At 33.8% G+C, this 278,686-nt stretch overlaps 31 protein-coding genes and 1 long non-coding RNA gene across 56 annotated transcripts; 17 read left to right on the plus strand and 15 right to left on the minus strand.

The window, feature by feature from the left end:
• Positions 1-13,641: 13,641 nt before the first annotated feature.
• LOC110824922 (transcription factor bHLH19-like) lies at positions 13,642-16,702 on the plus strand. The gene is made up of 5 exons (XM_088217214.1): positions 13,642-13,799; positions 14,183-14,264; positions 14,373-14,999; positions 15,412-15,783; positions 16,064-16,702. Exons 2-5 carry the CDS (start codon positions 14,229-14,231, stop codon positions 16,136-16,138), a joined length of 1,110 nt encoding a protein of 369 aa, XP_088073340.1. The 5' UTR covers positions 13,642-13,799; positions 14,183-14,228; the 3' UTR covers positions 16,139-16,702.
• A 3,138-nt stretch (positions 16,703-19,840) lies between these two features.
• On the plus strand, positions 19,841-23,209 carry HKL3 (hexokinase-like 3). The gene is made up of 9 exons (XM_022034767.2): positions 19,841-20,276; positions 20,361-20,511; positions 20,809-20,991; positions 21,108-21,182; positions 21,336-21,491; positions 21,771-21,869; positions 21,958-22,088; positions 22,321-22,402; positions 22,541-23,209. Exons 1-9 carry the CDS (start codon positions 20,005-20,007, stop codon positions 22,859-22,861), a joined length of 1,470 nt encoding a protein of 489 aa, XP_021890459.2. The 5' UTR covers positions 19,841-20,004; the 3' UTR covers positions 22,862-23,209.
• A 6,797-nt stretch (positions 23,210-30,006) lies between these two features.
• Positions 30,007-34,071, plus strand: LOC110809031 (Leucine-rich receptor-like protein kinase family protein). Its single transcript, XM_022034734.2, has 2 exons — positions 30,007-32,726; positions 33,292-34,071. The coding sequence occupies exons 1-2, from the start codon at positions 30,143-30,145 to the stop codon at positions 33,774-33,776; spliced, it is 3,069 nt and encodes a 1,022-aa protein (XP_021890426.1). The 5' UTR covers positions 30,007-30,142; the 3' UTR covers positions 33,777-34,071.
• A 6,149-nt stretch (positions 34,072-40,220) lies between these two features.
• Positions 40,221-44,136, minus strand: PMDH1 (peroxisomal NAD-malate dehydrogenase 1). 4 transcript variants are annotated; one of them, XM_022034798.2, is made up of 10 exons: positions 43,995-44,136; positions 43,777-43,884; positions 43,305-43,520; positions 42,086-42,400; positions 41,616-41,705; positions 41,418-41,501; positions 40,894-40,929; positions 40,712-40,801; positions 40,484-40,578; positions 40,221-40,384 (listed from the first exon to the last, which is right to left on the minus strand). In XM_022034798.2, exons 2-10 carry the CDS (start codon positions 43,846-43,848, stop codon positions 40,312-40,314), a joined length of 1,071 nt encoding a protein of 356 aa, XP_021890490.1. In that variant the 5' UTR covers positions 43,849-43,884; positions 43,995-44,136; the 3' UTR covers positions 40,221-40,311. The 4 variants fall into 4 exon arrangements, with proteins under 4 accessions (XP_021890490.1, XP_021890491.1, XP_021890493.1 ...); XM_022034799.2 differs by having other exon boundaries at positions 43,985-44,109; XM_022034801.2 differs by having other exon boundaries at positions 40,484-40,548; positions 43,777-44,110.
• Positions 44,137-48,365: 4,229 nt separating this feature from the next.
• On the plus strand, positions 48,366-50,907 carry LOC110809036 (tubulin alpha chain). The gene is made up of 4 exons (XM_022034739.2): positions 48,366-48,577; positions 49,327-49,561; positions 49,644-50,014; positions 50,101-50,907. Exons 1-4 carry the CDS (start codon positions 48,485-48,487, stop codon positions 50,752-50,754), a joined length of 1,353 nt encoding a protein of 450 aa, XP_021890431.1. The 5' UTR covers positions 48,366-48,484; the 3' UTR covers positions 50,755-50,907.
• Positions 50,908-51,049: 142 nt separating this feature from the next.
• On the plus strand, positions 51,050-54,841 carry LOC110809058 (uncharacterized). Of its 3 annotated transcripts, XM_088217217.1 has the most exons (5): positions 51,050-51,728; positions 51,871-52,102; positions 52,548-53,028; positions 53,368-53,573; positions 53,684-54,841. In XM_088217217.1, the coding sequence occupies exons 2-5, from the start codon at positions 52,028-52,030 to the stop codon at positions 54,638-54,640; spliced, it is 1,719 nt and encodes a 572-aa protein (XP_088073343.1). In that variant the 5' UTR covers positions 51,050-51,728; positions 51,871-52,027; the 3' UTR covers positions 54,641-54,841. The 3 variants fall into 3 exon arrangements, with proteins under 3 accessions (XP_088073343.1, XP_088073342.1, XP_088073344.1); XM_088217216.1 differs by having other exon boundaries at positions 51,050-52,102; XM_088217218.1 differs by lacking the exons at positions 51,050-51,728; positions 51,871-52,102 and having other exon boundaries at positions 52,776-53,028; positions 53,677-54,841.
• Positions 54,842-59,083: 4,242 nt separating this feature from the next.
• LOC110809077 (uncharacterized) lies at positions 59,084-60,698 on the plus strand. Its single transcript, XM_022034786.2, has one exon. It carries the CDS (start codon positions 59,164-59,166, stop codon positions 60,337-60,339), a length of 1,176 nt encoding a protein of 391 aa, XP_021890478.1. The 5' UTR covers positions 59,084-59,163; the 3' UTR covers positions 60,340-60,698.
• Positions 60,699-71,089: 10,391 nt separating this feature from the next.
• Positions 71,090-74,667, plus strand: LOC110809098 (cytochrome c oxidase-like protein). Its single transcript, XM_022034814.2, has 4 exons — positions 71,090-71,268; positions 71,730-71,836; positions 72,009-72,051; positions 74,400-74,667. The coding sequence occupies exons 1-4, from the start codon at positions 71,154-71,156 to the stop codon at positions 74,432-74,434; spliced, it is 300 nt and encodes a 99-aa protein (XP_021890506.1). The 5' UTR covers positions 71,090-71,153; the 3' UTR covers positions 74,435-74,667.
• Positions 74,668-75,814: 1,147 nt separating this feature from the next.
• Positions 75,815-79,335, minus strand: LOC110809083 (uncharacterized). 3 transcript variants are annotated; one of them, XM_088217221.1, is made up of 3 exons: positions 78,554-78,921; positions 76,725-78,387; positions 75,815-76,628 (listed from the first exon to the last, which is right to left on the minus strand). In XM_088217221.1, the coding sequence occupies exons 1-3, from the start codon at positions 78,554-78,556 to the stop codon at positions 76,003-76,005; spliced, it is 2,292 nt and encodes a 763-aa protein (XP_088073347.1). In that variant the 5' UTR covers positions 78,557-78,921; the 3' UTR covers positions 75,815-76,002. The 3 variants fall into 3 exon arrangements, with proteins under 3 accessions (XP_088073347.1, XP_021890486.2, XP_088073346.1); XM_022034794.2 differs by lacking the exon at positions 78,554-78,921 and adding an exon at positions 79,022-79,335 and having other exon boundaries at positions 75,815-78,387; XM_088217220.1 differs by having other exon boundaries at positions 75,815-78,387.
• A 310-nt stretch (positions 79,336-79,645) lies between these two features.
• NFS1 (nitrogen fixation S (NIFS)-like 1) lies at positions 79,646-83,912 on the plus strand. Of its 5 annotated transcripts, none has more exons than XR_015818245.1 (3): positions 79,646-81,211; positions 83,442-83,530; positions 83,736-83,912. XR_015818245.1 is itself a non-coding variant. In XM_022034796.2 (2 exons), exon 1 carries the CDS (start codon positions 79,744-79,746, stop codon positions 81,109-81,111), a length of 1,368 nt encoding a protein of 455 aa, XP_021890488.1. In that variant the 5' UTR covers positions 79,646-79,743; the 3' UTR covers positions 81,112-81,142; positions 83,736-83,912. The 5 variants fall into 5 exon arrangements, 2 of the variants coding, with proteins under 2 accessions (XP_021890488.1, XP_088073348.1); XR_002538748.2 differs by having other exon boundaries at positions 79,646-81,142; XR_002538747.2 differs by lacking the exon at positions 83,442-83,530.
• Positions 83,913-86,827: 2,915 nt separating this feature from the next.
• On the minus strand, positions 86,828-88,327 carry LOC110809078 (EPIDERMAL PATTERNING FACTOR-like protein). The gene is made up of 3 exons (XM_022034787.2): positions 87,637-88,327; positions 87,487-87,521; positions 86,828-87,390 (listed from the first exon to the last, which is right to left on the minus strand). The coding sequence occupies exons 1-3, from the start codon at positions 87,761-87,763 to the stop codon at positions 87,142-87,144; spliced, it is 411 nt and encodes a 136-aa protein (XP_021890479.1). The 5' UTR covers positions 87,764-88,327; the 3' UTR covers positions 86,828-87,141.
• A 629-nt stretch (positions 88,328-88,956) lies between these two features.
• LOC110809103 (ubiquitin-conjugating enzyme E2 1-like) lies at positions 88,957-92,093 on the plus strand. 2 transcript variants are annotated; one of them, XM_022034826.2, is made up of 6 exons: positions 88,957-89,216; positions 89,337-89,421; positions 89,554-89,646; positions 91,417-91,505; positions 91,624-91,675; positions 91,793-92,093. In XM_022034826.2, exons 1-6 carry the CDS (start codon positions 89,145-89,147, stop codon positions 91,954-91,956), a joined length of 555 nt encoding a protein of 184 aa, XP_021890518.1. In that variant the 5' UTR covers positions 88,957-89,144; the 3' UTR covers positions 91,957-92,093. The 2 variants fall into 2 exon arrangements, with proteins under 2 accessions (XP_021890518.1, XP_021890519.1); XM_022034827.2 differs by having other exon boundaries at positions 88,959-89,216; positions 91,590-91,675.
• Positions 92,094-98,572: 6,479 nt separating this feature from the next.
• On the plus strand, positions 98,573-100,471 carry XTH6 (xyloglucan endotransglucosylase/hydrolase 6). Its single transcript, XM_022034790.2, has 4 exons — positions 98,573-99,238; positions 99,341-99,441; positions 99,556-99,752; positions 99,849-100,471. Exons 1-4 carry the CDS (start codon positions 99,064-99,066, stop codon positions 100,237-100,239), a joined length of 864 nt encoding a protein of 287 aa, XP_021890482.1. The 5' UTR covers positions 98,573-99,063; the 3' UTR covers positions 100,240-100,471.
• A 1,168-nt stretch (positions 100,472-101,639) lies between these two features.
• On the minus strand, positions 101,640-107,398 carry LOC110809101 (zinc ion binding protein). 8 transcript variants are annotated; one of them, XM_022034822.2, is made up of 12 exons: positions 107,243-107,385; positions 107,132-107,170; positions 106,873-107,007; positions 106,575-106,645; positions 105,216-105,294; positions 105,063-105,137; positions 104,758-104,872; positions 104,618-104,645; positions 104,465-104,536; positions 103,448-103,578; positions 103,054-103,174; positions 101,640-102,046 (listed from the first exon to the last, which is right to left on the minus strand). In XM_022034822.2, exons 3-12 carry the CDS (start codon positions 106,978-106,980, stop codon positions 101,968-101,970), a joined length of 879 nt encoding a protein of 292 aa, XP_021890514.1. In that variant the 5' UTR covers positions 106,981-107,007; positions 107,132-107,170; positions 107,243-107,385; the 3' UTR covers positions 101,640-101,967. The 8 variants fall into 8 exon arrangements, with proteins under 8 accessions (XP_021890514.1, XP_021890509.1, XP_088073350.1 ...); XM_022034817.2 differs by having other exon boundaries at positions 104,618-104,675; positions 107,243-107,384; XM_088217224.1 differs by having other exon boundaries at positions 104,618-104,675; positions 106,873-106,953; positions 107,022-107,170; positions 107,243-107,384.
• Positions 107,399-116,533: 9,135 nt separating this feature from the next.
• LOC110809100 (homeobox-leucine zipper protein HAT22-like) lies at positions 116,534-118,182 on the minus strand. Its single transcript, XM_022034816.2, has 3 exons — positions 117,464-118,182; positions 117,270-117,349; positions 116,534-117,150 (listed from the first exon to the last, which is right to left on the minus strand). Exons 1-3 carry the CDS (start codon positions 117,977-117,979, stop codon positions 116,868-116,870), a joined length of 879 nt encoding a protein of 292 aa, XP_021890508.1. The 5' UTR covers positions 117,980-118,182; the 3' UTR covers positions 116,534-116,867.
• An 11,943-nt stretch (positions 118,183-130,125) lies between these two features.
• LOC110809087 (Serine carboxypeptidase S28 family protein) lies at positions 130,126-134,810 on the plus strand. The gene is made up of 10 exons (XM_022034802.2): positions 130,126-130,700; positions 130,948-131,134; positions 131,288-131,421; positions 131,514-131,626; positions 131,759-131,882; positions 132,207-132,356; positions 132,482-132,637; positions 133,585-133,664; positions 133,745-133,794; positions 134,564-134,810. Exons 1-10 carry the CDS (start codon positions 130,248-130,250, stop codon positions 134,701-134,703), a joined length of 1,587 nt encoding a protein of 528 aa, XP_021890494.1. The 5' UTR covers positions 130,126-130,247; the 3' UTR covers positions 134,704-134,810.
• Positions 134,811-135,672: 862 nt separating this feature from the next.
• Positions 135,673-142,298, plus strand: LINC4 (crowded nuclei-like protein). Its single transcript, XM_088217227.1, has 9 exons — positions 135,673-136,184; positions 137,116-137,325; positions 137,427-137,680; positions 138,361-138,631; positions 138,739-138,822; positions 139,061-140,796; positions 140,937-141,246; positions 141,511-141,669; positions 141,822-142,298. Exons 1-8 carry the CDS (start codon positions 135,987-135,989, stop codon positions 141,520-141,522), a joined length of 3,075 nt encoding a protein of 1,024 aa, XP_088073353.1. The 5' UTR covers positions 135,673-135,986; the 3' UTR covers positions 141,523-141,669; positions 141,822-142,298.
• Positions 142,299-143,164: 866 nt separating this feature from the next.
• On the plus strand, positions 143,165-149,614 carry LOC110809090 (branched-chain amino acid aminotransferase 2, chloroplastic-like). The gene is made up of 10 exons (XM_022034805.2): positions 143,165-143,427; positions 143,581-143,669; positions 143,795-143,972; positions 144,572-144,748; positions 144,836-144,967; positions 145,703-145,801; positions 146,934-147,050; positions 147,507-147,602; positions 148,597-148,709; positions 149,114-149,614. Exons 1-10 carry the CDS (start codon positions 143,293-143,295, stop codon positions 149,229-149,231), a joined length of 1,254 nt encoding a protein of 417 aa, XP_021890497.1. The 5' UTR covers positions 143,165-143,292; the 3' UTR covers positions 149,232-149,614.
• Positions 149,615-157,938: 8,324 nt separating this feature from the next.
• On the plus strand, positions 157,939-159,621 carry LOC110809061 (uncharacterized). Its single transcript, XM_022034770.2, has 3 exons — positions 157,939-158,210; positions 158,348-158,477; positions 158,609-159,621. The coding sequence occupies exons 1-3, from the start codon at positions 158,075-158,077 to the stop codon at positions 159,540-159,542; spliced, it is 1,200 nt and encodes a 399-aa protein (XP_021890462.1). The 5' UTR covers positions 157,939-158,074; the 3' UTR covers positions 159,543-159,621.
• Positions 159,622-170,861: 11,240 nt separating this feature from the next.
• LOC110809089 (1-aminocyclopropane-1-carboxylate synthase 9-like) lies at positions 170,862-173,231 on the minus strand. The gene is made up of 4 exons (XM_022034804.2): positions 172,780-173,231; positions 172,544-172,675; positions 172,263-172,423; positions 170,862-172,140 (listed from the first exon to the last, which is right to left on the minus strand). Exons 1-4 carry the CDS (start codon positions 172,924-172,926, stop codon positions 171,180-171,182), a joined length of 1,401 nt encoding a protein of 466 aa, XP_021890496.1. The 5' UTR covers positions 172,927-173,231; the 3' UTR covers positions 170,862-171,179.
• An 11,443-nt stretch (positions 173,232-184,674) lies between these two features.
• On the plus strand, positions 184,675-187,280 carry LOC110809028 (pentatricopeptide repeat-containing protein At3g49710). Its single transcript, XM_022034731.2, has one exon. It carries the CDS (start codon positions 184,766-184,768, stop codon positions 186,929-186,931), a length of 2,166 nt encoding a protein of 721 aa, XP_021890423.1. The 5' UTR covers positions 184,675-184,765; the 3' UTR covers positions 186,932-187,280.
• Positions 187,281-187,395: 115 nt separating this feature from the next.
• On the minus strand, positions 187,396-192,017 carry LOC110809029 (putative pectin methylesterase CGR2). 2 transcript variants are annotated; one of them, XM_022034732.2, is made up of 7 exons: positions 191,834-192,017; positions 191,418-191,542; positions 191,250-191,289; positions 191,093-191,134; positions 188,877-189,251; positions 188,177-188,232; positions 187,396-187,760 (listed from the first exon to the last, which is right to left on the minus strand). In XM_022034732.2, the coding sequence occupies exons 2-7, from the start codon at positions 191,538-191,540 to the stop codon at positions 187,608-187,610; spliced, it is 789 nt and encodes a 262-aa protein (XP_021890424.1). In that variant the 5' UTR covers positions 191,541-191,542; positions 191,834-192,017; the 3' UTR covers positions 187,396-187,607. The 2 variants fall into 2 exon arrangements, with proteins under 2 accessions (XP_021890424.1, XP_021890425.1); XM_022034733.2 differs by having other exon boundaries at positions 191,418-191,567; positions 191,834-191,985.
• Positions 192,018-192,723: 706 nt separating this feature from the next.
• LOC110809062 (GTP-binding protein, HflX) lies at positions 192,724-197,723 on the minus strand. The gene is made up of 13 exons (XM_088217229.1): positions 197,181-197,723; positions 196,920-196,984; positions 196,730-196,792; positions 196,526-196,615; positions 196,302-196,414; positions 195,436-195,504; positions 194,625-194,769; positions 194,483-194,538; positions 194,316-194,366; positions 194,104-194,158; positions 193,961-194,017; positions 193,678-193,797; positions 192,724-193,577 (listed from the first exon to the last, which is right to left on the minus strand). The coding sequence occupies exons 1-13, from the start codon at positions 197,575-197,577 to the stop codon at positions 192,990-192,992; spliced, it is 1,869 nt and encodes a 622-aa protein (XP_088073355.1). The 5' UTR covers positions 197,578-197,723; the 3' UTR covers positions 192,724-192,989.
• A 1,173-nt stretch (positions 197,724-198,896) lies between these two features.
• LOC110809038 (putative pentatricopeptide repeat-containing protein At5g65820) lies at positions 198,897-207,450 on the minus strand. 3 transcript variants are annotated; one of them, XM_088217231.1, is made up of 6 exons: positions 204,937-207,450; positions 204,137-204,466; positions 202,494-203,148; positions 202,263-202,328; positions 201,412-201,471; positions 198,897-199,474 (listed from the first exon to the last, which is right to left on the minus strand). In XM_088217231.1, exon 1 carries the CDS (start codon positions 206,912-206,914, stop codon positions 204,971-204,973), a length of 1,944 nt encoding a protein of 647 aa, XP_088073357.1. In that variant the 5' UTR covers positions 206,915-207,450; the 3' UTR covers positions 198,897-199,474; positions 201,412-201,471; positions 202,263-202,328; positions 202,494-203,148; positions 204,137-204,466; positions 204,937-204,970. The 3 variants fall into 3 exon arrangements, with proteins under 3 accessions (XP_088073357.1, XP_088073356.1, XP_088073358.1); XM_088217230.1 differs by having other exon boundaries at positions 198,897-202,328; XM_088217232.1 differs by having other exon boundaries at positions 198,897-202,328; positions 204,124-204,466.
• LOC110809037 (DUF21 domain-containing protein At2g14520-like) lies at positions 199,104-202,728 on the plus strand. Of its 2 annotated transcripts, XM_022034743.2 has the most exons (11): positions 199,104-199,281; positions 199,718-199,794; positions 199,923-200,006; positions 200,142-200,255; positions 200,355-200,441; positions 200,577-200,716; positions 201,195-201,282; positions 201,432-201,505; positions 201,944-202,068; positions 202,162-202,430; positions 202,519-202,728. In XM_022034743.2, exons 1-11 carry the CDS (start codon positions 199,104-199,106, stop codon positions 202,558-202,560), a joined length of 1,278 nt encoding a protein of 425 aa, XP_021890435.2. In that variant the 3' UTR covers positions 202,561-202,728. The 2 variants fall into 2 exon arrangements, with proteins under 2 accessions (XP_021890435.2, XP_088073360.1); XM_088217234.1 differs by lacking the exon at positions 199,718-199,794 and having other exon boundaries at positions 199,142-199,281.
• A 46-nt stretch (positions 207,451-207,496) lies between the features above and the next one.
• Positions 207,497-211,911, plus strand: LOC110809069 (Tetratricopeptide repeat (TPR)-like superfamily protein). The gene is made up of 2 exons (XM_022034779.2): positions 207,497-209,877; positions 210,883-211,911. The coding sequence occupies exon 1, from the start codon at positions 207,652-207,654 to the stop codon at positions 209,869-209,871; it is 2,220 nt and encodes a 739-aa protein (XP_021890471.2). The 5' UTR covers positions 207,497-207,651; the 3' UTR covers positions 209,872-209,877; positions 210,883-211,911.
• LOC110809071 (squalene epoxidase 3-like) lies at positions 210,377-214,489 on the minus strand. The gene is made up of 8 exons (XM_022034781.2): positions 214,066-214,489; positions 213,170-213,281; positions 212,872-213,046; positions 212,569-212,737; positions 212,179-212,397; positions 211,725-212,000; positions 211,137-211,415; positions 210,377-210,685 (listed from the first exon to the last, which is right to left on the minus strand). The coding sequence occupies exons 1-8, from the start codon at positions 214,339-214,341 to the stop codon at positions 210,581-210,583; spliced, it is 1,611 nt and encodes a 536-aa protein (XP_021890473.2). The 5' UTR covers positions 214,342-214,489; the 3' UTR covers positions 210,377-210,580.
• Positions 214,490-220,287: 5,798 nt separating this feature from the next.
• Positions 220,288-222,206, minus strand: LOC110809026 (receptor-like protein 44). The gene has a single exon (XM_022034729.2). The coding sequence runs from the start codon at positions 221,409-221,411 to the stop codon at positions 220,590-220,592; it is 822 nt and encodes a 273-aa protein (XP_021890421.1). The 5' UTR covers positions 221,412-222,206; the 3' UTR covers positions 220,288-220,589.
• A 5,903-nt stretch (positions 222,207-228,109) lies between these two features.
• On the minus strand, positions 228,110-232,926 carry LOC110809063 (AP2-like ethylene-responsive transcription factor ANT). Of its 2 annotated transcripts, XM_088217235.1 has the most exons (9): positions 231,386-232,926; positions 230,593-231,253; positions 230,379-230,461; positions 230,186-230,194; positions 230,002-230,090; positions 229,840-229,913; positions 229,702-229,752; positions 229,512-229,588; positions 228,110-229,052 (listed from the first exon to the last, which is right to left on the minus strand). In XM_088217235.1, the coding sequence occupies exons 1-9, from the start codon at positions 231,759-231,761 to the stop codon at positions 228,424-228,426; spliced, it is 2,049 nt and encodes a 682-aa protein (XP_088073361.1). In that variant the 5' UTR covers positions 231,762-232,926; the 3' UTR covers positions 228,110-228,423. The 2 variants fall into 2 exon arrangements, with proteins under 2 accessions (XP_088073361.1, XP_088073363.1); XM_088217237.1 differs by lacking the exon at positions 230,186-230,194.
• A 13,868-nt stretch (positions 232,927-246,794) lies between these two features.
• Positions 246,795-248,399, minus strand: LOC110818491 (short-chain dehydrogenase ptmH-like). Its single transcript, XM_022047392.2, has one exon. It carries the CDS (start codon positions 247,789-247,791, stop codon positions 246,949-246,951), a length of 843 nt encoding a protein of 280 aa, XP_021903084.1. The 5' UTR covers positions 247,792-248,399; the 3' UTR covers positions 246,795-246,948.
• Positions 248,400-250,907: 2,508 nt separating this feature from the next.
• LOC110818500 (Thioredoxin superfamily protein) lies at positions 250,908-253,585 on the minus strand. Its single transcript, XM_022047402.2, has 7 exons — positions 253,154-253,585; positions 253,031-253,077; positions 252,825-252,939; positions 251,700-251,744; positions 251,560-251,619; positions 251,379-251,474; positions 250,908-251,273 (listed from the first exon to the last, which is right to left on the minus strand). The coding sequence occupies exons 1-7, from the start codon at positions 253,460-253,462 to the stop codon at positions 251,154-251,156; spliced, it is 792 nt and encodes a 263-aa protein (XP_021903094.1). The 5' UTR covers positions 253,463-253,585; the 3' UTR covers positions 250,908-251,153.
• A 6,849-nt stretch (positions 253,586-260,434) lies between these two features.
• Positions 260,435-271,718, minus strand: LOC110824991 (uncharacterized). The gene is made up of 9 exons (XR_015818246.1): positions 271,339-271,718; positions 271,076-271,192; positions 270,829-270,928; positions 270,626-270,678; positions 269,841-269,952; positions 268,088-269,722; positions 262,251-264,739; positions 261,970-262,040; positions 260,435-261,699 (listed from the first exon to the last, which is right to left on the minus strand). It is a non-coding gene; the product is annotated as an uncharacterized LOC110824991 (long non-coding RNA).
• Positions 271,719-278,686: the final 6,968 nt, after the last annotated feature.

Consider the following 278,686-nt stretch of genomic DNA (forward strand, 5'->3'; position numbering starts at 1 on the left):
TTAGCTTGTATCAATCCTACTTCACACCACGTTCGTAGCATAAACCAAATAGATCGAACCAAATTGTCTGTCAGTCATCGTGTAATTAACATGCCATAATTAAACAAATTAAGAATAAAACATGTGATAATTTATACGAGTTGCTTTCATTATATTTCTATTTAATTTATAAATATTAATTATTTAATATGTAAAATTAATCATATATATATATATATAAGTTTTGTAGTATTATATTTTTAGTTATATAAACATGAAGTTGTATTTCTCTATACAAGTTTAGGAGGCAATAACAAAAGCAATTAATTTAATTTAACCATAAAATTGATTTAAAATTATACTAGTATTCTTGTTCAAATTTTGGTATTGTATTCACTTTTTTTGTAATACCCAGACCCGAAAAAGCGATCCGGGATATTTTTTTTATTAAATTATTTTATTAAAATAATTATTAATTTTTTTTTATTTAATTAAAATTTTGAAAAAGTGAGTTAGAGACGAGATTGAAAATAATTTTTTTAAAAATAGGTGAAAATAATTTGGGGGGTATTTTTGAAAAACAATTTAAAAAAAGAGGCTAAAATGCAAAAAAAAAATGGTTACGTGGGACGGCCCAGTCAGCCAGCTCCGACGAATCAGAGCACGCCACGTGTCAAACATGCTAACTTCGGCACCACGCAGGAGGCCACATGAGCGATTCGCATGCCCAGCGATCTGAGGCCCAGTTTCGATCCCGCGTGTATGAACGGTTAAGATTTGTTCCATTTTTAGGTGCAATTGGACGGACAAGTTCAATCGCGATAAACAGCCTATATTTATTTCTTCATTAGGCGTGATCGGACAGACGAGATCAATCGCGATAAAAGGCTCAGATCGACGCGAAATGGGTATAAATACCTCACATAGCAAGGAACCCAAACCTTGGTATTCAGCCCCCGTCGGAGAAAAAGAACTAGGCGCTGGAGAAGGAGGCCAACCGCAGACAGCCACCACATCGGAGCCACCGCCGACTGCCAAAGAAGGTAAAATTTCTCCTTACTCACTCGAAATTCGATTTCGAGCATTCCTGTAGCTAAATCAGAGTAAAAGAGAGGGTGAGTGAGCTAAAAACCGCGGGCAAAACCCGGCGGAGCCGCCGCGGTCAAAACCCAAAAATTCCTCCGATGAGCTTGTAACGCCCTTTTTTTTTCTTTTTTGGCGACATTGTCTCAAATAGATTAGTATACAGAATACTCGTATCTCATTTTAAATCAATCACACACATAAAAAAAAGTATTGCAACCAATTACTCAGTTTTTTATAGAAATTTTCAACCACAAACACATCAACATAGTAGCTTAGGAATTACATAAACCCTTGTTTTTACATATGGTTTACACTCCTACCAAACACGTAACTATCCTGTTCTACCAGTAGTAAACTCTGCTCCATCTCCTTTATATGCTAGATTCGGAAACCTGCAACTCCGATCCTGTTTCCAGTCCTACTTCATATGTAAGTAATAGAGAATGAGTACATGTAACTCAATATAGTAAATTTAAATTTCAAATATAGTATGGAAACCCAATCACAAACCTATTCTTCTATGTTTCTTTTCCCGTTACCTTAGTCATGCTTTCTTCCTACCCTCAACCCCAATACTACTCATCTACCTCTATTGTACTACCACGTCTAGATATGGTCACCCCCTGATACCCTCCCATCGGCCCTGACCTAACTATTCTCCCACACTGTAACCCCTATCCGTCACTAGTAGCGGTGACCACTCTTTACTTTTCTACCGTTCTACCCCCCAACTGGCCACCCACACATACAACATTACTATTTTCTTTCGTCACCAATATCGGCGACTCCACTCGACACCAATCTGACAACTCGCAGGCATCACCACTATCAATGATCGACTTACCATTTCTAAGTGACAACAACCAGTATCGGCCTCCTTCCCTGTAACGGTCCCGAAAATTCAAAAGGAAATATATATAATAATCTGAGTGCGAAAACGAAATAAAAGATTAAGCTTAATATCCCTTACACAATAACTTAAAAATACTAAATAATATCACGAAAAAATTCTCTAAAAGGAATATGAGAATTAAGAAAAATAAAGGAAACTATAAGGTATCTAGCATCTACTCACCGTCTTCTTATGGATCGGGCTCGGGAACCAGGTCTTCCTGATCTGAAATAGTTAAATAAGGAATGAGTTACACTAGCCTAGTAAGGACATCACACTAATCACCGTCACAGAAGTAAAGGTTGGTAGAAAATTAAAACAACCAATGGAACAATAGATTTAAACAAATTCATTTATCAATAATCAAACCATTTACCGTCCACTTACCGCAGTGAGATTTATAAAAACAACATATAGAAATAATAACATTGTAAATATCATGAATTCATAATATAATCTGTAACATAACACATATCATACTTTTATATTCAAATCATCAAATAATAATTTGTCCCTTTTTATCAGCCTACTAGTATCCATGGAGATCCCTAAATAATTTCTACTCTTTTTTATTATTATTATTATTTCTATTAAATTAAATTAAATTCTATTAATACTTTTTTATATTTATATAGAATAAATTAAATAAAATAAAATAAGATAAAATAATAATTATAAAAAAAAATAAAGAGGAATTTTTTGGGTGTTACACTCCCCCCCAACCAACGCTACTGTCACTACACCCTGTCCCTAATCCATATGCCCCACATACACGTATACTTAACCTACACACCTATCATTCCAACTTCAGTTATTACTAAACAATCAACCTTACCATGCAGTTCTCCAATCTATAAGTATATTTAAATAATAGACACCAATACACACCCACACAAACACACATACACACAAAACACACCTATACAAACATACATACACACCAAACGCACCTACACAAACACATATCCACACCAAATACTCACACACGCAACCTCTATATGCACACGCTCACTATTCACTAACTTTCATCCCATTCCCTTTTTTTTTTCCCACTCACCTCACCCTGCATTTCACCTATCACTGTCGCTCATCCCAACCGTTCCACTCTCTGTCCCTCTATGCTCTTCTCTTTGTGTCCCTCGGCTCTCTGCACCCTTCTCTCTATCATCATCAACCTCTCACAGCACAACATCTCCCCTCCCACGGATTCTCTTACACCTATTCACCCACCGTCTCTAATCCTTTAACCGTAACCGACAGCTTATCTTCCCTCTCTCATTTCTCACTTCCTCTACTTCCTTTTCTCTTCTTCCTCTCACTGTAACCGAAACCTAGCCTTCACTTTCCCATTTCTCATTTCCTCTACTTTATATTCTAGTTCATCACTCTGTCTCGACGACATCTCTCCATACCTATCGGTCTCTTCCCCCTACGGCTTCCTCTATCTCTCTTCACTCACCACATCAACCGACTGTTCCACCACTTGCGATCTCCCTCCGCTTTTTGATTTCATCAATCACTACTTCTTAATTTCCATTTCCTTTACTGTTTATATCTTTCTTCAATATTTGTAGAAACAAATTCATATTTCATCATCCTATATTCAATATTTAATTCACCATACCTCATGTCTCTATTTTTCTGTACTTTCGTAGCTCGCACCATCGCTTTCCTCCTTCTCCCGCTCGCTCTTCTCGTTCCTTCCCTCTCCGACTTCCCTCTCTCTTGAATCTTCCATCACCAGCTTCCTTTTTCCCTTTTCCGTTCTCCCTTTTTATTTCCCCTATTTTTCTTTCCTTTTTCCCTTTTTCCATTTTTTTTTCTTTTCATTCCCTTTTTATACTCTACCTACCACACATCCTGGCCGTCTATCCCCTCTCCCTATTTGAACGCATCCTAGTCGTCCATTTCTTTTCTCCTAATTTAATCTACACTCTCCATTTCACTATTCTCTCTCTCCTTTATTTTATTCATTTATTTGTTTTTATATATATATATACATATATCTCTCTCTTCCTCAGTTATTATAGAGCTCCTTCCCACTTTTCATTTCACACGATTTTTAATTATTGTGTTCACCGTCTTTTTATGTGCAGGTTAGTCAAAGAAGGAATCCCAGCCATGAAGGAGGACCGGTGGAGCCACCGCACCTAGAGGCCCCCCCTCCTCCCCCACCAATAGGTTCGGTTTTTATGATTTTTTGGCAAATTGGGGTCTCTTAACGTGTTTGTCTGGAGTGATACGTATAAAACTGGTCAAAACAGGCTAGGCCGAGACGAACCACTGCCATGGGCGGCAGAGCCGATGTCGGAGCACAGCAGCGGCACTGTGCTGAAACTCTAAAATTGGCTAGAAAGAGTTTTGGGCACCGATTTTATATTTTTGTAGTATTTTAAGGTATGTGACAAGTGTTTTGGGTTTCGCAGGAAAAATTCAAGAAATCTAGTACCCGTTAGGAGGCGTAGTAAACAGCGCGACATCTCGAAATACCAATTTAAGTAAGGATCCCTCACCCTATTTTTCGTTATGGTAAATTAAGGATTAATGATATATAATTTTGTCTTTTTGTAAAAATTTAGAAAACCCTTAAAAAAGATAATTATAGGTCACTAATGGGATCGGAACCGGTTAGTTTACAATTGCCCTTATTTCCTGTTTATTTTCTATACAGTCCTACTTGTTTGTTATTGTATTGTGTATGTTCTTAATTTATTATTTTAATGGTCTTATCGATTTATCTGGTTTATTTAGTTATCTGGTTACTCGATCTCCTGTTATGATAAGTTACATCGTCTGGATAAATATCGTCTAATTTATCTGTAAATATAATATGAGATACTTGTATGCATTTTTTTGTTGTTTTGCTTGATGAGAATCTTTATGTGAAAGACTTATCGGGTACCCAAGGAAATGGCAGAAAGGCTCGGTACATAAAGAACCCTATCGCGAACGTCACCTCAGTCGGATGGAGCTGGGAAGTCCTATACCAGAAAAGTTTGGAAGATATGGTTCACCCTCATATTGGACGGAATATTAAGGCAATGAAAAGTTTGGCGTCTATTATCGGACGGGGTATGAAGACGGTCGATTAATTGTTAAAATTGGATATTTAGTTCACGAGTAGGGTGACATCCCTATGGACCCCCAGAGGTACTAGTAAGTAAGTAAAAAAGAAAAATTATCGTCACTTGTTCTCTTATATGTGAAAATAAAATGTGGTATGGATATGAGTTTTTATATATTGTTTTTGAAAACTCAGAAAAGTATGTATCAAACAAACGTCTTTATGTTAAATGTATTTAATTAAAGCAATGGCTCCATTAGTTATTTTTTTTTTTACTTTTACTAATATTCAATTTTTCATATCTAATGATTTGTGTAATATTTTTACTAGGCTAGTGGAGGTCACCCTTTTATTAATAATTTCAGATCAAGAAGATCAAGATTCAAATCTCGATAAGCAAGAGAATTGTGAGTAGTTCACCATCCAAACTCCCTTCAAATACTAGTGAAGGTTGTCCTAGAATGCTTATTTATTCATTTTTTTTAATTACTGTTTAACATTTGGAATGAACATTCCCGTAACCTTATTAGGCATTTTAAATTATTGTATAAGGAATGTAAACTCTAACTCTATTATTCGCTTCCGTATTTAAATTATAAATTCATGTCCTTTAAGGTTCCGGGCCTTTACAGTTGGTATCAGAGCCACGTTCCTCAGAACCATTCCTTACACAAAGACTTAAAAATACCAAATACGAATTATCGCTCAACCCTTCCTTGTGAAATGCAGGTACATAGAGATGAGGAGAGGAAGGCTCCTACTAAACTGAGCAGTCTGGGATGGTTCACTTCGAGAGGATGTTGACCGACTCTTTGAGATGCTGGAGAGACTCATCTCTACCCAGCAGGCCCAGAAGGAAAGGAGAGAGCTGCTTGACCCTCCACTGCCACCATAATTTAAGCCACCCTTGTAGTGGAAAGATCCAGAGCTACCCTGGTACAACCTTGCTCCTCTACCATACTATCCAGCACCACCACAGTACAATCTAGTACCTCTACCACATCATCCGGTACTACCATAATACAATCTGGTGCCTCCACTGTATCATTCAGTACCACTACAAGGCCACCTGATCCCTCCCCAACATAATCTAGTCCCTTTTCCACGGGACCCAGTTCCACCCATAATAGACCCATGTCACATTTAAAAGTATAAAAGACTAAACTCATCTACCTTCGCAAGGGCATCCTCTTTTAAAGAGGTCAAGTATTGGTTAGCTGAGATAGAGAAGGCTTTTGTGACTCTTAGGGTAGTTCCCGAATAAAAAATTATATTTGTCATTTACATGTTTATGGGAGAGGCAGGTCGCTAGTGGCAACTCAAGCAGGCAAACCTACCTGTTCCAGTCACTTGAGAACAATTTATGACGGTCTTCAATGCAGAGTACCTCCTAGAGCATCTCCAGCATTTGAAAGAAATGGAGTTTGCACACTTAATCTAAGGTAATATGACTGTGTCAGAGTACACTCAAAGGTTTCTAGAGTTGGGCCGGTATTCTCCTAAGAGCATGATGGATGAAGGCAGGAAGGCAAAGAAGTTCGAGTGGGGCCTCTATCCTGAGATTAGATAACAGCTGTACGTATTTGAGCTTAGTACTTACTTACCCGTTCTAGCCAAAACGCAACTAGTGGAGAGGAACCTCCACATGTTTTCTCCAGTAGTGGGGATTCTTATACCCCCAGTTTCACACCACATACCAGCACCCACTATACTAGTTCAGCAGAACAAGAGACTTAGGCCAGTGACTCCTCCTCCTCAAGTTTCGATAACAAGACGCGATAAGAGTTACTAGTACTGTGGCAAGGATCACAGGGACTGACCCTGTTATTGCCTCAATAATACATGCCGCATATGTGGGAGTTTCCAATACTACGCGAGAGAGTGCCTGCGAAATCAGAACCACACCAAACCTCCTATCCAGAGCAGAGCTTACAACCTCACTCAGCAAAATACTGAAGTCAACCTAGACATGATACATGGTACGTACACTATTTATAATCACCTTGGACATATTTTGATTGATACTGGTGATTCATATTTTTTTTTTATCTCACATGCTTTTCCACCAAACTTGAATATATTGTTTGTGTCTACTCCTGAGAGTAGGCCACTACTAGAGAGGTTATATATAAAACTTATATCATAAACATAACAAATAAGAAATTAAGTGTGGACCTAATAGATATTGACACAAGGGACTTTGATGTAATTTTAAGAATGAATTGCTCAGTGGTGTATCACACCACTATAGATTGTTTCAACAAGAAACTTATATTCAACCCTCCTAATAAAGAGTTATTTAAAAGTTAATAAAAAATTTAAATATTATTCTCTAATGGCAATTTTCTTATTACAAAGTGTTTTAACTCGGTTATTTTCTCTATACTAGGCAAACCTAAGAAAAAAATTTGTATTCAAGAGATCTTGATAGTCCGAGACTTCCGGGATATATTTTCTAATAAATTATCCAAACTGCTAGTGGATAGAGAAGTTAAGTTCACCATAAACCTTTAATCGGGCACCCAGCCTATCTCGATTGTCCCTTACAGTATGAGTCGTATTGAGATGGAAGAGCTGATGAAACAGATCAATGAATTACATGATAGTGGGTTCATTCGACATAGTGTGTCCCCTTGAGGTGCTGAACTCACATTTGCAATAAAAAAGGTTGGAATGTTAAGATTATGTATAGACTATAAGAGATTGAACATAGTCACGATCAAGAACAAGTAATCCTTTCCCATGACCATGGCAGAGGACATGCAGGATGCTCAGGTCTTCTCCAAAATAGACTTGCGTTCAGGTTACCATCAGGTAAAGATCATGGCAGATGACATTCCCAAGACAGCCTTCAGAACCAGGTACAGACACTAAGTTCTTGGTCATACCATTTGGACTAACCAACGCACGAGATATTTTTATAGACTTAATGAACAGAGTTTTCAGACAATTTTTAGATCAGTTCGTTGTTGTGTTTATCGACGATTTCCTATTCTATTCAAAAAGCAGAGAAGAACATGTTCACCACCTAACTTAGGTTTCTGCAGGATCTAAAGGAGAAGAAGTTGTATGCAAAATTGAATAAATATGGGTTCTACCTCGAGCATACTACCTTCTTATGGTACATCAGATCAAGAGATGGAGTGTCACTGAACTCTAAAAACATTGAGGCAGTGTTTTGTTGAGAGAAACTAACATTGGTCAAAGAGATTAGTAGCTTTCTGGCTTTCAATGACTGGCAGGTTATCACCGCAAGTTTATAGAAAAATTTTCTAGTCTAGCCGCTCCTTTGACCCAACTCACAAATAAGAACGTTAAGTTTGAGTGGAACGAGAATTGCGAAAGGAGCTTTATAGAACTCAATAAGCAGTTGAGTACTACACCCATATTGGTATTACCGAGTGATAGAGGTGAATATACAGTTTATAGTAATGCCTCCTAGTTAGGATTGGGTTGTGTTCTGATGTAGCATGGTAATGTCATAGCCTATGGGTCCAGTCAGTTGAAGAGTTATGAGAAAAACTATCCCACTCACGACTCGGAACTTGCCGTTTTATCCACATTTTGAAAACCTAGGCTACTGCTTGTATGGAGAAACTTTTAAGATTTATACCGACAACAAGAGCTTGAAGCACATATTCACTCAGAAGGATCTCAACATATGTCAGAGGCGTTAGATAGAGCTCCTCAAGGACTACAATTATAACATTTTATATCGCTTGTGCAAGGGCAATGTGGTAGCCGATGTGTTTAGCAGAAAAAATGTAGGTATGTTAACTCACATAATAGTTTCTGAATGCAGGGTAATAGGTGCCACACAACAAATACGACTTCAGGATTTGAAGAGAGTTCCATGTTCAGCCCACCTGACTGTTCAACCTGAATTGATCCAAAAAATAAAGAAAGTTCAATCCACCAATTCCACTATTGCAGCTCTCAGGAAGGATGCAATAGGGAGTAAATTCAATATTTTGAGTCTTTGTCGATGGGTTGCTCAGATTTCATAACAGGGTGTGTGTTACAGGTGACAATAAACTGAAAAAGAACATCATGATAGAGGCTCATATCTCAAAGTTCGTCATACATCTCGAAAGTATTAAAATGTATCAAAGTATGCGACCCCGATTTTGGTGGAGCAGGATGAAAAGAGAGGTAGCTGACTTTATTTCCAAGTGTATAGTATGTCAACAGGTGAAGGCAGAACATCAATATGCAGACGGGCTACTTCAGCCATTATCAATTCTGAAGTGGAAGGGAGAACATATCACAATGGATTTCGTGACAGGGTTGCTTAGGGCACACTTAGGACATGATGTTATTTGGATAATTATTGACCGACTCAGCAAGTCTTCTCACTTCTTGGCTATCAAGATGACCAATCCATTGGACAAGCTAACAAAAATCTATATCCGAGAGATAGTTAGGTTACATGGAGTTTCAGTGACAGTAGTATCCAATATAGACCCCAAGTTCACTTCTTAATTTTGGTCTAATTTTTCAGCAAGCCATAGGAATGAAACTATCTCTTAGTATCGCATTCTACCCTCAAACCAATAGATAATCAGAGACGACGATTTACACACTAGAGGATATGCTCCAAACTTGTGTTCTAGACTTCGGGGACCATTGGAATGATCATCTACCTTTGATAGAGTTCGTCTATAATAACAGCTACCAGACAAATATCGGCATGGTTTCGTATGAAGCATTGTATGGTCGCCCGTGCAGGTCATCGATCTGTTGGAAAGAGGTGAGTGATAAAAAATTATTCGGCCTAAATCTTATGCAGGAGATTACAATCAAGGTATTTAAGATCAGGAAGAACATCCAAACAGCTTAGAGCAGGTAGAAGGGTTATGTAGACACTCGGATTAGAGATTTAGAATTTAAAAAAAGTGATCGAGTGTTTCTTAAGGTCATTTATTTCAAGAGAATCAGCAGGTTTGGCAATAGGAAAAAATTAAATCCCCTGTTCATCGGGCCATTTAAGATCTTAGCTTAGATTAGTACGACCACCTACAGACTGGTACTACCTCAAGAGCTATTTAAGGTTCATAACATGTTCCACGTATCCATACTACGTAAGTACAACCCAGACCCCTCACACATCTTGTCCCATAAACCCCTTCCACTTCAAGAGGATCTATCCTATGAGGAGATAGCGGTAGGCATTGTAGACCGGAAGAGTAGAGTATTTCGCAACCAAAACATTTCCTTTGTCAAGGTCCTATGGCAAAACAATACGCAATAAGAGGCCATTTGGGAATTGGAATCAAGCTTCAAGGCCCAGTACCCCCAACTATTCGACTGAGTGAGAGAATGATTAAATTGAGGAACCAAATTATCTTAAGGGGGGAGAGTTGTAATACTCAGACCTAAAAAAACAGCCAGAGATAATTTTTTATTATTAAATTATTTTATCAAAATAATTATTTAAATTATTTTATTTTTATTTAATTGAAAGTTTGAGAAAAAAATGAATTAGGGACGAGATTGAAAATAATTTTTGAAAAAATAGGTGAAATTTTGAGTTCGATTGGTGTTTCTGAAAAAAAAATTAGAACTAGGGGGTCAAAATGCAAAAAAAAAAAATTGACCACGTGGAACGGTCTAGTTAGTAGCTCCGACGAACCGAAGCACACCACATGTCAAACATGCTGACATCGACACCATGCGGGTGATCTGTGTACCCAGTAATTTGATGGCCCAAGTTCGATCCTGTGCGCGTGAACGGCTCATATTTGTTCCCTCTTTAGGCGCGATCAGACGGACGATATCAATCACGATAAACGATCCATATTCATTTCCTCCTTAGGTACGATCGGACGGACGAGATCAATCGCGATAAACGGCCCAGATCGACACATGATGGGTATAAATACATTGCATCGTAAGAGAATCCAAAACTTAATCGTCAGCCCACGCCAGATAAGAAGAACCAGGTGTCGGAAAAAGAAGTTGACCACCAATTACTGCAGCACCGGAGCCACCATCGATCGTCAAAAAATGTAAAATTTTCCCCTACGCCATTGGAATTTGATTCTGAGTATCCCTATGGCTAAATTGGAGCAAAAGAGACAACGCGTGAGTCAAAAACTGCAAGTAAAGCCCAACGGAGCTGCCGCAGCCAAAATTTAAAATTCCTCCAATGAGCCCCTTTCCGCTTCCCAATTCACGTGATTTTATAATCATTGTGTTCACCATATTTTTCTGTGCATGTTAGCCGAAGAAGGAATCTCAGCCGCGAAGGAGGATCGGTGGAATCACCATACCCGGAGGCCCTCCTCCCCCCCAGTCGGTAAGTTCAGTTTTTGTGATTTTTCGGCCAATCGAGGCCCTCTAATGTATTTTTCGGCGGGGATACATGTAAAATAAAAAAAACTTATAAAAATCGATCAAAATCAGTCAGGCCGAGGCTAACTGTCACTGTGGCGACAGAGCCAACTCCGGAGCACGGCGACACTACCGTGCCGGAATCCCAAAATTGGCTGAAAAAGGTTTTGGGCATCGATTTTGGATTTTTAGGGTATTTTTAAGTATGTGACGAGTGTTTTAGATTCTGTAAAAAAAATTCAAGAAACTCGGTACCCGTTAGGAGGCGTAGTAGATAGTACAACGTCTCAAAACACCAATCCATATAAGGATCCCTGTATAATTTTGTCTTTTTATAAAAATTTAAAAAATCCTAAAAAAAAGATAATTACAGGTCACTAGTGGAGTCGGAACTAGTTAGTTCACAATTGTTCTAATTTTCTATTTATTTTCTTATACGGTCCTACTTGTTTGTTATCACATTGTACATGTTCTTAATTTATGGTTTCAATGGTCTTATCGATTTATCTGGTCTATTTGGTTTTTTAGTTATTCGATCTCTTGTTATGATAAGTTACATCGTCTGCATAAATGTCGTCTAATTGATATGTAAATATAATATAAAATATTAGTATTTATTTGTTGGTTGTTTTATTTGACGAAAATTTTTATGTGAAAGACTTACCAGGTACCCAAGAAAATGGCGGACGGGTCTGGTACATAGAGAACCCTACCGTGAACGTCACCTCAATCAGACGGAACTGAGAAATCTCATATCGGAAAGGTTTGAGAGATATGATTTACCCTCATACTGGACGGGATATTGAGGTGATGGAATGTTTGGTGCCTATTACTAGACGCGGTATGGGGACGATCGATTAACTGTTAAAATTAGATATTAGGTTCACACGTAGGGAGACATTTCTATGGACCCCGGGGGTACCAGTAAGCAAATAAGAAAGGAAAATTGTCGTCACTTGTTCTCTTATATTTGAAAATAAAAAATGGTATGGATATGGGTCTTCATAGGTTATTTTTCGAAAACTCGTAACAGTATGTATCAAACAAACGTTTTTATGTTAAATGTATTTAATTAAAATGAGGAGTTCATTTGTTATTTTTCTTATTTTTACTAATCTTTAGTTTTTCGTATTTGTGATTAGTGTATATTTTTACTGAGTTAGTGTTGCTTACCCTTTCATTAACTATTTCATATCAAGAAGATGAGGATTCAGATCCTGATCAATAAGAGGATTGTGAGTAGTTCACCACGTGGACTCCCTTCAAGTACCAGTGAATGTTGTCTTATGATGCTTATTTGTTCACTTTTTTTTTTAATTACCGTTTGACTTGTAGAAGAGACATTCTCTTAACCCTACTAGACATTCTAAATTATTGTGTAAAAAATTTAAACCGTAACTCTATTATTCGCTTCCGCAATTAAATTATAAATTTATTTTCTTTAAGATTCTAGACTTTTACATTTTTATTAAATCAAATAGTATTATCCATATAATGATATAATTAACAATTATTAATTTACATGAATATACCAACACGTTGTTGTTGGATTGTTAAAACTCTCGTATCTTATTTAAAAATTACGAATTTTAAACTTATTAAAATTTATGTATATATTATATGTTGATATTGACAGATTTATAATATTTTAATTCAATAAAAAATATTATTAAATGTACTAATGTATTGATTAAAATTGCAACGATCAAGTTTTATTAAATTTCAGTAAGTTTATTACGTATTTAGGTAAAACGAACATATGATAGATGTTAGATTTCTTTAATTGAAATAAACACAACAGATTAAAAATTTAATACAACTTTTTCTATTTTAAAAAATTTACATGAAATTTGAAATGGTTTGTTTCAATTTTATTTAAATTTTTTAGTACAAAACTTATTACTATCTTTAATAAAAATTGTCATTAAAATTTTAAATTGAATGTAAATTTAAATTATCAATATTAGTTTTTCTTTTGAATAATCAATTTTAATTAAATTATATTCTTTTTGTAATTACAGAAAATACAGTTATATTCTTGTGTGTATATATATATATATATGTATATTAATAAAAAATTTACTAATGTTTTTTGAATGATCAAAATATTTTTTATATAGGCCCTCCGCGTAACATGGGGTCTCCCTAATCCGAGAGCTGAATGGCAATATCTAGTTGGATGACAAATAAGAATGGGGCCCACTAACGAAGAGAGTGAGAACGCCAAGAAAGAAATGGGGGATATACTGGGTAATGGGAATACATATTCACACGTGCTAAATTACGGCGTCAAGCGCGTAGAATACGACAGTGTTTTGAATATAAAAGCACGGAAAGACTATCTTCTTCCTGGCGGAATCTGTGGGGAAAGGAGACACCTTTCTTCTTTCTTGTTTAAAAGTTTCTTCGCGATTTAAGTCGTGTTTGGTCTCTGCGATTTTGAAGGTAAAATTTATCTCTAATTATTGAACATCACTAATAAATCTTTTTATTTCCTATGAAATTATGTCAATTCAAGGTCGAGCATTATTATCTCACCAAATTTTCTTGATAAAATTCGTTTTTTTTCCATTTATTTTTCGTTTATAAACCATTTAATGGATGTTTTCTTTTGCTTTAAACCCAAAAAAGTTTTAAGCTTTGGCTTGTTTGTGTAGATCTTGACTCTTTGCTTTCGTCTACCCAGATTCATTTTCTCTTTTTCTTCAAGGAAATTTGTTCCTCTTTATAATATAATATAAAAAAATTTCACATGGGATTTCACTTCTCTGCGATTTTCAGTAAAGAAAGCTGAGATTTTGAAGCTTTTTTTTTTTTTTTTTTCGCAGGGCCATCTTAAGATTATAGATATTGTAGATAAAAGCTTGATTGGCAATGGAAATCTTACAAGCTAAATGGGTATCTGAAACGGTAAGACTGATGCGATTTACCAATATAACACAGGTTAAGTAAGTATATACCGTTATGGTACTTAGCTAGTAATATGGTATTTAATTGTATGTTTTTTTCTTTTTGCAGGGATTCATGGAGGATTCTACTGGTAATTTCTTCGAATACCAAATAAACCCAGCTGAGTACTCACTCGACGAACTCAACTTTCAATCTTTCTCATCGGAGAGCTACTCATCTTACAACCAAAACATGAGTGACAATAATGCTTCCCCTCTTGAAACTTACCAAACCGGCGCTGGCGGTGTAGTCGTCGACCAGAGGCCAGCAAAGCAGCTCAAAACCAACAGCTGGAACTCTTTCACTACCACTACTGAGTATCAGCAAAACAACATCATCGTCCCCAAGGCTTCTTCTTCTTCCTGTTCACAGATCATCTCTTTCGAGAACTCCAACTCGTCTCTGGCGGCCATTTCTCAGCACGGCATGGATCACCGCGGCGTGAAACCTAAAACTGAACTGGCCGGGGACAGCAATGGCAACATGAACGTGAGCTTTTCTTCTATCAGAGCAAATGGGTGCCTTGAGGAGCAATTCCTTTCAACAAAAAATGCGCAGGGAGCTGGGAAGAGAGTTGGCTTGGGGACTAGGAGTCCCCTGCATGCTCAAGATCATGTTATGGCAGAAAGAAAACGAAGAGAAAAGCTTAGCCAGCGTTTTATAGCTCTTTCAACTCTCCTCCCTGGCCTCAAGAAGGTACAAATTAACTTCAATTTCTTTTTTTTTTTTCCTTTTCCTTTCTTATTAACCAAACACTGACCTTGCTCAGGCTAAATATATGTTAACTGTATCTTTCCAAGGGTGGCAAAAAAGGTTCTAATTTATAGTGATTGGACATATATACACTTCTACTTCAATTCAAAATAATAACTTATTCTTCATTTAAAACCGTTCGTGGTTGTGTTATGCTATGAATTAGTGTTTGTGGAGATTAATTTTATTGTTATTGATATGTAAATGTCATATAATATTGAAATAATTGAACTTTAATTGAAATAAAACATTTCTATTCATTTGTATTTTCCAAACACAGAGAAAATTTATTTAACATTATTTAAAAATTATGCATTTAGTAGCTAAATAATTATATTTGTCTTCTATTTTCTAGACGGATAAAGCCTCAGTGCTTGGTGATGCAACAAAGTACCTGAAACAACTCCAAGAACGAGTGAAGACACTTGAGGAACAAGCAGCCAAGAAAACTATGGAGTCAACCATTTTTGTGAAGAAATCCCAGATATGCATTGACGATGAATCATCTTCGAGCGATGAGAACTTTGACAGCGAATCTAACCAACCATTGCCAGAGATCGAAGCAAGAGTCTCCGACAAAGATGTTCTTATCAGAATCCATTGCGAAAAGAACAAAGCGCACTTGGTAAATATACTAGCTGAAATCGAAAAGCTCCACCTCAGTGTGGTTAATAGCAATGTCTTTGCATTCGGAAACTCTACTCTTCACATTACCATTGTTGCCAAGGTAAATTGGGTAACTATTAGCTTATTTTTATTCATTTCCTTCCTTTTATTTTAATATTAACAAGAGCTAATTCAATTTTAAGAATTGTATTCATAAAATTTTAATACCATATTATGCGAATCGTTTCGAAAAAAAGAAATTCAAGTGTGTGTGTATATATATATATATATAAAGTGAATTCTATAAAAAGATATTTAACCTCATTTACAAAATTTATCTTTATTTATGACTGGTCAAGATTATTCACATATATATATGTATCATGTCTTTTTTCTTGCAGATGGAGGCTGAATTCTCCATGACAGTGAAAGATCTTGCGAAAAGCCTCCGATTGTCTTTGCTGCCACCCATATGATATATACACGTGTGTATATAAATATATATCATCAGAAAGGAGACACAAAAGAGCAATCTATCGTGAAGATTTGTCTGATGAAGAATACCTAGGAATAAAATCTTTATGACTCGTGTTTTCTCAGTCGGGCTTTTTTTTCTTGTTTCAAGGTTGTTTGTTCTTCTCCCGGAAAATTGCTAAGAAGAAGAAGAAACAAAGCCTGAGCCTCTTGTCGCTGCGAGATTAGTTTTTTTTTTTTTTTTCCCCCTTCTTTTTTTGGTTTCCTTTGTTTGCGTGGTTGACCTGTTGACCACGTTCTAAATACGCACGTGTTGAAATTAGAAACCACGCAGCCGATTCCTTCTAGGGTTTTTGAGAGGTTCTGACGTTGTTCGGGGAGTTGGAACATATACATTCATATTATGCGTAAACGATGTCGTTTTATGTTTCCTTCAATAATTTTTTTCCCCTTGGTTACATGGAGGAATGCTTTTTTTTTTCCTGGGGCCCACCTTGGTTTGTATAAAAATTCTAATGTATTTTGCTGCTAAGTAATCCAATAATTGATTTTGTTTGGTTGGTTTATTGATTAAATCATAAAATATTATCTGTTTATTAATATTAATACGTGATTAAACTATATTTATAAAATGTTAAAATATATTAAGATGTGACTGCAATATATTGAAAAAAGAAATTGAAATAATCATGTACAATATAATATAATTAAACATTTGCATGTGCAGATAATGTATTTAAAGTGGGAGGTAAACTAAATGTGATGGCTGAATGTGACAGTTTATGGCACATCACTGGCCATACACATGTGGGAATTATAAATACATAAATTTTATATTATAATTATACGGATAATACCGAATAGATTTATTGCACCATAAAATAGCTTGTACAACAAATACAAAGGTTACACAGATATTATCAAAATAAAAATAAATTACAATTAAACAACAAAATCTAATTAAATACATGGAATGTTAATAATAACATAATATTTGAATGAAAAATACATTAAAAAATAATTACTTATCAAAGTTAATTCTGGAAATAAGCGTAGGATCTTCAGATGGGTTGTTAATGGAAGTATATACGAAGCAGCCAGACCCATAAGTCATACACAACCGTCCAAAATATTTCATAAATGTAGAAGGTGGTATTAATTGTATTTACTTTCATTTCCGAGTAATAGAAATTATTTTCCATTAAAGTCAATGTAAGGGTCAGAGTCAGGCCAATACCTCTACAAACCAATTGAATGAATTACTATACTCTATATATATATACATATAATATTATAAAAATGGTTATATATAAACTTCGTCTACGTGTATATATGTATATATGTATACACACACACAGATATTGTGTTTGTAATACTTTTGAGCTGATAGACTTTGATCCGAATAATTATAGTAGTCGGTGATCCCTTTTTTCTGAAGGTTTGTTTATAAGATCAGCTGAATACTTTTCCATTGATGACGACAATGTATACATATATGTGTGCGTGCGTCTGTGTGTGAAGCCATTGATGAAGTTGGGTTCTGATTATTCTTCTTGATTTTCACACCTTGAAGTTGAAATTTCATTTTCATATATGTGTATACATATATGTGTGCGGCGTTTTGTGATATACCCGGTATAATTATGGCCAGCTTGATAGTAAAGAACAGGATAAAGGAGTACCCATCAAGATTTTCAAAATTGTTCTAACAAAATTTAATATTTTAATTAGTGAGTTATTATATCTTTGGTATATATTTTTAATAGTTAGTAGTGTGATATTTGAGTTTTTATATTAATTATATATGTTTTAATATTATGTACAGTAGCCATCTAAATATTTATAATTTTTTTTTTTAATATATGATTTGAATCACTATATAAAATATTACGACATTCACTAAGTTAATCTTATAATGTTACGACTTTTCTAATTGTAACAAATTTTTCGATACAAGACTCCAAAAACACATTACTCGATTACCTAGTTAGACTGTTGTTGATATGCAATCAACTTTTTTTTCTTACGTCCTACACGAAATTTATATCAAACATATATGTATGTATGTATACATATTGTCAAAACTCAACGTTCAACCTTTTCCACTCTCTCTTGTTTTCCTCCTAAAAAAGGGAAACAACTTATTATCCTCATAAAAAGGATTAAAAAGACTTTCTACAAAGACTTTTAGAATTTTGTTTGTTTCTCAGGAAAATATTTGGTATATAAGTAGGGTTTATTCGTCTTATTTTTTAAATGTTTCACACATGATATATTTATAATTTCTCATTCATGTATGTAAAGTATTATTAATTAATTTTTATGTTACAGATATAACGATAATTAGAATATTACGAGAAATTATTGAATTTTTTATATAATTCTTTTAATTTTTTCTGCTTTTCTTCAAAAGTACAGTCCAAAAAAATACAAGAATATTTAAAAAACATGTAATTCATATAATTTACTTAAATATAAATAAATAAATTTGATGTAACCATACTAACTTTGACTATTATATATATTCGTACAAACATACCAAAAAATGTTATGAAGTCTTTTTTTTTTAATTAATAAAAAAAAAAAACTCACTTGTATTAATTGGTATTAGCATTAATCAACTAGTAACATAATTTTATTAGTCAAAACTAATCAGCTCAATTAGCACCAAGATTATGACTTTTTTAGACTTTTGATAGTTTATTATACAACATGTATCTTGTGTTAAAACTATTTTTCCAGCCCTGAGATTTGACCTAGTCAAGCAGTGCGTGTATTTTATATATACATGTATATATATATATATATATATATATAGTAAATTTAGTCTCCATTCTTACGCATCTAGTGTGGTACTATTTCAATATTTACACATGATTATTTATTTTTTGAAAATTCCCAAATTTGATTTTTTTTTTCTTTTTGGGTTATTAGATATAAAATAAGTTAAGCTATTTATTTATTTATTTTCATTTAGGAGTTTTAATTTGTTCACTCTTAAATTTACTGTTTATATATGTTATTGTTTTCATATATATAAGTTCATGTATCATATGTTATCACAGAAAATGACCATTTTGATATAAAATCACAGAAGATTAAACCATAGTAATTGAAAAGTAAATCATATAGTTAAATATATCAAAATTAAGGCTATATTTGAAAAAAAAAAAAAACATGTTTGATGAAATTTAAAATACATTATTTCAATTTAACATAAAATTCATTACAAGGTAAATTTTGTATATTCTAATTTTTGTTATATTATCTTATATTTGAATTAAATATAAATCTACAAATAAATTTCACAAATTTTTTAAAATTAATTTCAAACAGAGCCCATATAATTTATTTAGTAGTTATTTCTTTAAATTTATTTGCCAGGGTTTCGGTGTCCAAATTCTTGCCATTAGTTTTTAAGCCCAAGCCCATTTACCAAATATGAGTTCAAAAATTAGGGCCGAAACCCTTCTTACTTTAGGCCCATGTTGTAATATTTTTGGGTGATGATGTTAGGGTAGGCAAGAGCTTAGGATATTAATTTTAAGCACTGATACTGTAACCGTTAGATTAAATCTTATGCATATCTAACGGTCAGAAAAATAGTAACTATAGTTAATCTTCTGTGTTTGAACTCACTTGAACATCTCTCTCCTCCTACGAAACTCTCCCTCCCCCCCCCCCCCCCCGCCCATGATACTCGTTCTTCTCCGCACAACTCACGGGTTTCAGTTATTCGATCCATTTTCACGAGAAACAAACAGAAGAACCAGAGATTTGATCACTCGAGAGTCACTGCCAAAAGGATCGAGCGAGTGAAGTTTGATTTTATAAGCAGATCATATTGAAGAGAGAGATAAAAGAAAAGATGAGGAAGGAGGTGGTGGTGATGGCGGCTGTGGCCGCGGTGGTCGTGGCTGCAGCAGCGGCGAGACAATGGAGGAGGAGGAAAGAGAGGCAGTGGAAGAAAACGGAGAGGATATTAAGGAAGTTCGCAAGAGAATGCGCCACACCTGTGAGTAAGCTCTGGGAGGTGGCGACGGCATTGATGGTGGACATGCAGGCTTCTCTCTCTTCTGAGAATACCACTACCAGCTCCCTCAACATGCTTGTTTCATACGTTTCTTCACTCCCCACCGGGTAATATATATATATATATACACGTATACAGATACACGAATTGCGATCTTCAAAACTAAATCATGCGTCATGTTGGTGTAACAGGGAGGAAAAAGGATTATTCTATGGATTGAATTTACGGGGAAATGACTTTCTAATAATATGTGCAAGACTTGGAGGAAACAATGAGCCTATTTCTGAGATGCGTAGAGAGGAGGTTTCTCTGTCTGATCATGAAATGCTTGGTTCTTCACAGGTAGAATTTTTTCCATACCACTCTTCCCCAATCCTCAAATTAAATCAAATTCCTTTTATGTTGCTGAAAATAATAATTTACAAATGAATTATTATTTAGAACTCGTCTATCTTTTAAAATTTTCTATAAATGTCTCTTAATTTGGAGATTGTTCTTAAAACTATTCCAGAAAGGGTGTGAACTAAAACTTTTAAATGTTACAATCAATGTGGTTCCTGCAAAATTAAGTTAATATAAAATCATTCAGTTTATTACTAAATTTGTATTGTCTTTAACAATTTGAATGTTAATTTTCAGGATTTATTTGATTGCATTGCTAAGGAATTAGCAAAATTTATATCAATGCACCCGGATAGCAATAAGGACACAGCATCTAATGAAGATAAGAAACTAGGTTTAACTTTGTTATATCCGGCCAATGGATCTACCTCCACCTCTGGTTCCGCTATTAAATGGAAGAGTTTATCGGCTGATGATACAGTTGAGTTTGTTTATCCATTTTCTCTATATTGCATGAAGTGCAGATAGATTTTCATTAATTTCATAGGCAATTTGAATGTTATATGCTTACTGATTTTTTTATATGTTCTGAACAGATCGGAAAACAACTGTTAGATGACATCAATCAAGCACTGGAGAAACACGGTGTCCATATGAAAGTTTATGGTTTGGTAAGCAGCTTATACTTGTTGCAGTAGAAAGGGAACACGAATTCATAATAAAATGTAACGGTTTAGACAAATATTAGAATCTTCAAGCCTCAGATATGTGAATAGATTAATATTATTTTCTTTCTCAGTTAATCTAATCAAAATCTTGATTAGGTTGATAACACTGTGGGAGATTTAGCAGGAGGTAGATATTACGATAAAGATAGCATCGCTGCAGTTACTTTAGGAATGAGTACGAATGCTGCTTATATGGAACAAGCTCAAGCAGTTCCCAGATGGAATGGTTCATCGGCAAAATCAGGCGAAATTGTAAGTTGTAGTATCACAAATATGTGTTTTTATTTTAAGACTATATTAGAATTCTAAGTATCAAGTACAATAATATTATATCAAATTTCATTAGTTTTGATGAAATCTTAAATGTATCTTTCCAGTTCCAGATTAAAGTTCATGTGATGTTGTTCTTTTGTCTCTTCTTTTCTATCTACACTCTCTTTTTATAAAACGATTTCATATCATTTTTTTATTTGTTCTAAACATAGTTTAAGGAGAGCATCATAGACATGTTGTTATACGATGTATTCATAGGCTATCAGTACAGAATGGGGAAGCTTCAATTCATGTCATCTTCCTATTACTGAGTTTGATGCTAGTTTGGATGCTGAAAGCTCGAATCCGGGAAATCGGGTACAAAAATTCATGGATTTTGATTAGATATCTGTTGGGAATTTTGTATATGTTTTTTGAATTTCAGACTAAAATTTCTTTGTTCCAGATTTTTGAAAAGCTTATCTCAGGAACATTTTTGGGAGAAATTGTAAGAAGAGTCTTGTTAAAGATGGCTGTGGAGTCAGCCTTATTTGGTGAAAGTGTGCCTCCAAAACTCAGGATCCCATACATATTAAGGTATATATGCAAAGTTCAAATCCGGATCACTCAAATTACGAGGCATATATTGCTGTTAATACATGAACACTATTAAGTTCTTTTATATATATATATATACACACACACATATATTCTTTTTTACAGATTATTCAACATGATGCTAGTGTTATATATTAGAGTCCTAATTATGATTGTTATTTTTCTTCAAAACAATAATGGTTCTACAAACTGATATATCTCTTCTATTTAGGTCACCCGACATGGCTGCCATGCATCAAGATACGTCAGAGGATCGAGAAATACTTGATGTAAAATTGAGAGAAATTTTTGGGGTAAGTAAACATTGTTTATAAAATATGTTTCGATTCTTTGTTTATGTATAAATGATAAATTTAGTAATAATTGCTTAATTATAAGAAAATGGAAGTAGATTATATGAATAATTAATTGATTGATGTATATTCGTATAGATTAAAAATTCGAGCGTGATGGTGAGAGAAGTGGTGGCGGAGGTGTGTGACATCGTGGCGGAGAGAGGAGCACGATTAGCTGGAGCAGGGATCGTAGGGATGTTGAAGAAGCTTGGAAGAATAGAAAGCAAGAGAAGTGTGGTAATGGTGGAAGGTGGACTTTACGAACACTACAGACTCTTCAGAAATTATCTCCATAGCAGTGTCTGGGAAATGCTTGGAAATCAACTCTCTGACAATGTCCTTATTCAACATTCTCATGGTGGCTCTGGAGCTGGAGCAATCTTTCTTGCTGCTTCTCAGACACAACAACATTCCTAATCTTCTTTTTATATTTTGATACAAATTTCACCTAATTTTATTCCTAATCTACTTCTGGGTATTCACAAAAACTATATATATATATATATATACACGAGTATCTATGTATTTGTTTTGTTGTATCAACAGAGAATTGTCATCAAAATTTATGATTCTAGTGAGTTCAAAGCAACTAGAAGTGAAGATTAATGGTAAATAATGAGAAACCATGCATTTGCCGGTTCAGTCCAATCTTTCTGACACTGCCATTGTTATCATTGCATCAAACATACTTACCACCCTGCAAATCGGTATATTACCTCCTGCAGATCTGTTAGAACATTATGATTCTTTTTCAAAAAGAAAATGAAATAAACATGATGAAAGAAAAAACCCATCAAAACTTAAAACTGAAAAGATGGATATTGAAAAGTACTGGATTCAAGTAAAACTAAATTATATGATTTGACTACGCACCCAGTAAAAAGATATTGTAAAGTGACTTTGCGAAAAGCATATATATATATATATATATATATACATACATATATATATAATTTGAGTCTGTGTTTGCAAGACAAATCCATTATAGAGAAACAGAAAAGCAGTGACAGCACACATGACCAAGACAATATGGAAATATTGGGTAAGATCTGATAAGCTGAAAATGACGAGACTTGAGCTAGCTACTAGCTACTGCAAAAACAAAAAAAAATTAATTAATTAATTAATTTATTAAAATCAATTTACATAATTGTCTTTTTCTTTGTCAACTTCCTGTAAATCCAAGTTCATAAAAATCCAAGAGAGTTTTTATATATGCGAATTTGTATTCTTGCTTAATCTTTTTTTAACTTTTGTGTTTTACCCAAACAGTGTTTTATACATGCAAATCCATTGTACGTATAGTTTTATGAATTTATTTCATTTATTTTTTTTAAAAAAAAAATACCCATTGTATTTCCATCAATTTTATAATAAATAAGATGCAAATTACTCAATTTAATAACCTTCCAATCTTGGTTTGAACTCAAAAGTTTGGAAATTCACATAGATATATTCTCGTATCAACTTTCTCCCGAGTTAAATTAAGACTTTATTTGGTATAAGATTCTTTTTTAAATTTATATATACATATACATTTTATTCATGGAAGTATACAAAATTCATAAATTTATGAATAACTAAAAAAATAAAATTTAAAAAAACATAAAAATTAATATTTTATTTTATTTTATTTTACTTTCTCATTATTTCTTCTTTCAGTGTAAAATTTAATTTTATAAAATGTATATAAAAAAAAAGTAAAAAAGTAACTTTTTTTTTTTTTTTATCCTAACAGAGGTGCGCTTGTAATTATTTAAAGCAGGTTTGGTAGTAGTAGGACCCAAGTGTTTTCATTGAACCGTGAGCCAAGCCCACAGTCAGTCGGCCCGAGAGGGAAAAAAAAATAGTGAAGTTTTTGGTCCCCCTAATCAGGCTGCTCCCTCCCACCTTTTTTTAATTACAAAACCATATAATATTAAATTCTTAATAATCACGAATTAAAACTTAAACCTTTAATGTAAATTAGAAAGTAAATAGCTGCTAGATCAAAACCCATTACTTAATCCCCAGTTAATTACTTAATCGCACTTCTTAATTCCAGTATGTTATGGACCACCACTACCCATCTCTGTCCCATTAGTCCTACCTTCTTAGGTCACTTATTCATTGTTCTTTTGGCATGTTATTAGGGCAAAATTCTGCTTAAAACTCCATTTTTAGTGGAGAATTTGTCTTAAGTCTTGAGGGTTTAAGTACCATGCCCTTTTGTATAGAACAATACCCTTAGTTATGGCAACGAGAATATGTAATTATACGATTTGTGATTGGTACTTTTAACGAGAAATAAATTTTTAATTTGATATTTAAAATATTAATTTATAAAATTTTGATTCGTATCGCATAATATTTTAGATTATTATTAATCGTCTCTCTCTATATTGTTATGAAAATTTAAATTTTGTATTAATTATAATTTATTGATAGTGCAGTACTCCAATAAATTTTTAAACGTTTGCTTTGCTTTTTAACCCTTCTAAGGAGCTAAAAGCCAAAAGCTAATCTTGGCTTTTGCCAGCTAGCTTATTAGCAAAATGCTTATTTAGTTACAGCAACTTAGTGAAAATTAGATAAATCCCAACTCAAAAGCCAAATCTAACTTTTTGTTTTTTTTTAATTACAAAACCCACCATTTTCAAAAATAATATAACGACATTTTTACCCTCACAAAAAATATCTTAAAGATACAACGCATGATAATTGACGGATTGCTTCAATGTCGCATAATGCTAGACGAGTACTAAATAATCAATTTATTTAATTTTTCTTAATTTATCAATCGAGTAATTAACAGACAAATAATGATAATTAGCACTTTAAAATAATTTATAAACAATTATTTACTGTTAAATTAATCTCTTAATATGATGTACTTAAGTAGGTAATTAACAAGCTTTTAATTCACTATCGACCATGGAAAATTCAGGTTTTTATTTAACATAATATATATTTTTTAAAAAGTAATATTAAATTTATTAGTAAATAAATATTATTTAATTTTTTCAAAGTGAAACTATAATTTTTTTTTTTTTTGCGAATTCTCGAACTTGAAATAAATGATATGTTGACACATATTAATATTTTAATTATATTAAAATTAATTTCAATATACAAAAAGTTTATTTAAATATGTATTTTAATTAATGAATCAAAAACATGTTTACAGTATTTCACTAAATCAATTATATCCACTAGTGTTTTAAATCTTATTCAATACTATAATTTTTTTAAAATCTATATAATTAAAATAAAAATAAATAGTACTGATGAATTGTAATAAAATATAATTAAATAGTGCAATATAATATAATAATAAAGTTAATGTATTAGTCCCTTAAAAGCAGCTTTAACTAATGGTTAAAAAAAAAAAAAAAAACAGCTTTAATTATAGTAAAAAAAAAAAAAAACAGCTGTAACTTATAGTAAAAATAAAAAATAAAAAGCAGCTTTAACTTATAGTAAAAGTTTGTATATACATATATATGTATGTATGTATGTATATGTGAGACTGAAAGAAGAGCGCCCCAATGTAAAGGGGACAAAAGGCAACAGCCCCCGAGAGTATTAGGACATAAAAATAGTAACCGGGGCAACGTGTTTTCTGGGTTGCTAAGAGCTTCGAGCTCAGGGATTTCCTAATCTCCAATGCCCTTTGTTTTTCTTCTTTTAACATTCTTCCCACTTACACACACATATATATATATATATAACAACACTTATATATATATACACATATATGTAACCACCGAATAGTCCGAATCTATCTTCATCAATTCCTCAATCTTTCACTCAACACTCCCGATGAAGACTAATAATGACCCTTAAATTTCATTTTCCCAATTACTTAATTACTTAAAATCTTCTTTTTTTGAACTTAATTAAGTAGTTAATTAATCTTTTTCAGTTACTTTATCTTATACACTTACAAACACCCATTAAAATCTGAACCCTCATCATGATCATAAAATTACCCTCTCGTTTAATTTTTTTCTGACTGTATGTGTGTGTGCGTGTATATATATATATATATATATATATATGTATACACACACATGTCAAGTATTTGTCTATTAATTAAATTTAAGTAAATACCAAATTCCAGATTTACTACGAACTCTGCATGCTCAAATCATTAGCTTTGAATTGAACAACGTCTATACCTATGAACCGGCCAAAACCCAGGCCACAGAGAGCTCGACCAAAAAAATTAATGCAATTTTACCAAAATGACCCTCCCGGCCCACCATCCTCTGAGCTCTCTTCTCCTCTTAGTGGAGGGGTATTTAAGTCATTTTAAGGTGTGAATCTGTCTTTTTCTGGATAAAGAAGGATGTACGTGCATAAGCCATTTTATGTTATAACGGCATCTCTCCCAACATCATCCCGTCGCATTCTTTGGCGTCGAAGGGCTTTTTCGTCATTTTGCCGCATATGGAGTTTCGTGTTTTAGATTACCAATCACGATGAAGGATTATAAAGTAATTATGATCTGATTAATTTCTTTTAATGGGTGATAATTAAATTTAAGAAATTTAATAAAATATAACAGAGAGACCGGAGTTTGTGTGAATTGAAAACACAAATTCTCGAGTCTCTCTCCTTGTCAGTCAACAATAGTTGACCAGCTTTATTTCACCCTACCAGCAAAATTATTACTCTTCAATAATTATAAATCATTTTCTCGGCTCTTTTCTTTTTTTTTTTTTTTTTCATGCTCCTTTTTTTTTCTTTAATAATATTATTTATTTGTATAATTATTATTATTTACAAAATAAAAAATTGTAACAAAAAAAGTCAACAGGATCATTAACGTGCAAAATGTTATTTTAATTATGTACTAATTAATGTGAATCCTATGTGGATAACAATAATTAATTAATTAATTAAAATATTACCTAAAGTAAAATTAAATAACGGAATTATAAGTATGATTATATTTTAATTAAAACTGATAATTAATTATTATGTTCGGATTCCATCAATGCACCTGGAAAAAAGAGAAAATAATTTTTCAAAATGCCCGAAACATGGAGAAATTTTGTTCAATGATTTATTCTCCTCTCATCTTTCTGTCTAAAGCACTAAGCAGCTAAAGAATATATAAGCTCACACCGACTGACCACAACGCTGTGGGGTCCATCAACTGGGACCCACCGTACCACAAATCATCATCCGCTTCTGTAGGCCCCTAATTGTGGATCAGTGGGTCCAAGTTTTTTCGATGAAGAGAATGTGTCACCCACTTGATTAATGATTATGATTAATCAACTTAATTTGAAGACCATCGGATTTTATTCGCTCAGCATTTTCTCAGTGCTTGTACTTGTACCAGATGATTACCTTTTTTACCTGTCTACCAGAGTCCATTTGACCGTGGAATCCAACCCAACAAGCCACAACCACCACCGTATCCGCATTCTTCATTTTTTATTTCTTCTAAAATATATAATTTTGTTATGTGGTACAAAACAATTTTTACATGTGAAAATCAGTAGGCTTCAAAATTACTGTAAAGAGTTTTATTCATAAGAAAATTTAAGTGTCAAATTTTTTTAAAAAAATAATAATTTAAATTTTATTAAAACATGTCTGAATTTTTATTTTTTATTTTTTAAAAAAAAAGTGGTATAAATCATTTAATTTAATTTAATTTCGAATTTTAATGGATGATAATTGGAAAAAGATTTTATAAATCATAATTTGGTTTGTCCTTTTGGGAATCCAACGCCGCTCATGCATTATTCGGAAGGGACCGGCACTTCATTTATTATTTAAATAAATAAAAATAAAAAACAGTAAATGTGTTTTTAAAATATAAATTATTTATTATTTAAATAAAATAAAATAAATATTTTTTGATTTTGAGATGTAAATTTTGCAATTTCACAGGAGCTAATATTCCATTGCACTTCTCTATTTTCAATATTTTTTAATTAAAATTTGTTAAAATTAATTATAAATTATTAAATTATATTAGTATTATAATTATATAAACTTTATTAATTAATTTTTTATATAATCATTTTTATTTTCTTTTTTTTACGATGGTATTATAATTTATATATTGTCTTTAAAAAAAAATACAGGATTTGGTTAGATATTATTCTTAATTTTATACAGTAACATGTGGAGGGAAATAAAATAATAATAATAAAATTTTGACCAAATTGTTGATGTTTGACTTCGAGAGAAATATAGAAAAATGAGATTGAGTCATTAATTGTCTAAGAATTTTAGAATTATATAAAAAAAAAAATCAAATTTTATTATCTACATTTAATATATATCCCTATAAAAATGCCAAAAATTTTTTTTAAAAAAATACTTATTTTTTTGAATTACCCAATTTTATATATTTCATAATGTTTTCCTATTTTATAAATTTATGAGCTCAGTAAATTTATAAATTGAACCGTAATTAGATAGAATTAAGAAGGGTAAAACTGTAATTTAATATATTTTTTGAAAAAAAATGCTTGTTTAGTTTTATTTTGAAGATCTTTTATTGGGAAAGTTTCTGAATTTTCAAAATTAATATTTTTTTATTATATAAATATAGTCCCTGAAAAGTTATGTATTTTCAAAGAAGGCAAAAGTTTTTAATGAAATTTGACTTGGGGTTGGTGTCTAAAAGATTAAAGTTGGGATATTTTGTATCGGTCTATTTTAAAGAACATTAACTTTTTGGGAATACAATAAAATAGAGTAAAACTTAGGAGTCCAATTTTGAAACTTTTTGCAATTGCGAAGACACCACTTTATTTTTACCAAAATACAAGAGTGACCCCCAAAATATAACACCATCTCTCCTTCATATATATATATATACTCATTACAATATACTTTTACAAAAATATATATATAAACACCACTTATAATTTATAATTATATTAATTAGATATATATCTGAATTAAATTGTAATTTTTTATATAAATGTATATATTAATATTAATAAATACATAAATTTTTTTGATTAATCTCTTTTTTTTTTCACAACTAATTATGACTTGTTGAAATAAATTATTTTCTGATTATGTAAAAAAACAAACTATTAAACATACTTTTCAATTAATATTTAATTATTAATTGATTGACATATTACGACCCGCAATATTTTTAATTGGTCGATTTATACTTTTAATTTGGGAATGCATATGAAAATGATATTTCAATAAATACACGTAAATGTACATATATGATGAATATGGAGTTTGAAATTATTAAAAAGTGATTAATTAATACTATAATCTTAAATATTCCATAATTACACACAAAATCTTAATTTATCTATTAAAAAATACAATATCTTTTGTGCCTTTTAATATTACTTTAAATTTTTAAATAAAAAAACTTTAAATTTGAATTTTAGTAGTTTATTATTATTTTTTATAATAAAAAGTATATATATATATTTTTTTTTTCATTTTATGTTAATTTATTTTTTTTAATTTTTTCATCTCCCTCCATTTCAAAATTTATTATTTTCATTTAAAAAAAAAAAAAAAAAAGTGAAGATAAAAAAGGTCTCGTAATAAAATTACACCATCCTCATCCAATTCTCTCTCTCTCACTCTCTGCCTCTAACCTCTCTGCTCTCTTCTCCGCCTCCTTCCCCTCTTTCTCTGTAAACAAAACACCGAAGAACACAGAAGAAAACTTCAAACAGTGAAAAGTTACAACGAAAACATAGGGGGAAAATGAGACTTTTTCTTCTTCTGCTTCTTCTTCTCCACATTTCGCACTCACTCGCTCGGGCACGCATCATTCCGGAGTACCGGGCACTACTCTCCGTGAAGTCTGCCATCACCGACGATCCCCAGTCGGCGTTGGAGTCATGGAATGTTTCGACCAGTCACTGTACCTGGCCAGGGGTCACTTGCGACCCTCGGCGCCATGTCACGGCGCTGGACCTCTCTGGGCTTAATCTCTCGGGTACTCTTTCACCGGACATAGCACATCTACGCTTCCTTCAGAACTTAACCGTCGCCGTCAACCAGATTTCGGGGCCCATTCCCCCGGAGATCTCGGTTATCTCGGGTCTTCGATTGCTCAACCTCTCTAACAACGTCTTCAATGGCTCTTTCCCTGACGAGCTCTCTAGTCTCGTCCAACTCCGAGTACTCGACCTGTACAACAACAATATGACGGGTGACCTGCCAATATCCGTCACCCGCATGATTCAGCTGCGCCATTTGCATCTAGGCGGAAACTTTTTCGAAGGCCGGATCCCTCTCGAGTACGGCAGTTGGCCGTTTTTAGAGTATTTGGCCGTCTCCGGCAACGAACTCGCCGGAAAAATTCCCGCCGAGATTGGCAATCTAACGAAGTTACAACAGCTGTATATTGGTTATTTTAACACTTTCGACGACGGTTTGCCCCCAGAGATTGGGAATTTGTCGGAACTGGTTCGTTTTGACGCCGCTAGCTGCGGGTTGTCGGGCGAGATACCGGCCGAGATCGGAAGGCTGCAGAAGCTGGACACATTGTTCCTGCAAGTAAATTCTCTTTCGGGGCCGTTGACACCGGAACTGGGGAGCTTGTCGAGCTTGAAATCAATAGATTTGTCGAACAACATGTTCTCTGGTGAGATACCGGAGTCGTTTTCTCAGCTCAAGAACTTGACGCTTTTGAATCTTTTCCGGAACAAGCTTCACGGAGCAATACCGGAGTTCATAGGCGATATGCCGGCGTTGGAGGTATTGCAGCTATGGGAGAACAACTTTACTGGGAACATTCCGCAAGGATTGGGGAAGAATGGGAAGTTGCAGCTCCTGGATCTTTCTTCCAATAAACTCACCGGAACTCTCCCTCCTGATATGTGTAATGGTAACCGGTTGCAAACTCTGATTACCCTGAGTAACTTTTTGCTCGGGCCGATTCCGGAATCGCTCGGCAAATGCCAGTCGCTGAGTCGGATTCGGATGGGTGAGAATTTTCTCAATGGGTCTATTCCTAAAGGCCTTTTCGGGTTGCCAAAGCTCACTCAAGTTGAGCTTCAAGATAACTTGCTCTCTGGGGAGTTTCCAGTGACCGACACAATAGCAGCGAACCTTGGCCAGATTAGTCTATCCAACAATCATCTCTCTGGCTCGTTACCTTCTGCTATCGGCAACTTCTCTGGTATGCAGAAGCTTCTTCTCGACGGGAACAAGTTCTCCGGTCGAATCCCGTCTGAGATTGGGAAACTACAGCAGCTTTCCAAGATGGATTTCAGCCACAACAAGTTTTCAGGCCCAATTACTCCCGAGATTAGCCAATGCAAGCTGCTAACCTTTGTTGATCTCAGTCGAAATGAGCTTTCTGGTGCTATCCCAAATGATGTCGTAAGCATGAGGATCCTGAATTACCTGAATCTTTCAAGAAACCATCTGGTCGGTAGCATTCCTTCATCCATAGCTTCTATGCAGAGCTTAACCTCTGTTGATTTTAGCTACAACAACCTCTCCGGTTTGGTTCCTGGCACTGGTCAGTTTAGTTACTTCAATTACACTTCGTTTCTGGGTAATCCGGAGCTTTGCGGCCCGTACTTGGGACCTTGCAAAGACGGGGTTGGCAATGGAACCCACCAGCCGCACGTTAAAGGGCCACTCTCCGCTTCTCTGAAGCTTTTGCTTGTAATTGGATTGCTCGTCTGCTCGATTGCTTTCGCTATTGCAGCGATAGTCAAGGCAAGGTCATTGAAGAAGGCAAGCGAGTCTCGCGCATGGAAGCTCACTGCCTTCCAGCGTCTGGACTTCACCTGCGATGATGTTTTGGATTGCTTGAAAGAAGACAACATCATTGGAAAAGGCGGTGCTGGAATTGTGTACAAAGGTGTTATGCCCAATGGGGATCAAGTCGCCGTCAAAAGGTTGCCGGCGATGACCCGAGGTTCTTCTCATGACCATGGATTCAATGCTGAGATTCAGACTCTGGGGAGGATTAGGCACAGGCATATTGTTAGGCTTCTGGGCTTTTGTTCAAACCACGAAACCAATCTTTTGGTCTATGAATACATGCCTAATGGAAGCTTGGGTGAGGTTCTTCACGGAAAGAAAGGCGGGCATTTGCACTGGGATACAAGATACAAGATTGCTGTGGAAGCAGCAAAGGGACTCTGCTACCTCCACCACGATTGCTCACCCTTGATTGTTCATAGGGACGTGAAATCCAACAACATCCTTCTCGATTCCAACTATGAGGCTCATGTTGCTGATTTTGGCCTTGCCAAATTCCTCCAAGATTCAGGAACATCCGAGTGCATGTCTGCAATTGCTGGTTCTTATGGATATATTGCTCCTGGTATGATCCTATCTTTCAATCCTTAAGAATATGTCAACGTACTTAAATTTCTCTGTGAATTATCCTTACCAGTCCATATTATGCCAAACAACTTGTTACTTGGTTGAATTGTTTACCCTAATGATGTTTTTTTGTTGAGGTCTTGTTATCGATGGACACCCAAAATGTCCTCTCTGCTTATGTCGGTTTTCTTGCTGGTATGAAGACCATGTGTTCAGTGGAAGAAGCTGTTGAGCCTTTAATTTCAATCAGCATCTAAAGTTTTTTGGCTCTGAGAGTAAAAGTTGGAAGGCAGCTTTGGAAGTACATTTACTCTAATGATGCTTTTGACTTAACCCACTTTCAAATTTTTGTCCAATCTGGCAATCCATAAATACAGCCTCATCCACGACTATGGAAGATTAACCTAAGATTCAAAATTTGATGATGCAATTGTCTTGTTCAAGACAAGTTCTTTTGCTTGTTTTTTACCTAATTTTTATCTAACACAACTTAGGGCGGCCTAATTTGAACTCCATATTTCCCACTTTCTGGTTGTTGACAATAAGAACATAATTTGTTGCAGAGTATGCCTACACTCTGAAGGTTGACGAGAAGAGCGATGTGTATAGCTTCGGTGTAGTCCTGTTAGAGCTCATCACTGGGCGAAAACCAGTGGGAGAATTCGGTGATGGCGTAGATATTGTTCAATGGGTACGCAAAATGACAGATTCCAACAAGGAAGGAGTCCTCAAAGTGCTCGATCCAAGACTCCCCACAGTTCCACTCCATGAAGTAATGCATGTATTCTACGTAGCAATGCTCTGCGTTGAAGAACAGGCTGTCGAGCGCCCAACAATGCGAGAAGTAGTTCAAATCTTGACAGAGCTTCCCAAATCACCCGGCTCAAAGCAAGGAGACCCAACAGTCGTAGACTCATCCCTGCCACTACCGCTGCCGTCACTGACCAACGCAATCTCTGAGTCGCCAAATGCAAAAGCAAAAGACCCGAAAGACCATCAGCACCCACCACCACCGCAGTCACCCCCGCCTGATCTCCTCAGCATCTGAACCTTTTTTGTTGGGGAATCACCCGGTGCCTCTAAATTCCATAAATTGTGCTAGTTTCTTTCTACTTGGGTGTTTTTCTTTTTCTTTTTCTTTTTCTGAAGGGGGAAGACGTATTGGGATTTGCTCTAACTTTAAGATGTTAAAATCAAATGCTTATCAAGGCAATTTCTGTACAGTAGGATTGGTGGTAAGGGGAAAGTGGAAACTGGGTGTTTTTATTTTATTTTTTTCTCACTAAAAACTTTGTCTTCATCATACGTTTTTAAGTAGTGTACTGCTGGCTGCTTCTGCTTCACGCTTCTGCTATTTGTTTTTTATATAGCGCACAGTTTTTATAACAGTAGTACTGGCTATAAGCATCTGCTCTGCAACTGCAAAACACAAGCTCTGAGTCCATGGCATCAAAAATGGCAGAGGAAGAGTCAGTGTGTTTTTAATGAGAGTGTTTATGGGTGGGAAGGACAGTTTGAAAGAGACACCCAACTGGATTTTACACATAAGCATGGAAACATGTGTGTGTGTGTGTGTGTGGTGTAAAACAGTGCCATAGCTATAGCCTAGGGCACAGAGACTTAGACAAGTGCTTTTCAATTACCGAGACTCTGTGGGGTTAGTTTCATTTTTGTTGTTTTTACCAGTAGGAAAAAGATTGAAAATGGGAAACGTCCTACTTGGTTTGCCTTCTGGGTTTTCACCATTTTAGGGTTTCCGCCATTTTATTTCTTTCCGTTCTTGTTAATTAAATGGCAGCTCCTGGCTTACCCCCTGGTCTTCTCAGAAAAGCCTTTGTTATTTATTAAAAAAAAAAATGTATTATTATTAACGTGTATATATCACTTAATGTATGAAATATATATATATATATTTCGCATTCTTTTAACTTTATAATAACATATAATAACCATGATATCTACGGTCTAGCTGCCATAGCTGAAGTTCATGATGACATGACAAATATCTATAATTAGCAATATGTGCGAGCTGGTTTCTGAAATGGGGAGCAAAAACAAACACGATGCTTTTAGTGTTAATTTCAATTTCTAATTTTTCTGGACGGACCCCATGCATCGATACACATGACATGGGGTATTCATAGTATGGTATGGTATGGTATGGTATGATTCACATGCAGGGTGATACGACTATAGAGATGCGTTGTCAAAAGAGCGAGTGAGTGTGAGATTGTCCTATTGTTTGTTGGAGCTCGAATCATCAAAAGATAAGATTCTGTAAACGGTCCGCGAAATGACAAAGCTACCCTTGCAATATACATAAAATAGTACGCGCTGCAAGGGTATTATGGGAATTTGACGGGAACACTTTATAGGGTTGGCATGAAGATTATTTACTTGTCAAGAGAAGAACGTACCCGATATATATACACACACACACACACACACGTGTATATATATATATTTGATTTTTCTAGTGCAAGTTGGGGTACCTCCAAGAAATGGTTTCTTCTTCTTGGAGGGTAATTGTGATCTGAAATGAAAAGGCCTCGTCCCTGTTTGGTAGTGCTTAGTTGTTTATATCATTTTCTAGGAATTATAACATATAAATATATTGTACGTAATGAAAATATAATAAATTTATAGTACAAATAATTACCAATGTAGTTGAAATTTCAAAATTATAATAGCATCCCTTTTCTCTATCTTAATATATTTTATATATATATGTTCATTTTATTTTCAAGTAAGAACCGATATTAGTATTCCTTTTTTAAATTATTATTCGAGCAACTGAGGATTAACGTATAATAATATAATAATTAATGTATTTTTATAAATTAATTTTAAACCAAATGGCGTGTCCCATCTACCCCTCAACTGCTCGGTACGACGTAGCTTCACAGCCTAAACCCATCCTGTCAAGTTTTAATTTTTAATTTAATTTTCTTATAGAATAATTTAGCATGCAAAAATTAATAAAAACAATAAATAAATATAACATCTCTATTTTACCAATTTTTTTTTTCTTCATAATTTACACGAATAAGAATAAATAAAATTCCGCGATTCACGCAAATTTTTATTTTTAATTTAATTTTGAAAATTTTAAATCACGTCAAAAAAAATAAATAAAAAATTGAAGTACTATTAACCTAATATTCTTCCAGTCTGTTTTTACTGTGTCCACGAGCCTGACTGGAATTTGGTTTCTTTGCTGGGAATCCACGTAAACAATTTTTTTTACTGTTTTTTTTAACTCATCCTATAAATATTTCACCTTTTTTTTTTAATAATTTACGATAATAAATTCATTAATAAATTAATTCATACTAACTTTAGTACATAAATAAAATAATAAATTTTTAATTTTTAATAATATTTAAATAAAATGTAAAGACATTAATTAATGGAGTACGAATTATTTCATGCACTATTTATTTTTTATTATTTTTACCCACTTACCCATTTGATAAATTATATTTTGGAGTATGATAATTTTATTTTGCTAAAATTAAAAAATAGTAGTCAAGATATTGAAGACACGAGCTAACTTTAAATTGTTATAATATATGGTGTAATAAAATATACGTAATTTCATATTGTTATAATATATTCAAAACTTGTCGGTTTATATATACGAGTGTATGTTTTGATCATATATAGCATTAAAAAATGATTTTATTTGGAATATTGTTTAGTGTGTGTGTGTGTGTGTGTGTGTATGTATTGGTATATGTGTGTGTGTGTGTGTGTATATATTGGTATAAGTTGGGAAGGAGTTGAATTGAATGAGAGCAATAACCCCACCCACCCTCAACCTTACCATAAATTTGGGAAAACAATGCTTCATAAAAATGTATCCATCAAGGTGACAATATTAATCATTTCGATATTTATAGTTCTTCATTTTTTCATTTATGGCACATGTCTTGCTACTAATATATTTTCAAACGCCATTATATTTACTACCATATATAATTTGTCTACACCCATAAATTTGCACCCAATAGATGCTTAATTTTTACTCTAAAAGATGTTTTTTAGAAATGGGTATTTAGATTTTAAAATGTAGAATATGGGGGCAGGTTATATGTATGTGTGTGTGTATATATATATGTATATATTAGAAAAGTCCAAATAGGCCCTAAATGACAAACAACTTTACAAAGAAAATGCACCTAACATTTTGACACTAGAAAAAGATTACTACTGTTTTTGTCCTAGTAAAACAGGCTCTCTTTTTTTGCCATATAAAAAACACATATAATTAATATACCAAACATATTTATTAGCAACTTCTTAATTATTTTTTCTCATGTTAGATGTGTATATACATCACTTTCATTATATACATATGTACATATGACCATAAATCCATGCCACACTAGAAAAAGAAGGGTTATAATTATATGTGTCCATGGCTGGCTATATAATGGATGTCCCAATTTGCCATCCATAATAATTAATTAAATCATATACTATTATGCCATCGTATAATTATTAATGCTTTACCAAAGAATGTTACATCCCATTTTCCACATGAACTAAAACTTCTCGTGCCCTTTTTAAAAGTTAAAAATCTATTATATCATTCTCTTGGTAGCACATTGATTAATTGTCTATCATAATTAAGTAAAAGATTATATTAATTTCATTTTTTTTTCCTGAAATATTATGCATATATATATATATATATATGTATATCCTATCATTAAAAAATTATCAGAAAAAAACAAAGGTCAATAGGACAAAGAGAAAAATGTGTATGTCACATGTTTCAAATGTATTTATATGAATTAATGAAGAAGAAATAAATACAATAAGTTTGACTGCAGAAGGGAATTTGGTATGTACAATAAAAGCTACAAAAATAAATGTGAGGAAAGAAGCCGTGTCCAAAATTGTAGGTAACCTTAATTAATTATTTTTATATTTTATATTTTTTGCCATCCACATGATATAAATATATATATAGTTTTTTTTTGTAATTTATTATTATTTTCCAATATTATTTAATTCATTTTTCTCTTGACTTTATTTCAAATATTTTGATAATAAGTAGAGCTTCATTTATAGATTCCAAAACCAACATTTATGACACTACCATCGCATGTTCATCAATTAAAACTATATATATACATATATATATATATATACACATATGTATGTATACACCGAATTCAATTTCCATGGGCTTGAATTATTGATCTCGTTCCAGAGGAAGCAATGAATGTGCATGCATGGAGTACGGATACGTAGTGCTGCACTGACAATACATATATATATATATATATATACAGACACACACACACACACAAGAACTGAGCTGTATATAAAACGACACCGTGAGTGGAGTTGGAATTCAACAGTGTCTTTTCATGTGAATTGTGTAATTTATAATATAGTAAAATAAAATAAAATATTCTCTATTATTAGTAAAAGGATAAATGTAAGAGACAATATAGTCCAAAATTTACTACCGGCGAGCGGTACAACCTACCTGATTCTTTTTTAACATACATACATATATATATATATAAATATAAATATAAATATATGTATATATATTATGTATATTGTTGAATCAATAATTTGCTAGGTTGGAATACTTACTTGCCATGAAGGAGTAGGTTTGGTAAATATTTTGCCAAATAATTCCCCACCGACCCACAAAAAGTATATATATATATATATATATATATGAAGTTAACATATTCTGTAAATTAACAATTAAAATTGTTATTTTAATCTATAAATAATTAAAAGTACATAATAATTTTAATTACAATAATAATATTTAGAAAAGTAGAAGTAAGGGTAAAAAAAGTTTATTGTATTGTTTTCTCTTTTAATTATTATAATAATCACATAGTACGATATATATGAAAATATGTATTAGAGTTTTTCTAAATTACAACTATCGATAGTACAATTTATACGTATGTGTGTATATATATATATATAGATGAGAGAAAGGGAAGAGTTAACACTAAATTATTTCTCATATAGGGTTCTTCAATTACAACTTTTCTAATGAATTTGCACTAAATCTGTCTGGGTGATTGAAAAACAGTGTTTCAATGCAAATAATTTGTGGAAAAATGGAGAGAGACATTTGAGGTGACATTGGAAAAAGCAAAAGCAGAGATAGACATGCATGAGTAGGGTTTTCATTTCAATTTCACATATAAATATACATATATATATGTATATATCTCTTTTATAACTTTTTAATTTTTCCTTCCAAACAAATAATGTAAAAGGGTATTGAAAAATCAAATTTTTTTTTTTAAAAAAAAGTTAATTTGGACTTTTTGGCACCAATTTGTGTAGTAAATTACTCGAAAAAGTAGAACATGTGGAATGAGAACAAGAATTTGTGGGGTATTAATCAAGAATTAAAGAAGATGACTTCCAATTTCCATAAAACCAAACACCAAACCTACTTCCACTACCACTACCACTCAATTATTTTCATTTTTTTAATGTTAATTTATTGTTCTTTTGTTACACCCTTTTCTTTTTAATACAATATATTATAAATAATAACATGTTTTTAAGAATTAGCAACTAATAATAATTACAATTCATTATTTATGAAATAACTCATAATCTATGTTCTTCCTTTGAAAATTCCCACTTTCTATTTTCTCTTTGAAATGTTTATTTATTTATTTTTTTTTGTTCTATATAAAAGCATAGTAATTTTATTTACGGATGTAGTTTGGGTGTGATCAGCATTTATTTCATTTAATATTATTATATATATATTTTAATTAATGACTAATTTAATATTACCCTATAGTGGTGCGTGTGATGTTGTGTACAATGTGTTACATCTATTTACTGTTAATTATTACATTATTTACAAAGCATAGAAAGAACTACAAAATAAAGGTCTCCATCTCTTCAACTCCATGCTGAGGTTAATCATACCACGACTCTTCTCGTGACCCAGAGAGGGTCTTCTTACTCTCTTCTTCTTTTTGTTTATTATTTTTAATTACTTTATTATATCCTAATTAGTTGGAGTGCTGGTTGCATCCAAACGGTGCCGTTTTGGAACGCTTGGTTGGGCTGGGCTTCCGTCCGAGTTGGGCCTATTTTAAGGCCCATTGCTTTTCTTTTTGGGTTTCTGAATGCCGGGCCTTTGACCTTTTTACCTGAGATGGAAGATAGGTAATAAACAAACTAACTTTCTCGTATAGAGCAGATGGGTTACAATTTCTAATTCGTTAGTAATACGCCAACACCTTCTCGTACTATTTATGCTGGGCTACGTCTGGAATAAATTTGGAATTTTTTTAGTACAAATTACAAGTTTTATTAAGAGATCATAAAATTGATATTATACATAATTGTTAATTTTTTATTTTTCTATAAATAATTTTACATGGAAATACCAACTTCAGAACAGGCATTAATCATCCAAAATGGAAAGAGTTGGACCAGGCCAATTCTTGGACTAATGTTTCTAAACTTACCTGACTAGAGAGAAGGGTGATTAACCCAATAACTTTATTTCAAAGAACTGGTTTCTTTAACAGGGTAATGTATAAGAAATTATTGTGGAAACCTACTCATTTTCCGACAAACGAAATCCCCTTGTCGATGCTCGCAGCAAGCTCTTTCTTTGCCTTCTCCAAGCCAACCCTGTTTCGTAATCGCAATCATAAATCATCAGATGGGAGCTCTGACAAAATAACAGGTTTCTTGATAGAAAACTCTTTAAACGTATAAACATTCACTAACCTCTCGTACTCATTCAGGGGTCCTAGAGGCAATACTTCCTCAACTCCAGAACGACCAAGTCTCACCTTGGATGCGAAGTATGGAAGTTCAGTCACCTAAACAAGATAGCCTCTTCGTTTGTTTTTAACTTTTTAAATGTATACACACACGTATACATCTGTATATAGATAAATAGATAAATGGAGATTTATTAAAATAGTGAATGCAGAAAAGTCTAAAACAACATACGTGGGATGCCACAAAGGCACATTCAACGATGCCAGAATATCCTCTCAAGCCGCGAAGGCATGCATCTGCAAATTTAACAGCAGCATAGGCCTGCATGTTTGAATGATGTACTTCTGTCAAAGTTAAAGAATTTATGCATAAATGCATGTACTAATATAGAAAAAAGCGTTATATTGACTAACCATTGATAACGTTGCAGATCCAGCCCCAGCTTTAGCCTGCAAGATGATGCCGGTGACAGTAACTACAGATCCTGTGTCTATTATCATAATGGAAAATACAATAGATTTTCTTTTCATTTTTTAGAAATTCTTTTAACTTTTCTCTTTTCTCTTTGGTTTCACCTTCTTATATGCAACATCAGGAGTTAATCCATGGTCAGCCCTCCTATCATGAATTAGACCCTAATCATCTTTAATGCACACCACAAGAAAGTTGAATAGATGAAGAGCAGCCATAAGCGACATATAGCTAGGCAACCTTTGGTGATTGTTTATTTTTGCATGCAAAATAGTCCCGCATGCCCATAATGATTAATGATCTCAAAAGAATACGATGAGAAAGTTGAATATATGGACATTGTATGGGAAAGTAATAGCTAGGTAACAGTAACTGACAGTATTTTACCATTCCATTAAAACCTGCATCTGCATAAGGTTCAGCATCTAAGTAGAATCTATAAATGCCGAGAAGCTAAATAATTTACCTCAACAACTTCAGTCCCACCGTTTTGAATGCGGTCAGTTAGGTAATCGATTTCCTTTGGAGTGAAAGAACTTGGAGGTTTAACCTGTAAAAATGAAATAATGATTCATACAATCATAACAGCTCTGTATCATAATTGAAAACATTCAGACAAAAGCTTCAAGCAATTCAACAATGTTGGAAAAAAGTCCTCCCACACCTGGGATAGAAGAGGTAAGATAGTAACCCCGGCATGTCCTCCCACAACTGGAACATCAACTACCGTGGGATCAAGACCCAAAACTTCTGCCTACAATGAGCACGGAAAAACAATGGCAGAAAGAAGATACCAGTAAAATTAGTCAGGAAACTAAGAGCAGGAAAGGGTAAAGGAACATGAAATAAGAAACAATTTGCAAAACAGTGATCAATGCTGCATGACAATAGCACTGAAACATTTAATCATTTAAATCTAGGTATTTTATACAGTGTAAATATCATCTAATATTAATGTAAATTGTGAATTGAGAGCCAAAGGTGACTTCATGTGAGAAAAAGGGTGGAGTATACTTCAAACTTAAGCCATCGAAAACATATTTATTCACATAATCATTGCTATCTAAATTCAACTATTGGCGTACAACTTGTATGTAAATAAAATAAGCTAAGAATATGCTTAACAGTGCATACCACAAAAGTATTTGCTCTGACAACATCAAGCATTGTGACTCCTAAGAGTCGCTTCGGATCAAAGGTCCCTGCTTTCTTGAAAACTTCAGCTGCGATTGGTACTGTGGAGTTCACAGGATTACTAATCAAGTTGACAATTGCTTTTGGGCAGCACTTAGCTATTCCTTCACAAAGGGTCTTGACAATCCCGGCATTGATGTTGAACAGATCATCTCTTGTCATCCCTGGTTTCCTGGGAACACCAGCAGGAATGATTACAAGGTCCATGCCAGTGAGAGCTGCCTCCAGTTGTTGTTGTCCTAAAAATCCACGCACCTAAATAATTTCAATTCTTGCATTTAGTCAACTTGCTTGGGGCATAGATCAATCAATAACGGAGGTTCAATCTAAAACTAGGACCATCACTACTGTCTTGTGGAACGAATGTTTATAATCACTTCGTAATTGCCTGAGCCATTTGGCTATACTGTACTTAATGCCCTTCTTTTTAGTTCAAGCCTATTCTTTTTCTATATTCTATGATTTGTTTATACCAAGAATTTTACTGTACTTTATATTTTTGATATATAAGTAAACTAAGCGCACTCATATACTCAATTACATAATGATTAGTTTGTAGTTCCATTTGTTAGAGATAGTTAACCAAAGCACCTAACTTAAGTGAACATAAAATATAAAAATATTTTCTTGAAGAATTTATCATATTTGGTTTCTATCCTAATTCCTCTTTAATATAATTAAAATCTGAACTAAAACCAACCTAAATGAACTTCTCAATGATTTTATTCCCAATTGTCGTATCAAAAGAAAAAAAGATTATGACTCTTAACCAAAGTCTATAAATGCAACCTTAATAATCAGATCGCACTGAACAAAGCCAGACAATCAACACAAATTCTGCAGGAAAATTGCATATTTCATTTCCAGTTTCTTAGTCCGACTTATCTCTTTGATTCTTAACTATGACTTCACTCAAAATCCCAGTTGGATATATTGATGTACTGTTTCTAAGTTCCCGAGATTTAAACCCTTCAACCTGGCATCCCCAACTTCGTTTAAGATACAATCAATACAAAATCCCAAAATTAACAGCCAAGTATCCTATAACATGAAACTATTACTAATAACATCACAAAACTTGAACTTAAAAGACACTTAAGATTCTAAGCATCCAAACAATTCAAATTTCTAAGAAAAAAACAAGAGTACACGAACTTACAACAGCACCAGTGTCCATGTGACTAATATCAGCAGTAACCCCAGGAGTATTGACGACATCATAGAGATGAAGGACTGAAACCAATGGATTCATCTTCATCAACAATGCCAGAGGCTGCCCTATCCCTCCAGCTGCTCCAAGAATAGCCACCTTGAATCCCGTTGACCCGCCTTTTGCTCGACAATTCACCCGGCTCAAACCCGAACTCTCCTCCATCTATTCAACATGTTCAAGTTGATTACAAACCGAGAACTCGATGCTTTAAAAGTCGTCAAACAGGGAACCAGAAAAACAAGCATCATCGAAATTGTATCCGACCCGGTTTAATTAGAACCAGGACTTAACAATGAACTAATCCAAATAAATTCGCACAATCCAGACGAGAAATACAATCAATTAGCTAATCACTTTGAAAATTATTCCGAAAAAATCCCACAAACAAGTTGAGCAGAAGATATTTAAGCATAAGAACCTCGAGATTAGGCGGGTTAATGTGAGCAGAGATTCTCGCAATGCGTTGATTAGCGTCTTGAGCTGGCTGCATCTTCTTCGATGCTGAGCTCTTGTGAGATCCTCGCCTCTGCTACGTGTTAATCCTTACGATCAGGGAGACAGAGAGAAATGGGGGAAGATGGCAAAGGATTTATATGAATAATAATAATAATAACAAAGAAGATGACGTGAGGTTACGATCTGTTGCAGAGAATTGGGAAGTGTGGCAAACTGATCTTATCCTTCAATTTTCTTACTCCTCCCTCCTGCTGCACGCACCAGAAAATTCAATAATGTGATTGCGGTGTTCGATGTTTTACAGTTCTGTTATTTCTGTTTTATTTTAATAATAATTTGTTCCTAAATTTACAAAATTATTTTAATAATAATATAATTTTTTATTTATTTTATATTGAAATTATAATAATTAAATTCAATATTAATAATAAACTATTAATTTTCAGTAATAATTTCTTATTCCAAGTAAATTACTGTTCCGGGTCGTGATAGATTCGAGTGAATGACACTATGGCCCATGGGCCTAATTGGGTCTTAATTCCGGGCCGGATCTTTTTTATACTCCAAATTGGGCTTATTTGTAAATCAAAGGGAAATTTCTTAGGTGACCAAATTCAACCACAAACAAACATGATTCGAAATTCAATTGCATCAATTAAATAAAATAAATAAACAAAAAGACATGATTAATTATTATAAATATACTTATACGAATATTATTTACTATATTATATTATATTAAAATTTTATATTTTTATTTTTCACTATAAATATAATTATATTCATGTAATATAATAATATGATTTGTAAAATTACTATGATTTAAAAAGCTTTAGATAAAAATATTAAGAAGGAAATAAAAAACGTTGTCGGTGTGGGAGATAGATGATAAGGTTCTAGAAAAAGGGCAAGGTCACTATTGGTGTCATGTAATTAAAGATTACAACTTTGATGGGGTTGAGGAAATATTAACGTCTAAGGCACATTACCCCATCTTTCTTTGTCAAACAAGGTGGCTGTCTCATTTATCCTCACCATCTGTGTATTCAATTCGAACAATTAAAAGAAAAAAAAAAAATTGTACAAACTATAATGTATAATTTTAACATTATATACTAATTTAAATTATAATTAGAAAAGAAAAAGACTGAAATTGCACGGGCATCGCATGAAACGGTGGGTGAGTTTAGTGTGACGCTAATAAATAATTAGGTATTAATGAGTGATGGATTGAATGAGACCATGAAAGGGAGAGTTTTGTGTGTTGCCAGAAAACAGATTATAAGGTAAGTTGAAATGGGGCTTTCAACCGGCCACCTAAAAAAAACGCCAACAGAAGAGCCAATAAAACGCAGCGTTTTTACCGATTTCTCGGCTGGGCCCCCTCTTTAAACAACTCCATCTCTCATTCTTAATTTTTGTTCTCTCTCCCTCTTTCCCTGAAGCTCTCTTTCCATCTCTCTGTGGGAGAAAATGAGCAAATGGGCTGTAAGGACAAGCACTTCTCATCTTTTCTCAACCACCCGTTTCCCTCTGCGAGCTGAAATGACCCAATTGCCCTTCCCAATTAGGGTATACCCTGAAACTTGTTTCATTGAAATCAATGGACAGTATGGGGAAATCACTACCAGAATAAAGGGTATTCTGTATTCTTCTCTCTGAAAAACCACAGATTATGTTGTAGAGTAGGGAAAAAAAGAAAGGCAGACAGAATGGAGCCAGGCAATTTTAGATATAGCTTTGCAGAAAGATTCGATTTTTCCATATACATACATTCATATAGATATATACATGTGTGTGTGTATATATATATATATATACACTCACAGACCCTTTTGGCTATTAGGTCTTTTGCAAATATAGGAACATGCTGCGATTCTTGCTAGGTAAAGAAGAGAGGAGGACCGAGAAGCAAGAAGAAAATCGATTCAAGTTATCAACCACAGATGTTCACGCTGGTTTTTTCATATATAAGTTGCATGTATACGCCCGGGGATTCTTCACTCATGTATGTATGTGGGATTCTTTCTTTTTCTTTTCCGGTTTTATCTTTTAATGTCATTATAGGCAAACGTGTATGATTATTACAATCAAAGTATGTTCTTCCCAATTATTTTTAACAGGCTGAGTAATTACTTTTCCATGTTAATTCAGTACTTGATTTTTTTCCTTCTTGTTAAATATATCCACAGTGGCCATGTGTATTGCTTTGAATCCGTAGTCGTTAATTTTCTTTCAAATGAGAGCAGAATTGTTGTATTATCTGGTCTAAATCTTCTTTTCAATAAACTATCCTAATGCATATCTGTTTTATGAAGTACTAAAATATTGTTGAGTTCGAGCTCATATCATACTTGATTCAAATATATAGTTGAATATCAATACTCGTCGCGATCTTCTTCATTCTAACTTGGTATGACAGGCTTGTATATACGTATATAATTATGTGTATGTGTATGTGTGTGTGTGTGTGTAAACATACATGTATATGAGAAGATGACATGTTTAACTTCAATAGATGATTGTTTAAATTTTTGGTTCTTCAATCAAATGTTCTTTATTTATATTTTAGTTTTCATATCTCTTCGTGCCTTGTACTAAAATTTAAACAATAAAAATTAAGCGAAAATTGATATTTGAATTTAAAAATCTTGCTTTAATGCTATGTCCAGGTAAAACAATAAATTTTCTGCTGTGCATGGAAATTTTCAGTCTTGCAGGCGGATTTTCAGTGCTTTGTTTGACATATATATATATATATATATATATATATATATTGCGTGTTGATCATGGCATGTAACGTCGTATTTCACAAGTAATGTTCCCACAATGTCTAAACAGCCGAAAATTAGTAGAAGGCACCATAAAAGCAAAGCAAAGGGCTGCCCTCGGTAAGACCTAGCTTGCCAATATATGTGTGTATATATTTATAATATTTTATTATTGGTGTATGAAAACTTTATATTTAAATTGTTTAAAGTTGAAATATATATATTTTTTTAACTCACTAACTTCAAATGACATATCTTTTTTAAGGGATAAAATTATTATCAAATAAATTTTTAATCAAATCTTGTATACACTTGTATTATGATCTATTGTCTAAATTTAGCATTAGTTTTATACTATTGAATAAATAAAGCCTAGTTTATATTTACTTTGTTTGTAAATAATGTAATTTTTTTCGATTCATAATAAATAAATAAACTTTGAATTTTTTAAATAAATATAAAGTGCTATAATTTAATTATAATGTAAAATTATTAGAGATCAAACTATAATAAATACTAAATTTTGATAACTAATTTAATAATTCATCTTAAAAATAATCAGTAAATAAGATTATCATAAACATTCGGTTCTATTTCATTTTTCTTTAAAAAATAACACTTTTTTTTTTTTTACATGAAAACGAACTTTATTAATATAATGGTAAATATTACAATATGTGGGGAGTCACCATATTTTTCTTAAACAGAAAAGTTTGAATATGAACGAGCTTCCCTCGCTGAGCAGTGTGCTACCATATTTCCCTCTCTTTTTCTATGTCGGGCTGAGTAGCAAACAACGATTTGCTAACTCACTTTCTCTCATATAAAATTAGATCTTACATAAAATTTATGCTGAGACTCAATTTTTAGTGTTACGTGAGTTGTGAGATATTTGTCGTATTATAATTATTCCAACTCAATAAACCTAATCATTATAAAATATTTATTTTATCTGAATATGTTATTATTCGTTGAAAATAACCCAAATTTAATCACTAAAATTTTTAATTAATTAAATTATTTATTTTATTTAATCAAATATTATAAATCAACTATCGACAACTCAGTAAAATTTAAATTCACGATGTTTAAATAAAATACGAGAATATTGATAGGACGACCACGGTGTCGTGGTGACATGAGGTGTGTGTATAGCTGCTTCTTTTATACGGGCTCAGTTTTATTTCGCCGCCTAATGTAAAATCCAAACCCAAATCCCATAGGCCCATGAAAGTTGGCCTTTCAATGTGTTTTTTTTTCTTTTCATAATTTTGCGTAACTTAAGTTTCAAGGCAACTTCAGTATTTCTCCTTGAAAATGCTAAAATATGACAGATATAAACGATGCAATAAATTGACATAACACCAACAAATGCTCTATAGTAATTAAATTCGAATAGGTGAATATGTAATCTTTTAAAAAAATTGACTTAATTAAACCTAGATTATACAAGCCGAAGTTCCTGATGAGAGTGAGAAAAAGCCTGTAAAGTAAGAGCCTTTGAAAGCGAAACAAGCCGAAAAGGGAACTAAAAGCAAAAGCCGGGGGGAAAATAGAAAAAAAAAAAAATTATTGTTCTAGATCTGAACAATACGACGTCGCTTGAAACCCAGTTTAAATTTAAAAAAAAAGATCCCGCTGAAAAGGGGATAACGGCAGTTAATTTGGGAGGGTTAAGGCTGGCCAATCAATGTTCACCACTGGCAGCTTTCTAACCACAGTTAGCTAACCGCGGTTTTCATCCTCGTCTCCCTACTATATCCTCTATAAATATCAGCACAGATATCGCAGGAGCGTATTCCATCCGGAGGCATCAAAGGGCGTCTTAATAAACGCCGACCTCGTAATTTCCGATCTCTTTTTCCATTTTCTTTCCTAGATTTTTTTCTTCAAGCCAGAATGAGAGAGTGCATCTCGATCCACATCGGGCAAGCCGGTATTCAGGTTGGAAATGCCTGCTGGGAACTTTACTGCCTCGAGCATGGAATCCAGGTATTTTTTCGTTCTTCTTTGTAGATCTGTTCGTTTGTGATTTTTTTTCGTTCTTGATTGTAATTTTTCGGATCTAGTTTCGCATTTTGTTGTTTTTTTCTTGCAATGTTTAGGTTATAATAGGATTTAAAACTTGTTTCCGTGTAGTATCGAATTGCAGTCTGTGTAATCTAGGGTGTTATATTTGTTCTTTAACGTGTACCGACTGAAACATGTTAATATTATAGTAGTTTCTGTTTGTTTTACTAGATCCGGTCCTTTTATGTTACTATGATGAATAGTGTTTATTTTATTCATGGTAATTCTTTAGATCTGTGCTTTTAACGAGTTACGGGATACGCATATGATGAAAATATCTGAAGTTTAATGTTATATGCTTTGATTTGCGCAGTTTCTGTTTAAATTTGTCCAGATCTAGCATTTCTACGTGCTTCATTATGATGGATTTGCTGGGTATTATGTTTAGCCTATCATTTTCACGAATCATGTTCTTTTTTCTGTATTTGTTTTTTATTTTCGCGATGACTCGATGATTAGCACCTTTCTGTGTTTTTCTTTTCAAAAATATTCGCCTGTCTTAGGTTGCTTGTAGCCTGAATGTTGGTTTGTAATGTGTTAACCTTAATGGTTTACTAAGGAACATCTGATGTACTTAGAATGCGATCTCTTATTTCAGTTCCTCCTAGTAATTTTTTATAACGCCTTCTGCTTTTGTAAAGTTTCTCAAATTTTGTCTCTGCATTTTACAGCCTGATGGCCAGATGCCTAGTGATAAGACCGTTGGCGGAGGTGATGATGCATTCAACACATTCTTCAGTGAAACTGGGGCTGGAAAGCATGTTCCCCGTGCTGTTTTCGTAGATCTGGAGCCCACGGTCATTGATGAAGTTAGGACTGGAACATACCGCCAGCTCTTCCACCCCGAGCAGCTCATCAGCGGCAAGGAGGATGCCGCCAACAACTTTGCTCGTGGCCATTACACCAGTAATAATCTGATTCTCTACTTGCCTTTCTAATTATTTGATCCTTGAAACAAACAGCTAATTTTTCTTTCTAATGTATGCAGTTGGAAAGGAGATTGTTGATCTCTGCTTGGACCGCATTCGGAAGCTTGCAGATAACTGCACTGGTCTCCAAGGATTCCTTGTATTCAATGCTGTTGGTGGAGGCACTGGCTCTGGTCTCGGGTCCCTTCTGCTTGAGCGTCTGTCTGTGGACTATGGCAAGAAGTCCAAGCTTGGGTTCACCGTCTATCCATCTCCACAGGTTTCAACCTCTGTTGTTGAGCCCTACAACAGTGTCCTTTCAACTCACTCCCTCCTGGAACACACAGATGTTGCAGTATTGCTTGATAATGAAGCCATTTATGATATCTGTAGGCGCTCTCTTGACATTGAACGCCCTACCTACACGAACCTAAACCGTTTGGTTTCTCAGGTTGACTAATTGATTGCATTAAATATCAATACCTTTTTCTTTCCCTGAGGGTGAGTGATTCTAATCTTGTCTCGTGGACTTCACAGGTGATTTCATCACTCACCGCCTCCCTGAGGTTTGATGGTGCCTTGAATGTTGATGTGACTGAATTCCAGACCAATCTGGTGCCATACCCGAGGATTCACTTCATGCTTTCATCTTATGCGCCAGTCATCTCAGCTGAGAAAGCCTACCACGAGCAGCTCTCAGTTGCAGAGATCACGAACAGTGCATTTGAGCCCTCATCTATGATGGCCAAGTGTGATCCTCGCCATGGCAAGTACATGGCATGCTGTTTGATGTATCGAGGAGATGTGGTGCCCAAGGATGTGAATGCTGCAGTGGCCACAATCAAAACCAAGCGGACCATCCAATTTGTTGACTGGTGCCCAACTGGATTCAAGTGCGGAATCAACTACCAGCCACCTACTGTTGTTCCCGGCGGTGATCTTGCCAAGGTGCAGAGAGCTGTTTGCATGATCTCCAACTCCACCAGTGTTGCAGAGGTGTTCTCTCGCATTGACCACAAGTTTGATCTGATGTATGCGAAGAGAGCTTTTGTGCACTGGTATGTGGGTGAGGGAATGGAGGAAGGAGAATTCTCGGAGGCTCGTGAGGATCTTGCTGCCCTGGAGAAGGATTACGAGGAGGTTGGTGCTGAGGGTCCAGATGGTGAAGATGAAGACCCAGATGAGTACTAGAGGAAAAAGTGTTTTTTCCCGTAACAATTTCAGTTATCTCAGCTGATTTTGCATTATGATGGTGTTTTTGTTTAATGGCTGGGGAATGTATTTGTTGGTTGTCTTGTTTCTGTACTCTGAACTTTCTCTTTGATATGGATGTGGCTTCGTTTATCTGTTTTGGTCTTTTAAATCTTGATCCTCTTGATAAAAACATAATTCTGGAGAAATAAAATTCATCACCCTGTGTGTTAAGAGACAATTTGAACTCCCCAACCGTGCGCCTAGCGGAGTCCTCTACCGTGTTGCTGTAAGTTTTTGTTGTTGCAAGGCATTTTTGAAATTGGACTGGATCATGCTGTTTTTTGAATGATTTGAAAAATCCAATTTGATTTGGACTGGATCATTCCCAAAATAGATGCGTTACAAAAAATATTAATTTATTTTTTAATTAAAAAGATCAAAAATATTAATTTGAATTTGGCCAATAACGCTGTTTCATTAGATAAATGGTGTTGGCAGAAATGTTTTCTGGAAAGCGGAGAAGAAATGGCGGTGTACACGTGCAATTACATTATTAGAGGCATCATTGGAACAAGTGTTTTCTTTTTTTCCTTAAATCCATTCAACAGTTTTCGCAGGAAAGTCTTTGAAGTGGGGGAGGGGGGGGTGTGGTCTTCCACGCACCTAAACGTTCCTTCCCATACTTGCTCTTTAAAAAAAAAATCAAAATTAGAATTTTTTGGGCTTCTTCTTCTCTCTTCATTTTCTGCCAAGATTCTTTTTATCTGTCATTTCGCTTCATTTTCTTAAGAATAAATGCTTCGAAGTTTGTTTTCATTTCTCAGTCTGACGGTGGGAGTGGAATAGAAGGTGTATCTGTAGCTCTGTCATTTTGCCAAAAGGCGACGCAATGCAAAGAAATGGAAACTGACTTTTGGTGCCAACGAGCAGATATACAATTACTATGTGGATTTCTTTTACATATCAAACAGGTGTCATCGTCAAATGAAAACCAGATTTAATGCTCTCTTACTCACTACATCCACTGTTGTCTTCTTCCTTTGAATTGCTATATATATATATATATATATTTGTTAGACACGCGCACACCATATATATTTGGTTTTGCAGCAGACAAGAAGACAAGCATGCAACAAGAACAAGGACTAGAACGAAAAGCTGAAAAGCCTTCCTCCTTCACGTTCCCTTTTCTCTGAAGAAAGCATTCCAGCTCTTTGTAACTTTTGACTCCTCATCATTCAATCATCTGAGTTTGGAGATTTGATTGCCGATGGAGATGAAGAAGAAGGATCACGATAAAATTGCTTCCGCTACCAGTCAAAAACCTGAAACCAGCAATATCTTGGTACAAAATCAAAAACCCACCTGCTTTCTCTTATTTTCTGATATGGGTTTTGTCCTGTTTCTTCTTATTCTGCCTTATTGGAACTTTTTCTTTTTCTTCATTAGTCGGACTTTTCTGACACTCGATTCATTCTATTGTGCTTCTTTTTTACATCCCTCTATTGTTAAATCTAAGAGAAGATGCAATATTTCTTACCGAGGTTCTCGCATTTTGTTTTTTCTCTAGTAATGTTTTGTTTTTCTCTCTATAGAATGGGGTTTGTTTTCTTCTTATTTTTCTTTTTGGTTTAATATGCTATCTGGTTTCATTGCTAAGATTATGCAGTTGTTTATATGAGATTTCTGTTCCATTATTTTGGGCAGCTTTGTTGATTAGATACCATTTCTGTAATTTAATGAGGTTAATATATATATATATATATATATATATATATATTTATATACAGACCAAAGAGCAGCAGAACCAAGCCGCCGTGACACGATCTGTAAAGAACACTAAGGCTAGTAGCCATTCACTTGAAAGTACACCTTCCCTAAATCAACGAATCCCATCAATCCTTCAATGGTCGTATCCAACTCCACATGCTGAAGGACAGTGTGCTTCAAAACCATCTTTGCTACCCACCCAGCAGTCAAATTCACCAATTGTTTCAACCCAGTTGCAGCAGCAATCACTAGATCTTTCATTCAATCCTTTCCTGCTATCTTCACATTTGGCTCAACCCGGTGCCCCTTTCTGGCTGCCTCAACGGCCAGCTTACCCTTTTTCTGGTTTGAATCCATCTGCTACTTTTCAGCCATTCACTCCCATCAGAACCATAAATGCTGGTTGGCAAGCTTTGGATAGAGGAGAAAATTCAGCAAGAAATCAAACCCAATTTCCTAGTTTCTGCTACCATGTTGGTTACACTTTTCCGGGCTTCCCAGGTAAGTTACAAGTCTCAGTCTATCAGTAATGCAGCTTTCTCTTTTGGTGTGTACAATCAATTGGTGTTTGGTATCTTGCTGCAATCTTGTACCTCCCTAGCTTACTTATTGGATGTGTTTTAATTATGCAATGATGGGTCTATGTTTTTACTTGTATAGCATAGAATGAATTTAGAATTAGAATTACATCTTTACTCAAAGCTCTGTTCTATTTGTTTGTAATTTTTTTTAATTTTATGGACTTGAAATCTAAACAAAATTCAACTTAAATCTTCTGAGTGATTGTTCATTGTTGGAAAATGTTTATACTTTTTGGGTCATACATGTTTTGCATTACAGGTTCCTGGGATCCATCATACTGTTGGGCTCAAAATCAACGATTACAACCTTCTTGCACCACCTTGCCAGGCCCTTATGGATACTTTTCTTCACCTCTTCTTTCACCAATTCCCAGTTGCTCTCCACAGGTTCAGTCCTCTCAAAAAGGGATTATTAGGCCAACAACGAAGCTTTCTCAGAAACACCAACATCTATGGGAAGCTCAAGTATGAATTTCTTAACTAATTTTGTTATTTTCCTATGATTTGATAATCCCTATCAATGGTGATAAAAGGGAAAAAACAATGGTTTGTTTATGGTGCTGATGAGGTTGCAGTCAGCTGAGAATGTTCAGCTATGGAATTTCATCAACCAATTGCAGTCAGAAGTAGCTGATTACAAGAACCGCTTGACGAAACTTGAAGAAGAAATTTCATGTCTGAAACCAAGAGTTGAGGAGCTCGCTGCTGATCATCAGGCCACTGCCACTGGTTTATCAGCACAACCATCAAAAAGAAGGAGACCAAAGAGATCTCTTGCTTCTGCTGATGTGCATCCTCCTTTTGAGTCTTATCTCCGAGCTCGTGGTCGAAGGCCTGCATCATCTAAGCTTCAATCAGAGGCTAGAACACTTGCTTTTGAGAAGGTGAGGTTGAACAAGGTAGAGGATAAAGAGAAAAGATATCATCCTGTAGGGACTTTGCCACAACAAAATAATTGGATACGCCAAGATATAGCAAGAAACTTCAATGATAACATGGACAAGAACAGAGCCAATCTGATCATGTCTGCATTCAGCAATCAAATACATCATGGAATTTCCGGAATCCAAACAAGTGGAATTGGGCTTGAAGAGGAAACCAAGGCTGAGATTTCAAAACCTTCTGTCTCAATTCTGTCCCAACAAGTTGGAAATGGCAATAACTCAGCTACTTATATGGGAACAACAAGTAATGGAAGTCATGGAATATGGCCTTCTAGCACCCATTCTGAAGAAGGTCAGAGAAATACATTGTATATTAACTCTCAGGCTTTCTCTGACAGTGGCAGCACTATCAGACAAGGAGAAAGAAAAGCAAATTCGGGTTGGAGTTTTGTGAATGAGGAGGAAGCTTCGGAGGAGCTGGAGGCTATTGCAGTTGGGTCCAGTAAGGAGGAAAATGAAGAGGAAATGGGAGACGATGGCAGCTCATCGGCTGACGAAATGGGTCAGCAGGAAGCTGGGAATGCTTACAACATGGATGGTGCAATGGAAAACAGTCGTAAAGGGTTGCCTCAGTTTAATAACTGGTGACCAAAACAGTGCGGCTAACTTAAAATTGCAGTGTCAGTTTCTGTTTTTTGTTGACATAGGATGGCTCCTGCTCAGTTGGACCAACTTTTGTTGAAAGGCAAACACCAAATTTTGCCCAGTGAGCGAATTTTGTTTTGTTTTGTTTTGTCTTCTTTCTTTTCTTATCAGAGGAAGCAAAGACAAATCAAATTATGTTCGTCATGATCCATGAAGATATCACTAGAGGTCAAAAGACTCTAGTCTCACTATCAAAGAAGATGAGAAATAAATTTTTGTGGGAATTGAATTTTCATCGTCAAAGAATTCAAAGAAGTGACTGAAATCTATATATATGTATATATATATATATATTAATTGGCTATTTAAAAAGAATTCTTCAAAAAACTTAAAGAGATGGGCCATCAAATTGACGGTCAAATTATGAAATTTTAGTCCAAATACATATCTAAAAGTCTCGGTAATACAATTAATCACCCTTTTGAAAAATGTTCTTAATTGTGGGTCCTCATGTCACAAAATCAAGAAAAAAAAAAACAAAACTTTAATATATTAAATAAAACTCTTTAATATTTATATATAATTGTAAATATTATTTTTAAATCATAATTTATTATTTACATAATTTTATACACGTCCTTTTTACCTTATTATTTTATATTATCACGATTGTATAATTGATATTCGATACACAATTAATTATTAAAAACAAATAAAATTAATAGATATAATTACCCAATAAAAATTATTATTTTAAAAAATAATAACTTACTCGTTAAAATAATTTATGTACTTATAACTTTGATCTCCATTGTTGATACTCCTTTTTTTTTTTTTTTTTTTTTTACAGATAATAATCTTTTACTCATTTAATTTATGGAAAATTATTTTAAAAATTGAAAAATAATTTATATATTTTTAAATAAATAATAATAATTTATCTATTAAAAAAAAAGGGGATGAACCCATGTTTTCTGTGATGTGTTTAACATCATTTTCATTATCATTGAAATTATTAGAAAGTGTGTCACCTTATGATCAGACCATTTATTATTATTTTATAATATGATTAAATATTTTATAATAAAAAATTATTAAACATAAACCTTGATCTTCATCGCTTATGAGGATCTTATACACACCCATATTATATGTATATTATATAAGTATATAGTTGATTGGATAATTATCCATGTCGTTGTTCTGATTTTCTTCTATGTTGAAAATAATTTCAAATGTTTAATTTGGTTTCACTCCTGCACTTAATTATTATCAGAAATTACCATGTCTTTAATTCGGGTTGGTTTATTATTAACTAATATTATGTATTTTTTATAACATTCGAACCCGAAAATTTAGTCCGAGATAATTTTATATTAATAAAATAATATATTAAAGTAATTTAATTTTTTTATTTTATTTCATTTCATTTTTATGAAATTTTTTTATAAAAAATGAATTTATGGACGAAATTAAAAATAATTTTGAGAAAATATGTGAAACTATGAATAATGAGGGGTATTTTTGAAAGAAAAATTTAAACCAGAGGGTGAAATCGCAAAAATGAGAAATACAACCACATGTGACGGCCACGTCGGCAGCACCAGTGAGTAAGAACTCACCGTGTAGCAAACACGCTGACATCGGTTCCACGTGGGAAGCCACACGGGCGATCTGCGCACCGGCGAATCCAATGGCTTAGATCGCATTACACGTGTACGGATGCTTTAGATGCGTTTTCTCTTCAGACGCGCTCGGATATATGAGATTGATCGTGATGGATAGCCCAAATTCACACACGTGATCGGTCTAAATAGGCAACAATTGGACGATTCTCCTTGCTCCATGTCTTCGTCCAAGATAAGAGGAAAGAGATGTATTTAAACCTCTCTTTAGTTGGCTACAAAATCCTACCCGACAACCCTAACCGGAGAAAAAGAAGGAGGGCAGTTGGAGGGAAGACCATCTGCCGGAGAGACAACGTCACCGCCGCATCGGAGCCACTGCTGATGCTGAAAGAGGTAAAAAAAATTTCCTTCCACTTGGAATTGAATTCCAAGCCTCTCCACACCCATACCAGAGCAAAAAGGCAGCGGGTGAGCTAAAAAATACGAGCGGAGCTCGGCAGAGCCGCCACGAGTGCAGTCCAAAAACCTCTCCAGTGACCCTCTTTTCGTTTCTCGTTCCCCTCGATTTTTCGACCATTTTGTTTCTCATTCTTTTCTAGTGCAGGTTAGCCGAAGGAAAACTCTAACTACGAAGGAGGAACAGCGGAGCCACCACACCCGGAGACCCTTCCACCAGTAGGGTTTTGATTTTTTCATTTTTCGGTCAATAGAGGCCCCCTAACTTAGTTGTTCGCATATTTTCATGCAAAACTGGCCGAAACTGGCTTAAGCCAGCCAAAAATGGTCGAACATAGAAGAACTGCCGCTGTGGGCGGTGAAGCCGGTGCTAAAGCACGGCAGTGCTACCGTGCCGGAATCCTAAATTGGCCAAAAAAGTTTTAAAACACATATTTTGAATTTTTAGGGTATTTTTGGATACATGACGCGTATTTTTAATTTTTGAAGAAAAAATTTAAGAAATTCGAGGACTGCCACGAAATGCAGTAAAAAGTACAGTATTTCGAACACCGATGCAGGATAAGAATCTCTTACTATTTTTTTCATAATGGTAAATTAAAGTTTAATAATCAATATCATTGTGTTTTGTGAAAAATATAAATACTCTAAAAATTATTACAGAGCACCAGTGGAGTTGGAACCAGTCAGTATATAGTTTATCTGTGTTGTCCATTTGTTTTTATATTGTCTTAATTGTTTACTGTTGTATCAGGTGCTTTAATTTATTGATTCTAATTGCCTTTTCAATTATTAATTTACGTAACCGTTATATCCCTGTTTATTAATTGATCTATGATAAATGTCTTAATCATGTTTTCTTGATTTACATGTTGTCTATTTGCATGATTTACTGTTGATTGATAAAAAAATGAAATATTGGTAAGTGATTGGTGATTGGTTGACGATATAGATCTATGTATCAAAGGCTTACTAGGTATCCTAGAAAATGATGGACGGACTCGGTACATAGGAAAAATCCTATTGTGGATATTAGCTCAGTTGAACGGAACTGAGAAGTCTCATACCGGAAGGAGTTGGGAGGTATAGTTCACTCTCATACCGGACGAAGTATTGAGGCAGTGACATGTTTGGCGCCCATTATTAAACGAGATATGGGGACGACAGATTGATTAATAAATTAAATATAGGATTCACGTGTAGGAAAATATCTCTATGGACTCCAGGGGTACCGGTAAACAGGTAAGTTTGTTGTTATTACATATTTGAATATGAAATCACAATGTTGTTAAAATTATTGTCTTCATAGGTCGATTTGAAAACTCATAAGGGTAAATATGACATAATATTTTTTGAGTTAAATAAATTTATAAAGAAGTAATGACTCTCTTTGTTGTTTTATGATTTTTTACCAACTTTTGATTTTTCGTATCGGTGTTAAGTGTAATATTTTTACTAAATTAGTGTAGCTCATTCCTCTATTTAATCATTTCATATTAAAAAGAACAAGATCCGATCCTGAACAGTAGAAGTGTTGTGAATAAATGTTACCTCCCAGACCCCATCATATTTGCCCAAAAGAGATTAACCCTATTAGACATTTATTTCGTTTTGTTTTAGTTATTTATTCCGTTATTTTGAATTTATATAAAGAGATATTTTTGTAACTTTATTGAGAATATTGATTTATTGTATAAGAAATGTAAATCTTAAATTCTAAATTGCTTTTACTTATAGTTGATATAATTCAATATTTCCATTTCTTTCAATCTTGGGCCTTTATATTTTTAATTATGACTATACAAATTTAATTTTTTGATATTATTAAATTATACATTCAATTAAAATTATGGTTAATATTAAAATGACCATTAAAATATTATTTTTTCCTCAAACAAATATTTACCTTCCATAAATTAAAAAAAAAAAATCTATAGTCAGAAATTTTTCGATTTTAACTAACAAATTTCAGGTTTCTCATATTAATATAAAATATAACATATATGGCTCATTGGATATATGGGATCTACCGGATTAACACATGCCATATTAGAAATAAATGTTTTAAAAAGTTATACAAATTAATTTTGATAATTTAAATAAAAATTGTTAATTAATTACCTGCTATATTAATTTATGTATTTTTATAAAAAAAATTATTTACATTTATATAATCCCAAAAAAATCAGACAATTTCTTTTTCAGGATAAAAATAAATAAATTAAACAAGTACGCACATTGTCAACGAGGCTAACACGTGCCGTGAAACTTTTCTAGCTACACTCCTACACGTGCCTCATTCCTCTCTCCCTTAAGTAAACCCATTCTGCCACCCATGAAAGACGTTAACTCATCCTCACTCTTCATTCAACTACAGACTCTTCGTCTTCATCCTTGATTCCCTTTTGTATCTCAACCCAATTGGCAAGAACGTTCATTTCAATGGCTCCACCGCCAAGCACAGATACACCGAATTTTCACATGCCTTCAGGGAGACCGCCGAGGCCCAAACCATTTGTATGCTTTTCTTTCGCAGCGTACGCGAAAACCCTCGTCGACCGACTCGTGTCCTTCAATATCCCTGTTTTACCAGGCCTTACGGACGAAGAGATCGCCGCCATTGAAGCTTCTTTCGAGTTCGCTTTCCCTCCCGATCTCCGCTCAATTCTCCAGGTGGGCCTCCCCGTGGGGCCCCACTTCCCCAATTGGCGGTCGTCTTCTCCGCAGCAGATTCGCATCCTCCTCAGTCTTCCCGTCCTCAATATTTCCAAGAACATATCCCGCCACAGCTTCTGGTCTGATTCTTGGGGGCCGAAACCCCGAAACGACGATGGTGGTCTGTCGTTTGTTGAACCACTACTGCGAAACGCACCGGTTCTTGTCCCCATTTACAGGAACTGTTACATCCCTTCGACAACGCCGAATTTAGCGGGGAACCCAGTGTTTTACGTCGACGGGGAGAGCGTTCGGGTCTTGAGCTTTGACGTCGCCGGGTTCTTTCAGCAGTTCGAGCTGTTCTTGGAGGCGGGCGGTGGTCTCGAGAGCTACGAGTTGATCACTTTGATCGGGAGTGAATTCAAGAAGCCGGCTTGTGCGCCGGCTTGGGCGGCGAAAGCGGCGCGCCGAATCGATTTCTGGTCCGACACGGCGGAGAGGGGGAGGCGAATTGTGGAGCGTGGGGACACGCGAGGATGGTGGTGCAGCGAGGAGGGATACCGTTTGGGGTTGAGCGCGTGTTTGGAGGAAGTGTTTTGGAGGCTGAGAGACGGAGGTTGGACTGAAGAGGAGGTGAGAGAGATGATGACGGTAATGGACGGCTGTGATCGGGAGGGTAGAGATAGTGCGGTATGCCAGCTCGTAGGTGATAATCTTATTACGGAGGAGGACTTGACGTGGCACGTAAGAGTTCTGTCTCTGGTGTTATTACGTGCGGGGTGGACCAAAGAAGATGTGGTGTACTCTCTTGATCTTGATGATGAAATCGACGGTGATGAGAGCGCTGGTTTAGAGTTCCATCACCAAAACTTAAGCAGCAGATGTTCAACCCGGGAGGATGATCATCACCATGAAAAAAGCAGCATCAAGCCGTTGATGCACCTGCTTTCTCTTGAGACATGAATCGCACCGTTGGATCTAATAAGAGTTTCTTACCGTATTTTCCGCGAGTACAGATTGACATTCAATTAATTATTTGTAAATGCAAATTTTTTTCCGGGGGGCTTAATAAGGATAGATATGGGTATAATCATCTAGAGCTAAATTCTAATATGAGGCAAGATCATGGCCGTGTATCTAGATTCTTGGCTTTATACAGCTAGTGATCATATGATAATCTGGTCTAACAATTTAGTATACCAAATTGACGGTCCTGATTAATGCTCATTTACATGTCATATCGCTACGCGCTTTGGGGACTTTCCAAGCACCAGCCAAGAACAAAATTTCACATGGAAATTGAATGGATTTGGTTGTCATGATGTTGCATTGCAACAGCTTCTTTGTGTGATTTTTCCTACTATGCCAATTTCATACGGGTATTTTGAAATTATTATTTTTTAATATACCAAAAAATAGTGTATATTTATACCGTATTTTAAGCTAATGTACTTTTTTTCCTAGCCTCATAAAATTGGTCTTACTTGAGACTTCTTCTAATGCGAGAAAAAAGTATTTTTTTTTTAAAAGAAAATAATTGATGTAAAGATTAAAAAATTATGACCAAATTCTATAATTTCAAAATAAATATTTCTATAATTTCTTTTCAACATGTTGTTGAAGAAAATTTTAATTATTAGTTTTTGGTTTGAAGTAAAAAAATTAAGTTAAGGATGATGTAGCGAAGGGAGTGTGAATAAGTCAAAGGCTGGGCGGGCATAGGCATTTTGACATGGACGTGGGCCATTATGGGAAGCCGGTCAAGAGGGTTTGGTATGAATGTAATGTGGGTGAGATTAAATGCGGTCAAATCCACCCCGTGAAACGGTGCTCGTTTGCTCACAAAGCCATGTCCATGTCAATCAACATTTTAGTTTCTTTGAAATTTTCTGCACATATAAGACAATGTTTTAACCGGATCTTCTATTGTTTTTTTTTTTTTAAAAAAAAAAGAATTATTTTGGGTATAATTATAAATATTTAATTTATTGGAAATTTTATGGCTTTGTTACCAATAAAAATTAATTTAAGTGATTAAAATATGAAAAATTATATACTTGATCATTATGATTATAAAATAACGATGACATAATTATTGATTTGCATGGTATTGAAAGTTAATGATTAATCAATAATAGTTTGGTTTAGATTAATGTTTGCTCATTTGCATTATGCAAAAATTACAATTCTTGAGAATCAAAAAGCTTTAAGAATATGAATGAAAATTTGATCTTAGTGATACCATAAATAATTTTAAAAAGTACGAGTTCTGTAACAATCCGGAAAACTCTAAATGTGATAAATTATAAATTTAGTGCAGAAGTGAAATACTAAATTAGACTTTACATTCATTACATAATAACTGAAAGTACCAAATGGGAGTTACTGTAATAACTCTTCTAAAAAAATAACTAATAACTAAATAAATAAATTAAGAGTAAACAAACTGAATGTCTTATTCGTAATCCTCTTGTGGATCGGACTCTGAATCCTAATCTTCTTGATCTGAAATGGTTAATGAAAGAGTGAGTTACACTAGCCCAGTAAGAATATCACGCTACTCACCGACACAGAAATGAAGGTTGGTGAAAATCATAAAAATAATTAATGAAGCTCTTAATTTAAATAAATTCATTTGTCATAAATTAAATCATTTACCACATATTTACCGTAACGAGATTACTAAAAATAACCTATAGAGTCAATAACATAACACGTATCATAATTTTATATTACGATCAGTCGGAACAACAACCTTCCATTTTATCAGTCTACTGGCATTTATGGGGGTTCATAGAGATGTCCCCACTACGCGTGAATCTTTTTTTTTTTTTTTAACATTTTCAATTAACGGGCTATCCCCATACTCCGTCTGGTATGAGCGTCAAATTACTAAACCTTGATACCCCGTTCGGTATGAGGCAACGTTCATGGTAGGATTCCCTATATACCCAGTCTGTGCATTATCTCATAAGATATCCAGTAAGACTGTCGTTTCATATATCCACTTAATCAAATAATTTCTCGTTTACCTTTAATTTCTAGTTTTTCAATTTAACCGTAATTACATAAAAACAAGCAAAACATGCATCAAATGAATACAATTGCATTATCCTACCAATTTCAGTGTATTATCATGCATTCGAAAATTATAAAATCAGACAATCGGTTAAACATAGTAAACAATAATAAATAACCGATTCCGGCTCTATTAGTAATCTGTAATTAATTATGAATATTTTCTAAATTTCACAAAATACTATATTATTTAAAATTAAACTTAAATTCCATAACAGAGAATAAGGTAATGGATTCTTACTTAAAATGATGTCTGAAATGCTAAACTTTTGATTGCGCCTACTGGTGGTCTCTGGATTCCCTAAATTTTCATTCAGGGATTAAAACGCATTTCAAATACTTCAAAATATCTAAAAAAATTCAAAATCAGTGTTAGGAACCCTTTTTGGCCAATTTTAGAATTCCGGCACGCCGGCTCTGTCGTGCTTCGGCGACGACACTGTCACCCACTATGGTGGTTTGCCTTGGGTCGGCTGTTTTCGATTAGTTTTGTATTAATCTCTGTGAGAAAATACATTAAGGAGTTTCGGTTAGCCGAAAAAAGTCAAAAAATCGAAACTTACCGGCGGTAGGATTCTCCGGTGCGGCGACTCCGCTGGCTCACCTTCGTGGTTGAGCGTTTTGCTTCGGTCAACCTGTAGAGAAGAAAACGGTGATTACAATGGTGGAAGAATTACGCAGAATGATAATCGGGAAGGGCCTCATCAGATGCTTTTTGCATTTTACCGCGGCAGCGGCGCTGGGCTTTACCTGCGGTTTTCGGCTAATCCACCGATCTTTTTGCTTCGATTTGGCCATATGGATGTTTAAAATCGAATTTCGAGCAAATGAGAAATTTTTTACCTCTTTTGGCAGTCGGAAGTGACTCCGGTACGGCGGCAGCAGTGGTTGACTTCTTTCTCGGTGACTGGGTCTTCTTCTCCGGCGGGGGGTCTGGCAGGTAGGGTTAGGGTTTGGTGTGAAAAATGTTATTTATATATGTTCCCTTTTAATTTGGACCGTCCAATCGCGATTAAATAGGGAGTGAATCTGGACTGTTCATCGCAATTTGATCTAAGCCGTCCGATTGCGTTTAAATAGGAAGTATATCTGAACTGTTCATCACATTTAAATTTGATCGTTCGATCGTGTCTGGGGAGGGAACATATTCGGACTGTCTGTGCACGCGAAAACGTGTCTGGGCCATTCGATCCGGGCACGCAGATCGCCAGCGTGGCCTCCCGCGTGGCATTGTGTCAGCATCCCTTGCCACACGGCGCGCTCTGGTTCATCGGGGCTACTGACTGGGCGTTTTACGTGGTACAATTTTTTTAAATTATGTTTTGACCCCCAGTTTCTAAATTTTCTTTCAAAAATATCATCAGAACTTAAATTTTCATCCATTTTTCTTAAAATTATTTTCAATTTTATCTTCTATTTAAATTTTTTTTAATTTTTTTCATTAAATAATAATTAAAAAAATTAAAAAAACTATTATATTTGACTGTTAATTTAATTGTAAAGTGAAAAGACGATGATAGTGTCAAAAAAATTTTAGTAGCATTAATAATAAGTATTATATATTTGATAAATGTAACATAAAGTTTAGTTCGTAAAAAATATAATTACTCGTACTACTATCTTATTTATTTATATTAAATTTGTCATAATTAATGCACACAGAAAATTTTTATGTATAAATATTTGAATGACAAATCAAATTTAGTTTCGTGAAATATGTGTAAGATAAGTTCATCAAATAAGCGAATAAGAATTAGTTTAAGTTTGAAACCCCATTTTACATGCATTCTTATACATTACTATATATTCACATGATAAATAAGAAACTATAATAAAATACTATAATAAATTTATTTTATTATATTTTTGAAATTATAGTATATGAAAATATAATATACTCTAGTTGACATAATATTTTTCAATAATAAAACAAAACTTCAAATTAGGAATAAAGAAATACAACAAAAATTTATTATCAAAATTTATAGTTATGTAAATACATGAATTAATGGTACTTTTATCATCTTATATAATAGATAATAAAAAAAAGAGTATAAATAGATATGTATACGCATATATATATATATATATGTATATGTGTGTGTGAGTGTACACACATTGTTTCATTATTGAGATTTACAAACTCATCCATCTCAATTTCACCGTCTTGTGCCGACTTTTGACACGATTATAAGATGGATAACAATGTTAATGCATGTGATTTTGGCTTATTCTCCCTCTTCCTAATTTTGTTTTGATTCTTACATTTTGAAATTTTGGAAGCAAACAGAGGGTCGGCTTTATTTTTTGCCACAAAATTTAATATGCTCACATGAATTTTAAAATATTTTTATCTTCTTTTGATGTGGGTACATCAATTCTAATTAGTTATCGTTTTAAACCAACAAAGTATATAAAAGGATAAATTATAAAAACTATATAATATATTTGTTAGGAAAAAAAAAACTATATGATATGAGTAAGTTATAAAATAATATAATATAAGGCCTTTTTGTTGTGGAGGGGTAAGAAAATTGAAAATATGAAAGTGGATTTCTTCTCTTTCCCCCGAGGCCTAAGGCCGGACGCATGTCCTCCGTTGAAACTAAAAGCATGATAGAGAGACTTTCAGCCAGTGTCAACCAGAAAACTTAGTGGCCCAACTTTGTCCTGTTTAGGCCTTTAACCAACGGAAGTGAACCAGTTTCAATTTTGCCCAACGAGTTATGATATGGTATCTCATAGTATTCGCCATGTAGAATTTTATAGTCAAGACTAGTTTGGCAGATGGTACTTTTGTTCTTTCTCTTTGATTTTTTTACCATTCAATCTTTCTTTCTTTCTTTTTTTTTTTTTTTAATTTAATGGGTGGTTTAGTATCAACAAAAAGTGTTCTAAAAAAAATTGTGATAGAAGAAGAAATGGATGGAAGCCATGCGATGCAATCTAAGTGAAATACAAAACCCTAATGGAAGTTTCTGCATATGGTATCAGGAGAACAACACTATTTGTCTGATTTTAGTAACCATAGAATAACTAGGTCTGCAATTAATTAATTCACAAGCTTTTTGTTCCTTCATTTTCTACAATGACGAGTCGATTTCAGGAATTTAGTTGCATACCTAGCAATTGTTTTTCAATGTAGTTTTGCTGCATTACCAAGGCATTTTCTTGCAATATACATATATATATATATATTGACCTTGTTATATGACAAAAACATACTACACCATGTTTCCCAAGAAATAGGTGTTCGTTCATTTGTGATTGATCGCTTACCTATTGTGTGATCTCAATGTAAGTTGCATTTCTCATTTGCTCGATGTAGATTTATGATTGCTATATCAAACTTGAGAAAATTTTAACCATTCTTTAATTGCAGTTTAATTTAAAGATCTCGAATATAAATTAATGTGGTTATTAAAGTTTAAGACCGGATGAGTTTCTTATTCAGAATATATTTATAACTTGATTGGAATCTAAGTTTTTAAATGACCGTGCTTCTAAAATTAAATTCCGAAAAGAAAGAAAACAAAATCTCTAAAGAAGTGTTTTGATAACAGAATCATTATAACGATAAATTTTTTAAAAAATAAGTTCCCTTATAATGAGAAAGAATATAAAGATAATTGAGTACAAAAACACCCTTAAACCTACAGACATTCACTCGTATGATATTGAAAAAGAAAATATCAAAAGATAAAACGATTCCGTTAAAAAATATGTCATAATCACTTCAATCTATAGACTAAAATGTCAATAGAATACATAGATGATTATTTCGAATTCTCACAAATGAAAATTTAAAAGATCAAATTTCTTAAGAGCAGAGGAGATTCCCACACGAGAGAGAAATTTCTCTAAGTGATAGAAATAGACATTTCTCTAGTAAGAGAAAAACCTCTCATAATAGAACATTTCTCCAAGTAAAGAGATAAGTGATTCAAATTCCTTGACGTACAATTTGGAGGACTAAATTATTTTAAGGGGAGAAGATTTGTAATACCTAACTGGTGAACCAGCTGAGTACAAAAGAAAAAAAAATATTAACTCATTATATAAAAGAAAAATGTAGAGAGAAGGAGAACAAACCAAGCGTCAAATATATATATGTAATGAAAAAGCAGAGAATAAAAAGAAAAAATAGAGGAAAGAGTGAGGAGAGAGTGACACGACAGTAAGAGGAGAGAAATGGTTAAGCGGCGTCGACGACCGAGAGAGAGGGGTCACGTAGTGTTGCACGACACCACAACCAAAAGAGAAAGAAAGATGAGAGCAATCACCATCAGTTAGAGAGAGAAAAAGAGGAAAAAGAGAGAAGAGATGCAGTGGGTAGAGAGAGAAGAAAGAAGAAAAAAGAAGAAAGGAAGAAGAAAGACGAAAAAAAAAAGAGAAAAAAGAAGAAAGAATAAGAAAAAAAAAGAAAGGAAAAAGAAAAAAAAAGAAACAAAAGAGAGAAGAAGAGGAGTTGCGGGAAAGGAGGATGAAGAAGGAAAAAAAATGAAAGGAAACAAAAAAGAAAGAAAAAGAAAGGAAAAGAAAGAAAAAAGAAAAAGAAAAAGAATAAAAAATAAAATAATAAAAAAGAAATAAAATGAATGAAGAAAAAAATAGAAGTGTGGCTGCCAAGATGAAGTTGGTGCGCCACATGCGACAACGTACACTGATTCGATTATCAGCACCTAACATTTTTGGTAACACATGTGTATAATGGTGCATGGTGACGTTGACGACCGAGACTGCGTTTTCTAAGGTAAAATTCGTTCATCATTTTACGTAATATAATTTTAAAATTATTCATAATTTAATCTATGTGTTTTCTATTATAAACTAGGAAAACTAGCCAAACAATATTTGGATTTCCGAGATGATCGTTGATTGAGATAGAAATGAGTCCCAAAGCTTTATTGATTAAGAATTATGTGTATTCTGTACGAAAACATAAATTATATATTTATGTAAATGTGTATATATATATATATATATAATGCATTGTGTGCAAATGTTTAAATGTATGTATAGTATAATATATATATAATTAGTATATCTAATTTATATTTGTTTATATTTATGTAGTGTATATATACATATATTGTTACGTATGTGTGTGTGTGTATATATATAAAAATATACGATGAATGTGATATGAATTGATAAGAACAGAATTAATAAAAACAAAATTGATAAGAATAAATACGTGAATAATTACATATGATGTGTTGTGAGTATATATACATGTTTAGGTATGAATGTGTATATGTATTGATAGAGATCGTGTGTGTCTGAATATAAATATATATTATGTGTGAGACATATAGTGATAGTACATGTTTATATTATAATATATGTGTGTACACATGTTATACGTGTGAAATGTATAGCCAGTATATGTACATATGGAATTTGGGTACATTGCATTTGCTGTGTGATCTAGTATAGATGTACGACGCACTGTACTTACTGTGTGATCTGGTACAGTTGCGTGAGAAATCTAAGTATCTTGTGCTTATTGTGTGATATAACACAAGATGATTCAGAAAGTTGTTTGAAACATATGACTTCTATATGTGTGATGATATCGTGTATTGTATGTGTGTTTGTATTTAATTATAGATAGAAATTAAGATTTTATGTATGAAATAAGTGAATTGATAACGAGAGAGATTTGGAAAGAGTATAGAGTGTAAGGATCCTAAATATTTATTCGTTTAGTCTGAATTGAGGAGGAAAGTATGTGTGTGTAGCTGAAGTTCAGCGGGTACAGTGAACCTGTATATGGATAGAGTTTGAAACCTAATCCAGATATGGATAGGTGTTTGTGGGTGGGTCACTTAGCAAATATACCTGCTATGGCAATTGTGAAATTTATGTGTGTGTGTTATCCATGTGACGAGGAGATCCATTTCGCATTTCCTTGATGACGACATAAACAACATCAGACGATGAAACCTTAATTATGATATTCTGAGTGTATTATGATAGTTCAAATGTAAGTGTGATTTGAAATAAGAATAAAAATAAAGTTATAAGAGTGACGATTAGAATATGTTTCATGTGATGATTTGTTTTATTGTATATTTTGATTGTGATATTTGTTTTATATTTTTTTTATGATAAAAATTATTTTATTTTATATATTGCGTGAATATATGTACTTGAGTCTCTGTTATTGAATTTTTTTTTTATTGAATTTGTGAGGCTCACCCAAATTCACCCATATCCAGATCAAAGAAAATCAAAGATCAAAAGAAGATGACGAAGAAAACTTTATTAATTTTTATTTTAATATTGTAAATTAATTTAGATGCTTCAATTATGTGTAAACAATAATTATCCAGTCACAAGATATGTGTATTAAAGTTTAGCTCCGCTGCGTATTTAATATTTATCTGTTTCACTAGTTGGAAATGTTGTGATAACATCCGTACCCACCGATATTGGGGTTCAGGATGTTACATTATAGATTTATAAATGAGATTTATAATAATAATTCGTTATACTTAAAAAGTTGAGGACCAGATATGCATTTGGTAGCTTAAAGGAGAAAGAACATCTGGCAAGTTTTTAGTTAATCTTGTAGGCTTACTTATTAACTCAATTTCTATTTCTTTTCAGATTACTGAAATCTGCTATAATTTAAGTTATACAAACTAAAGATTATTTTCCTTTTCTATATTTCATATCATTTTCATGATGAAAGATAAGATTTTTTTCTATATTTTGATTAGCAATACCTTATTTGGTATGAAATGGAAGTGACTAATCTAAAAGTGAAACGTATATTCATTTACGTTACTAGTCGCGTTCTAAAAGACTATAAATATGTCTTCTTATTTTCAAAAATTTTCAATTCTTAGCAGCAACTAGCTATTATCATATATTTTTTCTTTCAAGGATGGCGAAGATGTTTCCGAAGAAGGTTCAACCAAAAACAATCAAGAGATTAAGTACTCGACGAGTTCCTTCTTCAACCCCTAGGTCCAGCTTACTTGAGAAAGCAAAGCAAATTTATGCTCTATGTGTAGTGCGGATGGTGCTAATTATGACATCTCCCACAAAAGCTTTCCTCCTTTGTTTTCCTGATAGTGACACAATCACAAATGGTCACCAGGATGGTGACAAGAGATCAATATTAGGGCTCAATGAGTGCTCTATTCAGCGCGGTGACAACAAGTTGATGAAGTGGAGCCAGCTCTATTATTGGATGACCACCCCGATTGAGTTGCTCCAGTCAGATGAAATAACAGAGTTAACCTCAATCATGGATAAAGCTCATGAGCGAATAAGGATACTGTGCCAAGCACTCAGGAACATGGCTTATACTCCAGATAGCAATAACTCTGCCAACAATCTATGTATCCCTTCCTTGGCTAATACTCATGGCCCAAGTGTTGGCCCTGATAATTAAAACTAGTAAATTTGGAATTGTGAAATAAGTTTGGTTAGGTCATCTTTTGTTATAGGTCTTCAAATTTAGATGAAATGATCTTAGCCAAACTGGCTACCGTTATAACTGCTTATCATATAATAAATAAAAGAAATAATTGGAGTTTTATATTTTAGATATACTTAAATTGAATGATGATGAATGCTTGATATTTTAGTTTCGTGAATATTTGTATTAATTAATGTACTTGATGTTATCTGAGATTGTGAAATAATTCTTATGACAAATCTATATGCCTAGCCATTATTTATTAAAGACAAAGTATGCGGAATTGCAGGCTTGCTAGTTTCCCAAACAACCTCTTAAAGGAAATGATGAGATCGGTGCCACTAAAATTAGTGTTTTGGCAAATTGGATTTAGATGTCTATTATTTTATTTTTCCAAGTTCTTCCTTTTTTTTTCTTTTATGCTTGATAGCATCTTTTGTGTCATGCTTTTTTTTTTTTTTTTTACTCGTACGAGATAAGATGCTAGATAATTCAGAGTTAATTTATCTTATATAAATTTTTATTATAGTTCAACCAAATTAAAAGTATTAATTGTGAATTATATAATTTGATTTAAGTTGTTCAATCTATTATATTCTAATTAAAACTATATTAAATATTTAGATAACTTGCTTATATTTATTTTTTAAATTACAATTATGATGATATAGATAATTTCCCTACATTGTTTGAAAAATTAATCATATTCAGTTAATTTATACATATTTATATGTTTACTTTAAAAATAAATTTTAGTACTTATAATATTAGTATAAATTTTTTAATTTTAAATATTAATTATTTTTATTCATACAATTTATATGAGATTCAACTTTATTTAAGAATTGTAATAATACTGTTTGATGGTTGGTGATAAAAAAAAAAAAAAATTACTACAACCTCGATATTACAAATTAAAAAATTTTAGTGATTAAAAATTATAATTTAATATTTAAGGTTATAATTTTTTTTATTTTAAAAATATCCTATAGATATTTAGGGATATATTTGTAAGAGACTCAAATTTTATTTTAAAATTTTGATAAAATTTAAATTTATTTGAAATGCAATTTTAAATCCCAACTCAATTTGACCGGCCCACCCGGCCCAAAAGTGGAGAATGTATTATAATATAATTTTGAAGACTCGTGACTTGCACGTGCACAGCGCGGACCCGTGGAACAGGGGAAATAGAAACGCGAACAGAAAAGGGTTTCATTTCGTGTCATCTCGAACAACGAGAGAGAGAGAGAGAAACTGAAGAATGGCTATGGCGACCGTTCGATCCGCTCTTCTTCGAACTGCAATGCGCGGAAGCCCTAAAGCTCCCGCCGTTCCCAAGAGAGGTTTTGCTTCTTCTGCCCATCACGACGAAGCTGGTATTTCTCTCTCTTTGTGTACAAATGTTAATTTTGATTTCGATCTCACGCGGACTAGGGTTTTAGTTTATCCGCTTGTTTCTGATATTATTGGGGCGGATTTATGGTTGATATTGGCGTTCCCTGAATGTTTTTGCTTTTAGATTCGTAGTTCTTTGTTATTTTCCAGTGTTGCACCGGATGAAACATGGTTGGAGAGAAGAGAATTAGTTATTCTTTGATTGAGGATCTATCTACTTTTTGACTAGATTTACGGTTAATGTGTTTGCTTTTAGATTCGTAGTTCTTTGTTGTTTTTCAGTGTTGCGCCGGATGAAATATGGTCGGAGGTAAGAGAATTAGGATTTCTTTGATTGAAGATCTATCTATTTCTTTGGCTAGATTATAGAAGCATTTCTTTTTTACTTTTTTGGCTTCTGATTTCCATGTAATTGATTTGGTCTTTTGATTTGTTTTTTAAGCTGAGGCTTCAAAGTGGGAGAAGATAACTTATTTGGGAATTGCTACATGCACTGTTCTAGCGATCTATAATTTATCCAAGGGTCATCCCCACCATGATGATCCTCCTGTGAGTTTTGTTTTTAGATCATGTTTACTTAGTTTGTTCTGTTCTTTATATTCTTTTTATATTGACTTTACGTAGTGTGTTTATTGTTTTTTGATGACTAGGTGAATCATTAAGGTTCCCCTTGTGTACTTTTGAACATCTGATCACTGTGTACTTTCGTCTCTCTCTGCAGGCTTATGATTACTTGCACATTCGCAGCAAAGAGTTCCCATGGGGTATGTTTCTTTGTGCTGTTGTCAACTTTTATTTAGTGCTCAGTTCCATAATTTTTTTTTTGTGTCACAACATTCTATTGGTCTTTTGTTGTTTGGCTTTCTTTTTTGGCCTATGTTCTATTGCTGGAGTGAGTGGGAAACCTCTCTTCAACAAGCAAGCATTTTTACCATAAAGGCATTTCTGTTAGTTTAATGGGGGACTTTGATTATTTCAAAAAAATGGGGGATTCTGACATCCTTAGATTAGGTGGTTTTATTCAAGGCAGTTAATGAGGAAAATATTATCTGTAGTGATACCATGGGCTTTGGGTGGCTATGACTCCCCTTATACCTGACTAGCTAAGCAGAAATTGGAATTGTAGTTTTCCAAGTAATTAAAAGTGGAAACAATCTGTTTGTCTTGTTATATTATAAGGCCTTTTGTCCTTTTTACTTTGTTCTCAAGATTTTTAGGTAGGTTTTATGCAAGACTCACAATGGCCTTATTTGAATCATTCATGCAAATTTAGTGTTGAATCCAACATTAGGATTGGTTTCATCTCCAGTCTTCATGAAAGTATGGCCTAGTTTTATTTTTTTGTTGTGTATTCGCTTTCTACTCACTGTATTGGGACACATTTGAGCATATTGAGGTTGTTGGCACTATGGATTCTCGTTGCATGAAGATGCTCGAGTATTTTGATTACATTTTCATAATTTCACATTAACCAAAATAGTGGAAAGCATCTCCTTTGAAGATTTAATTTTATTTGTTTAGTTTATTCAAAATGGCAGTGTAATCTATAGTATTACTAATTGCTGGATTGTTGGACCTTATTTTTCTTTTTTGAAGTAAAAAGTATACCGTATCATTACGTCACAGCACCAAGGGGTGACCTATGTACAAAATTATTTACAAATCAGTTAATATGTCAATAAAATCCGAAATTCATCAAGAGAAAGAATGGGGTCCCCAACACCTGGTGCCATCTCTCTCTAACTTTACCCGTGTCCTATTCTTTTCCCTCAAAAGCTCTCTTATTTCTCTCTCCACACAATCTATAATATTGTAAGAGGAATGAGCTCTAAATGCTTCCTTCCGTTGCTGTTTCTTTTTCAAGCCCATAACTCTTCCTTAGCTGATCCAGTGATTGCTTTGTTTATCCCCAAAAAACCATAGGCCATGATCCATAATTCATATGTATATGGACACCAAAGACCTTTGGATCTTATTATGTGATGATCAATGTGGTACACTGCAAAGGTTTAGTTAATTGGATTATTGGATGATTCTGATACAGTGAATATAATCCAAGCAGCTGCTTATGATAGTTTATAGCTCCTTTTGGACCTATTGTTCCTCCCTGCAACATTTTGGCCTCTTCCAAAATGGCGTGCCCCTCTAGCGGTCAGCCTAATGCATTTTGAAATTTGAAATTATCAGATCCTGATTTGGGTTTGGGTCCTTTCTTCTCAACCTGGGCTCCCCCCCCACACCTGGCTCCTCACAGCTGCAGCATAGCTTCCACCTTGAAGTGGTTCCAGCTGCAACCTCAAGTCCAATTTGCTTTCCCTATTTGCATAAAATAGGTTCTTTAAAATGGCTTTTGAATGCTCTGTGAATGTCTTGGTAGAGGATTTTATTTCGTGAAATCGAGTTTCATTCGTTTTTAAGTAAGTACATAACTAAATGGAAATTTGCTTTATGTGGATGTTTGTTTGTTTTAGATATGTGTATCTCCATTCAGGATATGGTTCTTGACCTTGCCTCTGGCTTGATCTTTATCCACCCATTTTTTTGTCTAGCATTGAGGTGGAACCAACTCTTTCTAGGTTCAGCTCTTGCAATACTTATCCGCCATCTTTGTTTTTTTGAAAATTATTGCAAGTATGGGCCAAACTTGTCTAGGTTGGATTGTTGATGTATACTCCTGTCATATTGTGCATTACAAATAGACTTACGTTGATTATGGTCTTTTTGGATTTCTGGCTGAGGATCTTATCCATATGTGCAGTCATTGGTTAATAGGAAACTATATATGTTGTGCATCACTTCTTTTTGGTAGTTATTCTAAATCTATATGGTAAAACTGAAGGGTTTTTAGATCTAATAATAAGAAAGCTGCTGCTTTGAACTCTTGAGACAGCTTTTGAATAGACTGGTTAACAGTCTTGAAGAAGTTCCAGTGTGACCTTGATTTGTAGGTAAAGTTCTTTGTTGAAGTGGCAAAAACAATTACAAAAGATACCATTGCAAATAAGTGTGTATGTGCTTGTTCAGATGTTTGGTAACCATCATAAAATCTAATTGCAAGCTGTTGCACAGTGATATTACAGTTTCTCATTCTGTGGTTTTGTGTCTTCTCCAGGACCAGATGGCCTTTTCGAGAATAAGCACCACTAGGACTTCCATGGAGAATTTGTTTCATAACTGTCCCTTGTTTATTTCTGTTGGAAAATTGCCTAAAAGATAAAAAAGACAGATGAATTTTCTGTTGTATGCCAGAAGCAAGTGTTTCCATTTTCTCTCCGGATGGTAGATTCTATCAGTTTGGTCTTTACGAGATCTTCATTGTATTGGTTTAAAACGCCTTTTACTAATAAGATCGATCCATGACTTGGAATTTTATTGCTGAACCTTATTGATCACTGTTGCAAGAAATCATTTTTGTTTGGTTACAATCTCGCGCATTAAGTATGCTACAAGAAAATCAAAGCAACGAGGGATTTGATTCTGGAAAATTGAGATTCAAATGAGGAGTAGTAGCAGTCCCACATCGTATCTGATTTATTTTTGTTTTTGCAAAATGATGAATAAGAGAAGCGATGCTGGATGAGGTATTCTGTCTTCGTAAAATTTAGTGGGCACTGAAAGGTGTTAAAAATGCAAGTTGGGAAGACGATATAAACTGGATTTTCGATAATAAATTGTTTTAATTATTTTAAAAGTGTAAATTTACAACTAAATTGAAAGAAGTTTTAGAATTATTCTAAATGTAGGTATGGGGGACACTTTCGGTTTTTGCTTGCTATCTTTACAATCTGCTGCCTTTACTGCTTCAACAATCTATATATATATATATATATATATATGTGGAGTTATATCAGTCTTCTTCCAACCTTGAAAACCGCCTAATGCTTTTATGCAGAAAACGACCGAAACAAGAAGCAAATTCTTGTCTCACCTAAAAATAAATGAATAATGTAACTATACTTTGATGGATTGTATACAACAGATTCCATCATCTATTACGACCTTTTTCTTGATTACATAAATAATATAAAGCATTCATGCAAGCATTAATACCCACCCCCCGTTTGTTATCTTGGTTTCAATGAGGATCACTTACATGATTAATTCGAAAATCTACATTTTGGTTGAATGAGAAAGTGTTATGACTTTAACATATAATAATAACATATAATCTTTTTAGCATTTCACGCTAATATTTCATTTTCTTGAAGGGAAAATGCTTACCGTTCATTGAAACCTGTATCGGCTATTTTACTCGAGCATCGGAGTCAATAAAATAGGTAACTAAGTGAACACTTATCGAATCATCAAGAAGTATGCCATAGTTCATCTTATAGAAGTTAAATGAGTAACAACGTTGAGATTTATTTTTACTTTGGTAGAATGTAATAAATAATCTTCTAGATTGTAGATTGGAGTTTGTCGCTTGTTACAACTTCAACAAGGCATCCAAATCGCACTACTCTGTCCATGTTCAATCCACAATTTAAACTACATTGCTGTGCCTATATTATTTATAGAATTAGAAGCTCAACTCAAACATTTAACCATTATATTTACCAGGGTTCTAGTCGGGATCTTACAACTGAAGAACATGAATTAAAACCAAAGAAGATTTATAATCGCCCAAATCATCGACGGCAGCAATTCTAAGTACAAAACTTCTCTAATATTTAATCAACAGTCGTGTGAAACAACAAGACCACTTGTGAAGAACATCACTCAGCAACTGCATCTTTGCCGTTGTTCACGACAGAAGTGGTCTCCAGCAAAGTTCCCGCATCTGTTCGAGCATCTTCCTCTTCTCGAGAGATAGAATTATCTGACAAAGAACTATTCTCATTATTCTGGCTTGCATCTGTATTACTACCTGTGTCTGAAGATGCCTCTTTCTCCTCTTGAGGAACATTAGTATCTGAGGATGAACCATTCTGGGCGTTCTGGCTTGCAACTTTGTTAGTTTCTGAAGATGAACCGTTCTGATCATTCTGATTGTCATTTATGTTACTACCTGTGTCTTGAGATGCCTCTTTCCTTTCTTGAGAGAGATTAATCTCTGAAGAAGTGTTCTGATCATTCTGGTTTTCGTTTTTGTTACGACTTGCGTCTGTAGATGTCTCCTGTTCTTGAGTATCAGTATCTGAAGAAGAACCATGCTCACCATTCTGGATTGCATCTGTGTTACTACCTGTGTCTGTAGATGTCTCCTTTTGTTCTTGAGTATCAGTATCTGAAGAAGAACCATTCTCACCATTCTGGATTGCGTGTGTGTTACTACCTGTGTCTGGAGATGCCTCTTTCTGTTCTTGAGTATTGGTATCTGAAGAACCATTCTGGTTTACATCTGCATTATTACCCATGTCAGGAGATGCCTCTTTCTCTTTTTGAGAAATATTAGTATCTGAATTCTGATTATCCTGGCTTGAATCTGTGTTATTACCTGTGTCAGGAGATGCCTCTTTCTCTTTTTGAGAAATATTAGTATCTGAATTCTGATCATCCTGGCTTGAATCTGTGCTATTACCTGTGTCAGGAGAAGCCTCTTTCTCTTCTTGAGAATTTGAAGACCCAGAAGAATCTACTGATTTCTCGTGGCCAGCATCGGCATTATTGTTGTCATCGGTGTCTCTCTGAACAGCATTAACATCTTCATTCTGGCCTGCCTCACTGTTGCTATCTGCATTTGAGGATGCATCTTCTTTTTGTGTGTTTGAAGAATCAGAAAACTGAACTTGTTCCTTTTGCTCAGAATTATAATTTTCATTTGGATTGTCAGTCTGGCCACCAGGCAGAGCAGATGCCAAATTGCTGATAGAATCTATGCCCTCCCCATTCTCTGTTGTCGTGGAAGGGTTTGTGTTTGAATCTGACTGCTCACTATTAGAATCTGATTCAGATTTCTCTGTTTGCTGCAGGACAACATTTTCTGATGAAGAACCATCTGTTGTCTTGTCTTGATATTGGGTTCTATTCTCAGTTTCATTCTGTGGAGATGAATCAGTTTTTTCTTCTGAGTTTTCTCGCAGCTGCTCATTTGATTCTGTTGAGTCCATGGAATTTGGATTGGAACTCTCCTTTGTCTCTTCACCAGTAGCTGTGTTTATAAAATCATTCTTCTCAACAGTTTCTCCCTCCTGCACGTTTGAGGCTGACTCATTTTGATGAGTTTCAACTTCATCAGTTCTGTTTGCTTTGTCCTCTTGCTCAACTGAGTCATTTTCTTTGTTTTCTACCTGCTCTTTCTCATTAAGATTTTCTGAACCACCTTGTTCATTTTCAGCTCCATTATTTTGAGTTTCATGGACTACTTCACTGGAGGCATCATCCCCCTTGTAATGTCTCTCTCTTGCTTCCTCACTAGTCAGATCACTTCTTTCATGAACCTGATCTTCTGATGTACCTGAATTCTCAGTCTTATCTTCCTTTTCTTCAAATTTATCCTCTTCACTGATCTTCTCTTTGCCCTCATCAGCCTCCTCGTGTTCACTCTCCTTCTCGTTGCTCTCTTCACTTTGGATATCCTTGTTCTCTCCCTGATCAGTTTCTCCACTATTGTTCTCTTCACTCCCTTCTTGTGCGCGATTTTCACTTTCTCCACTCTCCTTCTCATTGCTGCCATTGCCCCCGCTCTCTTCATTATTCTCTTCTTTTTTCTCCTCAATCTCCTTCTCTTCATTTTGTCCCTCTAAATGATCTTCCCTATGCTCGTTTACCTCTTCAACCTTATCTGGTTCATGATTTTCAGTGTCATCATCCTCGCCAACTTTTCGCAAGTTATCAATCTCCCCAGGCTTGCTTTCTTCTTCTTGTTCATTCTTGTTCCCTTCTTCATCTTCTTCTTCCTTGTGCCCTGCATCCCTAATGCCTGTTTCCTCCATTCCCGTGTTCAGATCTTTTCTTCCCAACTTCACAACCTCATTTCCGGCCTTCGTACCTTTCTCATATGCTGCTTTCTTATCAAATGAATGCCTGACTTGGTAGAGCAACCAGATACAAACACCAATCAGAAGGCATAGTTGCAGACAATGCTTCACCTTGAAGCCTTTGGATCTCTGATGTCTATGCGGCGACACCCTAAACATGTTGAGTTTTCCTTTGGCCACCTGTCCAAAATTTCAACAGAGAACAATTTCTTCAGCATTTCTTGCAAGACAATAAAAATCTTCAATATCTAACGTAGCTCCATTGCCGGAGAGTGTAATGAATTGGAGCTAACAGATTCAATAGACCAAAAAGGAGAATAATTGAACCTTAAGTATATGTTAATACCATGTTTCACACGAAGTTCAACAGAATCTAAGATCACTGATAACAAATCTGAGCACAAATCGAGGCTTAGAATAAATAAACGCCAAGATCCTGTGAAATTATGTCATTCATGAAGAAGCATATAGCTCAGAATCTGACAGAACAAGAAAAGCAGAGATCTAACAGATGAATTCTTTCTAGAAACAAAAACTCTTTTAGGCTTTTTCCATCAACAACCCGACAAGAAATCCAAAAAATTCCCTCCTACCAAATAAAAAATGCACCGAAAAATACAAGAAAACTTCCATTGGGAAATGGAAAAGAAGATCCATCTTATGAAAGCCAATTATATGACAATGACTTGAAACTACAAACAAATCATACAAAAAAGGGAAAAATATAATGACGAGACCAACATTCCGAAGAGAGAAACGGATCTGTGCTTGTATTTAGACAAAGATCTAAGCAGAACCTTAAAGAGAAACTTACCCAGAAAAAGAAGATACAATCGATTTGTTAAGATTCTATAAATGGTGAGTAAACTTTTTTTCCTCCTTCAACACTGGAAATGGAACATTTAATTAAGTTCAAAGAGAAGAAACAGTCTTGGTAATGGAAATTGTGGTGGGTTCTAAAAATAGGTGCTGAAATTTATTGTTTAGATGTCGACTTGTACTTGTGTATAGCTAGTGGGATTTTATCACTCGGATTGGATCTGAAAACTCGGATCTTCGAGGACACATATCTTGTTCTTTAAAAACAAATAAGGGAACCAAGAGAGAGAGAAAGAGAGAGAGTGAGAGAGAGAGAGACGGAGTGAGATTTATAGTTGTAAGCTCAAAATCTCTGCAACTTCACTATTGTCGTCACGTGCTTTAATGGCGCGTGTCGAAGGAGACCTGTGAACCGTTGGTCGGCGTTAATTATTTCCGATCCCGTTTATGGTTAAAAGTCATTACATGATGTCGTTTTGGTTAAACGGTGTCGTTTGGTCACCGACACTTCCTGAGACGACGCCGTTCCAATCACGTATGAACATCAAAGGCTCCAAACTAGCCACGTGTCGGATTTCTGTCATTTGAACTCTTAACCATTCGGTGACGCTAATCTGTCGGTTTGCGTCATTCCTGCTTTCGGTGGAAAAGATTAATCTCTTCACTAAAAAAACGAGGCTTCAACTACGAAAAGATTAGAAACCCTAAAAAAAGGTAATGGCGTGCTCGAAACATCTGCGCACCGCCCTCCGGTACACTCGTAACCGAGCCACCGTCGCCGCTATCGCCCCAATTCGTGGCTTTTCCACAGCTGCCGCTGCGGCGGAGATTAATGAAGATGAAGCAGGGATCTTCATGAAAGGGGTGCGTATCCGGGGGCGACCTCTCTACCTGGACATGCAAGCAACTTCCCCGGTTGACCCAAGGGTGATTGACGCTATGCTGCCCTTCTATCTCTCCCGCTACGGCAATCCCCATTCTCGCACCCACCTCTACGGCTGGGAGTCGGATCATGCCGTGGAGGCGGCACGCGAGCAGGTCGCAGCTCTCATCGGCGCATCTCCGAAAGAGATCGTCTTCACCTCTGGAGCCACCGAGTCGAACAACATATCGATAAAAGGTGTTATGCACTTCTACAAGGACAAGAAGAGGCACGTCATCACTACCCAGACGGAGCACAAGTGCGTTCTTGATTCCAGCAGGCATCTCCAGCAGGAAGGATTCGATGTAACCTACTTGCCCGTTGGAAAAGATGGGATTGTCGATCTGGATAAGTTGGAAGCAGCTATTAGACCGGATACCGGGCTGGTCTCTGTCATGGCTGTCAATAACGAAATTGGGGTTATTCAGCCTATGGAAGAAATTGGGAAGATTTGCAAGCAACGCAATGTCCCGTTCCATACTGATGCTGCCCAAGCTTTGGGGAAGATTCCCATTGATGTGGAGAAATGGAATGTGAGCTTGATGTCTCTGAGTGGCCACAAGATTTATGGACCCAAAGGCGTTGGAGCTCTGTACATGAGGCGGCGCCCGCGTATTCGGGTTGAGCCCCAGATGAACGGAGGTGGACAGGAGAGAGGGATCCGTAGCGGGACCGTGCCAACGCCTTTGGTCGTTGGATTTGGCGCGGCGTGTGAGGTGGCCATGAAGGAGATGGAATATGATGACCAGAGGATCAGGGCTTTGCAGGAGAGGTTGCTTAAGGGAATCCGTGAGAAACTCGATGAGGTTGTCGTGAATGGGAGCATGGAGAGGCGCTATGCAGGGAACTTGAACTTGTCGTTCGCGTACGTTGAAGGAGAGAGCTTGTTGATGGGGCTGAAGGAGGTGGCTGTTTCAAGTGGGAGCGCCTGCACCAGCGCTAGCTTGGAGCCCTCTTATGTGCTCAGAGCTTTGGGGGTTGAGGAGGATATGGCCCATACTTCCATTAGGTTTGGCATTGGGAGGTTCACCACGGAGGAGGAGATTGACCGGGCTATTGAGCTTACAGTGTCTCAGGTTCAGAAGTTGAGAAACATGAGCCCTCTTTACGAGATGGTGAAGTCAGGAATTGACATTAAGCAGATTCAATGGGCACAGCATTGACAGAGTTTTAGCATGCAGGATCTCTTGAAAGGTGGTTTTCTGCGCTCATGCTGTTTGTCTAATGATGATAAATCTGTGAGCTATGGCTGCTTTGATCCAGGTTTTACTATCGCTATCTATGTAATGCCTTTGAGAGCACTGATATTTACTTCATGGTTTTAATGTAAACAATGAACATTCTCTTTGGTTCGCGATGTGCATACTATATTTGATCCCATGAATAAAATGAGGATGGTTCGAGTGTAGTTCTAAAAGATTTTTTTTTTTCTTTTGTTGGTTTATACCATAGTTATATCTAGTTGTCTTTGGTAATTGTATCTTCTATCAATAATTGGCTAAGTAATGCTCATTACACCTCAACAATGTAACTAGATGTACATGGCAGATATGATATGTTCGTAGACAGGATTTGGCAATAATTGGGATCCAAGTCTGTTATCTAAATTAGTTATTTCAAAAAACAAAAAGTCCCTGTAAGCATCCTTTTGAAGGTGTTTTATGCTTATCTTGGTGTGATAGCTTACCATTGACAATAGTACTCAGAGAAGCTCCATCTACCACTGTATGCCAGTGGTTCTTACTTCATAAACCTAGTTGTTTCTAACTGGAAAAGTAGTTTTTTGATGACGTTCATTCTCAGAATACTTGCAAGTCAACAGAGATGAAATTTTTGCATATTTATTCTCCAAAGTTTATCAGTGTGTTTAGCCACAAAATTAGTATATAGGTAGCCAGTGAACCTAGGATCATTATGAAATAATGGGATAAATGAGATAAGAGTTATCCTTCCATTTGTTAGGAGTGAGACTGCTTTGTTTCCAGAATTGATTGGAGTATAGAGGGTTTATTGTTTAAGTGGGTTAGTAAGGACTTCACTTGTTGCTAATCCAAAAAGCCTGTATTGATGAGGAACAACTATACCATGCATGTAGCAGGAGGTTTTGCATTTGATGATCAACTTCATTATTTTTCTAGAAGCTTTTTTATTTTCTCTTAAAAAATAAGAAGTGAGGGCTTTAAGGATTTGAATGTGGAAGGAGATTGTGATTATGCGTAAGGATTAAGGTAAATGATATGGTAACAATAGCAAAGTTGTGCATGACAATAGAAAATTAGAATTCAGGATCTTTGTGTTTTTAATATGAGGATAGCAATCTAAGAAGAAAGAGAAGTTCTGCATGATAATAGAAAATGAGATCTAAAATCTTTTTTGTTTTTGATATGAGGATGGTACTCTAAGAAGAGAGGATAAGGGAGGGAGAGAATGTGAACAGATTCTTGGAAATGATAATTCAACACCAACAAATAATATGGTTGCGTTGGTTGCATCCCCCCATATTACTATGAGGGTGGTAGTTCAAAGCTTTACGAGACCCATTGGGGCCATTTAAAAAAAGAAACGAATAATAACAATTCACTTATCAAAACAACACCAGCTGTTGTCTTTCTTTTTCTGTTGAGTTTGATAGGGTTTTAGCGATCCTGGAATCCCACACTTCAGATGTCAAAAGCCATGCCCGGGTGCGTTGGTCAGAGTCTTCTTCCTTAATATGCAAGGACTTAATATTGAAAAGGAGCTTATGCTTGAATGGCCTTTCCAATTTTGGAATCCCAAGTTTTTGTTATAATATCCAATGGTACCCTTAAATTGCAGAATCTTCACAAATCACAAATGTTCCCCTGCTTAAAAATGCTTGTACCTCTCAATTACAAACCCTTAGACCCTAGGTAGATCTGTCCATAGCTACCCTAAAGTGCCAACTAAATTTCAATTATCCTCTTGAACACCTCTAACTGAGGGTTATACGTTGAATTAAAAGAGACTCTTGTACCACTGAGGCAAAGTAACTCCCTCCAAAATGCATTAGTAAAGGTGACATCTTGGTCACTAACAACAGATTGTGAACCCATGTAGTTTTTAGATGGAGTTGAAGAACACTCATGCACTAATTTTGCCATGGTATATGAGTCCGATAAAATGAGAAATAAGAATATTTAGGGAATTTGTACAAGAAGCACTGTTTTACCATGTGATTGCACTAGTCCCTGCGAAAATCTTTGTATATATCCGCCCATATTTGGACAGGAACTTGGAGAGACTGAAGTAGTGCTGTCTTCAAGTATACATTTGCAGCAATAAAAACGTCTTGAAATACCCTTGGTAGGGCTGACAATGTGATAGGGATTAATGTTGAGAAGGGAGGAGAAACACCCTATCTTCATAGAAAATTGACTCATTTTGTTCTCCCTGCAAAGCTCCTGTATCCTTTGAGCTCTTCCCCTTTACCTGCACTGATGATTAACTTACGTTTTTGGTAACACTGATGTAGTTGCACTTGCTGGGAGGGAACTCGTGTGAAGTAAGAGGCCCTGCTCATGATACACCTGGTCTTCTGATAGTTGAACATTGTATCCTTTGGTATATTATTGGCAATAACATTGTGAAATTTCTTAAAGCCATTGCTATAAGCTCTGCATTACTAATTAAAGCAGTCTGCTTCATTTATATAGTACTGCACCTTCTCCACCTTGGTTCACTCAATTTCACTGGTTTAAATGTGCTTGCACAATCAATTATGTCATTAAGATGCTTACAAATTTTCATTTTTTTCTACATGAACCAGGTTCCCGAGATAAACAGGGATAAAACTCGCGGTGAAGATCAGTTATTTGCAAATGGATCCCCTTGCGATGCCTTCCTATATCAATTGAACTAATGGATAAGATAGCTGAGTACTTTGACAAGATGTAACTCTTGTTGCACAAATATATCATATATGAATCAGTTACTTTAGAGTTGACATGTTGAATCCTGATAGCTTCATCATATTATGGATTCCTTGAGGTACAGACCCAGATTTTCTTTTCCATGAGACAGGAGGCTGCTCTGTGTATTTCACATTCTAGGAACACAACCCGAAAATTGAGATTAAGTTGATATAAATTTTGCAGGGCCGCGGTATCCTCATCGGCCAATCTTATTAGGATAGCTACAGAGAGTTGGACTCTTATAGAGATGTATTTACATGACTAATCATGTTGGAAACAATTTTAGGCTTTGAACAAACAACTTAGCCTTTTTGATTACTTTAAGTATGAACTGCAGGTTTTTGATGACCTGTTGACTTTTAGGGTAGGCTAGGTCAAAGCTCGTTAGAGTGAGCTAATTGAATGGCCCAATTCGATCAATGAGTCTAACCATTTACGAATCAGACGGGGGCTGGACTTTGTCATCTTCTTGCTCAGCTTGCACTTTATACCAGTATTCTAAATAATTAAATAAAAATATGAACTATTAAATTATCATTTCTAAATTCTCCAAAAATTATTCACGGTGAGTCATTTACTTTGTTTTATTACTCAAATTAATTTAAATAAATTAAAACTAAGTTCATACGTATATATAATACTGTGAGTGTAACTAGTTTGGTATTTCGCCATTAATTTCTTATTTGATTAATTTAATAATAAATAAATGCAATATAAGCTTCGTGAATTTAAGTACGAGCGATTCCTCTGGGGCATATTAATGAATCTCATGAAAGATTAACAGCCTGCAAAGATCCTAACTTGAAAAGAAGTTTCTGGTGTAACTTGTAAGAGAAGGACGGTCAGGTCGTCAAATCCAAATGTGCATTCATACATATATATACATACATTCATACACAGAAACACACACCCATATATTATATATATATATATAAGTTAAAAAAAGAAATAAGGTTCAGGTATGAAATGTCTTCTCCAAGATCACTTATAATATACAAAAGGTACACTGTTTTGCCTCATTGACAAGACCAAGGCTCCTGATTTTGCAGGAAACAAGACCATTGAAAAATGTCACTGTACCTTTTAACTGCTCATGAATTGTACAACACCTTCGAGCTGTTGCCCATCATACACTCCTTTAAATTTGTACGACTTTGATTTTCAAATCTTGCCAAAACCCAGATGACTCGCGAAAGTGCCCTCCCACAGGGCCATTTTGCCACCTTCAATCGGTATCGTACGGAAATTTCTTTATATATATCAGTTTAATACCAGACGACAGAATTATTTAATACACTTTTTTCTTTCATTCTACAAAAGGGGTGTTGGAGTAAGTAGCTATATATTGTGAAGTATACATATATACACACACAAATACGTAAAAGAGTAACTGTGTTGTAAAATAGAGGAAATTGAAAACGCATTAATGGTATTATTAATGGTATATTTTGTCTGTACAAATATTACCCCAGAGAAAATTAAAAGTACTAAAAATCACATGAAAAGAAAAGTTGAGAAGGTGAAGCATTGGGAATCCGTTTTCTGCAATTTAATGGTGGGGGTATCTTGTCCAGCTTTCTTCTCTATTCTGCCAGTGACTTGACCTTTGCACAAAAACATTCTCTTTTCTCTTTTTTTTTTTCTCCAAAAAAACAAAAGCTTGGTAGACTTCTACAATGGAGATTGATCGAGTCTGTCCAAACTCAATCCCACGTGATTCACCACTTCATGTTTCATCTTCCCAATATGTTAGCAGGAGTTATGTGTTGTAAGAATATTAAGCAAGTGGTTATGCATCAAATAGAAATTTTTAGAAAATATAAGAGATTTTGTGAATGTGGGTTTTTGCTTAAACACAGTTTTACTTTGAGGAAACCAGATTACCTTTTTATACTGACTCTATATTAACCCTAAATTCAAAATATATATATATATATATATACAAATACAAAACTTCCCAAACAATTATATGGGTAAAGGAAAAAGCCAAGTGTACAATCAAGTAATTATCATGAACACATGTTTGTACTAAGGACATCATTTTTAAACTTCTCAATTAAGACAGACAAACATCATTTGTAAAGTTATCGTGAAGACTCAAAACATAGATAAAATTTACTTAGTACCTTAATTCAAGATTGAATTGAATTTACAACGAGTAATATTATACGTACAGAAAGTAATTTATACAAAAATCATTTACAAACAGCAGGATATATGAGTAATTAACATTATCTTGTACAAAATTTTCGTTCATTTAACATTTCTCATTGGAAAATTGTCAATGCCAAAAGAAGAAAAAATTCGTAGCTCTAGAACTTATATAGTATAGGGAAAAGAAAAGTAAGTCCTTTTAGAGCAGAACCAAGAAGATATATTTCCTTCCAATCCAAGAATTATTGAGGAGATCACAATCAGATTCAGCTTTTAGCAAATGGTGCATGTGTCTCTGATTATGAACTGTGCAGTGACAGAGATTAGTCAGCGACCTATTTTCTATTCCCTTAATATACACAGCACTAATCTCGTTTACACATAGATCTCTATATATATATATATGTATATATCTGCACAACCATGGCTCTTCCTTCACAGTTCTTTCTTCAAATAAATTGACGTTTATTGGAGAAACCAAAACGGTGGAGTGTAGTACGCCCACTTATCTCTCTCTACTCTCAAACTGAATTTTTAATCCTCTCCTCTGGATTTGTCCCTAGGCTAGAGCGTGTTATGTGCATGATGTACTTTCTCTAGCTTTAGAGCCTGTAAAATGCCTCTTGATATCTTTACGCTTTCTAAGCCATTAATTTTGGCAGACAACATATGCTTATATCCCCTGGTATAAAAGTAGATTCCAAGCTAATTCCCATCTCTCTATAACTAGAGATATATATATGTGTGTGTATATATATATATATGAAGAAAAAAAGAGATGATCAGCATTCCATTTGCACATAACCCATTTGATATCTTGCCATCTTTCTATGCAGCAATCAAGAGATTACATGATCTTGTAAAAGAAAAAACACCATGAACAGGTGAAAGAGAGAATAATAGACTCGTTACAAGGGTATATATATATATATAGTCATAGAGACGAACTTGTCGTCCTTCCCCGACCATAAACAGGTCAAAAAGGAGAAATTAAAAAGAATATTCACTTACATAGATATATATATATATATGTATGTATGATCATACATATATATATATAGAAGTGTTGGCTAGCTGGATCCAAAAAAGGGCGAATCACTAATTTGATCAAGGGTTAAAGATGAAGTTTCCACATTTACATTTCCAACTGATTGGCTTGTAGTTGGAGTTGTCATTACCTCTTGCATAGGCAACATTAGACACTGTTGAAGGATTTGATCTCTTCCCTTTTTGAACTTGAGGGTTTGTAGGAACCTGAATGACTTCACAGTGCCCGCATGAGCTGCACCTTCTTTCGCATCTCGGAGGCCTTGACCCTATTTGAGCCCTCAATGCCGCTTTCTCTTCGTCGACTGTCTATCCAAACAAACAAATTCCGGAGAAAAACTCTCACTACTTCACTGAAAATGTGAAAATCAGATGGGAAAAGACCGAAAATGTTATATGTTTTACCTTAGAAAAAGTAATAGACTTTGGCTCTGATCTACCTGCAACATCAACACATGACAAAAAACACAAGTGTTAAAATTCAGTTTATCAGAATTCTGCTCGTTGAATCCTCACACACAATGATTCAGAATTGAAACTGCGTGACCCATTTACCTTCAGCCTTGCATCTCATCTGGGTCGAGCTCAGAAGCAAGAGTACACAGAGAAATAAACTGGGAAAATAATAAAACATGAGACTATGACTACTACACTTGCTGTGAGAATTCATTTCAATTTTCATTATAACAAAACGAGAGCAAACTCTCAGCAAAAAGGATGGAGGTGATGGGTTTAGACCTATTTTAAAACCAGTGATATGAAAACTGAATGCTGAGTTTAATTAATAACAGAACGAGCCATAATTGATTGACATGACACCATGATATAATAAGTATTATATTTCTTTCTCTCTTTCTACGATTGCTATGGTGTTGAGATGAGATGAGATGATAGAACGTGGAAGGACAAAGGAGAAATGTGCAGAAATCAGAAAGAAAGATGGAAAGTGACTTAGAAAAGGCAAGAATTTAACCTCGTTTTGCGGGCCAAAAATTTTTCTCTACTACAACAAGACATAAACCTAAACTCATCTAAACAGAAAAGAAAAAGAAAAGAGAGAAAAAAATCTCAGATGAAAGAGAAAAGATTGCAGAAGAAATTGTAAAGAGCCAGGAACGGAGATACAAGCTATATGAAAGAAACAGAAGGAGAAAGGACAGCAAAAGACCCAAAAAGGGTAAGAGAGAAACGCCAGGAAGGAGAAGATCATTAAAGGCCAAATTCTGAGAAATAGACATGGAAATTACAGCTGTTGAAAATGGGGCTTTCGCTTTCCTTCCGTATATTCTTTTGATTTATTTATTTTATTTTGGTTTGCTGTGTCGTTTTCTTGTTGTGAGTAGGCCTGAGCTGATCCACCTGATCACGGCATATATACTTCTCTTGCCCCAATGAAAGTGAGAAAAGCTATATATATATATATGTATGTACAGGGTTACATATATCCTCCTCGTATCTCTCTTCAATCATGATAGTATAATAAGCACCGCAGCAAATAGTTACTGTTAAAAATATGATTTCTAAAATAATAATAGTAATTAAAATTTCAAAACATAAATAATAAATAATAAATTAATTATAAAAATAAAATAAAAAATAAGAAATTAACCCACTTAAAAATAATTATTGGGCCAACTTTGTTCGTTTGTGGGTTGGACTATTGGCCTCTTGGCGTCAAAACGAAGTCCAATCCACTTGGCACTGGATATGCTTACGTGGCAGAGTTTCACTGGCTCATCCAACAAACGGTCCAGTTCTAACCGTAGAGAGAAAAACCGGGGGCTGAAGAAGAGTAGACAAAAAGAAAACCGCAGGAAATGACCGTTACGGCGTTATGTTTTCTTAAATTGATATAAAAAAGAAACAAATCAGCGGCAGCTAATTTAGTCATTTTGCTTACACCAAAACCAGAAAAGCTCAAAGAAAAACGAAGGCAGCAGCCACCTTTTTCTTTCTTCTTTGTATCTCTCTCTCTCTCTCTCTCTCTCTCTCTCTCTCTTTCACACTTTTGTCTTGCGATATACGATTGTGTTGAAAGGGAAGTAACTTAGATCAGAACGACAATGGCGTCATCATCATCGGCTCAGCTCAGGCTCATGTCTGACCTCAAATCCATCATTAACGAGCCACCTGAAGTGAGATTACTTCCGCAGTTTATCCTTTACTTTTCCGCTATTTTAGTATGCATAATTGTCTAATTACGTGAATTGATTCTTGTTTAATCGTTTAGTCCGATCTTAAATTGTGGAATTTAGGGCTGTAGTGCGAGTCCTTTGTCCGATGAGAACCTGTTTGTTTGGAGCGCCACCATATTCGGGCCCGATGAGACTCCTTGGGAAGGTACCTGTACTAGATCCGAGCGGATATGTTAAAATTTGGATAATCCTTTTTCTTTTTGAAATTTAGTTGTGGTTGAGTAGGAAGGTTGTGTGTATGTTCTTTAACCGGAAAGGTTGTCTGTTGAAAATGTAGGTGGTGTTTTCAGTTTAAGAATGACATTTGGTCAAAATTATCCGGAGAAGCCGCCTCGAGTTCGGTTCACGTCTGAAATGTTCCATCCAAATAGTAAGTAAATTATTATGCTTATTGACTGTTGGTGTCTTATTTTTTGCCTTGATTTTGTTACATTATGGTTTTGATTTGGGTTGTGAACTCATTTTAGCGAGCGACAGTAATTTTGTTTCCAGAAGGGAAAGTGGGAGAAAGTAAGCTCGTAAAATTCTCAGGATTAGGAAGAAATGGTGTATGTCCTTTTTGTAAGGTTTATGATATAATATGAATATTCTTAGTCTATGACTGAAGACAAAAATTAAAAGAAAAAATGTTTGAATCTTGGACATCCGAAAGTGGATTTTTGTAGAAAATTATAAGCTACTGATATAAGGATCTAATGGTGGAAAGGTCTGCAGTGATATACTAGGTTCTGCCTGTATCATTGTAGAGAAATTACTCAAATGAAGTCAGCAGGAATACATTGAAGTGAACTCTAAAATATACTTCCTGGTGAACATAAACATAATCATTATATCCCAGTATGCACCTTGTTGGATGTTCCTGCCGACTGCAGGGTGTGAAATCTAATATAAGATTGGAAATCAATAAAGGTTTGCGGTGTTTACTTCATATTTTTTATGTTCGTTTCTTTCCTCAAGGATCTAAAAATTTTGAGCTATGAGTGGAAGCAGATAAAAGAAAATTCTCTTGTTGAACATTTCAATCATGGATCCCAATTGTCCGTTAATATTATTTCAATACTTTTATTTTAGCGATGGTGACAATAAGGTCTCCGGTTGCCAGGAACAGGCTAGCACTGATTGTATAGCTTTGTATGTGTTAAAAGTAGATTATCCATCTTCCACTTAAACATAACTCCTTGCTTTCTGATATGGACACCTTTTTTTGCAATCTTGTATCCTTATGCTGTTGACTGATTTTTGCACTGGTGTACTTTGAGGTTTCTATAGCTATTTGTGGTCAATTTTACTTAAGCATAATATTTAGTTGCTTGATTTCCCTATGAGACCAAATGTGAAATTATTGCCATTATTTTATGGATGCAAAAGAAACTTGAGTAAATGGAGGATGTAAGTCAGGTGAAGCCTGGATCCAAAACTTGCAACCTGGAGTCCAGTTTAGTAGAAATGAGCTGTAAAACTGAGAGTTGCGGAATTCTTTAGAAACAGAAACGTCCCTGAAATGTTTACTCTTGGCACTTACAAACTATCCCTTCATGTTTCATTCAATCTGAAGATGAATTCTTTTTGGAAGAAATACTGTGAATAGATTGTCAACCACAATACCTCTGTTCAGAATTTTGGTGGTTCTTTCTAGGTTGAAGCATGCATCCAAAAACTTGCAACTTGAAGTCCAATTTAGCAGAGATGAGGGGTACAAGAACCAAGGAGAGTTTTGGATTATTATCATAGGAAAACAAAAACGAAATATTTATTCTTAGCACCTACTAGCTATCCCCTTCATTTTTCATTCAATTTGACATGATTTCATTTTTGAAATAAACACTTTGGATGGATTGTAAACCAAAGCGCTTTTGTTCGTGATTTTTAGTGGTTGTTTCTATATATGTTGCTTAGATAAAGACTTGTAATTGTCGAAGTTTGTACGCAATGATGTATGAAACATGAAGAAATTCTCTGTTTTGTCGTTGAAGTTTGTACACAACAATGGATGAAATATAAAGAAATGCTCTGTTTCCACTTTTGCGGCAGTTTTTATTGTTATCCTCTTTTGTTCTTCATTTTAATTGACCGGTAAACGAGATTTCCTCTTGTATATTATTATTATTATGTTGTCATTTCTTGAATTTGGTTCGTGCAGTTTACCGTGATGGTACATTGTGCATGGATATCATTCAGGACGCATGGTCACCCTGCCATAATGTGTCTACAATTTTAACCTCCGTACAGGTAATATTTCTATCATACTTCCTCACCTATAATAAGCAGTGGCAATGAGACTATTTCTACTTCTTACTGAATTAATCACTACAGTCACTTCTCACTGATCCAAATCCCACTAGTCCAGCAAATCCTGAGGCAGCTCAACTCTACCAGCAAGATATCCAGGCTTATAACAAGTTAGTTGCTTCCATTTCTCTCTTTCTTTTCTTTTCTCATCATTTTTTTTTTCTGGATTTACTGGGTCTTTGATTCTGCAAATGTCCACAAATAATCTTAAATGAGGTTACTTGCAGGAGAGTACGTCGCTGTGCCCGTCAATCCATTGATTCGTAATATCAGGAGCTCAGTTTCTTTCCTCTCTACTTTCTGGAAACAGCTATGGTGCGTCATTGGCCGTGTATCATTTTGCTTCCCAGTTTACAACATATCCAGCTGTAAATACTCTGTGAGAGCATGACTTGTATCCATGCTTGTAACTTCAAGAACCTCAATACCATTCAGAATAAAAAATGAGTGTACATACTTTTGAGTTTGCTACTCTATTTATCATCTTCCCTTTATGAAATGAAAATGGCCGGCCATTTCAATCATCCATCATCATTGTGCATATTTGAGTCGCTTTCGCTTAATCTCTACAGCAATGAATTTTTCAGCCCTGCTTGGTGAATTTCTGCTAAAACTCGAAATTATCTCCTTTGTTTGCAGTTATTGACTTATGGAGAGTTATATATATCTATTCCTTTCATTACCTTTGAATTGGTTCGCCTTTGTGCTATCATTTCTAGAACAGAATTGTACTGTCAGTTGACTTCCTCTCCTAGAAAAATTATCTCAGGATTCCGATTTAATGTGCTTCAACTTGTTGTGGATTATTGCTTTTTGAGTATTTTTTAGATATTAATAAATAGAGTAGACAAGTCATTAAGTGGCACTATCTTGATATATCTTGCAGGATGAATACTTCTTTGGTTGATGCTTCTGCTAATTGTGATTCAAGAGTTCACTTCATGTAAATATATAGTCATACAATACCGAATCTCTATTTACATTACCATAGAAATATGATTTGTAGGGAGTAAAATTCTTATTAAGTGAAATGTGAAGTCCAATTGACTTGTACTCGTTATGCAAGTGATTTCTCTTGTCCCACAGTATTATATTCCCCTAAGCATTAATTGTTTGTATCAATGTCTTTTCACTTGCTGTCCGCGGGTAAACCAGACAGCCTCTTCTCCAGTGTTTGATCTAACCATTGATGCAGCTTGGCAGGTCGTTTTTGTTGCTTTTAATGCAGTCTTTCTATTGTCCATCCGAGAGTGAAAAGAGTTCAAATCAGACTTATTAAGTGGATAAGTTCCGGTTAGATCACAGCTCTATCATCTGAAAGTAACAGTGAGTTAGGGTTGTGCAAGCGCTAAGCTACAAATCAAAGGTGAAAATCTCTTCTTTCTTATAGTTTATATCATCACTAGGTTAAAACTGGCTGCAGTTGAGAATATGTTTATAGACTATGTTTAGAATAATTCCGAAATTTACATGGAATTTGTTTATAAACATATATTTATCTGACGACAAGAAATAATAATCAGCCTTGGCGGCTGAACGGAAAATAATTCTTGGACAATGAAGTCATAAGGGACGCACGTGCGCGGCTGATTGCAGGTGCAACAGCTTCTTTTCATTTAATTAATGCTCTTTAATAGTACGATTTGATATTCTACCTGACACTGCGACGAGGACACAGTTGAAATTTGATCAATTTCAAAGGTCAAAAGAAAATTGTATTTATAAATTACATATATAAATTTTTTGGAAAATAATTTTTTTTTTAGGCTTTTAACTTGATAGATTTATAAATTTGAGCTTTTAAAATGTTCTTGTGAAACTAATTATTTTAAGATAAACGAGATGAACTTATAAAAACATAGATGTAAGGTGGGTATCCCCGTGCACCTTATGGTAATATCTATATATACAACAATATGTATATAACATTAGTGTTGAGCTACGGTCTCATGCACTTATAAATGCATAATTAACAAAATTAATGAGGCTTTATGTCCTTCTTATCCTCACGAGGCATGCATAATTCATATTGCATGTGTTGTTGCTATGGTCTTGTCTCTCTACCTTTAGTTGGAATACCAAGAAGTGAACAAAAGAACTTACATATTCATGTATGTATATATACGTATATACATCATGTCGGTTAAATAAGTAGACATGACTCTCTTGACCAGCATGTGTACTTATCTTCTTTGTTCATGGTGTAGGTGCTATAAAGCCTCGACCACCCTTATAAAGACCTCCGGTATGAATTAATTAATTTTTAGTGCATGTGGGTCTCCATGTTTTTAATCAGTTTATAGACGGATAAGAAGAGAAGAATTGACAAATTGCTACTTAATTTTCTTTCAATTTTTAAACCACTATTTTCACCAACTTTCATTGCTACTACACCACATACATACACGTATCTATATAATGAACATACTATATATATATACATATATGGGTTTCTTATGTTAGTTTTCCCTCTTACGAAAAGATGTTCCGACAAAAGAAATTATGTGAAAAAGGGTATGGTAACTTGCGAGATACAACAATGATAATCTTCTAATATACGTATATATATATATATAGAGAGAGAGAGAGAGAGAGTTATCAAGTACTTGACATCCACAAAATTATTATTCTGTCTTCAATTATTTCAACAAATTAATCACCACCACTGGCTAGCATCCGTTTGGGTGATGTTGATATTGCCAATATTCGATTTTATCAAGACACGTAGGAGTAGTCAAATTCTCTCCAATCGTACTATCTATGACTCTATAATGGACCCAATCAAAATATTGGTGGTTAAGTTTTTATCATCGCTTATTTACCTACATAACATATACATATATATATATATAGAGAAAGAGAGAGAGGGAGACGTACATACATCATATATACATATATATATATATATATGAGAAGAGAAAATATATCCGAAATATTATGGGATTATTTTTACTGATCAGATCAAACATCCATTCATAGAAGTACAAACTAGGATTAGATTGCTAAAAATAATAGGGTTCTATTTGGTTATGTAATTTTAATTCGTTTTGAAGATTGGATTTGCTGCTAATCTTATCCTTAACAAGATCCAAATATAAGAATTAGTTTGACTAATTTAGAACAATCTCAATTACTTTGTGGGAATTCAATATATATTTAGATTGTATTTTATTTAAATTTGGCCGACATATGAATGCACAAGTACACTCCAAACAGGAACTTTTACTCGCAAATTAATAATTTGTATATATGCATGTACTATATATGTGTGTATATGCATTACCATCACGATTAATGAAAAAAAAAAGTGGAAGAGATAATGAAAAAGTGTAGTTGTTATGATTAATCAGTAGTGAATTAGAGATAAGCCTAATTAATTATTGTTGGTTAGTCAAGTTCAATCCACCCAATTACCGGCAAATAATTAAAACGGATTAGAAGTGTCTATGCCCTCCTTGAATATGAGTTGACTGTGAAATATCTATTTTTATTAAAATAATAATTTCTATGTGACAATGATATACCAAACAAATTACAAACATATAATATATATATATATATATATATATACACAATTCAAATAAATAAATAATGAATGAAATCTATGAATGTGGTCCTCATTTGTCATTTGGAAAGCAATATTTTCTAAATATATATATATTTATATTAATATAATAAAATAATTAAATCATATTCAGGTCATATAATTTATAAATTCGATGAAATTTAAATATAAAAAAAAAATTAAACCCATCCCAAATTCAAAATGGATTCGGGTAAAAAAAAATTGATTTTGATAAATAAATCTTAAATGTTAAAAGTAAATATTTCTAAAATATTATATATGCTAAGTGGATAATAACTTTGACTAAAATATTTATCACTTTAATTTTATAAAATAAAAAATGACTCTACCAAGAATTTAATATTTATAATAAATTATTAAATAATTTTGGTTTGACTCGGATACTCCAACATGTTTATAATGTTTGCCATAGAAATACTAAATTTCAATGGACTTAAATTATCCCACAAAACTATATGATATAAAATTATATTGCTCTTCCAGTTTCGGAAAGAACTGATTAACGAGAGTATGAACTTAATTACATTAGGTCTAATCACGAACCCCGCAAATCAAAATACTACACGTGTCAAAATATAATGACTCACTCCGCCCGATAATAATCATCTGAATTCCCCACCGACAGCAGCGCTCACTCAATTTCGGGGCCCACCGTTTACTGAGAGTCATTCTCTTCTTGCTCACCAACCAATTAAGATGTGCCACGTATAGGAAGGTCCCGCTTTGAGGACGTTCACGGCAGACAATGAAAAACGTGCGAGTTCCATCATGGATCACGAGACGACACATGGCGAATTCTTATTGGTTGAAGGCATTCTCAATTATGCGAAGAAGAAAAGTGATTTCTTCGTCGTTTAGCTTTGAATTCAGACTCTTATAAAGGAGCAGGGACAGTCGGGCTCATGTTTTAAGATTAATCTTCTGGATATAAATATATAAATATATATATATACATACACACACACATATATAGTCTTCTATATATTGATTTGTTTAAAAGAATACTCACGCTATATTAATTTTTTCTCATCTCTTAATTTATTTAATATATATATATATAATAATTAAAATTGATAAATTATTTTCAAAAAATTAAGTGAATAGAAAATTATGAATATATTATATATTATATATTTCTTAATATTTAGTTTAAGTTAATATGTTACAGTAAACTTTAATTAATTAATCACCAAATATCAAAAACAGCACTAGATTTGGTCGATGGAAATTACGCCACGTGTCAACTTGCGGTTGGTGTTGACTTGGCTGTCTAGCATTAAGGAATTATTTGTGTGTGTGTGTGTGTGTGTGTAATTATGATTTTGAATTTCAGAAAAATCAAAGGTTGAAAAAGAGGTTTAACAGAGACTGTGAAATAACGTCCACAATTAAGTGGGTCCTCGTCTCCGGGGAACCGTCAGCCGGCCGTTCAATGTCAGCCACCGTCTCTCCGTTGTCTTCATATAATATTAGCTATACTTCCATATATATATATATATATATATACATACACACACAAATATCTATAATTTTTCTTGTTTATTTTTTAACTATTTAAATATTAACTATAAAATTCATGAAAACTTAATTAATATAAGAGGTAATTATGAGATAAGGTGTATAATAATTTGCAAAAAAAAAATGCATATATAATAATTGTTCATGTTTAGTGATGATAGTATGAAAAGGTAATAGTAATAATTGTGTAGGGATGATAGTAACTTTTCATTTTTAATTAGATTCATTAAATATATATATATATATACGTGTATGTATATATATGTATTATATATATATATATATATTAACAATGTGTATATATAGCTATTGTATGGAGGCTGACATTATGGTAATTTGACTACCATAGAGAGAGTTAGGTGAGCATATAATCAAGTAGGCATGTATCAAACAAGCCTTACTCCAATAATTGAAAACAATGTCACAAATCTGTTGAAATATCATCCAAGTAATTAATTATTGAATGAATTCGGCATGAAATTACTTTTTAAATTTTAGATAATCGTAATTATTAAATTGCAATTTAGATTAAGAGTTAAAAAATGTAATTTTTGAACTAAAAATTACAAATCAAACTAAACTGGTGAGGACCCAAACATAATTCAGTAATTAAAATATAATTAAACCAAAATTAGTTTTATATTATATATGTATGTATCAAATTGATGTTTTAAAACTAAAAAAAAAAAAGATTATTAACTTAGAACATGCATTTAAGTGTTTCAAAAAGTAGGAATTGAGAAGGAAAAAAATTAAATAAATCATACAAAATTTTATTACGTTTAATTAAATTCGAGTTAATTATAAAAATTGGATCAAATGGGTAGACTTTAGTTATGATTCATAATATATAAGGAGCATTTTAGATAATACCCTTTTTTAAAAAAATTATGTTAATAATATAGAAAAATAAATTGTTCAAATATTTTATTTCTATAACTAAATAAAAATAAATCATCTAAAATTTTTATCAGATTTAATTTTTTATAAAGTGATCGAGTCAATTATCAAAAGTAGATCAAACCAGTAAAGCATATTTTAAACTTTTGGATGTAGTTTATAATGTATACAAAATTAATTTTGTTACCATTAATTTTAATATAGTGAATAAATATTTTTAATTAAACTAAATATAAATTTATAAATAAAATCTCATAATATTTTAGAATTTATTACAATATAACCTCAACTATATTTTGTACCATACATTATCAATTCATTAACACTACACTAACAATTAATTAGTGATGAAAAAATTACAAGATACAAAAAAAAATTACAAGATTTCGTGTAAGAATTTCTATGTAAAATATAAAGTTTTTTTTTTTTTTTTCAATATTTTGTTTCTATGTGGTCAAGATGTTGCATTACTACTTTCACGTAACATTGCCAATCATAGGTATAGTAATTAGTGATTATGATCTTATACATCAACGAAAAATACTTATTATATGATTACTAATTAAATTTTAAAATATTTAAAAATAAATTTAATGCATTTAATAGATAATTTTTTCTTTTTTTAATATAGACCGTACAGAAAAATTTATCAAAAAAAAATTTTAAAAATCGACAATAATATAATTGAGAATTATGAGTATTACTGACGTTATTGTTTTAATTTTTATTTAAATTTGTAATTTTTTAAATTAATCCGAAAAAATATTTATTATTTAAATAGAATAATTCAATAAATAAAAGCTTTAAAAATTGCTAAAACTAGTTGATAATTCATATCATTCTCTATGGAACAAAATCTAAAATCCAAATGAAATAATTTGGCTTACACAAACTTAAACTCTGCTTAATTCAGACCATAAATTGGGAGTAGGGACCATCCTCTTAAACCATGGCGACCAATCTATATTTATAGTGGCGATTGGCTGGAAACAGTATATATGTATGTGAAAATGCATGCATACTATTCACTTCCCTTTCAACCTCTAAAGCTGACTTTTTAAATTTCCGAGCAGAGGAGATGGGAGTTGAGCACTCAGTAAAATGGTTTCAGTAGTGAGAATACTCGGGTTGAAACCATTTTATCTCTGTAAAAGAAATTGTTACAGAAAATAGCAGAGAAGAACTGATCTTCAGAGGAGATGAGAGTGGTTGGGTAGGGTGGTAGGGCCCGAGAGAAATAGTTAGGGTTGGCTAGCTTGCTATTAGCTGGATGGAAAGCTAAGCTCTAATGGCGCTTTCTATTTGAATGCAGCAGTCTCCATCAAATTCTCTCCCTATTTTGAATCTCCCTCTCCTTATCTTCGTGTGTGTATATATACACTACTCCGCACAACATCTTCAAACCACACCCATTTTCACCACTTCTTTCTCTCTGTTTTCTTGCTCTGTATTTCTGACACAAACGCACTGCAGAAACATATACGTACGGCAGCCATGTATGTAAATGCTGGTGGATGGCTCTGTTTTTGCATGGTAATTGCATTGGCAGTCTCTGTTTCCGGCAAACCATCAACTTTTTTTGAAGATTTTAAGGTGACATGGGCTGATTCCCACATAACCCAGCTAGAAGGAGGCAGGGCCATTCAGCTTTTGCTTGACCAAAATTCAGGTCTGGTGGGGTCAATTTTGTTTAATTACTTAAATATTTTAAGAATATTGAATCATTTAAATATGGTGTATAACTATACATACTCATGATGATTAAAATCAGGATGTGGGTTTGCTTCCAAAAGCAAGTACTTGTTTGGGCGTGTGAGCATGAAGATCAAGCTTGTTCCCGGAGACTCTGCAGGAACTGTCACTGCTTTTTATGTATGTTTTTTCAATAACTCTATCTCTTTGATTTTCTTCGTCAAGATCGGAATTTGGGTTCTGGGTTTTGTTCAGTTTCGGCTTTAATGGCGGTGCGTATGTGGGTGTGTGTAGTTGAACTCGGACACTGACTCACTGAGGGACGAGCTGGACTTTGAATTCTTGGGGAACAGGACAGGACAGCCATACACAGTCCAGACGAATATATATGCTCATGGAAAAGGTGACAGAGAACAGAGAGTGAACCTATGGTTTGATCCCGCTGCAGATTTTCATACTTATACTATTCTCTGGAACCATCGCCACATTGTGTAAATCCCAGACCTTAAACCTAAAATATTGAATTCCTGATCATGACTTCATGATTCAACAAGACAAAGTTTCTTTTTTTTTTTTTTAATTTGTAGGTTCTACGTGGACGAAGTTCCGATCAGAGTGTACAAGAACAACGAAGCCAGAAACATCCCGTATCCAAAATTCCAACCCATGGGGATTTTCTCCACATTATGGGAAGCGGATGATTGGGCGACGAGGGGGGGATTAGAGAAAATAGATTGGAGCAAAGCGCCCTTCAAAGCATATTACAGAGACTTTGACATTGAAGGGTGCGCAGTTCCAGGGCCATCCAACTGCGCCACTGATCCTAAAAACTGGTGGGAAGGGAATGCTTATCAAGCCTTGAATGCCCTTGAAGCAAGAAGATACAGGTGGGTCCGTCTCAACCACATGATCTATGATTACTGCACTGATAAATCAAGGTACCCAGTTACACCACCTGAGTGTGTCTTCGGCATATAGACGATCAAAACCCACAACACATAAAACCCTAAATTGTGTAGTAAAAAATATGGCATAAAAAATTTTATTCAATGAGGGGAAAATAAGTATGCTGGTTGCATATGTGAATTGGGTATTTCCGAGTTTGATTATTTGGGTGGAGGAGATACGAACCCAACAAATTCCTACTTGTAACATTATTATGTGTGTGTGTATGTGTGTATATGGTAATAAAGTTCCTTTTTTTTTGCTATTGTATAATCTCTGAAAATCTATATGCATGCCTGTCAAATTGTACACTGTATTTTTAATTTTATTAATGGGTAAATAAATTATTCCCTAAGTTTTAACATTATACCACTCTTGAGTTTGACATGATTACATCAACTCTTTTTTCTCATTAAACCTTAATTTGTGAATCTTACTACTTCTGGGTGTTGAAACAAGACAGAAGTTACACTCAAATACTTATCAGAATTACTGTTTGGTTTGAACGTTCAAGTTTTTTTAGAACTTTAAACAAATAATTTATGTTTTCATAAAAGGCCAGAAGTGGGTGCCCTTCATTTCTAAACATTTACAAATTGGACTATATATACATACATATATATTTAGCATATTGGCCCCAGGTGGGGGATGGGATTGGGACTAGGCGTGGGCGTGATCTGTCGGCATGTCCCCGTGCGAGCTTAAGCCTAGATTTTGCTTCGTAATAAGTACCTGAATTATGTGGGTTCTAGTTTGCGCAAATGGGCTTCTTAAATAAAAAAGCACCTTAACTGATAAGTACTTATAGTCTGAGATGGTCAGTTCCCATTTTTTTATTGGTTTAATTCTGCTCTCATTTTTTGGAGTCTTTGTTTTAGTTTAACCTCTATAAGTAGCAAATAGTTTACTGACTCTCCCTGTCTTACCTTGAATTTTTCTTTTATCACAGAAATTCAATTTCTATCTTTGATTCTTGAATCAAACTAGCTTGATTTGATTAATTTTGTTCACGATCTCACTAAACAATGATTGAACTCATATTATTCAATTAATCATAATTAGTGAAAATAATATCTTGATTTAATTAGTTTTCACCATCTCAAAATAAACATAAGAGTAGTATCAATTATCTTCAAGCCCGATACTCAACCTGCTTAATCTACACCATAAATTTGGTGCAGGGACCATCCTCTTAAACCATGGCGACCAACCTATATTTTCTAGTGCGAACTGGCTGGAAACAGTACTTGATGAGTGAATCCTTCATGGTCCCCCATCAATATTGAAACGTGCAAATAAGTCGAAAGATCGAAGGACTAAAGTTAGGATGTAAATGAATTTTATGTGGCCACGTAAAATGGTTCGATCACAGTTCACAGTTAGTAGAGTACATTGTATCTAGTGCAATTCAATGCAATATTAATGCTATTCACTGACCTTACCAAAGAAGGTTCTTTTTCTTTCCTTAATGAAAATGTAGTGTCACGGTAAACTTAAGTTATACAATACTCATTACATAATAATTTTTTAGAACTGTTAATTCTTTAGTACACAACTGCAAAAACATTAGTGTTCACAGTTAATATCATGAATTCTAGATCACTGTAACATTATTTCTACAACAACCATCAATGGGAGAAAGAAAGATTCGGTCCTCGTCCAATCGAAAATTCAAGACCTTAAACAGAGTATTAATACTTCTACTTAAGGAATTCACTTGTCACTTGCCTTCTGATGGGGATAGAAATCAGCATGCTAGATTTACTTGTTTGCACTGTTAACTTTAACAGCAACTGGTTCTGAACAGTACGGACAATTCCCAAACAGAACATTGAATGACCTGCAGCATAAGCATGCAAACAAACTATAAACGAACGTAGCAAATTGCATAAAACAAAAGAAAATAGCAGAGGATGCATGACCATCGCATGCATCAGAGATGTTTATTCAAGATAAACTATTTTGTGTCATGGTGTAAGTTGACTTGGTATTCTTCTTAACTAACTTTCATTTATACAATCCTTGTTTTGATCAACGAGGATAATTTGTACGCCCATAAAAGTCTCCATTTGGTAGAAAATTTCGGGGGAAGGAGGACGTTTAATAAGCAAAAATATGTTAGCAAAACTGAGGATGCAAGTTAAAAGATACTTTGGAACCATATACGTTAGCTACTCCAAGTACACTCAAGCGGGTACTCGGCAATTTTCTATTTATTAGTAGTCTTTATTTCATCAAATTTGGTGCAACATTCTTGTGATTGCTCCAATCAGTTCTTGATATTATTTAAATATACCCAAAAAAAAATTTTGTCCGCACTTTCCTTTCAACCTATACGGCTGACCCTTTAAATATCTCAGAAGAGGAGGTAGGGTTCAGTACTTAATAAATTGATTACAGTACTGAAATACTCGGGTGCAACTTGGATGGTAGGTGCTACTAGTAATTGTATGCAACAGGTGTGCTAAATGAGATAAAACAAGGGAAAACTCGTGGATGCAAGGGGCCCAAATTCAATGGCAAAGGCTGATTGTTTGTGTGGACATATAGCCCTCAGGAGCATTAGAAATTATTATGTAGTCCCACGCATGATGACGTGGTTCAACCTCGAAATTTCATTGGGCCACCTCAATTTAATGTGGTGGAAAAACTGAAATGGTCCAACCAAAATTGATGGATGGACAACCTCAGCCATGCTTACTGCAGCATCCAATAGTTTCTCCCATGGCTGAGAGCAAGAAGAAAAAGCAATATACACATTGTCTTTGACAAAATATGAGAAACGAAAAATAAAGTTTAACTATTCTGTGTAAGCAAAGAGAAGCTGAGAGACACTAATAAACATACTGCCTTGTTGTCGTTATTGAACGCAGCCATTCTGCAAGACAGAGACTATGGAAGGCCCTGCTGCAACTGGTATTTTCACATGTATAGTCAGTTTCACTGCTCTTATTTCCAAGCCCGTCATCTATGTCGGCATTACAGAACACAGGTCAATAAGAGCGAAACCTTTAAGATATTGAAATATGAAAAATTATCATGTGTACGTTAATTTAGTATTCTATTTTCATTAACAATGTAATGAAAACCAGATGTCATAAATTTTATAGGTTGATTCAAATTTCTTTCAAGCTATTAGGAAATGTCATAACATATCAGTTTATATTCGTACCAACTAATAACATATCATTTTATATTTGATTCAAAATAATTTCCCATTAAACAACTAAGAAACTGTTACCAAGAGGAAGAAACTGAGCATAGCAAATTCCGCATTCAGCTTGATGCTCACTCTCAACAACAGCTGGGGGCTTTGGCAGTTCTATCTCCAACAGACTTCTAAGATTTTCTATAACTGATCTGTCTTTCGACCTATGAAATCGGTGGAAATCCATAAAAACAATAAATAGTATTTGTTATTATACAAAATTTTGATTATGAGACCAAGCTTCTTCAGAAGGTTAACAGGAAATTCTGCATATGTGAAAAATGTTGCTAAAAATGGTGGCAGTTCATGCAATATGTCGCATAATTAAGCTTCAAGTAATAAAAATTATGAAAGAAAACAAAAGCAATTATTAAGAGATCATATTTTTTGAAAAACTTTTTGTTGAAATCTCAACCACTCAATTTGAGGTTAAATAGAAATTTTTTATCAAGAGATCATATTTTTTAAAAAACTTTCTGTTGCAATCTCAACCATGCAATTTGAGGTTACATAGAAATTTTCAAGATACTAATGTTGAGTTTTTGGTTTAAATTGCAATTTTATCGAATAGAAATGATAATACAGTACAAGTACAATGAAGATTTGATGATCCAAATAACATATTAATTCCAAGTTAATTTCAATTCTAATTCAAGTTCATTGTTTTTGTGATTCCTTCTTTAATAAGTGAAAATACAAATCCATCACTGTTGGATTGAATATACGAGTGAAGTTGATTTAATTGTATATAATTATGTAAATTATGTTAAAGTTTTAGAAATCAAATGATTAGATTTAAGAATAGAATGAAAACAAAGTACACTATAATCCAATGCATGCAGATGCACAACAATTTGCCACTGGAGCAAATAGATAATAGATTAGCAACAATAGCCCATTAAAGCAAACAGGACCCGCTTAACAGTTTGCAGGAAGTCAATGGAAACTCATTCTCCTCCTGGCAATAGTAACATATAAGTCTACCTTCACAGAAGGATCAGAAGTCAAAATGCTCAAAGAATCTAGAGAAGAGATCATTGAAAAGTGTACCATCTTTTGGCATTTTGTTTCCATATCTTTCTCAAGGAGTTTACGAATTCATCTGGACCCAAAAAGCGACACCTACACAACTTAAGTCATCGGTAAATGGAATCCAAAAGTGTCAATTAGTAGCCCAGGGAAAATTTTTCTGAAAAGTCTTACTCTGGTAAAGCTTTAGGATCATCAACATCTATAGAAAGCATAATGAAGCTATCACTTCCTGTAAAGCTTTTAGAAAAGTTACTAAATAAAAAAGGCGGGGAGAAAAACATTTTTATCAACTTCGAAAACTAAAGGATCACCTATATGAATTTGACGGCAGGGTAAAGCCCGAGAAGGCTGTTTGTTACCAGCAACCCATAGAGATTTGTCAATTTCATCCAATGTAGACCAAAACTCTTGAAGCATCTCCAGATGCTGCATACAAAGTTACAACACATGAAAACGTAACTCTGCCATCTTGAATAATGGAGTCAAACCAATTTCTAAAAAATTTAAACTAATTGTAATAATTATACTCAACTAAAGACGTTTTTAAACTGCTTCAGTGACTAGAAGCATATGAAAATTGCTTTACAGCTGCTCTAATAAGGATTGCAATGAATACCTCTTGGAATTGGTGTATCAAATTCTTCAGTCTCGAGTTTATTGACCATTTTAAGTTAAACATGCACGGTATATCCTAAGGAAGAAGTCAAAGAGACATTTAGACATACAAATGGAAGAGTTCAAAGACAAAAGTAGATTATAGGAGACCAACCGCTGCAACTGAAGGTGGGCAATTGGGATAGTTTCTATCCAGTTGAATCTCCAAAACATGCAGTCTTCCTCTCTTATCTCTAGCATTCAATTAGAGAAGGATAAGTCCTCAAAAATAAGCTTGAGAAGCTAAATAATCATTGTAGATATGGGGAAAGTTTTAAAAAAAACTAACAGACATAAGAAACATCAAGTGCTTGTGTGTGATACCACCTGAGGGATAGCTCAAGTGGTCATAAGTTATTGAATTAATAACCTGTTAGGACCAACCCTCCCTACACAGTAACCGATCCAGGATCTTCACCAGTGAAACCACTGAAGGTTTACCAGAGGCGTCCACATCCAAAACGGGTAAATAGTAGTAATTGGCCTAAATTATTCTGCTAAGCTCAGATTAGTTACTGGATTCACTAGATTAATCACGTAACTGTTTTCTTTAAAAGCTTTGTTTTTCATTTCATGAATATTCTGTACCATTCTGTTTTGAATTGGAATCTGCAGTAGAAATAGGACAGTGCAGATGTACGGAAATATATGCAAAATTTTGAAGAAAATCAATCATTCTCCAAGAAAATCTATTCCAGAATTCTCTCCTCTATAATTCTACTACTCTCTCTTTTTTTTTTCTCTGCTCATTTTTCTTCTTCCTTAAGCTCTATAATCTCCCTCTTCATCATTACATCCTGCACTTTTCTCCCCAAAACTTTCCTGTTTGGGTCTATATCTAAGGCTCCTAACATAACCTTGTGAGTCTCAGTTTTTCAGTCTACATCATGCCATACCCAACTTACAGCTCAAGTCCTCCCGTATCATTATCATCAAGTTTAAATGGATCAAACGGAAAATGGCCTCCTCTAAGTGAATTTCCCTATAGGCAATAGTAAGTCTATGAGTGAGAAAGTGACCCATATGGTAGTATCTATTACAGACTACACATGATGCATGTGCATATTCCTCAAAAATTCATAGACAAAGCTTAACAGCATCTATATATGTTATCAATTTAACTTCTGTTGAGGAGTAAGGTTCATGACTAAAAGCACAAATATAAGATATTTCATGTGCTTATGGTTTATAAATATATAATCTGAAAACTCATTTTTTGGATCTTTCATTTGCAAGTTCAATATCACAAAAGATAACTGAATCTCAGCCACCTGACTTCACTTTATAGTTATACTAATAATATACCGATTTATCATAAAAATGGTTGACTTATCATTTATTTTCCTCTTTGAAAATCAAATATTCCACATCAATTCGAGATTTTAAAAAATAAACAAGAAAAAAAACACTGAATTCTCATCTAACTGCGATAATAATATTAACCAAATAGCAAAAGTAATCATAATAATCTTACAGAACACGGAAGCTCAGAAACGTAATATCTCCACTCATTCTCACCAGATTTTCCCATCCGACCTCTTCTATCTGCATATACAGAATTATAAATGTTAACCGGGGTCAGACCCTTTATTTTGGATTACATGATTGAAAAAATAACACACACAGCTGTATATTCAAAATTTATAATATGGATACTGAGAATTCTCCGAAACATCTGAAAACGTAAATTTGATATAAGTTACTCTCATTCAAATGTTTAGCTTTTTAAGTCCCAAAGCAAGGAAAAAGGAAATGACAACAATTCACGTCACCTCCGAATATACTGAGCGATAAAACGACGATGACGACGACGACTTAGCCAACTCTCTGCATCTACTCTGTTCTAGACATTCCTGCAACGCCAATAATTTGATGAACATCTATATACGGTTCAACGCAATTGCAGCCTGAAATATCATACTCTTTGAAAAGTCATTTCGGATTATTATCGAACACTTGGCGGGCTTCTTGTAGGTGAAAGCTTTAAAAGCAACTACCAGATTATAGCGGAAGAAAATTCTAAAAACTTACTGAAAGATCGCTAAGCGAAGCAAGGAAGGTGACAAGTTACTACAAACCAGATAAACAAAATAAATAAGTAAACAAACAAATAAGAAATGAAATGATACGAAGACGAAGTACCATTTTTGGTGGGCGGGGGAACCTTCAGAACGTTCGGATGTGCGCGAAGTGGCCACCGGGCTCAGTTCACACGTCATAGCTTCACGTCATCTCCATCAAAGTCAAAGCGATGTCGTTTCATAGAGGAGAGGAGTTGTCCCTTTATCACTTAAATCTAATTTCAATAATGTAAAAATATTCAAACAACAATTTAAACATATCGTAATTTGAAATCTCATATTCAAACTCCTAAAATTTTTAATTCAATTTTTTACAATCGATATCACTTTTTTTTGTATAAATTGTACTTAATTTAATTTTTAAATTAATCAGAAAAATCGTAATTATCTTTTAAATATAAGTTAATTCAATTATTTTTTGCTAGATAATATTTTTTATATATAAATTATTGAAATATGTTCGAACAAAAATAACTTATGACTTATATTAACTAATTTAAGTATGTAGTAAAAATATATTATTAATTCTATTTAAATTATAAAATCAAAGTACCTTGTATAATAAATTACACAAAAATGTAACTTATTTAATTTTTAAACCGTTATATATTAATTATATAACAAAAATTGAAATTAATTTGACCAGAAAAATTTTAAATTCAACCGAGATAAAAGTAAATATTACTTTTATTGCAATATATATATCATTTCAAAAGTAATTTTCTTATAAATAAAAATACCCTTTAAAATTGAGAAAAATATATTGTTAACGAATAAAAATAGTTTATAAAATTAAAAAGATGAAATAAAATTATAAAAACAATTTATATAAAAAAAAATTTTAAAAAAAGAGAGAGAGAGAGAGAGAGAGAGAGAAACCAAAAAAAGACAAGCATAGAAGCATCCATAACTACAAAACAACAAAAACTCAACTCTCTCGAAGACATATAAATATTAAATTTCATATTTTAATAAAAGCTTCTAAAATTTGTTTGCCACGCCTCATACTTAAAAGTAGTAAACTACTATAATTACATGCATGCATGCACGTGTAGTCTATAGAGTTGGCTTGCTCCAATTTGTTTGCTTTTGCCAAAACATCATTACATATGTTCTTCGAGTCATAAGTTATTTTTATATATCTTCGTATAAACTTAAAGATAAAATATTATCAAATTTTGAGTTTCATTTTGGGAATATTAATTGAATTACTGATTTTTTAGAAGACAGGCTTATGATTTCTAGATAGGCATGCGATAAAATTAAGGGGAGGACAACAAACGGCCAAACGACAACTCATGCACGAACATGTCAGATTTGTATTATAATAATATATCATAATAATTTATGGCTTGTGAAAAACCCATCACTGTAATTGTATATATTATATATAAGTACACCGGTTCTTTTTTCAAATCGCAATTCAATTAATAAATAAGATTTTTTTTTTTGCATTTTCTACTTCGATTAACCTCACGAAAATGGCATTAACATTTTGACAGGATAGTTTATACTATAACTCTTAATTAAGTACACATTGCAACAAAAATGGGTTTTGCGACAGTTTTTAACTTTTTTTTTTTTTTTTTTTTTTGGTGGCTACATCACCGGTAAAGCATGTTGCAGCCAAAGCGAAATGCCGCGCATGGCACTTTTTAGTTTCAACGAAGACTGACAGAGAGAGAAGTTGCTACGTACACAAAAGACATTGTTGCAGGTGACAAAGCAACCGCAACGGAGGTGCATGCGGCAAGGTTGAGGCTACAAGAAAATTATCACGGCGTACAAACCGCAGCAAAAACCAAATTTTCCTAATATTGTAATTACAAATAACGGTAACTAGCGGATCATTTTCCTGATATGTCTTGAATATATAGTTGTTGAACGATGAGATGAATTAGCAAATAAATTAAAAACTAAAAGAAAAATACATAACATGCGTAAAATATATGTAGATGAGCGAAGTGACGTACTCCATAAAATCGATGAGAGTGAATATATTAGAAAGAATTTCAAAATCTACAACAAATTTTTTTGTCTCAAACTCGATTTCTGGTATGAAATCTCATAAAATTGCTACAACTTCATATCCAAAGAAACTAAAGGAAAATACCTACATATATGTAGAGGGAAAGAGAGAGAATTCGGGTGTGGTACATGAAAAAATTATATTTTGTAGTGAGTAATATTTTGAAAATCAGAAGTGGGTAAATTAATAATATCATGTACCTGTTAATCAATTATGGAGAGGATTGGCTCCTGTGGGAACACCTCTCTTGTCATCCAAGCAAGAAGCATTGCAGGAAGAAGAAGAAGAAGAAGAAGAAAAGTCAAACTGATGATGACTGAAATTAGCCGAAATCCCACCGGCGACGAACCCACCGCTTACACTTGCAACAATCAGCAAAATCATCACCAAACTTACAACAATTCCCATATTCATCATCATAAGCCGCCTATACATACACCCTTTAAAATAACTTGCTAATCAACACTCTTGTAGTGACGACATGGCAACAAGGGGGTATAGATACGGTTAGCAGGCTGTATATACATTTGACGAGTAGTAATACGAGAGCTGATGATTAAGAGGTGTGTGGATGGTTTGCTAATTGGCGGAAATCATTATCAGCTTCTTGGCGTCTGGTTTGTTTTGTCAACAAGTTCGTTGGACAGAATATACATACATATATAAAGTATAGCCACGAGCTCCCAACGGTATAACCAATATATCTAGGCACCTGAACAAAAAAAGAACTAACACGCCTTCAAGTTCTATCTTATCCTCAGTTGTTTGTTCCGATAAAAGAGATAATATTAAAGAAAGAAAGAAAGAAAGAAAGCTGATCAATGTGTTTATAGTTTTTTAATTATATCAATGTGTTTGTATTTATTCAACTGGATTTGGCGGGCTCCTCCTCTGCTCTCGTCATTTTTTTCAATTAAACATGCCAAAAAAAGCTCATCCGTAACAATTAACACAGAAATATTTGGAACTAGGTTTGCCAGCTTACATATGCTGCTCAGCATCTACTTCCAGTCATATTAGTGGTGTAATGGCTTGGGTATGCTAGCTTATATAATGTATATTTATATATTGTTTGTGGAGAATTATGGTATATATATATACACACATATTTCCTTTGGTCAGCCACCTTGGCTTCTGGTTTCTTGAACATTATAAAAGCCATATGTTACAATTTTCTTGTCTTCTCTTTAAAACAAAACCAACTATTGAATTTGTAAATCAAATATCTTATTTTAGCAGCAATTAACTTCTCTAGAGTTATAAAAGAAAACTAATTTATAATTATACGTATTTAATATTATTAAAAATATATTAAGTAATTAAAATATAATTAATTTAATATATTTCAATAATTAAATAACACATACACACAATAACAATAACACAACATCTTTCATGTAAAAGACGAATCCTGCCGAGCGAATTGATGTCATGTCATTTATGTCGCATTCCCGTTGGACAAAGAACCCAACTCTCGCATTGCTTAGAAAATGGGCCTGACATGGACATGATCATGGGTCAGTACTCCACTCTGACAGCCCATCAACTCTTCATCCAAGCCCATCCCTAAAAGGGCCGGTAACCCTAATTGGGGTTCAAAACCCAATTGGGCCTGAAAGAAAAAGGCTGTTATATTCGCGAGTTAGTAGGGTAGGGATGATGAAAGAGATGATGGTGGAATGGCGCCGCCCCCCCATACCCTACCATGAATTATGAGATTATCATATCAAAACTTGATTTTGTCAAAATACCCAAAAGAAAGTTGATAAGATTTTTGGGACCCAGAAAAGATCATTTGAATATGGAGCCCACTGGAGGCGTGAATTCTATGATTGAGTTTGAATGGTCTGATTTTTCAATTTATTTTACTTAAACCATAAAAGGTCATTTTCTACGGTTGACAAAACTTTAAAAAGCTTATATCATTGTTTTGTTGCAGATTTCTGTTCGTGAATAATTGGCTAACTGGTCCTTTTTTACATCGCCAGCCACCACCAACCCCCCCCCCCCCCCCCCCCCCCCCCCCCCCGCGGCGGCGGCCACCTTCATTCTTTTGGATAATTTTATTTTTTTATTTTTAAAAAAAATATAAATTGAACTCAGGTCGTATAATTATTCCAATTAAATAAAATTACGATATACTCCGTGAACAGAAAAGGGAAGTGATTGTGTCGGTTCGAATGTAGGGGTAAAGCGAATGGAAAAGGGATGGGGCCCACAGATCTGGGACGTCACGTGACAGGGGGGTGGGGGAAATGGTTGACGCGCCCCCACATGTTGGCGAATTGCGATGTTCACATGAAGTGTTTGTTGTTGTTGATGTTGTTGCTCTCCAAAGAAACTTGCATGTGTGGACAGGGAGTGAAAGTTACTTGCACACTTCATAAAATATGCTCACACACACATATATTAAATGGGTAAATAAATTTTTCTTTATTATATTCTTTTTTTTTTTCTATGATTCTTAAATTTTAATTTTTTATTCTAATAAACATCGATTTATTTTCATATATATATATATTTATAAAATAAAACACATAATCTTATATAAATGAATTAAGTACGATCAATTTAATTAATTAATAGTTAGTGTTTATATTATGAATTAAGTGATATAAAAATTTACAATTAAAACGAATGAGAAATAAATCGAACAAAACCTAAAATTTTTGTACGACCTAATTAGTTAGTTGGAATAGTTTTTCAAGAAGAATTCTTATGTATTGAAGAAAGGAAGCAAAATCACATGGGACTTTGTTGATCATTTGCTTTCATATATTGTCTAAAAGAGTTTGATTAGGTAGGTCATATATATATGTTGAAGCAACAAATATATATACACCTCCATTGCCTTTCACCTTATATCCCACATCATGCCTATAAATAGGAATGACTAAGTTTCCCCTTCGCAATCACCTATTTATTTATTTAATATATATATATATATATGCACACACACACACACACATGCATACATAAATTATGTTATATTGATTTTATGTTATCATATTTTCTAAATTACCTAACATTATAATTTACACGTTAAATTTTGTTACATATTTATTTATTTTATATATATTATTTTAATTGGCTAATTACATGTATTTTATATAGTTAAATTAACTTGTTTTATTAAAATCTTTTGGTGTTAATGCTAAGGGTTTTTCTTCAAGTAATATTAAAAAAGTGAATTTTCATATATTGCTTTATATTTTTAGAGCATTACCCACAAAAACTTTTCTCAAAAAAAAAAAATAATTAAAACATATTTCTCCATCTTGATTTTCTAAATGTGTGATATAATTTTTTTAGTAATGCTGTTCAAAATTTTTACATTTACAGTATTAATTACAAAAATCTGACTCGATTAATCCAGATTAAGAGAAAAAAGCATCTTAATACACTAATATTCTTGATATAATATAATATATATATATATGTGGGAATTTAGAAATGGAAAAATAGACAACTTTTTGTGGACGGCAAATGTGTTTGGTTAATTTCTTGACTTGAGGGTGCAGCATATGTCATGATGTGTATTCAGCATAGATAGATCGCAATCAACATATCCATGATTGGTGCCAAAATTAAATTCATTATGTGGCATTCCATGATTTGGTCTCCTTCAATAAATTGAAAATTAACCAACAATCCAACTTTGCCACCAATTACTGCCTATAATTTCAACTCTAGATAATGTACTTCCTTTAGTTTTTTTTTTTTCTTTGGCAATCATATAACACCTATGCATATCTATAATATATCTATATGTGTGTGTGTGTGTGTGTGTGTATTCATGTATGTACTTGTATTTTGCAATAAATTAATATATATAATCAACAACTGGAGAGTTGCTTTCGAACTAGTTCAAATGGTATGAGATTTAGTGGAGTTAATTAATATTGGTCCACCATTATTTGAAACTATATAAAACAACAAGTGATTTTGGGTTTTTTTTTTTTTAATAATAATTAAATTTACAAATTTACCCATAAAATTAAATTTTAATTCTTACCCATTAAAAAGTTTAAGTCTTTAAATAAAAAATCTAAATAAATTATGAATACTAAAAATTGTTAGATTAATGCATGAACTCCAAAATGTACACGTAAATATATTTGTATAAAATTGTAGATAATGTTGTTGCAAAATTTTAAATTCACCAATAAAAAAATACTTGAATATTTAAACATGTATATATGTGTATTATACTAAATCTGGTTATAAGTAATGGAAAAAAGAATTATATAAATAATAAAAGCAAAAAATCTAGACCGTGATATGTACCAAATCCATATACATGCATGATATGTACATATAGATTTAAAAAGACCGACAATTTGCCAAATGGAAGACACGTCGTCGTTTGGTATCCTTAACATATTTGATCGCACAAAAGCACACGTAAAGCAAATAATATAATCACCAAAATATTAAAGTAATAATAATATAATTAAACACTAATTAAAAGATAATTAAATATTAAAATAATCAGTTATTACTATTTCCACACCGTGTCCTTTGCCCTCCCTTTCATTATGTTTTTTGCCTAGCAGAAGTTGTCCCTTTATCACGCAAGACAAGACAGGAGATAAGTTTATTAATTATGAAAATCAAGTTGAACATAAGTAGACAAAATATAAAATTAAATAAATTAATTATTTTGACTTTTAAACTATGATTACGTTATAATTGAATCCTAATTTGTTGTTAAAATTTAGAATTTATTTCAGATAATTCGAGATTGAATATTATAGTTCATATAATTTAAATATTAAACTAAGAATAAATATGTGGGTAATTAATTTGTTACTGAAAATATTTTAAATTCACAGTTCAAAAAGATTGTTGAAAGGTTCAATTAATTTAATTATAATATGTCGACGATGGTATAAAAAAATTTGGTGAAGTGAGGATGATGATAATGAGAAAAATAAGAGGGAGAACTTTCCGGGAAAGTCACCATTTAAAAAGAAAAATTCTCGGGAAAAAAAGTCTTCCCATCATTCGTTGGTCCACACCCAGTTCCAACTTTCAATACCATCATCCATATGTGTGTTGACAGAACCTTCTCATCATTCATGTTATACATATATATATATATATATTTATATATATATACACATATATTTGTGTTACATACGTGGGGTGCTGCTACTGCACTTTCGTGACATTGCAATTTTTTATGAAAAAATACTAAATTACGAAACTTTAACTATAAGAAATTATTTGTCATAAAAATTTTCATCACCTATATAGATGAAATAATTGATTAAAATTTAATTTAACTTAATTATTATAAAATTCATATAGAGAAAAATAAGATGGGCAATTATAATAATTGAATTTTGTATAAAATTAAATTAAATTAAATTATAGCATTTAAAACCAATGATTATCTTTAAAATAAAATTAATAAAATACACAATTATTATAATACCTGGACATAAATTTTGGTTCAGTATTAATTTTAAAATTTTAAAAAACGTATAAAAATATAATTTTAAAATTATCTTATCCGCTCAAAATTTAATTCCGAGCACACCTATGACCAAATCGAAGTAAAAGAAATGGCAGATAAGCTAAGAACTGTAGGCAAAGTCCGTCACCGCAGCCGCGGGCAAAATCTGAAATCGCATCCGATGAGTCCCTTCATGTTTTTTATTTCATGCTATTTTTTACTATTGTGTTAACTGTTCTATTTTTTACAAATTGACTAAAATAAATACCCAACCACGAATGCGAGTCGGCAAAGCCGCCGCACCAAAAAATTTGTCGAAAACGGTCGGACCGAAGCAAACCACCGCCATGGGCGGCGGTGCCATTGCCGAAGCATGGATGTGCCGGAATTTTAAAATCGGTCGAAAAAAATTTTAACACCGATTTTGAGATTTTTTTGAGTATTTTTAGTTACATGAAGTACGTTTTAATCTGTGCATAAAAATTTAAGAAATTCAGGGACCGCCAGTAGCGCAGTAGAAAGTTCAGTGTTTCGGACACCGATTCTGATAAGAATTTCTCATCTTATTTCTTATTATGGAATTGAAATTTAATTATCAATAATACGATATTTTATTTAATTTTAAAAATTTCGAGAATTAATTACGAGTTACTTATTGAACCAAAACTAGTTATTTATTATTATTCGTCATGTTTAATTAATTGTTTGATTTTACAACTTTAAATACATGATAGTCTACTAAAATTAGTAAAATAATTCAGTTGTATTTATTTGATACATGTATTATTTGTTTTGCATTGATTTACAGTTAAATTGTAAAACTGAAAATTAAATATATAAAAAATTAATTAGTTAAGTGAATGAATGAATAATAGTCTTATTAAATATATTATCACGTCTTATATAGAGTTTTTTTCTTTTTTATCTCTAAATTGTAACGTGTATTACCAATCATGTTGACGTGCCTAAAACTCATATGTCAGTCAATTAATTTGAGATATAATATAACTATATATTATAAAAATAAATACAAAGTATAGTGTGTGTAGGATTTTTTAGCCTATCATTGGGCAATTGGGCCCACAAAGGAGGAGGAAGCTAAAGGGTAAAGAGTATGACCTTTGATAGAAAAATCCGATGATTCAATTAATACAAAATTTGATTTTTCTAATAATAATAATAAAAGGGGGAGGGAGAAGGGGGTGCAAATGGGACATCACGTGGAGTGTGACCCACCAGTTCCCTTAAAGACACAGCATCTCAACACTCCCATTTCTCCCTCTTTCTTTCTCTACACGACTCCTCTCCTTTTTTTTATTTTTAATTTATTTTTTTTTATATTTACACCCACCCATAATCACGTGACCCAACCTCTATACACAACTCTTTTTTATATTCTAATTAGTTCATATTTTGTTCTCTAATTACACTTGATTAAGAGTTAAAATAAAATCAATGACGGTGAGAGGCAGTAATTAAAAAAAAAAAACCCATTAAGCGGCTTTACTAACTATACAATATTCTTGACGGTACATTTCGGATTTGTGTATTAAGGATTAATTAATTAGATTGATTTCACATGTCTAAATAATTTACAAGTTTCTGCACTAAAGATTTCATTCCAATAATCATGTCTCATTATATATATATATACATGTATGTATGTTGATATCAACCTTCTTGCAATATTCGAGAGTCTTAACATATTTATAGCCATGGATATTATCGGGTAAGTAATTTACAACTTAATGTTAATATATAGTTAACTTCGTATGTTAAATAAAATAATTAGCAATCTATAATTATCCAGAAATTAATTTGACTAAAAGTAAGGATCTTAAACATCAAACAAAGAAAAGTAATTAACGGTAAAATCCCTTCATATATGCACTAATTATATTAAATATGTGTAATTTCTCCATTTACAAACATACATAGAAATAAATATTATATATATATATATAAAAAAAAAAAAAAAGGATCAGGACTTACGTACTCACTAGTATTAATTTCTACAAATTAATTAGCTAAAAATTAACTAAGTTTAATTTCGCTAAAATCCCTTAATCGAAAAATAGAGGGATTAAGGGTCCGACACTAATATACTTGTTCTTCTTTCTTTGCTTTCTTTTTCTTTTTCTTTTTTTTTTTTTTCTCTCCTCTCGAATTAATCCTAATTAATAACTAATTAATTAATTAACAAGCTGCAGAAGAATTGGTGAAGGGATTATAGAAGTTAGACTTAGGAGCCATTGAGAAGGGGCTCTTGGAGTTGCCGTCGCTGGCACCGGCGCCGATCCTCTCGCACGAAGGACACATGGTGAGAGTCGCCGCCGGCATGTGCATGTAAAAGGGCTGAGCCAGTTTCAGTGCTTTCAGCTCCTGAAGCTCCTTCTGCAGCCGACGGTTCTCGTCTGTTAATGTCTCGCAGCACTTTTTCAAGAACTCACAATCCACTTCAGTCTGCTTCAGCTTTGTCCTGCCCGCAAAAAAAAGAATGAAAATAAAAATTAACACCAGTATTTTTATAGTTTAATTTCGTTAATTAATCAAGGAAATAATTAGTAATCACGTAATTAATTTTAGTTAACCACCTACCTGGCTCTCCTATTCTGAAACCATACTTCTACTTGTCTTGGCCGTAGATTTAACTGCCTTGCTAGAGCTTGCTTTTGCTTCTGTTTGGACACCGAGAAAGTTTGTTAGAAATATTAGTTAAAAAGATCATATATATATATATATAAATATGCATATAAATATACATAACATATTGACTGCCAAAGAAAAATTACAGGATTGAGAGTGCTGTGTTGCTTAAAGCTTTCTTCCAACAGAGCAGACTGTTCTTTGGTGAGCCGAAGCTTCTTTCTGGCATTAACACCGTCTTCATCTTCATCGCTAACTCTGGAAGAAACCCTCTCGACTTCCACCTCATCACCGCTCAGGTCTCTCTCCCTCTTCACCCTACCGCCGGAGAAGGAAGAAACGGCACTGTGAGGAGAAGCCTGACGGTACAAATGGTCACCTCCGGAGTAATTCTCCTCACACCCACCTCTGTTCACATGATCAACCTTTCTCCCACCGACGGCCGCCGCTTGATAGATACTCTCGCCGGAGATCAGACTCAAAGTCAGAGACGGCTCCATCTGATTATAATGATCCAGCTTGAGGTTCGCCGGTTTCTTGACGTTGCCGGAAGTACTATTATTATTTCTTGACGGATTACAGATGATTTGATCGGCAGGCGACGACGACGCGAAGCCTAATCCGAGAACAAGGCCCGTATGACAAGAATCATCAAGACCCATTTGAGTGATCGATTTGGTATTTCGTTTTTTGCAGAGGAGGAAGACGATGGACTGATTAATTAGGATTAGGAATTGGGGAGTTGTTGCCGGAGGCAAATATATATATATATATATATATAGAGAGAGAGAGAGAGAGAGAGAGAGGGAGAGAGGAAAGTGAGGAGAAAGTATGTGAAGTGGGAAGTTTGAAAAATTATGGAGAGAGCAAAAGGATTTTAAGAAGAGAAATCAACGAGTAAGACTCTTTTTTTTTTTTTTGTTGGGTGATAGTTGGGTGGGTGGGTGGCTATGATTATTAATCAAAAATAATGAATTTGAAAATATAAAATATAGTTATAATAATATTAATAATTAAAAAAAAAATAGAATCTGGGGTATTTATAATTTTCTCTCGTTATTAATAATGATATAAAATATTATTAAAAACAATTTCCATATTAAAAAAATATATATATTCATCATTCTGTCTCTCCATCTCTCGTACAAAGGTTGACCAATTGAACCCCCCGGTCAGTAAGCTATTATATTAAAATAATTAAAAGAAGAAATCATCGTGTTGTGTGTGTGTGTGTGTGTGTGTGGGAGTAGAGTAAGAAAGCTACAGTTCACATGGGAAACGAGGAAGACATCAAGAGAGAATGATTCGTCATCCACCAAATTTAACCACCACTATTTACTATTTACTATTTACTATTTACAAAATTTTTACCACTCCCATCTATTTTAATAATTAAAAAAATAATAATTTAAATTCCGTCAAGAACTCCTGTGATGCCATTTCAACTTGACAACGAAGAATCAATTATTAGCCAACTTTTTGACGACTTTCTTTAACTCGTGATGATCGTCATGTCATGTTTCCAATAAATTTTAATGCTTGATTTGGAAAGGGTAATGTTTTTCAGAATTGTTCGCTTAAAGGGTAGTTGGAATTTATAGGAAGATTAATACGAACACACACATATATATATATATATATATATATGGTAATATTCATCAACTTAGATTGTTCTCTTTTTCCCTACCACTATCATTACATTTGGTTAAAATCTACTTCGATTTTTATTCATTAATTATTTAATATGTATTAAACGCCGATTCAATTTGAAAAAAAAAAAAAAACCCACAAGAAAAAACTCGAAATTATAGTTTTTTTTATAAAATAAATTAATTATTCATCAATTTAATATAATATATGTTTTTTTTTATATAAAAATGTTGATCTTAATCATAAAATTTGTTACTTTTATTATTATTATATGTCAACATTGAGTCAAAGAGGAGTCATGATTGGAGATTACAAGTTATCTTTTATTAAATTGACATCCTTCTTATATGAACAAAAAGAAAAGAATTGCCTTTAAAAACAGACCACATGAACTGTCCCCAGCACCATGCGTTTTTTCAACCAATCACTAAAGATGGGTACATATAATGTCACCCTTATATATATACATATACACGTATGTATGTATGTATGTATGTGTATATATATTACCATAACTTTATATCATCAATTTTTTTGTTAATCAATATATTCAATTACGAGGAATGGAAGAGAACAGTTTAGTAATTGAATTTTCTTGCTTATTAAGAATGTTTGAGATGATGGATGGAGATCTCCACTATAAAGTTATGGTGTATTAAATATAATGTATATACTCATCAATTTAATGTATGAGATGCGAGATATTGACTCATATGATATTCTACTAATTTTATTTATATCGAATAAATAATATATTTGAATTAATTTTTGTATCTACATATACAATACGATTAAGAATATTTACGATTTAATGATAACAAAATAAAATTAGTAATTATACAAGGTATATGTAAACTAACATACTTCATAAATATAATTTATCTATATTATGAACGTATCTATAATTTATCTATATTAAGAATATTTACGATTTAATGATAACAAAATAAAATTAGTAATTATACAAGGTATATGTAAACTAACATACTTCATAAATATAATTTATCTATATTATGAACGTATCTATAATTATTTAAAAATTTATAAAGTACGGTGTTTTTTTTAAAAAATAAAAATAAATTTTGACGGTAAAATTATAGTAAAAAAAAGTAGGTAAAAGAGAGAAATGAGTTAAGAAGGAGTGAATAGTTAATAAGGGGGGGGAATGGAGAATATGATTCATGAACAAGAATCCGAATCTTTGCTTAACTAGAAAGTTGATGTCTCTCCCTCTTATACATTGTATAAGCACTTTCAATAATGCTTTGTCGGCTATGCTGATTAGAAGTTAGGTCACCCATAAAACATGGTCATCATCCTATATATATATATATATAGATATTCCAAAACGACGTCGAACAACCAATTATATACCTAAACATACACATCTTTATATCTACAACACGACCTTTACCATTCACTCTAATAATTAATTATTATTAGGTTACAACCCAAGCTTTTATGCCAACATTTACCCATCAACATCTTACACTTCATATCTAATTTAATTACATAGATAATATATATTATTGTATAAACCCATTTATAATTTAATCATATAATATACAGAAATTACGAGTTTTCATTTATTTTTTTACTTGGGTTCATTTAATAATTAAGAAATTTTGCATATAATAATATAACAAATGGTTTATTATTTATTTTAGTTCTTGGATAGACCAGTCATCATTCGTTGTGTGGCGGCCCAAGACGGTTCCACGTAGCAACATGTTTTAAATTAATTTTGGAATAATAATTAATTAATATATGGATTAAGTTGTTGATTATTTTATGGATTTGAACTAATTATTGATAATGAGTGACACAATTAGGAGTAGGAATTCATCAATTGGTCTGTATAATAATTAAGCAGCGGTGTCTAATAATTTGACACATCTAGCGGTGTCTTTTCTTTTTCATTTAATTTGTATTTAAGTAGTGCTTGTGTACCATGACGTATATTTTAATTAATTTAGAATTTAAATTTAATTAGAAGGTAATCGATCGTGATTACTTTCTACTATATATATACATATATATATGTATATATATAATCAAGATGTCTTCTTGCAATAAGAGCAGGTGTTGAGACAAAGATATATATATATATATATATGTATATGGGATAGATTGCTTGAAAACCAGTTTTTAATTAATTAGAGGTGTGTTCTTGATTAATTATTATTTTGTAATCATGATTAGGACAAATAATTGATTTGTAGAAAGACCGGAATGCTTTACATATGCAATTAAACAGGTGGCTTTTGTCAACTTTCTTTTTGTGTGCTTATGCACATACATGCATACACCTATACATTTATGTGTTTGTCTTCTTTGCATGCTTTAGAGGGATGCAAAGACCATATTTTATGTATATGGTATCAAAAGAGTTGTTATATATATATGTGTGTGTGTGTGTGTGTGTGTGTGTATGCATAAAAATTTAAAGTTAAATCTCTACCTACTCTTGGTAAAAAAAATTATTTAAGAAATAATAAATATATATATTTCTATTTATGTAAAACATAAACCAACCGTATTAGATGTTATTAATGGAGTTTACTTTAACTAATACGTTTCATAAACTTTATTATATATATATATATATATGCGAATAAATAAGTTGAAAAATAAATAAATAAATAAATAAGAGGTATGTAATGAATTCTTAAAAGAGAAGTTTTATCCAAAGCTTCAGTCAGCCAGTGGCTAAATAACAAAAGCAAATCAATCAGATAGGTAGCCATTAAATTTTGGAATCAAGTAGATAGACATTGACTTTGACATAGTCGATAAATATTTATTAAATTAAATTAAATATTAATTAATTACTATAAATATTGTTTTTATATATATATGTATGTATGTATGTATGTATGTATGTGTGATTGTGGGATCAGCCCCAACTTTTTCTTTAATCACTTTTAAAGTAGTGTTTTGATGATTGGGAATAATTACGTTCTTCGCTAAACAAATATTATCTTTTAATTATTTTAATTAATTAAACCACGCACATACGTACAAAAGTGACAAAAACCCAAAAACTTAATTAGTTAATTAATAAAATAATAATAATAATAATAAAGTGATTAATTAAGGGGAGGGTGGCTTTTGATGTCATCAGCACCATCCGTCCGATCCGGTACCGTTTTAGCTGATTTTGTTTCCTGCGGAAGCCAACAGTAATTAGGTTGTGGAGAGCAATCGGATGGTCGACACGTGGCAGGGGAGATTGTAAATGGACATGTGGGGGCCACCAATGATTTGGTATGATGGGCATTTGATTCCGTGGTGGGATGATTGATGATGGATAGTGTATATGATTATTAATGGAGCGCAGAAGTTGGCAGCAAAATGATGATGGATGGTGAGAATTTCAGATAAGGTTTTTGGGACGTTTCTGTTTCTTTCTTACTCAAGGAAAGCCCACTGTCTAGTCGCTTTCTCTATATGTATATGTGTATGTATTATTTATGTACGTCCATGTCCATGTTACGCACATATGTACATACACTTTATATACAAATGGTACATCTTTATAGGATAGGTAAAGTGTATATATATATATATATTTTTTAAAAAGGGATCATGTCGTTATATATTAATGAAAAAAATTTAATTGCTAAAAAATCTAATTATAATATTTTAGCATTGGGTTAATATTTCACAAATAAAAATAAAAAATCAATAAACTCGAAATTACTAAATTTATAGATTTAAATAATATTTTATTGTAATTGATGGAGGAATATTATTATTATTATTTTTATGATTAACATTGATCAAACTATTAACTATTATCAAATTTTAAAATAACATTGATTAATTGACTAATTAATATATATATATATATAACCATTACTTGATTTTCACGTTTATATCAATCTCATTAACAAAATATTAGTTAATTAATTGGGTCCCCGTTGAAATAATAACAATGTTGACGATAAATAAATCATAATGCTTAATTAGTATGTGTGTGTGTGTGTGTATATATATATATTTATAGACAAAATCATGGCGAGGGTAATTTGAATAGTAAATTACTTTAATTGACTTTTCAAAAAAACAAAATTAATTTAATTGGGGAGATTAAAAATAAGTCAAAGAGAGATTTATATATCTCAATTATCCATATACATATATATGTATATTTATGTTAATTTAATATGTTTATTCAAGAAAAATAAAATTAATATAATGTATAGAATGTCAACATGGGACTGCTGATACGATATGTAGCTTTAAATACTTTTTAATATTATAAAGTTTTAGAGCATATAAGAAAGGGGAATTGCCATTATTCAATTATGTGTAATCATACTGTATAAATAATAATATATTTGAGTATATATATAATGAATGATTATATTCGTTTCAATAATTGATTGTATAAGAGTATATGTGAATATAGTTGATAAAAAGTTGATCATGACTTTTTGTAACACGGACAACTCCTACACGTATCACATTTTTTGTAATATTTATACAATTGATAATAATTGATTGGACTAGAATTGATCTGCCACTAATTAAGATGCCATTTACGTACGCGTGCTTTTTGCTCGAATTGAATCATGTATAATTGGGTAAGTGGCATATAAATATATATATATATATATTCAAACCATGTGTACTTTTTTGGGGTTAATTTCAAACCGTGTACTCTTTGTTATATCGAGCATGTGTACTTAACACTATAGGTATGCCTTCCAAACTTGGGAACTGCCCAAATTCGAATTTCTTCGCACATTGTTTACTATGTATACATATATATATGTATATAAATGTATGAATGCTGTGACTAAACAACTTAATTCTCCAATAAAGGATATGTTTAAGAGTATATATATATATGTATAGTTTCTGTTGTAAGTTTAAAAGTAGTGTTAAAATAGATTTTGATTGAAATTATTTTCAGTAAAAAATTATTAAAAATAGGTTGTCGATGTTAAAATTATTAAAATAAAATAATTATAAAATAAATTAATGTAGAAGCTGTGTTTGGTATATTAGTACATATATACATAATTTAACATAATATATGCTTTCTCTCTATATATATATATTATGTGACATTGTTGATATATATTTGTGTATACAACAATATATATAATATGCCACTAAAAAAGTTAATTAAAAAATTAATTTGAATTGTTATTTTTATAATATTATTAAAAAAAATTAATTAATTAATTATTTGATTTAAGTATTTAAATTTTAATAATGAGATTGCTAACCGCATAAAGGGGCAGCAAGCTGTGGGTAACGAGAAAAATGGGGAAAGACAACTAGTGGTAGATAGAGACATTCTATGGGTGGAAAATAGTAGCATGTTGCAAATGACGAGTGTACGATGATGACCGATGGGCAACATAGGGCGGTTAATAGGGGGCGTAGAGAGATAGGGACAATGAAAAATCATCGAAACGTGGTAAATAACGACTAGTAGACAATATTAGTAAGCGATAAAGAGTTACTAACAACTACAAAATAATGTAGAATCAATTATAATAAAAAATACATAAATTTTAAAATATATTATACATTTTATTTAATCAAATCAACTTATAATAAAAAGTAAAATTTTTCAGAGTTTTACAACCTATTCAATTTATTGTAACTTTTATAAACTCTAAAGACGTATAAACTAATTTATGTTGAAAATATTACTTGTTGGAATCCGTTCGTCTTACCAACTAGAGATACTTAAAAAAATAAACGGGTATTTTGTAACTTAATTTGTGAAACTTCAACCAAAGTTTTTTATTCAAAGATTTTTTACTCGTTAAATTTTTTAGTAAAATAAAAAAAAAAATCAAAATAATAACAAAATCAAATAATATTACGGATAAAAGTGTGCAATGTAGATCACACGAGTATTTTTTTTTTCTTTCTAGATTTGGATAAATATTAATAATAAACGTGACCAATATTTTAAAAATTTTAAGGTAAAATTATTTAATTTATTATTGTATTATATTTTAATATTGTTCTTTATAGGTGCAACCAACATAAATAAGACCAAAAAAGAAGAAAATAGATATTCCGTGTAGAATTTTTTTATGCAAAACACTTATGGGTTGAGGTGTAAGTGGTAATAATAATTTTTTTTTTTGTTTTTTAAATTTAATTTATTTTTACAAGATTTAGTAATTAGACAAAATTAAATAAGTATATAAATGAGAATTAAGGGAGTTAATTGTATTTAATTTAATAAGAAGAAGAAATAATTAGAGAGACGCACCGACTTTAACAAAAGGCAAAAGCCAAATAGGGTTTGCCTGCCCCACAAGAACTCTATTTCCCAAGACTTTGTTGGCCGAACCTTTCGCATACATGAGAAAGCATCATCATCTCTTGCGTTTTAAAGTAGAGAAATTATAATGGGAGCCCCACAATTATTATCGTCCCCCACTTTTTTACTTCCCATATCAAAATACACTACTCGCTAAACAAAATATCCATTCATTTTTGTTTATATATATGTATATACGGACTTGCCCATGTGGTGGTTCTTTTTTTTTTTTTTTGTTTACAACGGGCTAGGCATTATGGCTCAAGTTCTATTTTCTAATCAAACAAGAGAAGAACTTAGAATCAATATGTGAGACTTGATTCAAGAATATTGGGTTGATGGGTAAACTAAAAGAGATAAAACTAATATTATATATATATATATATCTATACACATATATATATGGTCCACACCTAAAGAGACTTGGGAGTTGGGGACAGATACACACACATGTAATGTAAACTAAACATAAGTTAAATGGTGGTTGGATGTGGGTGTGGGTGTGGGTGGGGGTGGGGGGCCTTTTAGGGGCCAAAACAGTTGATGGATTGCCGGCTGCCTTGTGGCACAAAGTTAAGGCATTAGGGTCCCATTCTATGATTCTAATTTCAACTCAATCATCCTTTTTTTTTTTTTTTTTTTTTTGAACAAGAAGAAGGGTAGTTTAGGTTTTTTACAACATCTTGGTTGCTCTAACTAAAGAAATTTAGTTATTAATGAATGTTTTTTTTTTTTCATTTACGTATATTATAATTTATTGAAACAAAACTCAATTTGATAATTGTAATTATACGAATTAAATATTATGATTCGCTTACTGTAAATTTATAAGATATTAATAGAATAATGAGTTAATATGTTTTTAATAAATTTTAAATTTTAAATTTTTAAATAAAATATAATAATATTAATTATTGAACCATAGTGTTAGTGATATTTTAATTTTGTGATTTAAATTAAGTTTTTTTAAAAAATAAAAATAAATTAATTTTTAATGTAAAATACTCTTTTATCCTTAATTATTTATATAAAATACCAAATCTACCATTAATTGATTTATTTTTATTAATCATGTTGACTTGAATGATTGATGTCTCTTTTTTTTTACAAAATATTATAGTTTGTAATATATTTATTTATATATATATATTATTGTTTACTTTTAAAAATATTAGAATTTCCTCTACAATCTCTTTAATGGTTATCAAGATTAACGCAAAAACTTTTTTATAATTTAATTAATCAGAGTTTAGATTCATATTGGAATCGTAAAAGGAGCAACAAAGGTGGTGAAACTTACTTTGACTATATATATATATATATATGTGTGTGTGTGTGTGTGTGTATACATACACATTGGTGCGTGTGTGTATACATGCAGCATTTCTCAGCCCACGTGGGTATGAGATGGTGTGGCCATCCCTCTTCATATGCCCTAAATATCATTGAAAGAAAAGAAAATACATCAACCATATATGAATAAGTTGAATTTATTCAGAGGATCAAAGTCATTTTGTATCATAACTGTGTCACCAATGAGCTCAAGTGGAGGGAATGCAGTAAGTGGGATGATGATGATGATATAATTTGCGTATATAACTTTCTTTTTTCGTGCTTTTTTAGACAACTAGTCAACTACATTCCATTATATGTATGTATCAAGGAAGGCAGTTTAGTCAATTCAGAACCCGAAAATTATTAAAATCATTACATATATATATATATATATATACATACACACACACACACACACGTATATGTACATATATTTCGATAGAGAGATTTATGTTGACTTTTTGGTAAGAAAAAAAATCATTCCCAGATATCTCTAATCTCTCAAGCCTATGATTCTTGTTATATCTTCTTCCATTGGTTTGATGCAGCCTTAATAGATATTTAGTTTTAGGGGACTGTAGGTTTGAGTTATTAATCTTGTAACTTATATAAATTAATTAGATTATATTTATTATATGATATGTATACAGTATTTATTTAATAAAACATATAAAATTGTATTTAAAGAAATAAATTGATTAACTTAAATAATTGACCCGAAGCTGATGATAATCCAAGAGAACGAGTGAATTAGGTTATCAAAAATTAATATAATTTATGTTATGATATAAAATAAATACATGACTAATCACACATAATGTTAAAAATATATATTTTAAAATATGTTCTGTTAAATCATTGATCGTATTAAATCAGTATTTTAAGATGATATTCTTTAAATATTAGAAAAATATTTTTTTAAAAAACATTCTTTAATTTTAAGTCATGAGTTTTTTAAATTTACAAAAAAAAAAGATAAATATTCATATATATATATATATATATGCATATGTAAGTATAAACAGATAAACCAAGTTGATCAGCATAATTTGGCACTTATGGAAGTGGGTGGGCATATTTGCAACTGAGAATTTGAAAATTGAGTTGGTGGATGACAGGATTAAAGCAAACATTACCAATGGCCTCCTTCCATTAACATAAAACTCAGTAGCCTACTCTTACTTTAAATTATTAATATTACTTTTCATTCACTATATATTTTACATTTTAATTCAATAACTATATATCTCTATATATATATATATTACATAATTAATAAATATATGCATTATCCAGAGAAAAAGTTGAATAATATATTGAGAAGACACGAGTAGGTTATTCTCCGAGTTCTTTTTTTTTTTTCTTTTTAAATTTGTTCTTAGAGCATGTCGCCCCACTCTGAGGATTTTGTCTCTAGTCTTTTTCCATGTATGCCCTTGAAAAAAGCAGCGGGCGGCACGCAACTCCTTTAAAACGACAACGTTTGCCCACGTGAATTTGGACCATGCACTACTACCTACGTAGGCCTCCCCTGGGTCGTACTATTTTCTTTTTGAGTTCATTTATTTTCTTAATTTTTCCCTCCTCAAAAAGTAATAAATATATATACTAAACCCTCTTATTTTATTTTATGCATATTAATAATATTTTTTTATCATCTTAATTTAATATTTAACCCTACTATTTATCCAAATCACACCTTTTCACACACATATATATATATATATAATTATCTGTATTTTATATAGTAGTTAACATATAATTTTTTTTTCCGTGTAATATAGCACAATAATATACATATATATATATATATTAATGATGAATTATTTGGATCACATCAATGTTAGCCTAACTTTTTGTGTATTTTCACATTTGTGTATCGATAAATTTATTTATTTATTTAATGGGATAAATTCTTTTTCTGTATAAAGTCATTTTTGTGCTGGAGTTGGACAGTTGCATACACTTGATTATATGCATGACCGAGCACTGAGAAGATAACACGTAACTGTTCATGCAAACACTCAAAATATACCAACGTCGGTCGTATCACATATTTGTGTTTGTTTAATAAAAAAAAAAAATATATACATTATGTTATATTTGCACATTAATAATAACAAAAATAACACAAAGCGTATCAAACTAATAAATGGTTGGTAAAATTAGCATATTATAATATAATGTAAACTATAGTTTCATTTTAAAGTTAAATGTTAACGAGAATAATTAATTTATTTTATTTGAATATTAGAGATGATACAACATGGCATCTACATATTAATCTCCAAATTTATATATATTGATGAATATGTAACTCTCTCTCTCTCTCTCTCTATATATATATATATGTGTGTGTGTGTGTGTGTGTGTATGTATAGCCGACGTTGTGGGAATAATCTATAGGCAGAAGTTGACAAGAATATTGGAGGAATAATTAAAATAATATTAGCTAGATGATCTGCCTTTTTTCTTTTTTATATATATGAAATTGCAGTACAAATTGGAAAAGAGATGCTTACACTGATGATTAGCGGCCGGGCACATTCCATTACTGGGAATACAGAATTTTCATTTTCCCCTAATCTTTTTTTTTTTTTTTATTATTAGCATAATATATACGAATCTTGCACTATATAGAATTAAAATTTAAATCTTAACTATAAATTAAGATATGAATAACCGTTGAGGCAAAATATGTTAATTTATAGATACGTAATTTTTATATTAGTTCATCTAAATTTATAATCAAGCATAAACTCGTCCGAGATAATTACATTTAAAAATTTTGTTGTATAAAAATAAAACCCATATAATTAAAATATAAATATCAAAACATTGTCAACTTTAGGAGTTTTATTTTTATTAGAATTCGTAACCTAATGTTACAAGATGTGAAAAATTAGAATATGTTGGTGCACAACATAATGATTAATCACAAAGTTGTGTGGATGATTCAAAACAAATGAATTATGAATGGTTCCTTTCTGCAAATGTGGAGGAAAAGAATAATAGTCAAGTGGGACTTATTAGGGTTCTTTCCACATTTTATTTTCTTAGGAGTCAATTCAAAACCTCCCACCTCCCACCATATGTATGTATATGTGTGTATGTATATATGTATATATTGGCATAATGGGGATCATATATCAAATGATAATTCACTTCCAATATATGTTTTATTCTACGTAAGTAACAAATTATAAATTCTATGATAGATTAGGTTTGGAGCCCATAATTAGTGGTTTACATACTTCTTTAAGAAGGGCCCATTATCCAATTAAACATTTCTGCTTGCAGGGCCACCTGTCCCGACTGCTACTCGAGATTTCTCGACCCAGTTCAGACAAATTCTTGTTACCAAACAAGTCTCATCGTAACTCGGTCGCCTTCAGAACACATTATGATCCAATGTTTCCGAAACCAGCGTTTCCAAACTTCACACGTGATCGTAGCCGTTAAAAGTTTCATGATACGTAGAAAAGGTGTTGAGCATCCGTAGTCAGTTGTCTGACCAGAGATATACTGTGCTGTCACAACCACTTGAATGTCACCCACTCCACCACCAACATCAGTTCCGTAGTCCACCACGATGAGACTTCGCACTTTTCTTGCTCTGATTCCTTCGGATTTTCGGGGACTGAAAAATGAAAAGCATGGAAAAACCCGTACTTTCCTTCACTCATCACTCTCCAATCTTCTTCTTCTTCTTATTCTTCTTCATGATTATCTCCACCATTATTTCATCAACTTCTTCAGTTCAATCACGACCGACCAATTTTCCCTTGCCCCGAAGTGTCCCGCGCTTCCTTGGCAAATTTTCGAACCAAATCGAAACCAAACCGAAGAGATGGATTCACCAACCGTACCATTACGAGACCCGATATTTCACGCAGAGACTCGACCATTTCAGCTTCGCCAAGCTCCCGAGTTTCTCGCAGCGGTACCTCATCAGTACCGAGCACTGGTTGGGACCCGCCCGTCTTGGGCCCATCTTCGTATACTGCGGTAATGAAGGTGATATCGTTTGGTTCGCCGCCAACTCTGGCTTCATTTGGGAAATCGCTCCCCAGTTTGGCGCCATGGTCGTTTTCCCCGAGGTTAGTGGTTATGCATTTGGTTGCAGATTTCATCAATGAGATCAAACCTTAACTACATGATTGTTTGACAGCAAACTCTCTTCCGCGTAATATTAAAAGAAATTAAGTAATCACGATTATTATTATTATTATTATTTTCTGAGCAACACGATTGAGTGTTCATTATAACCTGATTGTTAAACTTGGCTTGCCAGCGGAATGTTGGCAAAATTGATATGAAAATTTACTCCTAAACTTTTATTTGCAGCATCGGTATTATGGAGAGTCAATGCCATATGGAAGTGGAGAAGAGGCATATAAGAATGCCACCGCATTATCTTACCTTACAACCGAGCAAGCACTCGCAGATTTCGCGGTTCTAATTACCGACCTGAAACGAAATTTATCGGCAGAGGCATGTCCAGTTGTCTTATTTGGAGGATCATACGGAGGAAGTAAGACTTTGTTTGTTTCCTTTTCTAATTGAAGTGAGCTAAACTACTTAGTGAAGTATTTTTTTTTGTACAGCATCAAGGAGTGATTAGTGGCATGTGGTTAAGTGAGTTTCTTGTTGTGGATGTTCTTAATTTTTGGTGTTGATGGAACAGTGTTAGCCGCATGGATGAGGCTCAAGTATCCTCATATTGCTGTAGGGGCACTTGCTTCTTCTGCCCCCATTCTTCAGTTTGAGAATATTGTGCCTCCGGAAACATTTTATAACATTGTATCAAATGATTTCAGGGTATATTGCACTTGTAGCCCTTAATTTTATTTTTCTTGCTATGCTATTGGATTTTATTCAGCTATAAAATTGTTTAATTCTATTTTCTGCAGCGCGAGAGTACCAGCTGCTTCAAGACTATAAAGGAATCTTGGGATGCAATAACTTCAGAGGGCCACAAAGAGAATGGCCTTCAACAGCTGACCAAGACTTTCCACTTTTGCAAGTAAGAAATGAAAATAAAAGTAATGTGATGTAAATAATGTCACGACTGAGTCTGCATTGGTCTTGTTTCCTCTTATTTTCTTCTTGGTTCTTTTAGATTGTTGGGTTTGAGCTGATTAAAGTTGATTGACAGACAGCTAAATAGCACAGATGATCTTGTAGACTGGTTAGAATCTGCTTATAGTTATTTATCAATGGTGGACTACCCATACCCTGCTGACTTTATGATGCCTCTGCCTGGAAATCCAATAAGAGAGGTAATCGTTATAAGTAACCAAATTTCATATTTTTCTTTCTAACTGCATTTTCAAACGTAAATTTTCAGTTATTTCTTGTTTGATACACACACTAATACTCTTACTATGTGATTGTTAATGATTGCTCAATGCAAAAGTTCAAATGCCTCTCTGTTCTCTGGACTCTAAATAGATAGATGCTTAGAAATTTGGACTTTATTAATTGATAATGCATTTTCAGACATTTATGCATTTTCAGACATTTTCTTTTGATCATAAAGAATTCTAATAGTTAATCTGGCTAGAAGTTTTTATAGCAAAGATGATCACTTTATCCTTTTGCAGGTTTGCAGAAGGATTGATGGTTCTCCTAATGGAACTAGCATTCTGGAACGCATCTTTGCAGGAGTAAGTGTCTACTATAACTATACTGGAAATGTTGATTGCTTTCAATTGGACGATGATCCTCATGGCCTGGATGGTTGGAACTGGCAGGTATAGAGAAGCTATGATGTTGGTCCTCTCATTTTTATGTTTTTCCTGATTAGAATGATGATGCACTGAAATGCTGTTGCCACAGTTCCTTAAACCATCATATTGATCTCCATCTTTTTCTGTAGGCATGCAGTGAGATGGTTATGCCAATGTCTAGCAGCCAGGAGACGAGCATGTTTCCAGCATTTGAGTTTAACTACTCTTCATATCAAGAGGGATGCTGGGAGAGTTTCCAGGTGATACCAAGGCCTAGATGGATAACAACAGAATTTGGAGGACATGTAAGATGATAATGGATCACATTTATCAGTTCCTTTCTTCCATTTCCATGAAATTTGACAAGAAGTTTGCCCTGAATTGAGTATCCCTGAGTGACTTGTTTTATGCATGATAAAATTTAATTGTTTTTCCATTTGATTTCAATAGATTGGTGTGAACTTGGATAGCATGGACATTAATTTAACTTTGGTGGATACCTTGAGAATTCTTGTACCTCCCTGCATTTAGATGAAAGAAAAAGCAGGTGGGATATATGTGTCAAAGATCTTTCATCTCTGTTTCATATAACAGTTAAAAAGTGATGATTGTGATAGCACCTTAAGAAAAGGAGACGAAAATGATTAACCAAGTGGTTTTAGATTTTTGGTCCAAACTCAAATGCTGAGTGTTTTCCAACTTTTAAGAAATAGTTCGTAAATGCTTGTCCCATTTCAGAGGTTGGTATCTGCGAGAGCTTGAGTTACCTGCCATCTTGTAATCCTTAATTTTTATTTTTTGTGGTGGTTATGTATTACTATCTTGTGTTTTTCATAGATTGCCCCTACGGGCTGATTCTCTTCTATTTGTGCTTTGATGCTGAAGCGGAACAACCTGAATCTCGGGCCTAGCATTTAGACAGTTCTTGGATTTTTTGTTTTCTTTTCCTTTTCCAAGTCAGCAGCAATCCTATCTCTGTCAAGTTGTATATCTATGGATATACCCAGACCTTTTTTTTTGGCTCAAGCTTGATTCTGTTTTTCAAAATGGTAGATACTGTTGCACATAGTTTGTCAGAGAATAGCATACTGTTCACATTATATAATGTTCTCTTAAAGCTTCTTCCGGACCAATGTGAACTGCATTATTTCTTTTCTTTGCAATACTTTTAAAGCTCAAACTCACAATATATAGTTGCTTGATTCTAGAGTTTTGTTTTCTTTTACGTTGTTCTTTTTTTTTAAATGTGAAGGACATTGAAACCACATTGAAGATGTTTGGAAGTAACATCATATTCTCAAATGGCCTATTGGATCCCTGGAGTGGTGGCAGGTAGCTCTGAGTATGATTGATATCATAACTAGTGCTGCCCCAGTTTTATTCCAGGTTCTTATAAATGATTATTTTTGCAGTGTTCTGAAAGATATATCTGATACTATTGTTGCTCTTGTCACGAAAGAAGGTAATGCTTTCTGAAATTCATCTTATGGTTCATTGGCATCCATCAGAATTATCTGTTGAAATGAGTAGTACAATGCTTTCTTACATTAGGGCTAAGTGTCCGAGTCTTCTAAAACCGTGTATGTAGTAAATATAGGATTTTGAATGTGTCTTTAAAAGCTGTCTATTTGATCTCTCAAGTCCTAACTCATCCATCAAGCCCTCAAATCTTATACAACAAATGTCTAATAGGCTCAAGCAATCCTAGTTAGTTAGGAATTTTTTAGGCTTATTACTATCATCTAGAAGTCTTTGAGCAACTCTTCAGGAGAGGCTTGTGGCTATATGTTTGCTCACAGCTTATGATACCTCCTGTTAGTCCTGCAGGTGATAAAAATTTGTCTGTTAAACATCCTATATCATAGGAAAGTGGTCTTATTCTTATCGTATTCTTCCCATTATATCAGACATAACCTTGAAGGCTCTCAAAAGCTTCAATAGTTTCGATCTCTCTTCTATTTATTTCTTTATATGATCCCAGAATTATTGTTGAAGTGTTTCAAGAATCTTAGCCTACTTGTTGAGTTCATTGAGTGGAACCATTGACTGAAGTTCGTTTATTAGAGTCTGGCGATTGAAGGTTCTGAGACCTACCACTGGCTGGTCCAGCTAAAACCAGTTAGTACTGAAGAACAAAATGGTGTCAGTATTGTCTAGGCTGCTAAATTATATATAAACAGGGTTGTTAAAGCTGAAGCTGAATGCGTTTTATTTGTGTTCATTATAATCAGGTGCTCATCACTTGGACCTGCGAGCTTCAACCCCAGACGAACCTGACTGGTTGGTCGATCAGAGAGAAACTGAAATCGAGTTCATAAAAGACTGGATAGATAGCTACCATGAGAGACGGAAAGCAACTTTCAAGCTGTGAATATTGTGTATAGATAAATTACAAACTCGAACTCTTTCCATTTTCCTAGTTGGCACTTGAAAACATGCCTTTTCATATAATACTCAAATTTCTTTTGTTGCAAGTCATTTTGGGTTGGCAGGGTTCATTGATAGAAGTTACATACACATATTTTTATGTACATATACATAGACATAGGTGAATTTACTAATATGACATTATTATTGTTATTATCATTAACTTAATTAATTTTAGAAATATTACTTAAAAGATTTCAATAGATTTATATTTTCAAGCCGTAAAATTTATGGAATGCAACTATTAAAATGATACAGCGAATCTCTTGTGCTTTTGCTTTCTTGTGTGATAAGCCAAATAGGTGAATAAGTGCTTAAAAAAAGTCATTTTTAATTAGACAACCAAAAGTATTGACTGATTGCTTATTTAGCTTGTGTGATAAGACTTGTCCGTATCACTCATTGATAATAATGATATTTACTTTCCTTTTTTTTTTTATCTTTTAGGAAATAGAAAAATGATTTTTTTTTTTAATTTGTTAATTTAAGGGTTAAGTACAAGAAAAAATTGAATTTTAAAAATTATAATTAAAATATGTAAGCTTCAACATTAATTTATTCTATATTCTTAAATAAATATAACAACTCAATTTAATAAATTTCTTTTAAAGAATACACAATGAGATTTTATTTTTTAAAAGTACATAAAAATTTCAAAATAATTGAAAAATATTAACATAATTAATTTTTAAATTATCTTCATTTTCTATTATTATTATTTTAATTTTTTAAGTGTATATTCTTTTTACAAAATTTTCTTGTATGTTAATATTTATTCAGAATCTAAGAAATCAAATTTATTTTCACTTTAAGTGCAGCCGCCAAAGCTAATTTTGCGGACTAAAAACCGGCGTAAATAAATAAAAATCCAAAGATTGCCGCTGCCCTTTATGCGACGTCGTTTCACCTTTTGCCTTTCGATGGAATTACCTGGCGGACGAACCTCCGTCTCTTACACAGTCCACAACTTGACCACCTCAGTGGTTTGGCAGAGTCGAGCGAGCCCAATTTCAACATAGAAGCGCCAACTCCGATTCTGTGGTGACTCACTGACGTAAGCAGGCAATCTCACTCTAGAGAGAGAAAAAGAAAGAACGAAAAAGCAAGCAGGAAGCAAGGAAAAAGAGAAGAGCCAGATTAGCACCAGCCAGTTTACAGTAATCTAGGGCTTTTTTTTTTCTTTCCCTTTCCTGACCAGAGGTACTAGGAAGAGAGAGGGGGTTGGAGATGGCGAGTCCTTATTCAGGGAGACTCGCGATCACGCCGACCAGTGTCAAGGGTTTGTCCATAACGCCTGGATCTAGGGTTTTACTCACTGACGACGATATCTGGAAGCGGCTCAAGGAGGCTGGATTTGATGAGGAATCGATCAAGAAGAGAGATAAGGCTGCTCTCATCGCGTATATTGCCAAACTTGAAGCTGAGGTATGTTCGTTTCTTTGTTGATTTCTGCATGTTCGTCTTCTTTAAACTTTTTTTGTTGCAATTTCCTGATTTTGTTGGTACGGCGAATGTGGGAGGATTTGTTTGGTGGATGAGATATGATGGAAAGAATCAAGAATTGGGTTTTTAGGATTTTGCGTTTCCACGCTCCAGTCGTGTGGGAATTGGAAAACCAAGAATTACTCTGCATAATTGTCAGTCTAGCTGCTTAGCTTTAGTTGGATTAAGTTTCTAATCAAAGAAATTAGAAGTTAACAATTACAAATATGCAAGTTCAAATGAATAAGGATATTATTATACTGAAATGTAGCCCAAATTTTTTGTTTTCTGTTAATTTTTCCTTTTTGATGTTTATCGCAAGAAAGAAAGGGCTTAAGTTAATTGCTTCTATCTTTACAGAAGTAAAAGAATTGGTGTATAATGTTTGCTTATCCTAAGTGCGTATGAGGACAATAATCAATTTGGGAACTAAGGATTATAAGATATCTTAATTTATAAAATGACATATGCATATTCAAGGCTTTTGACTGGTTGTCTCATTTAGCATGGCTCTTCTTAATGGGTTCACTTTAATTCCATGCTAGAAGGTTGCAGATTCTTTACTACATCATTCCGTGTAGGGAACAAGTAACAGCCACATTTACTATTAGGGCTTGGGTATCCACTATGTGGAAGCTGGGGAAGCTTAAATTTAATCCCTCAATTAAGTTGCATTCTTTGAAGGACCCTTAATAGAGTTTGTTTTTCCACTATGTTTTCTTTAAAGTGTTTTTGGTTTGTATGCTGGTTAAATAGAATATTTTGTGATTAAGCAGTTAACTGTATTTGATCTTAAACAATCTATTTCTTTTTACTAGTATATATGCTGGAAGTATTATTTTGTGGGATATCTGATCAGTGAAACTTGATGTAGATCTTTGATCACCAACACCATATGGGGCTTCTCATATTAGAAAAAAAAGAGTTGACGTCCAGGTATGAGCAAATTAAAGCCTCTTCTGAGGCAGCAGAAATACTGCACAAGCGTGATCTGGCTGCACATTTGTCTGCTTTTGGTGAAGCGAAGAAACGAGAAGACAGTTTGAAGAAGGCTTTAGACATTGAAAAAGAGTGTCTAGCTAGTGTAAGATTAACCAGTGCATTCATCTATTCGAAACTGAATGCATCCTTTCCTTATCCCCCTCCATTTTTTGTTTTATTAGAATTTCTGGTGTATTTCTATAGATTGAGAAGACCTTGCATGAGATGCGTGCAGAATGTGCTGAAACAAAGGTCTCAGCTGAGAGTAAATTAGCTGAAGCTCATACAATGGCAGAGGATGCACAAAAGAAGTATGCTGAGGCTGAAGCAAAATTTCATGCTGCAGAGCTTTTGCAAGCAGAAGCTGGTCGTGATCATCGTACTGCAGAGAGAAAACTGCTGGAAGTTGAAAGGCGTGAAGATGATCTTAAGATACGCATCAAATCTTTTAAGTCTGAGTATGTTATGTTCAGCTTTGAACCTTTTTTTTTTGTTAATCAGGATTTCGAGATTGGTGCGTACTTTCCTAATTGCATTGTAATATGAGCAAGAACTATCTGCCTGAAGAATAAGGGCCGCCTTTTCTTTTGAATTCCCTAACAATGTTTTGTTCACAATTGCACTGACCCAAAAAGTAGTTAGTTAAGCCCCTCAAATTTTGTGTTTTATGCAATTGTTTATACTTTCCACATCTCATTTTTTATGACTTTACTGTTTTTTCATATTGCATCCTTACCATATAGTTTCTAGTGGTAAGATAAGAATTAAGATTCTCGGCTGTTCGACATGATGGCTTCTTGTTTAGCTTCTCTTGTATGTCGTTGGCACCTGTTTGGTGCCTTTTATGTAATATTATTCATTTTTCTCTAAAAAATAATTCCATATTGCCCTTAACAAAATGTACGTTGAGTGAGTGCTAAAGCAACAATAGGATCTCTCATGATTATCCAACTTACATCTTCAAAGATAGAAAAAAAAGGTAGCAAGGCCCCTAAAATTCTGTTTATAGACAATACTTGTTTTGTTTATGTTTCTGTAGTATTATCTTTTATTGAATTCTATGGTCTGCATGATGCCATAGATGCAAGACAATAAAGAGATTGGTAATCTGGCTAAACTTTTTTTGTTCATGTTATAGATGTGATGCAAAAGAGAAAGAGCTGATGCTTGAGAGGCAATCTTTAAGTGAAAGGCAGAAGATATTGCAGCAAGAACATGAAAGATTGCTTGATTCACAAACTTCACTGAACCAAAGAGAGGATTACATCTTCAATAGATCTCAAGAGCTAACTCAGCTCGAAAAGGATTTAGAAACTGCAAGATCAGGTGTCGAGGAAGAACGTAGAGTCCTGAAGGAGGAGAAATCCAACTTGGAGCTAACTAGGGTTTCCCTGTCCAAAAGAGAAGAGGTATAAAAATATTTTCAGACTTAGCTCCCACTATGTGTATATAATACTCTAATATTAGGTGAGAGCTTGTGTCATGAGATATTGATATTGATCTTTTTGGGTGCTAGGTTGTCATTGAAAGGGAGGTTTTGCTGCATAAAAAGGAGCAGGAGCTGCTTGTTTCGCAGGAAAAACTTGCAAGCAAGGAATCTGTGAGTTCCTTTTGTTTGTTTCTTTGGGAACTAATAAATTTAGCTTAAGTTTTGTTTTTGAGTGAAAATTGAAGCTTATGTTTTATTTTATAATTCTTGTTTTTGATTAGTTGTTTAAAGTGTTTGGCTAATATGCTCTGGATTTTTCTTTTCCGTGCACTTTTAAAAAAAAAATCAAATTATGAGGTCATTTATTGCCTGTCTTTCAAAGAGGAGTAATTATTGATGAACAATGCAGGATGAAATGCAAAAGATTATTGCTAATCAAGAAACAATTTTGAGGAAAAGAAAATCTGAATTGGAGGCTGAACTGGAGATCAAGCGGAAATTGGTTGAAGATGAAATTGAGACCAAGAGACGGGCTTGGGAGTTGAGAGAGGTCGATCTTAGTCAGGGGGAGGACTTACTTAATGAAAAAGAGCATGAGTTGGAACTTCAATCAATGGCATTAGCAGATAAGGAGAAGGATGTAGCAGAGAGGTCAAATCTTCTTGATGAGAGAGAAAAAGCTCTGACTGCTTCTGAGAAAGAGATTGAACAGAAGAGAGCCATTCTACAAAAGGAGAAGGAAGAGATCAACAAAATGAAGGTAGATGTTACGAAGACATTGGACTCCCTCGAAGACAAAAGGAAGCAAGTTGATCATGCGAAGCAGAAGCTGGAGACCATGAAGAGTGAGACAAATGAATTGTCAGTTCTAGAGGTGAAACTCAAGGAAGAACTAGATTCAGTCAGGGCTCAGAAACTAGAATTGATGGCTGAAGCAGACAAATTGAAGGTTGAGAAGGCAAAGTTTGAAGCTGAATGGGAACTCATTGATGAAAAACAGGAAGAATTAAGAAAGATAGCAGAACATGTTGCTCAGGAGAGGGACTCTCTTTCAAAGTTTCTGAGGGATGAACGTGAGAGCTTGAGAGAAGAGAAAGATGCACTGCGAGATCAGCATAACCATGCCTTAGAAACATTGAACCATGAGCATGAAGAGTTCATGAGGAAGATGGTGCATGAACGCTCTGAGTGGTTTAGCAAGATTCAGCAAGAGCGTGCTGATTTCTTGTTGGGCATTGAGATGCAGAAGAGGGATCTGGAGAATTGCATTGAGAAAAGACGTGATGAATTGGAGAGTAACTTCAAGGAAAGAGAGAAAACATTTGAGCTAGAAAAGAAAAGTGAACTTCAGCATATTAGCACTCTCAAAGAAAGGGCAGAGAAAGAGTTGGAACAGGTTTCGTTAGAAATGAAAAGACTTGATGCAGAGAGGATGGAGATCAAATTGGATCGTGAGCGAAGGGACAGGGAATGGGCAGAGCTAAATCATTCAATTGAAGAACTCAAGGTGCAAAGGCAGAAATTGGAGAAACAGAGGGAATTATTGCATGCTGATAGAGAGGTGATCCACTCTGAGGTTGAAGAGCTCATGAAGATGGAGGACTTGAAAGCTGCCTTAGATAATATGGCTATGGTAAAAATGCAACAGTCCAATGTGGAGAACAGCCAGCTGAAAGTTTCAGGAGATAGATATTTGAAGCAGCACAATATTATGCAAGATGCTGATTTGGAGTCTCATAAAGAAAAAGATGTTGCCAACGGATGTGGTGGTTCCGACTCGTCTATGCAAAAGCCTGTTGGTTATTCTCCCATGAGCTCAGCTCGTTTCTCATGGATCAAACGATGTACTGAATTGATATTCAAGCATTCTCCTGACAAATCCCTAATGAAGGATGATTTTGGAGAATCTAAAAGGACGGTGGATGTTGTTCCTGATGGTGAGGCAGAGATCAAGGCTCCTATAAAAGGATCTACTAAATTAATTGCTCAACAAGCACTTGTGGCAGGGCGGAAAAGAAGAGTTAATAACTTTTCTGTTGGTAACTCTGTTAATTCACAACTAGTGCACATGCAGAGCAAGTACAAGAAGAGAAAGCAACTGAATGAACCTCTTGTAAAGTTATCAGAAGAGGCCAGTACAGAAAGGTACTAGGCTGTCCCCTTAAATTAAAATTCCTCACATGATCAAACGTGCTCTGGTAGTATAATCTATCAATCTGTTGAAGTGTAATTTATTGCAGGGAACAACCGTTTTCTATCCTTCCTAATTTTCTCTTATGTTTCAGGGTAATTTTAACCATTCCCAATGAGCCAGAGGATAAGCATGAACTGCTATCAACTAGTCAAACTCAGGGAGATGCTGGAGAGACCAGTCTATTTACAGATAGAATTGTGAAGATTTCATCAGTGGTTAATGAAAATGCTGGCTCTGGCAGTCTTGTGAACAAAGAAAAAGTACAGCTGCAAAGTACTGTATCACAACTGGAAAAGGATGTTCTCCATGGTGACATAAAAAGTCATGAGACTTCTGCATGTGCAGAGCCACAAGAGGAAGTGTGTTTGAGAAATGTTGGTCAACCTACTGAAGACATTCAGGTACCTGCATATGGATCAATGGCCCTCAAAAATAGCATTTTCATTTATAGCATTTTGCATATGTTCCAATTCTTCAGTTATTTGTTTCCTTAAGTCTTTTTGTTTGGTGGATTTTTCGGAGGAAGAGATGTTTTCTATAATTGGCTGTAGATTATTATCTCGTGTTCCGTAGATTGTCTTTACCTTAATATTCAAATGCTTTATTCCATGTCTTATTCCTCTGCTTTGTGCAGATGTTAAAATTTTGTTTGGTTTGTTTTGTAGTTGCAAGAATAATTCTTGAACGGAGACACCGTGGTCATGATGTCTCGTATCAGGTGACAGATAGGAGGTGACTGGAAAATTTAAGGACAAGGTCATTGAAATAGAGTCTTGGCTAATCATAACAACCAAGTATAGTTTATTGCCTGCAGTTTTAGACAGGTATGCAAAGACGTAGCTGTTCCTCCAGAATTAGTCTTATCTCTCTGGGTTCGTAAATCAATAACGATCAAGCAGCCTACTAATTAGGATTGTGAAGAAAAAGCAGCAGCATATATTAATTACAATTTTCTCACATCTCTATTTTCTTGCAGAAGCTTGGTGGCTTGTTGTGTTGGGGGATCCCTACTACGTACATGGCTCATTTCTTTTATGAGATCTTTAGAAACTTGTAAATGATATTTGGGGTAACGGCCATCTCCTTTTCTGGTGGGTTTTGATTGTTGTAGGCTAACTTGGATAGGTAGTTTGGTGTTGCGTCTTTTGTTAGATTGAAGAAGTAGAATCTGGTTTGGCATATAGGTTTGTATTATTGGTGAATATTAGGGCAAATATTTGTGGAGATTTTAACTGTGTAAACTTGGTACTGGAAAGATATGGAATTTAGTAAAGAGTGCTCGGTATTAGTCGTTAACCTTGAGCTAGATACATACCAAGGCCTTGCTGATTTTGGAAGTGTGGCATTGACTTGAATCTTTGTGAAAGTCAGTGCATGTAATTGCGAGGATCATGCATCTGTTGGTGTAATGTTTCTGAAGTATATACTGCAACCATCATCTTGTAGCTTCTTAGCTGATCGACTTTGAAGTGTTACGTCTTATTGACCAGGCAACACAGGTAAAGCCTGCTAAGGTACTGTTTGGTTTTTTTTTTTTTTTTTTTTGTTGGGTTGACGAACGAGGTTATTGTTTGATGAGATTACAAGAGTCTGAGGAGCCTAACGGCTGCGTCGAAGCACTGCAATAGCTGATGCTTAGCTTGGATATGTTCATGCCTTTTTTTTTTTTTTTTTAAATTTAGTCCTCCATTGATAAATGGATAAATAACGTTGGGATATGAGATGCCCGCCTAGTTTGACTTTTTTGTTGTTTGACTGCACTTAACACGAAATAATAAATTAATTTCATTAATAGTTTAGATAACTTAACAAATACTCCGATCTAAAAATAAGTGGAATGTGATAATTTTTAGACAATGAAAATTATAAAATTTATAAATTAAAAGTAAATTATTTAAATATTTGATTAAATTTAGTTTGATTATAATTGAATGAATTGCAAAACTTAATTGAATTATTCAGTTCATCCATGTAATCAGACAAATAAGTTTTATCTTTCCAAATGGTAAGAAGCGATTGCTGTTTTTCTCTATGAATTATAAATTGTAAGCAAATTGTTTGGATGCTTAAATAAAATTAATTTTAATTGTAATTAAATAAACTGCACGAATCTTATAATAATAACTGTAAGTAAGTAAAAATCATAGTTTAACATATGTATTACGTATGCTTTTTATATAACTATACATACACTTATCATTTGGTGACAGAGAATATTAAATGTTTATTTTTATTTTTCTCTTCGAAAACTTCAAAACTATTTTCAAATAATTAGGTTACGGATTAACGATTAGCGTCAGCAGCCAGTCGGCCTCCCTCTCTCTTCCACGTGCTCGTAGAAAAGAAGACTCGCTCTAGTTGCAACTCAACCAGAGAGAAGCCAAACAGAAAACGGAAAATAAATCAGAGAGAGAGAGAGAGAGAGAGAGAGAGAGAGAGAGAGAGAAATGGAGAGCGGCGCTGCCTTTTCTGTTCTTCAGCAAAACTACATCCTCTGCCCCTCCCGTCGCAACGGTTCTAGTCGCCTCCTACCTTCATTGCCCTCCGACAGAAAGCATTTCTCTCCTCTTCCGTCCTTCAAGGTTTCTCTTCTTCTCCTCTCCCTAATAACTCTCTTTTTCATCTTCACGATTTCGATTTCGCTTCCAGTTTCAGTTTCGGTCAGTTGTGATTGATGCTCGTGATATGCGCTCTTCTGTTTTCTTTATTTATTTATTTTTTGTCGTTATTTGCAGGTACAGAAACATTTTCCTTCCTCTTCGTGTAGTCTAGGTGTTTCCGCTTCTTCTCTGAGGCGTGAGGCCGTTTTATCGGATGTTTTCAGGTTAGCTTTTGAACTCGTTGATTTTAATTGTTTATGAATGTATTTCGTGTTTTTATGTTTTTTAAATTCTTTTAGCAATGCATGTGTTTTTGGTTTATAAATTGACATGTATTTGTTAAACACAGCAATGAAACAGCAGAATTAGCTGATATAGAGTGGGACAACCTTGGCTTCGGTTTGATGCCCACCGATTATATGTATATCATGAAATGTACTCAAGGCGGGAGCTTTTCAAACGGTGAATTGCAGCGTTTTGGGAACATTGAATTGAGTCCATCAGCAGGGGTCCTAAATTATGGACAGGTTAGAATGTTGCCACAACGTTCCTGTATTTGAGTATCAGGGAGTTCGGCAAAGCTTATGTTCCTTCTTGGTTAATTTGATCATTCAGCTGGCCTCTTAGGACATAGTATATAAATTTTGGTAGATGTTTATAGATTCTCAAATTCAAGTGATCTGCTGCTTTATTCTCTTTAACTGAAGGAAGTCTCCATTTGTTGTATTGTTATGTTTCAATTAATCCCACATGGAAATCTGATATCGCAAGCAGTAAGACATTAGTGTAATTGGTGAGGAATGAAAATTTTTTCGCTTGTTTATTAAGTGGAAAATTCCAGTTTTGAAGTGTTCAAACGAGTTTTGTGCTTATGATATTGTTCTTTATGTAGAGTTGGTCTTGCACCAATACTTGATTCAGATGCAACTCATGTGTTGGTTAGGGTTAATTGAGAATCTTCTGGGGCTATATTTCTGTGAATGGGATGTGTCTAGATGTGCTTAACTGTGTACCTTGGGACCTCAGTAGCACATATCTAATCTGAGTTATTTCTTATTTTGGTTTGTGAGCTTGTAAGAATCCATCTCTCTTTCTCTCACCAGACATTCCTTTTTTTCGCCTATAGGGATTATTTGAAGGTCTTAAAGCGTACAGGAAAGAAGATGGTAATATTTTGTTGTTTCGACCAGAGGAAAATGCAATGCGATTGAGGAATGGTGCAGAGAGGATGTGCATGCCCGCACCAACTGTTGAACAGTTTGTTGAAGCTGTAAAGGCAACTGTTTTAGCAAACAAACGTTGGGTAATTCGCAGCTTTAATCTATAAGTTGCATTTTTTGCTAATTGTTGGCGCTGCCTCTTATATTAGTGGTTGTTTGTTTCATTTCAGGTACCTCCTCCAGGTAAAGGTTCTCTATATATCAGGCCATTGTTAATGGGAAGTGGTGCTGTTCTTGGTCTTGCTCCATCTCCTGAGTACACCTTTCTGATTTATGTTTCACCTGTGGGAAACTATTTTAAGGTTTGTTACCTTGTTTCACTTGCCTGGTGTAAAGTTAAAATGTGGTCTCAGTCTCTTCTTTGAACTAAATGTTATGAGCTCTTTTTATGATCAAAGTGTATGTGTATTTAGTCATTTCGGGTGAGTTCAACAGCCAAGCTTTATTTTCCTTCAAATTGTCCTCCCTTTTTCATTAAAAAATAAACAAAAAGAATATTGAACTCCCTTGTGTTATTTGTATAAAGCTTTGATGAGTCTAAATTTACAGGACACAACACTTGAGAACTGATGATGACAAATTTGTTCAAGTTTGTTCTTGTCCTTTGAGAGATGCAGTTATTTGCAGTGATGCCTTTGTATGGATTGTATGCATTTCTCTTATCAGAAGAGGTGTATTATAAAAAATGCCCAATGGTGCAACAATGCTAAAGAGACAGCAGAAACTACTTATTCACGGTTCAAAATCTCTGTAAGGTCTTAAAAATATTCCCCTCCCTGAACAAATATAACAATTAACCCACCCAAAACATGGTTCCTTAACAAAAATCCTGAAGTTTTTTAAGGAAGAAGCCTTTCCTTCAAAGTCCATTTGATCCTCTCTTCAAAACTTCTGCAGAATAGAAAGTGGAGGTTGGGTCTAAAATTGCCTTTGCTGTTTAGACTTTGAGGTCTGAAGTCCTAATAATTTTTTTCTTTCAGCTATTAATAAGTTACATGCAATATTATATAGTACCGTCTTTTCATGCCAAATTTCAGGAAGGTGTTGCACCAATTCATTTAATTGTTGAGCATGAATTACATCGTGCAACTCCTGGTGGTACTGGAGGTGTGAAAACTATCGGCAATTACGCTGCAGTAAGTGATCCTTTTACTGGCTGTTATGTTCATCTATTCATGTCTTCTCGTTGTCTTGCTCAATATTTTTCCTCTTTCTTGTAGTCTCGTGTTTTCTATATGTTTCAAGCTTAGTTATTTTGCTTATTCACTGTTTTTAATCTTAGTTCATGGAAGTCAATGTGAAACATTTGTTATTTTAATTTTAGTTTTAGGGGAAATTATCATTTCAGTCCCTGAATAATTTGCCATGCTACAATTAGGTCTTAATTTTTTTTTTTATTATAATTTGGTCCTTAAAACTTATAGAATTCTTTAATTCATGATATTTTTACACAACTATCAAATCTTGAGGGAAAAGACAGAAGTTATTTCTGTTTTCCCCATATTTGTTTTCAATAAATTTATAAAGTTATAACATCTAAAAATTAACCTTAATAATTTTAATAAGAACCATTAATTTTGTTTTATTTAAGGAATGTAGATAATAAGAACATATGTTAAAGAAAAAGAAAAGACCTGCATTGTCCTATATAGAAACATAATATGTTTTTGTCATTTTTTATATCATCAAAGTAATAAAGAAAAATGTTTTTGCTATTTCTGGAAAATTCGTTAAAAAAATCACATTTTTAAACAATTTTGCAAGTTTAGATGCTAAATTATAGTGGGAAAAATGTAGGACTGAATTGCAACATATCCATGTTTCAGCTTAGTTTTAGTATTGCACAATAGTTGAATTCTTCTGAACTTAGTAGCTCCTTCTTTCTCATTACTCAATGTCTTCTCAGTTTTTGCTTGTCTCCATCTTTTGTACTGGGCTTGAGTTTGTTTATTTATAACTTTTGCTCTCTACCTATCCTTAGAAGTCACAAAAGATACTATGATGCTTTTGAATATCCATTAGGATTTATGCTCTGCTTAATGATTAGAATGTCTTATGCGAACAATTTGGGGCTGTTTTGGCAAATAATTATGTGAAAATAATCTATATAAGTTAATATAGCTTTGGAATATCGAAGACTGTGAATCTCAAAGCTGGTAACCATTACAAACCTTCAATGGAGGAAAGTGGATTTGGGATTTTGTTTTCTTTAACTGAAAATGGTGTTATATTGTAATTTATTTTTTATTACGAAATTCTTATTTGCAGGTTCTGATGGCTCAATCTGCTGCGAAAGCCAAGGGATATTCAGATGTTCTATATCTTGATTGTGTTCAAAAGAAATATCTGGAGGAGGTTTCTTCGTGCAATATTTTTGTTGTGAAGGTATTGTGATTGCTGCATGTGCCTTCTGTTTCAAATTTTTATTACTACTCATTTTATCTTTACTTGAAAAAATAGCTTGTAAATCTTATTGTCTATGGCAAATTACTTGAATATTTCTTTGCGCTTTTTCAACATTGAACCTTTAGTCAGAAAAATCATGCTTTGCTAGTGTTCTTAAATGTTATCAGAGATTACATAGAGATTATATCTCTGTGTTTTATCATTCTCTTCAACATCACATGACTGGCTTATGGTAATACTTGACTTCTTTATGTGAATATTTTGGATAAAATTGTGGCAATGCCATGTACTTCGTTGTCATCTTTAACCACACTGCCCTGGTACCTACATGTCCGTCGAGAATATTTCTCTACATTTGTTACTGGTGTCTTGTTGAGGCATTATCTGATAGAGCACCAGAATTAACATGTCTTCAATTACTGTATGCTTTCTCAGGATAACTTTATCTCCACTCCAGCAATAAAGGGGACAATCCTGCCCGGTATCACTCGGAAGAGTATAATTGATGTTGCTCGCAGCCAAGGATTCCAGGTAATTTGTCATATAGCTTTCCAGACCAATGAGGAGTATGTGCTCATATGTTTCTAGTCATTTGATTGTGAGGTAGTCTTTTTATGTTTTTCTTTTTTCCCTATGCTTAACTACTTGGTTGCATAAAACATCTGGTGAAAGATGTGAGACTTGCAATTCCAGGCCTGTTGCTCTTTGATGCAGGCCAATACTTTGTTATTTTGAATATCAGTAAGGCTTAGTATTGATCTTTCTAATAGTTTTACTTAGCTGTATGGTATCTTTTACTGGGGACTTTGTCTCACAAACATTGCTCAAAGGGAAAAGCATGCATGATGTGGATGATATTTCTAATTGTTGCTAGCATGTTACATTTCTTCTCTGACAAAAATTTTTGCGCTAATTTGTCCTGTTATTTGTGCTAAGTTCCTGATTCTTGTGTTCACACTTTGGAAGACTTTAGATGTAAAATGTTTTTTTCTTCCAAAACTATATTCTTTTGTTCAAAAGCTTCTTCTTTTAGGACCATTCGACTCTATCGTTCATCTGAAAGGCTATCTTCTTGCTATGTTAGTACTTGATACGAAATCTATTTGCTTATATTGAGTTGTCTTACCTGTCGTCAAACATTTTAATGAAGATATCTTCTTGTAATTTTGGTACTCTTATTTGTAAATTTCATATTTCCTTCTCTCTCTAGTATATATGGCATGTTTCTTTCTTGAATGAGTTCATCTGAAAGGAGCTAGCTGTTTCAATTCTTATATAAGTTCACCTGAAAAGAGCTTAGATATTTCAATTCTGATGCGAGTTCATCTGAACATCAGGAGCTAGGTATTTTAATTCTGGAAAGGATTCTGTGAAAATTAGTGTTGTATTTGGATTTACCTAGGAAGTTCATGGAGATATTTTTCTTACCCTAGTGTATTGCATGAGCCTTTCATTTTCTGGCTTGTCTGCTGATCCAAGTTACACGAATAGTTCTTAAATCACTCCCGCTACTGGATGCATGTAGGTTGAAGAGCGCCTTGTGACAGTGGACGAATTGCTTGATGCTGATGAAGTCTTTTGTACAGGCACAGCGGTTGTTGTGTCCCCTGTTGGTAGCATTACATATAAGGGTAAAAGGTAAGTTCTACATCTTGTTTGGTGAATGCTGGTAGACTTTCTTTAAATCTTCACGCTCCCTCTCTCTATACCTTTGAGAAGGGGAATTTGGAGAAATAGAATGATGGTAAAGAACGTCAAATATAAAGAAAACTATACTTTAGAGAACATCACATGGCACAGATTTTTTTCTCATGGGAATGTAATAGATGTAATCAGTTTCATTTGTTATGGCGTAAGTACAACTTTCTTCTTGTTAGTTTCATTTGTTTATGTTGAAAATCAACTTTAACATAATAGAAAGACTCTTCACCTTACTGAAGTGAAATCCTATTTGTTTGGCCAGCCTAAGCTGATGGAGGTGTTGCACATCAAGCAAACAGTTCATAAACACTAACAAATTTTTTACTTGTACGGCTGTACAGGGTGTCCTATGTAGAAGGGGGATTTGGTGTGGTTTCTCAGCAGCTCTATTCTGTTCTGACCAGACTACAGATGGGTCTCATTGAGGATGAGATGGATTGGACTGTTGAGCTGAATTAGGGGTACTGAAATAGCCAATTGCTGAATGCTTCTTAATTTTATGCCAAGGTAGCCAGTCTCATATCTGTCTTCTGGAAGTTACATACCGTCTATTAATCTACATTCTCTGCTCTGTAGATAGGTTTTCCCCAGTGGTGTCTAATATCTTTTATATGTTTGGTTGGAAATCTGCATGAGTACAGGGAGACGAACAATTGGTAATTTAGTTGTTTTACAAGAACTTTTAATTGCCTTGAGCCCCCACCCTCTATCAAAAGACCATGCGTGTTTATACGTTATGTTATGGCTAATATGAATAGTTAGCTAATCAAGGCATGTAATCGAGTACATGCAGAAATTGTAAAATTTCTTCTTTATTCGATCTGTGGCTTTGGTTTTCTCAATTAGCTGGGTTCTGTTCCTAGCTTTTTTTTGTGGATGAAGATATCCCGTCGTTTAACGTTGTTGAAAATGCTTCTCATAGTTAGATAAGTATTGTTTGAAGTATCTGAGTAGTTTTTGAATTTGAACTCAATTTGTTAAATGAGTTTCATTACAAACTGATAGAGCAATGTCGTATCTAAAATTTATTTGTAACGATTCAGAAACTTCAAATGAGATAAATTATAAATTTAGTGCGGAAGCGAAATAAATAATTAGGATTTATAATAATTACACTATAATTCAGATTACCCAATAAAATTATATGAATGATCCTTTTAAAAGAAATAATAAAAAATTAAAGAAATAAATATAAAATAAATAACTGGACATTTTACTCGCAATCCTCTTGTGGATCGGATTCTGAATTTTAATCTTGTTGATATAAAATAGTTAATGAAAGAATGAGTTATACTAGTTCAGTAAAAATATCACGTTATTTACTGATATAGAAATGAAGATATAAAAATAAAGGTTGATAAAAATCATAAAACAACTAATTGAACTATTAATTTAAGTGAATTCGTTTATCATAAATAAAATCATTTATCGCATACTTATCGTACTGAGATTTTTAAAATACCAACTTATAAAGTCAGTAATATAAACAATATCAAAATCTTATATTTAACCAGTCAGAACAACGATTTTTTCTTTTAACAGTTTATTGGTATCCATTAGGGTTCATAGGGATGTCTTCACTATACGTGAACCTTTATTCAACATTTTCAAATAACAGCATGTCACCATACTCTGTCTGGTATGAGTGCCAAAAGATACCATCCTTCAATACCCATCCGGTATGAGATTAAAACGGACCGTCCCCATACTTCGTTCGGTATGGGTACCAAATTACTAATCCTCGATACCCCATCCTGTATGAGACAATGTTCACAGTTGGGTTCCCTATGTACCTGATCCGTCCACCATATCTCAGAATATCCAGTAAAATTGTCGTTCATCCATCTACTTAATCAAATAATTTTTCGTTTAATTTTAATTTTCAGTTTCTCAATTAACTATAAATTACGTAAACAAGTAATACATACATAATTAACTATAAATTACGTAAAACAAGTAATACATGCATAAAAAAAACACAATCGAATTATCATATCAATTATAGTGTATTAATATACATTCGAAACTGTAAAATTAATAAATCAGGGAAACATAACAACAGTAATAAATAACCGGTTCCGACTCTATTGGTGACTTGTAATTAATTATGAATATTTTTTAAATTATACAAAATGCTGTATTATTATTAATTAAAGTTAAATTTCATAACAGAAAATAAGATGATGGATTTTTACTCGAATTGGTATTTGAATGCTAAGTTTTTGACTGCATCTATTGGTGGTTCTCGAGTTCATTAAATTTTCCTTTAAAGATTAAAACACGATTTAAGTACCCAGAAATACCTTAAAAAATTCAAAATCAGTATTAGAAACTTTTTTTTAGCAAATTTTGGAATTCTGGTACAGTGACTTTGCCGTGCTTTGACGACGGCACTACCGCTTGCGGTAGCATTTTGCCTCGGGTTGTCTATTTTTAGTCGATTTCGGTCAGTTTTGTATCAATCTCTGTGAGAAAACACGTTAAGGGGTCTTGGTTGGCCGAAAAAAGTCGAAAAATCGAAGCTTACCGGCGGTGGGGTTCTCCGGTGCGGTGGCTTCGCCGGCTCACTTTTACGGTTGGATGTTTTGCTTCAGTCAACCTGTAAAAAAAGAGATGATGATTACAATAGTGAAAAAATTACGCGAAATGTGAATCAGGAAGGGTCTCATTAGAGGCGATTTTTGTTTTTTTCTGTGGTGGCATTGTCAGGATTTACTCGCGGTTTTCGGCTCGTCCGCTGATCATTTTGCTCCGATTTGGTCATCGGAGTGTTCAAAATTAAATTTCGAGCGAATAGAATTTTTTTTACATCTTTTGGCGATCGAAGGCGGCTCCAGCATGACGGCGGCGGCAGTTGACTCCCTTTTCGGCGACTGGCTTTCTTCTCCGTCGGGGGGGGAGAGGAGGGGTCTGGCGGCTAGGGATAGGGTTTGGTATGAAGATGAATATTTATATCTGTCTCTTTTTAATTTGAACTGTCCATTGTGTTTGATTTAAACCGTCCGATCGCGTTTAAATAAAAAATTAATTTGGACCATTCATCGCAATTTGATCTAGGTCGTCCAATCGCGTTTAAATAGAAAGTGGATTTGGACCGTTCATTGCGTTTAATCGTGATTGTCTGATCGCATCTGAAGAGGGATTGGATATGGACTGTCCATGCGTGTAGGAATAAATTCGGACCGTCCGATCGCGGGCACGCAGATCGCCAGCATTGTCTCCCGTGTGACACTACGTCAGCGTACCTTGTCACGCGGCGTGCTCTGATTCGTCGGGATTGCTGACTGAGCATTTTACGTAGCACAATTTTTTTAAATTATATTTTGACCATAAATTTTTCGAATTTTCTTTCAAAAATACCCATAAACTCTAAATTTTTACCATTTTTTTTTAAATTATTTTCAATTTCATTATTCATTTAATTTTCTTCATTTTTACATAAAATAAAAATTCAAAAACTAAAAATTTTTATTTATACGTTAATTTTAATTATATTAAAATTCTATTTGCATATAAAACTCTTATTAAATTTTTTTGGCCATCTAACATAATCCGAGTGCCTTAAATCAGAAACTCATCGCGTGGAGCTGCTGGTTGGACATTTATAGCAAATGGAATGCTTCCATGAAAAATTCAGGTAACTGGGGACGGTACTCGAATTTAATAGCAGGTGCAACTTTAGCATTTTCGGGGGCATTATGTTTTATAGCATTATGATTTAATATCCCGTCATAATAAATGAAAGGTTGCGATATAGAACTGTTAAATTCATGATAAAGATATGGTATCTTCCCAGACGCCATAGAATTTCTCCTATTCATCGTAGATTTTCCCAGAGAAGATAGAATTTCTCCTGTACACGATAGCGATCTAAAATGATCAGTGTCGTCATCCGTATATCCTTCGTTAAACGAGTGTTTAAAGATCGATAGTTCTACTCCTATTACGAGCTACATGGGCCAATTGAAAAGAAGAAATGGTAAGGCCATAGTTGCCCTGACCCAAAACATACGGAACCATTAAATACTTACTAAAATGAGAGAGCCGCAGCAAATCCAGGAAAATATTACCGGTGAGATTTACTTGAAGATAAATATGCACCACCTTTAGACCTTGTATGTTTCTCCTCATGTAAACTTTTCTTTATTGTTATTTAATACGTATTTTGCTTTTCAAGAAACAGAAAAGAGGGAGTCAAGGATTTCATTTTGAGATCATTAATTAATTAATTCAAAAACCACAAGAACAAAGACATTAATGTGTGAAACGAAATGATTCTCTTTTTAATTTGAAAATTGAAAAAGATAAAAAAAGTTTTTGAAATTTATTACATCTTTTGTTCCATTTTCCTTTTTCGTAGAAGCAGTATCTGAGCAGGCATACACGTATACACACACAGAGCCATATGGGTGTGGGATCTCACGTCATGAAATCAAGAAACAAAAATAAATTTGAGTTTTCAATCTACAAGATAAACACATCCATAGACTTGTTCAACACCTTTAAGATTATAGAAAATTAATCTAATCTTGAATATATAAAAGTCACAATCTAATATACACTAATACGGGAGTAATTTGTTACTTTTTTTAAATTAATATTTGCGGTTTAATTTATTTATATATGTATAATATTTAAAAGTTCGTACGTGTATAAAATTGATATAATGAAATTATCATTAAAACAAAAAGAAAAAACCCTAATTCACACGATGTTAGCTTCGTACGTAAAACATGCTTTGAACGTAAAATCTCTTGGATGAAAAGTTTCGTACATTATTAATTGGATTGAAATAAGATAGTCATAATTTTTCTTTGTTTCAACTCTTATAAAATTTACCGGTTGAATTTTTATCTTGTAATACACAATTCCATTTTCCATCTCCTGTTTTTTTTTTTTTTTTTTTCTTACTATTTAAAAAATTAACAAATCTTTTTCCAATGAAACTTCAGAATGAAAATAAAAAAAAAAGAAGAAGAAGAAAGAAACCGTGCATTGACTAACTTTTCATGGAGACCAAAAGAAAGAAGAAAGAAAAAAAAAAAGAAAAAAAGAACAAGGTTAAAATCTCTTTATCCTTAAAAAATGCTTTATGTTGTTGTGGTAGTCAATAATGGAAAAACTTGGTTTAGTCATAAAGATTTACATTTTATTTATAAGAAAATTCTATCGTTATATAACCTTAGTTGCATGCCAACTATAATCTCAATAATAATAATAATAAATAAATAAAAGGGCATACCCAATTGTGTATTGCCAATTATATTATAAATAAGATTTAACAAAATTTTGATTTTATGATATAATTATGATTTTATGTTCATTCACTAATTTTCGTGAATTTTTAATCAATAAAATTAAACTAAAATTAATTCCAATAATTATAAATAGTTTATCATTATATTGATTTTTATCATAAATATATAAGTTTACTGAAATTTTAAGCGTTACACATTATACGAAAATAGAATAAAAAATTAAAAAAATTAAAAATTTATATGTTCAGAGAACAATTAGAACGAATCATGTATAGAAGAATTAATCCATATCAATATTTTGAAAATGGACCAAATGTTTTTGTTTCCTACATAAGTGTTAAAAACTTATTGTCCATGTCTTCAAGTTTCTAGATGTCTAAAACCTTCGAAATAATCATTGAAGCCTTATGTTTTTGCCGGCAAGTTAACACGAAATACACACACTTTGACTTTTTTTAATAAACCATGGTTTGAAATTCGATACCATATTTAACACGTACTTATAATGTTAATTATTAAAATTTTTTTTTTTAAAAAAATTAGCTATTTCAATAGGAGATTCTTCAAGTAGGGGATTTTGATTTGCATAAGCTTGTCACGAAGAACATTTATTTAATTAAATTGTATTCTCTATACATATATGTGTGTGTGTTCATATTCTTATGAAGTCCTTTTTCAAGTGTAATTTAAATACCATTTATTTTAGTTGAGCCCATATATATATATATATATATTTTGGGGTAAATGAAACAATAAAACCTTTAATTAATTAGAATTTAAAATTGTTTTGATGTTAAAAATAGGAGACCAATAAACAAGACAAATTGAAACATAAACCCATGAAGACAAAAATGTCATAATTATGTCATCATTATGAGATATGCTTCTCTATAGGATGCTAGTAATATATATGTATACACACACACACACACATATATATATATATAGATATATGGGTTTATCTTTATAAATTAAGAATATTATTATTATTTTTAGAGGGTATGCTTTTTTGAAAATTAGTCAGCTTTTGCAATGTCATTGTTGGTAAAAAAAAAAAAAAAAAAAATGATGAAAGGCTTTTTAGCTGTATACCCTTTAAATGGTGAGACCCTTTCAAAGTACCTTCGCAAATATTTCAGTACACACACACAAGGTGGTGGCCAACCAACCAGACCATTTCTTCTTTGACGTGTAGAAAAAGTTGTTTACTACTTTTCCTAATTTGCACTATATTTATATATACATTAAAAATTGTTTTATTCTAACAGTAAATATATTTTCAAAATACCCAATTATATATTAAAAATTGGCTGGTGCATTCAATATTTTATTTTTAAAATGTTATCATAAATGATTAAATTAATAAGTGATAAATTTAATTTAGTAATTTAACATATCTTTTTTTTTTTAAAAAATAAAATTTAAAATGACTGTAGAAAATTTTTAAGAAAATGATGTAAATAAAAAATTAATTTATTCTTGACGCCCATCTTTGACTTTCACCTCCATTCACATCGAGTCAAGTCAGCATTCCTCTTCCCTTCAAAAGAAGCTTAAAATGCCACCTTCTCGTACGCTCGTCCCTTTTTTGTATTTTTATTTTTTTTAAAAATTATTATTATTATTATATTATTAATATTTACAAAAATTTATTCATTTTTTTTTTCTCCTTAAAATAATGCTTTTTTTTAATGAGAAATTTAGAATATATAAATATTTTTATAATTTGTTCGGGACTTTAATTTAGGCTGCTTATTTTATTGACATAAAAAAAATTAATAAAATATATTATAAACTCGACCATCTTCATTTATCTCATCGACCCACTTAAATTAATTTATTTTTTAAAATTAAAATTACCTTACATTTACGTGTGTGTATATATATATGAAAGAATTAATATTGAATTCTGTAGAAAAGCAAAAACGACAGGCAAGAAGGGTCTAAATTGTGACGAAATTGAAATGACAGTGGGCTTCTTCGTCCCCCTGCTTCCCACTCCTACCAGTAAACTAATTATAATATATATACATATATATATAGATATTATGGTGCATATTTAATATTTCATAATTGTCGTGGGTCAATTATATAATTATTAACCAAAAAGCAATTGTCCCTGTTACTTGAAACCTTTGGTAAAATTCAACGTTTTGGTCATTATAAATGTTCATGGTAATTTATTTTAATTTTCTATTGGTCGGACCATTTGGTCACCTACCGTAACAGAATTTACATACCGCCCACATGATTGTATATAATACCACTACTTAAATTGACAATTTCTACCTTTCTAGATCTTTATTAAATTTATCAACATATTATTTGATTAATTAAGAAAAAAAACATTAATTAATTAATTAATTAATTAATTTCAAGCCATAAAGCTTATTTCAATTGATAATAGTATATTCTTTAAGAAAAAAAAATAATATATATATATGTAGTATTACATGTTTAATATCAAGCCATAATTATAATTTACTTCATGATTTCATATGATATATAGTTCACACTACCTAATGCACTAACCTACTAAATACCAATACTATGTGACACTATTATTCAACATATCAAATATGTACATTCATGCAATGTGTTTAGTGTATTAAATATTTTTATTTTGCTCTGTTGAACACATTGAATATACCCTATATGATATATCGATATTATGTGGAGTATCATATGTATATATAATGTCAAAAAGTCAAACCATCACGATCACCATCCAATTACAAGTATCCAACGTCAATTATCTCGTGTCGTGGGGCATCAAGATTCAAGATTATGGGTTGTGGGTCCAGTACTAATTACACAATGATGGTGATCATGGTCAAGAGAAGATCATGATCCATCACGCTAATCGTATCATGCTTTAATTTATGTTTTTTTTTTAATAATAATAAAAGTTAATATGTTCAATTTTATTTATATTTTAATAATATAAAATGAAAAATGAGAACACAATATAAATATAATATAAATCTAGAGTTTAATTCCAAGTTAATTTTTTTGTATTTTTTATTTATATATAAAAAATAAAAAATGTGTAACTGTTAAATTAAAGATAAAAAATTAATTTAATTATAATTCATCAAAATTTTAAATTATAATTAATTTCTATATATATATATATTAAATAATTGATAATTTGATGGTTGTTTTAACTTTTTTATACTAAGTATCTTTATGATGTCAGTCATGATCTCACTTTACCTTCATCCCGAGTGCATGCCGAATACTTCTTATCGGAGCTTCCTTTACCCATCTTGCATTCTTGTAATCCATGCTCGTCATTCATGCGTACTTCATCATTTAATGAATTTGATGTTACAAAGTGTTCATCGTGTTTTTCGATAGTAAATTCATATCTTTTTCTCTAATTACACAATGCTTCGTAAGTTTTTTATATTACACTTAATTGATGTATAAAAATATGTTAAAGTATGAAGCTTATAATTTATTACTGATATAAACTTCAAATGTTGATAAAAGCTTTATTATTTTTTCAAGAATTACCAACAAGAATATAATTCAATAATAAAAATATAAATTACAGTCTTTTTCTTCCAAACATTGTCAATAATTAATTAATTATAGTTACAAAATATAAATATCTATAGAGAGAGAGAGAGAGAGAAGAGAAAAGAGAAAAGAGAAAAGAGAAAGAGTCAAAGTGGATGGCGGGATTAGTGAGATATAATAATAAAAAAAAATAATTATAAAAAAATATTATAATTTGATCATCATAGATTCTGGACAAATAAGAAAAAACCTTGTCTCCTGTTCTGGCATTTCCAATTTCTTCATTATTCTATTCCATAAAGTTTGCATATCTTTTTAATTCTTCACACTCCCACCTTTCATCTTTCGATCCATCTTGTTTCTTTCCTCCTCCAGCTATTATATACTCTCCTTTTTCTCTATCTACACCCATATGATTATATATAACCATCATTATAATTATCAGGGGATAAGACACATAACCCAAGTTTAAGCAACCATCTTTCACTCGCACACTAGAAAAACCAGAAGAAGAAAGCCATGGGTAGAGCTCCCTGCTGTGACAAATCCAGTGTGAAGAAAGGTCCGTGGTCACCTGAGGAAGATGCCCAGCTCAAGGACTATATTGAGAAGAATGGCACTGGCGGAAACTGGATTGCACTCCCACAGAAAATAGGTATATATATATATATATATAGCTGTCTATGTACTTGTATGTGAATCATGATTTAGTCTGTAGCTACCTAGTTAGTGTTGGTTATAGCTAGGCGTATACTGAGAACAAAAAACCGCGACTGTTGAATTTAACTTCAGGGCTTAAGAGGTGTGGGAAAAGCTGTCGGCTTAGATGGTTGAATTATTTGAGGCCTAATATTAAGCACGGAGGGTTTTCTGAGGAAGAAGATAACATTATTTGCAGTCTTTATATCAGTATTGGCAGCAGGTAATTATCATTTTTAGTCATCGGTGCTTTATTAGTTAGGCCTAATTAATATAATTAATTTATGTACAATCATACATATATACTCCTGATTACGTAGGAATTCACATACATGACTGAATATGTATGTACAGGTGGTCTATCATAGCGGCACAATTACCAGGAAGAACAGACAACGATATCAAGAACTACTGGAACACGAGGCTGAAGAAGAAATTTCTGGGTAAACAAAGGAAAGAGCAACAAGCTCGACGATGCATCAAGCAAGAAATCATGAAGAGAGAAAGCCATGATCTTGATCATCAGAATATTTATATGGTTAATCCTGCAGCTAATTCTGGTTCCATGATCATAACCAATCAAACTTTATTCTGGCCAAACCCAGCTCAGCTCTCTCTCGTACATAACAATATTAATCCACTGAACCCAAATCCGTCCCCAGACCAAGCTGCCTCCATTAAAAACTTGCTGATCAAGCTCGGTGGCAGATTTTCAGATCATCATCATGATCGTAATGATGATCATCAACAACAACAGCAGCATATACAACAGCCAAACAGTAGTATCTTCACCTCTGCAGATCTACAGAACATGGTGGCTTTTAATCACCATGTTAATAGTACTTCGCTGATCCCTGAAGAACCAGTAATCTACGAGAGTTCCGCCATGAATGTTGCCAGTACAAGTACTTGTTCGTTGCCAAATACTCAGTTCAATGTCGTAAGCAGTGTTGCAGGAGATCGTGATCACTACCACCATGATCAACAACACGATCATCATCAAGACATGTTCCAGGAGCTTGAGAATTTTCTTAGCGACACGGTGATGTACAGCCATGTGCAGGAGGCAGCGGTGAGTGATAATTACATGGAGATGGTGAACAATGGAAGCACAGGGGGGACGAGTACTAATTCAACGGAAAGCAGCAGCTGGGAGGAGTTCAGCTCTCTGGTTTATCATCATCGTCCTCGGATGGTTTCTGATCATTATGAAACTAATTGCCAGCAGAAGAATGCACTAGTACAAGATCCCACTTTTCAAGATTCAACCTACTTTGGACCACAATAACAGGGATTTTCACATGGGTTTCTGGTGTAAATCTGTTCCCCCTAGGAAATTTTAATCAATTAATTTTAGCTTTCTTGGAGTTTTGAGCTTACAATTTAAAACAATCAAAAATGAAAACTAGGCAAGGAATATTTGTTACTTCAAAAAAAAAAAAAACATTTTACTTGAACATTCTCATATTTCATTTCTATATCTATGCATGAGCTTTATAGAACTTTAGTTTAATTTTCTGTTCTGGATTAATCAAATATTGAATTTTCATGGTTGAATTGAAATGGTTCTAGTCGATTTTTTCTCAATTATAAATGAATTGGGTCAAGGGAAAATTATAATTAAGAGAAGATTAGGGAAAGTTAAAGTGATGTAAAGAAGGAAAAGCACTTGGACATTTTGGCCATGACTTGCTCGGATCTAGCAAAGGAAAGGTATCCAAAAGTGGCAGCATTCCTTCATTGTTATCTTCATTGTCTGTTACAACTATGGGATTTCTGAAAGCACAGGTTATCTCACTATGATCTCTCTCATCCCTCCTTGTACATATATATATATATATGTGTGTGTGTGTGTGCGTGTGTGTTTTCTGTGTATATATATATATATATATGTGTATGTAAGAGCACATACTTGATCACTCACCAAAGGTGTACTTTATTTTTTCTAATAAAATTATGTCCATGACAAGCATGTTACCTAATCAAGTACTGCTTTTATAATCTATACATATATGTATCTATATGTTTGCTTGAAGATTGTTGAAAATTTACTAATATTTATTCAGCAATTTTTTGACCAACTTAATTTACTCTAAAAAAATTATATTATCGTATAATTTTAACCCAAAATATATCATTGAAATGTATTTCTATGTTATTTCTTGTTTAAAAGTAATTAGTATATATATATATATATGTATTATAATTAATAATTAATAAATTTGTTTTTTTTTAAAATAAAAATAAAGCTAAAACAAAATTGACCCCTATGCTATTCTATTACTAGCCTTGACGGATTAATTATTAAAAATCCACCATATTGTTTGAGATTAATAAATAACTAATGAGAAGAAAATAAGTAATTAACAAGAGCATTATAATTGTAATTATATATATGAATAAAATGTTAGATTTTTTATTAAAATTATTTCAATTGAAGAAATTAAATTTAATTTCAATATTTCATATTCACTAATATATTAAGTTAATGTAAATTCCCTACTGTCAGCAAACTATATATATAGTCTATTGATTATTCATCTCTTTAATAAGCTCCCTAGCTAGTTCCTCACTGAAAAGCTATATATATAGATTCAATTTTAACGTTCAATTAAATTCCGCAGCCTATAAAGGCTATAGACATATATGTATGTATATATATATATATATATATATATATATACATGTGTGTGTATGCGGGGGCGTACATACACAACCACAAAACACCCACAAACATATATAGGACAGTGTTATTTGTCAAATTATTAGTATAATAATATATGTTGGACTTTTACTAATAATTGGAAGTTTACTTTTTTTTTAAGAGTAAAATAACACGTACAAAAATTTAGGCTTAATATAAAATATATATTTGAAACATATAATTACAGAACGATTAAAATAATAAAATATATTAAATTGAAATACAAATTCTAAAACATTGTTTTTCCTAATCTTAATTAATTAGTAGGTGTAAGCCAATGTTTTTCATGTTTGATCTAGACTTTACATCTAACCGGAATTTATTTTATTATATATAATTTAAGTGCTTTTTTTTCACTTAATCAACGCAAATAGTAAAAGTACTAAAATACCCTTGATTATGCAATTATTAACCTCAAAAAATATTTTAATAATATCTAAATTATTCTCACTAAATAATTTATATATTTAAAAAAAAATTATCAAATAGTATTATGAACATATAGTAAATTCTTACTAAATAAATTATATTCTTAAAAATTATAAAAAAATTAAAAAATTATTTTATGCCTCTTTTTTTTTTCTTTAATAACAAGTGGTATTATTTGCAGTGGTTATAAAATAAAAATTTATGAATTTAAATAAAATTTTAAGACTTCATTATAATATGATAAATAAAATAATTCAACAATTAAAATAAGTAAATTTGAAATAATAAACATAGTAATTTAATTTTTATTTCAGTATCGTAATCTACCATCTTGTTCTGCATTATCACAACCTAATTGCACGACACTTTGGATAAACTTCCATTCATTGAACCTGTAACATTGTTATTGTATATATGTGTGTGTGTGTGTATATATATATGTAATTACAGTTATTGTGGAAGATGACAAGAAAATATCAGGAATTATGATACATCTTTATCGTGACTAAAAGCTTACTTTGAGGTCAAAACTGGACCTACTCAATGGACGAAATTGATATTTTTATTACATATATATATCATATCTGTAGTTGTTAGAAATTGGATGAAACATTTTGACTTTCCTCTCCATTATATACACACACAGAGACATATATATACATATATATATAGATATATATAGGTTGACAAGGTTTGAAACTCTTGAATTGATTTTGTCAATATACACAGACATTTCTTACTAGGTCCATTTTTTGCTAAGGAAATTTTCATATCACCCATGCAAATTCCCTTATATATATATATATATTACTGTATATAATTTTGCTATTTATTTATTAATTAATTTCTATACATAATAACATGCTAATTTAGTGGTTTACATCTAATCTTCATTACCAATTAATTAATTAATTAATTTTCACACTAATTAATTCGAAAATAACGTGAGGGTGCCGCTGTTTATTTGTGAATAATATTTACCCATTTTACATTTAAAAATTTTGGAGATACATTGGACTTGCTTTTGTTAAGAAAAATCTATATTTATACTGTAAGTAATTGATTGATGATATAAGTAAATCATTGCTTATAATATTATAAGTAACGACTATATTTTTTTCTTTGATGATAGATAAGAAGAAGGTCAGGGTAGAAGTTTCCAAGAGATCGTGCAGGCTTCTCTGCTTTTACTGTCCACCCAAAATCAATCTCTATAATTCAATAACTTCCTGTACTAAATGAATATGTAAGCATTGTAATATATATATATATATATATATATATATGTATATATATGTAAGCAATGACATCGTTTCACCAACTAAATGAAATATAGGAGAAAAACAAAAAGTTAAACTGATATTTACAAACACACACATATATTATCTCTCTCTTTTATTTATTTTTTAATAAAATAAAATATTAAAATTAATTAAAGAAAGGGAATCATCGTCGACAATAAGAACCACCATAGAACAAAATGCCTACGAGAATACCAACAAATATATTAATTATTAACTTTTTAAAAGAGCACCATTCTGATGCTTAAATGAAACCTTGATTTAAGCCTTAAGGTCAATCATGTCATGACAAAAACCAGGCGACGACTTATTATTATTAAGATGATATTGACACTCACTAACACCATAATTAATTGTTTAATCCTCTACCAATTTGTTCTAATCTTTAAAGTTATCAAACTTGTTCTTATTAGATTAAATAATTAATTTGTTAATTCCCTTTTGAAAAAGAAATTTTCTTTTTTTATTATTCTTCTTCTTCTTCCAGGAAGAATGGGTTTTTTGAAATTTTTTTGGTTGTCAGTTTGTGTGGAAAAGAATGATAAAAGAGATGGTGATTGTTCATTAATTAATCAAATATATTTTTAATTAACCCGGTGTTTTAGGTTTTGTTTTTTTTTTAATAAAAAAGATAATCTTTAATTATCAAAGTTTAAGATAAAAAAATTAACATTAAATCATATTGAAAAATAAAATATAAGAGCTTAAAATTATTATTATTATTATTATTTATTCTTTTTGTAGAATCTCGAAATTTATAAAATCTATGTGGTTCATCAACTCATGTAATTAACGCAAATAGTCTAATCAAATTTAATCAAAATTTGAATTGATAAATTAATTTCAATTTACCATAAATATATCAAATTTTGTAATTAATAGTTAAATATGAATTATTATGTTATTAAATTTAATATAAAATTCTTTAAAAAATAATATACGCTAGACACGGCCCATCGCTGGCACGAGTCCGATTGGACAGGCTTAATCCATATAACAAGTCGGGTCGGCCTGGTGAATTGGATACCATGACCCAAAATTATGGGCCCGCATCCTTTGAACCCAAAACCTGGAAATTTAGTTGTAAAGTTTGTGTGCAAGTGGTGGCCCAAGAAGTTGAATCGGGCCGCGAAGACCCGAATAGCCCACAAATAATAAATTATTTGGGTTACTTAATTATTGGGTTCATGGGCCCATAAAAGAGATCAATTATATATATATATATAAAATAATTAAACTTTAATAATAAAATAAAAATTAAATAAACAAATATGTTGTTTTTCTTATGCCCTTATCAATATTGTTTTCCTTTCATTATATAAACTTAAAATTTATATTTTTTAAGAAAATTTTCAAATGGGATTGTTTGTTACGCCTTTAAATTATTTCATAATTAAGTGATTACCACGTAATCTATATTTAATTACTGTTTAATATTTGTTAAAAATTTTAATTAACAAATATATTTATTATGCAAAGACCAAATTACATTATTATTATTTTTTTATAAAAAGAAATAAAATTTGAGTTGTAATTATATATAAATGAAATCTATATAGTTTACCTTATTATACAAAGAGCGGGATACTAGGAATTCTTTCCACCCCTTTAGAAGCATTAAAAAAGAAAACATTGACATGTTTTTGAGAAAGAAATGTTATGATTTGATATCCGGAATTACTACTTACTTTTTAAAGTGCTTATACAATATATATGATAATATATATTAATAATTCTCTCCGGTGATTAAAAGAAGAATGTGGGTTTATTTCTATTGCTTTAACTTTTTTTATTTTTATTTTGGTATAATATTCAAGTTTATATGTATAAAAAGAGTGATAGACAAAAGTAGGAGAAGAAGACTAAGTAGATGGGTGGGGGGGAAGACAAGCCAAGGCTTTGAAAAGTGAGCAACTTTGTTGTGGAACATCAAAACATATACTTTTACATTTCAAAACATATACTTTTACTTTTAAGCATCCGTGCGAAAAACATACCCACACATTTCATGCATAAAGTTGACCTTTTCTTGACTTTTTATTTCAATCCTTTCGTTTGCACCCAATAAGGAGATCAAACAAATCTTGCATGTTATACTTATTTTCATTACGTACACACCTTCTATCATTCAACACCTCCGTGTAATATTTTCTCATCAATCTTCAACATTATGTCTAAGTTTTTAATTATTGGCACATATATATAAGTATATATATATATATATTTTAGAAAAAAGAGTTACTTCAAAGTTACCCATTAATACAAATATGTATAAGTGTATTTATATGTAGTATATGTTAATGATTATTTCCCTACTTCCCAAAAAAAAAAAAAAGAGAGAGAAAATTATTAAAACCATCAATTTTTTTTTTTTTTTTTTTATAAATGAAAGTGAAAAAATCTAGAGATATGGAAGTTAAGTGTATAATATATATATGATTGAGTTGGAATAAGAGATAATATATAAAGTTCTCTAGTATTCTTCCATTATAGGGGCAACATATGAAGACAAAAATATAATATTATTAAGAGAATCAAATTTCTTAGTCAATAAATTGAAATTAATAATATTATAAATGATCCCAAAAAAACAACATCAATCTATCTCTGGGACCCACCCTCTAAAGGGGGTCCCATATTTCTAAAGAGTACTAAAATACTTGTTTTGGTATGGGATGTGGGGTTATGTGGGATGAAGCAAAGTGCCATGTTCATATGGCCCCCCATGCCTCCATCACCATAAGCATCACCCAAGGGTCTGCATACCAGGTTGCTCCCTCTTCACTGTTTGCCCATCAAATTTCTACATATACATACACCCACACACACACATATATCTATATGTTTATATATATTACATATATATATACCCTACCTTAATTCTTAGAATTAATTTCGATCTTAAAATTGTAATCTGTTTTTAATTTTTATGATAAATTGTAATATGTATTATGCAGGTGTTCTATGTTCCCTAGCATGTGTCATCACTGGCCATGCTCATGTGAAACCCACATGAAACCCATACCGCGTAATCAAAACTGTCATCTCATGTGCTTATAACTGAAATAAACTGTCTATGTGCAAGTATACATTTTTTTTTTCTTTCTATTTTTGTATTTTTCCCAACTTGTAAAAAATTAAAACGGGAAATTCAAAAAAATCTACCAGGGATTTGTTTTTTTTTTTTTTTGGGGATAAAATGTAATATTTATGTATGTACATATGGTAGACGTCTTTCTTGTCAGTGTTTATAATTATTTTGTAATAAGCAGACATTGTAGGGTGTTTAGAGGTCTAAGTTGGCCGCATTGTTTTCTAATAAGTGCTTTTATAGAGACATAAGCTTTCTGAATCAGTGTCTGAATGCTTGAGAAAAGCTATTTTAATTAATGAGCTGTTTGGGAGGCTTAAAAATTTAACAGCTTCTGCTTTTCCCAAACGTGGTTTGGTAGTCTTTCTCTTGCTAGAAGACGAATCCTATGTAGCCCATTTTGTGTTTAATTATATAAGCTCGTCGGCCAGAAAGTTTCAAGTACTATTTCTTTGTTTCCCAAGTCTCCACAATCATTCTATTTAACTAATTAATTATAATTAATTAAAAATAAGATAATTAGACAATTTAACAAACAAAAAAAGTTAAAAATTGCAAGCACTAGTAGTGCTGGCTGTAACTATTATAAATAATAACAAATTAATAATTGTACCCATTAAGAATATACTGATTTTCCTAACTATATATTAAATAATCTTAGCCTTGGACCGATAATATTTTCATAGAGCTGACTTAAATTAGCCGCCCTACCATATGCTGGTGATCGTAAAATGTGTTGATTAACAAACCCTAATTGGATAGTTATAATATTAATGTGTTTTAAATATATGCTTTTAAGATTCAAGTTTCATATAACATTATATATATATATATATATGTGTGTGTGTGTGTGTGTATATATATTTCTGGAGAACCCAATTATAGTTTCTGGGAGGCACATGCATTCGGTCAACAGTAAACAAGAACATGGAAGGTGACTGAAATTCTTCAGCTCTTTTTTTTTTTTTTTTTTTTAAATAATTTCTATTGAATTTTTATTAATTAATTCACATATCACCATTAATGAGAGCTACCAAACTCCTCTTCACATGCAAGTGTCATGGTCCGTTTTGACAGGTACTAGCCGCATATCGTGCCATAATCCGAAATTAATAATTTAACTTAATAATATTAATTAATTTCAATTATTAGAATAAATTACACAAAGACTTTTGAGTTTTGAGTTTAGTTATAATTAATTAGTTCTATTAATTTTTTAAAAAATTATAAATTAAAAAGAGAATTAAATGAAAAAAAAAGTAGAAATTCTATTGGTCAAACTTTTCAAAATTCGTCTCTTTTGATTTTTGTAGACCGAATTGTAATAATTATTCAAAATACAAATACTTTTAAAATTTTATTTATTATTATTTTTCAATTAATTAAGGATTATTTGCTACTAATTTTCTTTTATTTGTTTATTTGTATGTCAATTAAAGAGCGACAATTTTTCACCTTCCACGTGGCATAAGAAATGGTCTTTGTTGGATTCTCACCACACAAGAGAAGTGGGTGTTAATTATTACTTAGTATGAGCTTAATTTAATTAATACTTTGTTTTATTTTATTTATCATTACGTCTCATGCTACATGATGTCACATGTTGCACCCATTGAGCAAGATACAGTGACCACATTATAAATATGTTATTGTTATATGTATGGATATGTACGTTAATTATTATACTAAAATCGATTTCAGAATCTCAAATTATGTATCAAAATATGCACACAAAAATCTTTTACTTCCTTTTGTAGTTTAGCTTTTTTTTTTTAATCATTAGTTGATACATATTATCTACCACAAAAATATATTTTTTATCTTCACATTATTGGAACTGATTAAACCATATATTATATATATATATAACTAAGCATTATTATAAATTATTATATAAAGAAGATATAATAAATATACATTTTCAATCATATATATTTCCGTTTGTGCCAAAGATTTTATTCACTAGAATATGAAATATAATTTGAATGTTAATATTATATGTTATTTTTGCTTTGGACTATTACGCATATATATATATATATATGTGTGTGTGTGTGTGTGTGTGTGTGTGTGTGTGTGTGTGTGTGTGTGTGTGTGTGTATCTTTGTATGATTAATTGTGAATTTGGGTTATGCTTATTTTTTCCCCAGAATCATAAAGGTTAAGGCTGGGGAAGATAGCATCCATAATTAGGAGTTTAATCATTAATTAATTTATACTTGATTAACTAATTCATTAATTAATTATGCCTTTTCTTTGAGTTTTGGGTGTTTATTGTTTCATGGAGTTGACAATTAGATTGAGAGAGATCCACTGAGATATATATTTATTAATTTTTTATAAATTGTAATTAGAAGATTCATTTGGGATAATTGGATCGAGGAGCTCGTGTTTTGTTATATTAATAGATTCACCATTCTAATGATTACAAAAGAGAACTTAAATAATATTTGAATATCATATAATTAATTTCTTTAATCTAACTAATTACCCACTTAATACTTCATTTTATATATGATTAGGTGGGATCATTATACTAATTTTGTCTACCTAGCTAATTAGCTACTCGATCGAGTTTTCTCAAACTCTCAACAACTAAGTGATTATATGAATCGAAGCCAATATAATTTTTTTTCTGATTCAATGTTCAATAATACGTATGAATTAAAAATAAGAAGAGGGATCGAATAAAAAACTGCTTATACTTAAGCTAGTAGACTATTTCTCTAACTCTTTATCTTAAGCAAAAATAATAATAATAATAATTATATGTACAAAAAGCACCAGCCATGTTGGCATTTACGTATAGATACATATATATAAAGGCTAATTTGTAATTACAAGAAAATTTGCCAGTCGAGAAATCAGATTGAGATGATTCATTGTGGATTCGCTCACGTACTTATTAATCGCTAAATAAGCTAGCAACATAGATACAGACTTACCAGCTATATTGATTTATGACTTGTTCTCTTGAGATTTTTATCATAAGGGGTATGCGATATATATGTATATACACACATATATATATATATTATATAAAAGTATAGTGTGTGTACGTATATATAGCTACCTATAGCTAGCATATCTTTACAGTGCATCAGTTTGAGGTGGCCTTCTAATGCATGGCGCTGTTTAACCACAGCCACAGGTTGTTGCTTAGTTGTGTTTGGCTGGCTGCGTAACACTTTCATGATCTATATATTTGTATATATATTTTAAAAAATGATCAAATTGTTCGTTTAAATTAAAGTGTTTACGTAATATACATATATATATATATGTATGTATATATCAATATAGGTGTACCAAAAAAGTTCAGGTATATCATCAATACATCACTCGATGTTATATACTTACATCATGAGTTAGCATGAATTCCCAAATGATAAAGAGTAAGTTTGTTAAAATTCGCCTGGATGATGAGAATACTTAAAAATTAATTTCAACAAGAAAAATAAAATAGGTAAAAAAAAAAAATAAATAAATATAAAAAACTGCAGCAATATCATTGCATAAAAGATCTTGATATGATTTGGTTGTTCAAATAATTATGTAGCCGTATAATATATATATATATATCATTAAAAATGCAGAACATAACTATAATGTATTTATACGTACATGTATATATAATATGGTCATTAATTAAAACTGGTCACTGGCTCTGAAAGTGAGAATTTAATCATTCCATTTATATTTTTTAATACAAATATATATTTTATATACGTATAAACCAATTATTAATTTCATATTCAATTTGCAGCAGAGAGAAGATTTCAGAAGAGAATCCTTGTTTTGTTCCTTTCTCCTAACACATGCATCGTATTATTTTATTGGATTAGTTCGAAGTTTTAAATATAAGTTTCATTTTTTAGTATTTGTTATATTATTAATTAATTAACTGATTATAATATTCTATAATATATATATATATAGATATGTGTGTGTTATAGTAATTGTTTCGAAAGATCCACAAACCCATATTCAAAAACAGTGTTTAATTAATTGTGTAATTAGCAAACTCAGACCGCCAAATTAATTAAACCGCGCGGCATCTTTTTGTGCAGTAAAGCACTAATAATATTTAATAAACCTTCTAATTAGCAATTAAAGTTGTTATAGTGGAAAGTTGAAAAGGCAAATTTCGATTAATGAAGAAGAACTCTCTCTTAAGATTTCTTGCAAGCAACCCTTGTTCATATTGATCGAAACTATATATATATATATATATATATATATATATGCTTGCGTGGTTGGTGACGACTTTGAATAAAAAAGAGACAGTTATAACTTTTACATTCAACTTTATTTTCTCCCTTTCCTTTTTATTATTAGTTAAAAAGAGATAGAGTATAAGTGTAGAAGTCTATTGATATTACTTATATAAATACCTATATGTATATGGATAGGACTGTCGGGTATTCCCGAACTTCTTTCCAGATTAAATTTTCTTCTTTAATTAATTATCTCAAAGCATATTTTTTCAGGAAAATGCTAAATCTACAAACATTTTTTACAAAAAAAGAAAGTTGATGGGTGTAAAAAATATTAAATTTATCTGATTTGAGTTTCATACGTATGTGTGTACGTATGTATGCATGTAATAATATGGTTGTATTTAGATTTTGGTTTGAAAAACAAGAAGGAATGATTTCTTTTGGAAACCCTAATTCCACCAATGACTCATCTATTAGCCTGTTTGACCCAACAACTTCAAAATTGTTTTTTAATGTTATATAATATACATATATATGTATTTATAAGTAGGAGTTTCCTTGGCATACGGCTTAAACAAAGTGAAAGACTCTCCATAAAAAAAACAGTGGCAATGATAAGGTCGGTTGCAGACATAATAAATAGATATAGGGGGCGAAAATTCGTCGGCAAATTGTCAGTCACCATCCCTAACCTGTTATCCCGCCGGTACTAAATCTCACACGTGGATACCTACTCTTTCCAAAAAAAAAAAAAACTACATTAACCATAACATGTGTAAATTATATAAACATTTTATATTTTTTTTTATTAAATTAAATAAATGTATTATTTATAAATATATTGTATATATATTTCTTTATACTATTACATGAATGTATTATTTTACTCATGATGGGCAAATCATCATGGTATATTCTACGACGACTTTGAAGATTTCACGCAAGGGAATTAATGGACGGAATTTTACAGATTAAGCCACTTCAAATCCAAACATGGACTGAGTGCACTTTTCTAAGGTAACTAAAAATAAATAAATAAAGGACCGAGAATTAATTTAGTACTCAATCACCAAAAAAAAAAAATTTTGGCAAAAAAAAAAAAAAAAATGAAAGTATTGCACAGCGTGTTCACGCTTGTTGGGTGGCCGCGGCCGCCGTTGGTTGTGGTCGATGTGCCAGACTATCGTTCTTCGGGCTCGCGGTCCTGAAACGATAGTCGGAAAACCCACTTGGTGATCGTCTTCTTCCGCAAGCTCTTGAGAGCTTGATGACTCTGTGTGCGGCCATTAATGGAGTCTACGAATCCTTTGAGTCTTTTCATGGAGAGTTTTAAGGTGTCCTCCGACATGTTAGCGAAGCAGACTCGGAACCAGCCTGGTTCTGAACAATGGCAGGAGGAGCCGGGGGAGATGTTGAGGCGGACGTCGTAAACAATCTTCTTCCACAGCTCCATTTCAGCTTCAAAAGTGTTGGACGTGAGAAGATGCCTCATGTCAACCCAGCAGAACAAACCTGCATTGCTTTTTAAGCAGGTGATCCCGGCATTTTCGAGGCCGGCGACGAGTTTTTTCTGTCTCTGTCTTAGTCTCTTTTGGTTTTCTTGAATATAGTTCTTAGTGAACTTCTTGTCGGAGAGCATGGCGGAGAGGAGATACTGAGTTTGGGAAGAAACCAGGCCGAAGCTGGACATTTTTGTTGCGGCTGCAACAACCATGTCATCGTTGGAGTAAATGGCTCCAACGCGAAAACCAGGCAGGCCTAGATCTTTGGAGAGGCTGTAAACGACATGAACGTGGTTCCAGACCTCGGTGTCCTCGCATTTCCTTTCTTTTAAAATCTCCATGACGCTCACGAATCCTGGAGAGCTAAAAACTGTGCCTGAATATATTTCGTCGCTGATTAAGTGAATTCCTTTTAAGGTGATAAAGTTGACGAGAAGGTTCAGCTCGTTTCGGGTCATTGCGGTGCCGAGTGGGTTTGACGGGTTGGTGACTAAAACACCTTTAACTATCAACCCACGTTCATGGGCTTCTTGATAAGCTTCTTCCAGAGCCGATGCAGTGATTTGGAAGCCATTAGAGCTTGTACAATGAATTGGCACAATCTCTACTCCGGTCCTCCATTTGAGATCTCTATCGAATCTGCAAGTGAAAAATTATTCCTTAATTTAGTATGGTAACTTTTTACTCGACACCGAAGGTTATTGATATATGTCACAGGTAGATGTAGACAGAAGCAATTCTAGATAAAGTCCATTACGTACCCCGGATAGTAGGGTGTGGGAAGAAGGAAGGCGTCGCCAGGTTCGGCGAGACAGAACATAAGAGTCTCGTTGGCCGAGGTAGCTCCGGCGGTGAGGACAATGTTGTTTGGATCAAAAGTTACTTTGTTTCCTCTGATTTCCGCCATGAAATCAACCAATGCCTGATCAGAATACATACACGTAAACTCATGATCAGTCACATGTTTTAACGTAAGTATATTTTATTAATCATGTACAAATATAGATACGTAGATATGTTTAACTGAAGTAACATATCCTACTTTCTTGAATGCGGGGAGGCCGTGATAATCCTGAAACAGAGCAAGTTCTCTGAAAATGGATTGCCCGTCTCTCTTGAACGCGGCTGCGTCAGGGTTTTTCGCCAACCATGACTCAAGCAAATCAAACGAGAGCTGCAAAAAGAAGGTGAACACGATTAGAAAACTTTATTCATTTAATTCTGATTCTCTCTCGTGCACATATGTCAACGGAGATGAGTTTTGCAGATAATCGGTACCTGATTCTCTGCAAGACCCATCTGAATAATCCCAGTTGGGTTCTTGATCTCATCATAAGGATTGTTTTCATACTCTTGCCAACCCAGAAAATAAGAAGAATCTTGGCCATGAGTATTCAAAGTAACTTTTCTGGACAGCGTCCTCATTTTGTCGTGCAACCTGTTTGTGGTGATACCGATTCAAGAGGAAGCTAGAAGATAGCGGGTATTTTGTTTGGAAGCTGAGGAAATGATGGAAAGAAGTGAATTGGATTGTTTTGGAATGGAGGATTGTAGAGGAAGGTGACATATATATATATAGGCGGGGGATGTGAAAATTTTAACACAGGAATGGAATTAATTGGAATTAGACAGCATTAGAAAGAAAATTTTGACCACATCCCAGACAGGATTTCTGGGCTAACTGATATGATTATTGAAAATGATAAGACAACGCGCTTTCTACACCGTCTTTCTCCGAGTTCTGACTTGATTAACACACAAAATCCTCTGCTTCACTACCCACAAAGTCGCGTGAAGTAATAATATATCTTTTCTTTTATTTATTTATTTATTTATTCTGAACATGCATATGGTCGTCACTTGTTTCTCAAGATTTTTCACTGACTATATTTCAACAAATAATTAAAACTTGCAGCACATTAGAAGTATTTTATTTCTTTTTTTAATTTAGTAGGTTTAAGTTATTTTTGGACCAACACTCGAATATTCATATATCGTGACAACATATATTATGAAAATATTATGAAGTGAAAATTTAAGATAGGAGAAACAAAAAAAAAAAAGAATAGCAGTGAGTTTAATGGTAGCTATTACCGACAGACAAGAAATCTTTGCACAGAAAATGTTGAAGAGTGACGGAACGAAGTCCATGTTAAGTTCAACTTGAGAGTGGCCCCTTCTGGTCTCTTCTCCTGCCTCATTCTGCTCCCTAATCTCCATTAAATCTTCTTTAGTATGTCGGCCATTAATTTTTATTTTTATTTTCTTAAACAACAGAATCTTAAATTGGTTTATCATTCATATATATATATATATATATATATATATATAATAACACATACGTATAGTATAAAATAACTTACACGTTTTTACCCTTTGGTGGTGATGTAAAAATTCTCTTATAATCAACTACTTGGAAATTAGAGGATTTTTTTTTAAAAAAATAAGGAACCAGTTCTATTATATACACACCTGGTCAACACATACCATGGATTTCCAGTTTTATCTGCTCAACGTAGCAACTAGAACTTGCTATCAAATTGAATTTGATTATTAATTAACCCTCTCAATTTCAAGTTTTATTCATGGAATCTAAAGTCAAACAACGAGAATAACAGAGAGAGAGAGCGGCAGCTAATTAGCCAAGATCTCATTGTCTCATCCACTAATTTTTCGATAATGGTAGTTTGAATTAATTAATTTACTTAATCCACCATTAATTTGCAAAAGAAAGGAAATTTAAAGCAAGTAAAATGATGGCACTCGGTGACTATTTTTCCTACCAAAATTAAATATTATTTACGTTTTCTAGAAAAAGTTAAAATCAATTCCAAACTGGCAATAAAAAATCATGTTGAGAAATCAAATTCCAAAAACTTGAAATTTAAATATTCATCTTAAACTAACATCCCAGAATCGAAATTCGTGTTAATTATTTATTTCAATTTATTATATACAAATGTAACTTTGGGGTATGTGTGTGTATTTATAAATCCATCTACGTATATATATGTATATGTGTATTCATATGTCTGGTTAAGGCGTGGAGTAAGTTAAAAGAAGAATGTAAACAATTGTCAGGCGCCCTTAGTTTTCAGCTCCCCGGTTTGCAATCAGTGTCTCATTTCTCATGATTAAAAATGCAAAGTAAGAAAACTAAAGGAATTACGACCTAATTATATTTAAGCATATTAAGGGGTTTGGTGGAGGAAGCTTTGTGAGGGGAGAAGTGGCGCTCCCAGTTTTGGAGAGTATTCTTTTTCCCTAACTTCCCTTGATCAATTTGTATTTGCTTCCCTTTAAATTAACGACTTTAATAGTTAACATCGAAATCAAGAGATTTTTAGAATTGATGGACAGCTCAATTCCGCGGCAATTCGTATTTTGTTTAGTTTGAGATTAATGTGTTAAAGAAAACATATTAACAAAGAGCAAAGGATTTGATTTAAGAAATTTATCAATTTAGTTTTCTTAGCCTAAAATTTCATAAGATGGGAAATACGTAGTAGTTTGTGACTCTAGTTTTGTAATTCTAAACATTGAGGATCGCTTTATGTTTGGTAATTTGTAATGGTAATGTACGACTTTGATGGAAAATTAAAAAAATTAAGTGATGAAGATCGTGACAATTTATTTAAAAAGTAAGTTAATTTATTAAAAGAAAAATAAAATCTATGTAAAATATTTATCGCTCAATTTTATAATACAGGCTTTAATGCATAACCTCTCAACTGATTCCGCAATAGAGAAATTAACTTACTTCCTAAGGTACCACATGTCTGAACAATAGAGCCAAGGTCTAAGCATCAAATTGACACTTGCTTTTTAAATTCATGACAAATCTTAAACATTATTGTAATCTTGTTACACTAATACAAGAAAAATAGTGCTTCATATCTAATAACCAATAAACAAATAGAAAAAGATAGCTCAATCCATTTTATAACATTCATCCATCATAAGTAGACTATCAAATCAATTAGTTTTTTCAACTTAGGAGCTTTTAATGATGATGCTACATCAATCACTAACCTAAATTACAATTTTACGTGATGACAATAAATTATTGATCTCTCATCAACAGAAAGTTAATGTAAGGCAATAACAAATGTAACTTGCTAAGTTATCCATCAAGACATTTATTTGCCTATTTGTGTAGACAATCTAGAAACACCTCGTTAAAGGGTGCTTTCCCCGACCATATATTCGTCTAAAATTTGATCCTAGCAACATTGCTCATAGTAATCACAAAACCATCCTTGAGATTTCCCAAGGTTTAACACCTTCGATTAAGGAAATAAACAACAAAATAAATTATCACACGAAACATATTCTAATTCTCAATCTTATAATCTTATTTTTATTCTCCTTTCAAATCACACTCACACTCGAAATATTACAATACACTCAAAATATCACATCTAAGATTTTATCGCACGATACCGTTTATATTGTTCTCGAGAAGATGCGAAATGGATCCCCTCATTGCATGGATAACACACACACAAAATCTTACATTAGCCACAGTAGTTACGTTTACTAGGTGACCACTCACAAACACTTATCCACGTTTGGAATAAATTTCAAACTCCATCCATGTGCAAGTTCACCATGCTCGTTGAACTTTAACCACATACACACCCTCCCCTCATTGATTTAAACTAAACGAGTAGGTATTTAGAGTCCTTACACTTTATATTCTTTTCAAATCTCTCTCATTTTCAATTCACTTATTTCATGCATAAGATCTTAATTTTTATACATAATTAAACACAAAAACACATGCACAAAAGACACGATATTATCATGCACATCAAAACTATATATTTCAAAATATTTTCTAAATTATCATGTACCACATCACACAGCAAGTACAAGATACGCAAATTCATCATGTAACTGTACTAGATTACACAGTAAGTACAGTGTACCGTATATCTACGCCAGATCACACAGCTAATGCAGTGTATCCAATTTCACACGTACACACACTGGTTATATATTTTACATGCATAACATATGTACACACATTTTAATATACACACATATATTATAATACAGACATGTACTATCACTACATGTTTCACACATAATATACATTTAAATTAACACACACGCAATCTCTACCGATATATACACACACATTTATACTTAAATACGTATACACAGTCACTCATAACATACCATATATATATATATATTCATGCATTTATTCTTATCAATTCTGTTCTTATCAATTTATATTTCATTTATTGTACATTTTTATAAATAAACATACACACATGCGTAATAACGTATATATATACACTATATAAATATACACAAATACAAATTAGATAAATTAATTATATTCATATTAAATTACACATACATTTAAACATTCACAAATTAATACACTATAGATGTACACATTTACATAAAGATATAATTTATGTCTCTGTACAGAATATACATAATTCTAACCTATGATATGATTAGGAAAGCTTTGGAAATCATTTCTAACTCGATCTACGGTCCTCTCAAAAATTCGAATACCATTTGAATAATTTTTTTTATTTATAATAGAAAATATATATATTAAATTGTGAATAATTTTAGAAACTATATTACGCGAAATTAGAATGGATAACCTTTGGACACGCAATCCTAGTCGCTAGCACCACCACGCGCCATCACATGCGTATCACCGAAAATATTAGGTGTTGATGATCGAATTAACGGGCGTTGTCGCATGCGGCGCACCAATATCATATCGGTCGCCACACTTCTATTTTTTCTTCCTTCCTTTTTTTTCCTTTTTTTCTTTCATTTTTTTTTTCTTTTTTTTTTCTTTTTTTTCCTTTTTTTTCTTCTTCTTCCTCCTTTCTTGCAGCTCCTCTTTTTCTCTTTTTTTTTTCTTCTTCTTTCTCCTTTCCCACAACTCCTCTTCTTTTTTTTCTTTCTTCTTTCTTTTTCCTTTCTTCTTCTTCTTCTTCTTCTTTCTTCTTCTTTCTTCTTCTTCTTTCTTCTCTCTTTCTCTCTCTATCCACCGCGTTTCTTCTCTCTCTCCTTTTTTCTCTCTCTAACCGACATGATTCTTCTCTCTATTCTTGATCTCTCATCTCTTTCTTTTTTTTGTTATTTAATTACATATATATTTACTGCTTGGATATTACATATCCAGTCACAAAAGATATGTATTAAAATGTAGTTCCGCTGCATATTTAAGATTTATCTGTTCCACTAGTTAGAAATATTGTGCTAACGTCTGTACCCACCAACATTGAGATCCGGGCTGTTATAATATACTAACTGGAATGGAAGTGTGGCAACCAAATCTGATGCTAGTGCGCCACATCTGGTAACGCGCGCTGATGATGGCATTTTCAGTGACACGCGTGTGATGACGGATGGTGATGCTAGCGATTGGGACCACGTGTCCAAAGGTAAAATATATTCCTCCTTCTGAGTTTACAGTTTCTAAAATTATTCGTAAATTAATGTATATTTTTCGTTGTAAAAGATAAAAATTATCTAAACGATATCTGGATTTCTGAGATGATTGTAAACCGAGTCAAAAAATATTTTTAAAACTTTTTCGATTACACCGTAGGTAAGAATTATGTGCATTCTATACAGAGATATAATATTATATTTATAAATTATAAATAAAGTGTGTAAATATAAACATGTATAAATTGTGTATGTGTAAATATTAATGGATGAGAATAAAATTAATAAGAATAAATGCATTAATAAATATATATATATATATGGTATGTTGTGTGTGATTGTGTATATGTGTTTAAATATGAACGTGTGTGTATATATCGATAGAGATTGTATTTGTGTAAATATAAATATATATTTTGTGTGAGACATATAGTGAGGGTACATGTCTGTATTGTAATATATATGTATATATATATTAATATGTGTGTACATATATTATGCACGTAAAATGTATAATCAATGTTTGTACGTGTAGAATTTGGGTACACTGTACTTACTATGTGATTTGGTACAGATGTAATACATTTTGTACTTGCTGTGTGATATAGTACAGTTGCGCGAGAAATTTGAGTATCATGTGCTTGCTATGTGATCTGGTACATAATGATTCAAAAAGTAATTTGAAATATATGGCCCTTACGTACGGGATGATATCGTGTACTTTATGTGTGTGTTTATGTTTAATTATGCATAGAAATTGAGATCTTAGATATAAAATAAATGATAGAGATTTAAAAAAGAGTGTAGAGTATAAGAATCTTGGATACCTACTCATTTAATCTGAATCGAGGAGGGGAAGGTGCATGTGTGGCTGAAGTTCAGCGAGTATGATAAACCTGCACATTGATAAAATTTGAAATTTAATTTAGACATAGATATGTATTTGTGAGCATGTGGGTCACCTAGTAAACATAACTATTATGACCAATGTGAGATTATGTGTCATATCCATGCGATAGATGGATCTTTTTCATCTCTCGTCGATGACAATATAAATGGTATCGTGCGATGAAATTTTAAATGTGATATTTTTAATGTATATGTGATATTCGAATAAAGAAATATTATGAAAAAAGAATGTTAATTTTCTTTATAAATCCGAGTGAAATTATATATGTGTCTGAGTAAATCCGTTTTGGTTTGAGAACTTTGTGAATTCATAAGTATGATTTGAAATGAGAACAATAATTAGATCAGAAGAGTGAAGATTAGAATATACTTTGTGTGGTGATTTGTTTTATTATGTATTTCGATTGTGATGCTTGTTTGATATTTTTTTGATGATAAATATTATTATATTTTATATATTGCGTGAATATATGTACTTAAGCCTCTATTATAAAATCTTTTTTCTTCCTGAACTCGTAAAACTTACCACAATTCACTCTTCATCCAGGTTTGAGGAAGTCCAAGATCAAATAGAAGATGAAGAAGGAACCTTATTTGTTTCTATTCTATATTTTTAAATTAATTTAGATGTATCAATTATTTCTAAACAAATAATTATCTAGTCACAATAGATGTGTATTAAAGTGTACTTCCGCTGCATATTTAATATTTATTTATTTTACTAGTTACAAATATTATGTTAATGTTCGTATCCACCGATATTGGGGTTCGAACTGTCATAGTCACTCTCTCTAATTGCACTATAATTCATAAATACAAACTATTATCACATAAATTATGCAAATTTAATTTTTAAGTGTAAAGTTAGAATAAATATAACTAAATTATCTTACATTGATAATAAAGTTTTTATATTATTATGAAATTAGCAAGTTAAGCTTATAATTAGATAATCAGGGGAAATTTACTCCAGAAATCTCTAATTACTTAAGAAACATGAAAAATAATCAGCTGTAATAATAATATATAATCGAAATCAGTGCTTTTGTAAATTGTAATGGCGAGGGTGCCAATGAGGTCCCTCGATCCATCTTACCATGCAGCAAATGGGTCCTTCCAGTGTAGACTACAATGATCTAATTGATTTGTTAATTTTATTTTGCGACCTTTCGGCTTGACAAACACACATCATGCTCATGGGATGACAAGTGAAGACATGATCTCAAATCCCCTAACTATATCTAATTGTAATTGCCACACATATACAAGACATATATATATATATATATATTCAAAACATATATACATATGTATATATTCCACACACTAACATTAACAGCGTTCTTGATCAGTAAAGATTCCATTAAACGAACAAGCTAGCTACATTGAAAAAATTATAATGGGTTTGTATGTCTATATATTTTATATTAAAAAAGAAAGAATAAACCCAATTAACATACATATATAAATGTGTATCTCTACAGCCAAGAATTTATATAATTAGCGGGTCTTGTTAATGATATACCAACTTGGCTACGTACCCCTTGACTAGGGCACAATGTAGATCATATGTAATTTTGGCTTATGTTATATATAAATATATATATGTATATTATGTCCCATTATGAGATTTTAGGAATGTATAGGTTTTAATACCCTGTTATTTGTTGCACCAACCCCTCATTTGATTTGCATTTGGCTTATCTATATATATATATATATACATACATGTTAGGCCCTTAAATGGGATATAAATATACATATATAGTACTTCTATATAATGCATAGTTGCTAAACAAAAAACCTAAAAAATAATGGAGAGATGGGCCACGTGGTTTGTAGTAGAACAAGGGTTATTAGGGCATGTGAAACCATTGTTTACATGCCCCCACCATACACACCCATAATCTATACATACATCAACATAATTACTTATATAAATCTAGGAATGTATACATGAAAAGATTTTAACTAGGGCACAGTGTATGTCCCTTTAAATTTCTTCTGGGACCATTTTTTTTTTTTCATGGATAACTCTTTTAGGTCAATTTTGTGAACATCTAACATGATGCTCACGTTAGTCCATTCCTCACTCTCTTCCTAGGAGACACGGCCATGGACCATTTGCCCCCTCCTTCTTCAATTCCATTGGACCCCCCTTCCCCACCCTTGAATACTCTACTTGTCTCGCTCTCTTTAAATGATTTTATAATCGATTTAATAAGTTAAATATGTGTATATTTGCACGCGCCTATATATGTGTGTGTGTGTCTATGTATATATATATATATATATATGTATGTATATATGTTTAAAATTATTCAGTAGAAATTGAGGTCAACGACAACTACGCTTACCCACTTGGCTAAAATTAGTAGAAACTCAACACTTAAATCCCATGGCAAGAATAAAGCGTACATTTGACTTGGTGATTGATCATGTATGGATATTTAATAACCCAAAATTAAACTGAATTCAAAGGCCTTTTGCAAGTTCAACAATGGCAGATGGTACGATCATGTTATTATGGTATATGTAGATGCGTCATGCATGTGTAGGATAGTTCTTTCTTTCTTTGGCTTCTTGCTTTGTATATGTAAGTTTGTTGTGCACATATTGCTGGATTGATTTGGAGACATATTGAGATTTTAAGTCTGAAAAGTACGTGGAAAGCAAGGAAGTCAAAGGCTAGCTGGTATTTGATGATGGGGATGATGATAATGTCGTAGTATGGACGTCAACGAGTTTTGCATGGAAAAAATTTGTATGAATAAGATCAGATCAGAGAGGTTGAAATTATTAGATAAACTCATTATCGAAAAAGAAATGAGAAATTAATAGATAGACCCGACTTCATTTTCTCCAGACTTCAATTAAAATCTCAAACTTCGACTCTCATCAACATTGGCTGCTCCTCTTAAAAATTTTATCTACATATATACATATACATGTATATGTATATAATGTTAGTGTAGAATGTTAATGACGTCATATATATGTCTCTATATATATATATATAAGGCATAGTGTATGTAGGGGCTTGGATGAACTAATCAACTAGTTCCTCACTGTTTTGAAGTATACAAATGCATAACGAAACCTATTACCATAGCTACTGAGTCGAGCAATTGAATTAATCATAATCTATACATTTTATGCATAACAATAATTAATTTTATTACTGTAAATTTGGCATGTCATCTAAAAAAAAATTATAAAAATATTAAATTTAAAATTAATATTTTTTTAATTTTTTATATGAAGTTTTATCCAAATTCTAATGATATGAAATATAGAATTATCTTATAATATAGTATTATTTTTGTTCAAAAGAGAGAATGATATTATCATATTATTTGTCAATACACAAAGCTTTTGGCAAACTATAGAAACTACTCATTTTTAAGATATAATATATAATATATATATATATACATATATATATACATATGGTGGTCTCAAACTTTGTTGCTCTAAGCTAATTAAAATTGACAATTCGAAAGAGATTTAACTAAGAAGCGTGCTCCATGCATCATCCGCTGTATTAATTACACTTGTAATTACTCCATGTAGCTACAGGACTTCTGCTCTACTTGTTGATTGAGATGATATAATATTCAAACAAATTCTTAGATAGAGATTTAGAATTTTTGTCCAATTTCAAAAAGCAATCACACTAATACTTATAGTATATACACCCATATATTACTGTATACTCCAATTATATATATATATATATATGTATATTAAGTTTTTACTTTTAAACATCAACTCAACTGAGTTTTTGAAGCAACATAAATTGATAAAAATCTCTAACTTATATATATTTTAGCACCATCTTACCTATTAGTAAAATTTTAAATTTTAATACGTGAAAATGAGTGTACTAATGTAAACCAAATAAAAATTAACGAGCATTGCATGGTTCAATTGTTATGTGTTTCCACGATATAATACCCAAAATCAAACATAAAGAAGTACATGTTCAAAAGAATGACAAATTAAGATGACTGTAATTTGTTTAGTTGAAGGTTCCGTAGTAAAAAAAAAAAAAAATAAGAGTTAATGAATACTTTTTTTAATATATACGCAGATTGTAGTGCAATAAGAATAAATTTTAAAGAATAACACGTATGAAAATACAATTTAAACCTATAATTTCTTAGAAAAAAGTTGAAAATAACAATGATTCGGATGAACAATGGTTAGTAAATTAACGAGTAATTAAAAGTAATAAGAAGGAAGCTCTGGTTGTAGGTCTAAGAATATTTAAAACTGAATTGAGTTAATATTTTCAAATTAATGAGGAAAAATCCAGACTATTTATGCAGACATATATTGCAGTGAGAGTAAGTGGGTATTGGGCTGTATTGTTATACATCCAAGTGGGTCAGAAGTGGTAAGAGTACAGAGGAGCAACAAAGAGTGTATGAATATATAGGGGCCATTTTTATCAGTTATGTATAAGCAAACAAGACTCTGATTATAATTATTTTGCTGCATCCCAAAACCAACCCATGCGGCTTGCCCTTTTTTCTCTTCACCTGCCCACCCACTCCAGCCTAGCTTGAAAACGATTGCCTTTTTATTATGGGTATAATATACATATGTCCTGTATACCTATATCTAGATGAATACATATGCTTCAATGCATGTTCAGCAAATATGTGTTGTTTTGACTTAATGCAATTATAAGACAACAATCCGAGACAAGAAGACTGCAATAAGCTCAGGTCTTTCAACGATTTAAAAACATTAGGGGAAAAAAACTGATTTTCATGATTATGAGATTGATGCAATTGGGTTCAAACTGGCTAGTTGCTGTATATGTATGCATATATATAGATATATGTGTGTGTGTGTGTGTGTGTGTCCATTTAATCTCTCTTGCATTGTCTGCATAACATATAATTGAAAATGTTTTTATGGTGGGCGCAGAAATTGTCTCTACAACTAATTAGTACATTGTCCTACGAGTAGTCCAATACTACTCATTAATTCGTATGTAGATATCAGTACAACCATAATGTTTATAGAACGAAAATTGTGCTGATATTCAAAACCTGTTTTTTTTTTTATTTTCACTTTGAAAAAAAAAAAAGAAGCAAAACACAATAATACCCAATAGACTCAAATCCCATAACTGTGAGAGGTCCAATTTTGGGATGACAATTAAATTTTTCGATCAATTTTAAAGTTAGAACTCCAAATTAATGTTCATTATTTTTTAACTAAATGTAATGTTATTAGGGGAATAGATAATCGGTTGGTGAGAAATTAAGAGTAAATGAAATGTGGGTTTTGTACTGTTTGTAATAAATGAGCCCAATGTTAATGAATAATGGCTGCTGGGCCTCTTCTGTTCCTTCCTTCGTTGGCATGTTTCAGATTTTACGGCCTACTGGTTCTACCTGACCCACTTTAATTTGTAACAAGACAAATGCTCGTTTCATGATAAATTGGTCCCAATTTTTTTCAAAAATTAGTTAATAAATTAATAACTAAAATATATTTTTCTAATAAAATAATATATATAATAATCCATTTTCTTTTTTATTTGAGTATAACTTTTCATTGGATAATTTTCTATCCACGTGATGGATATGTTGGAATTCATGAAAACATACGAGTGAAGTTTAAAACCCAAGTATTGATCTGGTGAAATATCCAAGCCCAAACAGAAATAGAATGGGCCTTCTTTTTTCTGAGCTAAAAGTTTCTTTTTTCTTTAATTTTAAAAATGGATTAAATAAAACACATTGTATAAAACTATATTTTTTAAGAACAATTATAATTAATATTTTATATATTTATGTGTGAAATATAAAATTTAAGCAGGAGCTGCAAGGGCCGAAAGCTTAAGGGGAAGTTCATATTAAGGGCTTAATGTATCTGGAGGTGGACAAAATAATAAAAACCTTAGATGACCCAAATCCCATGGACCCTCAAAACTTTCACTCTCCTTCTGAAAACATGCATAGCCGAGAGAGAGATTTTCAGAGGCAAGTCCCTCCATGCTCTCTATCTCAAGTCCATCGTCCCTCCTTCAACCTACATCGCCAACCACTTCATCCTCCTCTACTCCAAATGTGGCCGCCTGAGCACCGCACGCCACGTCTTCGAACAAACCCCGCAACCAAATGTCTTCTCCTACAACGTCATCGTGGCCGCCTACGCGAAAGAATCACAAACCCGTATCGCCCACCAACTGTTCGACACAATTCCCCAACCAGATATCGTTTCTTATAACACCCTCATTTCCGCTTATGCCGATTGCGGGGATACTGAGCCAGCGCTTCGCTTGTTTGAGAGCATGAGAGATATGGGTTTTGACATGGACGGTTTCACTCTCTCCGGTGTGATCACGGCTTGTGGAAATGATGTGGGATTGATCGGGCAGTTGCATGGTTTCGCGGTTGCAGGTGGGTTTGATTCTTATGTTTCGGTCAATAACGTGCTGGTTACGCTTTACGGTAGGAATGGATTTTTGGGTGAGGCGAAGCGAGTGTTTTATGGGATGGGAGAGGAGCTTAGAGATGAGGTTTCGTGGAATTCGATGATTGTGGCTTATGGGCAGCACAGAGAGGGAGCTAAAGCGTTGGCATTGTTCAAGGAAATGATTGGTAGAGGTTTCGTTGTTGACATGTTTACTTTGGCGAGTGTTTTGACTGCTTTTACGTGCTTGACTGATCTCGTTGGGGGGCTTCAGTTCCATGGAAAGTTGATCAAGACTGGGTTTCACCAGAATTCTCACGTTGGCAGTGGTTTGATTGATTTATATTCAAAGTGTGGGAATGGTAGTATGTTGAATTGTAAGAAGGTGTTTGAAGAGATTCCTTGGCCAGATTTAGTTCTCTGGAACACAATGATTTCTGGGTATTCGCAGAATGAGGAATTCTCCGAGGAAGCTCTTGAGTGTTTCAAGCAGATGCAAAGAGTTGGCTATCGCCCTGATGATTGCAGTTTCGTGTGTGTCATCAGTGCGTGCTCTAATCTGTCATCACCTTCTCAGGGAAGACAGGTTCATGCTTTATCAATCAAATCAGACATTCCTTCAAACAGAATTTCAGTGAATAACGCACTGATTGCCATGTATTCCAAATGTGGAAACCTTTGGGATGCAAGAAGGTTGTTTGACAGGATGGCAGAGCACAACACTGTCTCTTTGAATTCGATGATTGCAGCCTATGCACAACATGGTCTTGGAATGGAATCATTGCTTCTGTTTGAACATATGATGGAGGTCAATCTCGCCCCAACAAGTATAACCTTCATCTCAGTCCTCTCTGCATGCGCACACACAGGAAAAGTTCACGAGGGCAAGAAGTACTTCAACATGATGAAGGAGAAATTTGGGATTGAACCAGAAGCAGAACATTATTCATGCATGATTGATCTTTTTGGAAGAGCAGGCAAGCTGACTGATGCTGAGAAACTCATCGAGACAATGCCATTCAACCCTGGCTCCATTGGCTGGGCTGCATTGCTCGGTGCCTGCAGAATGCATGGGGACATGGAGTTGGCAGTTAAAGCAGCCAACCAGTTTTTACTCCTGGAACCATCAAATGCTGCCCCTTATGTCATGCTAGCAAACATGTATGCTAAAGCAGGCAAATGGGAAGATGTAGCAACAGTTAGAAAGCTCATGAGAGACAGAGGTGTGAAAAAGAAACCGGGTTGTAGTTGGATTGAAGTGAAGAAAAGGGTTCATGTGTTTGTTGCTGAGGATAGCTCGCACCCAATGATAAAGCAAATACATGAATATTTGGAGGAGATGTGGAGGAAGATGAAGCAAGCTGGGTATGTTCCTGATGTGAGATGGGCTTTGGTTAAAGATGATGAAGCGGGGAAAGGAGAAAAAGAGATTAGGCTTGGATATCACAGTGAGAAACTAGCGGTTGCATTTGGGCTGCTATCAACAAAAGATGGAGAACCTATTCTTGTAGTGAAGAATTTGAGAATTTGTGGGGATTGCCATAATGCTATCAAGTTTATCTCTTCTATTTCTGGAAGGGAAATCACTGTCAGAGATGCCCATAGATTTCATAGCTTCAAGGAAGGAAAGTGCTCGTGCGGGGATTATTGGTGATTTATGGGTCATGAAGATTTTCTCTAGTTAAAATTGACCTATTTAGTGAGCATCATCATCCCGAGTGCTAAAATGAAGCATGCTACAGATGACATAGAATGGATTATTCAAATCAAGCAGTTTTAAGTTCATGAGAGAGCCAAGTCTTAGTCTTAGTTAAAGAAAACAACGTGCATAGGCAGTCAGCCAAGCCCATTGCAAGAGCTTGTCAGAAATTTGTGAAGAATCAAGTTAGCAAATCTTCTTGTCATCTGCACTGCAGAGAATATGATTCCATAGAATTGTTGTAATTTTCACCAATTCTGTACTACATACAATATTCAAAATGTACCATGTAGAAATCACCAAATCTTTATTTTTTTCTCACTAACAATGGCCTAATCATTATGAATGTTCCATTAGAAAGAGTAACTGACTCTGCTCGACAAATATATATAGCACTAATCATGGAAATGATGTTGATGTAAGGAAAAATCAACAGATTAAATATTTGATTGCAAATTTTATAAAGACTAACATAAGCTGACAGTGACAGAATCAACACAGCTATCTTTACCAAATTTAATTTCTTGAAAGAAGGGTGTGTTTGTACCAGCGCAGAAACATTTTGTTCCCTTTAAATTAGTTGCACAAAAATTTATGGACGTTCTTTCATCTTGTGGAATATTTCTTCATATTAATGGTACGGGTTGAGGTGGAAGACTTGACAAGCTGGTACGTATGACCTCTTGGTAGCTGTCTGCTCAAATTTCTTAATAGCAGCTTCATTTTCTTCCAAGCTTGTCTGGACAAAAAAGCGAATCCACCATGACGAGCTCCGCATCTTAGCCTTCGCAAATCAAGCATAATCGTTAATTTGGAAGAAGACAAGATGCTAATACTGAAATGATTATTAACAAGAGCATCAAAGTGAAGCCACTTCAGAACAACTGTGGAATTCATTGTCCGATTTTAATGGAAGAACACCATGCAACTTAAGTCTAAGGATGATTATAACACTTGAGTACAATATCTAGTTAGATTTTGCATTGATAAAGCACTAGATTAGGCCTGATGTGACAGAACCTAAGTTGCAAACTAACCAGACTGATATATATGAACAATAATCAAGGATAACAAAAATAGGAAAGACCAAACATCAATTAAGTATGATAGATGTTCAGTGACTCAGTCATGGTCCTTTTTTAACCTCTGTTGGACTACCAATAAGAAAAATTAAATCATAAAATCAGTAGATGAACTTACTGGTCGACCAAACTTGGAAAGCTCTGCAACTTTAGCTCTTTGTTGACCAGGGTGACCTAAAATAGAAATAGCAAAAATAGTTATTTTGATAATTCAAAACCAGTAATTCAAGCTCCAGAAGGGGAGAGATTGATGGACTGTGTTACTTTGATTTAAACATACCAAAATCTTGAAACATTTAAAAATACTATTTTAAAAAAACTTTAACGAGTAGCAGAATTATGAAAAAAATACTGTATCCATTTAAAAGATAATTCAGGTCAGCACCTCTGACTCTTCCTAAAGCCTATGAAAAGGCTCTTTAACCATAAGAGATACTATCAACAGTTGATTTCAATTTTTGAAGGATAATCCAGGACTAATGCAATAGTATGAAGGCACTTGGCTGCTCTGTTGTGTGCACATATGCAAACCAAATTAAAAAAAAAAAAAGAGGCCATTGAAGTTGTTGATGCATGGGCTAACAACAGGATTACTATATTTAAGGTTCCCAGCATTGAAATAACGTTTTCACTTATGTACCAAAGGGAAAGAGGAGAAGAAGATTATCATGATTATTTCCACAAACTGTAGGACCAAGAACATGCATCTCTATCCAGATATATAAAAAACTGCCATTACCGAAAAAATACTGATAAAGATTATTAGATTCACATGCCCCTATAGGTTTGGAGGTAACTTTAAAATTAAAGTGAATTACCTGCAAAAATAACAAGACCATCAGCAGCCACCCTAGCCAATTCCGGAAGAGTCCTGTTCAGGTACTTTGGGGACAGGTAATCCAGTGCATCAGACACTATAACAAGAGAAAATGACTTTGATCTGTAGGGCAACGGGAATTTAATATCAGCAACACGAACAAGGCCTCTGCGCACAAGTTTTTTGCACTGTGCATCTGCGTCCTCTGTGTCATATGGTTCCACGCCCCATGCTTCTGTTTCTTCTTCTTTCAACAGTTTAGAGACCACTGAGCATGTATCAGGACCCACATGCAAAACCTTGCGCATGTTGTCCCCATAAGCTTTCTTTAGAATAGGTATTGCTCTCTGAACTTCTAATGTGCATGAATAGTCACCTACAGGGTAAATAACTTTCAATTAATGTTGTGAAAGAAACAAAAACTTCAAAACTCCTATTAACACTTCGAAAAGAAATGACCAGACAGACAGTAAACTTATTGATAAAAGAATTAAGTGCTTAATTCTATTAACAATTAAACCTAAGTAACATCTTCCTATTTCTGGGAATTTTGAATCTTTCCTCTAGTTACTTTTGCTTCTTGAATAATTAGGAGACTAAATCTCACCAATTTATCAAGATTTTTTGCTACTTATTAGAAGGCTAATCTTTTTGAAGCAGGCAAGTTTCAACTTCAAGCATTTCCAGCTTAATATGTGTGTGTGTTATTCCAACAACATTACACTCCCCCAAGTTAAAAAATGAAAGAATTTTAGTTCTAAGAAGAGTTTGACCTGGTTATTAAAATTTGTATCTGGTTATCTAAAGAGTCTGATTTTTCTAAAAAGCATTACCAATGTAAAGGCAACAATGTTTTGATTTTACACCAGCAACTTCTTCTGATTTTTCTGTCAATAGATTTCTCTACTTCATAAGTCCAAATCCTTGATCAAGAAGGAAGCACCAACCTCTTGTCTCATTGACTTTGTTCGTTTGAAAGATGTCCCTTACTTCCCTTCATCCCAACAGGGAATGTGGAGGGAACTCAAAGACTATCGAGATGAACATTCCATTATCAACTAAGAAACATCAATATAGATCCTGGATCAAGAAATTAGGTTTCATAATTTAGGTGCTTAGCACCCTTCAGAATCATACTTTCATGATTAAAAAAGATCTTGAGAAAAATTAATTTCAACTTCCTGATATTATGGTTTAAAAATTTCAAGCAGCAAAACACACAAAATTATTGGACCACCTTTGGAGAACATCATGCCCAGTCCTTCCAACATCTTATAGCATTAACAAAGACCAAAATATAGAGGGACCTTAAGTATATATTTTTTTTTGAAATAAAGCGACCTTAAGTATACGTTCAGAACAAATAAACTTTACTTGTGAAATAGATTTGGAAATTCACACTTTCTTCAACTTATTTTGAGAGAATACATGTCTTCTAAACATAGCCTAATGGACAACCTAAATTCAGAACAAGTAATAACTGATTGGAAATTGTTAAAAAACTAAAGAAATAAGACACAGCAAAATAACCACGAACCATTTAGAAACTCTCTCTCACATCCGTAAACCTTGGTATACTCTCAATTCCCTAGGCTACAAGAAACTGTATTTGCTATCTGATTGACCTTGCTATTCACAAAGAATAGCCACCTATGCATATGAAACAGAAAAACACTATTTAGTTTACAATTAGTCTTCAACATTCCTCTATGAGAAAAATCCTCATATGCCATTAAACCCTAGTAAACCTCTCAATTCCCTCAGTTCCAAGAAGCCCTCGTTTTCACACTCTAATACTCTTTCATTGACCATATTATTCACACAAAAAAAAATTACATATTTATAATAAAGTACAAACCTTATCCTGTTTAGGTTTAGTTTCACACACTAATGCCCTATCATTGACCTCACTTTAACAAAGAATAACTACTTATTTCTATTAATTGACAAACACTATTTAGTTTATTTCATGCCTAAGCACACCTCAGGATTTGCTAGGTTACAGAAAGCTACAATTTGACAACCCAATACTCTCCCATTGACCTCCTTACTATTTTAAAAGAATACTAGTTATCTATACTAAACTGAAACCTTATGATATATACATGGTCTTCAAGTTTCTGCCAGTTAAAAAAGCAGCCTTCCAAATCCTATTAGGACAATATTGGAATTTGAGGAGCTCCAATACTTTGGGAAGTAAAGGCAAACTTGATTTACCTTCAACCTTGCTAACTGCTTCCTTCCCACCTCCAAACACACCTGCATCAATAAATAACAGGACTATAATGCTAATAGCAAACCGAGCACGTAGAAATCTCAAACCAATAAGATAATACAGAAACAAGCCAACTTAAATCATTAACCATCCACAAACCTGGTCCACTATAAGCATAACCAAGCAGAAGCAATCCTCCCTGGGAGTTCAAAAAAATGAAAAAGAAATTACAACATAATCTTACAATTGCATCATTCTTCTGCTGATCTAGCACTCAACAACCATAATTTCAAAGCTTATAAAGAAACCAAATCAGAAATAACGTACGACAAGGACAAGGCAAACTGATAATAAAGGAGAAGATCGCGATTTGGAGTGCAAGGCTCCTGAAAATGGAAAGCTACCACTATCCACGAAACGGCGCGTCGAGCTCACCTGCCTCCTCGACATGACTGCAATAGCCCCGAACAAGTTAAACTACAAACCCAAAAAGACAAGTATATACTAGTTCAACCACAGATTCTATGCAATGCTTCTCAGCTTTTTTAGGTCACTAAAATTGAACAAAGAGAGAGCCGAATTTCGCAAGAAATGAAATGGAAACAGAAAGCGCGAACAGATCCGACAAACCAATCTTAGTGCAGAAGAGGAGATGGAATTCAAGCATCTAAAAGTACGAATTCAAAGATAAAACGGGAAAAATGAGAGACAAAATCAAAAGCTGAGGAAACAAAGGAGTTCACCTTAGATCAAGAAAATGATCGACTCAATTCAGGATCCAATGTGTTTTGGATCTAGGATCTGAGTCAAAGCCTGTTTCAGCTTGAGCTCAGCCTTTATCCACTACAAAGCGGAGGACGACCTTTTTATCTCCGCGTCAGGGAGTAATGAACTAATAATAACTTAAAAAGTAATGAGTATGCTGTGGCCGTGAAGTCTCAAACAACGCGCGTCACGAGATGCGACTACTGATTAGCGCGTGCACCTGTATGTCGGCGATGGCATCCAGACGATGTCGTTTAACAAAAATCACGTGTCCCGCACATGTTACAATTGCTTAATGTAATAACAAAACAGACAACCTTGTTATTAAAATTTATAAAAAAATGGGAATTGGGAAATCTATAGGTCTCATTTTAAATGAATGGTTTTTTTTTTATTAAAAAAAAATCATAATTTAGATATTAAGAAGGGTAGATCCAAAACAAAAAAAAATTTAAATTAATTCAAAAATTTATTATTAAATAATGTTCAAAATTTAATACTCTTTGAGCAATTTTTTTATAAAAAAATTAACATTATGTTATGTATTGAATTAAATCCGATACTACTGAAAAAAATACAAAAAATTCACTGAATCAACTTCTTTTTAATAAATAAATCTAATCGGAACTTTAAATATAAAATTTAAAGAAATTAAATAAAAAATAATATTTTAAATTATAAAATTATAATAAAATATATAATTAACCAATATTTATCAAATTTATAAAAAAAAATTACAAAAAATGATTAGATCCTCTTATTTTTCTTATTTCTAAGTATTACTATTAAAAAAAATTTATTCAAACCCGCGCTCTCTTACAATTCTTTGTTTTCTCATAGTTCAATCGTGGTACATTATACTCTATACTTTGATAAATATATAATTTTTCAAGAGAGTAAATTATTAATTTACTTATTTTAAAATAACAACGAAATTAAAATATTAAACTAGAAACAAATCTAATGATACATACGACTAAGCCAAAAATCGTGACAGGAATTTCTGAGAATCTGAATTTGCCACTTCTTCAGCCCTGTGCTTCTGATAGGTTTACAGCAATACACAAAGCCAGTAAACATGTTTGCTCTGGTTTCAGGTCGTTCTAGTTGTGCAGGAACGAGCGTAACAATCTTTCACTCTTTAACAGCTACTTCCACATCTTGATTCCGAGGGGGTCTCCATTTTCGATCAAATATACTTGTACAGTCCACCACTCTCTGGGACTTGACCTTCCTGTCCTGATCCTTTAGCTGTTCATCGATGACTTCCAATAACTCTTGCAGACCAACTCCCGTTAGGGCAGATATTTTGGCGTGCGGAGTGTGTTGAGCTTGGGGATGCAAATCTTTTGCTATGGAAGGAGAAACAGAGCAGTCACTCTGTTTGCCATCCGTAGTTTCCCAACACATGAGAGAATCATCTTGATTATTTGTGTCTTCATCGTCATCTCCTGACAACAGCCAGCCATCAGAATAATCATCTTCCTTATTATCCTCTTTTGGGTTCTCATTAGAATCGCCAGCAGAAAGCTCGGACACAATCCCAGTGTTACCATCAGCACTATCATTGCTACAATTATTAATCAATTTGCCTTCTAAGTTCTTGGATTCCATGTCATTTTCTTCCTCTGCTGAGAAGCTGCTGGCTCTAGCATCCTCTCCATCCTCTAGATATTTATAATCCATTTCTTCTTCTTCTTCTTCTTCTTCTTGGTAATCAATCTGAGTAGATGGAAGCATATTATTGCTACTTTACTCCATAATTACTTCTTTTTATTAACTACCTTTTAACTTTTGGAAGCAAGGACTGTACTTTTAGTACCTTATTCCAGACTTCAATCATATTCTCAAGTTTCTCTTCTGATACTCCAATTTGTTGAAGAACTTGCAATACTGTTGATCGATGCTCGCCAAGATTAGGGGCAGTACAGTCTATTACATGCTGCACAGATATTAGGTAACCCATCAAATGTGTATAATTTGCTCTACATGAACCAAAAAGAAAAAGGATTTGCCGTGAACAAAGTCTCTTTAAATTGTACATATAGATCAACCAAAAAATTCTGACTGTCCGGCAGATGATAGGGCAGACAAGTAATTCATACCACGAGGAGGTCAGCTTCAACCACTTCCTCTAGAGTTGACTGAAATGCTTCCACTAACTATAAAATAAATTCACCAGCGATTAGGATGAAGAATAATGAAAGTAAACAAACCAACAAACCAACTGCAGAAGCTTTTTGATTACCTGCACTGGCAAATCCGAGATGAATCCCACAGTGTCACTAAGAAGCACTTTCCTCCTGGATATTAATCATTATACAATTAAATTAGAAAAAAGCAAAGATCTTATTTCTTCATCTGAAAGATAACTATCTTGAAAGATACAGAAATAAATTCTTATGTTTAGAAATATTAAGGCAAAGCAAAAATGACCTGTTCCATTGTCAGTCACCTTACCCTGAAGGAAGAAAAACACTTTTCAGTCTAGGATCCAATGTGGCAAACAATCTGCACGTATTGAAAGTCCATGCCACACCAATTAGGCAAAAACAAGCTATCCAAGATAGCATATAATAACTAAGTTTTAAACTAAGGACCAAAAAATCTTAAAGAGATAGAAATACCTTTCATTACTGTACAAATCAGAATCAGATAATGCGCTTATCATTGTAGATTTCCCCTATCAATAGAAGAAAAAGGTTATTTCAAATGAGCAAATATGCAATTCATTGGCATGTCAAAAAGGAACATATCCAGACTACTTACAGCATTTGTGTAACCTACAACAGCAACAGTGGCTAAGCTTTGGCCCTCTAGTCCACCCCGCCTCTTGCGGGCAGCGCGCTGCAAGGCTCGAGTGCGGCGAACCTCTTCAATTTGGGATAACAAATGACTCCGCCGTTCTAAAATTCTGACATAACAGAGTTATTTCAGTGTCCGTGACATAAGATTAAAACCTATGCTAGTGACATATTATGGTGATTGATATCCACTTCAAACCCATAAATAAATAGCACTGTAATGGGCTAGTAAGTTTTGATTACAAAGAAGTAAGCATGGTCATTGGAAAACCACATATATGAAGATAAGATCATATCAGATACTACCAGGCAATCATATAGCACCATAAAATATTACAAAAACTGCTCGTCAAAACATAAATATAATCCAACCAAGCACAGAATCATTGAATTTGTAATTCTAAGATAATTACTCGTTAAAATTCTAGTTTGCAAAAATTAGAGAAAAAGCTTGATCATCAAGTACTTCTCTTAACAGCACCCTCAGCACGTTACATAAAGCCAAAGAATCACATTACATACAGACAGTTGAGAATGCCAGCACTTGCATATATATATTCCCATAAATTTTCAGATATTACTTACCACAAAGGTTGTAGATACTTGTTCAGTAGTGATGCTAAAATCCCAGAATTCCAGAGAAATAAAACTAGGGACATATCCTTTCAATTTACCAAGTAAGGTAGACAAGTATATTACAGCAATGAATTTTCATGCACCAAGTAAAAATAACTAAAGAATCACAAGAACTCATGAATTAGCATCAAGGTTTGCACCTTCGTCGCTGAAGCTGAAGTTCGGTTTCTCCAGCACCACTAATAAACCCTCGCCCCCCACTTCCTCTCCTGCAAAAGAAAATAAAACCATCCACATCAGCATTTTTTAAGGGTTTATGACTCATTATTCCAAGTACAACATCAAGGGTGCTTAGACTGTAGTCAAAAGGTGGAAGGGACAGAGTGAGACTGCATCATCATCTATCCAAAAACAATCATTTGCTAGAACCACGTCCCACTTCCAAACTGGGATCAAGCCAAACAAAAAAATTCCTGGATTTGGTCATTCTGTCAGTACTGCTTCTTCCAACTAGAGGTTCACTGAAACTGTTCTTAGTAATAATTAGCATGTATTTTTTTTCTGTGGTAAACTAAGATGATGTAGGATAAATTACGATTGATTACCTATTTAGGAAACTCAAATATCATAACTAGGGTTCTTAATCATCACACTTAATCTCACCATACTATTACAGTAAACTGTAGATTAGCCAGACATACAATTCTTAATTTATTTAGAAAATTTAGCACATATTCATTCCACATCATGGAAGTATAAAAAGACAGCATAATGTTCACCAGGGAAATAACTAAATTGAGACGGGCTTACATTGTGTAAAATCAATTCCAAACATCAAAAGACACCAAATTATGGAGTAAAACACTAAGCAAGAATTTTCAATTTTCAATTTTCTTAGTGAAAAACACTAAGTTATGTCTCAACCTAAAACAACTATAATATAAATCCATAATATATGCTCAGAAAACGAAATTGCTAAAAAAATATTTTACCCTCAATTCTACTTGCTGAGATGTTCACAGACTTTGATGTGTAAACATCATCTAGTATAAGCTCACTAACTCACCCTCGTGCGCTGACAACTTCAGCCTCTCCAGTTGCTCCAAAAGTAAGGCGACCATCAGGACCACGAACGCGAACAAGTCTACTCTTTTTATACATGAGAGCTGCTAACTCAGCCTACAAAGGCCCAAAGAAAGAAAACTATAGAAACAAATTCCACCAGAGCAGTTTCACATATGACAAACTGAAATATAGGCAAGTAACCTGGGTCCAAGCAACCAATAGTACCTGAAGCTTTGCTTCTTTTGTGTGTGCATGAGCATTAAATATTTCTATGATAAGGCCCACACGATCCAGTACTGGTTTTCCCCATGCTCGCTGTCATTAGTAATGAAAATGTGAGAAAATTTTCAACCAAGAAAGAAAGCAAACAAAGGTCGACTTAACATCATCCTGAAAAGAAAAAAAGAAAAGAAAGCAGCCATGACTTGCCTCCAGATTCCGCTGCTGAATTCCTGTCAAAATTGCGTTTACAAAAACAGCATCCACTTCTTCCTATTAAAGTTAAGTAATGGCCAAACTTCAAATTCATGGCCTTCAGTGGCACTGTTAAGAGATTAATAATACACAAATATACTCACTAATTTCAAGCAATTAAAAGAAAAAAAAAATAATTCCTTGCCTTAGAATCCTCGGCATTCAGATGGCATTTGATATTTTCTACAGTCCCGGGTCCAAAGTATGTATCTACACATGGCAACAGCAGGTGTTTCTGTCTGTTAATAGACAAGGAACATACCAAATAGCAGTAACAAGAATTGTTATTTGCAGAACATTTAAATAAAGTTCAAAGATCCATAAATAATGATAAGCTGAAGTGTACGGCACAATAATAAGCAGAAATGAAAGTGACCCAAGAAGGCAGACGAGGAAACTGACAAACCTGCTCGAGATTTGACGGATTTAAGAATTGGGTTCTGAACAATGACATGTGGAGGCAATTCCTTGTCGAAGAAATCAGTGTCAAAATAACCATCTCTCTGTTCCTCCAAGGAATTCGCGAGACAGAGAGCTTCATTTAACTTCGCCTGCAAGAAGGTCTGGGGTCTGAGCCGGGGCTGAACGAGGAATAACCTTGGCGGGCTTGTAGGGTCTCTGTTGAACAGCGTAACAAAGTCGTTCGACGTGTCTTCTTCCTCATCCTTGTTCTTCTTCTGATGACTCGACGACGATGAAAATGCTGAAGAGGAAATGGAGTTCGGGGAGGAATATGGTGGCAATTGCGAGAGTCTGGTCAGATACCTGAGGTGGTTCCGTGCCAGAGACAGCGTCCTCAACATTTGGTGGTCCAGTGAATCAGAGAGAGAGAGAGAGAGAACAGAGCAGTGATTCAGTAAACGGGGGAGGAAAAGGTTTTTCCACAATTTGTTGGGTACGGGTTAGGGTTTAGCCTTCTGGTTCTTTGCTGTTCAGACAAGTGGCAGTCAACGGCTAGCTCGTGATCAACCGGGAAAAATACTATGGTAACTATGTGCCACGTCATCATTCATAAGGTGACGTGGTAGTTTTCTTAATTGCTCAATTGGAAACATCACGGGACAAATTATTACTCTCTTAATTTTATAACTCAAAAATGTATAAATTATAGATCGTGGAGTATAATAATAACTTCAGAAGTTATACATTATATATTCTTAATTTCAAGAATCACAAACTTATGTATTATTATTATATATTTGTTTTTTAATTTCCTATAAAAATATAAACTACTCTTCTTTGTTTAATATTTTTAAAAATGTACATTTTGACCTAATATTTTTATTTTATTATTTATTTTAAATAATAATAGTATACATGAATTATAAAATTATTGTTTCTAAAAAGTAATTTTTATATAATTTTTTTAAAATTTAACTTGATAACAGGTTCAAACAGTAACAGAAAACATCAAAAAGATGTTTTTTTAAAATATATTTACTTCAATAAATAATTTAAAAATTTTACTTCTAAAACAAAAAGTAATAGAAGATGAATTTGATATGACGGTTAAAAATAAATGTACACGAAAATAGATTTTTTATTTTATTTTACTCGTTCTCTGCAAAATTTTACGGGATAAAATTTTTTAATTTTTGTTAATACGGAAGACAACTATAACTATATTCGCACATAATAAAAAGGGAAAAGTAGTATTTGAGCATAAAATACATGATAGCATGTGATGGTGCTATGTAAATACAACAATCATAAATCATGAAATGGTTAATCTACTCTCTTCTATTCCTCTAAATTATCACATAAACAACACCATACTGGGGGAAAATTATAATGACATGTGGGTGATGTACACTCAGGCCCACAAGGTCATGGCCCATTAAGGCTTATTTGTGACAGGACTTCTAGAGCCTCTGATTGCTGGGCCTTTTATCAAAAAACTTCACTAATACAAACATATTTCTTTGTAAAATTATTTAAAATTCAAATTAAATTTTTAGCTACTTTTAAGTAATCTACAAGTTTTCCTAGCTTATTAAAAATTGAATTTAGAAAATTATATCAATTTATATGTTGTTAGCATATATCTGATCCATATGTGCTTGCTATTGAAGGAACCTAAGATAGGGAGAAAGTCAAGTTGGAGAAGTTTCACTCAGAAGGCTCATTAAAAAGTCTGGAATCAGATTATATTCCATCATTGTTCTTTAAAAAGCTTTCTTCCCCAAGCTAAATTAGCTGGTGATGGTTGCAATTACTTTTATAGTCATACACAAAAATGCTTTCTGAAGCTTTATTTCTATACAATTCATATCATTATTAGATAGCTAACTGATCAAATACCACAGAGATCAAGAAGAGAAAAAAGGGAATGGCAGTAGAATACAGATGCTGCGAGCCAAGCTTTTTTATTTGGATTGTTATAGTCACCGGCTTGGTGTTGTTTGCTGGATTGATGTCTGGTTTAACCCTAGGGCTCATGTCCATGAGCCTTGTTGATCTTGAAGTCCTTGCCAAGTCTGGAACGCCAACCGACCAAAAACATGCCAGTACTTTTCTTCCTTCTTTTATTTCAGACAAGGCTTTTCTGTTCTTTATTTGTTGATTACAGTCGGAACACAAGCTATAGTTGAAAATGTAGTCTAAAATTTTCTTGTAGAATTCACTTGTTCCAAACATGATCTTAATTTCTTGAGCTCCTCTTCGATCTGCTAAGATCATCTCCATTGTTGAGGCTTAATTCTGAAAATTGATAGCAAACTATGTAGAAGAAGCTTAAACATTAGATGTGTTAAGTCATTAGTATAATGGGTTGAAATTTAATTAAACAACATAAAATGACCAAGATTTAAAATTCTGAAGTTCTCATCCTAATACCAAATTAAATAAAAGTTGAAATAATTTTTTCATAAAACTTAAATTACTAGGAATAATATAGTCCATCTAAATACGTTTACCGCATCTCTTGAAATTTTGTAACAACAGCAAAGATATTACCAGTAGTGAGAAGACAACATTTATTGCTCTGCACTCTATTAATCTGCAATGCCGCTGCAATGGAGGTGAGTCTAGTTCGGTGGCTTTTCTTCCATCGTTCCAAATTAAGAAGCTATGTTGCTGAATTCATGCCAGAAAAGGTCTTGGATATTGGGAATGTAACAATTATACTTTTCACGTTTATTGCCTTCAGGCCCTCCCCATCTTCCTGGACAGCTTGGTGGCAGCTTGGGGAGCTATTCTAATTTCAGTGACTTTGATTCTCTTATTTGGTGAGGTTAGTTTCTTCATCCTTTCTGGCACAAGCATACAAATATGCACACTCATGTTTTGTATTTATCCATAGTTACTAGCGAATAAGACTGGAAAACTTTTGTTTTCACCATTGTCTAATTGATCAACACATCTGCAGATTATCCCGCAGGCTGTCTGTTCTCGATATGGCCTAGCAATCGGAGCAAAACTGGCTCCGTTTGTTCGAGTTCTAGTTTGGATTTGTTTTCCTGTTGCATATCCAATAAGCAAGGTGAAATTCAATTTTTCACTTCCTTGCCGCTTAGTTTTATTAAACCAGGAATTTGATTCTTCTGGTGAATATCTGATTACTGGTTTGGTGCTTCACCAGCTACTGGACTTTCTGTTGGGAGAAGGACATGATGCTCTCTTTCGTCGAGCTGAGTTGAAAACATTAGTTGATTTGCATGGTAATGAGGTATATTCTGTTAAGATCATCAGCAGAATCAAGTATCCTAACTCAGTTGAGGAGCTAGATAGATACTGCTGGATAATTTTCTTATGCCTTCTCTCAATTTCCTTCTCTTTTTCACCTGTTTTGACGGGTTTGCAGGCTGGTAAAGGAGGAGAACTGACGCGAGATGAGACAACAATAATTGCAGGAGCACTAGAACTAGCTGAGAAGACGGCTAGAGATGCAATGACTCCTATATCTGAGACCTTTGCAATAGATGTCAATGACAAACTTGACAGGTATGACAAATCTGGGTTTAATAATTGGAAATACACAAGCCAAAAGTGATGTAGAATAAGAAGCTTCTGAAGTGGGCATATTTCAATAGTAGGAGATGGGAGGCAGAAATAACAAATAAGATACCCTAACTTAGTTATTAGGTAAACTATTCATGATAATTATTCAAAATCTTGAAATATTATTTTGATTATTGAGATCCAAGACCTCTAAGCTTTTGTTTCTAATAAAATTTCTCTAAATTTTATCCCCAAACTCTATTTGTCCTACATCACAAAGGCAGATACCCTAACTTAGTTATTAGGTAAACTATTCATGATAATTATTCAAAATCTTGAAATATTGTTTTGATTATTGAGATCCAAGACCTCTAAGCTTTTGTTTCTAATAAAATTTCTCTAAATTTTATCCCCAAACTCTATTCGTCCTACATCACAAAGGCATAGTAAGAATCTACTCTTTGCTGACGAAAACATGCAGGGATCTGATGAGGTTAATTTTGGAAAAAGGGCATAGCAGAGTGCCAGTCTACTATCAGCACCCAAGGAACATAATTGGACTCATATTGGTAATTTGCTTATGCATTTAATTTTCACATTTTCAAAGGATAACTGGCTCGTTTCAAAATTTTACCTGGGTGCACAATTTGATTTTGCAAGAGTTTGACAATTAAAATTCCCAGAGTTCATAATAGTACCTGATGAACTTTCCTTGTAGGTGAAGAACTTGTTACCCATCCATCCAGAAGATGAGGTACCTGTAAAGAATGTCACCATTAGGAAGATCCCAAGGTATTATACTTTCTATCTGTTATAGGTTAGTCTTCTACCCAGGAAACACTCACCATACGCTTAGTGTTCCTGTATTATATATAGAAGTGAAGAGAAGGGTACCTTAATTTCAGAGAAATCTAACCTACTAGTAAATCAAATTTGCGCTGATACAAAATGGGTCATGGCATTATTTTTAAAGGTTTCCTTACACAATCTCCGAAGCTGTAAGCGTAAATCAAGCACAAACTTATTCTACCCAGTGCTGAAATTAATTAACAGAAATGAGATGATAATCACAATTGAAACTCTACCCTTCTGAAATTTTGAAACTTGAAAATAATCAATTATGAGATTATCCTAAAAGATTAAACTGGTAAAAAAAACTAAATCTATTGTTTAACAATTAACATAATCAACTGTATAGCGTGTGTGAACTAAAGTGAAGATCTGCTCCAGGGTTCAAGAGACCATGCCTCTTTATGACATCTTAAATGAATTTCAGAAAGGCCATAGCCATATGGCTGTAGTTGTGAAACAAAAGAATGACGTAGAGCAGCAAGCCAATGAAAACTCAACTGATGGTAAGGACACTAACCTTATCCCAAGGTGTATCTTTAAACTGCCAGTGATAAAATTTAAAGAACCATATTTTTTGTTATTTAAAAATTGAATAGCACTGCAAGATGTGAGGGTGGACATTGATGGTGAAAAGCATCCAGTGGAGAAATGTTTAAGAAGCAAGAGATCGCTCAAGAAGGCAAAGAGTTTGTCTTACGATATAAATGCTCATAAAGGAGGCTCCAGAAGCAAGAAATGGTCAAGGGACTTCCACTCAGACATCCTGCAAATCAACCACGACGACAGCCCACTGTTAGTAACTACTGGACAAGAGGAAGCCATTGGGATAATAACACTCGAAGATGTTATTGAAGAACTGTTACAAGTATGTGCAATAATACATTTTTTTCAATGAAGTTCGTTTTGCTTTTGTGCCCAGCAGACTTACCTGTGTTAAAATTCTGTTCATGTAGGAAGAGATCTTTGATGAGACGGATTACCGCGATGAAAGTTAAAGATATCAGAACAACAAAGAAAAGTCTGCAAACAGGAAGAAGATTTACAACCTGAACTGTTGAGCAGGGATTATGTGTTAGCTATTCACAGCCTGTATACAAGTCAATGATGTACAATGGTGAGAAAAAGGAAAAAAAAAACAAGAATTTTTTTGAAGCCAGGCAAAATCACTGACTTGACTGATATATAGAATTCTATGAATATACCAAAGCACTCAAACAAGTGTAATTCGATTACAACACTGGTAATGACCAAAAAGGTTATATTTCTTGCCAATACAAATTTCATAACCGGGGTATGGTAAATTTAGTGGGTCTTTCACTATCAAATACACAACCTAGTAACGGTCGGGTAAGAAGGAAGCTCTTGTTAGCTGGGTGCTCCAACAAACAACTGGACAAGAATCACCAATGATTCTTATTTATTCAGCATAATGTTGATTCTTGAGGCCCTTAATATCTATTTATGACAAACGCTATATTTTGACAAGTATGAAATACTTTCCACGTTATTTGCATCCTTGAAGTTCTCCGCAGGTAAAATCTAATACTCCCAAATATCAAATATTCCTCCACCAAGATATGCATCTGCATACAGGACAAGAAATAAATAAATAAGCATCGTAACTTATAAACAAGTAACCAAAAAATTTAAGAAGACAGATATATACAAGATTCACCTTGCAAGTTGTTGGCTCCCATCCACATAGAAAATTCATCTAAGCACTACGCAGACGATTTAACTAATGAAAATTGATGGAACTATTGACTGGACACTAGAAACTAGAAAATGACTAGCAAAAAGAACGTGGTCTGATTGGTTATTCAGAGGGCACTGTTATTTATCAACAAGCACCTATGATTCTTACATGTTGTTCCTTTGTCTTTGGAATCAAGATATTAACATGTATAACAACCTAATGTACATCTATCAAGTCCTTGTGAGATGGAAAGGTGGTCTAAAAGTTCAAATACTCTATGAACAAGAGCTATTTCGTATGATGGACCAACACCTACTTGATGATGCCTACTATCCAGGATTCATCATCAAGTTGAATTCTTTTGAAGAGGGGGCGAATAAAGCGGGGCCATCTAGTAGTTTTTACTAATGTAAAAACTACCATAACTATTATATTTTAGCAAGATACTATATTTATTGAGGTTTTATTTCTTGTTCAGTTAGTAGTCTTACCTTGTTCTTGTTCTCCTTTTTAAGGGTTCTAGTCATATTGGAATGTGTAGACACTAAAAATAAATGGGTGTTCATCATTATGAAACAGTCTATTTATGTATAAAAGATTGATTTTTCTCATTTTAATTGAGTGTCTAATAACCTAGTGATTATGGTTATGACTTGTGACAACACCATGATTGTGGTTGTTGTCAATCCTATGATTATGGATTGAATTTATCTTTTCTTTTATCTTTCTAAACTATATTATGTTGCAGTACATCAATTGTGCTCTTGGCATAAACCTAAGCAATAGCACGACAAACACAAAAGAGTATTGATTGATTAAATAACAAAAAGATTATCAATAACATAAAATTGTGATTACATGCCTTGAAGGCATACCTTCAGGCAATGCTACCCAAGGCCACACGGGTAGCATTTTTTGAGAAATGCCACGTGATAGCAGTAACAGCTGGATTGTCCTCTAGTCCACCAATTGATCCCCGCCACACGTTGATCTTTGGAAAATAACTGTCTCAAGAAAAATAGTGAGAGCCCGAGCGAGATTGACTGCACAGTTGGCCCTCTGTCATGCGTTGTTCCTCCAAAAGAGTGTAAGCCTCAAGCCATAATAGTGGTTTGTTACTTCTGGCCGTGACAAAAGCAAGAAGAAGTACAAATCTTGTGGGTACTGAAGCTAGCTTCTTTTGGTTGGAGGAAAAGCAACGTGATCTGGATTGATTCAGAAAGAAAAGAGAAAAAAAACATCAGATTTAGCAAAACAGTCTTTTTTGCAGTAAGAAGGTCTCTGTTAAAGCTGAAGCATGGCAAGTAGTGAAGCAAGCGCTCAACTTTCATTCTAGAAGTAATTGATTTACATAAATTGCCTCATTCCTCAACATGCAAGTATGACTAAGACCATGGAACAATTTGATCCAAGCAACCATTTTGAGATACAATAAGCCAAAAACCTTCATAGAAATCAATTAATATAATAGCGACAGACTTTAAAAGGAAAATAAGTAATATAGTCTTCCTTGAAATTTTAAGGACAGAAAGGCGACAGCACAACTATATTAATGGACTAAGGCATCTATAACAGTGGACAATAAATGAAATGCAGCAGTAAAGGGGGAAAATTGCCCAAGGAAACTTGATAGGAAGCAACGAGTACAAGTAGCTGAGAAGCAATTTATCCTTACAGTTTGACTGCTTGACAATGACCATGCATTCTAACTACAAAACATTAGCTCTACTCCGCCCACCACCACCCCACCGGCGTCTACGAGCTCTCCTTTTCCTCCCATCCTGTCTTGTCTTGGCTTTTTCCTTCAAATCCCTCTCCCCTCTCCGTTTATACATTTTAAAGGTTACCTGTCTGTCAGCAGCCATCTTCCTCACTTTCTCAGTAATCTCTGCAGCAATCTGCCTGTTATAGAGCTTTCTAAGACCCCTCATGAGCTTAGCAAAGGTATCTGGCTGTGGCATTACATCCGCATCCATCATATCCAAACAATATGAACATGCCTCCTTCACATGGCCGTTTGAGAACAGAGCATGGATCCATATTGTCCATGTATACACATTAAGCTCACATCCTTTAGTGACAATATGACTCCAAACATCTTTTGCCATCTCAAGCTTCCCGGCTCTCAGGACAGAATTCAACAACACTTTCAGGGTACCATACTGAGGAGCAGATAAAAGACCTCTCCCAACCATATCTTTGAAGTACTCACAGGCTTCAATTAAACACCCTTGCGCAAGAAAACCATGAATCAGAATAACAAAGGTATCTACCCCAGGACTAAACCCACTAGCTTCCAAATCCTTCCAAACCTGGATGCCCACTTCCACATCCCCTAATTTAAAAGCCAGCCTAATAACTACATTGTAAATACTAAGATCAGGAACACAACTAATCTTCCTCATCTCCTCCATCAACTCTAAGCATTTTTCCAGCTCTTCCTTCTTCTCATGAGCCACCATAATATGCAAGTAAGTCATCTGATTTGGCCTAAGTCCTTGCTGTAACATACTATCTAAAATCTCATAACCTCTTTCAATCTTCCCCCACTTGCAGAATCCACTAATTAGAGTAGTATAAGTCACAATATCAGCATCACAACCAGAAGTCTGTATCTCAACAAAAACCCGCATTGCCTCCTCCATTCTTTCCATCCGGCAAAGGGCCTGAATCAAAGTGGTGTAAGAAGTTGCATTCGGTTCACAGCCTTTCCTCTTCATCTCCTTCAACAAATCAAAAGCATCCCCCATTTTCCCTGAATGTGCGTATCCACTTAGCAAATTATTGTACACCACGATATCTGGCTCAAAACCTGCCTCCTTCATTTGCACCAGCACAAACTTAGCCTCCATAAGCTTCCCCTCCCTACACCAACCATACAACAACGAAGTAAAATGCCTCAAGCTCGGAGTAAACCTCATTCTCATATCCTCAAACAGTTTTGCTGCTTCCTTGACGCTGCCATTTTTGCACAATGCATCTAATAAACAACCAAACGCATACTCATCAAGGTCACATCCATACTTTGGCATCTCATCCAAAACCTCAACTGCTTTCTTCACCATTCTTGCCGAGGCAAATCTCCTCATCAAAATAATAAATAACTCCGTTGATATCAACTGAGGACTCTCTTTTCTCATCTCTTCAATTAGAGCCCAAACAGTGCCAAATTGTCTCATTTTACTCAGAATTTTAACCATTGCTTTGTACACTTCGTAGCTATGACTATATCCCGGCTGCTTCGATGCCCAAAAAAAGAACCTGTACCCTAAATTCCCTGCATCACCACAACGATTCAGGACACGTTCCGTTAATCCAGGGCGCAAGACGACGCCGGATTCTTGCAAAGCGAGCTCCAGTTTTGGAACCCTGGAGTGAAATTTTCTTAGGATTCTGTACACCTTTTCAACATCAATAGCAAATTCGTCGAACTCCTTGCTATCCGTAAAGTGCTCCTGTTTAGTTTCGAGGCAAACTAGGCCAAATCCATTTCTCCCGTCACTCGACAGAACAGTATCGCCGCTATTGCGCACTGTGGTGGGTTTCTGATATCGCCTGTAAATACGGTACAACGAGTTGGTCGGTAAGGAAGAAACTGAGAGAAAACGGTGTTCGTAGAGAAGAGAAGCAGTCATAGAAGACACTCGGCGCATTCTTCTCTTAGGCTGCAGCTGGAAATAATTTTCACTACGCTAAACGCAAAAACTCCATTTCCTTAAACTCCATTTCCTTGTCTCAAATATTCTCGGAGAAAATTTCTGAAAAGGATGCAAATTTATAATGAGGTAAATTAAAAGAATGCTTTCCAGATTAACCATGATTTAATGAAGAAGAAATGAAGGGAAAACTCCTTCGCATGTATCCTGCCTTCATCATCATCATCATCATCGACCAAGCTTCTCTTGATTGAAGCTTCTAGAACCAGCCATTGTTCTCTTCCTCCCCCACTTTCTTTATCGAGAATACCAGAAGAAAAGGAGGGTTTTATGAGGTGAAACCTCGCCGTTTCCCCCAATGCTTTTGGGCTAACATGTTGGCCAGAGTTTGGGAAGAGACTTGGGCTGAGTTTTGATTTTGAGTCTCCCTTTTTTTTTTTTCCTTTTCCCTAAAAGCTATAATAAATAATTAATACAAATATTCAATCAATGGAAATACCCGAAATTTTTGAAAAATATCGGAGTACTAGAATTGATCAATCAGTTGCTTAAATAAAATTTTGAACAATTGAATAAAATAGAGAAAATTTAACAACTTTGGATCCATTTATCCACTTTTAAAGAAAAAATATAATTTTTTCAAAAGCTTTGAGCTTGGTCCAACTAAAAATCAATTCCTCATCATCTTCCTGCGTATTATCCAAATAAACTCCTGAGTCCTGTATCAATGAGTGATGAGAAGGATCCCATGTAGTCACAAATCAGTAGCGGCCATAACCAAAACCTTAAGTAAGCATCCACGACTGATCGAACTCAACTGTCAGCTTGCGAGCCTTTCCCGCTCATGTTACTACAAAGATGTTCTCCATCTGTTCGACCAAATTCACTCCTCTCCCTCGCACCTTCCCCACGCCATCAAACCCGATCAATACACGCTCTCTACAACGATCGCCGCCTGCGCCCATCTCCGGGATGTCGTTTCCGGTGGAGAACTCCACGCCTATGCGATTCGGGCAGGCCTCAAGTCCCACCCCCACGTCGCCAACACGCTTCTCTCGTTTTACGCGAAGGCGCAAGATTCGACTTCTCTGAGAAAGGTCTTTGAAGAGATCGATAACCCGGATGTGTATTCCTGGACGACAATGTTGTCTGCGTGTCTGAAGATGGGGCAGGTTGGTTATGCACGTGAGTTGTTCGATGAAATGCCGAGGAGGGATGTAGCGGTATGGAATGCAATGATCACGGGCTGCATGGAAAACGGGTGTGAGGAGATTGGGATTGGTTTGTTCAGAGAAATGCATTGCCTGGGTGTTCGGCATGATAAATATAGTTTTGGTAGTATTCTGAGTGCGTGTACCGTGGAGTTGATGGACTTTGGAAAGCAAGTGCATTCCATGGTGATTAAGACTGGGTTTTTGAGAAAAGCTTCTGTGATCAATGCGCTTATTACTATGTCTTTTAACTGTAAAGATGCCTCGAGTGCATTTTTGGTGTTTGAAGGAGCAGATGCCTTGGTGCGTGATCAGATTACTTTTAATGTGATGATAGATGGTTTGGGTAGCTTAGAAAGAGTCGAAGAGGCATTGATGATGTGGAGGAAGATGCTGGAGGCTTGTCTGAGGCCCACTGAGCTCACTTTTATAAGTCTTATGGGTTCATGCTCCAATGAAAAGATTGGACGTCAAGTACATGCTCAAGTGATAAAGAGTGGTTTCAAAGGTTGTACTTCTGTAGGCAATGCAATCATAACCATGTATTCCAATTGTGGGAACTTACGAGAAGGTTACATGGTTTTTGCGTGTTTGGAAGAGAAGGACCTTGTATCCTGGAATACTATGATATCAAGTTATGCTATAGGGAAATCAGGTAGATCAGCAATCTGGACCTACCAGGAAATGCACAGAACAGGGATCAAGCCAGATGAGTTTACCTTCGGGAGTCTGTTGGTAAGCACAGAGTCCATAGAAACTGTGGAGATGATTCAAGCCCTTGTTTTTAGATATGGGCTTATTTCAAAAATTGAAGTTTCTAATGCATTAATTTCAGCATATTCTAAGCATGGAGAGATAGAGCAAGCCTATCAAATATTCCATACTTCTCAGAAGAATTTGATCTCTTGGAACACTATTATTTCTGGACTCCTGCTAAATGGATTACCAATTCACGGCTTGGAGCAGTTCTCTAATTTGCTCATATCAGAACTCAAACCAAATCCTTATTCAATCAGTATTATCTTGAGCATCTGTGCTAACATCTCAAGCTTACGAATCGGAAAACAGGTTCATGGTTATATTCTCAGACATCAATTTTTCGAGACTTCTTTAGGCAATGCCCTGATAACAATGTATGCTAAATGTGGCATTCTTGACTGGTCTTTGAGAGTATTTGACAAGATGGTTGAAAAGGATATAGTCTCCTGGAATGCCCTGATTTCAGCTTATGCGCAACATGGAGAAGGAATGAAAGCTGTCCATTCTTTCAAGGCAATGCAAAATGAAGGTAAGGTCAAGCCTGATTGTGCCACTTTTACTGCCATTCTCTCCGCTTGCAGCCATTCAGGTTTGGTTGATGAGGGTGCTCAGATATTCAATTCAATGGTGAATGATTACGGCTATATCCCTGAGGTAGACCAAATGTCTTGTATGGTTGACCTCCTTGCTCGAGCAGGGTTTCTTGATGAGGCTGAAAGCATAATAAACAGTCAAGAAATAGAAGCCCAATCCAACCTCTGGTGGGCATTGTTCAGTGCTTGTGCAGCTCATGGAAATCTAAAGCTTGGAAGAATTGTTGCCAGGTTTCTTCTTGAGCAAGAAAAGAATAATCCATCTGTTTATGTTCTTCTGTCAAATATTTATGCATCGGTGGGACAGTGGAAAGAAGCAGCCCATGTAAGGGAACTAATGAAAAGCATTGGTGTAAAGAAGAAACGGGGTAGTAGTTGGATCAGATCATAAAACCAGGTAAGTTCTCAATACAGTAGTTGGATTACAATATAACCATATCTTTTGAGGCAAATTGAATATGATAAACAACCTAGGTTTTGTCTATGGATCATTTTCTATTTAGTTCTTGATAAATTTCTAACTCTAGTTTCATATTATTGTTATCATTTTTTTAGATGGAGTTTCGTATTACTCTTGATATATATCATTAAAATATAAGTTATTGTATTTAAATATTATTATTCCCAACTTTAAATTTTTTTATTCTTTTTTTAAAAAAAAAAAATAAAGAATTAAAATCTCCTAATCGAGTTTTCTGTCAGCACCTGTTCAAGTCCTTCTACACCATACGGGCAAAAGTTGAAAATAATAAATGAAGTCAACATTTATTGCATTGAGGGATTTTTCTTTCTATAGCAACCACTGGGACCCAAAATTAATGCGTCCACCACTATCCATCCAACTCCTTGTTTTGGCAATTGAATGCACTTGAAATTAAGGAGCATTTGCTTCAAAATGACGATCAAGATACATATTATTAATTATATTGAAGCTAAGGGTTCATACAACAAAACTGATTTTAGAAATATATAGTTTGATTGCATACAAGGCAATGAGACCCATTGTCAGTTCAATAGAGTTTAGAATGCAAGCGGGATTCACTTTGACAGACCTAAAAGCCAAAACTACACCTGGTCATATTCTTGAATCCTCTTAAACATCAGTTAACAGGAGGAGCTCTATACACGGCTGGAACAGTAGCCGGGAAAAACATTTGCCTCACTCCTTCTGCCTTGATGATTGGAAAAATAATCCCTGATGCACTCTGTAAAAAGGAATTACTGGGCTTAGTGTAGGAAAATTTAGAAAAAGAAATATTCAATACACCAAGAGTATCAAAAAATAAAGCTTTTCAGGTCACAGTTAGATCAAGAAGTAACTTCAACATGAGAGATGAAGCAGTTTCACAGTTTTATTAAGTGCCTAATTAGTCACTCTCTCTCCACATAAACACATTATTAGGTACTCTCGGAAAAGCTACAGAATTCCACATTCAGAACGTGAGAGACCTACAAATTCCGGTATGATGTCAATGACAAGGTGAGAAAAAAAGATAAATGATGTGATGGTCTGGCTAAATCAAAATCTTTCTTCACCTCACATTTATGATCTTAGAACTAATTGTCCCACAGAATTAAAAGCACGAAGATGAAAGAAATTTGCAACTTGAAGCACAAGTCCTAATCAGATAATTCTAAAGGCTGTGAAATACTCACTGCAAGTAATCTAGCTCCAAGCCATATCCGCTTAAAGGATGGAAATGGCAGCAGCAGACGACCAACACCATATACAGCCACAGCAAAGAAATGAAGAACTAAACTTAATGGGCGAGGGTTTAAACCAGAAAGTAAAGCCACAGGACCAGATGAGCAAAGACCTCCAATGCTGAGGTAATCAAAGCATGCTTGGCGCATTTCCTTTCTTGCTTGATCAGGGGAATCAGAAAATACTTTGTAGAGAGCACCAGCAAGAGTGTTTATAGTAGATGCTACAGGCTGCAAGACATCCATAGCATCTGTTAGTCATCTAAATATGCCAACAAGACAAAATTATCTCTGACCATCTTATAGTTCCTATCAAATAGTAAGAAATATGCATCAAATAATCACTATCCATTTACATTATCTTTATTTCCAAAGTATAGAAATTGAAACTAATGCAAGCACCTAAAGAATTTTAACTTTTTTTTTTAAATCATGCCTACTAAGCATTTTATTTTGAAGTCAATTATAAAGCTGAAAACAGATGCACGATCAATTTCCCCCCAAGTCAAAAACAAACACCAGAACATTTGTGCAACTTACCTTCCTCAAGGTGTAAAAAGATTCAAGGTATTTGCAAAGAGAAGCTGCATCATTAAGGTTATGCAGTGGCTTGAGGAGATCCCGGAGTACAACAATATCAGATAGCGCCACAGTCATTCCACCACCAGTTAATGGATGGCGCATGTTGAAAGAATCACCCATTAAAAGAGCCCCAGGAGTAGGATGAGGATCAGCCGGCATGCTTCTGTTCGGCATGGTTCTGATGTTACCTTTCTCAACTGCTGATACAAAAGCGTCACAAAGTTCAGGTGGAATCTGAAAAGAAAATAATAATTGATTAAACAGCGGTACTCTTGGAAGTAGATAGAAAAGACTCTTTTTAGAGCGAAAGTATGAAATGATGGAAGGAAATGCAAATATTTGTGAATTTAAATGTGATCAGGACAATCATTATGTTGTAATCTCTAAAATCAGCAGGTAGATTAACAGATACCTGTGGCACCACTGATGTTTTTAGGTACTTGGCCATCTCACCATTAGCAATGGAAGGTACTCTTTGACCAGGTACATCAACCAAACAACGAACTTCTGTACTGCTGATTGGATAAAATAAGATTGGTGAAGGATCAGCCAAAATAACATGCCCATGATTTTCAAAAGGGAGTTGACATTTCTCTAGGACTAAACCCACAAAATAAGATGGGACGTCCACCTGTTGAAAGGTTAACAATAAGTTTCCTGGTAAAGCATGATAATATGATGCATATGGCTAAAGCTAGAATTATCTTGCCTGCTAAAGAACATGGTGTAACTTGATCACCAATAATAATAGAAAATCGAAACAAGATGGCAACTAAATTGATAATTATGATGGAAATATCACCTTAGGATTGCAGAGAGTGCGTCGCAGATTTGAGAAACAACCATCGCATACAACAGTAAGAGGAGCACAGGCTCTCATTTCTTGACCACCCTTAGTTTTGTACTTAACTCCCTTAATAATACCATTTTCTTCGAGTAAAGATGTAACTGTTCCTTGCTCTAGTCTAACACTGAATATCAAAGGAAACGGGCTCAAACAGATTAGCAGCAATTATACTTGATTCAATACTTAGAAAGTCAAATGCACGAAAATCTGGAAGATCTATAAACGCTATTCATTCTTATGCATTGAATCAAAGATTACTTTGGCAACTTAGCAGCTTTTTCTCTCATCCTCTGTATAAAACGCCCATTGTGGAAGCTCCTCCCAGCAACATCTGAATGAAAACTCTCCAAAGGATATGACAGCCTAGCAGTCTTCCCATCCTTGAAGACAACATACCCTTGAACTCTCTGGGCATCAATTTCCTCAACACAATCTACAACCAACACAGAAGGAAACATGCACATATAAATATCACTATCAATGATGACTGAAGATTTAGTACCCACCCAGAGCCTGATGGGATTAAGTTGAAGAAATACTCTGGATTGATCCATACCCTCTAGACCCAATTCAATCAATTTCAGATATCCCCCTGGCTGAAGCAATTCACCTACAATTCTGTCAGGTTCATTCAAATCTCTCTCTATCACATGAACCCTTCTTCCTTCCTGCATTAAGTAACAACAGGTTACTTCACTTGTATCTCTTTCCAAAATAAACTATGACACAAAACTGTTTGACAATAAGGCAATTGCCAAACTCAAAAAAGAATCAGTTCATGAATCACATTAGTCTTAGTTGTAGAACTTATTGTTTTAAGCGGACCGTAAAACCAACATTGAAGAAGGATCTGTTGCTGAAAGATCAGACACTGATTTCTATCTCCCTTACTATTCATCGAGAAGATGGTTAATTAGATAATCCGTGGAAATTATGAAAACAAATAAATTAAAGGAACCCGCGTGCCTTTCCCTGGCAATTGCAACTCCACGGATCGCAAATAAAAAACTATGTCAAAGAATAAAACACAATCAAGCCACGTTAAACCAGATTGTCAGGACGTACAAGATTCAAACAAACATAAACTGGTTTTGGCTATACTGCGAGAAAGCGCCCTTGTAACTCGCAATCCATATATACTATCTATGTATGCATATAGTATGGATACATGGTATATGCCTATGCATATGCATAAGTGTCTATACACACAGAATTCCCACAAAACCAAGACAATGAAAACTCGATAGGAGTCGGGGAGAGAAGGACAAAACAATTTTTTCCAATAAAAAAGAGAAGAAGACGATGAGCTACAAAAGTTTAGTCACAATAAAAAATATTCAATGGCTATATTTCTAATGAAACAAGAGAGAGAGATAGAGAAAGAAAGAGAGAGAGAGAGAGAGAGAGAGAGAGAGAGAGAGAAAGAGAGAGAGAGACTAATCGGGAACTAACCTTGCCAAGAGTGTGCGCGAGCGCGGCTCCGGCAACGCCGGCACCGACGATGATAACATCGGTGCCGGAGGCATTATCCAGTGCAGCGTTTCCGACGTCGTCAGAGGGACGTGCGCTGTCGTTTTGCGTCTTCAGAAACAAATTCCCACCCTTAACGGTCTTCTTTCCCCTGCTTTTGTCGTTGCTACTATTGTGACGCAAAATGTAGATGAAAACGAGAGCAAAGAGAGAAGCGAAGAAAGTGCCGAGAATGTACTGATCTATGACGACCATCATCTTCTCCGGCCGACTGAATGCTTGCGATCCAAAAGAGGAAACACAAGTCAGTCTCTGGATCTCCGACTTCTTCTTCGCCTCTCGAGGATGAGAAATGCTGCCGGCTGTCAATGGGATTCTCGAATTCTCTTGGAAATATATTGTCAGGGAGAGAAACGATTTATATGGAGGAAGAAATAAAACGGGTTGATACTGTGTACGCGTGTGTGTCAAAACTGCTGCCCTCATGCTGAATTTGGACGGACCGACTGCAATCTTACAAAGATTTAAACTTTTCCTATTTAATTCAAATTAAACTGTAAATTACGTAAATTAAATTAAACACAAATTTAATTAAAATTAAATAATGTTATTTTTATCAAATTTTTATTTTATAATCTGAATCATCTTCTTATTTTTGTATACGATAAAACAAAACGTGACGTATTAATATAATTATATATTACATAATTAGTTTAATTAGATATTTAAGAAATTCATTAACTGAATTATATTTTTGTACTGTAATTTATAATAATATAATATAATATATATATATATATAGAGTAAAAGTGAATGGTAAGCATGCACTTTGGTAGTTACGAAAATCCAAGGATACGGCGTTTTGGACCCGGGCAACTATTTGTCTTTACTTTAACTCTTTTATTATGAATAAACTAAAAGTCAAAATCAATCAACCCTTTTTAGTTTGTGGACATCTTTCGTTCCATCAATATATATATATATATATATATATGTGTGTATAAATGAATATCAAATCTCATCTTATTATTTTTAATTATTTTATAAAAAAAAATTTTAGAGTAATAATATATTAAATTTCACGTAACAACCAAATTAAAATTAAAATTACAAATTCACATTATGATTACAAATTTTATAATTTTGAATTATATAAGCAAGTATGATATATAGTTATTCTCATTTTCAACACTAATTTCAATATTATTTTCAATTAATTTATTATCTATTACAATGTTAAGAAACTATCTATATATACATATATGTACATATATGTGTGTGTGTGTGTGTGTACCCAAAATACTAAAATGCTAATGCCCCATGTATCTAAATTATTATATGTATAATCTTTTTGAGGAAATATATATATATACACACACGTGTATTTACGCGTACGTAACTATATATATAATTATATAAATACGTAACTATACAAATTAAGCAGCATATAGATATAAATATGGTCATCATCATGAAAACTATGACTTAGTATTTCAACGGAAATTATGTCTAATCAATTTTTTCATTATAATTTTCATGGAGAATAACATATACGTTCAACCCATGTGAAAAATAATTTTCTCGTAGTATATACGTTGATCTCCAAACTACCTTGTTGTCGCTAAATTTATATATTATTATTATTATTATTTTATTGGACAAAATATAAATTTTAATTATTTAAAATTTTTAGAATTACTGAATTTCTTAATTTTTATATATTCATACAAATATTTAAATATAAAAGTAAGCAACGACAGAATGGTATCTAACAAAATTTAGTGAGAAAGTGACATTTTTATTTATTATATGTAGCTAAAAACTCATTTAAATTATAATTTTAAAAATTAATTAATTAATAAGCACGCCTAACTCATTAAATATTTTAAAATTTTAATTATATATAAATTAGTAATATAAGCACAAAATTAGATTCAGCTATCTTCCGCTAAATAGATATTTTCGTGTTTAAAATTATTATTGTTTTCTTAATTTAGAAGTTTTTATTCAATTAAAATTAAATAACAATACCTAATTGAAGCCCGAAAGCATGAGATGGGGTGTGACACGTCGTAATCAAACACGCGGAAAGATGAGATGGGTGCGGACGAAAGAAAGGAAAGCCTCTTCCAATTTTCATTATTTATTTATTTATTTTGTTTAAAAATATAAATATAAATAAATAAGGTACACATATTTTCATAAATATATAAATATTTCAAAATAGTTTATAAATTTGTTAGTTAAAAATTAAATAAAATTTCAAATTTTAAGAGAAAAAAAAAATTATATTGAGGGCTAAAAAATTTAGGAGAAAATTTTGTAGACCTCATAAACCCGTGAACCTAGACAATTTTTATTTAATAATTACAAGAAAAATTCAAAAGCAAAATAATGATTTGTTTCTAGCAAAAAAAAAAAAAAAAAGAGGAATTTTCTTTTACATTCCACTTATAATATATAATTATTATATTATAACAGTTAAATTGACAAATTAATTATAAAAAAAAAAATTATGAAAATATAATTTAACGTGCATAAATAGTTTATATATGACTCTTCCAACTCCTAATAAATTTTATTCTAACAAGTAAATACTAAATATAAATTCAACGTTTTTTTTTTTTTAGTTTTCTAGGGAAAGTGGGTGGGTCCCAGCGACGGGGAAATCTTTAAATAGGGAAATTAATTTGGGACCCTCTAGCCATCTGTCCACCTTTTATTCATTATTTCGTTTCATGTATTAATCAATTAATTTGGTTACGTTAAATACGAATTGGGTTGGTAGGAGCTGGAGAATTGCTGCTTATGGTATCTCAAATTAATTAAACCTACTACCAAATTCTATATTAATTTGAGAATCAATCAGACCGTCACGTCAAATAAAACAGAGGATTTACCTTTCTATACGAGGGCTTGGCCTTCGTATCATGAAATTCAATGGGTTGTTTTACTTTTTTTTCAAAAAAAAATGGTGGGTTGGGCTAGGGCTGCCCTTTATAAATCCTTATGGACAGAAGTTTCAGAAATCCTTAACGTCCATTACGAAACAAATTGGGTTTTTAGCTTTTATGTCAAAATATCAAAATCTAATTTGGGCTTGTTGGTGGGTTGGAAATGATTGCATGCAAAAAAAGTTATATTAAAAATTACTTGTAAGACCAATATGGCAATAATGCTTAATGTATAATTATATATTCGATATAACCAATTAAAACTCTTAGCGTCACGAGTTTGAATCTCACATAAAACATAAAATTTATCATTTTGTAAATAAATTATAAGTTGGCAGCGATTACTTCACTCGTAATGAACTATTCACAGCTATAATTAAAATAATATTTTCTTTACCATTAAATTTATTTAATTGAAATAGTTAAAACATAATATAATGATTTGTGGGTTAAAAATGAAAAAAAATATATATGTAATATCAAATTAAACTTGTTAGTTAATTTAGCTGGAAGTTTGAAATAAAGCATGCTCTTTCTTTACTTTTAAAAAGCTGCATTCGATTGTTTCTAACTCATACTCAGAATAATCTAATTAAGTAATTGGTTTCAATTAGTCTCGTAATTTATGCGCATAAGAATTATTACTACATTTATCTAAACTGTTCACAAATCACTTTTTAACCAAATGATTATGATACCCAAATACTTTCTACTTTTCTTTCTTGGGTGAAATAAGCAAAAAAAAAAAAAAATTAACTTTAGTCAAAGTTTTGACTTTGATTAAGAATTAATTAACCAGAATTTTGTGGCTTTACGAAGCGGTTGAATTATTCATTAGCCAATGTCTCTAAATCTAGAACAATCAAAGCAAAAACATAATCCGTGTGACATGGAATTCAAAGCAAAAAACAAAAATCATGTGACCAAAATTCATTCAACAAACATTTACACCCTATAAAATACGATATGTAAATATAATATTTTCAAAATAAAATATACAGAATTTAGTTCGATTGATAATCGATTTTAGTTTTCGTTTTATATATATTATATATATATATTAAAAAATATATAATTAATTCATGATCTATCGATAAAGAAATATTGATATTTAATAAATATTTAAAGTGTAATTTATTTTAAATTTAATTTAAAAATATTATTACTGAATGTAAAATTATTAAAATATATTTACTACAATAATAATAAAAAATAAAAGAAAATATTTATTCAGGAAATTAATGAATTAAAGTTTTTTTTTTTTAAAAAAAAGCACTGGGAAACTTTAAGAGGCAAAAATGAATGTGGTGGGTTGAGGGGAAGAGAATGGGGCCCAGCCCATGATGATGTGCATGCCATTCTCGGAGGACCCATTAATGAGAGGGAATGAAAGCACGTTTGACCATCTCTGCTTTCGGTGTCACTTGATTGATTTTATCTCCTGCTATCTAATCAACATTCAATCCTTTTGTTCGCAGCATCACAGCCGTTAATCAGATCTCTCCGATCAAGGTGAGGTGGACCCCGCACCCTGCTCAACCTTAATCAGTTTTTGTTTTTTGGTTTAAGTTGTCTTATTATCTACGAACGATAATCAATCGAACCCATAACTTTTTGGGAATTTTTTTTTTTTTTAAAATACACCACTTAATCTAAGACCAAATTTGTATTAATATATGACAATAAATTATATTATATTATTTTAATTATTTAAATTTAATTTTTGTGCATAAATATTTACTAAAATTTAAATGGATTTTATAAATAAAAAATTAAAAATATAAAGCAAGTCAAAGGTTAGGAAAAGAATATATAATTAGGCAGGAAAAAAAAAAAAAGGTGTAGCCTTAAAGACAAAAAAAACTGGATAATCACAGTAGCCAATTAGATCCTTTTTGTCTAATTGGGTTTGACTTAAAACAAGTTTATAAGTTATTTTTCCCCCAAAATTTTTGGAAAATAAGGTTTCTTATTTTTCTTCCTCATGAATTGGTTGCAATGGGGTCCCTTTTTTTGATACGTGTGATTTAAGGTTATTTTGCTATAATTGAGGAACAGTCCATTGTGGGCAAAGGGTTTATGTTTGTGTCTTTACCCAAACTAAATTATACAACAAGATAGGAGTCCATCGTATCTATTCACTTGGATTGATGTATTTTCATATGGGTTTGGTGTATTTTAATTATTTTAACCTTACTTTTGAGTTAATTTAAGATCCTATATGTTTTCTTCTTATTAATTTGATCGGGTACATAATTCATATTATAATTAAAAAAATTAACATGATAAAATTACATTATACCCATAAGGAAAATTGAATTTTTGTAAAAAAAAAAAAAATTGAAAATGAATTCATAAAATACTATATTTTACATTGACCCTTTTCAATTTCCTTAATATATCATAGTTTAATGAGACAAACAGATTAAATATCTGTAACAAAACCCACAAAACTCAATAATGAAAGCCACAAGCCCATGTTACTAATAATGAACACACCACATTCCCACGTAAAACTTGTTAATGCCAATCCATTTATCCCAATTGACTCTTACAAAATCTGACATTTTACCAATTAATTACTTTTGTTCTTTTAAATAATAAGAATTGAAGTAGTCGAGATGGTTGATGGCCATGGAGATGGAGTCTGATTGAACAAAAGCCAAAAGCAGGAAGCAGAGCAGAATGTTGGGTAGACCACACCTCAAATAATTATTAATTACAAATTCATCAAAGCATGTGGTGAAGTTTGTCTCCCACCACCTCACACATTGGCAAACCACTATAAACCCCACAACCTAAGAAAATTTAAAATTATACGAATTAAATTTTTAAAAAATACAATTAAAAAAAAAAAAAAAACCCACTTTTAATATATCCGCACCTGCCTCAGATTTTTTTTTTTTGAAGAAAAATTATGATACCCATTGGCTCGAATTTTAATTTTATAGTATATAAATATGATAAATCTGCATATTTATTTTTATAAAAATTTATGATTTAATTATTGTTATGGTCTGACTCTATGAGTCCCCACCAGTCACCACACCGCTGCTTTTCTATGTACTTTAGCACAAAACAGCCAAAATTCCACGGCGCAGCTCTTCACCCTATGGGCTAAATACTGAAAGACTCACTCAGCACTCAAAAAAGTGAAAAGTAATTTTATTAATTAATAATAGCTTAATTAATAAAATAATCTGAGCAAGAAAATAAATTTAAAAATTAATTTGTTGAGAGAAACAGACCGGGAGAACAAGGAGTGCACTGATTTTTACTGAAGCTTTTTCTCGTGTTTGAATCTGGTTTTTACACTGTTGATTGTTGGGAATAAATTTAAATTTAAGAAAAAGAAAAGAAGAAAGGGAAAGAAAGGGGAAAATCCCTCTAAAAATCATTAAGGAGAAAAAAGAAAATCGAAGATTAGATCACACCCTGAGGAAAGAACTGCATACCTGATTGAATTTCAATTTTCTTGATTTAAGATTAAGATCACCTTTAATAATCTGGAATTGACCCGTGGTTGGAAATTAATTTAGGTAGCAATGAGGCTTAATAATCAGGCATGAGCTGACTGATCTTGCCTTCTTCGGCAGCCATCTTCTGCTCAGTGATTTTCAACCAGATGCAAACTCCGGTGAAGCTGAGCACCAAGCTCGCAAGCCCACTTCCCAATCCGATCCCAACAATGGCCAGAACGGACAACCCTTTGGTTTTCAGTGGCGGCAAAGGGTAGCCGTAAAGATCCTTGTTCCCTTCAAACGACGTCGAATTGAACCTCGGCAAGCCCCCGCTCCTGTTCGCCAGAGACGCCGGGATTTGCCCTGACAGCTTGTTGTTCGACACATCGAAAGCGGACAATCTCGAGAGCAAACCCAATTGCTGCGGTATTTGCCCGGTAAGCAAATTGTCGTGGAGATCAATCACGTTGAGGTACGCACACATTGTGAGCTGCGGGGGGATCTCGCTTTCGAGCCGATTGGACGAAAGGTTGAGGACGGCGAGATTGACGAGGGACTGTAACTCAGCGGGGATGGGTCCGGTGATGGAGTTGGAAGAGAGGTCGAGGGTCTGCAGATTGGTGCAGTTGGAGAGGTAAGGAGAGATTGAACCTTGAAGAGAGAGGTTGGTGAGGGAAAGCTTGTAGATGCGGCCATTGTTGCAGGTTGCGCCTGGGAGGTAGGAGGTGAAGCCGCTGCAAGGATTGGCGAAGATTGACTTAGTCCAGTTCTGAAGATTGTTTAGTGGGTCTTCTAGAGACTCCCTCAGGTGGGTTAAACATGCCTCGTCGCTCGGATCTGAAGTCGAAATTGGCAGCTGCGCCGCACAGAATAAACTCATCAGCAAGATAATTAGCTTATCCCGCCCACCCATCTATAAACGAACTTGGTTTTTTCTCAGCTTTTCTAGCTCTTCAAACTCCAGCTATGGCGACCCACTAATAGTTAAACAGATATATATATATATATTATAGAGGGAGAGAGAGAGAGAGAGGCGACTCTAGGTGCTTTCTAGTTGATACTGTTGAAGAAGAAGAAGAAGAAAAAGTCAGCAAGAAAATAGGAGCATCGATCCTCTTCGTGATATCCTTTTGTTGTTTTCCTTAATCGTGACTATGAATATACCGGGGAAATTAATGAAAAATACGGAGAGAGAATGGTATCCGTTTCTTGAAAAAAACTCCTGTTGGGTTACAAAAGAAGAGGACACGGTTGGAAAAGATATGAGAGGAGGCAGGAGGAGATAGATAGCTCAGTTCTTGGTTATGGGTTTTGGATTTTAGGGAGGAGACATGACAGTAAAGAAAAATAGAGAGAGGAGATGGGGAGGGGGAATTTGGGGTTTGGTGAAAACGAAATTATTTGATAATGTGACAGAGGGAGTTTGCAAGGTGGGGTTTGTGAATTGTGACTCCGCACATACAAGATGTACAAACGAAAGTGACAACACACAGGGACGGGGGTGGAGGAGGAGATGGAGGAGGAGCAGGGAGCAGGAAAGGAGAAAGCTCTGCTTATGGGTGTGTTAGGGGCATTTTGGTAATTTTATCAATATACAATTCTAAGGAACCATCATGCATTTCTGTTGCAGCGCTGTCGATCTGGGATTTGACTTGTGCATTCATGAATGTGGGGGGAAGAAGAAGAAGAAGAAGAAGAAGAAGAAGAAGAAAAGGAGGGAGGGGGTGGTGAGGAGTATAATTGCTTGTTTTTTTTTAATTAAATATTTATTATTTTTGTCGAGGAATTTTTTTAACTTTATAAATTAAAAATCGAAGCATTAGATCTCCATTACTGTAAATATTTAATGTTATACATCACTAATTATCCATCAAGGCTAAAAAAATATTAACAAATATTTGCACTTTTATAAATCTTTTGTTACAAAAATATGAAATTAATTCATTTTATTTAATTATTACGTTGATTTATATAATTTATTTTATATAATATTAGGAGTTCGCATGGCAGAACCTCTTTTTGTCGTTGACTTTCTTATGATACATAAGGAAGTATAAAAATTAATTAGGATTGTTGTTAACAAATATAAAGTGTAACTACGGTTATGCGCTTATTTTTGAAAAATATAAATATAATACATAGTTATAAAATTAATAACATAAATAAAAATTAACGAAGTATATAAAATTATAATTAATGATACATATTAAATAATTAAAATAGATTATATTAAATTTAAAATAAAAACACCATAATATTAAAATTTAAATATAATGTGTGACAAAATAAAAGATTACGTTAAAATTATATTCAAACTCTTCTTTTTTACACTTTATTCTTCTAATTTATATTTTTTAAAAATTAAAAAATGGGTCGGTCCAATAAACAGTCAATTCGTACCTCAATGTCTCATTGAAATATATTTATACATTTTATATTTTATTTAATTTCAAGTGTTAATATTTTGATTCTTGTATGTTTAATATCTCTCCCCTTTTAAGGTACAAGAAAGGCGATCAAAAGAAGAAGACCCTAAAGCCAACTCCTTTTATGGCAACTTTCTAGTTAAGAACAAATAAATTAAACTTTAAAAATTATATTTTAGTGTTATAATAAGATTTAAATGCTAGTTTTTTTTAGGTATAAATGGAATTCTCATTGCTTATTATTTTTATATATCATAGTTTTCGATGTTGTGTCCTAATTTGTCTTATGTTGTACCTATGGTCATGCTCAATTAGGGTAAAACACCAAATCTTATAATAATAATAATAATAGTAATCTAAAATAAGTAGTTTGGTTTAGGTAATATATTTTTGGTGATGGTGTAGGCGTGCTCTATAAAGCAATTATATGATGATATGTATTGGTTTTAATTATACTTTTCTCTTACTTTCTTTGTGTGTGTGTGTGTGTATATATGTATGTATATGTACACTTCCGTAATACATATTACATTGGGTAAAATTCCGGTAAATTTTATATTTTTTTGAAAGAAAATAAATCTAAAGGGTAGATTGATAACGGGTAAAATGATGGGGCTATCTCATTGTCTCAACTTAATTAAAGGGTAAATTGTAATTTTATTTTTCTGTAATTCTATTTAATTCAATTCAAATTTTATTGTTTTTAATGATTTAGTATATATATGGATATATATATATATATATATGTATATGTTTTATCTCCCAGATCCCAAACGAGTGGTAAATAGAAAAAAACGAAAGGGGAGTAGTCCGTAGACAGAAGATAGTGAGGTTGGGCTTGCTTTTGGTCCCAGAAATGAAGGGCACATCGGCCCCCTCGTGCGGGCAACAATGGACCCAACATGGGTGTCTACTAACCAACACACTGTTGGAAGTGTAGTAGACCCAAATGAAAGTGAAACATCCATAAAACCCCCTCCGTCATTTTCTCACGGGGCCTAAAACCCTAAATTTATTAGGCCAACCACAAAATTCCATAGCCCAATTTTTCTTTACTTTTGAGATCACAACTATAAATATCCTCCATCTTACTCCCTACAATTTTAGAATATATATTTATAGTGATAAACTGATATTAAAAACATATGTTTACGGTGATGTTATTACAAAGAATCATATCTAAATTTGGGCCACTTCAATCTTGCTTTAGTGGTACATACTATGTACATACCACATATTTTATATGAGATGTAAAGAGGATACCAAACACGCTCAATGAATAAGACACATGCTTATTGTCTTTTCACTTAATGTTTGGCATCATTAGATACACACTTCATCTTCTTCTATTATTTGCTACTTTTATTGTGTTTTTGTTAATACCCTTTAATTTATTTCAACCAAAACTTTATATTAATAATGAAGAGGTGGTCTCGGATCGATCATATGGGTCCTCCCCAAAACAATCGTACCCTTAATTTTTAGGTATCACAAGTCAAATATGCCCACAAAGATATGGGACAAATTAAATCAAAAGGGTGTCCGTGTGCCCGACAAATTCTTCTCTTTTGGGCTTGTCCTCCGTCGGACTACAACAACATTCTTCTAATAAACCAAGACAGAATATCTCCTACGCCTAAATTCCAAAACAACTTTTGCACCTACTCTATTTTTCGTAGTAGTTTTGTAAATTAAAAAACTAATTTCTAATAAATGAAAAATAAATTCGTTAATTAATAACATATTTCATGATTCCGAAACTTTTTTAACTCGAGTAATTTTATTTTATTTTAATGAATGAAATTAATTTTTAATTTTTATTTATCAAATTAGATTTTTATAAATAAAAAAAAAAGGTCCTAGAAAAAAGCACGGGGCAATAAATTATAGGGTTATAACGCTAAGTGTTTGTATGTTGGAAGCCCAATTTTTGGCCCATTAAACATATGGGCCGGGCCCTCCGTCTAATCTACTGGCGGGTGTGATGATCTCTCAAGCTCAAAATCTTTTGGATTTGACACATGATTTATTCTTCTCAGAAGAAACAATTTTCATCTTCATTCACAGCTGTTTATAACCAATAAGTCTCTGTCTTATCCTACGAAAACAAATGCATATATATATATATATATGTATATATGTATATGTTATGGATAAATACACACACACACACACACACACACACGTATGTATATAGACACACGGAAACACGTTATTTTGTACTGTCAATTTGCACGAGATGAATCTGTCAATAAGCTGTCATGAAGTGACTGCAATCGAACTTGAAACATGATTTGATTAATCTTAATCCACGCTTTAATTATGTTTAAATTTTACGAACAAATTAAATTGATACAACCTGCTTAGTGCTTTTACATCGAGTTGCATTATTAACGATGGGTTAATTAAGCAGGACCATGTTAATTACGGAACCTGCATCTCGTAAGATATATATATATATATATATGTATGTATGTATGTATGTATGTATTGAGCATTTAGTCCCTGAATAATTCATTATGATTAATTATTTAAGACGGAGAGAAAGATGATTTCTATCAATATCCATTATTAATTTAATTAATAATTTTTATATGCTTTATTATTTAAATTTATTATTATTTATTTTGTAAAAATTTTAATAATGTTCAAATGGAGTCAACTTGCATGCACAATTAAAGTAGCCTCTCAAGTATGGCAGCCAATTAAAGACAAATTATCATGTCTTAATTAAACTTTCATCCCTTTTGACCTTCCCTTGCATGCTTCTTTTGTTTTGTTCTACTGTTATTCTTTTTCCTTTCTCTCTGTGTGTGTGTGTGTATATATATATACACACACACACACACACGCACATATTACATCACATTAGATATATATATATATATATATTCCTTTAATGCATGCTTCTTTGTTCCCTTGTCTTCTTTCAAGTAGAGTCAGCTTTGTAGCCCACTAATTCCATCTTCCACTTTTTTCACTTTGAAAATACCGCGTAGAGAAATTGTTTTTGCTAAAACCTTTTTTATCTCACAGTAGTATTTTTCTTTACAAATAATATATATACATATATATATACGTATTTCATGCTTAACAAACGCATATATTTATTACAATATAAATTTTTATAAAACTATAAAAAAATTTATAATTTGATTCAAATCTACAACTACCAATATATTACGTACATAAAGATAAATACTAGGGTTTATTTGATGTGGGTAAGCTGTATGGCAACACGCTAGACAGCCGAAGAACTGTGGCTGTTTTGTTGCGCAGACAAAATTTGACAAAATTCACAATTTGAGATCCCCGTCTTTGTCAAAACTTTCATGTCAATTGAGTACAAAACCCCAATTTCGATATCGTTGTAACAAATTCTTTTTCAATTAATCAACTCAATTCGAAATTCTTCGATTGATTTATTATCTATCATGATCCCACATTTGTCGGTTTTGTACTTTATAAGATTTAACGAATGAATTTCTTATCGATCTTTCGTAAAATTATTGAAATATAACTTTTTATAAATTTTATTGTTGAATTAATATATATATATATAAATATTTTATAACTTAAATTTATAATTTTTTACCGGTGTAAAAAAAAAAAAAAAGTTCCAAACCAGTGAAACATTATTTGATAATTAAAAATAACAGCATTCATATTGGCCAAATTAACAGACTCCAACGCCAAGAACAGTAGAGCCTGCACACGTGCGAGAAATGCCCAACTAACCCACACGTGTGAGCATGCAATGATGAAATTTGACTGATCTCAGAAGCCCACATTCGGGTTTGGACATGGACTGGCTTTTATGCCCAGCATCATTACATTTACTTCATGATAAATGTGGTAATTATGAAGAAAAAATTTCTTTTCTTTCAGAAATATATTAAACTGGTTAAAATAAATATTTTAAAACTTTCAAGTCATAAAAAATTAATTTATTTTTGTTTCAAAATTCAAAGCCCAAAATATTACTTAACTGAAAGTTTTTTTTTAAAAAAATTTAATTCTGAAAAAATATGGGATAATTATGCTTTGAAACCTTGATTATTATTTTTTTTTAAATTTTGACACAATATAAAATAATAAAATTAACAAGTATTACCTTAATTATTTTTATTTATTTTTACAAATAATATTTTAAAATAAAACATTGAATGCATTAAACTAATGTAAAACAATATATTCTTAAAATTGTTTAGAAAAATATTTAATTAAAATAATAAACGGTGACTTAAAAAATATTTTTACCAGTAAAAATATTTAAAAAAAATAAATATTTTACTTTGTTAAGGCTATGCTTAAAATAAAATTAGCATTTTTATAAAATTATTTTATAAAGTCTCACGTAAATTTAAAAGATAAATATCCTCCACAAAATAATAAAAAAGAGGATCATTATATGTATCAAATTATAATAAAAATTAAAATAACACATTTTGGATTTTTATTAAAATTCAAATAATTTGATATACTATTTCAATTTCGCATTTTAATATAATTTACACTATCTTTTTAAGTTATATGCTTGGAATAAATTCAGAAATAATATGAAATTTATTTGTAAATCTTTTAAGTATGTATGGAATTCATTAAAATATTATATTCTAAATTCTTCTAAAATTGATGAAATTTTTGAAATATATTGTTTTTAAATTTATTATAAAAATTGCCATAGTTAATTTACAATTTCTTATTTTACTTCAAAGATAGCTTTTGGATTAATGGAAATATATATATAAACCCCATTGAGATATACATATATATACATAGATATAAACCCCATTAAGAGGATTGGATCTAACCCCACCAATCTCCTTTTTTCTTTGAATTGTGGATGTGGAATGTCTTTCAGCTTTCTCCAAAGCTGAGATGACAAAAAGGCACATGTAATGATGTTGTTATGGATGTAGAGAACAAACTGCAAATAGATGAGATCAGAATTCAGATACTTACACACACACATACATACACATAAATACACACATACATATACACATACATACACACACACACATGTATATATATGTATATTTATATAGTCAAATGGCCAAAGCAAAAGAGGTCATCTGCATTATTTGTACTTAAGAGGACTAAATAAAGCAGAGTGTAATTATGAAAATAAGGAAGTGGAGGGGGGGATCAGATCAGGTCTCACCCCATATTGCCAAAATCATTTTGTAGACTTTCAATCATATTGTCTTTTTAAAGTTTCCCCACCTCCCTATCATCTTCATAAGATATTTGGTGAAAAGGATATGAGTTTCAAATTTGTTCTTGCTTACACCTTGTCCCACAAATTTAATTAGGCCTACCCTCCTCCAGATTACCCCACAATTTTCTTCCACTATACCCTTACACAACAAATTTTCCAAGTCCCAGTTTCCTTTTCTTCTTCTTCTTCTCCTTCTTTTCATGCCAATCGAAAAAAAAAAAAAAAAAAACTTGATAAGCAACTAAATTACCCATTAAAAAGAAAAAGAAACCAAACTATCCGTCGGTCCAAGCTGCAAAAACAGGCATTTGAGGCATGGAAATTGCAGGTCGCACTTGGGCAGCAGCAGCAGCAGGAATATTCCAAGAATTGGCAGAGCCAACAGCATTGTTGAATAGCCTTGTGGGAGGAATTGAAAATAAAATTGACCTGGAGTTTCTGTCAGGACTCCCTTCTCGTGAGCTGCTTAAGCTTGTTACCAATGAACAAGCATTTGACACATGAGTCCCATTAATCTTGGCTGCATTCTCCATTTCTTGCTGAACTGATGAGCCCATTGTGTCCATACCACTCACATTGTCCTGTGTTAATGATAAAGTATGTGCCTTGTGCTGATGATCAGCTTGTTGGGAGGACTGGTACATGACCATTTTCCAGTCTGTATTACTCCCATTGTCCTGATGAATAACTGCTTTGTGGCTATTGCCAGGAGGATTTTGATTCGTACCCTCGTTTCCAGGCCCTATCTCCTTGTTTTTCCTTGCTAGTTCTCCGGCAATAAGAGTATTGCTCGCCATGATTCTCTCCACATCATATCGTGTTATGTCAAAGTTCGTTACTGCATTCACACCGCGAAATTTTATGGCTGCAATGTCATATGCTTCAGCCGCCTCCTCTTGTGTGCCTGCAATTTTATTGTAAATTAGTGAAGTGGCAGCTAAAGACCACTCATTATCATAACAAAGGGCATAGTGGAAGTTAGTGACGATTAGATTCAAGATTTTTTTTGTGTGTTTTTCCATGTGAAGAACAGCCTTATAAAAGCCTTTTTCTACTTGTTCTTTTTTTCTTTTCTTTTTGTGAGTAGTCTTAAAAAGGTGAGGTCTAAGACTATCAGTCTCTCTGTACAAATTCAAAGTGGCTGGCTCCTCATGCCTCATCAACAGCCTTATGTAAAAATGACCAGTCGTTGGGCAGAATTCATATAACCAACCAATGCCATTAAAAATTTACCCTTTTAAGGTCATAGCAGATATTTCAAGATACCCAGTTAGTAATTTAAATACCCAAAAAAGGAATGAAAGTGTTATCCAATTATAATTAAACACATATCTATTCCGGTCATAAAGATTAAAGAACTCACTGAATGTCCCAAGATAAAGGTCTTTGTTCCCTGCAACTCTGCCTATCCGAGCTTGCCATCTTCCATGCTGGTGATGTCTGTAGAAAAATGAAGATGAAAACAGAGATTTTATTAGTTATTACTGTAAAATGAAGATTACCCATTTTGAATCTTGCATCATTTCATATAAGAATGAGCTAATTGCTTAGACCTTGTTACTCCTCTGTACATAGAAGCCCCTCTTGAGAATCCACTACTTTTCCTGTTTGTACACATAAAATTCAGTACATTAAAAATTTTTTCATCATGAAGCATAATGAGGAAATGAATAGAGAAAAAAGTTACCAACCTCCTCAAATGTGCAACGTATTCCTGTCTAGTCATGTTCTTCATTTCTTCAATCTCCTTTTGGTAGTTCTCCAGCTGCCAATAGGATATAATATCAATTAAAATTAATGAAAAGAAAAATAATTTAAGAGTAGGATCTGTAAAGAGGATAAGAAATCGTTACTGGGAAATTAATATGAGTGGAGGGTCCCCAATACTTGAGTGCAGCTAAATCATAAGCTCTTGCAGCTTTTTCTTCCAGATCATAACCCCCTGAAATCAAACTCTTGGAATGACTTGATGAACAATTACAATTACATAAATTACTTGATCATTACTGTACTGAAAACAAGAAAAGAGAGGCTTACCCAGATAAACTGAAATTCATCATTTTGATATGAATAGCATCCCCACCAAACCCCAACCAAAAAAAAAAAAACAAAATAAAAACAAAGACAAAAACTTTGAAATGTCAGAAATATAGCAGGAACGGGGTGAAGAAGAAAGAATGACAGAGCTATTTGATTGTGTAAGATTGGACTCCATGTTTAGGGCCCTAACCTTGTCTCCCCTTCCTGCTTTGACCTTCCTTTTTGCAGCTATTATCCCAAAGATGAGCTTCATATCTTCCGGTCCATCTATGTCTGGTTAACAAAGATCATAACAGGTTAGACGCTTGAAGAAAACAAAACAGTTAATATTTCTTTTTTAAGTGAAAAACCCAGAAAAACGGAAGCTTTTTTTTAGAATAATACAGACGGGGAAGAAAACTTACCTTGTAACACCTCTGTACTGAGATGTTCTTTGCCCAAATGTATCAATGGATTTTCTATAAACAATTTGCTTCTGGTCCACCTTCTCTTGACCTCTTTTCTTGGTTTCCACGGCCGCTACACAGTCATTGACAGCGGGCGAAACTTGCTGCGAGCCAGTGATGCAGCTTGATTGCGAGCCAGGGCTCATGGACAAGCTCAAAGACTGTAAATCTCCATATGCCATGGCGCTGATTGACCTTGCTTCAGATCCATTATCAGTCATGCAACCGAGAATCTTCTGTTGCATTTCATGGTCGGTTGGGTATGATGACGTTCTTGAAACCCAGTTTTTCATGTCAGGCAACCCATCAGGAGCCGCAATTGTTGGGAGCTGAAGATTGCAGTCTGCAACTTGGGTGTCTTCCTGGCCTCTGATTGCTGAATAGTACTGGTATTGCTGGAGCTGAAGTTGCTGTTGATGTGGTGATCTGGAGCTTTCTTGAAGATGGCTTAGGCAATTTAGATTGGTGGGTTCATGGGTAGGAATATTCTGATGGTAATACATACTGTCTAAGCTAAGAGCCATGGCTTCCCTGTCATTAGTTTCGTAGTGATGGGTCGCCATTGTTGCACCACCAAAGAAATCTTCGAGCTTCGGAGTTGAACTTGTTACCAATGTTGCTGCTTCATACGGAAAAGTAAAAAAAACCAGTGAGTCCACCAAATTTTTGAATAAAACGTGCTTGTTTTGGGGTAGAAAAACTAAACAGCACCCAAAGAAAAAAGAATATAGATATACACAGGACGACTAACCTTGTGGCTGCTGTGACCGACCGAGAGCTTCCATTATACAAAGCGAGCCGTCAGACTTGAGTGGCATCACAGGCAGTTGATGAGAGTAAAGCCCGAGATTTTGATCTCCGTCAACTCCATAGCAAATGCCATAGTTGAGATGATTTGATGAGGAGTTAAAGAAGTTTGATGGAACTGCACAGCTAACACCAGAACTTGCAGCAGAAGAAGAAGGGGAAGAAGAAGAGCGTGTTTGGGTATGGTGGTGATGTTGTGGGTCATGAGGAACAAGACCCATTTTCATTTGAGGAGAAAGAGAGAAGCCTAACCAGTTATTATTATTATTATTGTTATTATTGCTATTACTGTTGTGATCATCATTGCACATGGACTTCATCTTCTCTCTATGTTGCTCTACTTTCCAAAACTTACCAGAGATTCTAGGCAAGTTTTCTCTTGGCGCAAGGCAACAAGTCAATCATTGGGAAACTAATAAACTAATCATATACATATGCATGTAGATTCATATATATATGCTCACACACGAAGACACCCTCTCCTCGCCAACTCCATTTTTCCTTTTTTCTTCTCTCGATCACTTCATTTTGAAAAAGAAGTTTAGAAGGGTGTTTTGTTTTGTAGCTGCAGAAGTGATTGGACCAAATCTAACAACTCATCCAAACAAATCCGAACTCCTGCAACTCAATCTATATGCCTCTTTCTCTCTCTCTCTCTCTCTCTCTCTCTCTCTCTCTCCCCGAAAAGATTTCTAAAGAGAACAAAGCAATTTCCTTTAAACTAAACAAAAAGAATGAAATTCCAGCAAGCAATGCCGGGCATCGTTGCTGCATTCCATAGGGATCTGTGTATGAGAAAGACCTCTTCTTTTACTTTACTGTGCTATCCTACGCTCCCTCTTCTTTTTCCTTTGAAATTCTTTAAAGAAAACCTCTCTTAAACCCCATTAAAGGATAATTAAAAACCTTTTAAAAAAAGACTCAGACGGGTCAGAATCAGAGAAAATCAGAATCTGAACTAGAATAATACCAGAGCTTATATATTATAACTCAAGAAACCTCATTTTCTCATGTGGGTAGAAGTTAGAATATGCTGCTCATAACCCAAAAAAGACCCAGCAGTTAAAATCAAGTGCCTTCTCTCTCGCAGCCTCTTATTTATAGTTTAATGGGTCGGGTTAGTTGGTGATCCATATTAAAACGGTGCATAATCATCTGTCCCGTAGGCTTTAATTTGGTGGCAGTAGAGTTTTCTTTTACAGAGAGAGTATGGGGTATCTAGTAATTTTACTGTAGAAAAACGCAGGTTCTGTGCAGCTGAGCTTACCCGTTTGCAGCAGAGGCAGCAGCAGCAGCTTAAAAGAGGGGACCTATCTATCTATCTATCTATCTGCCGTCTCAGCCTGAGGTCCTGAGCTCTGTAGTTACGACAAGCCCTTACACGACGCCGTTTTCCAAGACAATGGTTGGACACCACGGCAAGTCTTGGGTTGGATAGTCACATTTGACTAGCTCGTTCCCTGTTGTTATATGTCCTTTGCGATAATCCCATTTTGTGTGGATAGTTTGATTGTAGAGTCGTCTATATATATATATATATGATTTTTTAGTCTTTTAAATAAATAATTATTTAAGTTATTAACCAATAAAAGGCTTAAACGTTAAAATATATTTATGGTCTCCATATATATATATATACTTTTACGATTTAATATAAAATTTTAACATTGTCAATAAATTTAACATATTGTAACTAAATAATGGAACTAATAACTAGTAACAAAGATGAATTAAATCGAAAGATTTTCAGAAATTACAAAATGAATTTAATATAAAATTAAGATATGACCTAAATTAAATAAAAATTTAATAGTATTGGGACCAAATAGAATATTCTTTTTTATCCTTATATTATTTTTGGTTTGGTTCGGTTTCTATTTTTGTTTTGCATCAAAGTTTAGTTTCATATTCAAATTAGTTCATTTATTTACTTTAGATACTACTAACATTATTAACAATTGATGACAAGTGTCATTAATTTGGCACATGATGTGAAAAAAATATAAATTAATTTATACGATTCGATTTTTTTTATTTTAAATTAATTTAGATCGATCAATATTTAAACTTTTTTTAGGTAAGATATCATGCGACGTAAAAAATTAGTCAATAAAATAATATAACGTGCAAATATTATAGACACCTAACATAAGGTGTTACTAATATTAGTAGCTAACTAATATTGAGTGATTAGTTTAAACATTTTTTAAAAAATAAATGAATTAATTTAATGTAAAATAAAAATATGTATGAAATCGAATAACAAAAAACAATACAATGACCAAATAAATATCTCAGCTACCAATAAAAATATAGATTATTTCATTAATTTTGTCATCAGGACTAAATTTAAACTTTATATTTATTTTAATTATAAAATTATGATAGTTCTACTTAAATATAAAAAATGAACTAATATAAAAAATTACGTAAAATTAAAATAATACATTTTAAATTATGTCAATTTGAATATAATTAAAATATGTAGCTCAAATTTTACATATAATTTAAAATAAATTAAGTTTCGTCATTTTAATGTAGTTTACAATATATTATAACTAAGTTAAGTTGGATTTACAATAAATATCATAAGAGTTATAAATTTATTGTATACGTAACCTAACTAATTAATCAAAAATCTATTTTTAGGCATAATACGGATCTTAATCCTTTTGAATTACTTATATTTGAACTCAATAATATTTATTTTTGAGCAAATTATCAAATTAGATGTCGATATTTGACATTTGTTATAATTTAATTTATAATTTATTTGTTATAATTTGATCCATGATGATTTCAGGTTGTTTTAGATCCCAATTTTATTTTATTCTTTAACAATAATAAAAAAAAGTAAACTAGTTCATTTGTATTTGAGTAGTGTAAAAAATAAAATTTAAAATAACTATAATTAATTAATTAAATTAATATTTAATAAATTAATGTTACTATTATAAATAATTTGTATTATTACTAATTTTATTCATTTAATTAATTATTCAAAATTATTATTTTTTAAATTATCCAAACATAATATAATCATTTTAATTTTTTTTCTCTTAGAAATGCAAAAAAAAAAAAACTGAATATTTAAAATAAATATAAAGCACGCGTTACCAAATTATATAAAAAACCGTTAAAAACTAAATTATAATAAATAAAAAAACTATTAAAAATCAAATTGTAACAAATATCATACACTAATTTAGTAATTTTACTTTTATTTATTTTTTATGATTTAACAAAAACTGTCTTTCACAAATTATATAAAAGGGAAGAAAAACATTGGAAATTAATAAATAAAATAATGTGATTCACTATATATATATATATATGTATATATTTAGTTACTTTAAATGGTTTTTATGGATAGTATGTGTATATATATATAATATAATATAAGAATTTAGGAAAAATTTAATAAAAAGAAAAAGAAAATAAAGGTGATCATGAGAACAGCCATGGTAAGAGAATATTTAGTGGACTAAAATTCACAAATTTGTTTTTGACAGGGAGAGGAGTCCGGTGGTCAGAATCTAAAGATCATGATGTGAACCAAACATGGCCCCAAATGTAGATTTATTTACCCATATTGTCCCATTATAAAAACATTGTGAAGGACAAAATATAAAATTATTGATGTGGGATATACAGCTTTAACTATATATATGTATGTATGTGTCTTAAAATATAATAGTCAACACCTGGTTCCAGACAAAAATGTGGGGAGGTGGGTCACTTTTTATATATTTCAAATCCTAATCTCATTTCTCCAATTCAAATTATTTTACTTTAGTTTATATATATATATAGAGATATTTAATTTTATCATTTTATTTTGGTTTTATAGGATAATATTTTAAAATTATCAAGAATAAACGTTTAATTTAATGAATAAAAAATTAGTTTAAAGAATAATACAATTTAATTTAAGATTATTTTACATCTTCTCTGTAACGGCCCCGGAAAATATAAAAATGAAATGAGTATTTAAATATATCGAATGCGGAAGCGAGATCAAAATTTCAGTTAACATCCCTTACACGAAAAACCAAACAAACGTACTTAAAATATAAAAGGTTAAACTAACTAAGAAAGAAAACTCGAAAATAAACTATGCGTATGACTACAGAGTCTCTAGGCATCCCCTTCGTCGTCCTCCTGCGGAACGGGCTCGGGAACCATGTCTTCCTGATCTGAAATGGTTAATTAAGGAGTGAGCTACACTAGCCCAGTAAGAACATCACGATATCTCACCGTCACGGAGATAAAGGTGGGTAGAAAACCACAAAAAGACCAATGGAGCATAATTTACAATAAACTCGTTTATTAACAACAAAACCTTTTATCAATAATAAAACTTTTACCATCCACTTACCTTGGTGGAATTTATGAAAACAATATGAGAAAAACAATAACATTATCATAATCATTGAATAATCTAAGCTGTAAAACATAACACTTATCACGCCTCTTGTAATTCAATCATTGTACAACATATCTTTTTTTCTCATTTACCAGCCTACTAGTATCCGTGGGGGTCCATAGGGGTTCCGCTACCCGTTAACCTTTAACATTCATAATCAGTTTCCAGGGCCGTCCCCATACCCCGTCCGGTATGGGCGCCAAAACCATGAACCTCAATACCCCGTCCGGTATGAGGGTGAAACGGGCCGTCCCCATACCCCGTCCGGTATGGGCGCCAAAACCATAAACCTCAATACCCCGTCCGGTATGAGGGTGAAACGGGCCGTCCCCATACCCCGTCCGGTATGGGCGCCAAAACCATAAGATCTCCATACCCCGTCCGGCATGTGAGACCACAATCCCGGTAGGGTTCCCTACGGACCCGGTCCGTCCACCATCTCCCAGGATATCTAGTCAGGCTGACCCCCATAATACAATTATCAGTCTACACAATCTTTCATTTTTCCTTTTCCTCAATCAGCATCATCAATTCACATTTAAACAAGCAAATCGTAATTCATGCCGAACAGACAACATACAGTATCAGTTTTTCAGTCATTCAACCCATAATTAATAAAAACGTAGTACATGCACACAAATCTGTAAAATGAACACATCAAACCTCATTTTGCATTTAAAGCTGTAAACAGGCCAAATAACAGTAAATCATCAATCACACCAGACTCGGGCTCCATTAGCAACCTTAAGCAATTTCACACATGCGTTAATTCAAGAAATACCGTTTTATCATTTTGAACTTTAATACCGTGATAGGAAATAGGGTGAGGGGTCCTTACTTGTTTTCGGGATCCGAATACGATTCACAGTGCGCCTGCAGGCTGTCCCTAATTTTCCCTGAATTTTTCCCGGGGAACTGAAACACGCTAACAGTACCTGCACGGGTTCCAAAAAAAATCCAAATTAGGCCCAGGGCCTCTTTCGGCCCAAATCGCAACTCCGGCACGGCGGCTCCGCCGTGCTCCGGCGACGGCGCCGCCGCTGGCGGCGGCGAGTCGCCTCGGGTTGACTGTTTTCGGCCGTTTTTGGCCGAATTCGGCCACACTCGCATTGGTCCTTGTCAGAAAACAACCCTAGGGCCCTCGGGGGGCCAAAAAAAATCACGGAAAAGCGGAGCTTACCGGCGGCGGCGCTCTCGGGTACGACGACTCTCCGGCGAAGTTCGTGTTTTGGTGATTTGGCTTCGGTCAACCTGTAGAGAAAAGAATGGTGATCACGGTGATATAAAAATTGCATCGAACGGAGGCCGGGAAGGGCCTCGTCGGAGGTAAAAACCGAGAGGGGGCGCGGCGGCGCCGCTGGGCTTCGGTCGCGTATTCCGGCCGTTTGGCCGGGATTTCGGCTTCGATTTGGCCATAGGAGGAATCAGTGGGGAAAAACGAATCGGGGGTATGAAATTTACCTCGATCGGCGGTCGGAAATTTCCCCGGTGCGGCGGCGAGTGGCGGCGGGTGGCGGCGGTCGGCCTCTGGTTCGTCTTCTCCGGCGAGCGGCTGGCGGCTAGGGTTTTTGGTCTGGTGTGGGGGTTCTATTTATAACCCCTTGCCTTTTGATCACAGCCGTTCGTTTTGATTGAATCTGGGCCGTCCGTGCGTTTGAATCTGGGCCGTCCGATCGCGTGATTGATCTGGGCCGTCGGATCGCACCCACGCGGATCGCCAACGTGGCTCCTTTCGGAGTGACGCGATCTTGCCACGTGGCAGGCCCCGGTTGGCCGGGACTGTTGACCGGGCCTGCTGACGTGGCTGCTGACGTGGCCCCTTTTTTTTTTTTTTTTTTTTTTTTCCTCCTTTCCGGGTGCTACAACTCTCCCCCCCATAAAGAAATTTGGTCCCCAAATTTGCCTCATTACTCTTGATCAAACAGATGAGGATATTGGGCCCTAAATTCTGATTCCAGCTCCCAAATCGCCTCCCTAGGCGTGTGGTTCTGCCACAAGACTTTTACAAATGATATTTCCCGGTTACGGAGTATTCTGCTTTCTCGGTCCGTGATACTGACCGGTACTTCTTCATAAGACAAGTCCTCTCGGAGTGAGAGCGGTTCATGAGCCACGACATGAGAAGGGTCCGGATTGTACTTGCGCAGCATAGATACATGAAACACATTGTGAACCCGGGAGAGCTCAGGGGGCAGTGCAAGTCTGTAGGCAGTGGTACCAATCTTGTATAAGATTTCAAAGGGTCCAATGTATCTGGGGTTTAATTTTCCCCTTCTGCCGAACCTACTAATTCCCTTGAAGGGGGTGACTTTAAGAAACACCCGGTCACCTTTCTCAAAGGCCAGGTCCCTCCTTCGGGTATCAGCATAGCTCTTTTGCCTACTCTGAGCTGTCTGGATGTTCTTCTTGATCTTAACTATCTTGGACGTGGTTTCTTCCACTAAATCCGGGCCAAACAATCTTCTATCGCCCACTTCCTCCCAACAAATCGGTGACCTGCACGGACGCCCGTATAGCGCCTCGTATGGGGCCATGCCGATGCTTGCTTGGTAACTGTTGTTGTAGGCAAACTCTATCAGGGGTAGATGGTCGTCCCAATGGCCTCCGGAGTCAAGGACACAAGCTCGGAGCATATCCTCCAGCGTACGGATTGTCCTCTCTGATTGTCCATCGGTTTGGGGGTGGAAGGCAGTACTGAGGGACAGCTTTGTTCCCATAGCTTGCTGGAAACTATTCCAAAACCGAGAAGTGAATCTGGGATCCCTGTCGGATACCACTGTTACTGGGACCCCATGCAGTCTGACTATTTCCCGGACATACATTCTTGCCAACTTGTCCAACGAATCAGTCATTCTGATGGCCAGGAAGTGGGAAGACTTAGTGAGTCGGTCAACAATTACCCATATGGCATCGTGTCCCGATCGTGCCTTGGGTAGTCCCGATACGAAGTCCATGGTGATGTGTTCCCACTTCCATTCTGGAATCGGTAAAGGCTGAAGCAACCCCCCTGGGCGTTGATGTTCTGCTTTGACCTGCTGACATACCAAGCACTTAGATACAAAGTCGGCTATATCTCTCTTCATCCCATTCCACCAGAATCGGGGTCGCATAGTTTGGTACATTTTTGTACTTCCTGGATGCATGGCGAACCTTGAACTATGGGACTCTGTCATGATGTCTCTTTTTAATTCATTGTCGTATGGGACACACATTCTGTCCTTGAAACGAATCAATCCGTCGGCAGAGATCTGAAATTCTGAGTTCACTCCCTGTTCTGCATCATTCTTGCAGTTTACTAGGGCGGGGTCGATTGACTGGGCTTCCTTTATTCTTTGGATTAACTCGGGTTGGACTGCTAGGTGGCTCAAACATGTGGCCCTCTTCAGATCTTGCAGTCGAACCTGCTGCGTAGCCCCAATGGACCTGCATTCCGAAACCATCAGATGGGCTAGGGTGCCTGCACTCTTCCTACTGAGGGCATCGGCTACTACGTTGCCCTTACCTGGATGGTATAGGATGTCACAATCATAGTCCTTGAGGAGTTCCATCCACCTTCTCTGACGCATGTTGAGATCCTTCTGAGTGAAGATGTGCTTCAAGCTCTTATGATCGGTGTAGATCTGAAAGGTCTCTCCATACAAATAATGGCGCCAGATTTTCAAGGCGTGTATGATTGCGGCAAGCTCCAAATCATGGGTAGGATAGTTCTTCTCATGATTCTTTAGCTGTCTAGACCCATATGCTATAACCTTTCCATGCTGCATCAGGACACAACCCAGGCCCAGATAGGAGGCATCACTATAAACTGTATACCCTCCTGATCCACTCGGTAGAGCCAGCACGGGTGCAGTAGTCAGTCGTTTCTTCAATTCTGAAAAACTCCTTTCGCAGTTCTCATTCCAATCAAACTTTGCATTCTTCTTTGTGAGTCGGGTTAGAGGGGCCGCTAGACTGGAGAACCCTTCGACAAACCGGCGGTAATAACCCGCCATCCCTAGGAAACTGCGAATTTCCTTAACTGTTGTCAGCCTTTTCCAACCAAGTACCGCTTCAACCTTTTCGGGGTTCACCGACACCCCTTCCTTCGATATAACATGTCCTAGGAAGGCGGTTTGCTCGAGCCAAAATCCACACTTGCTCAACTTTGCATACAACTTCTTTTCCCTGAGTACCTGGAGGACTTGGGCAAGATGATGAGCATGTTCTTCTCTACTTTTTGAGTAGACTAAGATATCATCGATGAACACGATGACAAATTTATCCAAGAACTCTCTGAAGATTCTGTTCATTAGATCCATAAAGATGGCCGGGGCGTTGGTTAGCCCAAACGGCATAACCAGGAACTCATAGTGTCCGTACCTGGTTCGGAATGCCGTCTTGGGGATGTCTTCTGCTCTCACTTTTACCTGATGGTAACCTGATCGTAGATCTATTTTAGAAAAGACCTGTGCACCCTGCAACTGATCGAAAAGGTCATCAATCCGGGGGAGAGGGTACTTGTTTTTAATTGTTACCTTGTTTATCCTTCTATAATCAATACACAGTCTCAACGTTCCATCTCCTTTCTTTGCAAAAGTAACCCCGGCACCCCATGGGGAAATGCTGTGTCTAATGAAGCCACTGTTTTGTAGCTCAGTGATTTGTTTCCTTAGCTCTTCCATCTCGATGCGGCTCATTCGGTAAGGAGCTACCGAGATGGGTTGGGTTCCTGGCTGTAAGTCTATGGTGAACTCGACCTCTCTGTCCCCTGGTAGACCGGGCAGTTCATCCGGAAATACGTCTGGAAAGTCTCGGACTACTGGAATCTCTTGGATACAAACTTCCTTCTTGGGTTTACCTAGTTAGGGAAAATACAATATCAACGCACTGGGAATTAAGAAGAAAAGAATTTGTCATTAGGGAGAATCAGTACCGAATAATTTTATTAACTTGTAAATGGCTCCTCGTTGGGAGGATTAAATACAATCTTTTTATTAAAGCAGTCTATGGTGGCGTGATACGCCGCCAGCCAATCCATTCCTAGGATTACATCAAAATCCCCTGTGTCTAACCCTATCAGGTCTACCCTCAATTTCCTATCTGCTATCTCCACGGCACATGCCCTGTAGACAACCTCTCCTAGTAATGTCTCCCCCCCAGCGGTAGATACAAACAATAATGAATCAAGTCTATCAGGTGGTACACAAATTTTGGAAGCAAGAACATGTGAAATAAAAGAATGTGATGCACCAGTATCAAACAAAATATGAGCAATGTGGCCAGAGATAGTATACATACCATGTACCACGTCCGGGTCTGCATCGGCATCCTTCTGGGTAAGGTTGTAAACTCTGCCCTGGATTGGAGGCCTCCCTTGATTCTGGTTCCTAGGACACTCCCTCGCATAGTGCTGGGCACTGCCGCATATGCGACAGGTGTTGTTGAGGCGGTAGCAGGGTCGGTCCCCATGATCCCTGCCGCAGTACTGGCAGATCTTCCCACGAGCTGCCCCCATAGCCTGAGGAGGGCCCTGAGCGGCAGGCCTGGGTCTCTTGCTGGGTTGGACCGGCATGGTAGGCGCTGGCCTGCGGAGCGGGGCTGAAGGTCGGGAACTTCCCGCTAGCTGAGGGCGGGTGTCGAAGCTCCTTTCTATGATCTGCGCCTTTGCCAGGACTGCCGAATATGTCTCGAGCTCCATCACCAACAAGTGCTGTCTGATCGCCGGGCGGAGACCCCACTGGAATTTCCTGGCCTTTCGGCCCTCATCCAACAATGTCTCCGGGGCATGTCGGCCCAGCTCCAGGAACTTGCGGGCATACTCCGACACTGTCATATTACCCTGGACCAACTGAGCAAATTCAATTTCCTTTAAATGTTGGATGTGCTTAGGGAGATACTCCGCATGGAAAGCCGCTAGGAACTGCTCCCAAGTAACTGGTACAGGCAGGGTGGCCCGCTTGAGCTCCCACCAGCGTACTGCTTCCCCTACCAGCATGTAGGAGGCAATGGCAGCCCTCTGCTCAGGAATTACTCCCAAGGTCTCAAAGGCTCGCTCAGTCTCCGCCAGCCAGTATTGGGCCTCTTCAAAAGAGGATTCCCCCGAAAAAGTATAAGGGTTCAGTCTCCTGTACCTCTCTATGAAGCCAGGGTCGATCAAGGAGGGAGCGGGGTCCCGAGGTAAAGGAACTGGGGCCGGCTAACGGTGAACTGGGGGACCCTGTGGTGGCGCCTGCTGATGGGGTGGGGGCACTGGAATGTGCTGTGGCGGTACCTGTTGGTACCGTGGCTGTGGTACCGGGTCGTACCGTGGAGGAACAGGCTCCTGCCGGGGTGGCTCGGGATCAGCCTGCTGTAACGGGGGCTCAACCTGCGCTAGCGGAGGAGGTCCGGGTAACTCCCTTCTCTCCTCTTGCCTTCGCTGAGCAGCTACGAGAGCTTCCACCATCTCATATAATCTGTCCAAATCCTCCCGAAGCGAATTATCTTGGGCCGCTCGGTTTAGTGGGGGCCTTCCTCTCCTCATTTCTGTGTACCTGCATTTACAAGGAATGGTTGAGTAACGACCAATCGGTGAGTATTTCTTTAAAGGACTATAGTGTAAGGGATGGGTCCGAGGAAATGCGGCTCTGATACCAACTGTAACGGCCCCGGAAAATATAAAAATGAAATGAATATTTAAATATATCGAATGCGGAAGCGAGATCAAAATTTCAGTTAACATCCCTTACACGAAAAACCAAACAAACGTACTTAAAATATAAAAGGTTAAACTAACTAAGAAAGAAAACTCGAAAATAAACTATGCGTATGACTACAGAGTCTCTAGGCATCCCCTTCGTCGTCCTCCTGCGGAACGGGCTCGGGAACCATGTCTTCCTGATCTGAAATGGTTAATTAAGGAGTGAGCTACACTAGCCCAGTAAGAACATCACGATATCTCACCGTCACGGAGATAAAGGTGGGTAGAAAACCACAAAAAGACCAATGGAGCATAATTTACAATAAACTCGTTTATTAACAACAAAACCTTTTATCAATAATAAAACTTTTACCATCCACTTACCTTGGTGGAATTTATGAAAACAATATGAGAAAAACAATAACATTATCATAATCATTGAATAATCTAAGCTGTAAAACATAACACTTATCACGCCTCTTGTAATTCAATCATTGTACAACATATCTTTTTTTCTCATTTACCAGCCTACTAGTATCCGTGGGGGTCCATAGGGGTTCCGCTACCCGTTAACCTTTAACATTCATAATCAGTTTCCAGGGCCGTCCCCATACCCCGTCCGGTATGGGCGCCAAAACCATGAACCTCAATACCCCGTCCGGTATGAGGGTGAAACGGGCCGTCCCCATACCCCGTCCGGTATGGGCGCCAAAACCATAAACCTCAATACCCCGTCCGGTATGAGGGTGAAACGGGCCGTCCCCATACCCCGTCCGGTATGGGCGCCAAAACCATAAGATCTCCATACCCCGTCCGGCATGTGAGACCACAATCCCGGTAGGGTTCCCTACGGACCCGGTCCGTCCACCATCTCCCAGGATATCTAGTCAGGCTGACCCCCATAATACAATTATCAGTCTACACAATCTTTCATTTTTCCTTTTCCTCAATCAGCATCATCAATTCACATTTAAACAAGCAAATCGTAATTCATGCCGAACAGACAACATACAGTATCAGTTTTTCAGTCATTCAACCCATAATTAATAAAAACGTAGTACATGCACACAAATCTGTAAAATGAACACATCAAACCTCATTTTGCATTTAAAGCTGTAAACAGGCCAAATAACAGTAAATCATCAATCACACCAGACTCGGGCTCCATTAGCAACCTTAAGCAATTTCACACATGCGTTAATTCAAGAAATACCGTTTTATCATTTTGAACTTTAATACCGTGATAGGAAATAGGGTGAGGGGTCCTTACTTGTTTTCGGGATCCGAATACGATTCACAGTGCGCCTGCAGGCTGTCCCTAATTTTCCCTGAATTTTTCCCGGGGAACTGAAACACGCTAACAGTACCTGCACGGGTTCCAAAAAAAATCCAAATTAGGCCCAGGGCCTCTTTCGGCCCAAATCGCAACTCCGGCACGGCGGCTCCGCCGTGCTCCGGCGACGGCGCCGCCGCTGGCGGCGGCGAGTCGCCTCGGGTTGACTGTTTTCGGCCGTTTTTGGCCGAATTCGGCCACACTCGCATTGGTCCTTGTCAGAAAACAACCCTAGGGCCCTCGGGGGGCCAAAAAAAATCACGGAAAAGCGGAGCTTACCGGCGGCGGCGCTCTCGGGTACGGCGACTCTCCGGCGAAGTTCGTGTTTTGGTGATTTGGCTTCGGTCAACCTGTAGAGAAAAGAATGGTGATCACGGTGATATAAAAATTGCATCGAACGGAGGCCGGGAAGGGCCTCGTCGGAGGTAAAAACCGAGAGGGGGCGCGGCGGCGCCGCTGGGCTTCGGCCGCGTATTCCGGCCGTTTGGCCGGGATTTCAGCTTCGATTTGGCCATAGGAGGAATCAGTGGGGAAAAACGAATCGGGGGTATGAAATTTACCTCGATCGGCGGTCGGAAATTTCCCCGGTGCGGCGGCGAGTGGGGGCGGGTGGCGGCGGTCGGCCTCTGGTTCGTCTTCTCCGGCGAGCGGCTGGCGGCTAGGGTTTTTGGTCTGGTGTGGGGGTTCTATTTATAACCCCTTGCCTTTTGATCACAGCCGTTCGTTTTGATTGAATCTGGGCCGTCCGTGCGTTTGAATCTGGGCTGTCCGATCGCGTGATTGATCTGGGCCGTCGGATCGTACCCACGCGGATCGCCAACGTGGCTCCTTTCGGAGTGACGCGATCTTGCCACGTGGCAGGCCCCGGTTGGCCGGGACTGCTGACCGGGCCTGCTGACGTGGCTGTTGACGTGGCCCCCCCTTTTTTTTTTTTTTTTTCCTCCTCCTTTCCGGGTGCTACATTCTCAAACTAAAATTTACCTCCATTAATTGTTTTGTATTGAAAAAAAATATAAACGTACCCAGAAATTATTTTTATCATAATTTTAAATGACGAATTTTTAAATACTATTTTATCTGTTTAAAATTTTTGAATAATAACTGTATAAATTTATATGCGAAAGAGTGTATTAAAAATATAAATAAATAATTAAATTTTTTTTATAATTATATTCGGCTTATATTTTTGAAATAATTTGTTTAATCTATATGTTATTTTAAGAAAGTTAATAATTTGGTTATTTATTTGAAAATTAAGAACTAATCTTGTAATGAACAGGGCAGGTGTTGATTAAGTAAACACTAATTACTTAAAAGGGACCGCCTTGCTCTCAAAGTTGATATTCCTCCGAAGGGCCCTTAAAAAGAACATGCTTTTTGTAGGCCGCAAACACTTTATATCCTCCATTATAATTATTAATTAACATGATTACTTTTTGCTAATTAATTAAACCCTTCTTGTTCTTAATTAATTAACCGAATTAAACGATTCCTTTCCTATCATTACATTACTTGCTTTTAATTTAATTATATAAAAGTACTGACAGCCACTTAATTTAATGATTTTTGCATATTTTTTTTCTATAAAATTATTTAATATTTATATATTATTTAATTGATGAATGTATATTTAATCTATTCAAAAATTATATAAAATGGGTTTAACTATAAATTGATTAAAAGAATAATTATTACGTAATTCAAATTTACAAGTTAATTTTATAAATATAATTTATTCATTTTGAATTTTTATAAAGATTTGTCATGCTTTTGAAAAATCTAATATGTATATATATTTTTAATTAAAACTGGTGTTCTGTAAAATGAAAAAGTAAGCGGAATTAATTTCAATTAATTCAAAACCCATTCTGAATCTATTTAATTATTAATTTATAATCATTATTAATTTATTTCTGTAAGCATATATGTATGTATGTATATATAGATAATGACTTGACAAAGATCACGAAAGCTTTTCGAAAACGAGTCTGAAAAATTTTTCATGCGTTTTTATGATACAAGCTACGTGTATTGTGTTTTGTCAACCTCACAGGGTCGTACTAAAAACAATAAAACATGCCTCATTTAACTCCTCTGGCTTTTCCTTTGTTGCCTACCTTGACTTTAACACACACACACACACACATGCACCTATATATATATATATATACAAAATGTCCTTGACTGTATGTGCAGTGTTATTTTGATATTTTAATTTATCAACTGTTGTTAATTGAATTAATATATGTGAGTTAGAAAATATTATTTTCTATTACCAAGGAGAGTACTCTTCGGATTCAAGAAAAGACAAAACTGAAACCGGAAGCAACATAATGAAATCAGAAATTTAAAAAAAAAAAATTGATGAAAAAAATATAGGGTTAGTTTATGATATAAATATGGCTCTTAGCATTGTACTCATTGGTATCTTGGGATATGTATACATATATACACGCAAACACTGTACGTGCATGCATTAATCACACACACACACACACATATAGATATATATATACATCCCAATATAGTTTGGAGTACCATTTCAAACCAATTATTATTATTACTATTACTTAAATTAATGTATCGAATTCATAAGAAAAACATATAAATCCATATATATGAGTTTGTGTGTGGGCGCGCGCGGGGTGTGTAGTGGGTGTTGAATGTAAAATATTGCATGGAGACAGATTTTCTATCGAGAATGATTTTGTTTTTTGAAAAGAGGGTTTTAAGGGGTCTGTTTGGCTACCGAGAAAGAAGGCAGGATCCACCATCTCCTTTCTTTTTGATTGCAGTAATGATGAATTAATGTTTTTTCTTTGAAAAAAAATTTTCCAGTCGCCCAAACAAGCACTAGAAGCCAATAGGGGTTTACTAGAAATAGTGGATAGACTAATAAAACACATCTGTTTTCTGCCTCACCATTTCCTGCTTTCTTTCAATATCAATACTCTCTTTTACTTTTCTCATCACTAGTCTGCTTTTGAAAAACTCTCCCTTCACGGGTTCTACCATGTTTCTCAGAAAATTATTTATGGTAAACTACCACATAATATTATTACTAATTTATTATAATTTAGAGGTAATTAATTACATCTTCTTGTTTAATCCAAAACGAGTAGAGAAAAAAAGATCTCTAACCCACATAGGAGACCATGAAAGCACAGTAAACAAACCAGTCATATGACCAAACATAATCTGTCGTGGTGGTTTTCTTCTCAAAACTTTCTCTGCTACATGTCTAGCAAATATGGTGGCATCAGTCGCAGAAGCTCCTTGCGAAGCTCCGGCTCGCTCAGCAATGGAGTCCTTAAAACCCTTATAAAGTTTCCAATCTGGGTCCTTTAATCTCTCCATGTTCGCTCGGCCAAAATTGGATTTAACCGCACCGGGCATTACCACCACCACATTAATCCCAAAAGGCCTTAATTCAACCCGCAAGGCGTCGGACATAGCATGAACAGAAGCTTTACTAGCACAATATGATCCCGCCCATGGCGTTGAGACTTTCCCCACCACACTGCCTATGTTCACTATGCACCCACTTCTCCTTTCCGCCATGTGAGGCACCACTTGTTGGATCATTCTTAATTGCCCTAACATGTTAATCTCCCAAGCATTTCTTATTGTGTCTAGTGAAAGCTCTGCTAATGGACCGACACTGCCTATGCCAGCATTGTTGATCAACACATCTATGTGACCATATTTGGAGATGATGGTATTAATTGCTGATGAGACACTTATATCGGATAAAACATCGAGCTCTAACGTCTTAATTTTGTCGAAACTATTAAGATCCGACATGTTGTTCATTCTCTGAGGTGTGTCGGAAGCAAAGACACGACATTGTTTCTCAGCAAATGCTTTGCAGTATTCATAACCTATTCCACCTTTGGCACAACCAGTGATCAAAACCACCTTAGGATTGTTCATGTTTGTTTGATCAACTTTCTTGTTTACTTAATCCTTATTTAAGTTTGTTAATGATCTAGAGTTTAGTTCCCTAATTCGAATATGCTACAGAATAAGTATATGCTTAATTATGATAAACATTAGCCGGCTCTAGCTAAGTTTTGCTACAAAAAGACATATATATTATATGTGATTAATTTCTTATACATGTCCTAAACTATGTGTCTTTTTTTCAAAGCCGTCGTGAAGAAATTTTATTTATTTCTTTAATACTTGTAATAACAAAAAATTGCACAAAACTCAACAATCTTTCAAACAAGAGTATGAAAATGGATTAAAATATAAATAATTCAAACTATATAAAAACAAAATGACATAACATAAATTTTCGAATAAATATTAACGGTAAGTAATTATTTGAGGAATGTTTAAAGGTTTTCAATTAAGAAAGTGGAGGAAGAAGAAAAAAAAAAAAGAAAAATTACCCTATTAGGTGTATGAATAATATTTCTAAGATATGAAACATCCTATACTACAATTGTGGAAGCATGTCTTTACTAGGTAGTAAAATATAGTTAATACGAAAATACGATAACCCGAAAAATTAGAAATTATACCCCCCCCCCCAAAAAAAAAAAAAGAAAAGAAAAGAAAGATGTTGTTAACCTTATTTACATCTTAAATACAATGAAGACTCATCATAACAATAAACGTGAAAGGTATATGTTTATGGACGTAATCAATCATTGAGAAATAATGAGACCAAATGGATTTCTTCAAATGAAATTTAATTTGTTGAACAATTAATTCTTCCCAACAAAGATCCTGGAAGCAGTGCAAAATCGCAGAAGGACCACCTAGGCAGACATTATTATTGTTATTATTATTGAAAAGGGCAGGAAAAATAGACCCAAAAGAAAGAAAAAAGAGGAAGGCAAGTTACAGAATTAAATGAGGAGGAAGAAGAAGAAGATTGCAGAGGAGTTGTTTGGCATTTCACGTGGATCATAAAAATCCAAAGCAAAATCTAAAACAAGAGAAGGCAACAGCAGAGTCAACAAAAAGCAAGTTATGGATAGCAACCAATCTCTTAACCATTTTGTGTTTACACTCTATGCATGCTTTTTTCTTCGTTTAGTATTTTAAAGTTAAACAAATCAAAATTAGCCTGACTGCACATCACACCTTGTATTTGGTTTTCTATGATTATATATATATGTATGTACGTAAACTTAAAAACTTATTTAAAGAAGAAATAAAAGGGGAAGAAGAAAAGAAAAGTGTGTTGAAGACAAAAAAAAAAAGAAAAGTGGTTTCTTCTCAACCTCACCAGATTGCCAGTTTTATTTCCCCCCCCTGCAGTCTGCAGAGACTCTTAACATCATTAACTTCCTTTACCTTCTCTCCTGTATGCATTCTCTTCTCTGAAATGTCATGCTCTATGACCTAAAAATAAAAACACGTCATGTCACATTCAAACAATACGATTCTCTTTTTTCTTTTTTCTTTTTCTTTGTATATATCCTAATTAATTGCTCTTTTTTTTTTTTTTTTTTTAACAAATTTAAAACCAAGCAACTTTCTGAGTTTAAGCTGTTGTGGGGAATTAATTGAAAATTTTGATGAAACTCTTATCAAATCTTGTAATCTCAAATAAAATGCGATATCAAGTCAAACCTTTTTTTATCCTCTTAGTTGTATCATCTCCTACTTAAAACTAAGCCTTCCTTCATAAATGGACTCTAAAACATTTCTAAATTTATTCCAGAATTGCTTTAGAAGACACGAGGTACCCAGAAATTCTCCCGATTACCTTCTCTTTTTGGTAATTCTCCTTCCATTATCCAAAATAGTTGTAAATTGGAAAAATTTAAAGAAAAAAGCTCCCAAAAAAAAAAAAAAAAACTCTAGCCCATGCCTAAAAGAAGATTTTGCCATTGAAGATAAAAAAAGAAAAGAAAAGTGAAAAAAGCAATGGCCCAAACCCTATATTCACAAATATTAAAAGCCCTAAAAAACAAACACACCAATCACCAAAAATACCCATATTCCTAGGACCCCTATCTTGTCTGAAAGAGAGTGCAAACAGAGAAAGTTTTCTGTTATAAGAATTCTATATAATCAATATATATATATATATAAATATGGAAGGTGGGTAGGGTTTAAATGAAAGAAGAATCCAAACCCATAATCCAACATTGTTGACAAGGAGGTGCCTTTCATGTCCCTGGAAACATGGATTAAAATTTGCAAAATTTCCCACTTTTGCTTTGCCCTCATAAAAGCACGAGGAATGAGACTGAGAGAGATGTTTTTTTCTTTATGGCATTTACTTCTTTTTTATTATTAATTTTTTCTTTCTTGATGTGAGACATATATTTGACTCGGAATGTATTGAAAGGGATAGGCAACCAACTAAATTAAATTAAACAACAATTCATATATGGAAGACAGCTTAACCTTTGTTGAAAATTTCATCAACTAAACTATAAAAGATGTAAACTTTTCCAAAACGACAAGACAAGCCTCCCTCTTGTTCAGTAAATTAATTGTGCACAAAGAGGCCTAAAATAAACCAACTGGGCTGTTATCTTAGCTCGTATGCTCACCCATGACACGACACTTTCAAAATTAACATGCGTCGAAGAAAAGTACTACTGGAGGCCCAAATAACATACCATACCTCACGGGTTTTGGACTCTCGCATCGAGGTCCATTGTTAAATTAGGATCTGCCCAAAAAATTAGACTGCGTAGAAATATATGTTTATATATATATATGTCAGGGTTCGTGTTTGAATATGCTTAATACAGATGTCTGAGTAATTTACGTGACTACGAATTTTATGTTTACATATTTATATATATGTCCGTTATTATACTGTGAAAACCAAGCCATCTCCAGTGGTCAACATATCCATCCCCCTTCTGGTTCACAATTGTTTTGTCAAGAGCTAAATTTTCATGTCAGGGAACTAGGGTTTTTAACATGTTAACTAGCTCACGTACACGGACAAGGCAGAAAATGAGAAATTTCTTTCCCAAAAAAAAAAACAAGAAATAAGGGATAAACTTCTACAAGATCATTGAATTTATTATTTATTTTAATTCTGATTACAGTAATAATAAAATACGAAATGGCATAAAATTCGGTATTTTCGTAATAATATGATATGAGGACGAAGCATTTACAACAGTGTTTACATATTAAACTATACAGTGCAATATAGCTATATAGGATCATATACACAAAGCTGGCAAAATGACAATACTTGGGAGGATATCCTTTATGCTCCACTTTTAAGTAGTAAGAAATACTAGAAGCAAATGAATCATGCCTGTATAAAATGCCTGGAAACTTGATTTTTTGCTTTGCTACTCAAGTTATGAAACAGGAACTTTGCAACAGACATGGAAGATATCTTGTAAAGGAGCATGATCACCTGTTCCCTCGTCCTTTCGTGCATACAGCAATTGTTTCCCCTTGAACACAAACATCCCTCCCTGAAAAATGAAGAAGAAAACAAGAAAAAAAAATGGAAATTAGCACAATGCAATCGCAGGGAAGTGTTCGGTGTAAGTTTTCCGTAAGTGAATAAAGCATTAAACCTGCTGCAGGACACTACTTTTATCATCAGGAGTGGCTTCAATAGTATAATTTTTCATAGCTTTCTGCAACGCTTCAAATCTAGAAAGCACCTTAGCCTGCTCATAAAATGCAGATATTTATACACCAAGAACACAATCATGTATCAAATAATAATGTGAGAAGAAAACAAAAAGAGCTTACGCTAGCTGGGTTAAAAAATGTGCGTCCTAAACCATAGTATAGGTCCAGAAGATTATATGCCTGAAACAAAAGATGTAGTCATCCAGAGTTTGCAATTACTGAAAAGAGAAATTTAACAGAGAATCAATGAAATATATTACCTTGCGGTCGGGATCAGCATAAAGGCAGTCCATTGGAAATGGCAACTAAAAGCAGAATGACAATGAATAAGTGTTAGTCAATCAGCTAAAAGGGATTAGATAAAAGTGCATTCTGGAAGATGACCACTAAAAATGCAATGTCCTGTCAAATTCCAGCAATTTAATCAGTTAAGTTCCGAAAAGTTTTAATCAGCTAAGCTTTCATATAAATCAAGGAATTCTGACTGAGTTTATATGTAATCTGACTATCACAAAAACTTCAAAGGAATCATCAAAAGAAAAACACGCTAACTTAAACAAATAGAGCAGACATATTAATATAAACCGTAACATATATACAGATTGGTATAATTATTTTGTAACTAAATGTTCCACGAATCCATCAACAGCCTAAATTTGAAGAATCGTCCATCTTCACAAGTCTTCTCATTAGACATTATTATAGACCCTACTTCTCCATGTTAAAACAGGGGATTCCAGAACCATGAAGATGACCCCAGTAAAACCCTAGAAATTTATTCCTAAACCATGAAATTTTCCACAAAAACTCTAGGAATAGCCTTTTATTGTCACTAATAATAATTGAAATGTGCCCACTTAATCCAACCCTCAAGCAAAAGTGCCAAGAGCCCAATTGCTTCGGTAAGAGCAAGTAAATATATTAAAATGTATAATAAACAATTTTCAAGACCCCTATAGTTTAAATATATCCTTAACAAATAAATTAGCTATCTTTCTGCGCAACTTTCACAACTTAACATTTGACTAAAGTTCCTTCACATTACTTTTTACCTTTGATTGAAAACATGAAATAACATGTCTTTATTCATTAAAAAAAGGAAATAATAATATGTCAACTGCTACCACGTCACATGGCATGGTTATTTAAACATCGCATCCATAAGATACACATGCTTGAACAAGTGTAAAATCAATCTTGTCCTGTTTTGCAGAAGGTACTTAAAAGATCAGCATCCACAGTCAAGTTATTGTGTTTGACCACTTTCACTATTAAATCCCAAATGACGAGGTCTTCCTTCTCGCCGACGTTTAAGAACAATGAAAAAGAAACAATGATGCAGGAATGAAGTTTAAGCAAGAATCCACAGGGAAAGAAAGTGCTACCCTCTCAGCCAGGATACGAGCTTTATTAGGAGTACCAACACCCACTGCAATTAACTTCACACCAGCTTCATCAAATCTTGCTTTCGCCTCTTTCAGCGCCGATGCGAGTTCCCAACTAGGGAAATAGGCACAGACACTCATGAGACTATCTAGACTTTCAATTTTGAAAAATAAATTTAATAACCATAATTTAATAAATCAATTACCAGCAAAAACACCCGAAATGCCTCATAAGTGCCACAACCGCCACTCCCTGAGAGAAAAGAGAACAACGAACATCATTCCATATCCCTGTACGCATCCAACTATACATATATGATATAATATACCTCATTCTGGTCCCAGAGGTCCCTAAAGAAGACAGGCCGACCATAAGCAGTGAAAATGCTGACATCGCCGAGGATATCGCCGATGTTTTCATTGAATTCAGTAGTGGAGGCTCTGGCCACGAAACGCGGTCGACTAATCTTATGAAGAGCACCGTTTCTCGCCGGAAGTTTTGGAGAGGAAATGGCAGCGAGTAAAGGAGGAGGAGGAGACCTGATGGAGGGGAACTGGGAAGGGCGTTTAGGAGATTGTGGAGAAGAGAAGCAGATTGACCGCAGAGATTGTGCGGTTTGTGGATACACTGTAGCCATGGATAATTTTCTTGGCGCGAGTAAACCCTAAAAGGGCCCGAACCAGAGAGAACGAAACCCGCTTTGTGGATGGAGAGGAAGTAATGAAAGGTTGACAACCAGAGAGAAGGGGAAAAGACTGAAAGAGTCATGTTAGTATATTAAGTAGTTGTATAATATGAGGAGGCAGGTATTCCCCTGAACATAAAATAGTCGATGATATAATTTATTTTTTTAAAAGAGTAAACATGTTTTACAGTATTTTATTTTAATTTATATTTTTTTATTTAGAAATTAATTATCTATATAAGATCATTAATATTTATGATGATTAATTATTTTATTATTTTTTTAAATTAAATTATTTATTTTTTGAATATTATTAAAAAATTATAGTATTATTAATTATATTATTAATAACTCATAAATCTCACTTAAATATTAAAATATATAAATTTTTTTAAAAAATATTAATGTAATAAAATGAAACTTTATTCACGTGACTCGTGTGGATGGACAGAGTTCAGCAATGAAGGGGAGAATTACTCTAAGGTGAAAAGCAAGGAGGAATACGAGTCATGTGATCTAAGCAATCCTATCAAGATGTACATAGACAGAATAGAAGTGATCTCACTAGCAGAGGAAGGGATCCGGTGTTTCCTAAGTAACAAGCCAGAAAATTACAAGAAATGGCTGAAGCTATACCTGGAGGTGATGCCAGAGGAGAGCTAACTCCGCAGATTTTGAAGCACCCAGCCCCTCGGCCTCGGCTCCTCTTATTAGTGGAAGCTTTATGGTGTTACTAGCTGAGATTCTGGCTTTCTATGTGGGTTTTTAATGGTAGTTTCTTTTTAATTTTGGTAGTTGATGGTGATGGATATGACTACAGACTATGGAACAGAGCTACATAAAGAATTAGAAGTGTTATGTAGATTTTACTTTAATTATGTTGAAGGTTGATGCCCTTTGTTAATTTTTTTTTAAAAGTATTGTATAAGGAAAGTTGTATTTTTCTCATCAATTTCTAAAATCATATTAAAATATCATATATATATATATATTTCATTTCATTAACCACATTTTTTTACTTAATTATTTCTAAGTAAAAAGTATGAATTGTATTAACATGCAACAAAAAAATGTCAACCTGTATATAAATTATTTATATATAGCAAGAAGATACTCGAATGCCAAAAAGATTATTTAAAAAGAGAATCCTGAATTCTTAAAATGCGTTGCGAATTGAATTCTTGGGTGAGAAGCAATATGATACACCTAAATGCATAATACTTCGCCTTCACATGCTCATCACGAACCCAGTATAAGTTTTTTCGTCAGTTTAAAATATAGCTGGCAACAATGTATTGTTGTCAATTTGCAACAAAAACAATCTATAAGCACAAAGAAAGATTTTAAGTTCTGTTTTAGTTAGTTTATCCTGAACGTGAATTCAAGATGATGCCATAATTTCTCATCATTTGCCTTCAATAACTTTGATATATATGAAAGAGTAAAAAAGATTCTCCTGAACTATAATCCAGTTGTTGACAAAAATAATCCATAAAGTCAGTCAACGTCCTAACAAGGTAAGAAAAAATATCAGTTTTCTCATTTGCATGCATAATATAAGAAATCATAAATGATAGTCCAACATCCATCATTCTTGCATTTCTAACCAATATGTTAGCTCAGAACCTTCAATCTAAACAATAGATCTCATTTTATAAGGAAAATTTGTGAATATAAATTTGAGGTAAAGTTGATCACCTAGTAGAAAGCTTACCATAACTAGCATGACTCAACAACTTTCTTAAAGTTTCTTTCTTCTTCTTGATAGTCTAAAGTCAAATTTTAGAATCTCAGATATTACAAACTCAATCGGTAAATCAAAATATCAACTCGCTCTTAATAATCAAAAATAAGAAACTAAAAAAAAAAAACAAAAGCAAGAACTAAAGAACACAGATTTCCGAACCCAAAAAAAACCCAGAAATAATGGCTCAATAACTTTTTTTAAGTTTCTTTCTCCTTAATATTCTAAAGTCAAACCCTATAATATTATATATTATAAACTCAATTGGTGAATCAAAATATCAACTTGCTCTGCCACTATTTGGTAGTAACCACAACTTTTCACAATCAAAAACAAAAAATTGAAAAGAAAAACAAAAACAAGAACAAAAAAACACAGATCGGGGAGTGATCGTAATCATAACTGGGAGAAAATAAAAGAAGATTTGCAGTGATTGAATTGAATCGAATGAAACCGAACCAAAACGGAAGGAACAATTTTAATGTTTTTCTCACTGAGAGGGGGTACTATTATGTTGACGAGTACCTCTCTCGATCTTATTATATATAGACATGTTAACTTTAAGTTAGTACTCCTATCATTTTTTAGAATTTAAAGATGTGTTTATTTATTTATTTTCCAATATTTCTTTTTTTCTATTGAGTTATTTTATTTCCTAAACCGTTATAAAGGACTGGACTTGTGTTATTGGGCCCAACCTATTTTAGCTTGGTCTTATTATAGTATTTTTAAATATTTAAGTTAAACATTTTTGGTAAACATATTTCGTGACTATTTTTAAATTTAATTTAAATCTTTATTTTTAGTATTTTATTTTATTTACTTAATTATAAATTCATAAAAATTTATGTACATTTACATTTGAAAAAAATTAGCCAAAAAAATTTAAATTTGATTATAATTTATAGATTAAATTGAACTTAATTATCTTCAGTCTAATACACCACTAAAAGTATAACCACGTCAACCATCTTGAATGTTATAATGTGAATTAAATGAAAATATATTGTCAGAAACATAAAGGAAGTTTATGTAGTTGTTAGAATTTCTCTCAAAATTAATTTGGATGTTCTTAATGGGTTTTCCAAATAATCTCAACCTAGATTATAACAATGTCATAATTTGAAATCTAAGATGTCTAAAATTTTAGCAAATAAAATAAACACAAATACTTGTTATTATATTTAAGTCGCTTATTAGAATGTAATTGTGTAGAAATAATTTTGTGCATGGAAAGAGTTTCATTGTCAAAATAATGTATGTGTACCCATTTGCCAATAAACCTCCACTTACCCAATAAATACATGAGTATATGTTATAAGATAGATTGATATAATACTCTTACAGTATGTAACTCGTATTATAGGTGAAACTAATTTTGGACATTGTCATATGGAGACCGAGTAACTAAAAGATATATCCAGTTAAAAACACATTTCTCAAGCTTTATCTTTTCCTTTCGATTGTATAATTACATTCCCAGCAAACAAATGAAGCAAAGCACACAAGTGTAAAAAGAGACATGCCGATGACAATGACTTAAACCTCAACTCTTACCTAACCAATGTTTTAAAAAGAAAAATCAAGGCAATGAGATCATTAAGAATATTAATGGAAAAGTTCCTCAAAGTAAGAGAGAGAGATGATTTTTGTGAGCCATAAAATATAAAGAAACTATGCTGCCATCCACATAAAGCCCAAACACAACACAATTGAAACTAATATGCTGAACTCCAAATCCAGCCACCAGCCACTAACTTATCAAGAGATAGACAATTATAAATTGAAACTATTTGATTCTCATAATTCTATAAACTATTAACAACATAAAAAATTATAATATATTTAATCAAACTTAGAAAGCCTTCTTTGTGATTTCAACTCCTATACCTTGGTAGGGTCTGTCCTCCCCAATATAAACACCACTTAATCCTGATATGATTTGGCTACAGTTGGAGTGCCAAATAAATTGCAGGAAAAATAAAGTGTGACAAGGAAATAATGGGTGATAAGATCAATAGAAAATCACTTGAGTCAGCTTGATTGAAGGAAAGACATGTTGTACTCAGATCAATCAACTCTAGCTAGCAGTGTAAATTCTCATAATGTGAACATATAAAGTGATACACCTAAATTTCTCAATGATATATCTCTTCTATGAAGCACGAATGCAAAACAAATCGAATATAAAATAAATGCATAATAAGGTTAAAGGAGAACCACCATAGTCAAACAAAGCAATGGGACCGCACATCAGATCCAAAATGATCAAATCTATAAGCTACATAAGTTTTTGATCAAACGAAAAAGTGAGTTTAGATAGCCTTATAATTCCACCTCGCGTAGGTCCATGAAAAATTTAATAAATTAGATGGGGAGAGACAGAGAGAGAGAGAGAGAGAGAGAGAGAGAGAGAGAGAGAGAGAGAGAGAGAGAGAGAAACAGACAATTAGAGTGACAGAGGGAAAGAGATGGAGAGAGAGAAAAAAAAGAGAAAGTGAAAAAAATAAAAAGAGAGAGAAAAAGAGAAAAAGAGAGAATATGTGAGAGAAAGAGAGTGAGGAAGTGTTAGAGGGAGATGGAGGGAGAAAGAGAGATAGAGAGAGAGTGAGAGAGAGGAGAGAGAGTGAGAGTGAGGGACAGAAAGAGAGGGGGAGAGAGAATAAGAGTGACGAATAGAAAGAGAAACAGAGAGAGGGAAAACGAGCGATAAAGAGGTAGAAAGAGGGAAAGAGACAGAAAGGGAGAGAGAGTGAATACGAGAGAAGAACAGAGAAGGAGAGAAAGAGTTAGAGAGAGTGAGAGAGACAGAGAGAGTGAGAGAGAAAGAGAGTGCGAAAGGGAGAGAGAGAAAGAGAGAGAGGGGGAGGGAGAAGAGAGAGAGACAAAAGAGAGAGAGAGAGAGAGAGAGAGAGAGGGAGAAAGAAAGAGGTAGAAGAGGGAGTGGGAGTTATTAAGAGAAAAGGAGATAGAGGGCAAAAAATAGAGGGGGAGAGAGAGATAGTGAGAGAGAGTGTGGGAGAGAGGAGGAGAGAGAAGGACAAAAGAGAATGGAAGAGAGAGGGAGAGTGAGTGAGAGAAAAAGAGAGGTTAAAAGAAAGAGGGATGGAGAGGGAGAGGGATAAAGTGTTTGAAAGAGAGAGGGAGAGAGAAAGGGAGGGAGAGTGAGTGTCAGAGAGAGAGAGAGAGAGAGAGAGAGAGAGAGAGAGTTAGAAAGAGAGAAGGAGAGAGAGAGGTAGAGAAGGATGGAGAGGGAGATAGAAAGAGTGTGTGAGAAAGAAATAGAGGGCGTCAGAGTGAACATGAGATAGGGAGAGAGAGAGGGTGAGAAAAAGAGGGAGAGAGAAAGAGGGAGAGAGGGAGTGAGATAGAAAGGGATAGTGAGAGAGTTAGAAAGAGAATGAGAGTAAGAGAGAGAAAAAGAGAGAGAGGGAGAGAAAAAAATAGAGGGATTGTGTGTATGTGACAGAGAGAGAGAGAGGGAGGGATAAAGAGAATGAGAGAGATGTAGAGAGAGTGAGAGAGAGAAAGAAAGAGCAAGAAGGAGAGAGGGGTAGAAAAAGAGAGAGGGGGAGAGAGAGTGAGAAAGAGGGAGAGACAGAGAGAGGGGAGAGAGAGAAATAGAGAGAGATGAGGAGAGAGAGAAAGATAAAGGAAAAGAGAGAGAGAGAGAGAGAGACAGAGAGAGAGAGAGAGAGAGAGAGAGAGAGAGAGAGAGAGAGAGAGAGAGAGAGAGAGAGAGAGAGAGAGAGAGAGAGAGAGTGGGAGAAAGGGGGAGAAGGGGAGAAATGGAGAGTGGGGCTTTAGACTCTTGATCAATCTTTTCCATTTTTTATTATGTATGAAAAGTTAGAAATAAAATTACCACAATTTTTTGTATTCACTTAATGTTTTTAGGTATAGATTTTTTTTCCAGTACTTAAGGCTATTCTTTAAAAGAAGAACTTATTCTTGCACAAATGTATAATTTTTTAAATTGACATAGAATTTAGCATCTTTGAGGGTGCAAAAAAATTGTAGCAAATGCTTCAAGTACTCCCTTTAGGTATATATTTGTATGTATGCATATGTATGTATTTATGAACATATGTAAGTATATATGTATGTATGCATGCATATGTATATATGTATGCATGTGTATATATATGTATGCATATATATACATATGTATGTACGTATGCATTTATATGTATATATGTGTGTGTGTATTATTTGTGTACGTATATGTATGTTTGTATGTATATATATGTGTACATATGTATATATACATTTAAGGCATACATGTGAATGCATGAATGTATGTATGTACATCTGTATACATGCATGTATATACTGATGAATATATATATGTATGTATATATGTACAGTGAATATGTATGTATGTATATATGCATATGTATGTATGTATGTATGTATCTATATATGTATATGTATGTATATATGTATGTATATATATATGTATGTATGCATATATATTTGCATACGTATGTAGGTATATATGTATATGTATGTTTCCATTCTTCTTTACTTTTCTTATCTTTTTCTTTCTCTTCTCTTCTTTTCCTTTCCATTCTTTTCTTTCTTTTTCCTTTCCTTTCCTTTCTTTTCCTTTTTTTTCTCTTCTTTTCTTTTCTTTTCTTTTCCTTTCCTTTCTCTTCCTTTCTATTCTCTTCTTTTCTTTTCTTTACTTTTTTTTTTCCTTCCGTTTCTTTTCCTTTCTTTTCTTTTCTTCTCCTTTTATTTCTTTTCATCATCAAAATAGGCGTGTTGCCTTAAAATATGTAAGAGCTGTTGGAGTTCAAAATCTCTAGTGAAAAGTGTTTGCTTAATGACAAACTCTATTAAAATTCAGAATAAAATAGAATAATTAATCAAACATATAAGTAGAAAAGGCTTAAAAAATAAAATAAGAAATAATGTGCAGCAAATATACAACTAACAGACCACACATCTACTTTAGTTAAGTAGTAGACTGACCCCGAAAGAATTTCGGGAGGCTTGCACTATAGAGGTAAAATTTGTAGAAATACAAAGGCACCCAGAGTTCACCAACATTTGAAAATGCTATATTTTGCATATAGTAAAACAGTTAATAAGTAAACAAACTTTACCTCATGAGTGTATTTCTTCATTAGAAAAGTAAATGTAACGACCCCGGAAATATTAAAATGAAATGAGTATTTAATTATATCAAATGCGGAAGCGAGATCAAAATTTCAGTTAACATCCTTTACACGAAAATAAAAAACGTACTTAAAATATAAAAGATTAAACTAACTAAAAGAGAAACTCGAAAATAAAGCTATGATTATGACTACAGAGTCTCTAGGCATCCCTTTCATCGTCCTCCTGCGGAACGGGCTCGGGAACCATGTCTTCCTGATCTGAAATGGTTAAATAAGGAGTGAGCTACACTAGCCCAGTAAGAACATCACGATATCTCACCGTCACGGAGGTAAAGGTGGGTAAAAAACACAAAGGACCCATGGAGCATGTTTTACAACAAATCCTTTTATTTATGATAAAACCTTTACCATTCACTTACCTCGGTGGAATTTATGAAACAATATAAGAAAAACAATAACATTATCATAATCATGGAATAATATAAGCTGTAAAACATAACACTTATCACGCCTCTTGTAATTCAATCATTATACAACATATCTTTTTCTCATTTACCAGCCTACTAGTATCCGTGGGGGTCCATAGGGGTCCCGCTACCCGTTAACCTTTAACATTCATAATTAGTTTCCAGGGCCGTCCCCATACCCCGTCCGGTATGGGCGCCAAAACCATAAACCTCAATACCCCGTTCGGTATGAGGGTGAAACGGGCCGTCCCCATACCCCGTCCGGTATGGGCGCCAAAACCATAAGATCTCCATACCCCGTGCGGCATGTGAGACCACAATCCCGGTAGGGTTCCCTACGGACCCGGTCCGTCCACCATCTCCCAGGATATCTAGTTAGGCTGACCCCATAATACAATTATCAGTCTACACAATCCTTTATTTTCCTTTTCCTCAGTCAGCATCATCAATTCACATTTAAACAAGCAAATCGTAATTCATGCCAAACAGACAACATACAGTATCAGTTTTTCAGTCATTCAACCCATAATCAATAAAAACGTAGTATATGCACACAAATCTGTAAAATGAACACATCAAACCTCATTTTGCATTTAAAGCTGTAAACAGGCCAAATAACAGTAAATCACTAATCACACTAGACTAGGGCTCCATTAGCCACCTTAAGCAATTTCACACATTCGTTAATTCAAGAAATACCGTTTTATCATTTGAACTTTAATACCGTGATAGGAAATAGGGTGAGGGTTCCTTACTTATTTTCGAGATTCGAATACGATTCACAGTGCGCCTACAGGCTGTTCCTAATTTTTCCTGAATTTTTCCCGGGGAACTGAAACGCACTAGTGGTACCTGTACGTATTCCAAAAAATCTCAAATTAGGCTCAGGGCCCCTTTTTTTGGCCAATATCGCAACTCCGGCACGGCGGCTCCGCCGTGCTCCGGCGACGGCGGCTCCGCCGTGCTCCGGCGACGGCGCCGCCGCTTGCGACGGCGATTCGCCTCGGGTTGGCTGTTTTCGGCCGTTTTCGGCCAAATTCGGCCACACTCGCATCGGTCCCTGCGAGAAAACAACCCTAGGGCCCTCGGGGGGCCAAAAAATCACGGAAAAACGGAGCTTACCGGCGGCGGCGCTCTCGGGTGCGGCGGCTCTCCGGCGAGGTTCGTGTTTTGGTGATTCGGCTCCGGTCAACCTGTAGAGAAAAGAATGGTGATCACGGTGATATAAAAATTGCATCAAACGGAGGCCGGGAAGGGCCTCGTCGGAGGCAAAAACCGAGAAGGGGCGCGGCGGCGCCGCTGGTCTTCGGCCGCGTATTCCGGCCGTTTGGCCGGGATTTTGGCTCCGATTTGGCCACAGGAGGAATCAGCGTGGAAAAACGAGTCGGGGGTATGAAATTTACCTCGATCGGCGGTCGGAAATTTCCCCGGCGCGGCGGCGGGTGGCGGCGGCCGGCTTCTGGTTTGTCTTCTCCGGCGAGCGGCAGGCGGCTAGGGTTTGTGGTCTGGTGTGGGGGTTCTATTTATAACCCCTTGCCTTTTGATCTCAGCCGTCCATTTTGTTTTAATCTGGGCCGTTCGTTTTTGATTGAATCTGGACCGTCCGTGCGATTGCATCTGGGCCGTCTGATCGCGCGATTGATCTGGGCCGTCCGATCGCGCTCACGGGGATCGCCAACGTGGCCCGTTCCGGAGTGACGTGGTCTTGCCACGTGGCAGGCCCCGGTTGGCCGGGATTACTGACCGGGCACGCTGACGTGGCTGCCGACGTGGCTTTTTTTTTTTTTTTTTTTTTTTCGGCTCCTTTTCTCCGGGCGCTACAGTAAATGCCCGAACTTTACCTCATGTATTTATGTATATATGCATATGTATGTATATATGTATGTATCTATGTATGCATATGTGTATGTGTATGCATATGTATATATATATTTGCATACATATATAGGTATGTATGTATATGTATTTTTCCATTCTTCTTTACATTTCTTTTCGTTTCCTTTCTCTTCTCTTCTTTTCCGTTCCATTTCATTCTTTTCTTTTCTTTTTTTTCCTTTTTTTTTCTTTTCCTCTCCTTTCTCTTCCTTTCTATTCTCTTACTTTCTTTGCTTTTTCTTTCCTTACTTTTTTTTTTCCTTTTTTTCCCTTTCTTTTCATTTCCTCCCTTTTCTTCTTCTTTCTTTTTTTTTTCTTTTCCTTTCTTTCCATCATCAAAATAGTCATGTTACCTTAAAATAGTAAGAGTTGTCGGAGTTCAAAATCTCCGAAGAAAAATTGATAAATTATTTATTAATTAAACATACAAATAAATAATGATTAAAAAATAAACTAAAAAATAATGTGTACCAAATAGACAACTAACAAACCACACATTTACTGCAATTCAGTAATGGATACCTCTCGAAAGAATTTTGGGAGCCCGTATCATAGAGATAAAATATGTAAAAATACGAAAACATCCAGAGTTGACCAACATTTGACAATGCTAAATTTTGCATACAGTAAAACAATTAACAAAGAAACAAACTTTACCTAATGAGTGTATTTCTTCATTGAAATAGTAAATACCCGAACTAACCCGAGATCTACTATCATAAGCGACATTGTCTATCGATCCATAAAAATGCGAGGTTTAAGGTCCTACAACGAAAAAAGAGTGCAAGATAGAAAACGAGTTATGTGCCTGATTTAAGTAGAGATTAAAGAAAATACATGTGTAACGTTGCATACGCGTGACCAAAATAACACCTTTACAGAATTGGTACACTAGACTCTACAACATCTTCGTTAAAATTCTTGATATCGACTTTAAAATTTGAAATTTATGAAAACATAAACATAACATCCGAAATTGTCCATATCTTGACTGTTTTAACGGGAATGTTCTCTCCAGTTTAGCAGTAGCTCTTAATTAATTTCTTAAAATTAGTGTCAAGTGCTCCTTTTAGATACATGTATGTATGTATGTATTTATGAATATATAATAGCATGCATATGTATGTATATATGTATGCATATGCATGCATGCATGCATTTATAAGTATATATGTGTGTGTGTGCTATTCACGTATGAATGCGTATGTATGTATATATGCATATGTATGTGTGTACATATGTATGTATACATTTAATGCATATGTGTGTATGCATGAATGTATGTATGTACGTTTCAATGTATACATGCACGTATGTACTAATGAATATATGTATGCATGCATGCATGTATATGTATATTTCTCTTCTTTTTTACTTTTCTTTTCTTTTCCTTTCTTTTCCTTTCCTTTCTTCTTTTTTGGCTTTCTTTTCTTTGTTGTCATTTCCTTTCCTTTCTTTTTTTTTTCTTTTTCTTTCCTTTCCTTTCCTTTCTTTTCCTTTCTTTTTTTTTCTTTTCCTTTCTTTTCTTCATCTTTCCTTTCTTTTCATCATCAAAATAACCATGTTACCTTAAAATATATAGGAACTATTGGAGTTCAAAATCTCTATTAAAAAGTATCAGATTTGTACAAGGTATACTAAAATTCAGAATAAAAGAGAACAATTAATCAAACATACAAATGAAAAATGCTTAAAAAATAAACTAAGAAATGATGTCTACCAAATATACAATTAACAGACCACACATCTACTATAATTAAGTAATGGATAGCCCCTAAAAGAATTTTGGGAGCTTTGTACCAAAGAGCTAAAATCTGTAAACATACAAAGGCACCCGGAGTTCACCAACATTTGAAGATAACTATATTTTACATACAGTAAGACAGTTAACAAAGAAACAAATTTTACTTCATGAGTGTATTTCTTTATTGGAAGATTAAATGCCTAAGCTAACCCCAGATCTATTATCATAAGCAAAATTGTCTGTCGATCCATAAGAAAGTGAGGCTTAAGGTCCCTGCGATGAAAAAAGAGTGCAAGATAGAGAACAAATTCTGTCTGATTTAAGTAAAAATTGAAGAAAATATCTATGTAACACTGTATGTGCGTGGTAAAAGCAATACCTTTACAGAGTTGGTACACCAAACTCTATAATATGTTTGTAAAAATTCTTGGTATTAACTTTAAATTTTGAAATTTATGAAAACATACATATATGTATCTACATACGTATGTAAATATATATACATGTTCATACATACATACATAAATACATGCATATGCACCCTTAGAGTATATGTATGTAGGTATGCATATGTATGTATTTATGAATGTACATATGTATGTAACATGCATATGTATGTATATATATATGCATATGTATGTAGATATGCATATGCAGGCACGTATATGTATGTGTGTGTGTGTGTTATTCATGTATATATACATATGTATGTATGTATGCATATCTATGTGTGTACATGTGTATGTATGCATTTAATGCATGTGTGTATGCATGTTACTTTAAAATATGTAGGAGTTGTTGGAGTTAAAAATCTCCAGTGAAAAATATTTAGTTAGTGACAAATTCTACTAAAATTCATAATAAAATGAAACAATTAATCCAACATACTAATGAAAAAAGCTTAAAAAATAAATTAAGAAATGATATGTACAAAATATACAACCTACAGACCACACATCTATTACAGTTGAGTAATGGATAACCTCCGAAAAGATTTTAAGAGCCATGTACTAAAAAACTAAAATCTGTAGAAATACAAAGACACCCACAATTCATCAACATTTGAAGATGCTATATTTTGCATACAGTAAAATAGTTAACAAAAAAATAAATTTTACTTCATGAGTGTATTTTTTTTTATTAGAATAGTAAATGCCAAAGTTAACCCCATATATACTATCATAAGCGACATTGTCTGTCGATTCACAAGGAGGTGAAGCTTAAGGTCCATGCAACGAAGAAAGAGTGCAAGATAGAGAACAAGTTCTGTGTTTGATTTAAGTGGAGATTGAAGAAAATACCTGTGTAACACTGCATGCACGTGGTAAAAGCAACACCTTTATAAAGTTGGTACACCAGGATTTGCAAAATGTTCGTTAAAATTCTTGGTATCAACTTACAAGTTTGAAATTCATGAAAACATAAACATGATATCAGAAATTGTATATGCCTTCATCGTTTTTGCGGGAATTCTCTCTCCAGCTTAGTGGTAGCTCTTAATCAATTTCTTGAGATCAGTGTCTAAAGCTCCCTTTAACTATATGTATGTATGTATATGTATATATTTAGGAATGTATGCATGTATGTATATGTATGTATGGATGTATATATATGTATATATGTATGTATATATGTATGTATGGATGTATATATATGTATATATGTATGTATATATGTATGCATATGCATGCATGTATGCATTTATACGTATGTGTGTGTACTATTCATGTATGTATGCATATGTATGTGTGTATATATGTGTATGCATTTAATGCATGAGTATGCATGAATATATGTATGCATGCATGTATGTACTGATAAATGTATGTATATATGCATGTATGCATTCATATATTTACTGATGAATGTATGCATGTATGTATGTATGTATGCACTAATGCGTGTAAGTATGTATGTACGTATATATGCATAATGCATATGTATATATGTTTGTATCTATATATCTATGTATGAGGGAGAGAGAAAGAGAGAGAGAGAGAGAGAGAAAGATATAAAGAGAAAGAGGGGGTGAGAGTGAGAGTGAGAGTTAGAAAGCGAGGGAGTGGGAAAGAGAGAGGGAAAGAGGGAGAGGGAGAGAGGGGGAGAGAGATAGGGAGAGAGAGAGAGAGAGCGAAAAGGAGGGGAGAGAGGAGATAGAGAAAGAGAGAGCGAAAAGGAGGGGAGAGAGGAGATAGAGAAAGAGAGAGCGAAAAGGAGGGGAGAGAGAGGGAGAAAGAGAAAGAGAGGGAAAGAGAGAGAAAGAGAGAAAGAGAGAGGGAGGGAGTGGGAAAGAGAGAAAAAGTGAAAGAGAGAGAGAGAGAGAGAGAGAGAGAGAGAGAGAGAGAGAAAGAGAGAAAGAAAGGGCAAGAGGGAGGGGTAGAGAGAGACAGAGAGGGAGAGAGTGAGAGAGTTGGAGAGGAAAAGTGAAGGGGGAGAGAGAGTTAGGGAGAGAAAGCAGGGAGAGAAAAAGGGAGGAAGAGAGAAAGAGAGAGTGAGGGAAAGAGAAAGAGAGGAAGGGAGAGATAGAGAGAGTGACAGAGAGGGGGGAGAAGGGAAGAGAAGGAGAGAGAGGGAGGAAAAGGGGGAGAGAGAGAGAGAGAGAGGGAGAGAAAGAGTGAGAATGTGAGAGAAGGAGAAAGGGAGAGAGAGGGAAGGGGGAGTGACAAAGGGATAGCGAGAGAAAGAGTCAGAGAGAGGGAGGGAGGGAGAGACTGGGAGAGACTTAGAAAGAGTGAGAGAGAGAGAGTGAGAGAGAGGAAGAGAGGGAGAGAGAGAGAGAGAGAGAGAGGGAGAAAGAAGGAAAGGGAGAGAGAGAGAGTGGAAGAGAGGGGGAGAGGGTGTGGGGGAGAAAGAACTTATTCTTGCATAAATATATAATTCTTTAAATTGAAAAGATTTAGTATCTTTGAGGGTGCAGAAAAGTTGTAACAAATGCTCCTAAGTGCTCACTTTAGATATATATATATATATATATGTATGCATATGTATGTATCTATGAATGTACATATGTATGTATGTATAAATGTATGCATATACATGCACCTATGCATTTATATGTATATATGTGTGTGGATTATTCATTTGTGTATGCATATGCATGTATGCATATATATATGTGTGCACATATGTATGTATGCATTTAATGCATATGTGTGTGTGCATGAATGTATGCATGTATGTTTCAATGTATGTATGTATGTTTGTATTGCATATGTGTGTATGCATGAATGTATGCATGTATGTTTCAATGTATGCATGTATGTTTGTATGTATGCATGTATGTACTGATGAATATATGTATGTATGCATAATGAATATGTAGGTATGTATTTATGCATATGTATGTATGTGTGTATGTGTATGCATGTATGTTTCAATGTATGTATGTATATTTGTATGCATGCATGTATATACTAATGAATACATGTATGTATGTATGCATAATGAATATGTATGTATGTAGCATGCATGTATGTACTGATGAATACATGTATGTATGTATGCAGATGTATCATAGGGCTAAAATCTTATAGAAATATAAAGACACCCATAAATTCACCAACATTTGAATATACTATATTTTGCATACAGTAAGACAGTTGATAAAGAAACAAACTTTACCTCATGAGTGTATTTTTTTATTAGAAGAATAAATGCCCAAGATAACCCCAAATTTGCTATCATAAGCGACATTGTCTATCGATCCATAAAGAGGTGAGACTTAAGGTCACTGCGACTAAGAAAGAGTGAAGATAGAGAACCAACAGCATAAGATTTGAAAATGAATATGCCTTAAACATCAACTACATATAATATAATTAGTGCTCCAAAAAAATAAAGGTAACGAGATCTAATTAAGGATACCAACAAAACAATTCTCAAAGCAAGAGAGAGAGAGAGAGAGAGAAAGATGATGAACATGAACCGTAAAAAATTGAAACATATTAGTGACAACCATAGACATCGAGTCTAGAGGCTATACACTCAAAACCAAGTCTCTTGAACTTCAAATCCTCCCATTAGCTACAAACTTTGCAAGAGGTAGATAAGTATAAATTAGATTAATAGATTTTTATAATTTCAATAACCATTAATAACATACCAACCACAGCGTGCACAGGGAACCTTTATTTTCTACCATCCTTCTATCGGCGTCAATCATTTGGCACCATCTAATTATTCAACAAAGAATACATCTTTTGAGTTAATATAACAATGTAAATTTTAGACCTAAAAGAAATGAATAATTAAAAAAAAAACATATAGGAGAAAAAATAAGGACCCAATAATTCCCTAAAACTTAGAATGCCTTCCTTCTAACATCAACCCCTGTACCTCAATAGGTTTCGTCCGCTCCAACATAAGCACCATTTATGTTTATTTGATCCCACGACAGCAGAGTGGCAAAAAAATTATCCGAGATTATATGAGAACTATTGGAGTCAAACCAAGTATACAGAATCCATATCAGCTCCAAACATGAGAGATTTGATTAAAATTTTGAAAGCCTTTCATATTTGAACTCCAGCAATTCAATAAGAAGTTCAGTTTGCAGCAACATAAGCATCTTATTATTCTTCCAATGATTTGGCTGCAGCAAGAATCAAAAAGAAAATGCAAAGGGAACAAGAATCAAATGATAATATGACAACTATCATAGTCCATTCAAGAGCAGAAGAAAGGGATTAGCAAATCTAGGAAGACAGATAAATTTCGCATCATTAAGAAATGTAGTCATTCATTTCTGGGCCTGCAAGTATCCAATTGGTTTGCTGTCTAAAATTGCACATTACTCTTACTTTACTTTTTTCTTTCCAGCGTCTAAGTAGATACCTTCAAGTAAATACATGAAGCAATGAGCACCAACTGCATAAGATCGGCCAAGGAATATGCCTTAAACGTAAAATAGATATAATGTAATCAATATTTTAAAAAAAAATCGAGATAACAAGATCTCATTAAGGATATCAACAGAAAAATTATCAGAGAGAGGAGATTATTAGCATGGACTGTCAAAAATCGAAACATATTAGTGACTACCGTAGACATCAAGCCTAGACGCTATACACTTGAAACGAATCTCCTGAACTCCAAATCCACCAACTAGCTACAAACTTAGCAAGAGGTAGACAATTAAAAATTAGATTAAATTGATTTTCATAATTTTATCAACCAAAATAACATACCAATCACCGCGTGCACAGGGAACCTTTAATTTCTATCATCCTTCCACCACCCTCGATTATTTGGCACCACCTAATTAGTCAACAAAGAATACACCTTCTGAGTTAATATGACAATGTAAATTTTAAACCTAAAAGAAATGAAGATTTCAAAAAGGAAGCATATAGGAGAAAAAAGGAGGACCCAATACAAGCAATTCACAAAAACTTTGAACGCCTTCCTTCTAATTTCAACTCCTTTATGTCATGTCAATCCGTTCCACCCGCTCCAACATCAGCACCATTTATACTTATTTGATCTCACTGCAATAGAGTGGCAGAAAAATTGCAAGATTATTTTTATACCCAGGTCAATTCAAGCAAGGAGAGAGAATCAAAAGTAAAAAGAATTTGTTCTTATCTCGACTTCTGCCTCTCTAAAAGTTCAATGAATCTTTCAAAGTGTTTCTTTTTCTTTTACTTTCCAAAAGGGATTGCATTGCAAGTATCTCATTTTGATAAACAAAACAATTTACATTTATGACCAAAAAGAAATCAAGAGTTTAACTTGAACCATTAATAATAAACTCCCAAGAGATTAAGTAGAATTTGGAATGCTTTTTTTCTCATTTAAATCTAGCATATCTAAATGAAAATTTCAGTTTGTTGCAATTTTGGCGTTTGTTATCTCGCTGCAGCATGAGTCCCAGAAAAAATGTAAAGAAAATCAAAGGTTAAATGATAATAGGAAAAACTATCAGCGTCCATTCAAGAAAAGGAAAGGCATGACCAAAACATAGGAATCTGTATAACTCCATGTATCGAGAAATGATCAGCTGAGCAGTTCATCCCTGCACCCACCAGTACCCACTGGATTGCCATGCCATAATATATCTTAAACAAAGGAAATCTTACAATACATCATTCACGTGTTAGCTTAAACCAATTCTGAAATATATTCTCCTATGCACGACTAAGTAAACGCACACCCACTTACACGATCATTTTGCAGACTTCATTCTTCTTTCCAGATACCTAATTTTATTCTCTCTAGTAAATTCAAGAAGCAAAGAGCACCAACGTGCATAAGAGACAAGTTAGTCAGAATGTCTGGAATAGTATCTAAATCTAACCTATGTATTTGAGGTAAAAAGAGACAACCAAGAAGAAGTTAAAGATTTCCGAAGAACACAAACTCACAGTATGATGTCAAATAGTTTGTAGAAAGTGTTCCTTCTTATTTCAACTCCCACAATTTACTTGGAAGCTTCAGTTTTCTCCAATTTTCTCCCACGATGATCTGGTAGCAACATGAGTCACAAAAAAATGCACAGAATGAATATAGATAAATGGTACAAAAACTAAGTATTTAATCAAGCAAAAGAAGGCATGTTAAATCCAGAATTATCAAATCTAACAAAGCCTAAAGTTTCCACAAGTACTCTACCGGCTTGATATGTATTCACGCATCTTGAACCGAAGCAATGACGATCCATCAGTGTGGAATCATTTTCAGACCTTTTACGGTAAGACATCATTGACGTGTTAGGTTGAACAAGCAGCGCTACCAAGAAGACCAAAAAACATAAGAAGTTCCGCAAAATCAAAGAAACCGAGAACCTCCGAAAAAAGCAAATCAACGCAGATGCGGAAAGAAAGAGGAAAAGGGAAAAGAAAACAAGCAGAGAGAGAGAGAAATATGGTGTTTACCTCACGGCTTGTGGATCGCGAGAAAGCGTACGCGAGATAGAAACCTCGCGGAGAGTAGTGGGTGGCACTCCTTTGTCATCCTCATGGAGATGGGTGCCACGATCTTGCCGGTAGCCGCTTTCCATCGCTCTGCAAACCTTCCCGTATGTATGTATGTATGTTCTAACCCGCTCACCACGGTCCCTTACTCCTATAAAGACCGGCGGAAGGAATGCTCTGCACATCTTTCTTACGGCTCGTTACCGCAGCGCTATTTCACCCTGCTCTCAGCCCAGAGGTGATGTCTTCGCCAGCCCTCTTCACAAATTTCTGCATCCGCTCCCCTCTCCCCTCTTTCAATTTCTTCAGTGTTCTATTGAAGCTTCAACGGTTATAATTTCCTCACGTGTTCTAACCCGCTCCTTTTTAATTTCTTCACGTGTTTTTGAAGCCTCAAACGGTGGTGTTTTGGTTGAGGGAATAGGTGCATGGGCTGGGCTTTTATTTAGGCTTAATTTTGAAGTAAAATGGGCTTTACAGATACGGACTTTTGTTATGTTTGGATTTGGGTTTTAAACTGAAGCATTCAGTTATGTTGAGGTTGCACTTTAATTTTTAGAATTTATTGGATTAAATAGAAATTAGTTTTAAAGTAGTTAATTTTGAAAATATGTTAAAGTAAAAAAATAATAATAATGATAACAATAATAATAACAACAATAATAATATAATAAAATTAATTTAAAATTATATTTAATTAGAGGCAAAATTAGGGGATTTTACCTTTTGTTTTTATTTTTATTTTTTAATTAAAAAATATTAATAAAAACATAAAAAATAATATAGCTACTGTATAATAAATAACAATTTTTTTTTCATGATAAATATAAACAAATTAAATATCAAAATAAATTAACGGATATAATAATAAATAAGTAAAGTAAAAGCTTATTTTACAATGTCTAAATAAAAAAGATTAAATTTTTTTTTTTCCGAATAATTAGGATTTCGAGTTTGGAATTTAAATAATTATTCCAACTTCTTACTCAACTTCAAAAAATAGTCAATATATTTCATTTCTTTAAAACAGTAAATATGATGCACAGCATCTCACTTCTATTTATACTTTTTTTTTTTTATTTAGAAACTGATTGTCTAAATAAGATCATCAATATCTCTGTATGATGATTAATTATTCTACTATTTTTTTAAATTGTAAATTTAAATCAAATTGTATATTATTTAAAAATTATGAAATTATTAGTTATATTATTAATAGCTAATAAATTTTATTTAAATATTAAAATATATAATTTTTTTAAAAAAATATTAATGCGAGGAAGCAAAACTTTATTCACGAGACTCATGTGGGTGGGTAAGATTCAGCAGCAAAGGGGAGAATTGTTAAGGTAAAAAGCAATGAGGAATATGAGTTGTGTGATCTAAGCAACCCTGTCAAGATGTATACAGACGGACTAGAAGTGATCGCACTAGTAAAGGAATGGATCTAGTACTTCTAAATAGCAAGCCAAACAACTTCACGAAAGTGCTGAAGCTACACATGGAGGTGATGCCAAATGAGAGCCCTCATGTAACGACTCCAGAAATCCAAAAGAAAATGCATATAAAAGTCTGAGTGCGGAAGCGAAATAAAAGATTTAGGTTAATATTTCTTACACAATAACTTAAAAGTACTAAACAATATCAAAGAATAAGTCATCTAAAGGAAATACTAGAAATGAAAGAAGTATAAAGAAAACTATAAGACATCTAGCATCTATTCGCTGTCTTCTTGTAGATCGGGCTCGAAAATCAGGTCCTCCTGATCTAAAATAGTTAAATAAGGAATGAACTACACTAGCCCACTAAGGACATCACACTATTCACCGTCACAGAAGTAAAGGTTGGTAGAAAATTAAAACAACAAATGGAGCAGTAAATTTAAACAAATTCATTTATCAATAATCAAACCATTTACTGTCCACTTACCGCAGTGAGATTTATAAAAAACAACTCATGGAAACAATAATATTATAAATATCATAAATTCATATATAATATGTAACATAGCACATGTCATACTTTTATATTTAAATTATCAAACAACAATTGCCCCTTCTTATCAGCCTACTAATATCTATGGGGATCCATAGGGGTCCCCGCTACACGTAAACCATTCCTCTTAACAAATTTAATTCCAGGGTCGTCCCCATACCCCGTCCGGTATGGGTGCCAAAACATTAAAGTCTCAATACCCCATCCGATATGAGACAACGTTCACGGTAGGGTTCCCTATGAACCCGGTCATTTTATCCATTTATCAAATCACACCATTTTCCTATTTTTCCTTAGTCTTTGTCACCAATTCAAACATGAATACTTAAACAAGTAACGTGCATCCAACAAAGCAAGCATATCTTAGATTCCCAAAATCAAACATTAGTGAAATAAGCAGTGACTCACGCATTCAAAACCATAGAATAAATAAACCAGATACCATAATGCATTTAAACCGTAAGATAAATCAAACAGAAATTGACAGAGAAATATGTCCGGTTCGGGATCCATTAGCAACCATAATTAATTATGCATATCTATTTAATTTGTATAAAATACAGTATTATCATTTATTCAGACTTCAATTCCATGATATGAAATAGGATGAGGGGTCCTTATCAGATTTGACACCGAACCCTAGATTTTTACTGCGCCTATGGGCGGTCCTTGGGTTCCCTCGATTTTTTTTTCGGGAACTGAAACACGCTTACGGTACCTACACATGTCCCAAATAACCCAAAAATCAGACCCAGGGCCTATTCGGCCAATTTTGGAATTCCGACACAGCGGCTCCGCCGTGCTTCGACGACGGCGGCGGCGATTCACCTCGGGTTGGCTGTTTTCGGCCGAATTCAGCCAAACTTGCATCAATTCCTGTGAGAAAACACCCTTAGGGCCCTCAGTGGGCCGAAAAAATACAAAAAACTGAAACTTACCGGCGGTGGGGCTCTCGGGTGCGATTTGGCCATAAGTGGGTTTAAAATCGAATTCTAAGCAAAGGGTAGAATTTTTACCTAGTTTGGCAGCCGATTCCCCGGGGGCTAGGTTGTCTTCTCCGGCGAGGGGCTCTGGCGGCTAGTGTTTGTGTTTGGGTGCGGATGAGATTATTTATAACCATCCGCTTTTGATCTGAGCCGTCCATCGCATTTAATCTGGACCGTCTGATCGCGATTAAATAGGAAATGAATATGGACCGTTAATCACAATTCAATCTGTACCGTCTGTGCGTGATTCAATCTGGACTGTCCATGCGCGATGCAATCTGGGCTTTCCGTGCGCGTTTTTGATCTAGGCTGTCTGTGCGCGCGGAAACAGATCTCAGTCGTTCGATCGCGAGTACGCGGATCACCCACGTGGCTCCCTTCTGCGTGGTCTCCCGCATCAGCGTCTCTGCCACGCGGCGCTTCCTGATTGGTCGGGGCTGCTGACCAGGCAGCTGATGTGGTGCAATTTTTTAAAATTATTTTTTGACCATCGGTTTTTAATTTTTTTTTCAAAAATACCCCAATAACCCAATTTTTCACTCCTTTTTTTCAAAATTATTTTCAGTTAAATCCCTAAATAATTTTTACCCCGTTTTATTATTATTATTATTTTTATTTGAATAAATTAAATTAAATTAACATAAACAAAAAAAAATAATGAAATTAAAAGCAAAAATTTTCTTGTGTGTTACACCTCGGATTTGGGTATCATCCAATTAAGCAGGTTTTGAAGCACCCAACCCCTCAGCCTCGGCTCCTTTTATTGGTGGAAGATTTATGTTGTTATTGACTGGGGGTTTTGGCTTTATATGTGACTTTTTAGTGGCAATTTATTTTTAATTTTGATAGTTGATGGTGATGGATATCGTTGCAGACTATGGAACATGGCTATATAAAGAATTAGAAGTGTTGTATACTGTTATGTAGATTTTACTTTGACTATGTTGAATATTGATATACTTTAATACTTTTCTTTTTTTAAGTATTGTATAAGAAAAATTGTATTTTTTTCATCAATTTCCAAAATCATATTAAAATATCATATATATATATAGTTCATTTTATTAACTACATTTTTTTTACTTAATTAATTTTCGAACAAAAAATATGGATTATATTAACATACAATAAAGAAATCTCAACATGTATGCAAATTATTTACATATAGCAAAAAGATACCTAAATACCAAAAGGATTACTTAAAAGAGAATCTTAAATTCCTATAATGCGTTGCAAATTGAATTATTAGGTGAGAAGCAAATATGATACACTTGAATGCATAATACTTTATCATCACCTGCTCATCACGAAACTAGTATAAGTTCCTTCGTCACTTTAAAATATAGTCGACAACAATATACTATTGTCAGTTTGCAACAGAAACAATCTATAAGCAGGTAGAAAGATTCTAAGTTCTGTTTTAGTTAGTTTATCATTAATGTGAATTGAAGATGCCGTCTTAATTTCTCATCATTTACCTTTAATAACTCTTATATACGTCAAAGAGTGGAAAGAATTCTCCTGAACTATTATTCAGTTGTTGACAAAAATTATCCATAGAGTCACTCAATATCCTAATGAAGCAAGAAAAACTATCATTTTTGGCATTTGCCTGCATAATATAAGAAATCAATAAGTGATAGCCCAACATCCATCATTCCTGCATTGCCAACCAATCTGTTAGCATAGAACCTTGAGCTCTAAACTATAGATCTCATTTTACAAAGAAAATTTGTGAATATTTAAGACAAAAATTGAGGTAAAGCTGATCACCTATCAAAAAGCTGATTATAACCAGCATGACTCAATAACTTTCTTTAAGTTTGTTTCTCTTTCTTGATATTCCAAAGTTAAACTCTAAAATATCATATATTAAAACTCAATCGGTAAATCAAAACATCAATTCGCTCTGCCACTATTTATTTAACAACCACAACTCTTCATAATAAAAAATAAGAAACAAAAAAATAAATAAAAATAAGAACCAAAGAACACAGATCTCCAAACCCCGAAAAAATAATAGAAATAATGGCTTCACAACTTTCTTTAAGTTTTTTTCCCCTTCTTGATATTCCAAAGTCAAATCTTAGAAACTCAATCGATGAATCAAAACATCAACTCATTTTGCTACTGTTTGTTTAATAACAACAACTCTTCACAATCGAAAACAAGAAACTAAAGAGAAAAACAAAAACAAGAACCAAAGAACAAGATCATGGAGTGATCATAATCGTAATCAAGAGAATATGAGAGAAGATTTGCGATGATCGAATTGAATCAAATCGAAGTGGAAGGAATAACTTCAATGTTTCTCTCACTAAGAGCGGGTACTATTATGTTGGTGGGTACCTCTCTCGATCTTATTATATATAGACATGCTAACTTTAATTCGATTCCTACTTTTATCATTTTTCGAAGTTCAAAGATGTATTTTTTTATTTGTTTATTTTTCAATATTTTCTCTTTCTTATTAGGCTATTTTACTTCCTGGACCGTTATAATATATTGAACATGTGTTATTGGATCTAGTTTATTTCAGCTTGATTTTATTATAACATTTATAAATATTTAAATAAATATTTTTCGTAAATATATTTATTGACTATTTTTAAATCTAATTTAAATATTTATTTTTAATATTTTATTTTATTCACTTAATTGTCCCCTTCGGTTTGGTATGGTCCATTTTTTAATCTTACTCACCTCTATATCATGTTAACTTCTCAAACTAGTTAAAAAATAAAAATAAGAGTAATTTTTCAAAGATTTAAGAAAAAAATTAAAGAAAGAAGGTTATTTACATAATCAATTATTTTTAAGCTAAATAAAATAATTTATTTTCATAAAAGCTAAATACAATGATTCATTTACATACCATGGGGCATAGTTGACGTTGTCAACTTATCATATTCCCGATGCATATCATGTTCTTAATCACAACATGCAAGATATAATCATTCTACAAGGAATATATAATAATATTAGCAGAATACGAAGACTTGAATTAAGATTAAAAAAATGGTAATATGAAAGATTAGTCTTCAAATTTTTCTATATATAAATAATCCTAAAATTTATAATTTCTTTTTTTTGAGACATTACATTTTTTTACATTAGAATTGAGGAATGTAACACCCGAACCCAGAAATTTGGTCTGGAATAATTTAATATTTGTGACAAAAATAATTTTAAAATAATTTAATTTTAATTTTTATGAATTTTTGATGAAAATTGGATTTTGGATTCATTTGAAAATCAAAGACAAAGTAAAAATAAGGGAGGATCTATTTGAAAAGAAATCTAAAAAACTGAGTAAAAATAGAATTTTTTAAAGTATTGCCACGTGGACCACCACGATAGCTGCACGGTCAGTCACCGTATGCCGTGTGGTAGACACGTGGACACGCATCCACACTGGAGGCTACGTAAGCGGTCCGCGTGCCAGCGAATCCAACGACCCAGTTTGCATCCCGCGTGCACGAATGACCTAGATGTATTTCCTCTTCAGACGCGATCAAACGGCTGGATTTGATCAGATCGTGCGATCCAGATTAATTTTCCAAATAAGAGAGATCCAACGGCTGAAGATATATCAAATTGCCTCAAACGGACAACTTATATTTAATGAAGATAAGTATTTAAATTCCTCTTTACAGGGAACTCTAACCCTACCCGCCAAAAAAGTGATCGGAGAAGAAGAAGAGGAGTAGCCAGAAAGTGAACCAGATACCGGAAAAGGAGACTGACCACTGTCGTCGTCGTACTAGAGCCATTACCGATGCCGAAAACATAAAATATTTCTCCCTTCTGCTCAAAATTGAATTTTGAACCTTCCTACACCTATATCGAAGCCGAAAGGCTGACGGGTGAGCTGAAAAATATGAGCGGAACTCGACCGAGCCGCCACGGCTGCAACCCAAAACCTCCCTCATATGAACCCCTTCCCGTTTTCTGTTTCTCTTGATTTTTTTACCATTGTATTCCTTGTTTCTTTCTGGTGCAGCTTAGTCGAAGAAAAACCCCAACCACAAAAGAGGAATGGCATAACCGCCGTACCGGGAGACCCCTCCACTGGTAGGGTCTTGGTTTTTCCCTTTTTTGACCGACAAAGGCTCCCTAACCTTGTTTTTCGTAAGGTTCCATACAAAATCGGTCAAAACTGACCAAAAACGGCCAGACCGATAAGAACCACCGCTGTGGGCGATGGAGCTAGTGCCGTCGTGCTAGAAAAGTTTAAAAACACTTATTTTGATTTTTGCAGGAAAAATTCAAGAAACTCGAGAACCACCAGGAGGCCTAGTGAAAAGAACGATAATTCAAACACCGAT

The sequence above is a fragment of the Carica papaya genome, chromosome 4, assembly GCF_054855325.1.
Source record: "Carica papaya isolate Zhongbai chromosome 4, ASM5485532v1, whole genome shotgun sequence".
Classification (NCBI taxonomy): Eukaryota; Viridiplantae; Streptophyta; class Magnoliopsida; order Brassicales; family Caricaceae; genus Carica; species Carica papaya.

Coding starts and splice junctions, on each gene's coding strand:
- LOC110824922 (XM_088217214.1), top strand. CDS start 14,229: ATGGAAATCTTACAAGCTAAATGGGTATCTGAAACG. Junction 15,000..15,411: donor TCCTCCCTGGCCTCAAGAAG/GTACAAATTAAC, acceptor TCTATTTTCTAG/ACGGATAAAGCCTCAGTGCT. Junction 15,784..16,063: donor ACATTACCATTGTTGCCAAG/GTAAATTGGGTA, acceptor TTTTTCTTGCAG/ATGGAGGCTGAATTCTCCAT.
- HKL3 (XM_022034767.2), top strand. CDS start 20,005: ATGAGGAAGGAGGTGGTGGTGATGGCGGCTGTGGCCGCGGTGGTCGTG. Junction 21,492..21,770: donor CGGCAAAATCAGGCGAAATT/GTAAGTTGTAGT, acceptor ATGTATTCATAG/GCTATCAGTACAGAATGGGG. Junction 22,089..22,320: donor AGGATCCCATACATATTAAG/GTATATATGCAA, acceptor TCTTCTATTTAG/GTCACCCGACATGGCTGCCA.
- LOC110809031 (XM_022034734.2), top strand. CDS start 30,143: ATGAGACTTTTTCTTCTTCTGCTTCTTCTTCTCCACATTTCGCACTCA. Junction 32,727..33,291: donor TTATGGATATATTGCTCCTG/GTATGATCCTAT, acceptor AATTTGTTGCAG/AGTATGCCTACACTCTGAAG.
- PMDH1 (XM_022034798.2), bottom strand. CDS start 43,848: ATGCAGCCAGCTCAAGACGCTAATCAACGCATTGCGAGAATCTCTGCT. Junction 41,706..42,085: donor TCAGAGCAAATACTTTTGTG/GTATGCACTGTT, acceptor TGCTCATTGTAG/GCAGAAGTTTTGGGTCTTGA. Junction 40,579..40,711: donor GTGCCTTTGTGGCATCCCAC/GTATGTTGTTTT, acceptor TATCTTGTTTAG/GTGACTGAACTTCCATACTT.
- LOC110809036 (XM_022034739.2), top strand. CDS start 48,485: ATGAGAGAGTGCATCTCGATCCACATCGGGCAAGCCGGTATTCAGGTT. Junction 49,562..49,643: donor TGCTCGTGGCCATTACACCA/GTAATAATCTGA, acceptor TAATGTATGCAG/TTGGAAAGGAGATTGTTGAT. Junction 50,015..50,100: donor TAAACCGTTTGGTTTCTCAG/GTTGACTAATTG, acceptor TGGACTTCACAG/GTGATTTCATCACTCACCGC.
- LOC110809058 (XM_088217216.1), top strand. CDS start 52,028: ATGGAGATGAAGAAGAAGGATCACGATAAAATTGCTTCCGCTACCAGT. Junction 52,103..52,547: donor CTGAAACCAGCAATATCTTG/GTACAAAATCAA, acceptor ATTTATATACAG/ACCAAAGAGCAGCAGAACCA. Junction 53,029..53,367: donor CACTTTTCCGGGCTTCCCAG/GTAAGTTACAAG, acceptor TTTGCATTACAG/GTTCCTGGGATCCATCATAC.
- LOC110809077 (XM_022034786.2), top strand. CDS start 59,164: ATGGCTCCACCGCCAAGCACAGATACACCGAATTTTCACATGCCTTCA.
- LOC110809098 (XM_022034814.2), top strand. CDS start 71,154: ATGGCTATGGCGACCGTTCGATCCGCTCTTCTTCGAACTGCAATGCGC. Junction 71,269..71,729: donor TGCCCATCACGACGAAGCTG/GTATTTCTCTCT, acceptor TTGTTTTTTAAG/CTGAGGCTTCAAAGTGGGAG. Junction 72,052..74,399: donor CAGCAAAGAGTTCCCATGGG/GTATGTTTCTTT, acceptor TGTCTTCTCCAG/GACCAGATGGCCTTTTCGAG.
- NFS1 (XM_022034796.2), top strand. CDS start 79,744: ATGGCGTGCTCGAAACATCTGCGCACCGCCCTCCGGTACACTCGTAAC.
- LOC110809078 (XM_022034787.2), bottom strand. CDS start 87,763: ATGAAAATTGAAATGAATTCTCACAGCAAGTGTAGTAGTCATAGTCTC. Junction 87,522..87,636: donor GATGAGATGCAAGGCTGAAG/GTAAATGGGTCA, acceptor TTGATGTTGCAG/GTAGATCAGAGCCAAAGTCT. Junction 87,391..87,486: donor AGTCTATTACTTTTTCTAAG/GTAAAACATATA, acceptor TTGTTTGGATAG/ACAGTCGACGAAGAGAAAGC.
- LOC110809103 (XM_022034826.2), top strand. CDS start 89,145: ATGGCGTCATCATCATCGGCTCAGCTCAGGCTCATGTCTGACCTCAAA. Junction 91,506..91,623: donor CAATTTTAACCTCCGTACAG/GTAATATTTCTA, acceptor CCACTAGTCCAG/CAAATCCTGAGGCAGCTCAA. Junction 91,676..91,792: donor GATATCCAGGCTTATAACAA/GTTAGTTGCTTC, acceptor GGTTACTTGCAG/GAGAGTACGTCGCTGTGCCC.
- XTH6 (XM_022034790.2), top strand. CDS start 99,064: ATGTATGTAAATGCTGGTGGATGGCTCTGTTTTTGCATGGTAATTGCA. Junction 99,239..99,340: donor TTTGCTTGACCAAAATTCAG/GTCTGGTGGGGT, acceptor GATTAAAATCAG/GATGTGGGTTTGCTTCCAAA. Junction 99,442..99,555: donor GAACTGTCACTGCTTTTTAT/GTATGTTTTTTC, acceptor GGGTGTGTGTAG/TTGAACTCGGACACTGACTC.
- LOC110809101 (XM_022034817.2), bottom strand. CDS start 106,980: ATGTTCATCAAATTATTGGCGTTGCAGGAATGTCTAGAACAGAGTAGA. Junction 103,579..104,464: donor AAACAAAATGCCAAAAGATG/GTACACTTTTCA, acceptor CCGATTTCATAG/GTCGAAAGACAGATCAGTTA. Junction 102,047..103,053: donor TCAATAACGACAACAAGGCA/GTATGTTTATTA, acceptor CTTATGCTGCAG/GTCATTCAATGTTCTGTTTG.
- LOC110809100 (XM_022034816.2), bottom strand. CDS start 117,979: ATGGGTCTTGATGATTCTTGTCATACGGGCCTTGTTCTCGGATTAGGC. Junction 117,350..117,463: donor AACACAGCACTCTCAATCCT/GTAATTTTTCTT, acceptor GTGTCCAAACAG/AAGCAAAAGCAAGCTCTAGC. Junction 117,151..117,269: donor TTTCAGAATAGGAGAGCCAG/GTAGGTGGTTAA, acceptor TTTTGCGGGCAG/GACAAAGCTGAAGCAGACTG.
- LOC110809087 (XM_022034802.2), top strand. CDS start 130,248: ATGAAAAGCATGGAAAAACCCGTACTTTCCTTCACTCATCACTCTCCA. Junction 131,883..132,206: donor CTGGAAATCCAATAAGAGAG/GTAATCGTTATA, acceptor ATCCTTTTGCAG/GTTTGCAGAAGGATTGATGG. Junction 132,638..133,584: donor CAACAGAATTTGGAGGACAT/GTAAGATGATAA, acceptor TTAAATGTGAAG/GACATTGAAACCACATTGAA.
- LINC4 (XM_088217227.1), top strand. CDS start 135,987: ATGGCGAGTCCTTATTCAGGGAGACTCGCGATCACGCCGACCAGTGTC. Junction 137,326..137,426: donor AAAAAGAGTGTCTAGCTAGT/GTAAGATTAACC, acceptor GTATTTCTATAG/ATTGAGAAGACCTTGCATGA. Junction 140,797..140,936: donor GAAGAGGCCAGTACAGAAAG/GTACTAGGCTGT, acceptor CTTATGTTTCAG/GGTAATTTTAACCATTCCCA.
- LOC110809090 (XM_022034805.2), top strand. CDS start 143,293: ATGGAGAGCGGCGCTGCCTTTTCTGTTCTTCAGCAAAACTACATCCTC. Junction 144,968..145,702: donor CTGTGGGAAACTATTTTAAG/GTTTGTTACCTT, acceptor GCCAAATTTCAG/GAAGGTGTTGCACCAATTCA. Junction 148,710..149,113: donor ATTACATATAAGGGTAAAAG/GTAAGTTCTACA, acceptor ACGGCTGTACAG/GGTGTCCTATGTAGAAGGGG.
- LOC110809061 (XM_022034770.2), top strand. CDS start 158,075: ATGGGTAGAGCTCCCTGCTGTGACAAATCCAGTGTGAAGAAAGGTCCG. Junction 158,211..158,347: donor TGCACTCCCACAGAAAATAG/GTATATATATAT, acceptor ATTTAACTTCAG/GGCTTAAGAGGTGTGGGAAA. Junction 158,478..158,608: donor TATATCAGTATTGGCAGCAG/GTAATTATCATT, acceptor ATGTATGTACAG/GTGGTCTATCATAGCGGCAC.
- LOC110809089 (XM_022034804.2), bottom strand. CDS start 172,926: ATGAGGACGCTGTCCAGAAAAGTTACTTTGAATACTCATGGCCAAGAT. Junction 172,676..172,779: donor TGGGTCTTGCAGAGAATCAG/GTACCGATTATC, acceptor TTCTTTTTGCAG/CTCTCGTTTGATTTGCTTGA. Junction 172,424..172,543: donor GCCTCCCCGCATTCAAGAAA/GTAGGATATGTT, acceptor TATTCTGATCAG/GCATTGGTTGATTTCATGGC.
- LOC110809028 (XM_022034731.2), top strand. CDS start 184,766: ATGACCCAAATCCCATGGACCCTCAAAACTTTCACTCTCCTTCTGAAA.
- LOC110809029 (XM_022034732.2), bottom strand. CDS start 191,540: ATGTCGAGGAGGCAGGTGAGCTCGACGCGCCGTTTCGTGGATAGTGGT. Junction 191,290..191,417: donor CAGTTTGCCTTGTCCTTGTC/GTACGTTATTTC, acceptor TTGAACTCCCAG/GGAGGATTGCTTCTGCTTGG. Junction 188,233..188,876: donor TGGTCTTGTTATTTTTGCAG/GTAATTCACTTT, acceptor TTTCTATTTTAG/GTCACCCTGGTCAACAAAGA.
- LOC110809062 (XM_088217229.1), bottom strand. CDS start 197,577: ATGTTGAGGACGCTGTCTCTGGCACGGAACCACCTCAGGTATCTGACC. Junction 196,985..197,180: donor ATCCGTCAAATCTCGAGCAG/GTTTGTCAGTTT, acceptor TGCCATGTGTAG/ATACATACTTTGGACCCGGG. Junction 193,578..193,677: donor TGATTGAAGTCTGGAATAAG/GTACTAAAAGTA, acceptor CCATCTACTCAG/ATTGATTACCAAGAAGAAGA.
- LOC110809037 (XM_022034743.2), top strand. CDS start 199,104: ATGGCAGTAGAATACAGATGCTGCGAGCCAAGCTTTTTTATTTGGATT. Junction 202,069..202,161: donor CAATGAAAACTCAACTGATG/GTAAGGACACTA, acceptor AAAATTGAATAG/CACTGCAAGATGTGAGGGTG. Junction 202,431..202,518: donor TTATTGAAGAACTGTTACAA/GTATGTGCAATA, acceptor CTGTTCATGTAG/GAAGAGATCTTTGATGAGAC.
- LOC110809038 (XM_088217231.1), bottom strand. CDS start 206,914: ATGCGCCGAGTGTCTTCTATGACTGCTTCTCTTCTCTACGAACACCGT.
- LOC110809069 (XM_022034779.2), top strand. CDS start 207,652: ATGAGAAGGATCCCATGTAGTCACAAATCAGTAGCGGCCATAACCAAA.
- LOC110809071 (XM_022034781.2), bottom strand. CDS start 214,341: ATGATGGTCGTCATAGATCAGTACATTCTCGGCACTTTCTTCGCTTCT. Junction 212,738..212,871: donor AAAGCTGCTAAGTTGCCAAA/GTAATCTTTGAT, acceptor TTTGATATTCAG/TGTTAGACTAGAGCAAGGAA. Junction 212,001..212,178: donor AAACATCAGTGGTGCCACAG/GTATCTGTTAAT, acceptor TTTTCTTTTCAG/ATTCCACCTGAACTTTGTGA.
- LOC110809026 (XM_022034729.2), bottom strand. CDS start 221,411: ATGGGTGGGCGGGATAAGCTAATTATCTTGCTGATGAGTTTATTCTGT.
- LOC110809063 (XM_088217235.1), bottom strand. CDS start 231,761: ATGAAGTCCATGTGCAATGATGATCACAACAGTAATAGCAATAATAAC. Junction 231,254..231,385: donor TCGGTCACAGCAGCCACAAG/GTTAGTCGTCCT, acceptor CGTATGAAGCAG/CAACATTGGTAACAAGTTCA. Junction 230,462..230,592: donor CAGTACAGAGGTGTTACAAG/GTAAGTTTTCTT, acceptor TTTGTTAACCAG/ACATAGATGGACCGGAAGAT.
- LOC110818491 (XM_022047392.2), bottom strand. CDS start 247,791: ATGAACAATCCTAAGGTGGTTTTGATCACTGGTTGTGCCAAAGGTGGA.
- LOC110818500 (XM_022047402.2), bottom strand. CDS start 253,462: ATGGCTACAGTGTATCCACAAACCGCACAATCTCTGCGGTCAATCTGC. Junction 252,940..253,030: donor CATTTCGGGTGTTTTTGCTG/GTAATTGATTTA, acceptor CTATTTCCCTAG/TTGGGAACTCGCATCGGCGC. Junction 251,475..251,559: donor CATTTTTTAACCCAGCTAGC/GTAAGCTCTTTT, acceptor TTTTATGAGCAG/GCTAAGGTGCTTTCTAGATT.